The sequence below is a fragment of the Falco cherrug genome, chromosome 11 (assembly GCF_023634085.1).
Source record: "Falco cherrug isolate bFalChe1 chromosome 11, bFalChe1.pri, whole genome shotgun sequence".
NCBI lineage: Eukaryota > Metazoa > Chordata > Aves > Falconiformes > Falconidae > Falco > Falco cherrug.
Window position 1 is genome coordinate 28,010,173 of NC_073707.1, and position 254,340 is coordinate 28,264,512.

At 48.5% G+C, this 254,340-nt stretch overlaps 4 protein-coding genes across 5 annotated transcripts; all 4 read left to right on the top strand.

Moving 5' to 3' along the window:
* The first annotated feature begins 2,090 nt into the window (after positions 1–2,090).
* On the top strand, positions 2,091–165,358 carry TNIK (TRAF2 and NCK interacting kinase). Its single transcript, XM_055723778.1, is given in 34 exon segments — positions 2,091–2,427; positions 30,538–30,603; positions 88,030–88,086; positions 92,874–92,999; positions 100,855–100,965; positions 103,325–103,415; positions 104,792–104,922; positions 109,378–109,432; positions 110,241–110,319; positions 114,562–114,737; positions 116,331–116,397; positions 117,809–117,926; positions 117,928–118,014; positions 126,802–126,912; positions 127,394–127,480; positions 128,683–128,883; positions 133,190–133,354; positions 135,269–135,508; positions 137,830–137,936; positions 140,661–140,824; positions 141,997–142,094; positions 142,815–142,838; positions 146,366–146,550; positions 148,760–148,886; positions 151,103–151,267; positions 154,737–154,851; positions 155,418–155,588; positions 155,846–155,989; positions 157,572–157,706; positions 157,971–158,071; positions 159,587–159,736; positions 160,998–161,157; positions 161,752–161,891; positions 163,784–165,358. Coding segments are annotated over 34 exon segments (4,095 nt in total). The 5' UTR covers positions 2,091–2,370; the 3' UTR covers positions 163,868–165,358.
* A 6,220-nt stretch (positions 165,359–171,578) lies between these two features.
* SLC2A2 (solute carrier family 2 member 2) lies at positions 171,579–184,073 on the top strand. Its single transcript, XM_005440111.3, has 11 exons — positions 171,579–171,756; positions 172,439–172,534; positions 173,072–173,346; positions 173,850–173,974; positions 174,766–174,881; positions 176,081–176,243; positions 177,089–177,276; positions 178,369–178,473; positions 180,360–180,461; positions 181,339–181,542; positions 181,790–184,073. Exons 1-11 carry the CDS (start codon positions 171,724–171,726, stop codon positions 181,979–181,981), a joined length of 1,599 nt encoding a protein of 532 aa, XP_005440168.2. The 5' UTR covers positions 171,579–171,723; the 3' UTR covers positions 181,982–184,073.
* A 6,104-nt stretch (positions 184,074–190,177) lies between these two features.
* On the top strand, positions 190,178–198,726 carry EIF5A2 (eukaryotic translation initiation factor 5A2). 2 transcript variants are annotated; one of them, XM_055723780.1, is made up of 5 exons: positions 190,178–190,305; positions 190,631–190,820; positions 192,224–192,328; positions 193,892–194,023; positions 194,715–198,726. In XM_055723780.1, the coding sequence occupies exons 2-5, from the start codon at positions 190,656–190,658 to the stop codon at positions 194,772–194,774; spliced, it is 462 nt and encodes a 153-aa protein (XP_055579755.1). In that variant the 5' UTR covers positions 190,178–190,305; positions 190,631–190,655; the 3' UTR covers positions 194,775–198,726. The 2 variants fall into 2 exon arrangements, with proteins under 2 accessions (XP_055579755.1, XP_055579754.1); XM_055723779.1 differs by lacking the exon at positions 190,178–190,305 and adding an exon at positions 190,389–190,408.
* Positions 198,727–199,023: 297 nt separating this feature from the next.
* Positions 199,024–201,152, top strand: RPL22L1 (ribosomal protein L22 like 1). The gene is made up of 4 exons (XM_055723781.1): positions 199,024–199,167; positions 199,464–199,556; positions 199,965–200,086; positions 200,900–201,152. The coding sequence occupies exons 1-4, from the start codon at positions 199,159–199,161 to the stop codon at positions 201,042–201,044; spliced, it is 369 nt and encodes a 122-aa protein (XP_055579756.1). The 5' UTR covers positions 199,024–199,158; the 3' UTR covers positions 201,045–201,152.
* Positions 201,153–254,340: the final 53,188 nt, after the last annotated feature.

Genomic DNA, 254,340 nt, shown 5'->3' on the forward strand with positions numbered 1-254,340 from the left:
GCATTGGTTTGTTACTAGTTTCCAGGCAGTTTTTCTTCCAGCTTCACAACTACAAGCACAACATTGCAATACCCAGGTTTGAACAGACACAGACAACATCTGGTTTAAAACAACACCCCAGCACTGCAGAAGATTCAGGAGGGTGCTCAGACGGTCCCTGGTGTTTATTTTATCGCGTTTAGCATTTTGATCAGATTTAAATGCAAGTGAGGACTAATTTCTGTGCAAGATATCAAGGAGCAATGATTTGTAGCTTGGAAGAAGGGGATAAATCCAGGCAGGCTGCTGTTGCTGCAGGTGCTGTGCAACCCTGTGGACCTCACTCACGGCAGGCAGCTTCCACTATGGGCCACTTCAGCAGTTCATTAACAAAAAAAAGAAAATCACATTTTGCTGTGCCCTCGCAGCCTTTGCAAGCTGAAACACCGGCACCACCGCTCCCCTCCTCAGCCCCTCTCAGCCCTGCTGCCATCAGGACTAATAAGACTAACAAGCCGCTGATGCAGTCCCTCCGCTGCGGGCTACCCGGCGAGCAGAGGGTGGAGGCACTGGCAGCACCAACTTCTGCAACCGCCTCGGCGGATTCTGTTGCTCCTGGGGAGGTTTTGGCATCTCCTTCTGGCCTTTCGTCCGTCTGTCCTTCCCAGCCCAGCCCAGCCAGGCTGCACGTCCAGCACCAGCTGCGGCACGCAGTCTTCCCGCGACGGCACTGTTGTTTGCAATACAATTTATTATATCTTTCTTGAAGCGCGTCTCCAATCAGAAAGTATAAGAAAATCCCATCCGCCTGCCAATTGACTCATGTGTAGGGTTTCCGCTTCCCAGATCTGCATATTGTAAGCTCCTGACACAAGTTGATGTTGTAAGTACAGCTTCCATACGGTTCTCTCAAAGGCAACAGATTTTTTATACATATATATTTATATATGGCACCTGGTTTGGCAGAAACCACATCCGAAAAAGGGAAATAAGGAAAACAGTAAGAGCTGAATCTACCTAGTTATTGCTGGCTTTGGAGGGGGGGGTGGCCAATTCCAAAGGCAGCGTAAATCTCTTATTCTTACTCAGGAACAGCATGGGAGCCCATAGGGCTATCATGGCTCCCGAGAGCAGAGGGAACAGGTCACAAACCCAGATCCGACATCTGCATCCAGCCAGAGAAGGGCCATTTCTCAACCTGAGCATCCCGAGATGCCTGAAGCAGACAGATGGCTGCTCCTCTGGCACCAAGCAAGACCAGGCCCTAGCGCTTCCCAGTACTCCAGTCTGGCAGAATTTGGGCTTAGCACCTGAGATTTGGCAACTTTTCCCACCAGACCTGACAGGCACAACAGCTCTGGCACTGGGGTAGGGATCTAGGTAGCCTGGATTTGTCTGCCCACTGTTTGTCACGGGGTCTACGTGCCAAATAAACCTGTGCATGGGGCTTTGCAATGAGGTGCACCAGGGCTGGAAGCCTCAGGACAGGCAGCGTAGTTCTCACAGGTGTTGTCCTGGGCAGGCACACCTCAGTCCCCGTCCGCACGGCCCTCCGGAGGGTCCTGATGCCATGAGCAAGCGGCACGTGCTGCGAGGCGCTTCCCCAGCCCCAAGCCTCGACACCCCGGTGGGTATGGCGAACATGGCGGAGGCAGGCGGTGGAGCCCACCCTGGCAGGCGACAGGGTGAGGGTGGCGGACCGAGGCCTCAGGGTGGGCTGTGGGGCTGGCACCAAGCCCTCAATGTGACCAGGCCCCCAGGGTGGGCTGTGGGGCCAGGACCGATCCCTCGTGGAGGGTGGCGGGACTAAGCCTGAGCCCCCAGGGTGGGCTGTGGGGCTGGGACCGAGCCCTCAGGGTGGGTCGCTGGGCCAGGATGGGAACGAGCCCTCAGGGTGGGCTGCGGGGCCGTAGGGGCTCTGCCTGCGGGGCCGGCCCCGGTCCCTCAGGGAGGGTCGCGGAGCTGACACCGGGCTCCGGGCGGGCTGCGGGGCCGGGCCCGAGCGCGGAGGCCCAGAGCGGGAAGGGCTCTGCCCGCCCCCCGCCCGCCCCCGCCCCCTGGCGGCGGGGCCCGGCGCCGCCCCCGCCCCGCTCCGCGGCCGCCCCCTCCCCGCGCCGTGACAGACAGCTCCGGCGGCGCGCTCGGCCGGGGAGGCGGCGATGCGATGCGCCGCCGCCGCCGCCGCCATCCCGGCGCAGCCCGCGGCGTGCCCTGCCTGCCGGCAGCCCGCGGCCGCCCCTAGCCGCGCTGCAGGCGGAAGGGCAGGGGCGGCGGCGGCGGCTTCTCCTTCCCGGCGCCCCGCATGAGGAGAGGCGTTAAATAGCGCCAGCGCCGCGGCGGCCGCCACTGCCCGCTCGCTGGCGGCGGGGCCGCCTGGCCGGCGGCGGAAACATGGCGAGCGACTCCCCGGCGCGGAGCCTGGACGAGATCGACCTCTCGGCGCTGCGGGTGAGGCGCGCCGCCGGCTCGGGGGGGTACGGGAGAGGCGCCCCCCCCACCCCCCCCATCCGTCCATTCATCCCCGGGGCGGGGTGGGGGGGGGCTGCGTGTGCACGCGTGTGTGTGCGTGTGCGCGCGCGGCTGGATGTGCCCGTGCGCCCGCACGTATGTCAGTACTGGTGCATAAGCGTGTGCGCGTGCATGCGTGCAGCCGTGTGTACACATGTGTGCATGCACCGCTGCACATGTGTGCCGGCGCGCACGGCCCCGTACGCACACGCCCGTGCGCGGCCGCGGGTACGCAGGTGTGTGTGTGCGCGGGTGTGTGTGCGCGGGTGTGTGTGCGCGGGTGTGTGTGCGCGGGTGTGTGTGCGCGGGTGCGTGTGCGCGGGTGCGGGCGGCGGCGCGGCTGGGGCAGCCCGTCCCCTCCGGGCACCGGCGGCGGCCGGGGCCGGTCCCCTGCAGCCGGCTGGCCCTGCGGCGGCGGGGCTGGGCGCTGCGTGCACGCACCGTGCGACACGCGTGGACACGGGGATGGGGAGCGCGGAGCCGGCCATCGGGGTGCGGGAGTGGGGCTGCACCACCCCCACCCCCCAGACTCCGCTTCCCCGCACGGCGCGGACACCGCAGCCCATCCATCCATCTCCCGCCGGGCCCCTTCGCTCGGTCTCCTCGCCCCCCCACCCCGAAAATGAAGCTCGTCATGTACCCTTGAAATGTCGGGCTTGTCAAACGTGTCAGCCTCTGCGTGGGCTGTGGCCTGATGTCACCCCCGGTCTATTTTTCCTCTGACTTTCTTCTTTTTCCCATTTTCTTCATCCTTTTGGTCATAAGAACAGCTGGTTGGTGACGAGCACGGGGAGTCATGTAGAGAAGCAGCGTTTATCCGGGAGGCAACAGCGAGGCTGCTTCTCTCAACCTGCTGGCATAGATAAATAAGTAAAATTAAGCAGAATCCACTGAAGATTTGCACAAGTGTATTTTTAGAAATATTATTTGCTTCAGTGCAAGAAAAAAAAAAAAGGGAGTCTATCTTTATTCGCTCGCCCTACTTTCTTCCTGGTGAGTTTCTGGTTGATTAATAGTGTAAATGATTGCTCAGCAATACAGGGTGTAGATGGGATTGGAGCAGGGGAACCATCCGGCTTAAAAACAGACCTGGAGCTCTTGTTTCCTCTCTTTGGTGGAAGGTGCCTCGAGAGAGAGGTTGCTGAAGCCAGTGGAATTAATCCAGGAAAGCAGTATTGTTTTTTGGGGGAAGGGGGCCCCCTCCTTCTCCCCCAGCCCCTGAAAATCAGATTTTTTACTTTTTATCTTTTTAACATCTGTGTTGGGAAGTTCATCTGAACTAGGGCACCATGTCTTTTTAAAATTGTATCCACACACGCTTAGGGGATTTTTTTCCTGTGTTTGTGGCTTTTTAATAGCAATGCACACCAGATACAGTCAGGGTTTTGTTTTTGCTTTAGGAGGAAATGTACATTCCCTCCCTCCCCCTGAGACCCACCGGCAGCGCCTGGTCTGCGGTGCTGGCATATCAGGGAAACCAGAGACAAGGGGACCTGAAACGCCGACTGACAGTGGGGTGGGGGTGCCCGGGTGTGTGCCCCCGTCTGCCCAGCCGTGGCCACTTGGGCAGGACCCCAGGGGCCGCAGCGGGGCTGCCCACTTCCCCCTGCCTGCCTGGTGGTCTGGTCACTTGGACCTCTGCCCCCTCCCAAGGGGAGAGACCTGCTGTGGTGCTTTCCTGTAAATGATGAGAGGTGTGTTGGTTTGTAAGTGAGGCAAGAATAGGAGCTTAATTTGCCAAGGAATAGATCTTCTTCTAAACTAAGCTCTCTTAGCACTTAGAATAATTGTTAAAGGTCATAAATTCAGCAGAAAGGGCAAGAAGCGTGAATCATTCCACGGGGTCTGAATCAGAAATCAATAGTAAATTTGCTGCTTGAGCACAAAACATGGCAGGGAGGAGTAATACCTCAAGCCCTGCAAAATTCCATTTATTAGAAAAGAAGTGTCACATTGCTGCGGGTTTGTAGATGAGTCTGGATGGAGGAGACGTTGCTCTTGTGCCTACGTGTTTGAAGGGGTGAGGGATGGCTGTGTGAAATGCTGGGAGCAGGTAGTGACTCAAAATCTGGCGAAGGGGGTGATTCGTTCCTAGCAGTGGGGAAAGGAAACACTTGGGCCACTTATCTCCCAAGTTTGAGTCACCGAAATATTCCAGGAGGCTGGTTTTATGAACAGCAAGTGAACGTATGTAAAGAAGGTGGACCTTTGACTGCCAGTTCACTCTGTCCTTTGCTTTGGCTTCCCTACTTCTGTCACAAGGGAGGAAGGTGGATTTGCAGGATGAGAGCGTGCTGTTGAAGGCTGAGCATGGCTTGGCACAAGCAGAACCCTGCACACCATCATTCCTTTCAGCTTGCCTCTCCCCGCTAGCTTACAGGGTAGGATTTGTAGACCTGGGCTGAGAGGTAACATAGGAGGTAGGCGCTTCGGGTTTTGCCACACTAGTTTATCTTGGCTACGTAGTCGAGCTCCACCGCAGCAGTGCATGTGCTGGGCCAGGAACAAAGCACTGAATTCTGATTAAAATGCATGGCCTGGTGCATCGAGTAAGCACACTTGGGGCTGGCTCCTGCCTTCTTTGCGACACGTTTCTATCCATCATTGTGCACCGTGCTCATTGCCATGGTACCCAGGTGTCCCCGTGTCGGTGCAGAGGGCTCAGCGTGCGAGGAAAGGGCAGGGTGAAGCCGTGGACATCAGAGATATTCTTAAAATAGAGACCTGGTGGTGGTGCTGATAATGAGTATTGTTAATGTTGCAGAAAACTGCAATTTTAAAATGATGAGGCCATTGAACAGGTAGTGCTGCATATTATACTGACAAGGGGATAAGATAAACTACATTATAATGTTCTTTTGTACGGGCAAAGAGATATTTTTGCTAGTCCACTCAGCATGTTTAATAGCCGAATGACCTGGCAGCACTATTAGCAGAATAATGATTAACACGGGGATTTGCACAGGCTGTTGACGGGCACATTTGAGAAGCAGATTTTGCAGTAAAATGAGAGTGAGTGTGGGAAGGGATGCAGTGGGCCATGCTCTCTGGTGGTAAATGCACAGCTGATCCCAATAGGAGAGCAAGCAGAAAGATGGGGTTGGGTTTTGGTTTTTTTTTTTCACCACTTTATTTTTTTATTTTTTTTTTTCTCGGCAAATGCAAGAGCCTGTCATATCTTGCTGAAGGCAGTGGCCTTGATCCTTCTAAAATATTCAGGTCAATAGCTTTTCCTCTGCTGCATCCATCTGCAGGGCTGGGCCTCTGGCTGATGTACCAGCGGTGGCAGTGGGCTCTTCTGCAGTAGCTGCCACAGCTGGATTCATTTGCAGTGCTTTGCAAGGTGTGTGGGAGGTGATAAAAGCTCTCTGGGAGGAAAGCCTTTCTCAGGGAGCTGATAAAACATGCGGGGTGGGACCGGCTTGGGGCAAGCAAACCCCCCTGCTCACAGCTGCTCCTTGTCTGCTTGGCAAGGGGCTTGCCCTGGGCTTGGGTCCCAGCTGAAGGCTGGGGGCTTGCAAGGCTCACCTGGGTTGTACAGCTTGGCTGAGGGTTTCCTGCAAGCCTGGGAATTTAAAAAGATACTTTTTGGGAAAGAAGTGATTGTTTTCTTCATGTACCTGGATGTTGGTTTTGTTTTAAACTCGTTAACAAAACCCAAGCTTTTGTTATTTACTTGAGGAAAGCGCTGACCGTGCACTCTCTGGAAACTGGATCCTAAAATCGTTAGTTGTTTTGGAAATGCCTGCCCTTTAATGCTCAGGCTTGGAGAGGAGACAGCATAGAATTAAGGAGCCGGTGGGTATTAGCTGTTGCTGGGAGGAATTGGATCAAACCCAAAAATGTCACTATTCTAGCTTTGCTTTGTATAGAAGTGAAGTTTCAGTGGCCATTTGTTTGCATTAGTTGATCACTGTCAATGAAGATAAAAGCTCTTATATTAAAAAAAAAAGGAAAAAAACCCTAAACCCCAAACACAAAACTCAAACAAACGTGCTGGCATCGTCTGTTTCCAGAACTTGATCAGTTTATGGCATATTTCAGCATCATTAAAGATTTAGGAGAAGTTCTAATGGGGAGTAAGCACTGCAGGCCATCACTCAGGAGCATTATCCTGGCAGCATTATGTTAGGTTTCTTCTTCCAGCACCTTTAAAAAAACCTCAACAGAATTTGGGCAGCTTTTGTGAAGGTCACCCTCTTTCTAAACAGAAAGAGGAACGAATTTGACTAGAGACTACTTCTGTAGATTAAAAAAAGACACAAAAAGCTTATTTATTTGCGCTGTGTTTTACATGATATGCTACCATGCAAAATTTGGGACATATCTTCAACAAATAATTATATATACCCGCAATTTCTTAGGACAGATGCTCTCTGGAGTCTTCCATCAGGGACTTTATCAGTCCTCTTCCAGTGTTATTCAGTGCATGTGTAAGCTGTGGACCATGACTGTGTCCATGTACTCTGTATATTTTTGAGCTTGCTTTTTTTTTTTTTTTTTAAACTGTAAAACCTTGGCAGCACAATACTGGTGTTTGAAGCATCCCAAAGGGATGACAGTGTCCAATTCTAAGCCTTTTTTCTGCATCTTGCTTCTATTCCTTGAGCCAGGAGTGCTGATGGTGGTGCAAACGTTTATCTTTTGCACATGCATATATATTATTGTATGTGTGCTTATAAAAAGTTACCACAGAAACAAGGCTGTCTTCTGTCTAATCCTTCTGCATCATTGATTATTTTTTTGGTTTTCACCTTTTGGAGTTGTGCAGCCCAGATGCTGCTGTTCTGTAGTTCTCCATGTGTCCTTCAGCACTGGTGCTGTGGTTACTCTTTCTTATCTTTGGAGATCTTCCACCACATGAAAGTGCATGGTGTTTTTAAAGGCAGGAAGAGTCTCTGTTCTCATTAGTGTTCCTGTGCTGGTCAGCCGTAAAAATGAATAATTTGGAGTGAATTTATAGCAAAACATATGTTTGGGCAGGTTGAAGTTTGAGCAGAAACGTTTTGTTGAATTGAGGTTTGGAGCAGCAAAGAGTATTTGATTGGTGTACATATTTAAAATAAAGTGTCTGATTTTTAATCCATGCAAGAAGTAGTTATACTACTAAAAGGAGAAGTTTTATCCTTGCTGTGTGAAGGCAGTTTTAGCTGCCAGGCCCTAGTAGATGTAGTGGTACAGTTTCCATGGGGTGAGGAGGGAAACAGTTTCCATTTGATCTTTATGTAAATCTCCACAAATAAGTTACCCAGCTAAGGAAGAGGTGTCCTTGGAAGTCATCATTCATGTGGGGCCAGGTCACATGAGAGCTGCTATCGCCTCCTGGGCTCCAGCTCTGAGCCGCTCTCTGCAAACCCTTGCCTGACTCAGTCTAATGCACCCCCAGTCACTTTGCAAGGGTAATGACAGACACCAGCGGGAGTTCTCTGCCTCTGACCTGCGCTCCAAGGACAGACTGTTGATCCCTGTCTCATTTCTTCATGCCACAAATATAAACGGGGAGAATCCTGTTAGATTTCCCATCCTTTCCCCGGTAAGAAGCTACCAACAGGCAAAAGGGTGCGTGGTGTGGAGGAGCAGCATCGGTAAAAGCTGTTGTGTCTTTAGGGTGGGGAGGATGGTGTTGAGGGTTCAGGACCTACCTCCTGAAGGCAGCTTCTCACCCGGGGATAGCCAGGAAACATACACACCGTTTTCCCCTGGCTGCCACCTGCAGAAGAGACCAGGAGCGCTGTGGGGTAAGGCACAAACCCGCAGCAGAGCTGTTCTGGGTCAGTGCCCTTCCCTCTCCTGGGGCTTTGGCTGACTCTTCCTCCCTGCTGGTGGCAGTTTTGGCTCTGGCTGCTCTGCAGGTGTCCTGCTTGCCCATAGGAAGCGTAGAGCCTCCATCACAGGAGGTTTCTGTTTACTGATGCTCAGGCATCTTCTTTGTTACCTTTCATGCAGCCATTAAAGCAGGCGGTGGGTCAAAACCCACTAGCCTAAGTCGTTGATAGCTCCATTAAATGAGGGGTGGCATTTCCCACTTATAAAGCCAGTAGCTTTGATTTCCATTCCCCTCCTCCTGTTTCTTATTGTCACTTTGAACCTGGGCTGCACATTGAAACTGACCGGCTGCATGCTCTGGGCTCAGTAAGACAGTTTGTCAGTGAGATTTGATGTTCTCCATGTAAATTGCTTGTGATTTCTAAAGGAGGATTGTCTAAGGAACACAGTCCTTGGGAGCCAGGGACTCCCCCTCTCTCTGCATTCCCCCTCCACAGGGGTTTCAAGAGGAACCCTGTGGGGGGCTGAGCATCCCCTTCCCGCAGAGGGCCAAGGATGCTCAGCACGTAGGGCCCCAGCCCTGGGGTGCTCCTGCAGTAGCTTGTTGGTGGAAGGAGAGGAGAAGCCACCAAGGTCAGAGAAACAGCGATAAGCCGTTTAGTCAGAACTCAGTTGTATCTCTCTGCATGCCTGACTTGATTTTGTAATGGCAAATCAGAAAACCTTCCTCCCCTTTGATCGAGAGTGTTGCTTTTCCATGTTAATTTTCTGCAGTGCTTGCCAGAAGTTCAAGGTTGTGTGTTGGTAGTAAATGACAGATGATTGTAATTGGGCAGGCAGCCCTGGAGTATCCAGATGCGTCTTGTGTAGCTGAGAACCGACATTTACCTCCTTCTATGCTAGGTGAGCAAACGGCGTGTCCTGCCCTGTGCTCAGCTGCCCAGCTACCCCGAGCGCAGCACAAGGCGTGCACGTTGCTGCAGGTAACCAACTCTCATCTGCTACAGAAACCCTATTAGATATTAATGGCTTCATGTGAACACCACCGTCTCGCCAGGGAGCGAGACCTGAGCGGTTGACACGGTCCCATCCATCCTACACATACGCGCTCAGGCTGAAAACAACTGTGGCCTCTGGCAAGCGCAGTGGCCGCTTCGTTTGTGCAGTGGGCTGTGAACAGTGAGTTGCTCTTCTGAGTAAAGCCTTAGCAATGTGAGCTTAACATCCCCTCGGTTTTAAGTGCTGTCGCTGCAGCGAAGGTGGGTGGATGTGTTTCTGTTCATGTGAGTGCACGTGTGGTTTTCAGCTTCAGAGTGCGTGAAACCTTTTGTTACAGTTTTTGCTTGCTTCCTCCGGCAATGGCATTTCAGAGTGCAAAATGAAATAAATTGTTCTGAAAGCAGCGCTTCTTAGAAGCCAGGGATATTGGCTAGAGTCTTATGTTCCCCTCTAAACTGACAAAGAATCAAAAATTTAATTTGGGTGGCTGACACTTCCCCCCCTCCTTTTAAAAATTCTCTTCACTCCTAATTTTGAAACTCAGCAGGAAAAAGCCTACTGCCAGCTGAGTCATATGTTTAGTGCATGACAGAAGTGACTGTTTGGGACCATGCCCTTAATCTGCTGGATGGAGACTTCGGGATGCATTGGAGGCGGTAGAGCCTTTGCCGAGGAAGAGATCGCACAGCTTGAATCTAATAAAATGTGTCTAATAACCACTGTAGCATGGTACAGGAATACAAGAGATCAAAGCTTTGGAGGCATGCATTTTTGTAATTTGTGGGTCAGATCCTTGCAGGACTAATTGGGTGCTGTTTGATGTCCAGGCAACAATAGAAATCTCCCTGTAAATCAGTATGTATTTGCCTCTTCCTTTCTCTTTTGTACACAAGCATAAAAGCCTAGTGTGATTTTTGAGATAAACTGGCAAAAGCGAAGGTACAGATCTCCCTGCCTCGCTGCCTTCTTTCTTAGATGTATTACAGTGTGGGCCATACAGCTGATACGGTGACCAAAACAACTGCGTTTACCCAGTAGCCGGTGGTCCCTCTAACGTGGGTGCTCCTGGAGCACTAAGCCTGCTGGTTATTGACTGCCGTGCTTCTGCTCCCCAAAGCATGAACCGAGGTGAAACCAGAGAAGAAGCTTTTTATGGGGCAGTTCATAGGATGTCCCTGGCTGTGGCTCGCTAGTCATGATACCAGGTGGTATCTCACCTTTGCAGGTGGTCACCCCCAAAACACAGCAAGTCAGATATGCTGTGTGCTCTGTGGGGGACACCTACGAAGTTCTTCTATTTTTTATATATGTAAATAATAATATGCACACAACATATATCCAGGTATAAAAAAATAAGCACAGATCTAGCCATCCTGAGTGGAGTTGGACAGCATGGTGGGCTCGTGTGCCTATGAATGACCCACCCTGTACCGGGTACATAGACCTTCTTCAAAACACAGGCCAAAATTTTTCCAAGCCACTCACATGGGAGATGTTGAATTAGCCATAGACATGTTATCACACCTGAAACCTGGCTGGAAAGGAAGGATTACAGTCCTTGAAATTAAGGTTTTGGTGTATGAATACTCACGGTAGGTGTTGGGGGGGGGGGGGGGGGGGTGGGGAGGTGGAGCTCTCGTGTGTGTCTGTGGATGCTACTATTTTGGGAGGAAAGAAAGATGGGTGTGCAAGGAAACTGTATTCTTGGAGCAAGACCAGAGGGCAAGGCAACCAAATTGAAAGGGTTTTAAATGCATTTTCTGGCTATGCAGACAGGCTGTCTTCAACGCAATAAATCTTCAGCCTTTACGTATTGATTGGCTTCAGTAAATAGTGTGATGACTCTGCTCTCCTGTTGCTGTTCTGTGGGGATCGGTGTGTTACTATGGCTGGAGAGGCCGTAATAGCTAAATGGGATTCCAGTGGTGAGAGCAGTTTACAAATGCTCTCCAAAGTGAACCTTGCAGCCAGCGTGACTGTGTGTGACTGCTATAAATATAAACAGAGTGCTCTGCTGGTGACCGGGCTGGTAATGGCCGTGTTTTCTAATGGGCAAAAACCATGTTCCCTGCGCCAAGTGCCGTGCGGTGACTGTGCCCTGCCCTGGCAGGGATGCCGTCTTCTGGTTCCCTGGTTGGGGAGCTGTGATGGGCGAGTAAAGGGAGCAGGAACGGAGCGGGGAGGCTGGGCTCCTGTTGGAACGTGGGGCTGCTTGGCTATGAAATGGGATGTGGCTGGAAATGCCTCCTTTTCTAGCCACCCTGCTCGTGATTGTAATAGGGTTTTTTTTTCAGTAGTCGTGTGTCACTGGGCATAGTTTGAAGCTCTTGGTGGTTTTTTGGTGTGGGGTGGGTTTTTTTGTGTTTTTTTGGTTTTTTTTTTTTGTTTGTTTGCTTGTTTTGGGGGCGGGGCTTTGCCCCTGCTCTTGGAGGCAACACTGTGGTGTGGCAGCCCAAAGGTGGTTGTGTTTGAGCACTGGGCAAGCCCCAGATCTTTGGAAAATGGTCACGATAAAGTATGAACAGAGCAGGAGGGTGGCGGGGACAGCAGCTGGTTGTGTCTCTGGAGCAGCAGCGGGAGGAGGGATGGAAAGCTACTTTAGCTATTAGGTGCCGTAGCTGAAAACCCATCCAGAAGACTTCCCGCTGGCATGCTCATGTTTTGTGACAACCTGTTACTACACCATGGTGGAAAAGCTCTTCCAGAGGCAGTCTGGGCTGTGAGGTGAAATCCCAGGTTCCTCTGGAGATAGTGGATGGAGAGCTAGGCTAGAGCAGATGTAAAATTAGCATAACAATATGCCTTTAATTCAACTTGAAGGAAATAATTGAAGACTAGTTGTCACTTACGATGGTGACCTCTGCCAAGATGACTCATGCTGCAATATAATATGAGTCACTTGTTAATGATGGCCTGTTAAGGAGAAAGTGCCAAGTCCCGGTAACTTCTTCATTGTGCAATACAAAAGTCAGGATGAAGAAGGGCGTTCAGGATATTGTTGTCTAAAAATAGCTGATACTTAAGAGCACTGAAGCACCTTTACTTGCCTCTGGGGGACTCTAGCATGAAAAGGCAAAGGCCCTGAGTAGAAATGCTTCTTCTTCTTTAGCCTTGGTTTAAAAGAGCCACAGGACACGCTTTGTACCTCTCCTCCCCTGCCCTCTGTATTGATGTAGTGGGGACCCTGATAACTCTCCTTCCTGCCAGATGGCCCAACTGGCCGGAGGGCAAGTGCCTGCTGGTGGGAGGGAGGTGGGTGGGTGCTCAGTTGTGCGGTGAGCATGGAAAGCCATGGCCATCTCTGCAAAGGCTGCCCAGCAAGGAAGGTAGGAACGAGATCCTCCATGGGAAGGTCCCTGTGGTGCCGGCTGAAGACCCGCAGTTAGGAGCCTGGGGCTGGGGGAGTGGGAGGTGAAGAGCTAACTGTCTGTGGCCATGTCATGCCTGCAGTGAGGGCTTGGCCAGGCACAATGTGTCCGTGAACTCCTTGCCTCTGATATCTGCCAAATGGGTGCAGGATGAGAAGCTTTTTATGGCCATAAGGAACCTGTGGTGCTCCTGTAATTGATTTGAGCACATACTTGTTAATCATCTACCAGCTGCCTTAAATGCTTCCTTGTATTGGACTAGTTTTTTTCCCCTCAATAGATTAGGTTTTGCAATCCACAGAAGAAAGCAAGAGCCTGGTGCCAAGATGCTCGTGACCAGGGGCAGGAGCTCTCCAAGAAGCGATAGAGGGACTAGCTCCTGGGCTCAGCCTGGGAACCTGCGCTTTAGGCACGCTTTTCTCTGTCCCTTAACGTAGCAATGGGACAACACGAAGGTACAGCAGAGGGGCATCTTGCTCCTGGGAAAGGATTTCTAACTTTCAAAAGCCTGATGATTTTGTCTGTGGTCATACAATCCTGTAGAGTCCTGACACCAGAAGTTAACTTGAGAGGGTGGTAGTTTTTTTCTAGATCTCATAATTGTTGAGAAGCATGGAAAAAAGGCCTTCCTGAAAGATCATAATCCAAAGAACATATAGAAGACTCCATAGAGTTTGTTGAAAATTCAGAAGAAAAATTGGCAGTAAATACATGAGGCCATGCATTCTTTCTTCCCAGAGTGATGCACCACAACAGCTGGAGATCCTTGGGCAGCTTCAGCCATGCTCTTGTTTTCTCACCTCTCATGGGTGAGAAGCTCTCTACCTGCACCGTCCCTCACCTCTGCCATCGGCTTCAAGGTGTGTCTTGCCCTCTGGACCTTGCCTGTTTGCAGTCCAGACCAGACTGCCAGATCCTGCTGCCTTACGCAGTACCAGCGTGGCCCTCAAGGAGATAGGAGGATGGTGGTGAAGGGCTGTGGAGAAAGGTTGAGGCTTGAGGAGATGACAAGGGGTGGACCTGAAGGAGGAAAGCTTTGCACCCAGATATTGCTGTCAAGGCAATCTGAAGCAACCAAAGGACATTGAATGTACAAGGGTCGCGTTGCAGAAGGTCGGTGTGTAGTACCTTAGGAATAGATCTCTGAGGGGTGGAGGAACAGCTCTTCCCGGAAAGCAACTGCCAGCACAGTGGGAGCCAGATCTTCTATGCATCTTCATTTTGTCTTGCTCCTTTGATGATTATCATTTTCTTGAGCAAGTTCCTACCGCAGCGGCCCTGCTGCTGTGGCAGCTCTGGGGAGCTCTTGTCATGCCTTTCTTGCCATCGTTGTCAGCTTCAGCACCAGAGGGGACCCGCAGTAAGGAGGGGTTTTGCTCCTTGTTAGAGCAAACCAGTGCTTTTGGTTTTCACTGAGCAGCTGGATCCTGGGTGCCAGCTCCTCCGGGGGCGATCTCCAGACCGGCTCTTAGCAGTGGGGGTGTCCTGAGAGGACCATAGCTTATTTGCCATGAGTGGAGTTAGGGTTCCTATGTTGGGGTGGAGCAGTACAGGCTGAAGGGTGGCTGGGCTGCCTCTCCATCGCGTCTTACACGTGTTCAGACCTGGGAAGGCCAAGTGCCCTTTACATGGAGACCTGCGCTTCCAAGGTGTACCATCTCACAGCCTTTGAGAAGCAGGTGGAGTCAAAGCATTACACTTTTGAATAGGCAAAGGCTTTATCATGTGCTTCAAAGGGAGAGATGCCTTGTAGGTGGACAGACTGTACCCCCAAAAAAATGAAGTAGTATGGTTGACAAGGGAGACAGGGGCATGAGTTCAAAGCTGGAGTTGCTTTCTCAAGACCCTTTCACAATAAGTTGTGGTTTTGTTTTTGCCAGTTGACATGACCACTTCCGTGCTGCTGGTGTAAAGCACAGTGCCTACTCAGAGGAAATGTCCTCGAGAGAAGATGCCAGAGCCCTGCTCATTATCAGAAACGAGTAAAACTGCTCCAAGCTAATCTGGCTACCTAAAAATAGAAGTGGTGTTAGGGGGAGGGACTGTCTTCTATGTTCATTTGCCCTTGATTTTCATGACATTTTGCTGTTCTATATTGTGTGTCTTGTAGGGGAGACTGTGTGTCCTGGTCACACTGGAGCAATTCATGAGAGCATGTGCTCATGTCAAAAACCATCGGGGAGGAAGGCTGAGCAGCTTGTTCAGGATTTAGCAGTTAACTTGCAAAGTGCAGTGACTCAGGTTTATTCTTCTGTTCTCCAGCTCCTTGTAGGTTCACAGCCTCTCCCTTGGTGTGATCTTGAAGCCGTCCCTGGGGCAGGTCTGAAGAAGCCCTGTGACTGGTGGTGAGGCTGGGGGGTTGGGGGGGTCCCAGGTGCTGTGAGGTGGTGGGAACAGGGGGCATCTGTCATGTGCACCTTGCCAGGGTCATGCCTCGATTGAAGGCTGCAGTATCTGCTTTGCGATTAAGGGGAGAAGAAAAAATCACCTATGAGACTTAATTACTGTGGTGTTGTTATTAAGCATTTAAAACCCAGGTTTCATTACTATCTTGTGATATCAGCATTTATGTTCTTTTAGTATTATGCAAGCAGCTCACCTTGTGATCATGAAGTACTGAAATGTGCTTTCTAATGCTTACCCTCTGTTTCTCAATAAGACCATAAAACCTCTTCTGCTTTCCGTTAATTATGGAACAATAGGACATTTCTCTTCTCTTTTAAACAGACCTGAGCTTTTTCTTGGGGGGTTGTTTTTTTTTCCCTCTTCAAGTTCTTGGGCCAGCTGCTCCTCTGAGACTTTTCTGGTCCATGTGGCTAGACCACGGTGGACAAACCTTCTGCCCTTCAGTGCACTGTCGTTTGCCAGTCAGGAAGAAGCAGGAGGTTTGTAGACTAATTGTAGGAGCAAAGGTCTTGCTGTACTGGAGCTGTCCCAGCTGGTGCAGTGGCTGTTGCTGGCCCTGATGCGGTCAATGCGATCTACCTACAAGGTTAGCTGAGGCAACTGGGAAAGATGGCAACAGGTCCAGACGGGGTAACCTCCTCCTTCGCCAAAGTAGCTGAAATACTACCTTGCTTGTTGATATTCAGTTGTTTTCCAACTAGAAGCTTCTCTTTGACCCCAAAAGAAGCCTGTTCTGCACCCCACCAGGAGTGCTTGGCGTGCCCCAGCCAAAGGCTGCTTTGCCAGGAGCTGTGCGGTAAGCGAGGCCCCGTGAGCTGAGCTCTGGTTTTCTCTGTCGGAGCATCTGTGTGGGTCTGGATTTTCCCCACCGCGGCATCCAGCTTTTGTAGGACAGTGAGAGTAGATTTCTAGCTTTTCTTCTATCAGTCCAGTTCTGCCACTCAGCGGCATGTAGAGCCGGGGTGGGAGGGGGAAGGGTATCCTCTTCTGTGGTGGTGTTGCCTGTGGGTAATTCACAGGTGACGAGCTCAACGTGGTGGGTTCTCTTGATGCTTTGTTGGAAGAATCTTGCATTATTTCCTTGACTTACAGAGACTCAGAATTTAATCTTTCCTCTGAGCTTTCTCAAGAAGAAAGAAACTGTTGAGTTTTTTCTTCCCTGTAGAGGAAAAGAATTAAAATGTTTCTCTAAGCACAGATGTGGTTCAGTTTGCCTGAATACACTGAAGAGGATGTCTCCAGGCTCCATGACCAGCGCTGCTTCTCCACTCTTTCATGCTTTGCTTTAGGTACACATCTGGAGATGCATAACTCTTTTCAGATGCTAATGAGGAGTTTATAGATAAGATCCCCTGTGAGGAAAGGAATGCTAGAGCAGGGGAAATAAAGGTGAGGAGGGGTCAAGCATCTTCTCTAAGATTCACTTACAGGCAATGCAGCCCTGGCAGGAGTTGAGAGTAGAAGTCAAACCCTCTGGCCTTTATCCTGTGCTGTTGCCATTAAACTATGCTTTTCTAAGATTAGATAATCTTTGGGTTTGGTGTCTGCAAGACTTGATGAGCAAATTCCTTTGAATAAATGCTTTTCTTGTATACTTGCCAACAGAGAATGAGGTTTGGGACATGAGGGAAGGGAAATAACTTGCAGGTGTCAATTTTCAGGAGGTAAATGGGGAGGTAATACTCAACAGGTTAGAGTCCTTGGAAGGACTCGGTGGTGAGGATCACATCCTGCATCTGTGTTTCGGTGGCAGCGATAGGGGGAACCCAAGGTGTGAACATACCGCCAGCAGTCTGCCACGAATTTCAATATTACTGAACAGTCTGGAGCTCCGGCAACGGTGAGACTTGGCACTGGAGTTGGTTTGGGGTCTGGGATAGACGCTAAAGGCAACAGGGTTAACTTCATCTGAATGTTGGGGTTCCTGATGGATGCACTTGCAGAACTGTAAATTTTCTTACCGTGTGAATTGTAGTAGCACAGTATTCAGTGTCACCCTGATGGAAGAGTCCGTTCTGGCTTTAGAGCACTTGCAGTCTGGGGAAACACTGATAGCTGAACTGGTTTCCCAGCATAATATTCCTTTCCAATACATCAGGTCTTCAGAGGAGGAAAGGATTACAAGGGCATGTTTGTCTTATAGTAATTTGTCTTCCTCGCTGTAGCCTGGGGCTGTAAAGTGGACCGGAGCTCAGCTGAGCACGCACCGCAGCTGGCTTTCAATAAAACTGCTGCAGCTGCCCTCCCTTCTGCCCAGGAGAGGTGGTGATGGGCCAGCTGGGTCTGCTAGGTGGGATGAGGTGATGCTGTCGTGTGGGTGCTGCAGACAGCTCTGAGGATTTAGGGTGGCCTGGCAGAGTTTGTTACGCTATTTGTTTTACTTTCTGAGACAATGTATTGCTGAAACTCTTGCATGGATTTGATTTCTGGTTATGAGCATCCTTATCTGCTCCTGTAGCCATTAGCTCTTTGTCTTGCCCACGTGGGAAGCTGTAAGTTACTTCGTCCGATAAGGCTTTTCTTATCAGCTCTGACGTTTGTTGTGTAGAAATATTCTAGGAACTATAAAAAAGGGGCTGGAGCTGGGAATTGCAGCTGAGGTGTTACCCTTCCCTGCAGAGACCAGTGAGATGTCAATGGGAAGTATGAATCTCTCCATGCGTCAGGCCAGGGTTGAGTTTCTTGGTTGTGTATCATGTCTAGAAAAAGAAGCACATGTCCTGAGGTTTCTTTTCCTTTCCTTCCTTACTTTGTGCAGCATCATCAAAATGTTTTTTTGCCTTTTAAACTCATCAGCCTGCTTGTGAAATACTCAGAGAAGCTTGGGCTGAGTTTGCATCACTGTCAGTGGGTTGCATCTTTTTGGAGCGGCTTTGATCTTGCTTACTCCGTGCTGAGTAATTTACACTCCTCTCACATGAGCAGCAGCTTCAATGGATATGCCGCCCTCTGAGAGTCTGGCCTTGTAAGCTCTCTCAGTTTCTCCTAATGGTAAGCATTTAAATGGTATTAAAGCTGCTTATCTGAGTGTTGTGCTTTTTTAGAGTCATTAACACCTCTGCAAAGAAAGTGTAAAACTCTAGTAAGGCAGCTGGTGGCACTTTGCAATGGTTTGAATGGTTACCCCCGTGTGCCGGTGCTGGTGAGGGTGTTATGGAGGGGTGGTGGTGGTGGCTGCAGTGCCTGCAGGTGCAGAGCTGGTGCTCCCATGGATGTTGAGGATCACCCTTGGGAGGTGTTGTTCCCATTCGGGGGGGGCGGGAATCGAAGCTCCCTTCTGGTGTGAGATCAGGCACCTCGAGTATTTATTGGTGCGGTCTGGGTTGTTCCTTCTCACCCCTGTGATTCCCCAGGGGCCAGAAATGTCCATCTCAGCATGTTTGCTGTATCTCATTTAATGGCACATTTCAAGTGATGTTAGCAATTTTCTTCTAAAGGATCTGTGCTATTCTGTTACCTTTACAAGGAGGCATTGATGTGCAAGGGTGATCCTGCCATGAAGCTGTCAAAAAAGGGGGGGGGGGGGGGGGAAGCTGGCTTTGTTCTTCACCTTGAACGTTGTCCTGTGCAGCAACAGTGCCATAGTGGTTTGATCTTCTTTGGGGCAACTGAGGGGTTCCACTCTTGCTCTCATTGCTTGGTCTGTTGAGCCAGTTTTGCTCTGTACTAAGTAACAGGAAATTATTATGACTAACGTTAGGCTGGTAGAAAAACTAATAGGAGTGAATAATAGCACAAGATACATGGAAATCAACATTTTTCTCCTTGGAGGCTCTAGATGTAATCCACTTAATATTCTGTGGAACACAAGATTAATTTTCTTCAGCATAATGTAGGCGAGGGCTTTTCTTTTTAGTTTGCTGGCAGAGGCACTGCTGCATTGCTAAAGCTGAGGGCAGGCGATTAGGAGGGGGGGAAGGATGCTGACCCAACTTCCAGAGAATTCAGAAATGGCAAAATCTGGGTAGAGGAGATTAAACTTGTGCCTTGCTGGCAGGACTTTTCTGCAAGAAGTGTGGCTGGGAGTGGGTGTCTTGCACTGGGATGGCCCTTGTTGTGTTTGCTCATCAGGCTTTGCTGTGTGGTAGGGTATCTTTCAGCTGTCTGGAGGTCTAAAATGCTGGGGAATGGATCTGATTTGCTAGGGCTGTGTGGTGAGACTCTCCTGGTAGGCTCCCAGTGCAGAGCCGGCATCTGCAGCATATGGAAACAAGCTCCAGCCTTGCACTTGTCCTCCTTCACAACATACCTTTGCTGTGATTTAAACTTGCAGAACTGCTAAGCTTTGTAGAGGTTCCTTTAAATTAATAAAGCAAACCCCCCATTCTTTTTATTTCACAGGATGGAAAGAATGCAGTGACTTGCCAAGCTTAAAGAGGAGTAGATACAGCAGAAATAAATAAATCAAGCTCATTTATTTTAAGTTGATTAATCTGATATGTTCATAGTTTTCTAAAATAAAGTCTAGCACCAGAGAGTTTAGCAAATCAAATAACAATAACAGCAATTGATTTAGAAACAGTTACAAATGTTTCCCATCCCTACACCCACATGATTAATCTCACCACTTACGACTGAGGGTCAGAACCTGCTTGGGGATGTGCCCTTGTCTCTGTGGGGTTGGAGAAGGTGGACCTGAAGAGCTGACCCCATGCCTGAGAACGGGGAAGGACTGTGGGCAGCTGGTGCGTGCGGGGCTCCTGGGGCACTGTGTGCCTGCAGGAGGGCTTGGTCTGCTGTCAGGTGGGATTTCTCTGATGAAAATCCAAGTAGTATGGGCTCTGCCATGTGCTTTATTTTCCTATTTCATACTGGTCTTCAGCGGGCTGGTGCCTGTGGTCTTAGAAGACTTGTTTTGCTGCTATGCGCATGTTGTGTTAATGTTTCCAGCCTGCTTGTGTGAGCTAATAAAAACCCTGGAGCTCTAGCAAAGAGCATTTTGCTACGCAGAGGCCAGATAATGTCACAGCTGGCTCCAGGGAGCAGAGCTAGCAAAGAGCTCCCAAAGCAGGGAGGTGTCAGGGGCTGTAACGTGACGGGGAGCTCAACTGATCTCGTAAAGCAAAAGGTGGTGGCTGGATTTACAGGGCATCATGGTGACTGGCAAAGCAAAACCAGCAGATCTTCCTGGGCTGCCTGTGTGAGGAAGGTCCCTCTGCTCAGCCTTAGCTAAGTGCTATTCTGATGCATATATCAAATGAACTAACTAAATAGGCCTCGCCCCCCACCCTGAGTTTAGTAATTTGGGGCACTGGGATATGAAATAAAAAGCATCTCCCTGAATTTACAGGAGTGTTTCACAATGTTAAGAAGCCACCAAGAAACATAGAAGTCTTGCTATGGGAAATTCTTTACGACCTGACAAAAAATTCTTGCAGATCACTTTAGCAACTGTGGATTGTCCCTGACTTTCAGGCCATCTTTTTGGCATGCATCAGGCAGGAGCTTGCTTTTTGCTGTGGGACCTTGTTTCCCCCCAGCTTAAGTTAGCGTCTGTCGAGACCAAACCTCCAGCCTCCCTGCCGAGTCTGGCATTTCAGGAGGCAGCCTGTGAAATGTAGGAAAAAGGTGAGAAGCCTTCCCTCCCCCTGCCCTACAACTTGTTAACTCTTGGGTGCGAAAGGTCTTTCCAGATACAAGACATGCCAATTAACATGTATTTGGTATTCTTTTAAATACATTTGCTGTTTTGTCAAGACAATTCATGTAAAGACCTGTTTATAGTGCATGGTTTGGGGAGCTTATTGAATATAGTTGTGGGTTTTTTTACAGTCTTATCTTGCAGAGGTTGGCAGCTAGTTGAATGCTCAATAATTTGGTGTGATATGCTCTACAAAATATCCTTTTTTGGGAAATGCTGCTACCAGAGAGTTTCCTGATCCTCTCCTGCTAACCACCGCTTGCAGAGCCAGGTGAGGAGCTGATGACAAGTGCGGGCTGTGGGTAAGCTCTTCAGAAAGCACTAAACCAGCTGATAACTCCACCTTCAGATAATCTGTGAAAATTGGACTGGTGTAAGAGAAACTCAACTGAATCCAGTAGGGAGGTGATGTTTCTCCAGACACACATATAGGGACTCTGTCTTGTTTTCAACAAAATGTTAAAAAGTAATGGAAATCACTTAAAGATTGCTTTGCCTTTTTTTTTCTTTCCCCCCCCCCCCCCCCCCTTCTTTTTTCTTCTATATGCATCTGGAAGTGAGATGCTCTCCCATTTTAAGACATTCCTCTGGCTGCAACTCTCCCGACAAGGAAGCAGCAAGGCTGTCCTTTCTTGACAGAGGCAATCTCGGGTGGCTTACTTCTTCCCAAGTGGCAGTGGCTTGGAAAGAGGCAAGCTGGCTTCGGGGCTGTCACACCTACAGGCATCCACAGCCAACACCACGGATGTGACCTGCAGTTGGAGTCTGAATTTTTGCCTGCGTGCAAGAGAGGGCTCTGGTTTTGGTGTGAGCTTGGCATCAACCTTCCTTTTCAAAGCATGCCTCTAAGAGTGGGATGTTAAGAGCCTGTAGTTCCCGAAGCAGCTGCTTTGGTAAGTAATTAAACCAACTCCTCTGAGACCCCACAAACCTTTGACAGCATTTACTAGTAGGTAGTAATTTCAGCTTGATGCAAACGTTTGCTGGCTGAGGTGAGGCTCTTTATTTCTCAGAGGGATGAGATCTAAACATTTAGGAATAATATCTTATTGGTCTGAAACTGCAGATAAGTGACTTACAGTGAGGAGAGTGTCCAGCTGCTGTGCTCTAATTGATGTCTGCATCCAAAGAAGTGTGGTACAATACTAGTAGTGACTTTAGATCTTCTGGGGACTATAGATACGATTTATAATTGGCACTGTAGCTTTTTAGAGACACTGAGCTTAGCCAAGTCTTTTATAGATTCTCCTGTTGAAGTTGTGTGCTTGAATTAGACGTGTGTTGAAGTGGCTGATTTGTACTGAGGCTGCATTCATCTAACACAGCACTGAAAACCTCGGGGTTCACTTAGCAGTAGTGCTTTTGCTGGTGCTTCTGGGCTGATTGACTTCTAGCTCTTCTAGATGAACAGCCTTCTGTGAATTGGAAGGAGGGCTTATCACACAGCTGCAAACAATTTGTGGAATCTGTCCTGGCAATCTATGGGATGTGCTGTAGAGGTTTAAAAATGAGAGAGGGTTGTCTGATTTGGAGGGAATCCAGCTTCATTTGAAGGGTTGTCTTAAGGATCATTGAATATCTCAGCCTGCATCTTCTTACTGTGGTGAGACTCGTGGAGGCCAGATGTTGATCTTTATTACCTTCAAGTCAAAACTCATTGCCTCGTGGTTAAGTCACATCAGGATGAGATGGAGTCGCCTTGTTGCTAGTGGTTCTTAGGTCAGGCTTTTGAAGGAATGGAGAGGAGGCTTGGACCCTTCTTTTTTCGATGAGCATGTGTAGCTTGTGGATGGCGCTTCCTTAGGCTGGGCTGCTTCAGCCTACCCTGTTGAGTGAAGGTTAGCTTTATATTTGTCAGTGTAGTCATTGTTGTCCTCTCCTGGTATCACTGCTGCATCTTGGGCTGTGGGACCCTCTGTCTGCAGTGGTACAAATACATCATCTTGGTTGAGGAAATCTTTGCTTCCAGGTCTGCACATGCTCTTTAGTGCCTTGGAGCTCCCATGTTTCATATTTGTGGAGAGTGTACAGAATGGCTGCTTTTTCTATTGACGTGGTAGGAAGGAGCAACTAAACCAGAAGAACTCTAGTTTTGTGTGTGCAAGTGCTCGTCTGCGAGCAGGACATCTGGAATAGTCGATATATTGTAGCTTCAGTGGCTTGGCCTCAGCAGGACCAAGTGGGACTGGGCTGCCTGTCTGCGTGGGGGATGTTTTACTTTCCTTCCCTCAGTAGTGGTGCTGGCTATATGTTTGCTGGGTGGCAGCTACAAATCCACACTTGTGTCTTAAATTGAACAGGTAATAGTTGAAAAAGTAATCTAGCTTCATTGACTGAAAAGCTCAATGTGGTGGTTAGTTATTATTTAATTTTTCTGCTGCCAGCTGTTGGCAGGTCTTCACATTTTGGGTGGGAAAGAGATGCATGTTTGGTGACGGGAGCCTCATTGCAACAAGAGACTAGGGAGAGGAGTGTTGGAGACCCAGGGCAGCTGATTTGCGATTTAGGAAGAGGAGATGGGCAGAGGAGCACAGAAGTGTCTCTCAGTAGGGGCTGGAGGAACAGCTCCTTGTGATATGCTGAAGACGAATGGTTCAAATAGATTTGTAAACAGGCTTCTCTCAGCTGTCAAGTGGAGAAATTTTTCTTCTGTTAATAACTTAGCCTTGACAACAGTTTTTCTTATGTTGTATAAGAGTGTTGTTTCTTGAACATCTTCGTTTAAGATACAGAGCTGGGTGTTTGGGGGTGAGGGAGGACAAACTGCTTCTTCAAAATGAAAACAAAACCCTCAGCAAGTTCCTTATTACTCTTCCAAGTAGAGCAGCTTGTATTGCTTGAGTAGGCAGGAGGTGCAGTGGTAGATGGCATTGATGATAGCTTGTCTTGTGAGTCTCTGGATGGGTGGGCGAAGGAGGGGAAGAGTACCAAAGCTAGGAGAAGACGTGAGATTAAGCAATCCCTGTGAGGGCTGAATAGCACCCAGTAGTCCAGCCTGGTTCTGCTTTGTTGCTTGGCTTATACCTGAAGCAGAATATCTCAAAAATACCTGTGCAGCCTCTTGAGGTTTTTTGCACTGCTTTAATTAATGGGCAGGCTTAGGGCTATGTATGTGTGAAGGAAAGGTAGTGCTTGAAGCTCAAAAAGGTAATGCCCCCAGCCTCTGTTTCTGGAAGTTCCCAGTGATTTGGTTAGTATTTCATTGTCTTGGCCTCTGCCTTCCTGCTTTGCTTGCTGTTGTCTGCAGTTACATTAGCAATCCTCTCCTGGCTTGTGCGGTCCATCTTCGTATGACTCATGGGGCTGTTAACTAGAAGTGCCTTAGAGATGGAGACAACTAGTTGATTTATTAAAAAGCAACTGTGTCTTCAAGTACTCTTCAAACCACTCCATTTTTCTTTGAACAATGTGCCATTTGGGGTAGCTTCCCCAAGGCGGTGTGGACCTTGGGGGTTTTGGTTTTTTTTTTTTTTTTTAATCATATGAGCGCTTCAGTTTTTTCTGTAGAAGCCGATGTAAAAAGTATGGCAAAATGAGTGAGCTGATGTGTCTTCAGAAGGAATAGCAGTTGACTTTGTAAGGCTTGAGATTACTTGGGTCCTGAAGCTTGGGAGATATGCCCGGCTGTCTACAGAACTTCTGACTTTGCTAACATGAAGGATGGCTTCACAGAGTGTGGCCCAGCTCGGGTGTTTGGCCTTGGGAAACAAAATCTGGGCAAGTATATAGTATGTGAACTAAAGGCTTGATTCTTATACTCGTTCCTCATAGAGATGTTTTGCATGACCAGAAATATATGACCCTGATGACAATTTTAAGTATCGAACTGTACTGCTGAAGGGCTTTTCTGTCTCTCCAGCATTCTTTGTGAAGCCTTTCTCATGCTTTGAATGAATGATCTTCTTCTGGTTGGAGACTGATGGAGTTAGAAGACTCTACTTTCTCCAGGCAGTTGTGTACATACGCTACATCACAAGACAACCTCTTGTGTTGGGAGCGCTGCCCCTTGCCATCATGCCAAGCTGTGTGATGCTGGGTGGGATTACAGTTCTCCTGGCTGTCTGCGTGCCGTGGCATTGCCGTTAATTTACAAGATCCAACTGTTTGGGGAAGAATGACCCTTTGGTGCTTCCCAGTGCTGGAATCTTTCCTTGTGACTGCCAGGGCTTGTCTAAGCAGAGGCATCTGCATGCAGACAGAGCTCGCTGGGTCTAGTACTGAGGGTCATGAGTAAATGGCTTTGTAAGCCTGCCTTGGTTCTTGAGGATGCCTGATCAGTTTAATGGGATCTCCTGTTGAGGCTGTTTTTATTATGGAGCTGTAAGGCAGAGGCTCATAAAATCCTGATGTTTGGGAACATTAGTTGCACAGGCTTTATTCTTAATGGAGATTAAAAAACCTGCTCTCTTAGTGCCTTTAGCTAACCAGTGCCTGGGGATGCTCCTCTGTTACTGACCCATGACTGTGTGCTGCCTCCAGTTATGCAGTGCATTTTCCTTTCTCTAGGGTTATAACATTTGCTTAATGACTGGTTATCTCCGTGATTTTTGGCTGGAAGTTGTCATTAGTTGCTGAGAACTGGGGGACTAAGTGCACGATGATTAGAGAGGCTCTGATCTCTCATTTCCCCTCCCGTGCGTTCACAGCAATCGTAGTTTAATTGGTGTGCCCCTCAGTTCCCCCCTGCACATCTCTCCACTGTCTCCCCATGTAATGCTTTGTTACATACCTTTTGCATGGGCTAGAAGGGGGGAAAATGAGGCTCCTTCAAGGAAAACAAGCAAGTTTGGTGTACAGACTGTGTATAAATGCTTCTTGTGTTTGGACATCTGCATGGTTGTGTTTAAGGACAGGTAACTGGTGATCCGCGAACTCAGTGATCACCATAGCCAGCACCGATACATACCTGCAGCCCCCAACCCTTAGCTGACTTGGCTCTGGATATGGATATTCATAGAATCACAGACTGGTTTGGGTTGGAAGGGACCTTAAAGATCACTGAGTTCCAACCCCCTGCCCCGGGCAGGGCCACCTCCCCCCAGCCCAGGTTGCCCCCAGCCCCGTCCAGCCTGGCCTTGAGCCCTGCCAGGGACGGGGCACCCACAGCTGCTCTGGGCAGCCTGGGCCAGCGCCTCCCACCCTTGCAGCAAAGAGAGTACATTTACTCTCTAAATAGTCTCCTCAAGCAAAGTGTTGGCTCTTTTGTGCTTGGACTTATTGAAACGTCATGGTTTAGGTGAGGACATCTTTCAGCTTTAGTCCTGCGGGGTCTGGGTTGGGCAGAGCTGAGTGGGTTTTAACCAGGAGCGTGCTCCTGCTGTGAGCCCTGCTGCTGCGTGCTCGATGCCGATAAGTCCTTCAAAAGGGATGCCTGTTTTGTTGCTGAAATTTGGATACATCCTGCTTTATCATCCACATACAGAAGTCCCTTTTCTGATAATGCAGCAGTTTGAAATACAGTGTTTATTGAAATAAAGTGGACTCTTTTTTTCTTCCCCCCCCTCCCCCCCTCGGTATTGCCGAGAAAGATGATGCTCTTGCCTTGTTCTATGTCTCAGATGGGTTTTAGCCACTGAGACTTTAGTACCATTGATTTTCCTGGGAGGTGAGTGAGGAGCATAATAATTTCCCACTTGAATTTGAGCCTGTCCTGGCTGCAGCTGTGGGAGCCGGATCAGATCCCGGCACGGGAGAGCTCAAGTGCCAGCCTGCCCCTGGACGGAGGACCACTGGGTCTGCGCAGCCCTTGCATGGGTGCCACTGTGTAAAACATTTCCCATCCCATGAGCAACTGAAAGATCCACTTGTTGAGTGTTTTTCTGTTGCTTTATGAAGAGCCACATGCCTGAGTTCACTCGAGTTGTCTTCTGGCACAAGTACTGAGTAACTCATCCTCCTCAAGGAGGCTTTGTGTGCGGTGGCGGGCGAGTGGCCGTGCCAGGGCCGGTTGCACCTTCCTACAGAGAAAGCTCCAGCTGGGCTCTTCTGGGAACAGGGTGCTGAGCCCATACCACCCCAGAAGGCTTACTCTTTCCAAACTAAAAATAAGCTTTTTTCTTTCCTTAGCAGGAAATGGTCAAGCTGTGCATCACTGCAAGTCTAAAAATGGGAATAGCTGGTAGTAGGTGATGAGCAAATGTCCATTGGCATCCCTGCAGCTCTGCAACCCCTGCCTGCCCCTGCCCTGCCCACCCTTCTGGAGCTGGCTGGCATGGGGCAGTGGGTGCTGCTGGCCCCCACGGACCCAGGACGAGGTTGTCATTTCTGGTGGTTAGAGCTAATGTGGTCTGAAATCAGCCCTGCCTCGCTGCAGCATGTGGGTGTCGGGGTCTCCTGAACACATCCCCGGCTGGCGCTGGGTTTTGCCTCTCCTGCGTTTCTGCTCCCCTCCGTCGTTCGGGCAGGCTGGCAGGGAGGAGGGAGGGACCCCACCTTGGGGGTGTAAGGGCTCTCCGCAGAGTCCTGGTGCTACTGCAACCATACAAATACTTTTCTGCACGAAGGTGATGTAGAGCTAAAATTTATTTGTGGGTCTGTCTTAAATGCTGTTCCCCACCCCCCCACGCCTCCCCACCCCCCGTTTTTAACGGTGCATCTTCTCCTAAACTAACAGATTGCCTCAATTATTTCCTTTGTATTTGTGGGCTTGTTATTTAGTCCAGATGTTTTTGGTTTTAAAAAATAATAATACAGTAGTGCTTATGAAGGCAGTCCGTGGTGTGGGAGGAGGTGGCTGCTGTAGCAGGAGGGTTGCAGCCTCACTGACCGCATATCCCTCTTGGATGGGGGAGAGGGCATCAGCAGAAGGTGATAGGTGCCAGGCTGGAAGCAGCTGTCTGTAATGAGCTTTGAGGCCACCCCCAGCCAAGTGCAACCCAGCACGCTGCCGTGATCTGCAGCACGGGCTATATTTGGTCTGAGATTACTCCCTGCCGGGCCCGGATTGGTGCTGGTCGGGGCTCTGCAGGGTGGATTTCTTTTCCCCTGGCTAACACAAAAGCCCCCGTGCAGTGTGCCACTGTATTTTCCTCCCTCACTGCCCATTCCTGCTTGAGCTGCTGTCACGACACTCGTACCCTCCTGAAGCATCTCAGCAGGGACTTTGCAGGGTGGAAGGTGCAGAGTGTGCCCCTGATCCCAGGGACAGATTATTCCCCAGCAGCTATTAAGGTGCAAAGCTCTTGCCTATGCAGGAGCCAGTCCAGGAGAGGCCAGTGGAAAGCAGAATATTCCCCCCTCTCCCCTGCCCACCCCATCCTCTGCTGTGTATTGTCTGGAAGGGCCATTAACAACACATTACTGCTGGGCACTAACAGTGGTAGCTGGGCAGAAGGGCTGTCCCTTTGCCTGCTGCCTCTGAAGAAGCGAGGCTGAGGAGGGCAGGAGGAGAGGTCAGCCCCTTTGCTGGCTGACGGTGCGTTGCCGGCGTTCCCGGCGCGTTGCCATGGCTGTGCTGAGATGGGGCTGCTTGTGCCAGCAGTCAGGGGAGAAGTGTCACTCAGCCTCGCGCTGCAAAATGCCCAGTTACCTTGGCGATGCTTCTGGAAAAATGTGGAGAGGAAATGGGATGGAGGGGGGAAGATGCAGCAGAGAAATTGCTGTGGAGCAGGAGCTGTGGGTGGTGGGAGCGGTGGGGAAAAGACCTCCCAGTGCATGAGGTGCTCTGGGCCACAGTGGGGTGGTGGCAGGCATGGGGCTGGCGGGTCTGCAACCAGGTGGTAGATGGTAAACCTGATGGAGCCATGCCACGTCTGACATTTGGACATGTGCAAGTGAGGTGACTTGGGATGGCAGGATGGGGTACTCTTTGATTGGCGTATTTGTGGAAAGATGTTGGAAAACACACTGCAAAAGGGTGTTATTTTTATCAGCAATGGCCAACTGCATCCCTGGATGTTTCTTCAAACCTTCTGGTCGTTTGTCCTAGGCACAGCTTGCTTCTGGTGAATATTCAAAAATAGATATACTTGTAGCACTGGAAAAGCCTCTTTCAGAGTTTCAGCACTGCAGAGAACAACCCTTAGGAAAGAAACTCAAAAAAATAAACAGCAGCTGCTGCCACGTTTCCCCCCATCCTTTCTCACCCAGTGTGGAAACCCGGTGTACCCCCCATTCCCTTTCCCATCTGTTCGTGGCATTTCCCTGCCTAGTACCAAGGCAGTGAAGCCACAGGCTGTCCGAACCCGGCCGAGATGCTGCATGCTAGAAACCTGTTGTGCCACAGCTTCATGTGTGGTGCCCGAGTGTCCACCTGAAGGTTAGCTGGGGTATGTTTGCATCAGGATAGATGTGTCCTCGGTGGTCTGGGAGCCTTCCCCAGCACAGCTTCCCTGCCCTTGGCTGCAGATGGTCCCACCGAAGGCTGAGCTGGGGGTCTCGCCCTCGGAGCTCCCCGGGGCTTCCCATGCTGCAGCCTGAGGAAGCTGTGGGTGTGATGGGAGAAACAGGCAGAAGTGGGATGTGGCATTTCTAAATGTGAGGGGTAATCAGAGGGTTCGCTGTGACTCTGCCATGGAGGTGTGCCGAACCCCGGCAGGTACGTGGCAGCGCATGTTCTTGGCTGGGTGGAAAGCTGCTTCGGTCACGTCGAGACTTGGATTAATTTACTTACGGCATTGCTAATATGCTGAACCTTGCTTCTCAGCTGCTCACAAAGACCCAGTGTTTGACTTTTGGATGCAGAGGTCATCTTGAGCTGATGTGGGCTTTGTAATGAATGAAATCTCTGTGTCTGTAATGTGGTGGTGGTTGTCCCTCTCCTGTCTCCCAAGGAGTGCTGCCGGCTGATCCTCCTTTGCATGTTAGAGCCGTTAATTGACCCGTCTGCATCCTCTCGGATCACAACTGGCAGTCCTTTGCTCACTGGAATGCCAGATTGTTTGATAGTTCAAATGACTCAAAATCCAGCAGGGGACGTTGGGTGGGCTGGGTGACTGCAGGGGTGCATAGACCCCCGAGATGCTGGGATGGCTGCATCCACCGGCTTCCAGGGGGCTTGCGCCATCCAAAACTGGAGCAATGAGTATAGGAGAAGGAGGAGGAGCGGAAGAGTACATATAAATAAAGCTCCTGGAAGGGGAAGACCCACCGAGAGGAGAAAATAGCAGCGCTGGTTTATTCTTTCTCCGCTCTCCCTCGTACCTCTCTGCTTGCATCATCTTTTGTCTGTGCCGGCGATGCTCTCCAGTTTCCGTGTGTGTGTGACTGCCCTTCCCCTAGCTGGGTGCAGACTGGGGGTCTGGGGACAGGTTTTGGTGCTTCCGTGCCACCTTCCAAATCATTGTGTCCTTGTGTGGCACTGCCCTACATCTGCTTGTCTCAGTTGACAAACCAGAATGTCAAGGGCCAGGATGCACCAAACCAAAAGTGACATTTAAGCCAAGTAATGCTAATGCTGCTGACCTTAGGAATAGAGCAGGAAAACCCTGGTTTGAGCCCCAAAATTGCATCCTGCCAGTTAGCTTGTTTTATTCCAAAACTGATGCATAACCCCCCCGCCCTGTTTTCATAGCAAATAATTGCTGTTGCATTTAAAACGTACACTGAGCATTCCAATTTCAAGCAGATGACTGTGAAATGGATCAGTGCTCGCTCAGAGGCACCAGCCTGGTATCTCCCAGCCCAGATGCTGGGGGTGGGCAGAGCTGTGCTGCCGGCAGTGCTGCAGCTGCCCGTGCCGGCATGGCTTGGCTGGGCTGCTGCTGGGGCGGTGCCGCGCGTCTGCTCATCGTCACTGCAATGCTGATCCCTGGGCTGCCTGAAAAAAATTAAAACACTCGGAATGTTTGTCAGTGAAATGTTGATCTGTCTTTGTTAAATGTATGTTTTTGCGGAAATGCGTAAATATGTATTTTCTTCCTTTTCTCCTAGGATCCCGCAGGAATCTTTGAACTGGTGGAGCTTGTTGGCAATGGTACCTATGGGCAAGTCTATAAGGTAAGGGCTCCACCTGAAGTTTGCCTTGGCAGTGTGTTGAACATGGAGCATCCCAGCACATCGTCTTGGCTAGGTTTGGCTTGTTTCAGCCCTGACAAGAAGCCTTGCTGAACTCTGGCTTTTTGGTCTTGCGTGCAAGTACTGTGTGGTGCACACAGCTCTTATAATAAGCAATTCATATTAGTTCTGAAACTGTCACTAAAAAATAAATCGCCTTTTTCTCTCCCCCCAGTTACTTTTTATTGATTATATGATGAAGAGGGAGTGAAAAGTCTGCGCTTTAATAGATAAATCTCGATCTCTTCTGAGAGCCGAGTTTACGGCTGCGATAGGCTGCCAAATGAGTTTGCTACAGTCTAGTGCTCTGCTCATGCACGGGCTGGCTGCCACCCTTCCACCGGCACAAACCTGCTGCAGGATTAAAAACGCAACAGTCAATAGGCTTGCATTAAATTTCTATAAACATCTAAAAGCAGCTCTCCAGATGAATAGTGAGGGGACTGTGGAAAACATCATTTTAAACCCGTGCACTACTTTACAGGCATATTTAAAACTTCCCCCCTCTGCTAAATATACATCACCTGTTCCAAACACATCTTAGCTTGGGGGATTTCCAGAATTTGTCATCTTGGTGGGGTCTTTTTGTGGAGGATTCTTGTGGGGTTGGGGAGGGATTGAATTGTTTTGAAGTCTAGGCTTATCTGCACTTCGTATATGGTGGGGAGATATTTCTTGTCATGATAGCACAAGGAGTTTGCCAAATATTTCGGTCTCCTGGGAGACAGCAGCTCCCCTGGGCCCGGTTCTCCCAAAAACATCTGTATACACAGGCACAAGTTCTGTCTATACGTGTGCTCATGTATGTGTGCACACAGAGATCATGTTTGCCCATCATGCTCATGTTATCTTTTGACTATAAAAAAGAATGTATTCATGTGCTCTTACTCTGTCACTTTGGAGGCACAGTTCTTGCCTGTCATGTGGTAAGAGACAGCAAGCTGCCCCTGCTGAAGAGAAGAAGAGAAGGGTGCTTAAAAAGCTACCTGTCAGTAAATATTTGTTCTGGATTCTGGTTCCCCCATCCTGCTGCTGTAGGCTAATCCCGTCAGTATGAAGACAGAGGGACTGAAGTGAACTGAAGATGAACTGGAACTCCTGGAGTTTTGAATGTGTGAATTTTTGAACTGGAATGAATTTTAAAAAAAACCAAACAAAAGGGGGGGGGGGGGGGGGGGAAGGGGAAACATCCCACGCCAAAACTGTTCTTATCAAGGTTATATTCCCGGGACCCTTCCCCTCTGAAGGGTTTTTCCACTGCACACTCCCCACCATGGGAGCTCCCTTCTGAACTGTTTTTCTTCTCAGCTGCTAAAATAATGGTAGAGGGTGACCTAATTTTAACTGGTGCATATTTCTAACAATCAGTGGAAACTATGCGCCTTTTAATGGCCTTTTGAAAGCGTCATGTTTTTGTGGAGAGCAGAAAAGGGAAATAAGCGAGCTGGTGCTGGCACTGCCGGTTGCAGGGCTCTGCTGATTTGGTTTCCTCTTGCTGTGTTTGATTCTTTTGGTGTGTCTGTGTTACCTCAAAGTGGGGGAAAAACCACCCAGAAACATCCAAGTGTCAGCTTTCCAGGAGGTGAACATATCTGGGTTGCCTTTTTATCCTGCTGTACAAGAAAAAAATCCTCCTCTTAACTATTTTTGAGTTGCTGGAGTAATCGGATTGTCCTTGGTGATTTACTTGGTACCGGTGCCAGGTGGGATGGCGATGGGGGTGGAGGGGGGAACGCTGCTCTCCAAACTGAATTAGTAAGTATTGAGGTATGAGTTCAGGCTAAGACTGGCTTCCGAGCTTCCTTAAACTAAAGTCTTGGACTAGCGCTCACCCTGTAAACAAAAGGGGACTTTGATATAAAGCATACATAACTGTTTATGGTGTCCCACCCTAAACTCAGCACGGAAATAAGATCCCTGTGATTTTTTTCCTCCAGATACCACTGCTGTATTTATTTCTTGCAGCAAAACACATGGATCAACTTTCAAGACATGTAGACCTTCTGGCTCCATTCTAAAACAGCCCTTAGAAGTGGTCCATGCCCGGGAGCAGCGTCCTGTGTAACTAGATGGTTGTTCCGCCACCACTTCAAACCCATCTCAGGTGGGGTTGAGGGCACCCCTCTGTTCTGGTGGTCCCCGAGGTACACCATTGCTGTCCTCTTAAAGGCTGTGTGTGCCTCTGGTTGTATTTTCAGATGTGGAGGGAATAATTCATTGTGGTGCCTGTGCTGGTGCTGTCTTCTTAGCCTGAGCTTTGCAGGTCCAGCCCCTTTGCTCTCAGCCAGGAGCAGTCACCTGGTGAGCATCACCTCTTCTTCGCATGGCTGGTCCCTCTCTGAAGCAAGAAGGGCAGCTTTCCCATTGGGGAGAGGCAGAAGTGAGATACTTCTTGCAGGCAGGGGAGAGTATCTTATGTTAGTGTGCTACAGGACTGCAGCCCTGATGTTTCCCCTGGAAAACCTGAGCTGGCAGCCAGCTCTAGCACTGCTGCATGGCCATATTTGTGTTGGAGACTACAGGTGTCCTGGTGGTAACTCACTAGCCTGCCCAGGACGTGGAGGGACACGTGCAAGGTGCAAACCTCCCATTGATCCCATGGGATAAAGTGCACAGTTACGCTGTTCTGATGACTGAACAATATTGCAGCCTGTGACAAGGTTGGGAGCCTGAGAAATGTCTGGTGGTACCACGGTAACGGGAGCCATCAGAGGTTCATGGAGCCCACCCTAGGATCTGCTCTGCTGGAGAGGCTGGGGAGCCCTTGCCACAGCACATGCCTTCTCCTTGCTTGTAGGAGAAAAGTATTGGCCAAGTCTCCCCTCTGCTGAAGCATGGGCACTGGGGTGAAGCTTGCTGTACAGGTTGCTTTGATCCTGCTTTCTGGGTCATGGTTTGAAGATCCCTTTCAGGTGGTACACAGTGCTTGTGTAAATCAAAGCCTTGTGCTCCAGAGGCAAAAGTAACTTGCTCGGATTGATCTCTGTATTTTCAAGTCGGGGCCTTTCTTTGCTCAGGACTGCAGGTTAAGACATCAGTTTGGTGCTTCCCAGCTCTGGCCATACCCCAGTGACACCTGAACACGGCAGGAGCCCTCAGCAGTGACCCGCTCTGCTTGCTGTCCTCTAACCCCAACCACAAGCTCTTTGCTTTAGGTAACTGTAGAGAGAATAATGTTCCTTGTTTGCCGCTTAACAATGTCTTGCGAATAGCTTGATTTTTATTTCAATGAGGGACCGCAGCGGTGATGGTTTATCTCTCTAATTGAATCAGAAGCTTTTCTTTATTTTTTAATAATCTTGCATCTAATGTTACGGATTGTAAACTGTTTTTGATAAAAGGCTGAGAGCCTGCTAGCTCCTGGGCCAGACATTGTTGCAGTAGTGTTGGGTTTTTTTGTCCTTGAATTGTCTTTTTTTTTTTTTTTTTTTCCATTTAAGGCTTTTAAAGAAATGGCTAACAGGAGTATGATGAGTTGCACTGGGGGAATACAGCCATTACCTCACATTTTTAGCAGGTAGCTAGTGGCTGAATGCAAAAGTGTAAACACAAAAATCACTAAGACCCTTTAGAGCATTATCTAAAGTGTGAGGAAATGCTGCTTTTGTGTTCCAGAAAATTATTATTACTGCTTATCTCTACTTTGCATAAGAGAACAAGCAAAAAGTTCTTAGAATACTGTGTGTGCTTAGATTGCCTTGATAAATCTCAGCATCAGGGCCACAACTGCTGGCGCATCCAACACCAATAAATATGCAGGCTGAAAGTAAAAGGATACTAGGTTGTAAGTTACTCAGCAGTACCTTTCCAACAGATCTGTACAGAGCTGGGGGAAGACATGCAGTGGACTGCTTATTGTGCACTGAAAACGTTAAAAACCAAAGCAATCCTGCAGTAGTTTTAGACCTGCTTAGCCATGGGTGTTCGCACGCTGGCCCATGCACAGTGTTACCGAAGCAGGATTTTGATGCAAGCCTTAGCAATAGCAGAAAAAAAATAATCAGTAAATAGGTCAGATGGTAACTTTGCCTCTCTCATCTTTTATAGCTTTGCAGCTTTGAACAGGGTAATAAATGACAATGAGATTACATCCTTGTGTGCTTCTTCCCAACCATTCCAGGAGGACAGTGGTCATTAATGCCAAGTGCTGCTTTGCTTGGTGCCCCGGGGATGTGGCTCTCCATTTACAGCTTTAGCAAGGCTTTATTTTGCAAGGTACAGGATACAGTACTGTGGGCTAACTCCATAACTGCACAATAACTATTGATTGTTTAATTAGCTGGTAAATGCCATATAATCACTAAGCCATTAGGCAGCAGTATTCTGCGCTCTAATTTAGAGCGTGTGGGATCCACGAGCCACAAGTCTCACAGCTGTGGCTCCCCAGGGAGCTCCTCCATCATCATCACAGGATGGGGCAGAGCAGGGGTCCCCCCTGGGAGCCCCCTCGGGGTGCCACCAGCCACCTCCTGGCAGGGCGCCTGGCCGCGGGCTGTCCCTGTTCCCTGCCAGCCCAGGTTAGGCAGCTGTTTGAAGAGGACATGGTTTTTGCAATTGCTCTTTGTTGCACTGTAGTGTCTGTCTGGGGTAAAATACATGGAGGGGGGAAAAAAGGAAGAAAGGCATCTCAAGGTCTTTTGTCAGGGTTTATTTATTTATTACCCAGCTAGCATTTGCCAGAAGCCAGGACTGATCCACCCTGGAGGCAAACCCACTGGTTTGACCCAGTAGGTCAAGATTTTGAGGTGTGTGGGTATGACAGAGTGAATAAAACATTTGAAATTCAAGATCACCTGTTCTGGAGGGCTGGGAGCATCTGGAGAACTGCTGGGATGCTTTGGTCCTTGAGTCAAACCCCTGAGATGGTCCTGGGCACAAGCCTGTTCTCAGTAATGGTGTCCCGGAGCTTGCAGGTGCTGAATGAGGAGGGATAACTCATGTCCTGCTCTCCCGTGCGCTCCCCTGCACAGCAGCATCCTTGTGACACCCTTGAGCATCCCAGTGCCGCAGGCTGGTGGGGTAGCAGATGAATAAAGAAAAGCTTTTAGAAGAGCTTTTTCTGTCTGTCTTTTACTTTTTTTTACCTTTTTTTTTTTTTTTTTTTTTTGAGGGGAGGTGTGAGAAAATAGCTAATCTGAGGTCTGTGCTGTGTTTAGCCTGCCTGAGGTCTGGCTCAGCCCAGCCGCTGCTGCTGAAGCGCTGGGCCCTTGCCTCAGCCCTGGTGAGAACAGAGGCTCTGCAGTTGCCTGGGTCGTTATTAGCAGTTCAGATAATTAGCCTGAGTCAAGAATGACATTAATTGTTTTTAATAATCAGTTGTTTTATTGTGCCTCTTTGTGAAAGGCTGATGGTCAATAGTTTGATAATTAATCACTGTTGCTTTTAGCCGTGTGGAAGAAGTTACCATGCTGCACGCAATTAATATTTCCTGGGGATTGTTGCTGTAAAGAATTAATCTTAGTTTACATACACAGCTTTTATAGCTGAAGATTGACTGCTGTGCCTTGCTCAAGAGACCAGGCTGAATGCATGCAAACCGCGTGTGCTGCCTGTGGAGCGGGTCATGCTGCTGGCCACCCCTGGTCCAAACACGTGTCCTGCAGCGGTGGCTGCTGTGTGGTGGTCCTGAGCGTGCCAAGGGCACCTGATGCTCATTTTCGTGGGCTGCCGAAGCAATTCCAGAGCTCCATATCTTGCAATCTAAACCAACAGCTCTAACCCTAGACAGCCAGCTATTGCATTTGAAGGCACGTTGTAAGCGTTTCCCTTTTTGCAACTTCTTGATGTTCATAAAGTGAACAGTGGTGTCATGAGGTTGGATGTGACTTGAGCCAGATAAGTTCTTCAAGCATTGTATCCTCAGCTTTGGGTCCTTCTTGTCTTCAGCCTCTTCAGAGCTTGCTTTTGCTGCATGACAGGGCAGGCTGAGTGTAACCGCATGTATATGTATGCATATAGCCATCCCTCATCATGGTCTGACAATTGCTGAAGCCGAGGCAAACCCATGAGGGGCTGGTCCTTTCTGATCTGAGGAGTTGCATGGCTTTCCCTGTGATTTGGTGCTGCGCTAAGAGGCAGTTCCATAGGGCTGAGACAGGGAGGCACTTTGCCTCTGGCCCGCTGGGGCAGCAGAGCAGGGAACCAGCGCTGAGCTGAGCCTTGTCCAGGGCTGCTCTTTCTGCTGGGGTGCTTTGGTGGTGGCTGGGACTGCTCCCATCCATGTCCAGATACGGGCCCGCGTGGGCAGGCACCAGCTGCTTGGCATCTTCAAGGTCACATAAGGGCCGTGGAAGTGTCAATGGATTTATGAGACTTAAAAGCTGCTTTATAATCCTTCCGTATTACAAGCACAGTATTAAATATTAAGCCGTTGTTTCCGCTGGGATGGCTCCCTGTGCTGGCAGAGAGGACAGCAGTGCTGCTGTGTGAGGATGCTCGCTGGGGCGGGGGTCTCTCCTGCTCCCGTAGGCACCGGCTCCCGGGTGGTGCTGGGCTTTTATCAGCTCTTGCTGGGTCGCGGGAAGGGGCTGGCCTGCCATCCCAGTATGCAATAACGCGTGCTTGCATTATCAGAAGGAAAACGGGTGACCTCAATTTATCAGCTTCCCTGCGATGTTTCTCTAGAAGAGAAGGTCCTTTCCTTGCTGACTCAAATGGGGTGTGTACGTTTCCGAAACGGGGACTTGTTTTTGCCATGCAGGCAAGGAAATCTTGACTGGAAAATGCTTAAAATGATGTTTTACTTTCTTTTTTTTTTTTGTTTTTGTTTTTGTTTTTTTTTAAAAAAAAAAGGAAAAAAGGAAGGGGGGGGGGGGGGGGGGAGAGGAAAAGCTTTGTTACCAGAGCAACTGGTACATCTTGTGCTGCTTCATTTCTCTGAAACACAGAGAGCCCTCAGCCCTCCCTCCCTCCCCCCAAGAAACCAGCCCCCACACGCCTACGTACCAATATGTCACATTAACTTTGCTGCTTTCTGAATAATATAAGGGAAAGGTGCTTTTTACGTTTCAGTCCTATAGAATGCAGGTTACAAAAGGTGATTTAAAATGATCCTGTATTACCTCTCTTTTAAGCTTTATTCTTTTTCCACCCCTCTGGATTTTGTGATGGGAAAGGGCAGGGTGAAGGTCGGGAGCAGACCGATGCATCTGTGAAGTGACATTTGCCCACTCTCCCTTGCATTGCTGGATGCTCTGCTTCTGTAAATACTGCGCAAAAAACATATCTGCAATGGCATGGGGGGAAAAATGCTACCTTTGATGATGCGAAGTAAAGCCGGTGGTGTGCTAGAAAGCATGGGGAAGTGGTGTTGGGTCTTGCAGCACTGGTGGTGTGGGTGCCAGGCGTGGATAGGAATAGAAGGGAGAGCCTTCCACTTGACTTGTGGGGATTAGAAGATGCTCTGTGCGAGCACCTGCTCTGCACAGGGTGTGAGCAAGCACCATGTCCAGTACCACCTTCTGTCCCTTAGGAGTGACTGGACTGGGAACTCAGACCTGTCTTTTCTCAGGTCTTCTGTGAGGACATTTAAACCAATTCACTGGTTGGCTCGGTAGCCCCAGTATCCGTAGGTTTCATGGTTGTGGACCAGCGCTGCTGTATGGGTGGCTGTGCAAGCAGAGCCACAGCGGAATGGTCTGGTAAGGCAAAGATGAGGGCAGACATACCTGTCTGTGTCTGAGACGACTCGCTGCCCAGATGTCTCGAGCACCCCAGGAGGAATTGGTCCACGTGAGTTGTCAGGCTGGTCTGTGCTTGTGCAGCCACTCTTGAGGTTGCTCCGAGTCCCTTGTTTTGGCCAGGCTCTTTGGGGCAGTTCCTGGTGAGGTGCTTGGGCACCCAGCTCCCGTCTGCATTGCTGAACCTGGGAGGTGGGGCTGCGGGGGGAGCTGCTTAGGAAAGGGCCAGCTTTCAGAATCGGGGTTATTGCGTGTGGGAGCGTCACTTTCCCTTTCAGGAGGTGCAGCTTCTCATCCCACTGAAGCTTTCATTGCTCACTGTAGTACCTTACAGTAGCATGTAGTATGTTATGAGGCTGAGGTATGGGTGCTGTAAGGCCTGGGTGGGTTACAAAGAACATTTACTGTTAGAGTATGTTGGTCTAATAGTAGCCTTGGGCTACAGGGCAACAGGTGAGGAGCATCCTGCTCTTAAGTAGAAGCTGGTACCTGCTGGTTTTTGTTGTTATTAACTTGTTTATGGTATTTAAGGAGTATAGACTTAATCTAGTGAATGGGAGCCTAGTGCAGTGTACAGGCAACCTAGGGCCAAGTCCTTGCTGCTGTGAACTTGTCAGGTCACCTTTGCTAAATGTCTCCTCTCTTCTCCCCTGTCCCTGTCCTCATCCTTCTCCCCGTAAAATCAGAAGCCGGGTGACACCCAGATACCTGGGGAGATGGGGCTGGCCAGAGCTGGGAGCTGCTTGGTGGTACCAGCACTGGGAAGCCATCTATGAGGAGACGGTGTGCTAGGTGCCCCAGCACCAGCGTTTTGAAAACAAAGGCTTGGGGGTGAGGCTGGTTCCCAGAGGAGCCCAGCACAGCAGCTGTTAGTAGGTCAGCTGAGCAAAACAGTCTAAAGAAGTATGGAAAAGTAGGTTTTGGAGCTGGGAGGCATTTTGTTCTTCCCAGCTCTGAAGGTGCCACTCTCAGCTAAGGCAGGAGAGGACTTTTTGGAAAGTTTAGAGGAGGGGATGGGAGGAGCAGTAGCCTGTAAAGCTTAGTCCATTGAGGCATTCACAGATGCTGAAGTGTTTGTCTTCAGAGATGTTTCTTGCTTGTCATTTTTTTACATTTTTCCAAATCTTGATGCAGCCTGACTTGCGGCCGACCCTGAAGACTTGAAGGCAAGCAATGCCTATGGGGAGCCAGCTGGAGCTCTGCATCTTCCCCTGATTACGCTTTGAAGGCTTGCTGCAGAGAGAAGTGTCTCTCTTGAAATTTGCAGTTTATTCTTAGGTTTACCTGGGAAGCCCTTTACACTAATTACCTAAAGATGGAAAGTGCCAAGCAAACACAGCCTGCTTCCAAATGTTGTGGGATTTTTCCTCCCCTCTCATAAGAATGGCAGATTGGCATAATTTTTTTTTGTTTACGTCTTTAAATTTTTTTTGTGCATTTAGGTCTCTAAATTCTTGCATTTGAATGTGCTCATGGAAGTGTGTGACTAAGAGCCCAGCTCCATCCCCATGTCCCCACCGTGCTGTGCTTGTCACCCAGCCCCTGTCTCCCTGGGCTCCCTGCGTAGGTGGCTGAGAAGGAGGTCACTTTAGGGCTCCAGGCAGCGCTGTGACCAGCTGGCAGGGACGTGGGGAGCCTGAGCCTTCGTTAGCACGAGCTGTGGCGATTCAGCCCAGGGAGTCCTGTGTGGCACCAGGTGCAAGGCCAGGTGCTGTGGCCACCCCTCTCCCTGTGCCCCAGTGGGGATGCGGGGCTCAGTGCTTGCCCGTGGGTGTGGAGCATCCCTGCCTGTGTGCTCGGTGCTGCACAGCCCGGGGCACCCTGCTCCCTGCCAGTGGTCACCTGCCGCTGGGCTCGGCTGGGCAATAGACCTGTGTGCTGATGTCCCAAGCATTATTTGTATTCTTAGGCTTCTTCCTCCAAGATATCTTGCTCTCCACTGGAGCAGGGCAGTGCTTTTAAAGAAGTGTTGGTAAATGCTCCTTCACGTGTTGCCTTAGTTTTCCCAGCAGAAAGGGTGAGAAGCATGGGGTGCACCCAGGAGACTCAGCTGTGGCCCGCAGGTCTGCAGGAGGATGAGAAATCTAGGTGTTGGGTTGGGGCTGGTGGTCCTTCTCTTGGTGTGACTCTCTGCTTGAGCGTGGCGGTTGGACTCGGAGGGGCTGTAGGAACCCCCTGGGTTGTTGGGTTACATCAGTAGCGTGGCTCGAGGGTTTCATCAAGGGACCACAGCAGCACTGGCAGCAGGAGCACCCTGCAGCGGGAGGGATGCTGCTCTGCCCTGGTTTCCGCTGTTTTATGGGGGTGCTTGCAACCTGTGGCAGTAACTTTCCAAAATGAATAACCTTCTGCAGGTCTTTGTAATAATTTTATTATTATTATTTTATTGTTGTTGTTACTGCTACTGTTTTGGTTTGGTGTTTTTTTTTTTTTAATCCACTGTGAAGATGGCAAATGATGCTTGAAACGACCTGAGCATACAGGTGCAAAGAGGGACAGGGAGGTAATTCAGCCCAATGTGTTTAAACGTGGGAATGGTGAAGGGGAGGGAGTTGCATGAAGGACAGATTTGGATTTCAGATGTCCATAGTTAATTTTGCAAAGCTGCCCACAAGCCCTGTCTGGAGGCTGTGCGTGCTTTGTTAGCGCTCCACAGGCACTAAAGATCAAGAGGCAGAAGCACCTTACCTGGGCAAGGCCCATTAGCGCAGCATGCGTCTGCCGCTGGAGATGATGCTTCACCTCGGCTGCAGGGAACAGGGGATGCACTGTGCTCCTGTCTGATTGCATTTCAGCGGCAGTTGCCTTAGCTTAATGTAACTTTTTTTTTTCCCCACCTAGTGCTGGGTTGGGATATTTTTTCAGTAAGTATAGGTATTGAGTTCCAAATAAATAGTGTTACTTCGTTACTGTTCTGCTCCCTCAAGGAATAGTTATTAACAGGGTCAGTGTGAATAAATGTATTTTATGTTTGTCTGCATGGTATCTAGATCAAATGAGATCAGGCTTGTACAGTAAAAAACAGCTGCATTAAAAAAAAACAACAAAAACTCACGGATGCCTCCTTATTAGTTAAAGGTGTGATTTGTTCCTCACAGGTTGGCATTGTGGTTTTTTGAAATAACTGTTGTTATGGAACTTCAGGGTAGTTCCTCCATCTGGGCAGGCAATTCCTGGTGGGGGCCCGGATGGGATGGGATGGGATGGGAGCCTCTGCTTCTGAGCTCTCATCTGAGCTCCTCCTGCAGAAACCCTGTTGTAATGGTAAGTAGTGGTCGATGTGCCAGGCAGAGGGTTGGAAATGAAAGCTTGGAGCTTGTTCCAAGGCCTCTCCTTCTCTCTGTCCATTTATCCTGGATTTTCCCGGTGTGGGTGTAACAGCCAGGGCACTGGGCTGGTAGGGCTGCATGCCAGCCCTTGGGTCAGCATCTTGTGTGGCAGTGCTGGTTTGCATTTTAAAAAAGCTCAAACTTTTAGGTGGCTGTGGCTGAGGAAAGGTTGAACACGCCAACCTCAATGACAAAAAAGCCCAAGTTTAAGCAGATTTTTCTTTTAAGCTTCTTTCTTTTAAACTCCACATGACAGATCTGTCCCTGCAGAGCCAGGACTGAGGCATGGCCGCGGTGAGCAGTACTGCACTTACCCCTACTGTGAATTAAGCTGGAGCAGAAAGAAAAGCAAGTCACTGCAACAGGACATTCATGGGAGCAGTCCCATTTTTCCTGAATTGCTCAGGCTTCTGGCTGTGTTTTCTGACACCTGTATATCCCCGTTCAGACTTACTAGTTTTAATCCTAGTATTTCACCACTTCTCTGTGGCAAAGAAAAAATCCCTACGAAGTGCTGAGCAGCTGGTGCCATCCCTGGGCTCCAGCACCAGCATCCCTGGGCTCCAGCACACTGCTGAGGCCAGAGCTGAGGCCCAGCAAGCCAAGGAGATGTATTGGGAGAGACCATCATCTCTTCTGCCAGAGTCTCTGGGGCCAGCCCCACATTGGCAGTGGTGGGATGCAGACAGGGAGCCATTTCATCTTTCCAGTCCTTCCAACTTTCTCTCTCTTTTTTTTTTTTTTTTCTTCTCCCTGCTTTGCATTCCCTCTTGAAAAGATGGGATGTTTCTGCTCCGGCACATCTTTCAGTTGATAAGTCTTTATGCTAATACTTTCCTTGGTGTTGCAATTTGTCCCTGAGCAAAACCATGAGTTGGGAATACGATGCCTCATTGAGTATATTACTTGAGCATTCAGAAGTCTCCAGCCAACCTCCCTCCTCCCTGGTGCATAAAAACCTGTTTAGAGTTTGGAGCTCTTTCAGACAACATGGAAGGCTGGAAATGCATCTTTGTGTTTTACAGAAGTAGAAATTCACATGTAAGCAGCTATCAGGACTTAGGAAAAATTGCAAATACCACTGGACTTGCCATTAGTTTCTTGTTTTGTTAGAGCAATTATGGTTATAGCAGAAGTGAGCAGCACTGCTGGTACGCAGTGGAAATGCCTTTGTGTTCCTGTGCTTCAGACATTTTCTCTTTCACACTTTAATTCAGCAGGTCCAGGATGGAGGCCAAAGCTTTTCTTCTCTACGTAGCTAATGGAAAGACAGCCAATTCAGCAGAATTTTTGTAAATAGCCTGTTCCAGATCAATTGCGAATTGTGTATCTGAATGCCAATAGGACTAACTTGCGGAGTAGTTTGCAAAAGAAAATGGAAATTTGTGTTAGAGGAGCAGGCACCTGAAATGCAATGTAAAATTGCATTTTTGGACTTTGCAAAAATAATGTTTGCTGTAGTCCTAAAAATGCCCAAAATGCAGAAAAGTCTTTATTCCTATTTCCAAAGGGCAGCATCCTTTTGTTGGGATGAGCCCTCCCAGTTGGGGTGAGTCCTCCCAGACACAGAGAAAACACTCAGTATCTGCTTAAAATCCTACAGCAGCCAAGTAATGAGCTCGAATGGCTGCTGAAAGAGCTCCTCTGCTATTTTTCATGTTTTTTCAATTGACCAAGAACAGCATCTGTTGGGATAGAAGAGCCCTGGCAGTGGTTTGGGGTACTCTGCCTTCAGCATCTGCACAGTTGGGGTTTGGGGGGTTGTGGCTACCACAGGGGAGCTGCTCGGCCAGGCTGTGGTCTGGGGCGTGCCCACCCCCATGGCAGTGACCACTGCCCACAGGGTTCAGCCCTCATGGGAACGGTTGGATTTGAGGTTTGTTGACTGTCTAGCCTTTAAAAGCAGGCATGGATGGGACGGATTGTTCCTTCACGCTGGCTTCACCCTGTAACTCCTTGGACCATAAATGGATTTGCATGTGTGCTGCTGTGCTGCGGTGCCGGATTGTGCCGGGCACGGGAGATTCCGGTTACAGCTCTCTGCTCGAGGAAGGGCACTGGGGGCAGGGAGAGGCTGGCTGTTGAGCTGCCTGTGTGCGTCTTTGGCCTGGGTTGACTTGGGCTCTGTGAATCGTTTGCATTTAGCTTTGCCGCAAAGAATGCACGGCAAGTTTGTTCGCCCAGGGTTGCACCTCCAGCTTGCAGCCTTTTTCTCCCTGATGGCTAGCTTGGGGTTTTGGTTTGGTGTTATTTTTTTATTTGGTTTGGTTTGGGGGTTTTTTTGCATTTGCCTGTGTTAGCTGAAGCTTGGCACAGCCAAGGAAAACTGGTGCCTTCCCCATGCTGTTCTGCAGCAGAGGCTTGTATGCAGAGTGGTGCCAGCAGCCGACAAGGGCATGTAGCAAGGGACATGGGTTAGCCAAAGGGCTGACGGTAAGAGCACAATTTTGGGCTAGCCCACGTGCTGTAGATCAGCCTTCTTCCAGTCTGGCGCCTTTCTTCTAGAAAAAGCCCTAAAACCATCATAGAGTTGTGTTTGAAGAGGGCTCAGCGTGTCACCACGTTGGATTTAAATACAGTGGGGGAAGAGGCAGCGTGTGGCCCCGTCCCTCGTGCTGGCATGTGCCCACGGGTGAGGGTCTAAGAAGCCCCTGCCAGGCTGCAAGGGCAGCCCACGTCCCTGGGGAGGGGATGCGGCTCCCAGCATAGCTACGCCAGCGTGTACCATAGCCTCTGCTAATTACTGTCTTCAGCCCTACTCCGATAGTAGGGAATATCGCTTGGGTTGCGTGAGCCCGCAGGTGAGTTGGCATGGGGAGAAATCCAATGATGGGCAAGAGCAAATGCTCTTGAAAGCTCCAGTGTACACTTGGAGTGTTGGGGTTTTTTTTTCCCCCCTTATTGGTGACCATTCACAACCTATTTGGAAAGGCACTCAAGAAGAAATAAGCTAATTACCTAATTTAATAAAAGATGTGAGAGTAGCGGTGTAAGCATGCCGGCAGTGTGGAGGAGCTGGGGCTGCAGAACGTGACTTGTCTTGTGCGGCAGAGATTAATCACGTCAACTCCTGGGAGATGCGTCTGCTAGAAAGGTGGCTGTGTTGGATGCACTGTTCATATTGTTGAAATTAGGCGGTGTACAAGAACTAATAAAAACAGAAGAAAAGATTTCTAGCAGAAGGGATCAATAACTTGAAAGCATTTTAATTCAAAATTAGAAAAATGAGAACAGTTATAGGCAAGGAGAGTGTATTAATAAAGGAAAGCGAGTATTTGTTACTGCTGTTGTGAAATGAGATAATTTAAAAGAAATGCTCTAAGTGCCTTTTGTCATAGTTAATGCCTTTTGTTACATTTCCAAGCAAAATGGAGCCTGTGACTTTCAATTTCAGGGTTCTCAGATGATCAAAATACCATGGGGCAGTCTGATCATCTCATACTTTACTGGAATGAGGTCATCAATAACTTCTGTCTGGGTGTGATTTACACAGTTGTCAGTGTCTGAATTGCCATAATATGTCTCTGCCTGGGAAGAATGCTGCATTTGGGGGGGGGGGGGGAACAAACCAAAACACAAAGCAGGAGCTCTCTGGGTAGCTGGTTCATTGCTAATAATGGGTACAGAAAACTGATCGCTTGCGATCCATTCAAATAGAAAGCCTCTAAAGCTGGAGCATGGAAGCTGTTACAAGGTCAAGCAGTGACCTTTAAGGAGAAAGAGGTGGTGAGTACTGTCAGCTGCAGATAACACATCTGCAGCATCATGAAAAGGACATCTGAAATTATGATTAAAAGGTGCTTTGCACTCGTACAGAGATGGGGAGGGGAGAAGAGAAGATAGAGGCAAAATCAGAAAAAAAGAGGATTAGCTTTTTGTGGGTGACAAGTGATAGCTCTGGCCAGGGAGAGATTTAAGCAGCAAAGTACTTAGTAACCTGGGGAATTATCAGAGGTTTCTGCAGCTGCTTCCAGCTGATGGTCTTCAACAGTCCAAAATTCTTTGTGTTTGAACCTCTCTCTTACCCCATGGCTATGCGTGTACATGCACGTGCAAAATCTGGTCTGCAGCCCCATGTGTCAGGCTGTGAATCTGAAAACCAGAGGCCCTGGCTATCCACACTTGCAGAAATCTGCCTTAATTTTGGATTCCTTGGTTTACCTTGAGGCAAAAAGGGACCTGACCTGCAGCTGTGCCAGTAGACCTTTCTTTGGTTAACATGTGCAGCAGGTCAGGGAGCAGAGAGCTTCTGAAAATGGAGTCCTTGTGTCTTGGCAAGTGTTTTCAAGTTTCTGCTTTGATAAATGGGGCTAGGAAGCTTTGCTGAAGGTTCTGCAAGAAAAGCTGGATCTCTTGACTGATGGGTATCTTAATATGTTGAAGAGGGTGAATAGTGTAAGTTTTGTCCATCCAACCATGCTGAGAAACCCCAATCTGTGAGAATAGGTTTGGCTACAACGTCTCCAAGTAGAAGGACTTGACCCTTTATAACTGTGGCAGTGGCCCAACTTGGTGATCCCGAAGGAAAACACCTCCACTGAAGCAGAACAAGCAATGTCCAAGGGGTCTAATGTGCTTTTGCTCCACTTTGGGACCACAGCCAAACAAAACCTATGGGCTTTTCCTTCAAATCGGACCCCTTGATGCAAATCTCGTTCTTGCAAAAACCTCCAGAAAGTTTGGAATTTATTCCATAGTGGAAGAAAAATGTGTTTGCAAGTCTCAAGCATTTTGGGGAACCTGTAGTGGTGTCCTGGGGTCAGCAGTACCCAGGACCACGTCTCTGCTTGCTTCCTTGGTGGCGAGATGCTTGCTGACGCTCAGTTCATCAGGTCCATAAATACCCAGGCATCTGGGAGACCTTACTGGTGTCTGGTCCGTAGCTGACCTTTCGTTTTGCTAGCAGAAAGCTAAGATTAACCTTGAGCTCAGCAGACTATGGTGAAGATTCCACACCCATGCTATAGGATAAAAATAGACACACAAACTGGAAAGGGAGAGTATCGTATCTGTTAAAGATCATCTACGTGCTATTAATGTACCAGCATCCAGGCCTCACCCTGAGCTTGTGGAAGCTTTACCTGCATAAGAAATTTGCGTATGAACTCAAACAACTTCCCAGGTATGTACCCTTCTTGTACTGTACGTGGACCTTGACTTCTGCATTTTCTCATCTGCCCCAGCAAGTCTTATCAAAGGAGTGTAGTGTTTAATTTGAGGCAAGCATCAGAAGAATAAATGACTAGGGTTTTCACTAGTCCGGCACAAAATTCTTTCCGCATTTCTTGGCGCTTAGTTATTAATGAGGCATTTGTTCTGTTTGCTTAAAAACCTCCCAGCAGCTAGCACACGTGCGCTATGCAAATTATTTGTGGTCTGGTTAAATACTGTTTTTCTAGGAAGGGGAATAACTGAAATTAGTAGAGGAAAAATAACTAACATTAACCCTCTGTAGGCTGTTCCCTCGTTAATTATTTTGGTTACTCGGCTCTTGTGGAACTGAGCATGCCGCTGTCATTAACAGCCATTTGGGACCGTGGCTTGAATAGTCACGTACCCCTGAGTGCTTACTTTGGGTGGCAGTGGTCCAGAAAACTGCCAGCATCCTAATTAACACACTTTTTCAATGGACAATATTAATATTCATACTATTATACTGTAAAATGAGTAATTTGAATAGACAGAATGTCTTGCACTCTCTTGATCTCTTGTGGATTAACCTACAAAAGGCCATTGGCACTGTTTCTTTCAGGCCTTAATGGGTACAGAGGCTTCTAATAAAAGTGCGTGGAGCAGAGATACCTAAAAATGTGTAGCAAATATAATGCATCTGATAGGGAAGTTAATGTTTTGCTGGAGTGGTGAAGGAAAATGTGAAGGGAAATGCTTGTAATGGGTGAGCACCTCTGATGGAGGAATAAGGCAGTTTTCAGGGTGGCTGGTCCCGCAACATCCATCTAAATGATGTCAGCCCAGCAGCGGCGATGCAGAAGAGTCCCCCAGCTGAGCCAGTGCTTAGAGGAAAATGGTACTGAAAGGGCGAAAGCGAATGCATGTTTGACTGGAAAACAAAAGGCTTGGGAGGCTGGCCATGTTTTATTGATGCCTGACATTAGGGGCTACCACAAGATACACTGCCGATTTTAGCAAAGGGAATGGAAGTGCAGGAAATACTGTGGAAGAAGAGAGATTCACCCAGAGGAAAAAGCAGAGGTGCAACTGAAGCAGAAAACACTGTGTTTAGCAAATAGGTTAAGAGGCATGGGGGTTGCAGGATATGTTCGGCTAGGCACTAGCTCGGTTACTAAAATTTCCAGATTATTCCTTTCACCTGAGATAGGTGCCCCATATGGGCACAGACCATCCTATAGCAGATGCTTTCGGCCGCTCCCAAGGTCTGACTTGACCTTGAGTCTTCAAGGAAGGAGAAACTGGCTTTGGGTTCAGTATCAAGGCGAAACTGCTGCTGAAAAAAAGATGAGTCTCAGCACATCGTCAGTTCAACATTCAGCACAGAGTATGCTGTCAGCTGCAGGGACGAGCTTTCCAGTTGCTTTGCTGGTGCAAATAGTGCAGAGCAAGGCGGCCCTTTCAGTAGCTGCAGGTTTGGCTGTGCTCCCTGTGGGACATGACATCCTACAGAGACGTTGGTCTGTCTTCAGCAGCAGAGAACACCTGCCCGAGCGTGGCATTGATGCTAACAAATGGTGTTCTGACTGGCTCTGCAAAGGGACGAGATCACGTTTAACAGCGTCGTGGGATACTTTGAAGAATTGATAAAAGGGAGCTGAGTGAGAGAGCAGCTGTGAGCACAGATTACCTGGACCCAGGATGGTTTCTGGTGGCGTCACACACAATCTGTGCATTCACAGGGCCTGGCACTGGCTGTGGCCTCTTATGGAGGGTGTGAACATGTCGTAGGTCTCCACAAGCAGAAGGCATCTGTGAAGGGCAGCGTTTTTCTAAAGAGGAAGGTGACTGCAGTGCTAGTGTTTAAAACTGATTTGGTTCAGTTTGCATGCGGGCAGCTTTGACTTCTGGATGAAGGCTCAACCATGGAAACCACAGTGGCCAGTTGGAGCAGCAAACCTCTTTCTGCAGAGCCTGGCCAGACTGCTCTGCTGGTGGCATCTTTGTCCCTGTGGCCTGTGTAAGCTGTTGGAATGGGACAAGTCTCTCTGATAGCAAGTCGTACCCCTCTGCCAGCAGCCGAGACAGGGAGGAGACAAGGCTGAGTTACCCGACTGACTTTAGGGTGCTGCCTTTCAACTGGTGGTGAGACCTAAGGCCTTTGTGTGCATCTGCCTAAGCTGCATCTGTCAGATGTTTGGAGATGGGTGGCACCTGCTCTTCTCAGATAGATTCAAATATCTCTTATTCATTGTGAATACACCATAAAGTTTACCTTTGGTGCCAGCCATGGTCTCTTCCTGTAAGCTGGGACGTGGTGGGTCCTATGCAGACACTGAATGTGGATGATTTACATGCCTTTGCCCTTCCAAACCCCGGCACGTTTGTGCATCCAACCGCGATACCGGTGGCCATGTCAGCTGTTGCTTGGTCCACCCTGTCCTGGCTGGAGCATGTTCCCAGCCTGCGTCTTCATCAAATATCATCCTGAGAAATGGGCTTGTAGCGCAAAGACTTGCACTCAGCCACAGTGTCTGAAGAGCAGCGCTAGGAACCTGTTCCCATCAACTTCTGGGCAGGCATGTTCCCATCGGTATCGGCAGCAGTGCCACAGTGGGGGTGCTTAGCAGTCTTGGCTCTGTGAACTCTGTTTAATATTAAAAAAAAATCTGTAATTAAGGTGAAAGGAGAAGAAAAAGAATGTCTTCAGTCTGTGCCAGACGTTACTTGAGTCCCTGCACAAAGGAACCCACTGGTGAGACTGGAGACGTCCCGTTAGCTGAGAGCTGATGGAGAAATTAGAGCCTCAGTCAGTGTCGTGATTCGAATGCTGAAAACCTGCTTTGTTATTGCAGCTTTAAGAGAACTAGCAAAGCTCCTTCAAGTAGTTTCTGTGATTGAATGAGTGGAAAATAAAAGTCCCCATTCCAGCTGTGGCCGTGGGGGGCTGGGGCTGGCAGGCCCCCCATCAGCTCTAGCTTTGGCTCTTCACAGCTCCCTCCCTCAAGCAGAAGATATTTTGGCTGGCAGTGAAACAGCCAGTGAGTCAAAAAAGAGGAGGAGGAGGAGGGAGGTTGGTATAGAAGAGAGAGGAATAATAATAAAAATAATACTTCAGCCAGTTAGAAGGGGAGGGAAGCGGGCAGCGAGTGGTGCAGAGCAGTGACTCACAGGCAGCGCCGCTCGCGCCGTGTGCCGAGCCAAGCGAACGCAATACTGCAGCATCGCAGCTCCGCACCAGCCGGGAGGCAGCGGGGCCGGTGGGCTGCAGCGCTGTCCCCGTCCCCTGCCTCCCTGCTCCGCTCTGGCTTCCAGCACCGCGTCCCCTGCCCGCGGCCGGTGCCTGGGCCAGCCCCTGCCTGCACCTGCAGGTTGTCCTTGGCCCCGGGCGCGGGGCCATCGAGGAATGGTGGTGGCCGCGCTGGGTGGCACGGGTGCCCTCCTGCTGGGCTCGTGTGGCCATAATCTGAGCTGAGCTCCCTCGCTGCTTTTCCCATCTGCCCGCATCTTTGCTGCCAGAGTTCATGGAAGTACCCACGTATCTTTTTCCTGCCGACACTTGCTGTCCTTACGTGTCCTCCTTTTGCGATGTGCTTTCATTTTAATTGATTATTTTTTGGAACTTTTGGAAGATGTCCCAAAGAAGGCCTTAAAATAGAGAAATCATGTAGGTTTAAATATTTTTGAGGAAGGCTGGGAAAATATTCTGCAGCCTGCTCCATGACCTTTTCCTGTCTCCTAGGAGGCTGATAGAAACTTATTTTTAAATAATCCCCCAGTTGCATTCAAATATATGAAAAATAGTCATTTGTACAGCTGCGCGTTTTGCCTCAAGGTGACAGAAGGAGGCTAAGTCTGAAACGTATTGACTGTTGGCAAGGCAGGACGGATGCTGGGGGGTGTCTGCATCCATCGGAACCCCAAGGCACGGGGTACAATTTTTTATTTTTATTTAGACTGGCTGATGAGAAGGCTGGGGTTAGCCAGGCCAGGCTTGAAGATCAGCCTCAGCTCCACCCAGAAGCTTACGTGGCCTTTTATTCAGTTGAGTTTTAGAGGGTTTATTGCTTCATTCTCTAGGCTCAACCCAGAAATTATTTCCCCCCGCTTTTTGCAGGAAGGTCATTTTCTCCCAGATCCTTTGCTTTAGTGATGGGGGGTAGGAAACTCTTACCCAAAATATTCGAATGGTGGTTTCCTGGTAAAAAGACATAACTTATCCCCCCCCTGCTGCCCGCCTTGTCCCACAATATGTATATAACGCAATACGTCTGGGAAACATGGACTATTTTTGAGCTTTGATTCCCACTCTGGGGTTTTGCTTTGTTTTTAATGTGTCTCTGCAGCGGGAGCTGCTGCTGTTGCAGCTGGCTCTTCCCACTTGACATGGAGACAGTTAATGAGAGGTCTTCCAAGGCTCCCTTTTCTCGGCCACGTGCCTTTCCCTGCGCCCTGGCCCGAGGTTAAGCGTTTCTGCTCCTGGAGGAGCACGGCAGTGCCCTTTGCAGGAGCAGCTAATTGGCAGCGGCTGCGGAGGTGACGGTGCCCTTCGCCTGCCAGCCGGAGCGAAGCTGTTAGCCGGTGGCATGACAGCACAGAAACGAACCATTTATTTTCTAATTACTATTATTTTGGTGGATTCTTCTGAAGGGCTTGTAACCGATCTTTGCTGCGGTGACTTTGGCGAGCAGTGGCTCGCTCCAGCCTCGGCTGCAGAGCTGCGGTGTCCTGGTGGGGCATTCACAGCCTTTGTCAACGTATTGATTCTTGCTAGTTTTGTGTGATGCTGTCAGGGGTACTTGAAGCTGGGACTGAGCAGCCAGTGAAAAGTGCAGTGGAGGGATCAGTCTGTTCGTCCGTCCTTCCCTGTCCCACAGGATCCCCGGTTGCCCCGGGCAGTGCAATGCGATAGGGGTGCTGTTCTGGCATTGGTACCCTGATGTCAGGGTTGGCCTGTGAAAAATGTCAAAACACGTATAATTTTGAACAGAAGGAGGTATCTGCTTGCAAAGCAAGCAACTTTTGTTGGTTAACTCGAGCTCCATCCAGGTTTACAAATTTTGGGCTGCGTAGAGGTGAGGCACCCAGTTTGCTTGGTGTTGTGGTAAGGAGAGGAGATCACCTCTGCGATTATTTGACAACAACTGGCTGAATCTTATCTATATTAGTTCCTAATGTGGTTATTTACATGCTCTGCCCAAGCATACAAACAGCCCTTTTGGAATCAAACGGGACTGCTTGGTTGTCTATGGATGAATGTCTGTGGGAGTGGTTTGTGCCTGCAAATTAACCGCACTCCCCTTTATTTTAATGGCTCTCACATGGTGAGGAGATAAAATTATATTTTTCTCCCATGAGACTGCATGGGTGTATAAGCCAGGGACAGACAGGTATAGACGTACCACAGAGGAGAACACCTACTCCTTCGGCAGCGGCGGTGGCCAAGGAGCCCCTGCAAATGCCCCTGCTGCAGTGCACGGGGAGATGATGCTCGAGTCAAAATGGAAAATTACTTTCTGCAGCATTTTATCTAAGATCCAGTCCCAGTTACTGCTCCAGGACGAGTTGCGTGTGATGAAGAACTAAGCCAGCGGATTATTTCAAATTCCTTTTTTCCTCTGGAGACGAGGGGGGGGGAAGTAATTTTTAAGCTGTCAGGGCTGTGTCAATTCTCAGAGAGTAAGAGGGTGGGAGAGAAGGCTGTGTGGAAGTCCCACGAGGTTTGCTGCTGCCAGGGTGGTGTTACAGGGGTCCCAGCCCCGCACCCTGGGGTCGCATCCTGGCCTGTCAGAGCAAATGGGCACCGATGATGTTCCTTCGTAGGGCAGGTAGGGTTCCCTGGCAGCTGGGCACCGGCGAGGCCGGCGGCTGAGTCATGGCTGCAGCGAGAGGATGCTCGGGGAGTGGGGACTGTCACCCTGGTTCCCCCCCAGAGCATCCCTGCCCATCCTGCTGGGCTTCAGGTGGGACCCAGCAGTGTCTGAGGGTAGCGGAGGGGGCACTACCTCCAGCAGTTAAAACTTTCTTCATTCCCATCACCTGTCAGTTCTGAAGCAGCATTCACATTCATACCCATTTTTTCCTGTGGCTGCTGCGAGATTTGTGCCGAAGGGACCTTTTTGGCGAATGCCTCTGACAGAAATGTGTTTTCTTATTCCTCGAAGCTGAAAGCCATAAAGAAAAGAATGACTTTAATGAACAGACCTTGCCGAATCACCACCTTGAAGCTCTAGCTGCTCATGGGAATCAAAACCTGCTGAAAGTAGGTCATATAGTAGAAATGAATTAGGTTTACTTCACATTTTATTGACTCTGCCAGTTTTTCATTCATAGAGGCTTACAGTTAGGAATGTATCTTATCTTTTTAATACTAGGCTGAGGTAAAAGGGGAAAATACTGGGTTTTATTCCTTCCCTTTTAGCTTGCATGGTTGGGGCGGTCAAGTATATGATGGATGCACTTTCTCTCTTCCCTGTTTATATATTCTTTTATTCTCCTGCACTGAAAAACTGCTTAATCGATGCTCAAAACTCCCATGGTACATCCACAAGTAGGAATTCGGTCCCAAAAGTTTGTGGAACACCTAAGTTACTCTTAAACCTTCTGTGAAGGGTTGAAGTGGTGCTGTGGTGCCTGTCTGTGGGCAGATTGCTGCATCTCCTCTTCAGTGCCCTACTGAACCAGGGAAACACACTTGGACCAGGGATGTTTTCTAGGGCTGCAGTCTGGACTCTGCAGCACGCAAGGGAGGAAGAGGGACCCAGCTGCCCAGCCGCCTTTGTGAAGGCTTTATCACCAGCACAGCAGCTTGTTGCGATGAGGGGAGTTAACCTGTATTTTTAAATTCCTGTTTGGGTTGCATTTATGCTGCTGTCACTAACTTAGCCCCTGTTTGTTTGGTTTGGCCATGTGGGACCGCAGCAGCAGCGTGCCACCTCCCAGAAATCTCTGTGGATGGGGCCAGGGGGAGCTGGTGGTTTTGGGCACTGAGTAGCTGAGTCTTTGGGAATGTGAGGAGCCACACTATATTAATTTTGCAAAAACATGGGACTTTGAAGACCTATTGAGTTGGGATTTGTATTCAATGCTGTCACTGTCCCCGTGCTGTTGGTGGAACAAACCTGGCTGGTGCAGGCTTGGTGCAGGAGGTGCATGCCTGGTGGGTTTCAGATGCCCTCCGTGCTTGCTGGTTCATAGCCGCGTGATCAGCTGAATTGTCTTTTATTTGTATTGTTAAATGTAAGTCAGCGTGGCTGGCTTGCAGCAGGGCAGACCAAGGCCAGCGGGTTATGTGGGTAGGATGACCACGTACAAGTGTGACTCTGGGACTCACAAATGAGTCATTGTAGCTCAGACCCAGGGCTTTCTACAAGGCCAGTTGGCGGGATACATACGTAAAATAGCAAATAAATCTTGGAAACATCTAGATCTGGTGTGTCAATGTGATCCTGTGCCAACCCCTGCATTTCAAAATTTGGGGGGTTTGAACCGCGTTCCCATGGAGAAAGGAGGGACGGGAGTTGGGCTGGTAAAGAGGGGATGAGGTGGTGGGGATTTGCAGCATCTGTACACTGGAGCCATGACTGTTGAGCTTTGTTAGCATACTACAGGTCAGGTACTTGTACTCGGGATGAACTGGTCAGATTCCTCCCCAAACAGCCCGTTGCTCCTCAGACATGACTGGGTGGGAATGCTGATGGGCCAAGGCAAGAGGTCTGGTGAGTCTCTTCGGTAGAAGGTACATAAACTGGGGTGGAGTGCCTTTGGGATGCACTGAGAGGGGGAGCGAAAACCACAGCACCCTAACTAATTCTTCAAGAGACTTGACCAGCATTGCAGATGACATGCAACACATCTTGGAGAACTTGAGGGATGGGCTGGAACAGCCAAGGCTGGTGCTGAACGAGGGGTGGCAATGACAAGAGTTCTGTGCTTGACACCTGTTGCTGGCAGGGCTGGGGGCTGGTTGTGCTGATCACTTTTAGCCTTTTTAGAAGGTTGGAATTCATTTCTGTATTGTAAGGATGATGATGGAGGGCTTTAAAGACATGAGATGCTGCAGTGGCGATGAGGTGGGGTTGGTCTCAGCTTTCAGTGCTGTGTGGTGATGGAGTGCCGCCTGGGCTTTTTAACTGGGCTTTTAAACTTTTTAATGCACTGATTAGTATTCAGGAATGTAAACAAGGGGGTGCAGCTCCATAAGTTCGTTTGACCATTGGGTTACAGCTTTTCTCGACAGTATGTAACGCATGAGGGAGGATGTTTTTCTGGTGGGAAACAAGGAAAAGGGAACCCATAGGCCAGGCTGCTCACCTGTCATAAGCAAGGGCAGTTGTGCTGGGTCGTGCCCATCTGCCATCCTGCAGCTGGGGAGCTTGCTGCTTAAACATAAAGGTCTGTGAACTCACCTACACACCGGTTTCCCCTGGGCCGGGCAGCAGGACAGCATCGTGTGGTTAGGGATGGGCCTCCTCTCCTGGCCGCTCCCCGGTGGGGTTGCCTCCTTGTGCAGTACTTTTTCTGGTTTTGTGAAATCCTGGATTTCAAGGTGGTCAGATCTACCTTGTCATCTGGTGGATGATGGACTCCTCCCATTAATTTCTGCAGCGTGGGCACAGCTGCAGGTTGGGCACCTTATTCTGATCAAACTTCTAGTTTTGGTGGAAAGCTTTCAAGCATCAGCGGTTCCACTGCTCCTCCATCAATCCCTGCTGGTGATTAATTACTCTCACTTCAAATTGATGCCCTTTATTTCCTATTAGACTTTGTCCATCTCCGGTGTGTAGTCATTGGGTCTTGTAGTCTTTGCCTGCCGTTTTCTGCCTCTGTCCAGTACTGTGATTTCTCCTGAAGTTTCTGCTGGAGTTAAAAAATCTGGTCTCAGCTTTAGCAGGAAGCTGGGAGGAAGAGGATGGAGAGAAGGCAGAAACGTTGCAGCAGTGGGATCCCATGGCTTTGTGCATATGGTGTTCTTCATTGAAAAGATTTTTTTTTAAGCAAGACGAAATAACATACAGCACTGAGATGATTTTATCTCTTGTGTTTGGGATTTCTGTTGTAGTTAATGGCAAAACTATGAATGAGGGCAGCTTCTCTAATGATTGATGATTATTCTTTTCCTGCCTTCCTATCTCTTCTGCCTGCTGTAGATGGTACATACTTTAAAGGGGTGAAAAATACCTACTGATAAATTAGGATTTGTTTTGCAACCTTCTCTCTGCAGTTATAGCTAACTGCTTTGATCTCAGCTGAAGACCTTTATCCAGTGACAGAATATGTCTTCTCTACATGTGATTTCATAACTTCATGAAGAAATACAGCTGGAAACTCTCTGGGTAGGAAGAGAGAGTCCCCACTGGTACCCCTGTGCCGGGCTGCCTGGGGAGGGCACAGCCGAGAGTACAAGTAGCCTCTGTCCTGTTAATTACTGCTGGACAATCCACACATTACCTAAAATCACAGCTTGAAAACATTAAACTATTTAATCTTGCATAATGCAGTGTGACATACAGATGAAGGCCTGTAAGTAAGCCACTATTCTACTCCAGAAAAGACCATCATTGACTATTATGTGAATAATAAATTTTTCATTTTCTCTTAAGAAACAGTAATTACAGGATCTTCAGCTGCGATGCGTGTCTCCTGCTGACAATAAATGTCTGTCCTTCAGCACAACATCAGTATCTTGGTGATGGATGCTGGTGTGGACTACGCTGTAGAGATAATATGAAATACTGTCTGGAGTATGTACTAGCAGCCTTTTTTTTAGCCTTTTTTTTTAAGCCTTGTTAGTACAGATTGGGATGGTGCTCTGTGTATCCAGGAACACATCTTGTTTGTCACACTTTCTTTTTTTAACAATTCCAAGATATTTTTGCTGTCTGGCTCATGGTTACTAGCAAGGAGCTCCAAGGAGATAAGCTCCACTCTTTGGTAGGTAAGAAGCTGCCTCAGCAGTTGCAACGGAGAGGGATGACCTGTTTCACTGCTTCACCAGCAAAATTCAAGTGGAAAATACAAGTGGATCAATGGGAGCTGTAATCCAGTTTCGCAGGGTGGAACTGGGTCACGGGGAAGCGCGGGTGGGCGGTTCGGAGGCTTCGCTGCTGCCTGCCACGGGGAGCCTGCCAGTGGGCTCAGCTCCGGCGCCCAGAGCTGGCTCAGGGTCAGGTTCGATTCAAGTCTGATGGACACTGACTGCCCTACAGTGGGGATCCGTATTTGTAGCAGGTGAGAAGACCAAAAAGCAATTGTCTTCAGTATACATCTTCATTAGGGCTAATGTGATCGTCGCTGGAAGGCAAACGTGAAGCCTGTCTGGCAAAGGACCTACAGCTGGAGGCTTCAGCTCTGCTGCCCAAGCCACCCCTGGGAATGCTGGCTTTGCTGCATGTTGGCATGTGTTTGGTTGCTGGTTACGGGAGATCTTGACTCTAGATATCATGGACCTAGCAGGACACCTGAGTGTACCCGGAAGCAACCAAGTGTCAGGGAATTAGCCCGGTGGGATTTTTCTCATTGTAGTAACAGCCGAGAGCTGATCTTCTGCGTGCACTGTAAAGGGCTGTCTACAATTCTGCATGCTGCTGGCTGTCTACAATTTTAACACATGGTGTCGGATGGATTATTATTTTTTTTTGATTACTGTTATTCATGCAGGTGGTGTAGAGGAGGTGAGCTGTGGTGGCCAATGGAGAGGATCCCCTCCCTCTCCCCTCGAGAGACAGCAGTTCTCCCATGGCACGGCTTGACACTTCCAAAAGTTGTTGTCAGGATTAGTTCCTGATGGAGACCATTGTGATGAGCTGGTCTTGAGCAGAAGCAGAAAAATAATTGTGATGAGGTCCAGATGAAAAAGGAAGCGTTGCCAAAACCTTGCAAAGTGCAAGTTTTAAAAATATACTCTTCAGCACTAGTTTGTTGACCACCAGGCTTCAGCCTGGCTTCCAAACCATCCACATACACCAGGGCTCTCTGGCTGTAAAACTGGACTCCTTTTTTTGGAAGGAAAAAAGGAAAATAATATTTCTGGACATTGAAGGCATCCGATCTTTAACTCCTGAATGTGCATACCTTCAAGACAAACATAAAACCAGACAGGCTTCTGTTTTGGAGAATGCTCAGGTAGATGTGATTTTTTTTGTAGTCTCATTAATTACAGGGCCTCTGTGAATCGCCTGGAATTCAGAGCGGATCAGGGTCAGGGTATCAGGTTGTTGCCTGCTTTGGCTGCCATGTCGCAGCTCAGACTTTTTCCATGCAGGGTTCACGTGCTTGAGACTTGAAACCATCTCGATAAACACTGGGAGGTGTGTGGGTGCCTGCACCGGTGCTGCTGGGGGCTTTGGCCAAGGCTTGTCTGTGGTTCTCCGAGTTCTAAAAAGCCTGCAGTTGGGCAAGCAGATGTTGTGCTCTGACCATGGTATTTTCTGTCTTCTCTTGCCTCTCTTCCAGGCTGCTCTTAACTGTGCGCTAGGCCTGCGAGGAACACAATAGTGGTTTAAAGAGAGCATCAAAATAGGCAAATAGCCGACTTTTGACTTAATTAATAGCTGTATTTCTTGCTTCCCTTCTCTCTTGCAGTGTATAGTTTCTCTGTTTTTTTTCCTTTCCCCTTTTCTTCCTTTATTTATTTGTGTCTTTCCCTAACTGGAATTGCCCTAGTTACAGCTGTCAGATCCTAGCTTTGCGCTGGTCTCATTTGGCAGCCCCGTTCCCTCTTAAAACTTGCAGACAAATGATGATGTTTAACTTGCAGCATCCCCTGGTTCCTCTAGACTGTCACAACAAGACTGGAGTAATTCACGTGAAAGTACAAAACCCACCTGTCTTCTAGGAGGAAAGCTGTACAGAGCATGAAGGTGGAGCAGGTTTTTCTGGAGAGCCAGAGCTGCTCTAGGTACGTGCCCGTGTTTAAGCCATGTCGGGTGTATGCTGCATCCTCTGGTATTGGTGGTGGTTTTGGGGTGTTCTGTGTCCATCCTCTAATTGTTTTCAGGAGATGGGGTCAACCAGGCACCACTTCATTGCTGCTGGTTTAAATCCCAGAGTGAGCCATATTTTTCCTTGGAAATGAGCAGAAATAACTTGCTGAGATGACTGGCTAAATAATTTACTCCCTGAGGAGCATTCTTTATGTGCTCTCTGAAGTGGTGATGAGGAAGGAAGGAGGATGCTTCTCCTACACAGCAACACGTTGAAAAACGTCTCCATTTCTTTTCCAGTGATAGGAACATACTTTGCAGGCCATCATAATGTTCTGCTACCTCATGTCCAGTGACTGATGTGGTCCGTTTCATATTATCCAGTGTTTTTCTTCCTGTCTGGAGCAAAAATGGGTCTTGCCTTTGTGGCTGGTGACAGGAGCTTCTGGCATTTCCTGACATGACTCATCTCTTGCTGTGTTGATGCGTTTGGGATGACTTTGGGATCTGTGGTGGTTTGGTAATTAACTGGGCATCTTTCTGAAAGGGCTTTGAATAGTGACTCCTCGTGACTTGTTTTGCTGTTTAAGTCATTGACCTGCGGTGATGAGAAACTTTTTTTTTTTTTTTTTTTGTGGAAAAGGGAGCTTTGGGGTTTTCCTTGCTGCAGGATTAGTCAGATAACGCCCAGTGGGCTACAGCTTGAAAAGGGGGAGATGTATGTGGTTAAAGCACAGGACTAAGATTGAAGAGCTGAATGTTTCTGTGGTGCCACGTGTTAATGGTATGGTCTGGGCTGCTGACCTTTCTGCACCTCCCTTGGCTCATCGGTACCATCAGCCCAGCAGGGACATTGCTCACTTTTTTCTACATTTCTTGGGTAATTGATGCCAAAACCGCATTTTCTGGTCTGTCCTTCTGTCTCCCTGGGGAGTCACTGAACGGGCTTGCCAGCCTTGTGCAGCTCTGGTGGGTCCTTGGTGTAGTACGTAGGGTCTGGCTAAGAAAGGGGTTGTAGGGGACCTGGGTCCTCAGCTGCAGGAGGGCTCCACGGGTCGGTCCCTGCAGATGTGTGTCGGTGCAGAGCAATGTTCCTGCAGCTGAGGAGGAGCTTCACAGCCTGCACGGGGCTGTTGGCAGCTCTGAGCACTGGCTTTGCATCTCAGTAGCGTTTGGGGAGATTACATCCCTCATGGAGAAGACGCAGCCACCTGGTTTTGGCTGTACAGGTGGAAAGGTCGGGTCTAGTGGGCAAGCGTACTTGTTCCCAGGAGGGAGCAGAGGCTGCTCTTGCTCCCATGAATTTATGGCAAGTGCCCACCGTGGGAGCAGGTTTTTAAACCTGGGAAGTGTGTTGTTTTTTGTTGTTTGGGAATACGCTTGGTTACAGGAGCAGCTTTGTACTCTTCTGTGAACCGTCCCATAGAAGAAAAGGTTGGTCTCTGTGATAAAATACTTTGATCTGGGTACTGCTGTTGCAGTAATTACGATATGTAATACTCTATTAAGGACCACATTACTCAGCCTTGCTGTGGCCCCGCAGGGAGAGCACAGGAGAGGGTGGGCAGGTAATAGATGACTGCGGTAGGAGCGCAGTGAATTTAGCTGGAGGTGATCTGGGAGGCACTCTTCAAAAAATACTGGTATGGATAGAAAACCTTTGCGCTGGTTTTAAATGAAGTGGAGCAAGTGGGGTCAGAGCTGTCCCTGTGCTCTCCACAGTTTGTGGCATACGTGTGTCACCGGGCTGGGTCCTGCTCCTTCTGTACCTGTCTGCATCATGGGCTTCTTACTGCAAGAAAGAGCCCTTTTTCAGTGTGGCTTTGAAAGATGCTGTTTTTCTGACCAAATACCAGGACTTAGCTGTGATCTTCACAGAATGACTTTTATATGGACAGTTTGATGTGAACCTTGGCTGTGCCACTATTAAAAAGCTGTGATTTTTATGAAGGCTGGAGTTTATGGAAATAACAAGAAATTTCTATTTATTGTTAATACATGAAAACCCACACTGAAGATGAAAACTCATCTTACAAACTGCACTTTAAATTATATCCACGTGGTGTTCGATAGATTCGGCTCGACCCTTTAATTAAAGACTGAACTCTACGAGGCAACCCCTTTGCTTCCTTGGCTGTTTGCTTAAAATGCATTCCCTCTCTTGGGAGGAATGGCTAAATTCTGCTGCCCTTTCATCTCCCAAATGTCCAGGGGCATGTTATTTTCTGGAGAGAGCATATGCAGTAGAATGGCTTTGCTGTAGAAGCAGCAGGACTTCTGGGTCCCTTTTCCGCAGTGAGCAGCAAAACCCAATGGGGTACCATGCTCAGACCCTGACCCACGGGTGGGTTTGGTCACGGCCAGCTAAGGTGTCACCCAAAAACCTTTGGCTGTTACATGCCCAGCTTTCCTGCTTTTGCTGGCAAACTGGTCGCTTTTGGGCCAGGAAGAACTGATGGTGACCTCAGGGAAGACCATCACCATGTTGTAGGGTCCCTATTGTGCCAAAAACACCCTCCCTTTTAGTAGGCATTGCTCTTTGTGTTTTTTTTTTTTTTTTTCCTTCCTATCTGTAACGGTAGGGTTGGTTGTTAGTAGCGTTTGTACATCATGGTGCTGCTTCAAGTGCCGTCGGCATTGCTGTGGCGGGGTCCTTGCTGTCAGTGCTTGGAAGGCAATCAAAGGCTTCGATGTGTCAGGTCAGCTGAGCTCACTGTAGCGTGAGGGTTCATTTGTGCCACCTAAATAAACAACGTTTTACCCAGTCAGCTTTGCTTGAGAACAGCTAGGGATGCTAGGGGAGTAGGCAGCAGTGATGTGAGGAGATTTGAGTGACTTCTCTGACAGACAAGTGGCCATCACAGAAGGACCTGGTGGTGGGCCCTCTCTGTTGCTGGTGCCCATCCCCTGTGCAAGTGGCAAAGCCCTGTCTGTGGTGTTTTCTTGTCCATCTTAATCTCTTAATACCTTGGAAATGTTTAATACCTCTTTTCTTCTTAATACCTTGGAAATGAATGGCATCAGTCCCAGGATCGAGGTTCAAGCAAGAACCTCCTGTGAGGTTGAGACAATTTTCTCTTGTGAGCAGTGTACGTGTGCGCTAATGACTGTAGGAGTCAGGGAGCGAACAATTGTAATGAAAAAAGCACTCTAATAAACCACTGTGTTCTCACATGCTGTTATAGGAGAATCCCAGAGTGTGTTCAGTTGTGTGTTTGCAAGAAATGGATGGGCAGAAGGGACCATAAGTGGGACAGGTGCTCTCGTATCACACCAGAGGAGACAGCAATCATGTACACGCTGTTCAGAGAAGAGGGATGCACCTATATTACAGCTGCAAATTGAAAAGTCGTGGGTAGATGATTAGGTTTACTAGCCTGGAGAACGCCTGCTGGAATTCAGGTACAGTCATGCCGATAATAGAGCATTAGAATTTGATAGCTCTTGGCTTTATTGAAAGTCTGAATTTGCAGCTACTTACTGTGGACCCGGCAGAGGTGGTGGAGGGTCACTGCAGTGGCTGGTAGAGCATCCACCAGCATCCCTGTGCCACAGCCCTGCTCCGTCCTGTGGGTTGGCTCTGGCAGCCAAGCGGTCATGATCCACGGTGGCCCTGCCTTGGGCGGGGGTTGGACCGGATGGAGGTCCCTTCCAACCTACACCCTTACATATTTAAAAAAGAAAAAAGTGAGGACACTGGTTTTGTCCGTGAAGTCAGCAGGTGTGAGTAACTCTGGCTGAGCAGGGAAAGTCTCGTTTTAACTCTGCTGCTTTCGGACTGTGCCCGTATCTGAGGTGGGTTGCCAGATGACATCCCCACCAGCAGGCCCTGGGAGCCGGTGAATCAGGTGGCCTGGCAAACATCCCGATTCTGCAATATCTGTACCACTGGATGTGGTGCACATTTTCTTCATCACCCCTTCACTGTGGACCAGTAGCCAGCCACTGGGAAGTGAAGGAGAGATCTCCGTGTCATGCAGAGCGCTGTGACCTTCTGCTGGCAGTGCCAGCCAAGTGCTGGCCACCGACCCCAGCTCAAGCCGCTGGTGTTTCCCAGGCAGGGCTGGAGGTGGGAGCCGCGGGGCTGACCGGGCACGCTGCATGCCTGCGCTCAGCCCAGATCATCCTGACTGCTTGCTTTGGAAGGTTTATTATTTTTAGATGAAGCAGGAGATGGGAATGTGCTGAGCCAGCTCCGAAGACCTGCCAAAAAAAGAACATCTTTCAGGACTGACTGTAACTTCCAGCTCCACCTCGACACAAGAGCAATCTACCTGGAATTGATAAGTGATATTGCATAAGGTCAGTAAGGCTTTTGTAACACATCCGTAAGGTATGAAATATATTACGTGACTGTGAGAGGAAATCTGTCAGGGCAAACGGCAGGCTTAACAAATAAAGCAGGTGTTTTACATGCAGGAAAATCTAACTACTAAGTTTTTAGCACTAGTACTAAGAAGTACTAAGGTGCTTCTCATCACTTAGGGACAAATTATGGCATCTGTGTTTGCACTGCGGTTATTAGAGCTCAGTGCATGGCTGCAAGGTGCATGGCCCTCTGTGTGAGAAGTGCAGTGGAAAAAGCCAGAGTCCTGGTGCAAGGACAGGCAGAGCTGCTGACTCGTACCTCCGTGGGGTTGGGTTATTTTTCATCTGTGCATCCCTCAGTTTCATGAGTTGTGTGTGATGGCTCTTCAGCTCTGTGAGACCTGGCGATGCTTTGCAGCGGTCCCAGGTGTCACCGGGCGATGAGAGCTGGGGGGATGCGCAGGCAGCGGGTGTCCACTGTGTGCCACAACCCTGCAGCAACTGCGGGTGGTTTGCGTGACAGGAGGAATGTGAGGCTTTCCCAGCGAGCAGGGCTGGTCGTGACGTGCACCTGCAGATACGGTCTTTTATTCTTGGCCCTTGCAACCAGAAGATAAACTCGTGACTTACAGGGTAAAGACAAACACCAGAAGCACACCCTTGAATTATCTGCTGTGATACTATTGCTGTGATGAACTACCTTGCAAGGACGTTACCACATCGTTTTTCTCCGTTATAAGGACAGCAGTGGAGGGATACAACATTTTTGTATTGCACACTGAGCTTAATGGGGATAACTCATTTTTTTTCCCAGGCTGATATCAAAGTTCCATTAGAAGTTTTCAAGACCTGTAAAATTAGGAGTAAATTTAAAATGTCTGGAGTAGAGGTAGCTTTTCTATGTAAAACTTTGTGTGCTTAATAAGCAGACCATTTAGAAGTCACGTTTGTTGTAGCCACGATGAACCAGGGACAGAAGAAAAGCCAGGTTTGTAGCGAGAGGTAACGTCTCTTATTAGAACAGCCAGCAGAGCTGGGGAAGCTGCCTGAGCTTTAGGGCATGCTCAGTCCTTTCCTCAGTCTGGAAAAAGGCTGCTGAAAATATTTTAAGCAGGCTGCTGACCGTGTTGGGCAGGATCTAAATTGGTGTCCCAGGGCGGTGATTCAGTGAGGGTGGGAAAGGCTGGTCCATCTCAATGCAGGATGGATGGGATTTATCTACCTCCATAAGGAAATCGGAGATCCTTGGGTCAACAGCTGATGTGAAACCCACCGAGATCAATTGGAAAGTGTTAGCGATCACGTCAGTTCTGGGATGGAGCGTGGGCAGCCTTATTTATGTCCCCCGTCTGGCTGCTCCCACAGAAGACAACTTGCAGGTGTCCCTGGGAGGGGGAGAGCTGGCTCAGCAAGCCTAGCTTTCTTCTTGGCTATCAGTGCTTCGCTTCCATGACTGAACACTTTCTGCCAGAAAAATGTTCCCAGCTCTATTTTTTTTTCCACTGGCTTTATGGAAACACTGTGCCTTTCTTCTCCTGGCGTCCCAGCTGGTGCCTGCCCTTCCTGCGCATACCAAGTCCTCCCTTCGTCACTGATAGGGGCTGCTCGGACTCTCTTGGTCAAAACTGGTTTGCCTTAGGGGGGGAAAATGAATACACTCTTATGCTAATTAAAAGTTTGTTTTCCATGGAGAGGCTTGACTTTGTTTTCATGTAGTTTCTTGGAAGGGGAGGGTGGGGAGGGGGTGTGTGCAGCTGAAACCCAGAGCCCGCAGGTGCCACCCCGGGGGGACATGTCCCCCAGCCTGCGGCCCCGGGCTCCCCGCAGCACCCTGCCCATGTCTCCAGAGTGGAATATCCACAATATTTTTAGTGAAATGTTCCAAGATTTAAATTTTATTGGGAAATGATTCTGCAGGAAGGTTTTTGGGAGGGTTTTGTTGTCGGTTTTTTTTTTAAATGTTGTGTGAGGTTTTTTGTTGGGTTTGTTGTTGTGGGTTTTTTTCATTTTTTAAGCCATCTTTACTTGGTGCCAGCATGGAATTAAGCATGAAAGCGATGATATGTTTTTTAGCTGAGTTTCTTAAAGAAGTGAAGCTGCTGCAACTTGCATGGCTATCAGCGAGACTCATTCCCTGTCTCCGAGTCAGGGAGATTTCCAGCTGCCCAGCTGATCCCAGCCAGATTTGACAAAAGACTCGAAGTCTCAGAGACAGGCGGTTCCAGCAGATTTCCCAAGGACAGGTAATCAGGATAAACGAGAGCCCCTCCATGCTGCTGAGGGAGCAGCTGCAAACACTAAACTCCAGGTTATTGAACATCAAAGAATTGATATTTACGAGTGGCAGAGAATAGGTTTCATAAACTGTGATGCTGCTTTCTCTTTACCTTCTTAACAAACAGAATCACTCGTTTATAAAAGATGCTTAAAGGACCCTGTGTGCACCATTTACTTAACGGCTTGTAGTGTGAGCCTTGATGGGAAAGTGACCTAGTTCAAGTCCCCGGAGGCTACTGCAATAAAAATGATTATGAATAAAACTTCTTTTATCACCATATGGCAGCTTCAGGCCTTGCATGCATACATAGTCTGCAACTGCTTTGTCCAGAAGTGGTGAGCCTTCTCTTAAATAAATCTATCTAGCAAAGGCAGAAGGGGAGGGGTTGACGTTATTAGTATTCTTCCTCGTGAACCGTCTGCAAAGTCCTCGGTTGCTGGAAAGGGGAGGATGGGTTTTCTTCTGCGGGCTGCCCTGGATAATGTGCTTTGGGGAGCTGAAATCCTCCGATGGAACAGAATCCGTTTTGCAGGTGCAGAGCACTTTTCCTTATAAGCCCAAGCAGAGATTTAATTGCTGCTCTTCAGAAGTTCAAAACAAGAGAATGTAATAATTAGAGCTGTCAGGGTGTCCTTTCTTTTATGCTGATGCTGACATTAGCTGGTTTAAAGCCTATTTTTAACCTTTGCAGTGTCGAAGACTTACTGTGTATTTTCAGTCTGGATTTATTTGTTTCAAACTTTTATAAAATTTAAGTAATGTAATCTGGAAGAGGAGGAGAGAAAGAGGGAAAAATGGATGAAAGTAGGAAGGAAGAATGAACCAAATTAAATGAAATATATGTTGGTAAATGATGTCCACCTTACAGTGAATTTTCTCCTTTTTATGAGCTTGCGAAATTCCCTCTAACTGGAAGCTAAAAAATCTCAAAACGTAAAACACTAAGTGCCTGGTAAGATAAATATTGTGCTCAGCATCCCTTCAGACAGTGCCCTGAATAGTGCAGACAGTAAGAGGACTGTTTTTTCTGCTTAAATAGTCATGATTTTATCCGGCTTCAACCCTGACCCCTCCAGGGGTTATCCTGGTAATCCAGCAGCAATACGACTGATGGAATCCAGGTAGGATGGGCTGTGCTGAGTCGGCACTTTGTATATATTATATATATGTACGTGTATCTATGTATTTACATAGGTGGATATATATGCATGGTAAGTGTTGAGAGTGACCCGCTGCTTCCCTGCAGGTTTACTGGAGTGATGGGGATCCACTGGTTTTATTGGAGAGTAGAGAAGGCTGAGCTGGTGGAGATGCACCCATGGCAGGGTGCTGAGAACTTTGCTGTGATGGGGTGAAGGGTTCCTCCTTTTCCTGGATGGATAAAGCTCAAGGGCACGCTGGAGCTGGGGCTTCTTGAGATGTCAGAAAGGCCACTGTCCTTTGGGGCTGCTCAAGTATCTGTTTTTAACTGAGGCTGTAATGGAAGAATAGCAGTGTGGTTGCATGATCTCACTTTTGCTAAATTAGAGCCAGAATGGGATGCTCAGTCTTACCACATGGCTTTGCGTATGTAGGTTTTTTCCTCTATCTGGCATTTAATTGCATTTGGGTTTTGTACCTGTCAGTGCTGTCAGCAGTACCTGGAGGCTGAGGGGAGAGGTGGGGATGGTTGGCCGGTGGAGAACTCTTCTTGGACCCATCTGGTGGTAGGGTGGACCCTGCCACGTTGCTGAGTAGGTGCTGAAATCTTGTGGCTGTAGCTGGAGACTCCCGGTGAAGGCAGTGGGAGTCTGCATGGAGGTGCATGTTAGCCCACCCGTTGCTACAGGAGAATGCAGAAGGTGCTGTTTGCAGCAGGTTTACTATGGTTTCTAAGAGTTTCTTGGCATGGATGGCTCATTCTCTGCTTGCCCTGTTGGTTCCTTGTGGATGGATTCGAGCGTTGTCATGCCACTGCTCCTGGCCCTTTTCTCGTGCAAGGTATTGACATCCAAAATACAGATTTCTAATCCTAAAATTACAGCTTGCACTTTCATAACACGAAATGGGTTAGTTAATCTCCAAATAGTTCCCCAGCCCCTCGTTAGTCACTTTGTGCTATTGTGCTCTCAGCAAAACCTTTATCCGAGCATTAAAGCGTGAATGTTAAATACACCCGCTGTTTCATGGAGCTGGCTCTGAACCTGCAGACCCCAAACGAGGATGGTGTAGCAAAGGACGGAGCTTTCTGCAAGTGAAGGGAGCCCCGGTGGGCTTAGCGCTGCCGTGGGGAGTTGGTGGCTTCACCTTCTCCTTCTCAAAGCTGGTTGCTGTGCGTTGTGACACCCAGTGGCCCCGACTTTCCTCTGACATGGGAGAAACAGAGATGTCAGAGTCACTGAGAAGCACTGAGGCAAATCTGATCTGAGAACCCGGATCGAAAACTTCTTCCCATGAGGCTGGTCCAGCTGTAGTTTGTATTTTGTAACCACAGCTAAGCCAGAACCAGGCTCCCCCCATAATGAGCTCAGTTACTTGCCCATGGTGAGCACCATCTTTCTAGAAGCGCTTGAGTTTTGCTTGGTTTTATTACTAACTTGTTCTGAAAGAGCAAGCTAGGACTGTGCTGCTAAGGTTACTGATTTTAGAATTTTTTTTTTTATCCCTCCCCCAGTAGTCAGGAACAAAATGGGCGTTTCTGCAAGCACCAGAACTAATAAACCTGGTTTCCTTTGTATTTATGTCTCTTGGTTGATTGAGTACTTCCCTAATTAAATTAGGATTCTATTATGTCTGCTTATACCGGTAGTCTCTCCCTCCCTTTACTTTTCTGGCAACACAGAGGCTGCTATAATTGACTGGAGAAAGGGGCCGATGGGATTAAAAGCTGTTGGAGATAAACCTTGTGAATGGCTGCATCCAGCATCCTTCACCACCCAGCCGCCTGCTTCCATGAAGTTGGTAGAAAATAATTATCTTTGATGTCTTTGAAGTTAGCTAATAGTGTTAAAACTCACAAGCATGCACGCATGCATGCATCCATGCGAGTCAGATCTCTGGGTCAGCTTATTTCTGAGGAAGCTGGGATAAAATGGTGGAGGGACGGTATCTCTTTAGTCCAAGCCAAGCTATGAGGATTTTCGGTTGCGTGCTTTGCTTCAGAAGGTAAAAAATGTGTGTGGTCAGCATGTTAAAGCGTGGTTTGGCAGTCGTAAAATGGCACGGTGCTTTGTACACTCGTGTTGTAGGAGCACGGTGTGTAAGGGAAATCAGCTTACAAGTGTGTGCTGGGGTGCTTTTTGCATATTTCCCAAATGTGGGTTGTACCCAGAAAATCAGGCCGTGCCTTGAAAACCGAGTGCCTGAGCACCGGGGTAAACCTTACTGATTTTGGGGCAGGGGGGATGTGGTAGAGCCCGTGTGAAAGCCAAGCTCCTTCTCTGGGAGTACCACAGCGTGGACATCAGGAGGGATAAATAGTGTCTAATGGCCCCTGGAAGCTGCTTCGTTTGTAAGCCTCGCAGCCCTCATCCCTCCTGAGAAGGGGTGACCCCCTCGGAGCAGGAGGCACTCCAAGCTGACCCTCCTGGGTCTCTCCCTGTTGGACCATCCGTGGTCCTGATGTGGATCTGGGGTGCCCTCACCCCGAGGAGCACTGCACAGGAGCTTTCAGAAGCGGTGTGCCCAAGGCAGCGCTGTGGGAGCTCGGTGCTCTAACAGGCTTGAGAAAGCAAGGCAGTAGGTTGAAGGGTGGCATGAGATCTTCCTCCATATGTTACAAAAATCCTGGAAAGATCATAATTCTTGCTGAAAATCAATCTTCAGTCAGAGATTCTGGGTCAGGCTCGGTGGTTTGGAAAAGATGGGAAAATCGAGACCTTGCAGGGCAGATACCCATGTGTGTGTAACAATCTGGCTTAAGAGGTGGCACCAATGCTTAATGAACTTTGTTTTTAAAAAAGAAACAAAACACAAGGGTGTGGAGACAATCTTAGGACTGCAGTAAAAAGTGAGTTACCTGAGAAATGTGAATCTCTGTGTATATGGTGAGAGGGAAGAATTGCTTCATACTGGTATGGCAGCACAGCCAGGCCCTGCAAAAGTAGATGCGTAAATGGGAATTTATGCAAAAAAAGAGCCCACCTTTTTGCCCTTTCTTAAATGTATTCTACAGGATTGGGGTGATTTTGCAGCCTTGGAATTGCCGTTTGTTCACCTCTCATTAACTACATTAGATGTATTGCTGCTTTTCTGAATTACTCTGGTTTATGCTGCACACTTCTAGGTGCTTTTTGTTGTAATTTGTCTTGTGGGCATGTGCCACAAGCAGGTAAGTATGGGTGGGAAAGGAGAAATCCTCCAGTCAGTCCCATCCCTGCAATCCCCTCGAGATGGAACTGTAGGGTGAGTGGTTCTAAGTCTTCCAGCATCCTTGTCAGGTGGATACCTGGTATCGGATGGAAACCTTGCTGTCCTTACCCGGACCACAGTGGAAAACGGAGCGGGGAAAAGCAGGATGTGAGAAGGGAAGGAAAATGGGAAGAACTGAAATTAATGGAGAGAGGAGGGAGGCAGCGGGGTCTCGTAGGGCTTTGAAAGCTGGAGGCAAGCAGCTGTCAGACAATGCCGCAGGAAGCCTGAACTTGTATTTTTAGGGACACTTGGTTTTATACTTTACTGTAAATAATGGGTATGGGGGAGGAGGAGAGAAATGACTGCTTTTCGTTCCACCTGCTCCGCTAGGCTTTGTTTCACTTCTGTTTTCCTTCCTTCCGATCTCAGCATTTGCAGAGCAAGAGGTGGTAGCATCTTCCCACCCCATCGCTCCCGGCGCTTGTCCCCAGCTCAGCAGAGCATTTCCAGGTGCCATGTGAGCCAGGGTACTGTGTGGGGTGGGCAAGGACCCAGCCTGGCTCCTGGAAATCTAGTTTATTTAGTTAGTTGTTTAATAGTGACTTACCTAATCAGCAGCCTCCTGACACCCAGGACCAGGTTTGCTGTGTATCAGGAGGTTTTCCTTTGTGTTTCTAAGTAAATGATTGCATTGCAAGCAGCTCTCAGCTCAGAGCAAGGGCTGGTTAATTCAGTTTGCCTGAAATTGTTCAGGAAAACCGAGTGCTCGTGTTCAGAAGGACAGCTGTATTTCTGACCTGTTCACAAAGCTTTCAGAAGGAGAGATTATTTCCTATTTCCTCAAAGTGATTTCGAGCTGTCCAGGAGTTTCAGGGGAGACCGAGATCTTCTTTTCTGTCATCACATCAAGTGTTTTTCACTTCTTCTCTCTGACTTGTTTTTTGGCAGGACTGGGACACATTTACATTAGATCACAACATTGTGCGTTACTGATAGTTTTCGTTGAAGCAGGTTTCAAGAGCACTTTTAAAAGACTTTTCCCCCGTCAGCATCTATGACAGGACTACAAGGATGTCTTCATTTATCATCAGCATAAGCCTTTTCAGGAGGGACGGGACCATCATTTCAGAGCACATTAAGAGGCAGCTGCTACAGATGGCGTGTCCTGAGCAGGTGTAAAGGAGCTTTTACCAGTGTGCAAGTGCTGCTGAAATCTTTCACGCTTAACAGCTCTCCTCCACAACCACGACAAGCATGAAGCAACTCCCCGTCAGCGTTTCCTGCAGGGGACAGCCTGGCTTGGCCAGCATTCGGGTCTATTTATGGGGTGACTGATCTCTTCAGGTGCCTCTACATCTACACCGAGGCAGTTTATCCCCTCTATACTGCCATTTATCTTCAGGGTAGGTTTTATTTGCCGGGTCCCATTTCTGCCTTGTCCAGCATGTTAATGCCTTGTGATCCTGAGGAGACAAGGAAAGATAGCGCAACAGAAATTTTAGGGTGTGCGTGTGGGGCGAGTAGGGACTAGATTGGTGAAACTGGTAGTTCTTGATCTGAAAGGTACTGGGAACTGCAGCCTTCAGGGGATACCTCAGCTCATCTGTTTCAGAGATGGATAGGAATTTGGATATCTGGAGGAGGGAAACAAAATGTGAAAAGCTTAAAAAAAGAAGAAAAGAAAAAAGAAAGGGACTTGTAGCACAGGTGCCTAATCCAGTCCAGAGATTTGTGTTTCAGGAGTTTTGATGAGGGCTCATTCTTTTGTCTGAAATTACTCATCTTCCTCCTTTGTTGAGAGTGCTGGAGGCTCACAGCTTGTAGGCAGTGCTGATGAGTTGTGGCTTCTGCAGTCATCACCTGTGCAGTCACTGGTGCTGCTGGTATTGCCAGTGACTTCGCTCCTTGGGCCCATCACCACTGTAAGCAGTAACCCCAATTATTCACTTGTAATTAAATAGCCAGGATGGATTTATAATGGCACTGTGGGCTTCCTGGAGTGAGCTTGGTTGGAGGCAACATCTAGAGAAGTTACACTGGGGTCAGCAAGCACCACCCAAATGAAAGGCAGGAGCAGGGGGCTGGAAGGGAGGGCCCGAGTTAGGGGAAATGGCTGTCCTGGGTGTGCTTTTTCCCAGCTGAAAGATTTCTTTCCACACTTCCGTGTTTCATTTGTGAGAATTACCTTGTGCAACTTTTAAATCCTCAGAGAGTGGGAAGGGGAGGGAGGAGGTTTAAAGGCAGACTGGTGGGTCCCAAGCCAGGTGTTGAGGAGCACTTACATCTATCTTGCGGGGGGGACACTTTGAAAGCAGTTTTGTTTAGGGACAGTGATGGTGGTACCGTCACCTGCAAGGGAGGAGACTGCTACATCAGCCATAGAGACAGTGGCCCAAAGCTTTGCAGTGGTGTTAATGTCATCTGCGCTGCCCTGAGAGCTGTCAGTCTGAGGAAGAGGGGCCAAGACCCAGTGCTCCGTAGGGTGGCTGGTCCCTGCACCCCACGTGCTTCCCGTTTGCTGTTGTCTTGATTTCCATCAGGAAACGCTTCACTGAGAAGACTTCCTCTTGGAGGGCGATGACCTGAGTGCAGATGAGTTGGGTTTGGGGAGGGGACAAAAACATTCTATCACATTTGTTTTGTTTTCCGTGTCATCCAGTGTCTAATCTTCCGTTTCCATGTGATCGACTGAATGATGGACCACAGGGGTACACAGGTCTTCCCTACTGTACCCTGAGCACGGGTTCTCTCTTACAAGTCTGACACTGGAACGGCACCGGGGGCTGGCTGTGCCGGGGCACAGCTCTGCAGTACTACAGCGTGACAGAGATCCACCTCTCCTCATTTGCCTCTGCTGCACTTTGCAAGTTAAAAACGCGTGTTCCTATTCAGCATGGACTCATCTTTGTGATACAAAATCAACCTCTGCTGGAGGAGCTGTTTTGTTCAAAGGGATCTGCATGTGCTTTTGTGAGGGGAGGGAAGGAACGTCTTTCATCTCTCATGAGGACCCAGGCTGTAGAAGTACACCCTGGAGAACAGTAAATGACTGGATGTAGAGGCACATCCAGAGGTTTAAGGTCACAGCTTCCCAGAGCCTTTGCTGTAGACATCCTCTGCTCCTCACAGCACTGCTCCTGGTGGAGCAAATGCAGCCTTGGCATCTCATGACCCTCTTGGTACCTCCCAGGTGCTTTTGCCCCCCTTGGAGTCCCCATCAAAGGTTCACCTCTTGCAGAAGCCATCACCATGAGGAGCACCAAGGCACACCATCTTTGCCTCAGCTCTTTACCTGCATCAGTGCTGAATGAACAACAAAAAAAAAAGGGCCAGATGCACCTTGTGGCTCCCTCTGGGAAGTGTGATGCTCATGGAAATATTAGAAATTAAATCCCAGGGTGATACTTCTGCAGCCAGAGTGTCTTGCTGAGCTACAGTGGTGGGAGGGGTGAGGAATACCAGGTGGTCTGAGAAGTCAGTTTTCTGCTCTGAAAGCAAAGGGGCAGGTTATATTTGCGATGATATTTATACAGAAAAGCACGTGTGTTAATGGGCTTTATGCTAATTTTATAGACATTTTCATGCTGGTGTTAAAGGCTCACATCACAGTTTGGGTTCTGGTTGTTCCTGAGAGTGTGCCAGTTTGGTGACAGCTGACGTGGTGGTTCAGAAACCCTCTGCCTGCGAGGGGCTGGGTCGCCGCTGCTGGCCCCGGGGAGCAGGGAGGCAGGGTGGCTCTGCACTGCCCGGGGTGCTGCCGTCTCCTGCTCTCCCTCCTTCCCTTGGTGGCCCAGGGGGCTTCAGCATCCCATTTTGGGGCAGTTTACCCCGTTTCCTGGCTTCCCCTGGGATAGATCAGTAGTAAGTGAATGCCTTGGTCACAGGTTGGGTTGCGAGGAGGTGGCACAGAGGAGAGGTGTTTTCCTTGGTCTTCATATGGCAGTGCTGCTTTTGATCTGGTAGATGACGTCCTGTCATCTCCTGAGCCCTCTCTGCCCCTCTGCCTGGGCTTGTCACTGCACACCATGCTGGGGAGCATGGGGTGAGCGATGGAGCCCTCGCATCCTCCTCAGTACCAGCGTCAGCACCAGCCGCCCCTGTTCACATGGTCATGGTTAGGTGGAGGGTGAGGTCGTTGAGGAAAGCTGATGAGATTCATACAAGGCAGCACGTGGGCTGGTGTAAAGGATGGAGAAACTGGAGAGGAGAGCCAGGTCCTCAGCAGTGCTTTGCTGGTGCTTGTGAGGTGGTTCCCATCTCTTCTTGTCTTTCGCAGTTGGCTGAATTGATCTTGGCATCCCCTTGGATTTGGGGAAAGACCCTGGAAACAAAGTTGCCCTGGATTACCCCTCCCTAATGCTCTTTCTGCCTCCAGCTCAGTGTTTCTGATCCCTCCTGCTGGCCTTGCTTGGTGGTTTCTTTGGAGATGCTGAAGACCGACCGGTCCCAGTGTCTGTATGGGAGAGAGCCAAGTCCCTTGCATTCACCGCGGCACCAGCACCCTTGCTGGGCTCACCAGCTGTTTGCACTGAGGGTTTAATCTGACCCTGGTGAGGTCCTTTGGAAAAATCCTTTCACTCTGTGACAAGGCTTCTCTCATTAAAACCATTAGCAAAAATGTAGTGTCCCCATTTGCAGAGCCACCTCCTCCGGCACCGGAGAGGGGCTTGGTCCTTTGCTCTTATGGGCTGCTCGTTTCCCCTCCGATGCAGCCCAGAAATTAGGTGGTAATAATTTAATTTTATCTTTTGCCCTTCATATTTAAGCAAACCTTCCCCTAATCCTCAATAAATGCTGGCAGCTCACTGTGTTCCGTTAGGAAATAGTAGTCCGCTGGCAGAGCTGTCTGAGGCCAGGGCTGAAGCCTTCAGAAGCCTGAGTCATCTCGTAAAGAAGATCAGCTTTTAATTACAATTTCCAGTGCACTTTTTAAGCAGTCTTGTGGAAATGCTGTGTAGGAGCATTTGAATTACAAATGTAAAGAAGTTGTGCTTTTTTTTCTCCTTTTTTTTCTTTTTTTTTTTTTTTTTTTGTAAGTCTGCTGGGAAAACAAAAGCCCTCTGCTATAGAAAAAAAAATAATTAAGAATTTATGGAGTGCTGTTGTTTGAAGATGCAAATCGGGGCTCTAATGCAAAGTATGGCTGCATGAAGAACAACTTCTTTTATTCTCAAACATGTTTCTACGTCTAGGCAAGGCTTTGGAGGCTTTTTGCAATATAGCATCATGCATTGCGTCATAATCATGGGGTAGCTGCAGCATTATGTTACCCTTTTATTGAAGGACGGAGTTGAGCAGCAAAGAGCCCAGTCTCTCCCCCAAGGCCAAGGGCAGTCGGTGGGGATCCAGGAATAGCACCCAGCAGCTCAGCTCAGCCTTGGCCCCACTTCCCAGGAAACTGGCCTATGCCGTGCATGGCTGGCTGCGCTTTCCCTCCTTCCTTGAAATTTAAGACTCCCTAGTGTACTTAAAAATCAACATTAACTTAATAAAGGCTCTAATATAAAGGGAATTTATACATCCTGTGAAGTGTACCAAAACTCACCCCCAGCTGTGGGCGTTTGAAGGAGCAGGCAAATTGGCAGGCTGGGGTTTTTTTTTCCCTGGAAAAACGTGGGGAAGTCTTTCCTTGCTCCTGTGCTTTGGTGGACTTTTCTGTATCACCTTTGCCTGCTCCGTTACAGATGCCCTGAATACCAAGCAGCAAAACCAAACTGCGGTTTTGTCTTGCAGCCAGCTCGCACTGCTGGGAAAGATCTTGAATTTTTAATATGAATCTGCCTGTAACATATTGATGGCTTTTAGTTTTTAGTGCTTAGCAAGCCCTGATCCTGCTGGGAAGGGGTTAAAAGCCTGCAGTGGCCTGAGCGGGGTGGCATGTTGTCCTGGCTGTAGGGGATGGGGTGGCCTGGGATGCCTTTAGGTATGAGCAGGAAGCAGCTGGTCCAGAGGGATGCTTATAAAGCTGTATCTTACCATTTTCTTAGTACAGCTGAAATTGCAGGTTCGTGGTGTGACTTGATGCAGCGCCTGGCCTTGGTTCCTTCCGGACATGCCTACAGCATGGCATAGTCCGTGTGGATTAGCTGTGGATGAGGTTTCACACCGAGCCTTTCAGATTTCCACCAAGATCTTTACCCAGTGGAATAAAAGGCCATCACCCCCTGCCCATATGTGTTCTCCCTGCAAAGCTGCAGGCAGCCTCCGAGCTGCCCACGTTCCGGCAGGCACCGCGTTTCGGGCTGCTCCCAGGGCTTTTTTGTCAGCTTTGTTTCACTTGGCAAGTAACAGCGAGTAAAATCCATAGCCTTCAGATGGTTCCTTTAAACTGTACCACATTGATTTGTGTCTACACATGTTCTTGCCCTGTAAATAGGGCCCTTAATGGCTAGGTAGCCCTCCTGCGTTGATAACCATGGCAGGCAGTGGCTGGAGTCCCTTAATTACCAAACAGTGACGTGCTGTGCTGGTGCTCGGCATGTCCCCAAGCGCTGAAGGTAGCAGGGATGCTCGGTCCTTTCTGGCCTCCTCCCACTCACTCCTGAGCTGTATTGTTCCCATTCGATCCCTGGTACTGGCTTAACCTTCCCCTGCTAATCCCAAGTCCTCCTCCTCCTCCTCTCCTCCCTGCTTTCAAATCTCTGGCTAAAGCCCCCCCCTCGGCTGCGCTGCCTGCTGTGAGGCTGGATGGGGATCCTGTGCGGGGCTGGAGGGGTTCTTTTGGTTCGTGGGGTATTTTAGGGCTCCCTCTTTTCCTAGAGGAGGCCTCGCACCCCAGTTTCTCTATTTTGCTGGGAAATATGGATCACTGAGCACTGGCTGTCCCAGGAGGAGGGTCCTTTGCCCAGCAAGGGCAGCACGGTGTTGCCGTGGGGTGCGTTTTGCAGGTCTGTTGGGGGAGGCAGGGAGGGGCAGTGATCTGCCTGCCTTATTCCTTAATGGAAAAGCTTTGCCTGGCCAGTGCAAGGGTGGGAAATGCCTGCTTGAGAGGGGAGGCTTGGAAATTGAGAAGCTATAAAAGCAATGCAATTTAATCTGCTGATCAACTCTGTTGATCCTGACCTGCAAGGCTGGCTTAGGTGAGCCAAAGTGGGGCTGTTTGGCAGCAGTCAGAAATCCCATCTTTATCCCAGGCAAAGCAGTGAATGCATGTGTGACGTACGTAAAGCCAATATAAGGATAAAGGGGTCTGCATGTCATTTCTCAGGCTCCCTTTTCCAGTGAGTGGTTCTAAAATTTGGCTACCCAATATCTGACTTGCTTAAAGCAGCGGGCAACATGCAAGTCTTGATGGAGCCGAATTAGTATGTATGTCACATAGTAGTGCTCTAGGCACGGCTGGGTCTTTTAAATCAGTAGAACATAGGCAGTTCAAAATGTTTATTGACTACTGACAGTAAGTGACTTGGAGTAGGATAGGATGGACAGTAAGTTGTCAAGGCTGCTCAGGGCAGACAAAAACCCTGGGGGCAACTCTGGATAAAAGAGTGTGATGCCCATCTGCCTTCAAGTATGTGAGGTCTAAAATTGATATTTGAGCTGACATAGAAATGTGCAACCACGGGGTCTGCAGTAGCTTGAGTTACAAAACCGTTGGGCTTAGGGGAGCTCCTCAGCCCTCCATCGTACTGGATCTGGGGCTACTTGTGGCATTCTTACACTTATTTTTCCTAATGCTAAGACCTAAGTCACCCAAGAGACACACATGAAAGCTTCTGGCAGCTGTGGCATTTTATCCTAAGCCCTATGAAATGTTAAGTACCTTTATCAGCTTGCTCTTGTTATTTCTACCACTCTGAGAGAGGGACTTGCAGCCTTGCTAACAACTGATGAAGCCTGAATGTGTGAATTGGATCAGATGCCAGCTGGTCTTGCCACATGGTCAGGAATCAAGGTGGCTGGATCTGTATTGATCCAAGTGTTCGCAGGACTGGAGAGGCTCAGAAGGTGAGGCAGTGGAAGGGTTGTAAGGGTGGCTTGCTTAGAAATTGGTTGAAAGTAACTGGACAAATGTCCTGGGTCCTGCCGTACAGGTTCGGCCAGCAACGGGGCTGGGCCTCAGAAGTTCAACCCAAATTTCTCCTGGGTTTGGGGTGTTCGGGTTGGTGCACAGAAGAAACTGGTAGATTTGTGTACAGGCTTCTTTCTGCGAGCTGAGAGATGTGGAGCAGGTGAGGGTGAGAGGGGCAAGAGCCCTGTTTAACTGCCTGGATACCACCCCCCCACCCCCCCCCCCGAGGTGTCTGGTTATCAGATCTGGAGAGATCTGAGGTGGAACCCCAGGAGCTCATCCTGGGTCATTGTGTCTGCAGAGAAACACAAGGCCATGGGGGGATGTGGGGCAGCAGATGCAGCTATACCATGCCGTGAGCTGAGTTAAAGGAGATACTGCCCTGCAGTTACATGTAGAAACAGAGGGAGCAGGAAGAACTTGGTCTGGGAAAGCAAGCTGGGATGCTCAGCCAGCTTGGGTAATTCACGTGGACATGGACATGGTCATGTTAATGCCATTGGCAATTCAATGAAATGCAATGGAAGCCCTTCATGGAAAACCATCGACAGCCATAGAGTTAAATTTCCTGATTAAATGGTTGGGAAATCACTGCAAATAGATTTGGGCTTTCTTTTGTACCTAGTTTTCCCTACGTAAGAACAAAAATAAAAAATAAAAAATTCTCAATTTGATTTAGCTGACGGATACTTCCGTGTTACCCGGCTCCCCCGTGGCTGTCTCCTGCCACCAGCGCCATCCGTCCCCGCTATCAGAGAGGATGCTGAGCACTCAGGTTCGCAGGAGGGGGTTCTCCACGCTGTTTGTTGATTGAACAACCACCTTGCACTTTACATGCCACCTCCAAAATTGGATCTTGCTACTATGAAACTCGAGCCGAAGTCAAGCAGATGGCACTGAAGAGGTGTTTCAAGAAACCACATTTCCATCAGCATGTGTAGTGTTTTTTCCGCAAGGGCCATTTTTTTTTTAACTCAGCTGCAGTTTGCAAGACAGTTAGTGATTTGGGGCATGGATTAAAGAGCAAGTGAAACTTCACATGTGGAAGTGCAGCTGTTTAATGGGTGGCACAGATAAATGAGGTACCAAAAGCCTGAGAGGACTTGCGGGTACCTGTGTCTGTCCGGTGTTCTGGGATGAATTGCCGTGGGAGGCAGCAACACACGTTTGCAGGTATTAAGCCCTGTCTGCCCTGCAGCGGGGAGCACGTTAGGAGCAATTTGTTTTGAAGGAACCATTTTTTTTTCTACAAATACAGAAGAAACAGCAGCAGCCCTCCCAAAGCATGTGGTGTGGTGGAGACCTTGAGGGTGCCCCTGAGCTCTGGACACAGCAGCTCGCTCTGAGCCCAAAGCATATGGTCTGAGGTTGTGAGTAATTACAGGGAAGGGCTTAGCTCCCTGGTGCCCTGGGACATCTGTTCCTCTATCCTGCACAGGGCCAGCTTCACCTGTGATGGGAAACTGGTGCCCTGAACTGGGAGGGCTTGTCGTGGAGTTTGGGTTTGAATGTTGAAACCAGTGTGGTTGTGGCACGGATAAAGCCGATGTGCCCTGGGACCGTGCAGAAGTGGTTGGCTGTGGGGCAAACTGGGTCACATCTAGCAAAAGCACATGGAAATGGGCGTCTGCCTGGTCTCTGTGGACATGAAAGCTCCCTGCTGCAGTCCAGACCTGGCCAGCTGTGTGGTGGTCCCCTGCTACAAGTCAAGCAGCAAGGGTCTGGAGGAAGATGTCAGCTGGTGGGACAGCCTGGCCCATCTGAGGAGGCTGTGTCTTTCTTGGGCCACCCCTGAGAGCCAGGTGTCTGCCTGCAGAGGATGGGGTGGTCCTAGCACACATGAGCAGCACCGTTCCCCTGTGGCTCAGTGCTTCCCACCGGAAGGAGCAACCTGGTGCTGCGATTGGAGTTGTGGCCTGTGCAAAAGGTGCCTCGTGGGTCTCCTAAACGCAGATTTAATTTTAGTTATGAATGCTGCAGCGTTGAATAGGCAGTGATGTGAAACAGAAGCACAGTGGGGGTGTTAAAGGGTGGTAATAACATGGCTGTCATGAACTAATGTTACTGGGAACAGGCTGTACTGCCTTCATTTAGCTGCAAAAATGTGCGCTTGCAGAGCAGCTGAGGAGCCAGGGCAAAGGGCGGATGGGCTGTGCCGGGGGGGGAAGGAGCACCCCCAGGGACCTGCTGCCCTCCCTGCCATGGGGGGCTGCAGGCGATGGGCTGCTGCCCTGGGAGAGCGCGGTGGGGATTGCCCCCGTGCTGGGAGCTGCCCTGCCTGTGCTGGGGCTGCTCGAGCAAAGAGCAAAGCTCACAGGGGAGGGCCTGGGAAAGTTGCCAGGGGTCCAGCAGCAACTGGTGGCATCCCTCCATCCCGCTCGTGCTCCTTTGAGTCCTGCTGCCTTCAGTGTGGAACCAGCTCTGGAAACGTTTTCCTGTTAGTCTTTTTTCTTTTTTTTTTTTTTTGGGGGGGGTTGTTTTTTTAATACATTGCTCTTTGTCAGGACCATCTCTCCCTAGTCCTTTGGTGCCTCAGCTTTCCATAAGCTGTTCCTTAAACCCACCTTTGGTGTATTTGCTGTTGGTTGTTGATCTCTGTCTGCTCCATGCTGTTTTGCTCGGTCCACTCATCTTCCAGCCTAGACCTGCTCTCGTTGAGGCTTTGACCTCCCTTCAGGAGAGCAATGCTGGTTCCTGTGTCCTGGGAAACCCCTGCCAGATGCTGAAATGTCTTGAAATCTGGCCTGCCACAAGGTTTCCTGTGACCATGGAGCGCAGCTCTTCAAAACCTGCAGCTTCAAACACTTGTGGACAAAATCTGCATAGTCCTTAGCGTGAAGCAGATACACAGCCCCTCGTTGCCAGTTTGCTGGTGTTCCATGGTGGCAGAGCCGCAGAGTTGCGCAAGTGCCTTCTAACCAGTGGTTTTCCCTGGGTGGAATTAGAAGGGGTGCAAGCAACATCTAGAGAAACTTCTGGAAGGATCTGCGATCTCTGAGGCTGATCTAGGACCTCTTATGCTAGTGTGTTTATCCACGGAAGAGGGAGACCTCTCTGTTCGTCTTGATCTGGAGGAAGGCTGGTGTCCCCGGCCTCCTTTGAACTACAAAAGAGGGACAGAGGGCACAGCATGAGTGCAAGCGTCGGCGTGAGGGATGTGTTTCCCCCTGTGTATAAGGAAATATAAGATTATAGTCTTGCTAACCTATATGCTATAGTGCATGCTATTTCTGGACATTATTAATATTCTAATTTAACAATTTAGCATGTTAATCTAATAATCCTGCTGTCTTTACTTAACATCAGACCTATTGTGGAGCTGCAGTAATGGAATTGCAGCGCTCTCAGCTGCAGAGCCCTGATCAGAGCTTGGATTGATACAGAGGATTAGAAATACTTCAGTGCAAAGGTCAGCTTTGTTCGGTCAACACAGAGCATTAGCTTGGCCCTGTGCGATTAGAGACGTCTGCTGGGAGGGGATTTATGCCTTTCCAAGGGGAAGCTCTGGTAGTTGAATCTAAACTGAAATATTAATAACAATGCCCAGCTGAGAAGAACCAATTTAAAAAAAGAAAATCCAAACCCTTTATTTTTGTTTCTCTTTGAGTTTTTTGAATGTTTTGCACGATTTTACTTTTTAAAATATTGGCAAAGATGACAGGTGTAAGGGAGGATCACCTGTCTGTGACATTTGTGCTTGTCCTGCTCGGTGAAGGTCTTGTGCTCTCCAAAAGCAGCGCAGGGGGTGGCAGCAGGTTGGCCAGAGCTGAAGAGCCATGCTTGACTGAGCAACCAGCTTTCTGCTGGAGAGCTCAGGGGACAGAGGAGCAGCTCTGGAACCATCACTCGGCCAGCAAATGAGATGTCGAGCATTGGATGCACCTTTTTATCTTTTTTCATAGGGTTTCATTTCTGGTGTCAAAGCGTTGGAGTTTCAGGCATGCCATGTGTATGGGAGGGTGCTGTTTGCAGAGAGCGTGTCGGAGCCGGGGGTGGCAGAGGGTGCTGCAGGTAGCCCCATAAGCAGGTGGGGTTTGCCCCAAGTGGAAAGGAACAGCATCAAGTCAGCCGTGTCTTTGAGTGCCTTGGGGCAGTGGGGTTGCTCTGAAGCTCTCAAACTGTTTGAGAACCCAGTAAGTGATGTAGAGGTGGAAACACGCTGCTCCCAAAAAGGGCAGCACAACCTCCCCTGCAAAGGGCAGAGATTTTGCTGCAGTGTTTGGCTGAAAGGCAGTGAGATGGGGCTGAGTCTCTGGCCAGGGTGAGGACCAGGTCCCCACTCTGCAGGGTTGTCCTGAGTCCCCAGGGGCTTGAAATCCCCCTGCCACTGGCTGGGGTTAAGTGCAGGCAGGAACAATAAGGCCTGGCTCACCATCGCTCTGTTTTAATCAAGCAGATATTTTACTCTGGTAAAATAAACATTTTTCCCATCCTGTTATATGACTCACTTTTTCTTAATGCTGACCTGGTATTCAGAGTATCTGATGTTTTAATTACCTTCTCAGAAACATGGATTTATTTCAAATAAGTTTGAAGAGATGTGTAAACCAAGTGCAAAGCTAGAGTAAATCATTTACAGAACAGCTTCTTTTGGAGTTTGCTGGACTTTCACACTGGGATAAGCCTAGTTTTCTATCAATAAGTATTTTAGCCTCTTAAACTAGTTGGGGGTGGGGGGGTTGGCACCCTGAAGACTTGTTTTCAGTGGGAAACAGAGTACATAAACGTGCCTATGCTCTGTAAAAACCGAGAACAAATCACACCAGGTGCTATAAATGGTCTAATTTACTGCAGGATGGCAGTTTAGATGCACAGCTCCTGTTGGAAGGCAAAGTTCCTTCTCCCAGGAAAAATTGGATGCAATTTTCAATGTGTTAGTGCTTAAGTGCCTTCACGCTAAAAATCTTGGACCGAGTCCCCGAGTTGCCTCGGACTACAGGAAAACAAGGAACTGGCAGGACGTGGAGCAGGGACCTGTGTGAAGTTCTAGCCCATCCCAGGAGAGCTCTGCTGCAGAAGGGCTTGGATGCAGAATGGGGTCAGGAGCAGATGAGACTCATCAGTGAACACCTTGATGGTGCATCTGCAGAAGTAGGGCTTGGCAAAGAGTTTGTCATAGCGAGCACATACCAAAAATGATGTGTTAATGTAGAAAAATGTACTGATGATTTTTCACCTGGCAAAATCTCGGTGTTCCATGCCACTCCTGTTGTAGGAAGAATATGTGCGTGCTGGAGTTGGTGGTGTCAAGGATGTTCCATCTAATGGCATGGTTTAGAGGCAGGACTTGGCCAGTAGAAAGGGCAGTTGTTGGGTTGCTGGCATCAGCTCGGTATTTTAGCTGCAACAAAAATGTAATGGAAGAAAATTAGTTTGGAGGCTTCTATCCTGCCAAAGTGGTGATATTTGGACTTTTATGAAACTTTTTGTTATTTGTCTCAGTTTCCTGAGATTTCTGCATGAAACTGGACGTTCCTCCAGTTATACTTTCTCAGCAGGGAGGGCTGGTGGGATGGGATGGTCCCAGTAAGGCTGTTGGTGTCAAAATTTCTGCAGTGCCTTGCAAGAGCACCCTAATCCCGCTTGTTCTAATATTTACATGTTACATGACTAAGGGCGTTGCAAAACGGCTGGATCTGAAGTGTTTTGTCTTTCAAGTATCAGATGTGCAACAGGGTTACTGCATTAAATGCCTGCTCTGGGGATTGCGTGGCCGGGGGTGGGGGCGTGGGGGCTGGGTGCCCTGGCTGGCAGGTTGAAGAGGCGATGCTCTGCCTGGCTGGAGGGAATGGAAGCTCTGCCTTTCTCCAGAAAGTGACAGTTCTGGTTGTGTCCCATTGGTTGCAGCAGGTGGCAAGTCATGTATTTTGTTGAATAAACAGGAGCAGACAGTGGAAGTTAAGTAAATACGGTGAGATACATTGCTGGGTACAGAAATCACAGGCTTTGCTTGAAGGCGATGTGCGTGCTTGTGCAAGCAGAATTCTAAAAAGCAACAATCAATCATCTTGTTTCTGTCCCTAAAATGGGGACTTGAATTTTGGGCAGGGTATGCAGGTTTTGTGTACGAAGGCTGATATTGAGGCTAGAGTTTATTTATTTAGTAAATATAATGCCCAAATGCATCAGCTGATGTTTAAAAGCATTTGCTGATGTTCCTTCCCATCGTGTGCAGTTCCATTATGCGTTATGGAGTGTGAGGACCACAACCTTTCAAGAAAAAACTTGTGGTGCCTGCTTCATTTGCAGAAATTAGTCTTAATACTTGACATTATCAAGTTAGCGATAGTTGATATAACATTTTGAGAGTAATTAGGAGCATGAATTTATGCTCAGATGGATGTTTAATTAAAAACTGTGGCAGCTTTGAAGTTCACGCTTGAATAATCTTGGGGCTGAAATGTGGGTTTATACCCAAGTGAACCTTGACAGCAAATCTGGAGAGGAAAAATGCTTTAGTAGCTCTGATTTCCTCCTATTTGTTTTACACCATCGCAGCCATCACGGTGTCTGTAACGGTGCCAAATTCATGAAGATGAAAGCAGATCGAGCAGTTCAGCCAGCACGTCGCGTAGCCAGACGCAAAACCTGCTTCAGGGAAAGGAGCAGAGAGATGCTGGAGGATATTTGTGTATTTGAGACATCCAGGAGCCGTACCTCAGGTGAAGCTGACAGCGGTCCTTCAAGCGGTGCTTACTTTGTGACCAGCCGACATGGGGGGATGAAAGTGCCTCCTGGCGGTTTGCTCTTCCTCTCCTTGAACTTCTGGGGGTTCAGTCACCACCCTGTGTGAGTGGGGAGGGAGAGGTGAGTCAACCCATGCTGACATCCAAAGCAAAGGTGACGCCACACAGGAGTTTGAGCCTTGCGGTAGGATGGGGCTGGTGATGGGATGCCATGGCGGCTTGGGCTTTGGGAGGATGCCTGTCCTCTTGCATCTCTCGTTGTTATGTACAAGAAGCTGGAAGCAGCTCACACGCCACCCACAAGTGGAAAAATCCTGAACAATGCCAGGAGACAAAGACAGCAAGAAGACGCAATGTCACTGATCACTAAAGAGCAGCTCAGCTCCGTTTCTGCAGGCAGGCAGGTGACTGAGGGCAGGCAGGAGGCCGGGAGGGCGCAGAGAGCAAGGGTGGCTGCAGCAATTGCTGCTGTCCTCCCGCCTTCCTTCACTCCTGTCACCAAAAACGGTGATGGTGGTGTGGTCTGAAGGCTCAGAAGTGACTGCCTTACCCTGGAAGGATCCCAGTCCTCCTGGAGACTTCACCTCTGGGCTGCTGCACCCTCTCCAGCATCCCCCGGCCGAGCTCCCAAGCACAGGGGCACCCAAAAGGAGGAATTTTGAAAAAGCAGAGAATGTCCATTGAACTTCAGTGCAGGCACCTGCACTCTCACCTGTTTTAACCCACATGTTTGCTGTTGGGGGAGCAGGGAAGACCCCAGAAGCAGGAGCTGGGCTCAGTTGTTGTGTGGTTTTCTTGTGGAGGTCCCTGCTGTGGCAATGATTTAAAGGAAAAAGCCAACATGTTTTAATGGCTGGAGGACATGCAGGAGGCAAAAGCATTGCGACGGGGGCTTTCTAGTGCTTTTCTTGGTCTTGCTCACCCAGTTCCCATTTGCAGCTTCCTTCCAGTAGCACAGTATTTACACTGGACAGTGTAGTGCTTCCCACTCGTTAATTAACAATTGGCTTTGGCAGAAATAGCTCCACTGCCTGGTCCAGCTGGATATTTTGGAGGGACTGCAGGGGCACAGGTGCTCCTGGTCTTGCTCCCCACCTGTGGGCATGGGCTCTTGTTTCTGTATGGCCAACCTGCAGGAGGTGGTTCGTGGCTGTGGAAAGGGTTTATTGCTGCCAGCTGTGACATCTTCCAATGTATACAGGTGGGATGCTAATTTTTTTCCCCATATTGCATCTATCACTTCCAGTTCTCAGCATCTTTCTCCAACCTGTCTGTACCTGTATTGCAAACAAAAGAATGCCTGCCAGTAGGGTGAAAATCAACTGGTTTTCCTAAAACCATATATGATTATTTCATCAGTGCTGGGAACTAGGTATGTTGAATTAAAGGGGACAGTTAACTGGTGAGAACATGCCTGGTTTCCCTGGATGCAAGTGGAAATCTGCCAGGATGAAGTTCAACAATCCATTGCTGTGAACAAGCTGTACGAAAAAGAAATCTTTGTTATAAGATCCAGGCTGAATACTTACTGGTTCTACTTCGCCTGATTTTTGCATGACTAGGTGTCCCTCGTGGCTTACATTAACATAAGTTTCAAAGTGCTTTATTTTGTTTTGGTAAATGCTTACACAATATTCTTGTTCTTACCTTCATCTGTAAATATTTGGGAGGTGAAGGAGGCAGTGGCAGATCCCTGGGAGAAGGATGGTTTGGGCACGTGGGGCTCCTTTCCCCCTTAGCCGACAGCAGAGGTAGGCAGCAGCGCTCCACCACAGCAAGGCCGGGGCATTGGTTAAAATACAAAAGGAGGTGGTGATGTGTGAGATGAAGGTGGGTATAACTAGCAAATACATGGCTTGAAATGTCCCAACTTGCTTCCCATCTTCCTGCTCCGTCTCATGGAAGATGCAGTGTGCTGTGGCTGTGCCCGGGTGTATCCCTTCCTGGTGCTCTGTTGGCTTTAATTAGAGAGTTGGTACGCGTGGGGGCTTCCTGGCCACGCAAACAAGGATGAATTTAGGAAGAGGAGGATTTGTTTTTGCACATCATGCTGTCTAAATAGATGGTGTCTAGCAATTTGCCTCTCCTTCCCAATGGCCGCATCCAGGGGATGCTTCAGCCGCAGCCCAGTGCTGCTGGGCTGCCTGCGCTTTATTATTTTTTATGTTGCACGCTTTAAAATAAAGCTCTTTATCCACTGTTAGAACATTCGGTTGCTCAGGACATATAAATTGTGTTAATAAATGAGTGAGGAGCCCTGGTGGGTGAATTGGCTTCCTGGTGAAGTCATAAATTTGGAGAGGATGATGCCGCCGTGCTCTGCAGCTGGTGCGTGGGTTTGCTCCCCAGCACTGTGCCTGGAAACCCGAGGGGCTGGCGAGAGGTCCCTGTGTCTGCTAATTTGGGGTTCTTGCTGGAGGCAAGATGGTGTGAAGGACCATGTCCAGCCTGCGGGAGGGCTGGGAAACCCAGGCACAAACCCCAGCTCATCAACAAGCATGCTGATGGGGGGGGGGGGGGGGGGGGGCTGGTGGAGCCTGCAATTTAGGAAAAGCTCCTATTTTTCCCTGTTCCTGCCATGCTGCAGTTTGACCCCTCTCAGCCTCTGCTCCTCATTATCCTTGGTGTGTTAATTATCAGTGCTGCGGGGCAGGAGCTGCTGTTCCCTGTGTGTCACGCCGGGACTGGCGTTTGCTGGTTTTGCTGGAGAAGCAGCATCTTGTCCGCTGACTCTGCCCGCTTTGTAAGCAGAGCACGTGCCCTCGAATGGAGGGGGGAGAATATGAGCAATTTTAATGCAATGTTGGGTGATCCATTTCTCGGGAGAGGAGGAAAGGCTGGGATTTGGCTTACTTGGTAGCACTTATATCGGTTTTAAGACCTGATCAACAGTTTGGGCTCTTCATAGTTTTCCCCATTGCTTCCAGGCATTTTTCCATTAGGATTAATGCTGTCGAGCAGTGTGCAACAAGCAGTTCATTGCAGTGATTTGCTAATTTTTCAGTTGCTGAAAACAGAGGAGGCCATACGTGTCAACGGGCTTCTGTTCCCATGCTGGCTCTCAAGCATCTTCTCTGGATGCATGCATGCATGCTCCCAGCCTGTGCCAGCACCAAAGATGGGGTTACTTCCACAGCCAAGCAGCAAACCTGATTTTAAAAACCTCTCTAACCTGCTAACCAAGGCTTTTGCAAAGTAAATAAATGAGTGGACAGTGTGCATAGTGGTGCCCTGCAGGCTGCGAGTCCCTGGAGTGTCCCCAGGTCTGTGAGAGCCGGGGCTGGGACCCAGGGGACCGAAGGCAGTGCCCAACCAGCACATTTCCATCATCACCAGCAGACCATTTCCAGCCGAGTCATGCTCTGTGCTAAAGAGAGGCCCCAAGCTGTTTGGGATTTTTTTTTTTTTTTTTTTTTTTTGCATGGCTGAGCATTAAAGGCTATTTGCAGCACTTGTTTGCCAGGAAAATACAGCACTGAAGGCCCTTTACTAATTAATTGTAATGGCAGGAGGAAGGGGAGGGAATTGCTTTCCCATCATGGCTGCTGTGAAGATGCTCTTGAAAAAGCAAAAAAAAATAAAGAAATGTGTGGATGCTGCCAGGATGATGAGATTGTTTAAGGATATTGTTCACTGCAAGGAAAACATTGCCACCAAGCAAAACAAACAAACTTCTCCTTTTTCTTTTGCAGGGTCGTCATGTTAAAACAGGCCAGCTTGCTGCTATTAAGGTTATGGACGTCACCGGGGTAATGTATCCTCCTCCTCCTGCATCCTTAAATTATAGACAAGAGGGGAAGGGGAACAGGGTGTGATAACGTGTGGGGGTTGGTGGAAGGCTTACGTTCCTGGGAAGCGAATCCCTTTGCCTTAATGTAATATGTGCCATTAAGAGGTTTTGGTTTTAATAAATGTGAGAGAGAAAAATAAATCTGGAAGAGTTTTGGAGATTAAATAATTTTATGCTGAAACAAAGCAGCACCCAGTTCCAGCAGTGGACCTTTTGAATGTGTTAATAAAATCTGACAGAAATCCTAACAGGATTGGGTATTCATAAGACATTTCAGTTTCTCCACATCCATGTTTTGCTTTTGTTCACCAAAACTATGTGCCAGTATTGTTATGAATAACTTTTACTAGGCAAGTTAAATTCCCCCTGTGCATCCTACTGATAAAGAGGAAAAAATGGATCAACTTGGTCTCAGAAATGTGGCTCTTTTGAAACTTGTATCAGACTAAGAACCAAGAATTTACAAGTTATTAAATGAATAACAGGATTTAGGGAAGGAATAATTTCACCATTTCCCAGTGGCCATAAAAGAAAAAAAACAGTGGAATTGCTATGATCCCTAAAAAACTAAACAGATGCATTTAGGAAAGACGTGAAAGTGCTTGTTCTTGAATGATTCTTTTTTATATTTTTTTTTAAGTGCAGTGTTGTACCTCCCGAAGTTTCTGCCTACATAAACAATGCTAGGTTTGGGAGTAAGAATGTGTTTTGTCTTTTATTTTTTACTGGAATAACACATTTCAAAATTTAGGACCCAATCCCAGTCTACCCACCTTATTTTTTGAATTAATGTTTTTAATTAAGCTTTCAGGAGCTCAGCACATACAGAACTGGCTCGCTGTGAAAGCAGTCAGCTGGCCTCAGGAGTATGTCTTGAAATACCTTAGATACCGTGGTGTGGTGTTAATATCTGCAGGACCTTCATCCAGGTGCTTGTGTGTGCTAACGGGTGAAATGATGCGTGGAAATAGGTCTGTAAATGTGAATGAGATTTGTTTCTGTTTACTTGCAATATCTACAAGTGCCATTTATCTAGTTCTCATGGGAAGCAGGCTCTAAGGGAATGGGCAGACCCACCAAACATAACCCCAGGACATAAACAGCAGTGAGGTTCCCGTGGGATGAAGTCCGAGGTTACAACAAATTTAAGCTGAGAAATCAGAATATTACTTTGAGGCCAAACAGGGGCTTAAATTTGAGTCCATACTTACTTCGGTGGTTTTAAAATACCATCCCTTCCGAGCAAAGATGTTGGAGAAAAGTACCCCAAGTCTGATCCCACCATATAACCAATATTTTCAGCCACGTCTTTTAAGTAGATCTCCCTGATCTAAAACTTTCCTTTCCAAAGCAGGGTCTCACATCTCTGAACGTGCAAGGTAGTAAATCAGGTATTTGGCATGGGGTGTGTTGTTGGGATATTTAATTATTTTCCTCTTAAGCTGCTTTTAGGTGTATTAAAACATGTCAGTAGTTTTTCTTTTAATACATAGTGCGAAAACTTTTAAAGTCAGTCCTCGTAAAAAAAAAAAAAAAACAAAAAAAAAAACAAAACCAAAAAAAACCCAACCCAGAACAAACCTAACCGAACTTCTCTTCTACCCCATTGAATACCTCATGTGGTGGCTTCTCAGCTTGAGTGACCCCGGTGTTGTGTGAGTGGAGAAGTAACTAGCTAGCAGGTGGTAGCAGGATCAGGTGAGGTGCAGGGGTGAGACCTCCTTGTCCTCTGAAGGGATGCCACCGGCCCATAGCCACCAACAGAAAGCTGCTGAGAGAGCAGGACGAGGCTTGGGCAGGGCGGGCGATGACCACAGCGAAGACAGAGCAGAGCTGTGACATGGTAGGGGACGGACTGTGCCCCACAGCTGTCAATGCTGAAGTCAGATCTAGAGCTGTGTCCTCCAACCACTGCAGGAATGGTCCCAGGAATCACTTCTGGAGTCATTTCTAAAGCTGGTCCCTGAATCGTGCCTACAGCCACGTTTGGCACCCAGTCCAGGCTGTGGTGTCCACTCCAGCCCTTCACCACCTCCTGAGACACACTGATTTCAGCTCTGCCCCTGATTTGTTTTGTCCAGATACTCCATCCCACCTGTTTTTCCAGGATGTCCCTGATGACAGCTTGTCTTTCAGAAGCATACAGAGGACAGAACTAATGTGGTCATCCCAAACAAAGCCATCTGCAGTTTCATGGAGGAAGACTTTTGAGTGTAAAGCCCCAGTGTTTTCAGTGAGCTCCCAGCCAGTGTCTCATCCCAGCCATGTGCCTTGCACTAAACCCACAAAGGCTCCTGATGATGATGCTTGAACTCATCTATGCTCTTGCTAATTATCTTTTAGGGAAGATTGCAGCGTAGAGGCCCTCAAATTACAGCACTTGATCAGTTTGGGCAGCCACTATCTCTGAATTGAGAATATGGAATCATTTTCCAGGGACTGGTCCTGCTATATGCTGCATGACCTGCTTCCAGCGATGGATGTAACAGAATTGATTGACAGAGGCAAAGCACAGCAGCAAAACCTGGTCTGTGGGCTTTGTCAGTTTGGGGGCTGGAGGAGTTGCAACAACTTGCTGTGCTAGTGCTTTTATCTCCCCTCCCTCGCTGCATTTGCTGGTGGTGATCGCTGGCAGGGGTCCTGCTTGGAGCAGGAGGCTGGGCTGGAGACCCCGGAGCCTGGCCATGCAGAGATGCCCTCGGGTGCCATCCACAGCTCAGATGCTCTGGGGTTTCCCCTGGCCATTTTGAGTACTTCAGCTTATAAAGAGGGACTCAAGATAAAACCTTAGACCACGTGTCCCTGTGGCTTATCTCCATTTTTCCTGCAGAGCCAGGCGTGAGGTGGGGGACGACTGAGGAGCTGGCTAGTGGTACTCGGGGAGCTGGTGGGGTTTTGCACTGAGCACTCCTCCTTGCTCCTAGCACTGTTGAGCATCCAGCTGCTTTTTTTTGTTGCAAAGGGCTTCAGTGAAAAAAAAAAAACCAAACCCTCTGGGGCTTGATAAACTGTGTTTATTCCCTTGTTTCCTGGGCAAATGAAAACAAGCAAAGTTGTGTTGATTGCTTGAAGGAAAGAGGCGATAAAGGTCTTCCAGTAGAGTCCCCAGGTTTTCATTGTAATGTTTGGGCCCGTTCCTCATCCTCTTTGGCACTTACGCTCTCCATGTTCTTACCAAAGATAAAATTGGAGGTTATTTCTACAAGGTCCTCCTACCTACTTTCATGTGTTCCTCCTGTCCTCATCTTCACTGTTCCTCCCTGAATTCTCTCTCAGGAAGACCATAGTCATTAACTCCCGTTCCGTGGTACCTTGGGAAGAAAGCCATGTTCCCGTCCGTGTTGCGTGACACCTGGGCAGGGAGCATTGCTCTTCAAGCAGAGCTGCCCCTGCAGCTTCGCTGTTCGCCAGGGGGTCTCGGCCTTTGCCCATTTGTAAAACTAAAGTCAGGATGAAGCAGGTGAGGGCGACGAGGGTAATAAAGAAGAATAAAGAGGTAACAGCCCTTCTAGTCCTTTTATAATAAAACTTATTGACATCAAGGTGCTAACTGCTGCTCTGCAGCCCGTGGAATTACAGCAGGCTGGATTTCGGTCAGCTTAAAATAAAACCAGGGCGTGTTTGATGGCTGTGAAAGCAAAGAGGTAGAACATCAAAACGGATATGGGCGCAGTTCCCCTGCCTCGGCTGCTTCAGCTGTTGCCGCTCTGCAGACGGGACGGAGAGGGGCCACGACAGCCCACGGGGATGGTGCTTGTCACCAGGGATGAGTTACTCTGGCAGAGAGTTTGCAGACAGTCAGCATCTGCCTGCTCCCTGCGTGGTGCCACCATGCCAGCAGTAACACCTGGTGTCCCCAAATGTCTTGTGCTGCTTCCAGGGTGGGCAGGAGCGGCATGTCGGACGCTGGGATGCACTTCTGCCGTGCCATGGTCTCTAGAAAACCATCTTGGGCCTTTGATGGGTCTAGGGGTGCGTGCTGGTACATTATTGGGGTAACGCAGGTATGGTTGAGCTTCAGAGCAGCGTGAGACTGGTGTAAATTATGATATGAATCGGAAAGGGATTAGTTTAAAAAAAAGGGAGGAATGTTTAAACTGCTGAAAACACGTAATTTGGCTGTGATGTCAGTCTGGCACTGGTGCACCTCTGGATGGAGAGCGTGTCTCTGTGCGAGGGCTCAGTTCTGGCCAGACCTTGCTTTGCTTGGCCAGCCCCTCCTGGTGGGTACTTCAGCCCTGCAGATACTCAGCTGCTCTGGGGCTTCCCAGGGCTCGCGCTCTGCTCCCACTCGTGCTGCAGGGTTTGCAGCAGCACACAGGGATGGTCGGTCTTAACACATGTGAGAGACCTGTTGCCTGTCTTAAATTCGGCCAGCACCTTTGGGATCCTGCTCTGGAGGAGACACCGTGATCTGAAGCGTTTTGAAACAACCTGATTTCCATACTGCCTCAAGATCTGGCCAGTTCAGGGTTCAGGAATGCAAGAGGGAAGGTGGCAAAGCATGGGTTTTCTCCACAGCTTTTTGCTCAAGGCGCAATCAATTAGCCCCTAGCCCAGACTTCAGGCTCCCAGGGCTCTGCTGTAAAAGCAGCTGTGAAAAATGGTGCAAGGAAATTTGGGAGAGGTCAGTCAGAAGTGGGGTGCTTGCAAGTTCACCCATGTACAAAGAGAACTGAGAGCCTGTGAATTTCAGTCTTTTAGTGCCTCTGGTTTTGTTTTTCTTTTCTTTTCACCTCATCCCAGGATGAAGAGGAAGAGATCAAACAAGAAATTAACATGCTGAAGAAGTATTCTCACCACCGAAATATTGCTACATATTATGGTGCTTTTATTAAAAAGAACCCACCAGGAATGGACGATCAGCTCTGGGTAGGTTGCTTTCTTTCCTTTAAAATATCTGGGTTCTGACACACATCTCTTACTCCATGTTGTCCTTTTAGCACCAGCCATATTGCACAGAAAGCCTTATTTTGCATTCATCTTTTTTGAAGTCGTGGCTTTGAAAAAACTCTGCACTGCAGAATGCTTCTCCATTTTGCCATAAAATCTTCGCAAACTGACAATAAAACCATTTTTATTCTGAATTGTCATTAACAATATTTTCGTTACAATATTCAGTTGAAAACTATTCTGTCCTGTCAAAATAAATGCATCCAAAAAAAAACCACCCAAAAAACCCCACGGTTGGAGGGAGCCAGGAGTGTTGCTGGGAAGATGGAGGCTGAGGGGGGGTGCTGGGTGTCTGTGATTCCTGCCAGCTCTCGTCACTGCTTCTCGTGGTTAATGTTTCACAGAGCCAGTGCAGGCCAATAAAGAGGAGGGAGGGGGACGGCGGAGGGAGGGCAGGAAGGTTTGTGGCTGTTCAGCCATTTCAGTGAAGATGCCTCATGTTGTTGAAGGGCTGCAAGCTGCTTTGCCTCCCCATAAATCATTGCCTGCCTCCTCCCACTGCTTCCCTTGTCAGTGGCTTCTCAGTTATTAATTTGGCATTCCCAGACCACGGAGGACAGAGTTGAAATCCACCGTCTATCTCTGGAGACAGCCAGAGCATCAGAGCCCACCTCCTCGCTGGCAGCTGATGCTCGCAGGGGCTGGGCAGGGCAGCAGGCACCGCAGGTTTGGGCGCCAGGCACTGCCATAAGGGCGATGAAAAATTAATTAAAGTTACTGTGCTGTATTCTGAGCTTGACTGTGCTGATCTGAGTCTGTGGAGCCACAGCCTGCAGAGCCCGTGGGCGTTGGACCAGCCGTTTCAGACCCTGCTTTCATTAGGGCAGTGTTGAAGAGAAGGCTACGTTTGAGTTATCTTAAATATAACAGCCTGGATGTTGTCCTGTATTCTAAATAGCATTTATTTCCTCAGTCTTGTAAAGCCAGCCAGTTCTGACTTACCCGCGGGTGGTTTCCAAAGTTTTTCTGTGCCTGAACGAGATTGCTGGAGTGTTCAGTGGTAACGAGTATTTATGGTTCATCTGGGAGACTATGGAGATGCTGAAGAAGAGCAGCAGCAGGTTCTTTCCTGTAGTTTCCATGTGATCTAGGCTTTATTTTAGCAAAAAGTCCAGTGGCTTCAGCTGTTGGCCCCTGCATCTGTGTGCCAGAGCATCAGGGGCAGCAGGAACCCCGGGGGGGTTGGAGAATACTCCTCCTGGGACAAAGACAGAGCTGATCGGCTTCTGCAGCGCTTTGTTACCCGAGGCTTTCTGGTACACGGAGGTACTGGGAAGACTTGGGGGCTTGGACTCCAGGGGATTTTCTTACTCGGGTGTTGGGGTTGTTTTTGGTGGGAACTCTTAAAAAACATGTTCCTTGCAGCTGGCCTGGGATTCAGTGAGGAGAGAGCTGTCAAGCTGAGAAATGGCTTTTTATCCCGTGAAATTCCATTTGGCTTCAGTGGGTTTATAATCTGTTTATGAAAAAAAATAAGTAAAATAGAAAACCAGCCCACAATATTTCCCCTTGTGCTGCTGGAATGCCTGGGAGGGGGAAAAAACCCACCAACTGTGTGCCAAAGCCCTCAGCATGAAGAAGGCCCTCCCCAGAGCTGGGCTCTGCTCAGTGCCTTTGTGCTGCTTGGGTCTGGGGTTAGCATGGGCTGGCCAGGGAAGAGCGTTTTGGGGTGATTTTTTTTCTTTCCTCCAGCTCCAGTGCAAAGAGCTCTTGGCATATACAAGTTTTAATGGAATAATGGGTTATAAATGATCTTCCCAGCTAAAGCAGCCCAGATTTCCAAAAAGAAAAGCTCAGTAGAAAACTCCTTGGATTAAGAGAGGCTCCTTCATTGATCTCCATCACTGTGAAGCAGCAGAGGAGGATGCACCTGCTGTATCACCTTCAGGTGCCCAAGTCAGGAGGAGAAGCTGGGTTTTCCCCAGTGGGTCACCCAGCCGTGTAAGGGAGAGGGTGTTCATCACCCAGCTGTGCTGCTTGTCTTGTTCCCTGGGACGTGCAGACTAGGTAATCTAAATTCTCTTCCAGACCACTACCTCTCTGCTCAACTTCGGGGCCTTTCTCATGGGCTAGTGAAAAAAATTTGTGCAAAATCGTGTGAGGTTTTTCTAAGTCAGTGCCCAGCGCTGGGGCTGGCCGAGGTATTCACTATTCACGGGAAAGCTCCCCGGCCGTGGGGGAGAGGTGTGCTGGTGTCGCTGTGTTAAATAGCTGTTGTTTCAGGATCTGATTGAATTAGGACTTGTGCGAACTCTATCAGTCTTGCCGCACAGATAAAGGCTTGTTTATTTTTCATTGGCCCTTTGTTGAAATAAAATGGTTTCTGATAATGCCCAAGTAATTCTTTTTATCGACATTCAGGAGGCTGATACGGAAATAAAAAACAGGGAACTCTTTCAGTAGAGATTAAAATCTCTGGAAGCACGGCGGGCTTCTGACATGAAGTATTGTCATCGCTCCTGCTGCCGTGATGAGCGGGTCTGTTGGTGCTGCTTCTCCATTCAACAGCAGCCACTCGCCCTGAAAGATGAGCTTGCTAAACAATTGAGTTTTCCTGAAATTAAAGAGCTGCATGGAGGATATTTTAGCAGGTGGCAATGGAGATGTGCATCACAAATCTGATACATTAGGGAAAAAAGGAAGTAAAAGTCGTAGGGACAACCTTTTGTGGAACATTTGGAAAAGTAAAAAAACAGGAGGTAGGCTTATTCCTGTGTTGGAGAAAGTGTTGCTTTCTGGGGCTGCTGTGGACCTTTGGGAAGGATTGTGCCTGTCTCTAGCAGAGACAAAGGGGTCATCCCCGGGGGAGCCTGCGGTGCAAGGGGGCAAAGAGAGGGTGGGCTGCAGAAACCGCACCGGGGACGGTGAGGACCCAGTAATCAGTTAACTGCTGCTTCTTGGAGTTACATGCATTAAATTTCCGTTGCTTATCTCAGATCTAAGGTATGGATTACCAGGCTGCACATAGCCCAGGGGAGCTCGTTTGAGATAATTTGGGTGTGGTTTTGGCAGTGGGAGCTGGGGCATTCATTAGGAAGCATGAACTTGATGGGGAGGTGACCCCATCCCAGAGGACCCCCTCCCCAGCACATCACCCACCCCCATGGCTGCTGGAAGCTGCAGTCTCTCTGCTTCATTCCCATACGTTAACACACTGTATACATCTGCAGGGTGATAGTGGTGCCACTCAGCTCCATGTTTGCCATCTGCCCTTGCCATCCACGGTGCATTGAAACCACAAAGGGAGAATCGCTGCCGTGCATGGGCGGTGGGGGCTGTGCGGAGCGTGGGGGCTGCGTGGCGGCTGGCAGCAGCCCAGGGCAGAGCCCACCCAGGGCAGAGCCCGCCCGGTGCGGTCCCCAGGGGCCGCTGGCGCTGGCTGCCGATGGATGGCTGCCATGGCAACCCTGCCTGCACCCGCAGCCGCATCTGTCATGAAGAGGGGGGAAATTGCTAATAGGCAGATTGCCAAATACTTGCTCACGGTGAGCACGGTGGGGTTGCCTCCGGTGCGTCCCCTGCAGTGGGTAATCCGGGGTGATACGGAGGGAGAAGGAATTTGGGTGTTCAGAACCGACAGCTAAGTCAGGATGGTACTGCTGCAGCTGTGCAATGCTCAGCGCTGTCACCGCGTAGTTGCAGTGTGCTTTTTCACCATGTTGAGCTGTAGGGACCCATTGAATCATGGCAGGGTGGTTTGAACAGAGTCACACTGGGGATCTGGAGAATGAAACTGGGGGCAGCAAGGCTCCGTTGAAAATGGAGCACAAGCCATCGAAGCACTGGGTTACGCCTGTGCAGCTTGGAGCAGGATTGCTGCTAGTCTGCTTTAGGCACTGAAGAATATTTTGGGGCAGTTGCTGATAACTTTGCATCGCAGGAATTAAATCACTGAGGGGGACAGGTTTTGGCTGAGCTGTAATTCTCTGTAGTCGCTCCAAGCCCTGCAGTCCCAGGTAAGTGCCGGGGAGGAGCGCGGCTGCTGCTCCAGCCCCCGACCGAGAGCCCAGGGTTAGCAGACAGGCTTTCTGCTGCTGTCTTGCTGAGTAAGCCAACACCATTTCATTCTCACTCCTCTTCAAAGCGCTGTCAGTGTGGTAAACACTGCAAGACTGTGAGCCCAGCTCCTTTCGCTGCCATCCCTGAGCCCAAAGCTTTCAGTCTGCTCAGGACCCGTGGTGGCACCTGCCCGCCGGCTCCCCAAGGGGCACGAATTGCTTGACTGCCCTCGAAGCGCAGGGAGGTGCGGGCAGGGCATGGCCAGGCACATTGGTTATTGATAAGGCATGTCGGTTATTGATAAGACGTGTTGGTTATTGATGAACGTGGGTGAGAGCAGTTTGATGCTGCAGCTGGAGAGGGGAGAGCAGAGCAGCGCTGGCCCCGCTGCTCCCACCCAGCTGTGCTGTGCAGCATCGCAGCCTGCTCCCGCTGTAGCACCGACACAAGCAATCGAAACCGAACAGAAGGATTTGGCTCACAGAGTTGGGGAGTTCCTCTGGACAAGCTGGAGTGGGTCACAGTCGGCTGGGTTGGGGTTTCTGTGCTGGAGATGCTCAGGTTTGAGCTCTTCCAGGTAATAGACAGCAGTGGTGGGAGCAGAGGTCTTACTGGCCGTTCCCAAACTGGGGAAAGTGATGGTGGATTTGAAAGCTGCGAAGGCTCTTTTAAGAAAAAAAAAAAATAAATCTTGAGACAGCAGCACAAAAGCAGCTGCTGCTTTTGAATTTGCCTTGCTTATGAAGTTTCCTGTCACTCTGGCATGAGAGCTAAGTAAATGCCAAGTGAACTGTATTTTAAAATACTTCGTCAATAAATGGGCTTGCAAATTGAATTTCAGAATATGATCTTACCTTTAGCCCATCTTGATGATAATTTTAATTATGCTTAATAAAAAGTCAATCTGTATTTCAAGTTTATGGTATTACCACATCATGACTTCGTCCTTTAACAAGATTGTTGATGATGCAAGTGTGTGCAGGGCGAAGCGCTTGTCTGGAGGCATGGGGCTGGTAAGCAGGGATCTCAGTCTAAGTGCCATTTGGAGCCTTTCCTGAGTATACTAAGCTCTGCCCTAAAATCAGTTGGAAATTTTGTTTCCTTTTCTTTTCTCCTGGAAGGCTGTTGGTTGGTTTCCAGGCTAAATATACCCACAGGGTGTCGATAGGTTGATACTGTGCCAGCGTCTACCTTGTTCTTCTGCCTCTGGGGTGCTTACCGATCCGTACTGTTGACAGTATACATTCACGTCCCATAGCCATCCATCCCTTGGCTGGCTGAACAAGACCTCAGGTCCTCTGAGGAGACCTGCTCATCTTCCTGTACCTGCTGCAGCATGCATTGATCGCTCCTGGGCTCCCATCACCCGGCAGGGGACACCGTGCTGTGGGTGAGGTCTCTCCTGGCCCCTCGGGGGGACTCCGCCATCATCTGTGTTTCCTCGCTTCGGAGGCTGCATTGCACAAGCTGTAGTTGGGAATTCTGTCGCATCCCTCTGTCTGAGGGGCAAAGGAAACTGTAAAAGCGTGAGGGGATCACAGCGCTGCTCAATGCCACAGCAGGCAGCTTTTCTCCCGTTCCATCCAAAACTTCTGGAAACGGTGATTTTTCACGTCAGGTATCCATCAGCTCTCCATGGCGGACGGGGATACTCAGGCAACTTTGTCATCTTTTTGCGGCTCATTTTCTTGGAGGGCTCGTGGCAGGGCTTTCGGGAAGTAAAAAGCCAGGTTGGAAACGCTCCCCCGGGAGTTCCTCTTCCCCTCTCTGTGGTTTGGTTGGTTTGTTTTTTTTCTTGAATCTCCAGGGTATTTCACAGTTACAGGTTTGGGATACATCAGCAGGTGGCTGTATTAGTCACCTCCTCATGCAAAATTAGTCTTTGCTCTGTGGAAGTCAAGGGCCAGGTAGAGGACTGAGTGAACTTCCAGCTCCATAAAGATAATCCGGCACATCAACGGATGCGCTGTGTACTGTTAATGGGACGTCTTCCATCTTCTTTTAAGCATTGTGATTGCCGTACATAGCAAAGCACGCTCTTCCTCATCCTCCTGCTCCAGACCCTAGTGGGAGCCTGCAGATGAATTTCCAGGGAAGGGGACTAGGGAGGGCAGCCTTTTGGGTTGGAAAGTGTAGCTGGCTCAGCTATCCAGGGTTTTCCTTTCTCAGCCTGCTGCTGTGGTATCCCAAACAGTCATTTAATCAGAAACATGTGCAGACACTGATATTCCCCAATGTGTCAATCGTTCAAAGGGAAAAAAGGAGGAAAAGCAACTTTGAAACCACTTGTTCCATTATTCCCCATTTGATGAGCAATGACTAACCCATGACTTGGGCTGTGTCCCAGTGACCCAGCTGGATTGCTGGTCTCCTGCTGGGATGGGATTGCTGCAAGCGCTGCAGCAGCACTCCTTGCCTTTGCACGGGGCAGACTTTCGCTAGTCACGCCAGTGACTTCTTGAAGCCAGTTTCCTGATGTAACAGGGATATACAAAGAATTTAGTTAGTTGAGGAAGAGAAATCTCATATCAAAACTAAAGATAGGAGCATGGTCAAAGCCGGCTAAGGTATAGTCTGCTCAAGTGTTTTTTTTAACCTGAAGGTTTATAACAGTGCTGTGTCTGGAGTTTATGATGGCTTATGAATGATAGTCTTTTAAAGTCACTGCATTTGAGTAATTGGTTAGGAGTAACCCTTTTGCAGTTTCTTTCTCTTCTTCTCTTGGCCTATGCTTTTAAAGAAGTGATGTCACCTGCTTGGAGAACAAATGCCGTGTAAGCTTCATGTGATAAGAAACTTTAAATGTGCACGTTGAAGAATCTGGCAAGGCACAAGTTGTAAGGCAACATCTTTCAGTAGCAGGCTGATCTAATTGAAAGCACGGTTTCACATCTGAAAGAAACACTTCCACAGGTCTCAGAGAAGACTCGTTGCATGCATGGGCTGTGCTCGCTTTCTGGAGCACCCTGACGGCTCCTGCACACCCTGGGTATCCGTGATGTCTCTGGGAGGCAGACACGCATCCCGTGCTATTTTCATAACGTTTATTGCATAGTTGCTCAATGACAAGATGAAGTTTGGGCCTGGGTTAGATCATTGTACTTTTGTATTTATTATTATGAAACTTGGGAAGTGATACAAGCGGTGGTGCCCCGTCTCATTTGAACCAACCTGAGCAGCAGAACAGCAGCTGTGTCCTGCGCAGCCTGAGCTGTGTGCTGAGTGTCCCCTCAGGGAGGGGTGCCTGCTCAAAAAGGGGATCAAAACCAAAGACCTTCTGGTACCAAAAAAAATAAATAAATAAAATTGCAAAGTATACCTGGTTTCTAAGGTTGCAGGAAGCCTTCAGACATCTGTCTTGTTGCCTTCATGCTTTCAGAGTTGAACATGCATGCAAGAGGTAGCATTTTGCTTGTATTGCTGTTGATACTAAACGCTGATTCTAAGTGTAAAGTAGGGTACGTAGCAGTGGGGTCTGAGATTTCAGGGTTTCCTATTTCTTCTGCTGATTTTCAGGACTGGACTAATTCCTGTTTCTTGTTCCCAACCTTCTGAAGAGCAGCAAGCCTTCCAGCCTTTTATTATTTCATTTTTATAACAAAACCCATATGGGTTACAAGCTGGTAGGTTCAAGATTATGTCCCGGTGGCTCTGTGAAGCACTGCGGTGGCCCCACAGCTGCACTGCCAGCGTCAGGGTCCTGCCCTGGGGTCGGCCAGTCCCGAGGCCACTGTTGGTGTCGTTGCAGTAATTGCACTTCTGTTCCATTTGGCAGCTGGTGATGGAGTTCTGCGGCGCGGGCTCTGTCACCGACCTCATCAAGAACACGAAGGGGAACACCTTGAAGGAGGAGTGGATTGCCTACATCTGCAGAGAGATTTTACGGGTAGGTGTCCGGAGGGAGCTGAATGTCAGGAGTTGTTGGGGTGTCACACTCGGGGCTTGGAAAGCCTTTGGCTCTGCAGGCTTCGTGGCTGCTGTGCTGCCATGGGCTGGAGCCTCTTCGGTGCCGGTAGGCGTGAATGATTCATGTGCTTGTGTGCTGCATATTAAACAAGCCCTGTTTAATGCCCTTTAGCTCTGTTAGTTCCCTGACTTCTAACCCTCTTTTTCCTTCAACAAAAATACAATTTCCTTTGGTATTAATAGGGCCAAGATTTATTTACATTAGAATTAAATTTTCAATTAACAGAAGGGTGAGGACTGATAAAGTCTGTGGAAGGAATCTTCATGATTAAAAGGCACCCTACTTTTTATTAAATCCTCATGTCTCAAGCTTTAATGAGGATGATGCAGCTTTTTATACCCACAAGATAAACGTTTGACTGGAGTCTCTTAAAATGGGCTGCGACAGTTTCATGTACTGGGAGATGGCAGCTTCAGCAAAGGCTTGCCTGCGTTTTGCACGACTGAGGTCGGATGCTGTGATCGTAATGGTTGTCCGGCATTAAAATCTATTGCTCCGTGGACTGAGGTTTTGTTCAAGAGAAAACAGAAATATTGGGCATGTGAAAGAAACCTGGAGAAGAGCCACTGAAGTCATAGGACGAGAGGACACTGGCTCAAGCTGCACCAGGGGAGGTTTAGGTTGGATATTAGGAAAAATGTCTTCACCAAAAGGGTGGTCAAGCACTGGCACAGGCTGCCCAGGGAGGTGGTGGAGTCACCACCCCTGGAGGTGTTTAAAAGATGTGTAAATGTGGCACTTAGGGACACGGTGTAGCAGTGGGCTCGGCAGTGCTGCGTTAGCGGTTGGACTCGATCTCAAAGGTCTTTTCCAACCTAAACGATCTGATGGTTCTACGAAAGAAAATGAACCTAAATGACTGCTCTGAAAGGGGGTATCTGACACTGCTGCTGAGGCAGCTGCTGGTGTCCAGAGGTGACACAGCACTTCTCTGTTGACGCTGAATGCCACTGTCCGCACCAAAACAATGTGCAGAAGATGCTGGCACTGTAGCTAATCGGTTGTTGTACGGACACTGCTTTCAGTGCCAGGAAGCCACAGTTACATGGGCTTACTTTAAATGTGTGAGCTCTGTGAGCCTGCTTCTTAAAATAGTCCCTGGCAGCTGAGTCAGAACCCAGTCACTGACTCATGTCCCAGGGCCACCATCAAGTGTCATCGCTTGCATTTAGGCTGCGCGTTAGGGCGGTGGGTTGGTGACCTCCGTAGGGTTTCAGGTGATGGAAGGCTCCCACCTTTGTGCTGCAGAAGGCGTCTGGGTCTCAGTTCAGACATCAATGGCCAGTTGTAATTCTGACAGGAGGCTTGAGCCCACATTGTTGAAGGATTTATTGAAATTCAGTCAAATTTTTGCTTTGCCTCTGGTGCACAAAGGTGTCTCTAACTGGGTACAACATGACTAAAAAAGGGCTCCTGTATAGATGCAATCTACTCCACAGTGTTGTGCCAAGGTAACAAGTGTAAAATGACTAATAACTACCGGTAGTGATAGCTGAAATTTTCTTCCTCAAATATGAATGCTTAATGTGAAATGTAAACCTAACGCAGAATTAGTTTTGAAGCAATCCATGTTTTTTTCCGAAGCTGGCAATATAGGTGGATGTTACTTCGAAACTGAAATAATAAATGAATGAAATAAAAATGTAGGCTGCAAAAAGAAATTAATGAGCTAATACAAAAGCACGACAGAAAAGCTAGTTTACCTTTAGCCTTTGAGACAGGCTTTTGATTTGAGCTATATCTCTGTTAGGAATACGTGCAAATGGTAACGTTTGTATTTGCATGGTAGCTTTTTTAATGCAAGCTTGGCAGTGCATTGGAGTCCAGTTTATTGGACCGATATAAAAAGAGAAGTGTTTTCTTCAGTTTCTGGATGGTGGAAATACAGAAAGGAGACGAAACCATTCTGTTATTTCTGCCGCAGAAATGGCTCCCTAAGGTAAGGGAGAATGTGGGGGGAAATGTGTCTGAAGCTGCGGAGGAATTCGGGTTAATATGAGTCCCCACAGAAATGGAAAGGTTGGTTTTAATCCCAGTAGAATTGACGGTTCTCCTGCAATGGCGAGCACCCGTCGGTGGGCATCTCCCTCGCTGGGCATGTCCTCCCAGCCTGTGACACAGGGATGGCATTTTGAACACACAACAAACAAAAGCATTCTCCGGTGCTTAACTCCAGCTGTGAATCTTTCATTTCTGGAACATAATTGGTTGAGGAGGAATGTCAGAAAATAACATGCTTTGAACTTGGATTCCTCTAACCTTTCTCTGAATTCTCTAGGGCTTGAGTCATCTACACCAGCACAAAGTAATTCATCGAGACATCAAGGGACAGAATGTGTTGCTGACGGAAAATGCAGAAGTTAAACTAGGTAAGAGTGGGTTAGAGCTCCTGGAAACTGCAAGTGGGCTGACTGGAGAGAAGGAGCAAAACTGACTTGTACGTGTCTTGCAGAAAGGGGACGGATACTAAGAGCTGCTCTGTGTGTTCTCTCCTGCCAGCCTCTATAACGTGACCTTGGGTGTTGACCAAGGACTGTGCAATAAACTGCCAGCAGCAGATGGCCAGGTTCTGCATGCAAAGATGTACTTGCACTGGTGGTGCTGTTCAGACAGGTAGTTTGGGCAGCTCTGCCATCAGATGCTGGTTAAGCAATCAAGACCATTTTTTCGTGCCCCAGATTGAAAACTGCCCTGTGTGCATCGCCAGACGTAACCGAAGGCTGTTCCCACACAGCTTTGTAGCAGTGTCCTACAGGATCACAATCCATTCGTTTTAGTGTGACATAATCCAGACGTGTTTTCCAAGCTAACCTGTTGGAGAGAGCTTAATTTGCAAGAACTACTCTGAATTTCATGTGCGGTGTTAGTCATCCTGGAGAAGACCAGGCAATCATGTGAAGATCAAATGGAAGACAGCAGATCAGCACAGCTGATGTGCTGATATCCTCAGTTGTCCAGCACCAGTGTTATTAAGGCTGTCTTTGCACATTTTAATTTATGCTAGCGATGAAGGATCCCTTACACTGTTAAAGTGAGGTGCAAGCCTTGTTTTCCCATGTCTCTCCCGTCTCTGCAGCAGAATAAAACCCCAGCTTAACAGATGGTACTACCACCTCGTTTGGCTTCGTGCTGGTGAAGATTCCCCTCCAAGGGGAAATTCTCCAGGGCAAATTCTCCAACCGTTGTGTTGCGCAAAGTGAGCTTAGTAGACCATAGTGTATTCTTTCATTGATTTGATTTAATCAGGTTTTGCTTCATTTTGCAGCTCTCTGCTTGACATTTCCCTATGGGCCTTCGTCCTTGGCCCTTAGTTCCTTAAGCTTTTTGCATTTATGCCATTTCCAGCAAGAATTTAGGTAGAGAAATGAGGCTTCTACTGATATTTGGCGGGCTTTAATTCAGAAGAGAAAGCGTAGAACAAAGGCTGCTGGTTATTCATGTTGCTAACCCTGTTCCTCATTAGTATGAGGAGCTGTGATTTTTTTTTTTTTTCATTGCCTCCTGGCAAGGAGCAAAAGGCACAGGGTTTCATACAAAACCTGGACATCAGATGATCAGCTTTGTCCTTGACTGACCTCTGTTGATCCCAGCAGAGATCAAACAGGAATGTCTCTGGCCACATCTTTCTTTCCTGACCATGCAGAGGAGCTGATCTGAATGAACTCAGTGTTTTACATTCAACAGAAGAGTGTTGCTCAGGTTTGTCTCTGACCTTACAATGCCCCGTTGTGTCTCTGATCCGCAGTGGATTTTGGTGTCAGTGCTCAGCTGGACAGAACGGTGGGCAGGAGAAACACCTTCATTGGAACGCCTTACTGGATGGCCCCTGAGGTCATTGCCTGCGATGAAAATCCCGATGCCACTTATGACTTCAAGGTACCTAAATGAGCATCTTCCCGCGATTATATATGTCATTAGAAGTGTAATCTTTGCCAAGCCTAGCGCATTAGCTAATTAGGCAGGGAAGGAGTTAAAGCAGCATTTACTGGTGCCTGCAATGAGAGCTGTGATCATAAACGTCTGAATAAGGTGCGTGGTGTGATCTCAGATTTTATGCCCCAGTACCCTGAACGTGAGCGCTCAGGAATTTAGTATATTCTTGCAGCTTTGACAACGACGTTGACGAGCAGCGTAGTCTCGTCCCGCTTTCTGGCTGTTGGATTTTGAGATGCCGGTTCAGGCCCAATGTGAATTTTTGTCGTGCTGTTCACGTATCCACATTTACTGTGAAGTCTTTCCCCGTGCTGGGAAAGGTGTCAGACTGCGGCTTCCTACCTGCTAGCCTGCTTTGTGGTGCTGCGTGTTTAAATACTACAGCCAAACATGCTGTATTTGCTCTGTTTACTCCGGAGGGAAGTCAGGTCGGGTTTAGAAAGGGCAAAATCACATCTTCTGGCCTGCAGGCTGGTGTTCGCGGGGAGATCTGAAAGCTGCCACACAATCAGACGTTTAGGGGGCTGACCTACTTTTCGCATGTCTCTCTAGCCTGTTTGAAGTTTATTTTTGGATCGGCGGCAGCACAACATTGCTGCTGAGTTATAACGTGGCACAGGGCCCCGTGCCATGCAGCGGGTCCGCGGGGAGGGGGGGGGAATGGGTCCCACCTGCCCATTCAAACGACACTGAGATCTGATGTTTAAAGCAGGGAGAGCTTAATATATCTGACCCTGGTTCTGCCTTATGCCAAGTTCCTGGACACACGTCTGTGGACAATGTCCCTTGGCTTTTTGTCCCTTGGTTTTTTAAAATGTCCAGAACTTGAATTTCTTGCTCCAGAGCCCCTAAGGTCCACTGAGCGCGTCCAGAGAGGAGAGCGAGGCGCTGACACGTGAGCTTTGGGGGCAGAGGAGATCTATAAGCTCACTGTACCTCCGTTCGTGCGCATGCCGAGACGTCGCTCTACAACATAACGTTTAAAAAGGACTTTGAGACCCTCTGGTGTGGAGCTGGGTAGCTGCTTTCGAGCTGTAGGACACTAGGTGTAATAGTGCAACAGCCCACCGTTGTGGAACGATTTGGGGTGCAGTTACCAGCCACTCTGAGAAATTGTTGAGAGATGAACCATTTTAAAGTAACCGAGCGATGCTTTGGTATTGCAGCTATTTAAGTGCATCCGTCAACTTTTGAACTGATGGCTTTCCAGAGAGCAGCTCTCCAGTCTTGAGTTCAGACTCTGGGCTACATAAATCATTAATGATAAGGACATGTAGAAACCATTTAATCTGCAATTACTTAATACTCTTTGATTAACCAATTACAACAGGCGTTTCCTCTGCTCTGCTGATGGCAGAGCTCCGTAGCTGGGCTGCAGCCCGTGCTAGCTGCTCTCGCTGCATCTCCACTGACAGCCGCCTGGTGCAACACTCTAATTAATCGCAGCTTTTTTATTATTTTTTTATTATATTACATTATATTTTTTTAAAAAAAAGGACTGATATCTTCATAGGCTACTTTCTACCCTCAAAAATCCCTGAGGTTTTTCCTCTTTCCGGAATAACTAGGGCACTTAATATGCCGTCGACTGATGCACAAGCGCCAGGACCAGAATCCTTCTATTGTCCCTGAGGATCAAATGCTCGTAGCGAGCTGGGCGCTTGCATCTCTGAAATTGGCATTGACCATTTTCCCTTGGCTGGAGGTGTGAGACAGAAGGCTGATTGCTGCCGACACACTCACTGCAGGGTGTTTTCTGAGCTCGTGGTGATGTGGGAGCCACTGGACATTAGTCCGTACCCCAGATCACATCCCTGCACCTGATGCTCTTGCTTTGAAGTGGTGGTGGTGGGGAATGTAAATGCCATTTTTTTCTAAAAGGGATGCAAATCAGATGCTCTCAGGTTTAGCTGGCCAGCTTAAAATAGTAAATACAAAAGATGAGATTTATAGGGTGAAAAAAGGAATCTTTGCAGGCTGAATCTGTTGGACCAAAAAGCCTCTGATCTCACTGTTTTCTTAGCCAGAAAGAGATGCCTGTGTAATCTGTGGAAGGAGGCAGTAAATACCTCCTCACAAAATAAACCACTTTAAAAAAGAACAAATAGAAACCCCACGTTGTTGAGGTTATTTGTTGATTTTTCCCTTAGCCGGTCTTCCTTTTTTCTGTAGAGGTAGCTCGTCAATAGGCTTGGAATCAAAAGCTGGGGGGGAAGGAAGCTTGCCTCCCTTCCCAAGCCAAGGCAATGCAAACATACTAGCACAGCCTCTTTTTGCTGGGTGGACTGAAAAGCTTTTCAGACTCAAAAATAAGCACACGCACACACTAAAAAACCTCTGAATTCCAGATCATTATAAAATGTGTGCTTCCTGCTGAGTTTTCTGCCTTCTCTGGGAGACTTAGGTGATAATCCCTTTCTATATTGCTCCAGCTTTAAGATCACTTGGCATCTTGTGTATAATACTAGGCACCTCGATATGGAAAGACACACTAGGAATTTGGAAGGAGTTCAACGGCAGCCCAAAGGGAAGGGGTCATGTGTGCTGAATCATGTGGAAAGACTGCGATAATTAAGTATGCGGCAGAAATCCCTGCTGACCAGAAACAAAGAATGGATGAGACTGTCCTGCGAAAGGGTTGGAAATGAGAATTGAGAGAGAATTTTTAAGCAGGTACGAAGATGTGTAGTAAGGACAGCATTTGTTAGGGGAGTGCTTGAGTTTAAAATGAGGAAAAGTGCCTTGAAATTGAAAATCCAAGTTGTCTTTCCTGGAACGTGTATGTGAGAAGGTGCTTGTGGTCCCTAGAGGCTCTCTTTAGCTCTAACTAAGCTTTTGGGGCTCTGTCCTGGGAAAAACAGCCTTTCTAGGATTTATTCGCTAAATTGGAGGTTTAAGAGGCTTGAGGCTTGAGGAAAGGGCAGCTCTTGAAATGGAGAGGAGAAAACTGTAGTGGGACTGCAGGGACAGGGCAGCAGAGAGCAGGGCGAGAGGAGAGCAAGATGTGAGAGCTGGAGTTGCAGGAGCAGAAGGCAGAGTCCATCCCTTCCACCCTGAGACGTACCTATTTACAACGTTATTGCTCTTGATGTGCTAACTGGAGTTTAGCTGGCCTCCAGCAAACCTCAGAAGCAGCTACGTAGCATCAGGCTTGTTCTGGTTCCCAGTGCACCTGCAGCTTCTGCCCTTGCCGCCCCCCCCATCTCAAGCAGGTCTCTCCAGCCCCCCGGGGTTGTGTCGGAGGCTGCGCTTGAGATGAAGGCACCAAAATTAGTCTGGGTCCTGTTCCCGCTGCACCGGGTGCTGGGTTGTGAATCATTACCAGCCCTATACATGGTGTCCAGAATAACGAATTAGCCGCCTCCTGCCAAAACAGCGGGTTGTGGCAGTGCCGCTAGAGAAGGTGCTTGTTTTCTCTCGCCGGGCACGTTCTGTGCCTGCGCTGCTGCCAGGAGAGCCGAGCCATCCTCTGGGGCTCGTTACCAGATCTGGAGGTGCCACCGCAGCTCATTAGTGATGTTGGGGTGGGGAGGAGGTGCTGGAGAGGAGCTCACCACTGGTCTCTGGCAGGGAGCTGGGGATACAAATGTCCCTGTTTTACAAGGGAGAGGATGGAAGGAAGAGAGATACTGGTATGAAATCAAAGAGTTTTCCAAAGAGGTGCGTTCTCTGTGCTCTGATCATTCAGGAGACTCAACCAACCATGTGGGCTGAGGGGTGAGCAGGGCTTGGGAACAGGGGAAATTAAAGTGTCCATTTCTCCTTCCCCTGGCGAAACACCGCTTTTCAGGCTTCCATTTAATGAGCAGTCCATGATACAGGAGCCTCCGGAGATATCTCAAGATACTTCATGTTTTTAATCTATTCCAGGCAGCCTGTTTTCTGTGGAGCTGTATCAAATCCATGGATGTGTATCACCCAGCTTTAAGCAGGGAGCTGGTGCCAGGTTTGCAGCTTACCTCAGCCATGAAGCTGGGGAGCAGTTTGTCACCAGCTCATCTAGGAGCTGGGGGTTCATTCGTTAGTGCACGGGGCTTGTTAAGGTGCCCCCACCAAGGGTCATCAGCATCTTCCCAGGCAGTGTCCTCACCACGGCTACTGGGAGTAATGTCCTGGGGGGGTGGCCATGTCCCACACCTTGCCAGCCTTGAAGGTTTTGAAATAAGTCTTTGGATAAACAGCGGGGTTGTGAGCCTCTTCTAAAGCTCCAACACATGGCAAAAGGATGAAGCAAGCTCCCAGGGGGTGGGTCTGGAGGCTTGCAGAGCACGCAGAGACCCAGCTCACAGGGCTGAGCCCCCTGGGCTTGGGGAGAGCCGCGCTTCCCCCCTTGCCTGGTACCCATCGCTGTGACAATGCTCCTCTGTATCACGTGTGTCCTTCTGCTTTCTTTTACAGAGCGACTTGTGGTCTTTGGGGATAACGGCCATTGAAATGGCAGAAGGTGCTCCCCGTAAGTAGATACGTTGCTCTGCTTTAATTAACCCTGGGTTATAATATGTTGGGGTTTGCTGAACCAGCCGGCACTTGCTTCTGTGCAAGAAACGCCATGCAAAGGTTTTCCCAAGCAACCTGGGCTCACTGAGATGGAGCTTGCAGGGTCCCACGGGGAAAAAGCTGCCAGGGCAGCGTGACCTGGGGGGACAGGATGGGTGTTCAGCAAAGGCACACAACCCTGTATAACTCTGATATGTCTGCTCGAGCACTCTGGGACTCCGTTTCCTTAAATAAAATACAGACGAGGACTGGAAGCAGGTAAAGAGCTGCTCCACTGACCTCTGTAGTGACACAGGTAGTGGCATGCTGGGCTCAGCTGGTGCGTCTGCACCCATCATCCTGCCATGGTTTTTCAGAGGTATCCTGGGACTGTCCCTGTGTGCTGGTAAATGCAAGTAAATAAAGCAGAGCAGAGCGGCACGTGGTGCAGCCGTACCCTGCTCGGGGCCCGTCGCTGTCAGCACCTGGCAGGGTGCTGAGGACACGCAGCTGCAGGAGTGCAGGTGTCCCCAGCCAGCCTCTGCTGCTCAGCCCTGTGGTGCTGGGGACACACACACTGCTTGGCTGGGGACATCAGCTCTCACCTGAGCTCCAGGCAGCTGCTGGGCCAGGGGCTGTCGCCGCAAATCCTCCTGCCGTTGTGAGTCTTGTAGCTTCAGAGGAAACTTGGGTCTCCCCAGCTGGGTGCGTAGCTTCTCTTTAGGAAAGCCGGGGGCTCTGCGAGATGCCGTGCCGTGTTTAATGCCTCTTCTTGCAAATTGCAGCTCTCTGTGACATGCATCCCATGAGAGCCCTCTTCCTCATCCCCCGCAACCCGGCCCCGAGGTTGAAATCAAAGAAGTGGTGAGTGTCTCTCTCAATCTTCAATGACTGGGGAAAAAAATCTCTGGAGCAACTTGTTTCTGCAGCCCAGGCACACCGCAGACTCGGCGTTTGCATTGTGTAGATTCGGGGCCAGTGGCAGTCTCCAGCATCACAGCGGTGGGCACAGGTTTGGGTCTTGATCTATGGAGATCTGTGGAGAGGTGGTTTGGTGTGAAGGAGCTGCTGACCGTGGGACGGGGGGTGTCCTAGGCGGGCAGAGCGGGGAGCGCGCTCTAACACTGCCATTTCGCACTGCGGAGCCGCTTCTCCAAGGCAGTTCGTGCAGCCTGAAGCCAGATGACGCTTCGCTTGGCTACTGTTTCTTTCCAGTCAGGTTCCATTTTCAAGTGGAAACATGAATCCACGCCAAAAAAAAAAGATAGTTTATCTTGAAGGCCCAGGAATGCAGGCATTTGTTCTTAGTTGGGGTTTTATTTTAAAATTTTGCAGGAAAGAATACATCACTCTTTTGGGGGGGGGGGGGGGGGGGGGGGGGGGAAAGGAAAAAAAAATCAGGGCATGCCAATAAAAACCCGTAGGAAAAACATTCCTGAAGCCCAACAGATGTTGTTTTGTTACTGTATGTTCTGTACTGATGGAGCTGGAGTCCTGAAAAACACTCATCTCTGGTTCATGCTGTTTGCCTACCCCGGGTCCAGCAGTGGTTTGGTCAGGAAAGATCTGCCAGGTGTTAGAGACAGCGCTGCCCCTTGCTCCCACGTAGGCTGAGCTTGCAGAAGGAAGTTTTGCCTTATTCATTGAAATTATGGTTATCATCTTGTTGAAGACACACACACACAAAAAAAAAAAAAAGAAGAGGAGCAACCAGTAGGTATTGAAAACACTTGATGCCACAGCAGCAGGTATTTTGTTGCTGGAAGTGGAATGAGAGGGGCTTGGAGTCCTCTGACACATGGTGTTGGGGTTTTAGGACCAGCCCCTAAAACCTTACCCAGGCTTTGGCAGCAGGCATCTTAATTTTGTCAGCCTTTATTAATTAAAAAATAAAAATCAATTTTTTAATGATTGCATCAGCTGCCCCAGTACCAAACCGGGAGGAGAAGGACCTTTCCCAGCTGGCTCTGCAGAGGGTGGCAAAGATGTTCACTTTCCTTGCACAGCCTTTTGAGGATACCATTAGTCAGCTGAGAAGATAGTTTATACCCTTGTTTTCTGCCAGATCACCAGTCTCCTACTTCATTATCCTCACTGCTACAGCACAAAATGCATTGTAAGACCTTTATTTTTCATCTGAGAGTGCTGTTTATTCAGCAATGGCTTCCTCAGCCTCCAGGCAGAGGGGAGCTGTTGAAAGCTGGTGTTGAGCAGAACATTTCCCCACCTCCTTAAGGTACAAACAGAGCTGGGGTGGAACGTGTATGTTCGTCCCTGCTCTGAGATCCTAGGATGTGCTTTCTGCGAGCTGGGATTATTCCCTGGCACCACCTTCCCCTCGCGTGTCCGGTGGCTGTCCCAGCCGTGCACAGCTCGCGGTGGGCAATGCCTGGGGTCAGCTGGGCTCTCCAGGGCTGTGCTCTGCCCATCCCAGGGTCGGCATTCCGGGTGCTTTGAGAGAGAGATCTCCTGGGAAGTCGTAGGGTAATGGAACTCCAGCTTCAGCCTGGGGGAGCACGTGCTCACCTGGCCTCTGCTACCCCTCCGTAAGCCAGCAGGGATCTCTGGGGTCCAGCAGAGCAGGGACACGTGTACCCCGGGCAGCTCAAACCTCTGTCCATCTTCTTCATTGCAGTGGGAAGTTCCAAAGGATGCAGAAAAAGCTTCACCTTAAGAGCAATTTTTTTCAGCATTTTCAGTGGGACACCAGGCACACTTGCTGTCCTTGGCTCATTTCGCAGCTGGAGGTTTTGGGGCTGCCCAGGGTGGGTCCTGGAGCTCTGCAAGCCCAGCCCAAGAGGGCAGGAGGTACCTGGCCAGGCTTGCACGGTGGCTCTCTGGCAGTCTGGGCTGGTTTTCACAAGCAGGGATCACAAGAGAAAAGCAAAATGAGGAAACGTTCAACTTGAACTTTGAGTTTGTCCTTGTGTGTGGCAACACATAAAAAGTACGCGGAGTGGGCAGGCCATCTTTTTCCTTATGTGAAAGAAATATGAAGTGACTCCAGCACCTTTGAGGGTAAGTAAGGGAAAGCCAGGAGGGAACGCAGGCGTGGGAGCTGCCCTGAATCGAAAATCTCAGAGAGGAAAGTATTTTTGTTGCTTACTAAATCCTTGAACTCGCTTTAAAACAGTGCTGTGTTCCTATGAAATTAAAGAGCCTGTGGTATCGTTTTCTTTCCCAATTAAAGCCAGCCAGCAGCAAAGCTTTATTTTCTTCCCGCGTTTTGCAGGCAAAATGAACTTGAACTTCAGTGATGTCGTTACCATGAACGCTCCCTAGCCCTGCTTGTAAGAGGTGACAAAACCTCTTTGTTAATGAGGTGATATTTGCACTGTGATACCACTTTTCATCCAAGCGGCTGCAAAGACTTTGCAAACATTGATTTAAGCTTTACAAACTCCCGGGAGCTGGAGGAGCCCATGTTTCGTGCAGGTGGGCTGACCTGCACCCGGGGAGGAGATGAGGTGTGTGATGGTGTCCTTCTGGATCACAGCCAGGGAGAAAGCCTGTGTCTTCTGCTCCCGCTCCAGTGAGGGCTGAACTGTGCCACTGGACAGGTTTGGGGTTTTGTAGAGTAGATTTCAGGGAAACCAGAGGCCTGAGCTGGTCCCCGTCCATAGCTCCTCAGCCAGCTCAAGGATGCACAGGTGTCTTGGGGCACCGCAGGGCACCAGGGCACCCATCCCCGAGAGGACAGACAAACCCATCACTTTCTGGAGGATAACTTTTTAGCTGCTTCAACTTGACCGTATCTGTGGGTGCTCTGGACCACGCATCCAGGACTGAAGTCTCTCCGGCTTCACACCAGAAGGGGAGAACCATACTTTAAAAGCAGATTTTTTTTTGAGTATTGCATGGGTTTTCCCTTCTGGATACACTGAGACGCTGCGTTTCTTGAGGCAAGGTGGAGAAGGAAGATTTGCTCGTTAATAAAGCTGGATGGAGGATTTAATTGGATCCAGTAGCGTATTTTATTTTTGCATCTCAATTTGTATGGATTAGCACTTATAAGATAAATCACTTTTAGTCTGACAGCTTAAAAGTAAAATCCCTGAAAGCTTATTGTTTTACTTCTAATGCAATTTTATAGTATCTGTTGGCTTCTGACATTAATTTACACTCATTTTCCTATTTGCTAAAGCAACATAGACTATAGTGGCCTGTCAACATCTTTCTTGTAAATCCCTGTTCTCTTGGGTTTATAATGTGGCGGAATTAGTTCCAGGAGAACTTTTGATATGCATCACTTGACTAAGAGAAATCTGTTTATTAAAGATTTGGCTGAAATTGTTTTAGCTGAGATTGAATTTAACTGTTTGTGGGAAGGCAGGCTGTGAGGAGGGGCTGCATTCTGCCACCCACCACCGTGTTCCCACCTCTGCCCAAGCCGTGCTGCCCAAAGAGCCTGTCCCGTTCACCTGGATCCATGGTCAGGGAGGCTGGGGGCATGGTGGCCTCCAGGAGCTGGAGGGTCAGTAATGCTGCTGGGTCTCCCTGAGAGAGCAGGGAAGGGCTGCAAGGCAGCGAGCATTGCCCAGAGGCTGTCTGAGCTTTAACAAGCCATGTAATGTTGGGTAGTTAAATCTAAAATAAATTAAAAAAAATCAACCTAGCTTGTCCCAGTCATCTTCAGAAAGGTAAATCTCTTGAAACGTAACTTGGGGCCATAAAATATGAGAAACAATCCATTAAGGAATTGCATTTGTATCTGTATGTGTTGTCTCTCGTTTCTACCTGCAGTTTCACAGGTCAGAGGGAAGGGAGGAGGAACACTCCCTTGCATTTTCTTGGTTCCCAACTTTCTCCAGCCTCTGTAGAATGGTGGTTTCTCCTAATCGTACCAGGAAGGCATAGACAGGAGTATGCATGGGAAGCGTAGGAGAGGGTGAAGTGATAAGAGGGCACCTGTGATGGTGCCACTTTGAGATGGTGCTAAGCATCAACAGCGAGGTCATGGGAATCCTCTTGGAGGGCTGCATCTGCACAAGGACTGTGTAGCAGCCAAGTAATCTTCTCAAATACCCACACATTTCTCACTTTCTAGTAGGAGACTCTGTATATTTACCTGTTCCTTCTGTACCTTCTTTTTCTGTCCTTGGCCAGGTCTAAAAAGTTTCAGTCCTTCATTGAGAGCTGCCTAGTGAAGAACCACAGCCAGAGACCAACCACGGAGCAGCTGATGAAGCACCCCTTTATCCGAGACCAGCCCAACGAAAGGCAGGTCCGCATCCAGCTCAAGGACCACATCGACAGGACTAAAAAGAAGCGAGGCGAGAAAGGTTAGTGGAGAAGCAGGACTCTGGGCGATCCTTGACCTCTGCCACGTGCTTGGAGATCCCCGGCGTAGACCAAGGTGCATCCGTGTAGGTGAAGCGTTATGGGTAGAAGAGGGAGGGTGAAGAGGACTGGGTTGCTCGTGGTCTCAGCACCATTCGGATGGCTGAGTTTGTACCCAAACTGGTTGAGTTAAATAGGTGTGGTCCTTCTGTGTGACCACACTTCTTATGCTTTTGAGGTCAGATTATTTTGTTTGATTTAATTCCTCTCAGTCACTGAAATAAATATCCACCACAAAACAATCGGCGTTCCTATGAAGCCTACAGGTGACTGTCATTAGAGCTAATCAGGTTTTTTAAAGCTTTTTTGTCCCCTGATGAAAAATGCTGTCTTTTTTTGTCCAGGTGGTAATTTCCACATGGAACATTTAAGCTTTGATTCATTAAAATGTGTGTATAAATTTTACATCTGCATATATACATACTGGCATGTGGGAGGGAGAAGCTGCTAAGATGAATTTTTCCCAGCTCACGTATTTCATGCCAAGTCTGTTGATCTACGTGACATTCATGCAGCGCCAGCGATGAGCAGACGAACGTCTAGATAAGACCCTTGCCCCAAAGCAATTCCATTGACGAGGAATAACCTATTAATCCAAGTGATTTCAGTGAACTTTCCAGGCCCCTATCAAAGTCCTCTGAAAGGAAGATCAGATAACTGAAGAAACTTGTTAAAGTATTCAACTGCTTGTGAACTGAATTTTAATTTGAAAGCTCATTTGTAGAACCCAGCAAATTAATACGTTGCTATTTCTCTTCCTATTGGTAGTGGTATTAATTTTTCATGCGTACCTTCCAGCCCCTTGTAATAGATTTCACTACAATCAAAACAATAAAATGGGATCCCAGTGAAGTATTAAATGTGTTTAGTCTGGCAAATGAAGGTTGGACCCTAGAGATGGAGAGTAATTGGATAAATGCAAGCCTTTCTTTTACTGTAATTCCCTTCATCCGATAAAGATGATATCCCAATAGAAATCACAGTATGCAGCACAACATTGCGGTTGGGCTTTTATGTAGATGTCTTCATTGCCTGGAAAATACATGGATTTGCATAGGAAGAGCGTATGTTTAGGGAGAGAGGGGTTGTTGCCTTCAGAGCCGTAGCTGAATCCCACCTTCCAGTGCATATGGCTTCAATAGCTTGTGGTGCACCTCCCTGTGAAGAACCCTTCTGAAGAAGGGGGTCACTCCCTGACTTACGAGGATAAATTATTTTTTTATGGACATCCCCTACCTTTATGTTGGGTGCCTGGGGTTGCTGGGGCATTGCCTGCTGTGCTGCCCGTGGGACTGCAGCCCTCTTCCCAGCCAGCGTGGGCATGCCAGGTGCCAGCACCCAGGGAGACCGCCCATGCTTCCCTGGCCTTGCAGCCCCCCCCGAAAACAGAAAATACAGAGAAATAATGCTGCATGTTCTTTGTCCTGTGAGAAAAAGAGAGTTGCCTGTTCTGCCTTCAGACTTCTGGGGTTTTTCGACCACTGGAAAAATAAATGAGCCCAGCAAAGGGCACTGATGAGCAATTCTCTTCCTAGATGAGACAGAGTACGAGTACAGTGGAAGTGAGGAGGAGGAGGAGGAAAATGACTCCGGAGAGCCCAGGTAAGAATCAGCATTTCATTTCTGCCCTTAACGTCTCTTTAACTCTGTATAAAATCAGCTTGGGTTACAGGCTGCTAGAAACTAGACATGGAAAAAGGATAGTCTGAGCACTGAGTCCCCCTTCGCTGGCAGAACAGAGTGTGTCCCCTCTGCTGGATGGTGCCTGGCTATAAACTGGTGCTACAGGTCACCTTAGCCAGGAGCTGGGGAAGGAGACTGAGGTACCCCATTGCCCGTGGGTTCTGCAGCACAGTGCGCTGCTGTCATGGGACTGTTGTATTTAGGCATGGGAATTTAATCCAACAGGCAGCTAAACACCACACAGCTGCTCGCTCACCCCCCCCCCACAGTGGGATGGAGGGCAGAATCGGGGGGGGGGGGGGGGGGGGGGGGGGGGGGGGAAGTAAAATTTGTGTGTTGAGATAAAGACAATTTAATAGGACAGAAAAGGAAGGGAAAATAATAATGATAAAGTAATTAGAATATACATAACAAGTGATGGACAATGCAGTTGCTCACCACCCACTGACCGATGGCCAGCCTGTTCCCAAGCAGTGGCCCCCGGCCAGCTTCCCCCTGGTTTATATGGAGAATGACATCATATGGTATGGGATACCCCTTGGGTCAGCTGGGGTCTGCTGTCCCAGCTGTGTCCCCTCCCAGCTCCTGGTGCCCCCAGCCTGCTCGCCGGGTGGGGTGAGAAGTTGAGAAGTCCTTGACTTTGTGCAAGCAGTGCTTGTCAACAGCTAAAACGCCAATGTGTTATCAATATTATCCTCATCCTAAATCCAAAGCACAGCACTATGCCAGCTGCTAGGAAGAAAATCAACTCTGTCCCAGGCAAAACCAGAACAGATGTGGAAAAACTGTGAGGTGAAATTGGAGAAGGCTCTTTGAAATGCAGTTCCTTACATCCAAGTGTAACTCCCGATTTCCATGTAACTTTTCACCATGAAACCTCCCTGGTGCTTCTGCAAGCGTGACGGGGCTGGAACTTTCTTTGGTGAAATTTTTCAGAGCCGTTGTAATTAGTATCAGGTTATTCCATTATTTCACTGAGATAATGTAGTATTTTAATAGCTGGCAATGATTCATGCTAAATGTGCTTTGTGCACAGCTAAATATAGTGTGTGCCACTGCAGCACAAGAGGCTTTGGGTAGAAACTTCATGTAAAGGAGTCCTTTAGCAAATAAATTACTGGTGAGCCATGAACAGAGCGCTGTGTCGGCTGCTCTGCCCTCACACTAGTGGTCCCCGCATCCCTCCCTCTGCTGCTGCCCAAGCTCTGTTGGGATGCTGTTGGGATGAAGGGAAGAGGGGTCAACGCTGGAAAATGACGCAGAACTCCCCCTGGCAAGAGGTTTAAGGATGCAGGGAGGGAATCTTCTCTGATGTTTCTGTGCTGTGCAGCTCCATCCTAAACCTGCCCGGGGAGTCGACGCTGAGACGGGATTTCTTGAGGCTGCAGCTGGCAAACAAGGAGCGGTCGGAGGCGCTGCGCCGGCAGCAGCTGGAGCAGCAGCAGCGGGGAGAACGAGGAGCACAAGCGGCAGTTGCTGGCTGAGCGGCAGAAGCGGATCGAGGAGCAGAAAGAGCAGAGGCGAAGGCTGGAGGAGGTAACTGGCCAGAGCCGAGCAATGGGCTGGCAAGGCCTGTTTTCGGGTGGAACAGCAGGATTTCTGGTAGCAGGTCCCAAGTGACTGTTCCCAGCCTGGTTTAGGAATCATGTCCCTAACCTCTCTAGTCGGTAACCCAAAGGTTTTGTTACACTGGTCAAACCCTCCTGCTCATCGTTTTTGCACACCTGCCTCCAGGCACTCCCCTCACCATAGTAAGTGTTGCCAGCTCTTGTGAAAGGTAACTGAGCTGGTTTGCTGTAAATAAACGCTTGAAGTATCGCACTTAAAGGGGTCCCTGGAACTGCTGAGCAGAGTTAGCCCATTATTGGGGTGATGGCTGTATTCAGTTGAGGTAAGCAAAACTCACTGGTCCAAGCATCTGACAGGTTCATTATTGTTATTTGCTGCTGTGGACTGTTAGAGTTGATAAGAAGCTGAAGAGCTCCGTTTGCCATTTCCCCAGATCCATGTGCCACTTGTGTCCCTTTAATCCCTAATTTCAACTTCAGTCCTTCCAGTCCCTGCCAATTACAATTTCTCTTGCAGGGGAGGGGCAGATGCCTCTCTGACTTGTGCAATGATCCATATGTGCCCCGAAGGATAAGATTTCATTATCCTTGTCTTAACATACCAGCTACAAATGCGATCGGTCATAAAATTATCCACCCCATTTAAAATCCAGCTGCAGGATTTGACCGGGTGACTTTGGGTGTCCCTGAGCTGCTCAGCCTGGCTGCGTGCTCTGTAGGAAGCGCTTACTTTTGGTTTAGCTCCTGGTTCTTCAGCTGCAGAAGCCCACCAAAAAGTAAGGGAGCTTTTCTCCAGCTCTTAGGATTTTGATGGGGTTTTGCACAGACACCCATTGCCACACACTGAACCAACTCATCCTGAGTGTCTGATTGAAGGGTTCGTATGTTAAAGGTAATTAAATTAGCTTTCTGAAGAGGTCACAGATATGTCTGAAAAAAGGATTTGCAGTAAGTGAACTATTAAGACCCCCCTTAATTTGCATGAGCCAGAGTGTCTGTTACATTTAAGCTGACTCTCCCCACCCCCCCACCCCCTCCCCCCCCCCCCCACCCCCACCCCCCCTTGCGATGGGTAATGCCCCCGGGCCAGGGGCACAGACCAGAAGGAATTTCAGGCAGGTGATGATGGTGGTGATACGGCCCCTCTCTGAGGTGGTCCTCTGAGCTCCTCCGGGGCAAAAAACCAACACAGGCAGATCCCAGGCAAAGCATTTTTTCAGTCTAGTAAATATGTAGGTCTGACATGTTGTCAGAGCGCAGAGCTTTGCGTGTTCAGTACACTGTAGGTCAGGCTTTGCTTGCGTCCTGCACCATTCCCAGAGCTGGTGAGCTGCTGGGAGAGAGGGCGAGGTTTGCACGTGGGTGCATCCTGAAATCCCCTGCCCCAATGGATGTTTGTCTGAGGACTGTCATAAGGAAGCCAGGCTCTGCCTTTGTCCCAGTCTGCTAGCTGCAAGCGGTACAGGAGCAGAACAACAGCACAATAAAAGCAGACACCAGATTAGCTGCAATCCTGTAATGAATACAATGCTTGCTGCTGTATTAGTATGTTCTCTTCACATAGAAGCAAATTGTTCTCTCTCTCTCTGCTGCTTCCCAGGCAGGTTTTGAATGGAGGACTAATCCCCTTGCTAAGCTGGCGAGCTCTGCCCTGAGCTACAGGGGCACTGCCCTTGCGGGGGTCGGGCTGTGCGCAGCTTTCCCTGGGCTTTGCTGGTTCCCCCCATTCTGTCCCCCATGTCATCAAAAGCTAATGTCACCATAGCCAGGATTTAAAATCAATGCCTCTGTTTCTGGTGGCTCTAACAGCCGCCCTGGGTGCTTCACCCATTGCCTTCTTCCAGCCGCCTTACAGTTTTCAGACCTGAACTGGAAGGGAGCAAAGCCGGCAAAGAGGTGTTTTCATGCTCCTTCATGTTGGAGAAGTTGGGGAGGACAAGTGGGACCGTACCAAGGGACATGCTCAGTCCGCCCCGGCATGGGGCCACCGGCGTGATGAGCCCTGTGGGCTCAGCCAGGATCAAGGCAGAGCGGGCAGCCGCGTGCTGGCGGCTGCGATGGCCCCAGCATCTTCTCGGGCCCATCTAGCCAGGTTTAGCTTCACCTGCATCTCCAGACATGGAGTAAAATGAGCTCTCCTCTCTGTTAGACACTGTTTGCATGGTGAGCAAGAAACATAGCCAAATCGTTATGGTGAGGATTAAAACAGGAGTCCTTGAAGACGTACAAACCTTCTGTTGCAAATGTGGTGGATTGTGGCAGCAGTTAGGAGGGATGCTCCCCAGCGTGGCGGGCTGTGGCTTTGCCGGCTGCAAGGTGGTGTGAATCTGCCATGGGCTGCTGTAGAAAACCAGAAAAATAGTAGAGGCAGAGATTAGCAAAGTTTCATCAGTGCTGCAGGGGGTAGGCTAGGGGAGCTGCACAAGTAGCTTTGAGCATCCTCCCTTGGAGCTTCCTGCTCATGGAGGTGTTCACCCTGGGGAGGGATGCTGCCTCTGCCTGGGGACACAGGGAGAGGTTTGTACCCCCAGGCTCTCCCGGGATTTCTAGCACAGCCAGCCAGCGGTGGATATAGTTTGGTCTTTGTTCTTCCCAGATCCTTAGGGGCAGGAGGCATCTGATGGCCAGACAGAGGTACCAAAATGTTGCTGCCCGGAGGCACCCAGCACCCTCCATCCATGTCACTGCAGTTTTGCTCCAGAGAGCAGCACCTCCTACCCACCACAACAGCACAAAAGCTGTTGCCTTTTGGCCTCTCTGCTTTTTCTTATGCTAGCTTCTGTTGTTGACTCTTGGCTCTGGATTTATTTGGCTTGATGGGAACAGGGTTTCTTCTGTGCTGCTTTATGGTCTGACTAAGACAGGGTGTGCCTCCAGTAGGCAGCACTGTACCAGCAGCCCTCTGGGAGGGGAGTCCAGGGGGAAGACTCAGATTACTGCATTTTCAAAATAAAAGTTGACCTTTAAAACCCAATAGAGCATCCAGGACAAATAAACACTTGGAGCTGGTGGCTTTTGGGGCTCCTAAGTCAGCCTGTTCAGTACTGCCAGGGGTATTACTGTGTTCATAAAGAGAGCTCTGACGACTCCTAAGATGCTGTGAAGGTGGCCAGGCTGAGCGAGTGCGTTGGCAGGGCCCAACTGCAGAACCAAAAGGACTGACTTAGGAGGATGCCCAGCTCAAAAATGCTTGGAGTTAACTTTTACTGGAGATGCACAGCAAAAGAGCTGGAGAAAGGCCTGCTAGTGGGATAACTACTCCATTCCTCCGTCAGTGCAGACCTTCAGTAGATTTTGTTTGGTTGGTTGTTTTCCTGTCTTGTCTTTAAATACTGCCAGGGATAGAGCTCCTAGCATTTCTGTTTCCTTACCCAGTAGAGCTCAAAATGAAGGAATCTCATTTTTTCTGTCATCTTGATCTTCCTAAACCAAGATTTCTGAACCTCTCACAAAAAGTACCTCTCATTTTAGGGCCTTTGGGGGGAAATCCACTGTCTCATAATGTTGCTCCAACGATAACATCAAATGCATATATGAAAAAGTCAAGTGAGGAAGTCTTCTGGTTGTCTCTCGATGCACTCCATGGTGCCCCCAAGAGCTGCTGCCATCCTTAGGATGCCTCCTTGCATCTGTTGGACATTTGGGTCTCCTTTTCCAACAGCTGACCAGTTTCCTTCTTTAAAGCTCAATTTTCTTCCAGGCAGCCAAGGAGGTATAGATTTGCAGCTGTCTTTAATTGCAGTGGAAGTAAACTGGGACCTTCGTGGGAGCTTTCTGCATGACGGCATGCAGAAAGTTGGTCTCATGAGTTCAAAATGTGCATGCAAATCCCCCCCCTCCAAATTAGAGAATTAAATATCAATAGATCAAATAGCAGTAAGGAAAATATTTGTGTAATGCAGAAGGGTGAATAGGCTTGAATATATTTTAATTTTTCCCTGTATATACATATATTAGATATATATAGCTCCCTAATAAACCCTTCATTTGTTGCTGGCACAGAACGAGCCTTGCTGTGCCAGTTTAACCACCAAAACTCCAAGCGAGCTGTAGGAATAACACATCTCCCTGTGTGAGTGTGAGGGATCCAGCGAGACAGTGCTCTGTGCAGACCCCTTGGCAGCAGTGGGCAGCTGTGGTCAGAGAGGGCTTTACATAATCTCATTTTTCTGCCGTGTTGTGGATTATTTTCCTTTCTAGGTATAAAATAAAGGTCAAATCATTACAGGGGATGTAGAAGGCAAATCTAAGCATTTTTGCTGTTTGCATGTGACATTTCATTCCACACAGTTACAGAGCTGGATGTTCAAGGGATAAAAAAATCACAGCAGCTCCTTTATATGATAACCAGCAGAAGACCGTCTGCTGGAATCTCTTATAAAGCAATGCAAAAATTGCCAGTAAATAGTTCTAGATAAACTTAGGTTAGCAAAAATGGTGGCTGTTACTGCATATGAAGCCTCCTTGCAGTAATATGGTACATGGTGCTGCTGCAGCGGTCCCCAGCAGCAGTTCTGTACCCATTTCCAAGAAGAGCTGCATTACAGCAGTTCCTGTAGGACAAAAGCGTGTGCTAAAAGCCTTTTCTTTGGTTAGAAAGCACCTAGAACTGATAGTTTCTGAAGCATGAGCCTTTTCCTGCATGGAGCATCCCGTCATGATGATCCCACCTAAAAGCTCCTGCAGTGGTGCAGAGTGTACCTGATCCCTGTTTGCCATGGTGGGAAGTTCTGCCCCAGTTTCTGTACCAGTGGGAAACACTGCTCCGTGCTCCAGTTCTTGGTGTGTCAGGAAAGATGATGATGTTCCAGCCACAGTCACTCTTTCCCTGGTGGCTCAGATAAATGAGCCTGTCGCAACAACGCAACCGCCTAGAATATTTGTTTTCTTTTGTCACTTGGAATTCCCCTTCCACTTCTTTTTTGGCTGATGCTTGTGTTTGGGAGCAGCAGCCAGGGTTTCCAGGAGCCTGTCCTTGCAAGTGTTGGTGCCTCTCTGAGCTCAGCGGGTTCATGGGGCGGCGGCAGCTCTCCGATTGCTCGTAGCCCCGAATGCATCTGATCTAGCAAAGTGAGCTTGCTCCTTTGAAGTCCTTGTTTCATGCCAGGCCTCCAAGGACCTTCCCACCAGAGGTTTTGACTTCGTGTGTCTTCCCTCATCAATATTTAAAACCTGTCATTTCTAGTGCAGCGCAAATAAGATCCCGTTCTGGCTTACAAGCAGCTACATATAGCTTTACCTGCAGAGTTATATAAATGCAGTCCTAATTAATTGGTGCTCTCGCCTTGCATACATAATAGATCTGGATAGTGTAAATATACACAGTAGTTTCAGGCTTGGAGAAATGTGGGAAGTGTGCATTCGCAGTGGGAGAGGGAGGGCAGAAAACGGAGGGAAGGAGGCAAACTGAGATCTTTTGACTTTTTTTTTTTTTTTTTCCTTTCTACACACACTTTTCACATGCTGTTTTCAGCTGCATCTTGCTGAGCTCAATCCCTGCTTTAAGCAGGGTCCCCATCATCCTGGCGCCGCTCAGCAGCGGCATGAGTCATGATGGAGGGGAGATGGGGGCAGAGCTGGAGGCTTTGCCCACCGCAGTGCCAGGTCCTCTCCAGATGTTTGCCAGCTGCCGAAGCGGGGCCGTATGGGGAAGGCAGCTGAGCGGCTGTGCCACTGCTGTTTCAGGCCCACTCTGCTGAGACGGCGGTGCAGTGTTTAGCTGAAGGTGCTCATAACGCAACCATGACAAATGACTTGCTTATAATGTGACCTGACAAAACCGCTGTTGAGCTGGAGGGGAGCGCTGTGCTCCTGGCCTCGATAAATGTATATATTGCATCCCACTCACAGCCTCAGCCCGAAGAGCCCGGCTGCCGCAGGGCGCAGGGGTCCTTTAGATATCCAGGAGAGCATCAGGCCTGGCTTTGAAAAAACGCTCTGCCTGGGGGGCTCGATTCCCAACTCCCAGGGTTGAGCAGGCTTTTAGGTGTGGAGGAGGCTGATGGTTAGATGCTGCCTTGCAGGAGAGCAGCCAGAAGTAGAGCAAGCTCGCCGGGGCCGCTGGGCTCATGAAGCCCTGGAAGGATGGTGGTACACTGCTCCCTCCCTGGGAAAAAGGCTTTTGTCCCCTTCCTTGGGGGGGCTGGCTTTGTTCACCTGCTGCATTGGACCAATTGGGTGATTTTTATTAAAGAAATAGCTGTGGCATTCAGGGCCTCGCCTCCTGCCAGCCAAGCCCAGCCTACACAAGCATTATGTGCTTTATTCAGCAGCGTGCTATTTCAACTGAAAGAAACCACATTAAACCCCACCCCAAAACGAGTGTGACACACGCTGTCATTGGAAGCTCAGGGTAGCCTGTGTTCAACCTGTTATCCGTGCTCCTGAGTGCATGGGAGCAGTGACCCAGCACTGACAGCACTCATCTGAGGAGGTCAGGGAGTGCTAGCGAAGGCAAGAAATCCCGCGTATTGCCGTACTGCTGCAGTTACTGTGTCCCGGTGGCGTATCCTCTGCAGTTTCTAGTATGGAGTCCAGACAACTACACACAGCCCTACGTGTGCGTTGCGCGCTGCAGGACAGGCATATGCGCCGAGTAACACATGCATCCCCAGCTTACGTGGGCAGTGCGAGTGACTGCGCCTGGCGTGGGACACGCCGGAGTCTGGAGCTGGCAGGTTATTTCAGGTTTGATGCGATTTTCCTTCCCTGAGGCGAGTGGAACAGCAGTGATAAATATGGCTATAGGTGGCACTAAATCTGTGCTGCAGCTCGAACGTGAAGCTAGAGGAAATCATCAGAGTCCCCGTGCTGCGTGGCTGTGGATGTTACCTGTGGGTGAGGAGGCAGCAGCAAGACAGGCAGTGGCTCCTCCGTGTATGGAAATGTGGGGGTGTCTTTAAATGTTTGTTAAAACATCTGTATCTCTATCTGTAGACATATCTTATCTTTATACGTATTCTCCCTATAAAGGTATCTGTAGATAATCTGTCGAGAGAGGTAGAGATAGAGTAGGTATAGAATTGTACCTATAATAGATACCAATCTGATAGAGTAGATCTATATATTAGATAGATATCTATTATAAATATACATGAGATTGATCTATTGTATATCTATTCTAGAGATAGATCTATATAATATCTTTATATCTGTATAATAGGTATCTGTTGTCAGTATATAAGCTAGATCTATTGTATTAGATATCTGTTCTAGAGATAAATCTATGTAATAGCTATGGAATATATAATATCTCTATAGACAGATATCTAGAATAGGGTTAGGTATCTATATAGAAAATACAGATATCTGCTACAGAGATAGATCTATGTAATATCTATATAATATCTCTATAGACAGATATCTAGAATAGGGTTAGATATTTATATAGAAAATACAGATATCTGTTATAGAGGTAGATTTATGTATTATCTATGTGATATCTCTATAGACAGATCCTTATGATAGGGATAGATACCTATATGGGAAATATCTATACAGATACCTGTCTATAGAGAGATGCAGATTTCAGATCCCATCTGTATGTACAGCGCAGGTTTACTGCAGAGCAGCAGTTTGGCCTGGATGCATCTGTGTCTGCGGGCAGCTCAGCCAGCTCCTTGGGCAGAGCTGCCGTAGTCAGCTGCCGGCCCCAGCCCTCCACGTGATGGAGCGAACGCATGGCACTGCCAGCCCTGCCGCACCTGCCTTCCCACTGCAGCCTGCTCAGCCGCTCTCTGTCGGCAACAGGGGAGAAAAAAGGACCAGCTTTATCGGCTTGATGCTTCGGGTCGCCTCCCTGTTAGCGCTGCACGCGTGCTGCTGCAGCCAGCCCACATGGAGCCATGGCAGGCTGCGGCGCCCGCCAGCCAGTGCTGGCATGTCAGTGCCCTCTGCCGATGTGCTGCCCGCGGGGCTGCCTGCGCCCCGCTGTGTGCAGGCACCGGCTCCCCAGGGTGGGGGAGCGGCGCTTTGGGTAGCTGGAGGAGTTTCGCCGGGTTAAAAGCGGGGGGGTGGGGGCTGCGGGTGTCACCTAGGTGCCCTGGGCACCCTGGACGGCTCACAGCAGGCTGTAGGTTGTCATTGCCCTAAAACGCCCTGGGTTGCTGTCAGCAAAGATGCTACAGGGCAGAGCAAGCAGGGATGTGACCCAGGAGGCAGAGGTGGCCTGAGGATGGCAAGGGAATCCCCCCAGCCTGCTCATTTTGTGTTTCAAAAAGGAAAAACCTTTAGGGTTTGGGTCTTCTGTGTTAGCTTCTGGTCTCAGCAAACATCAAGAGGGATGAATTCCCCCGTTGGCAGGCAGTAGCTTCCCCGGCGCCCTCCCTTATCCTCACGGATGGGTTTGGGGCTGGGGTATGTGTTCCCCATAGGTGACGGGCTTGTGCAGGTGCAGTGCCTGCATGGCTGAGGCTTGGTTAACCCACTGGCTGGGTGCACTGCCAAGCGGGTACCGTGCGCTGCCCGCATGCCTTCATCTGCCAGTGGGAGAAGAAGTGGGGTTGCGCGCGTGGTCCCACGCTGGCTGGGAGGATGCTGGGGGTTCTCCATAGCCAGTGCCAGAAACTGGAGCGTGTGAGGTTGGGGTGGGATTGACGAGCCCCTCTACCACCCCTGTCTGCTGGCAAGGCACCTCCTCGGGTGGGTGGGAACGTTGTGGCTGGGCGAGGTGGCTCCCCAAAAATGGTGACAAAAAGGACTTTGAGCCTCTCGGGGAGAGGAGGGGGGTGTTGACCTGTGCCTCCTGCCCCCACAGCAGCAGAGGCGGGAGAAGGAGCTGCGGAAGCAGCAGGAGCGGGAGCAGCGGCGGCACTATGAGGAACAGATGCGGCGGGAGGAGGAGCGGCGGCGCGCGGAGCATGAGCAGGTAACCCAGCGGGAATGGTACAATAGCCTTCGGTGCAGATTCCTCTTCCTCTAATCAGAGATTTTCTTGTAAGCACTCATATTTTTTGCTACTTGAGAGCAAATTGCTTAATTGTTAACGCTGCGTGTCGCTTTCCACTGCTGTCACTTACTTCCATGTGGATCCACTTGCTGGCCTGCAGGTGTAGAGACACTTGACACAGATTTTTCCCACCCACTTGTTCCTGGGGTGGGATCCCGTGGTGTTTCCAGTTAACGTTTGCTGTTTCCCATTGGTTTTCACTCTTTACCCTTGGAGGTCCCCTGTAGAGTGGTGGACACCCTGGGCTCTTCGGGCAGGGACGGAGGGGGCTGTTTGACCAGTGCCAGCTCTCGGGTGGGGTGGATGCGGGTGCCCACCTCATTCTCCTTCCTCCTGGGACATACTGGCTCTTTTACCTTCTCTCTCTTTTTCCTTTGACCCTTGCTGCCCATGCCTCCAGGAGTACATCAGGCGACAGTTAGAGGAGGAGCAGAGACAGTTAGAGATCCTGCAGCAGCAGTTGTTGCAGGAGCAAGCGCTACTTCTGGTAAATGGGAGGCCCCGGCCACGCTTGCTGCTTTCTGCCCGTGTCGCGTCCGCATGCACCCGCGTGCACCCACGTCCCCGAGTGCCTCCTGCCATGCCGAGACGTGGGGGACACACTGTCATCGCCGGACCTGGAGCCTCCTGTCCCGCTCCGTGGCCGCCAGCATGCCTCGATTCCCCCACCGCCGCTTCGGGCTGGGTCCGCTCGCGGTGCACGGCTCCTCGTTGCATCCCTCCCAAAGCACCATCGGCATGCTTGTTGCCTTCGCGAGAGGAGCAGCCCTGTTTGTTGCTGCGTAGTTTTAAGGCTGTTTGCAGCATGTTGGAGTGTGGTCAAGGTGTTGCATGCCTGCACCCGGCAAACCCACTCTGCCATGCGGGTTTTCATATTTTGAGTGAAGGCTTTCATTTTAATTTCCTTGCAGAAACACTGTATGTTTCCCTCTTGTGCTGTTTGCATTCTACATGTCCTCTTTTTTTTTTTATTTAACTCGGTTTTGAGTTATGCTTTTTAATGCTGATAGCTGTTACTCTCACTGCGTTTTCTTTCAATCTGCAAGGATTATTCCTTTTTGCCCTTGCTGTTAATTTTATTTAGGGAAAAGAAAAACCCTCACGCAAGCCCTTGCCTTTTAAAAAGGCCCTTTCAGAATGATTTACTCATTAAACCTCGTAGAGCCGTAGGGATGCAGAAAGATCATAGAGCTGGCTCTGCTGTGTGGCTCTTCCCACCAACAGTGAATTGGTCCTACAGAGGAGTTGGCCTCAGCTGGGTTTTGTCTGACCCAGTGATGTTTGGCACCTCGTTGGATTGATCCTTCATTCTTCCCAGCCAGAAAAATCTGGGCAAAGTCCATGGCAGCTCCTAAGTGGACATCAGCCCTCGGGGGGGTTTGCAGGGTCTCTGGGGCGAGGCAGCGCTAACACCCCCCGTTCCCAGCAGACAGGGCTGTTCGCCAGCTGCAAAGTGTTGACGCCGGGGTCCCGGCTCTGAATCTGTTGGCTCTGTCCTCCCAGCGGTCTCTCCTCTGGGATGCTTTACAGCTCAGTCCCCAAAGTCTTCCAAATAGATGAGCTTTGCCAGAAAACAGCTTTTCAGATGTTCAGGCCCCATTTTCCACCCAAACAGATAAGTCTGCAGTTTGCAGCCCTGCGTTTGCAGCCTGGCCGGGCACCCGTGTCACTGTGTTTTTTTCTGGGTAGGAGTATAAGCGCAAGCAGCTGGAGGAGCAGCGGCAAGCGGAGAGGCTGCAGAGGCAGCTCCAGCAGGAGCGGGACTACCTGGTGTCCCTGCAGCAGCAGCAGCAGCAGCAGCGGCAGGACCAGAGGCCGGCAGAGAAGAAACCCCTCTACCATTACAAAGAAGGGATAAATGCCAGCGAGAAACCGGCGTGGGCCAAGGAGGTAGGCGAGAGCAAGGAGCATGGTGGTGCTTGTCTGCATCCGCAGAGCTGGGCGCACGGTTCGGTCTGAAACACATCGAGCAGATTGCGCTCTGCTGGGTTGGCTTCCAGCAGATGCCATTAGCTGTGCTGGAAACACTCCCAGTTCAATGCAATGCGTGTGCATGTACATGTACGTTTGAGCAAGCAAAGAGAGTGGAGGAAGGAGGTTTTGCCATGAGGGCAGCCAAGGAGGAGGATGGACCCCTCCTGGAGGGGTTCAGCCGTAGCTGGGGACTTGTGGATGTGCCAGGAGCTCCTGGTGCTCCTTCCTGGTGTGTCCGCAAATCTGCTGGGGGTAGGGGTGAATGCAGAGGGTGGTTGTAGCAGGGTTCCTTGCTGAGCACTAATTCAGTTCCCCATAGTCAAACAGGTCTTGGACAGCTTTTCTTCCCATGCTCAGGGCTGTATCTCTTGACATTGCTCTTTCATGATTTTCAGGCAGGTGAGCCACATCACCAATTTTCTGGTTCTCTCCAGCAAAAAGAGGGAATTGTTGTAACAGTTGTGAGATCTTGAATAGTAATTATTGCCTGGCTGAATAGTCTTGACAAGATGAAGACATGCATTGTCTGCAGTGTAGTTTCAGGATCATGTGCAACTCTTTCTCCTTTATCTCTTTGTGGTAGCTCCGGTAAGGCTGGTGCCCACTCTCGCTATTAATTTTTCTAAAGCTCTTTGTGTTTAATTTGTTTCATTTTGTAACCCTGCTCCTGGGCAGAAAGATCTTTTGGTAACTTGTCTATTCTTTCTACTAAGCAGGGTCACTGCCTTGCTGCCGAATGTCTGGCACCCTTTAGTTCTGGCAGAGATGCGACGTGCATCCAACACATAGCTGTCTCCTGGTCTTTCCTTTCGACAGCCTTCAGCTGCATCCGCAGTATGTGCAAACATCAAATGCTCAAAAAATTCAATCAGCAAAGGCCAATAATACGATCAATTCTTAGCCTTCCAGTGTCAAAAACTCTTCTCACCTCTTTATACCCCCTTGGGTTTCTCCTTTGTTCCCTTCCAATTTATTCTTAAGAGTCTTTCGGTGGCGATGCACCAGACGACCTATTTTCGTGGAGCTGCAGTGTCGTTCTCCAGCCCTTCCAGTGGAAGAAGAGGTTTGGAAGTGGGTCTGTGGATGAGACGTTCCAGATGTGCTGAGCCACCTCTGGCAGGAGAGGCTTCCACCTGGGTGGTGCCCCTGCAGCTTTGTGCAGAACTGGGTCTCTTGTCCGTCTGCAGAAGCGTTGAGACTAGGTAGCAGGCAGGAAAAAGGGAGTAAACTCTGTCTTTCATTGCCTGCTTCTAAATAAATCCTCTAGAATGTTGGTAAAGTACCTCTGGCACAGTCTTCAAAACTATAACAAAGATACATGAAAAGGAATCTTTTTCTTTATCTGAGGTAAAGGAGAAAAGTGCTGGATTTAGCTTTGCATTTCAAACACAAAGGCTCATTTCTTCTATCCCGTGGGGGAGGCATCTTTTTTTTTTGATGCCGTCAACTGGAAGCGGGGTGTTGGGAATTGTGCAGTGTGAATAAGAGCAGCAGAATGTGGCCTCGTAACCTTTGCTGAAATCATAAGGAAGATGAGGTTTTCTGTTGTTGGGGAACATCTCCAGCTTCCACCAATTAGCCCTCCAAACCATTTGGTCTTTACCTGTGTCACTCTGTCTGGTTTCTCATTAAATGCTCGAAGCAGTGACTGTGGCATCTTTCTGCTCTCGGGAGCAGTAGTTTGATGGACTGCCTTGACACAACACCCTCGGGAATTTCCCAAAACTACTCCTCTTGCCTCCATCCACTGTTTTATCTACTGTGTAGTCCCACTTTTAGCACAATTCAACTATTTTGCTGTGTATATCGAAGTACAATCCATGCTGGCTATGCAGATAGATTTGCGCTCCGTGGTTCTTGCTATATTTCAGCATTTTCCATACCCAACCCATGCATGCTAATTTAACAGAAGTATTGAGTCTTTGTTTTCCTTTGGAAACAAAGAAAAAAATAAGTCTGATGCTCAGCCAACAATTTCTGGAGGCTCTACAGAGTTTATTGGGATATTTCCCGAGTGTTTTGCATGATACCCTATACCGTCCTTGGTTTTATGCTCTTTGGTCTCAAGTCTTTTCTCTCAGGAGCTTGATTGCCACAGCACCCATGCTGTGCCCCTCTCTGTTTTTCATGCCTCTCCTTTATGCAATTATTTTCCCACCTCACTTGTCTCCCCGTGGTGGCTTCCAGCCCCTGCACATGTGGGGTGAAGCATACGCGTGAGGCTGTGGCACTGGAAGCAGTAGTACCATAACTAGCAGCTCGCTCTGTTCCTGACTCTTCTGTTGCGGACCTGTATCTGCTGAAGAAAACGATGCAGATAGCCGGGTCTGACTTGGTCAGCTGAAGGACGGGTTTGGGCAGGTAGATGCCATACATGACCATGTATGACAGAGGGGACAGGTTTAATCGGACGTTTTCCATACCATAGCCGGGCCCTGCAGTGCTTTCCCGCAGCTCAGAGCTTCCCAGGGGCTCAGGACTTGGCTGTGCGTCACGAGCCGCGCTGTTCTCTGCAGCAGCCAGCGCACACATCAGCTTCTCCTTCAGACCCCGTGGCTTTTATCCTTCTCTTGCTTTGAAGTGATATATTAAAACATTAGCGGCCTTCCACTGGGACCTGCACAGAAGCTGCTAAGGATGTTTCCTGTTTGAGGGGAATCTTGAGTTCAATTAGAGATGGCTTGAACTGGAGCGATGATGAATTCCTGCAGGCTTTTGCTGCTTTCCCCTCCTCTCTTTGCCTAATGGCGGAGTTAGTAAGGCTCCACAAAGAACAGCTGGAGAGTCCCAAGAGCATCCTTTACTGCGCTGGTGCAACGCAGTGCTAGCAAGGAGATGCTGGCGGTGGGAAACCAAGCGCCTTCCTCCTTCCCAGTACACAGACATCCTCATTTCATCACTCTCCTGCCCTCTCCTCCACGCAAGCTTTGAAGTCCTCCATAATTAGCTGCGCATTAGGGTTTGGCAGCGTGCCGGAGAGTGCCTGCAAACAGCCGGAGGACTTGGCGGCAGCACTGTCTCTGCCTGCTGCCGTTCATGCCAAGGTTTGGCTGACACGGAGATGTACTGGACCAGGCCGGTGACCCAGCACTCGTGCTGCTGCTCCCTTGTTCAGGGAGAGTTCTCCTTCCCTTCCTTGCAGGATGCTCCCGTGGGCATCGCTAAACTGAGCTCTGCACGGCCTCTGCTAGCCAGTGGGCAGCACCTGGGGAGGGTGTGGTGACCTCTTAGGATGCAGCGGTGGCCCACGTAGTCCCTCATGAGCTAGAAAGAGTCCATGACACAGATCTCTTACCTAAATTTTACTCAGACTTCAGCTCAGTATCTGAAAGAGGAAGAAGATTCATTTTTGTTAATGTAATGACTCTCGTGTTTTATGAGTATTTATTTACTTAAACAAGAGCTGTGGTTCTTTCCAAGCAAACCTGTTTTAAAGATTGCCTTTCAACGTGCCATTGTCCGTGGCAGAGTCAAGACACGCTAAGGGTATTTAACACGTTAATGATACGTAAATGAAAATATACGTCAGATCTCGAGGTATCAAAAATTCTGCATAGTGTATGCTGCGTGAATACCAATGCATACAGCCTAACTGCAGGAGCACCCAGACTGCACATATGTCTGGATTAGCTGAAACCACGGTATTTCGATCAAGGGTAGCTGAAAGCAGTGGGCTTTGGGTTTGTTTCTCTATCAGTAATAGAGACTTTTCCCCCTCCGTACATGACAAGGTGCCAGCCTCACTAAATCTAGATCAAAGCCAGCCATTTTCTGGCTGCCATGTTTACTCTTTTATTCAGATCAAACAAAGGCACTCCTCGCGGTGCTTATAGGAGTGAAGGAGAAGGATCTTGCTTAAAGATACATTTGAGAAGAAGCAAGGGCTTCTCGGGAGTCGTATTCTAGAAAGGCATGTTGCCTTTTCTTTATTTTTCCATTTCATATTCAGAAATTAATTGCACACATAAACACAAATAGTCCTTTTGGTTCTTTAAAAGGCATTTATTGCACAGTCTGCCAGGTAGCTTGGATTCCGTGATCATACAAACCCCATGATATACCTAAAAAGAAAAAGAGCTTCCTCTCTCGCTCCCTCCCTCTCTCTCTCAATCTCTCTCTCTCTCTCTCTCTCTATATATATATATATATATGTATACATGCCTTTGTTTTCAATTGGAAATGGCTTTTTGTGGGGCGTTCACCCCTCCCCCTCTCCCCGCAGGTGGAGGAGCGCTCCCGGCTCAATCGGCAGAGCTCACCGGCCATGCCCCACAAGGTGGCCAACAGGATTTCTGACCCCAACTTGCCTCCTCGGTCAGAGTCTTTCAGCATCAGCGGTGTGCAGCCAGCCCGGACCCCTCCTCTGCTCCGACCCGTGGACCCGCAGGTAATGGTCCTTCCCCGGCAGGCTCACCTACCGGAGCCAGGATGCTGGGGTGCTGGTAAGGCAACAAGGAAAAGAGCAGATTAAAGGGAAATAGTGTCTTGCTCCCTGGTTTCTCAGCCTTAAGCATATTCGTGAGTAAGAGCAGCATCTACATTCATGAGCGGATTCCTCTTGTCACCTCCATGTGTCAGAAACATCACGCTGGTTTATACCTTCCTTTGAAGCATCGCATACTGGTTACTGCCAGAAACAAGCTAGAGGACCAAGAGGAACTGCTGGTCTGGTCTAGTGCGGCAGTTGCTCTGTTCCTCTTTGGATCTGGTTTGTGTAAAGGACTGAAACCACGGTGCCTGGTACAAAAGACCCAGGATGCTCTGATGCTGAGGATCATCAGAAAGAGGTTTTGCTTTCTTTGCAGCTTTAATTCAAGGTTTTGTTTTGGTTTTCCATTGAGTTGACATCAGTCACAAACACATCTGGAGAGGGCATAGATCACCATGACCGTCACAGAGGAGGGGCATCGTTATTTTAAAAGTTCTTCTCAGCCGTGAGGTCTGTAAGTAAATACTCTGCCACCGAAAGCTGTAGGAATGTTGGTGCTGGCTCTGGTCCAGCCCCTGCAATTGCTTCCGCAGATCCACAGGCTCCAGCAGGGATTTCAGAGGGGAGTGCAAAGCCTTTGCTCCCGGTCCAGCTGGGCTTTCTATGGGAAAATGGCCCAAATAAATGCCACCGATGCGTGGCACGCGCATCTGTAGGACAGCAGTACAATGCCAGCTTTAAATAAAATACGTGCAGGAAAGCCCTTCAACATACAGCTCTGGTTTTTGCCCGCTGTACGTGGTGTCTCTATATATTGGGAAGTAGATGAAGCCCCACTTCACTGTAATCTCTCTGATGGACCAAATATTTTTCAGTGTCCTTTTTAGCAGCCTCCGTCATCAACAACTAGAAAGACTTTCGTTTGGCAGTGAAATACTAATGAAAAAATCGCTTGAAGCCCAGAGACCCATGTAAATGCATGCATGCGTACACCTATATGCATGATTCGTGCACATGCATACATAGACGTGTATGTAGAAATGTCAAATAAAACTTACAGCCCTTCTGGATAAAGGAGTGCAGCTTCACAGGGTCCTTGGAAGAAGCTCTGATTTCACAAACTAACTTACTGAATTTCCGAGATGTCCCAAAACAGAAAGTCAGTATTCCTTTCACTCGTAAACTTTAGATCTGTAGGGCTGATCCATGGCATAGGGGCTACCTAGACCTGTAGAAACTCATGCCTCAAGATATTTTTTTAAGCCATCTATGCCTCAGAATTCCTGACAATTTTTTTTTATTACTTATTATTTATTACGGTTTCCTTATTTTTTTCATTTTTAACAGGGAAAATCCATGCCAAACCTCATTAGCACAGCCATAGAGGTGCAGGCGTGGGAGCTGGAAGCGCGGCCAGCGTCAGGCAGCGCCTGGGGCGGGCACGGTGCGTGCGGGGCTGGCAGAGGGAGCAGCCTGCCCCGCCGGGGTGGTACCCGCAGGATGCCGGGGTGGTACCTGCAGGATGCTGGGGTGGTACCCGCAGGACGGCGCGGGGCTGGCATACGAGCTGTGTCACCCTGTGCACGCAGGAGCAGTCAGCACTGGAGCATGACGTTGCCTGATTTTAAAAGGCTGAGCTGTGCGAGCGTGATTTTTCCTAGACATTGTGTTGAAGCGATGTAAGTCAGAAGTTCCTGAAACCAAGGCAGTGCTGATCAAAAAACCGGAGGGGGCTTTTTAGTGCATCCAAAGTGCTAACCAAATTTAAAAAAAAAATAAAAATCTAAATTTAATATTTTTTTTATTATTCCTTTTTTTTTTTTTTCTTTTTTTCATTTTGTACTGATAGTTCTGTTTTGACTTGGTGCTTAGATTCCACATCTGGTCACTGTGAAATCCCAAGGAAGCTCCTTGTCTGGGTCTCAGTCACTGCATGAACAGCCTGCAAAGGGACTGGCTGGGTTTCAGGAGGCTCTGACGGTGACCTCTCACCGCACTGAGATGCCAAGGCAGAACTCGGACCCCACCTCAGAAAACCCTCCTCTGCCCCCTCGCATTGAAAAGTTTGACCGAAGTTCTTGGTTACGGCAGGAGGAAGACATTCCACCAAAGGTAACACTATCGCTCCTCACTTTCAGCACGTCAAAGTGGCAATCCCAGAGCTAAGCCCCTGCAGGACGGTGCTGCGCGCAGCACCTCCAGCAAAGCAGAGTGGGCAGGACCGAGCCCATCCCCGTGGCTCCACGGTGGGTACCCACCTGCCCAGGGGCTGCGTTTCCCAAGGCAGGTTTTGCGCAAGATGCTGGGAGCTGCTCTCGGGTGCACAGACAGCGCTGCAGAATAGCCTTGCCCTCCAGCAGAGAAGGTTCTCGAGCCCAGACAGAGGCCAAAATAAATTAATATCTCCTTTCCCCAGGATAAAAAACAACCTTCTGTTTAAATAGAATTATAGGAACATAAGATTTGTCATACTCAATAAGAGAGGTCCTTTTTAGTCCGGTACCGTGCCTCCAGTTGAAATCAATATTTGATGGAAGACTTGTAAGGGCTCCAGAAGCTTTATTCATTCATTGACATTTTGGCAGCGTCTGGCAGTACCTCTTTAATTAAGACTCTTCTGGACCAGTATTTCGATTGCGTTGTTTATACACCTTCATTTGGGAAGAATTATCACTTGGCCATTAAAGTCCCCCTTACAGCGAATCAGTGCTCAGCCTGGGAGGATTTTTGCAGAGAATAAATGATTACAAATTGATTAGTGACAGTGAGGCAGTATTTGGCCCTGATTGAGAGGCAGTTTTTCTATGTGTTAACAAAGTAAGTGACTTGCCTTCTCAAGAGCAAAATACCAGCTACCAGGTAAGCTTGCCTCCTGTGCGAGGCATCTGTGGTGGCCCCTCACATGGGTGAATAATGCCCCTATTTCTGCTACCACCAAGCAAGAGGAGACATTGCTGCTCACCTACAAGGGAAAAGAAGCCAACAGCTCCTGGAGCTGTTCATGTGCTTTGCTCTTCAGTAGTGCGGGAGGGCGGCTGCCTGGCTGTAACCTAATTTTGAAAAAACCCTTGCAATGTAACGTTGGGTTTTGCCTTGAGTCCTTTGAGAAGGGCATCTCGTAACAGCAGTGATGCACTATGCAGTGAGACCACAGCACCTGCTCCTTGGGAAAAAGCTGTTTTCCAGCACTGTGGGGTATTTTCCCCCTTGGCTGAGGGAACACGAGCTGTGGAAGGGGTCGCCACCAGATCGCATTTAAGCCTGTCGTGTAATACCCATGAGGAGTCTGACTTTGCGTTTTAGTGCCCGAAGTGGGTTGGATGTGTTTGTAAGCGGGAGCTAAAGGACTGCCCCGTGAGGCAGGGCCAGCTGTCTCTGTGGTCCGGGGTCTTGTTTCTGCCAGTGCTTATGGCTGGATGCTTCAGAGGAAGGTAAAAAAACTCCCCAAGTCCTGACTGCAGAGTACCCTGCCTGGAGGTGAGATGGCTTTTTAATGAGACAAGCTGTAGCTAGCGATGCCGCAGGGTATAAAGCTCACTCGCTCTCTAAATCTTTTCATCTTGCCTAACAGAACTGTGTGTTTATTCTCAAAAAAACCAACAAAGCCTAATCATTTTTTCACTAATCCCGCCAAGCCCTTGGCCGCTCTGTTACCTGGTGCAAGGTATTGCATGGTGAGTATCGTCGTGCCTCTCCACGTCAGCCTGCGCTGCCGGAGGGTGAGACCTCCGCACCTGCAGCCACACAGCGATGCCTGTGCTCCCACGGGATGGGGCTCCAGGGTTACCTGCCATGGTTGGCTTTGGGTTTCTGCTGGTGGCAGTGCTGGGGAGCCATACGAAGCAGCAGCATCTGAAGCTTAATGACAGTCATAGTGTTTAATGCGAGTGTTAGGTGGATGGGTCTGGATCTTTCCACTGTCAACGCTCTTGTTTGCCCACCTTGACCACAGTCAGCACCACCTCCCTGCTGGCAGCCTTATATCCAAACTAGAGATGCTAAAAACTCCACCTTGGCTGCTGAAATGGCACTTGAGTCTGAATTTTACTTGAAAAATTACATGTCTGGGTTTTGTTAGATCTAAATTATGTGTATGTTTGCGTGTGTATGCATACATTCATTTTTGGAAAAGTAAATGTCCTGCCTGATGGTAGCGGGGCTGCGCTGGGTGTTGCTCGGGGCTGTTCTGCCGGGAGCATCCCTGAATGTACCTTTGCAGCTCGTTTCTGTCTCGCATTTGGGCGATTCCTTCTAAAAGCCAAGAGCGTTGTGGTTTATAATTGCTGTAAACATTGCCCATCTCTCAGTGGGAAATCAATTGGAAATCCAGTCTTAAGGCAGTGCTGGAAGGTGATCTCTCAGATGGGCGAACGGCTGGCTGATGTGGTGGGGCAGACTGGGTGACGGCAACCGTCTGCTTGGTTTTTTTCCAGGTGCCTCAACGAACCACTTCCATATCCCCTGCTCTGGCGAGGAAGAACTCCCCGGGCAACGGCAGCGCCCTGGGGCCCCGGCTGGGCTCCCAGCCCATTCGGGCAAGGTACGGACACCGAGGGGGATGGGCAGGAGCGATCCCGGTGCGCTACCGCCTGCACGCCTCCCAGCATCGCCCAGCTGGGGAGCCCCAGCATGGGCTGGAGTTTAGCCCTGCTTTAGCTGGCTGGTGGAACCACCAGCTTTGCAATGCTTCTCTTGTCGCTGGGGTGAACTTTTGCACCTCTTAGTATTTTGTACCAAGGGCTGTGAGTGCTTGGATCCCTGGAGGTTTTGCTCCCTGGGCTGGATACGTTCCTGGGCATTGCAGGGTTTGGAGGTGGCTAGTGTCTCCTGCTGTGGGGCCAAACAGGAATTTGGGTGCTCCCTTTAGCGGAATTAGGTTCTGGTTCCCCCATTGTCACCCCTTGCATGTAAGGGCACCCATGTAAGCCAGCGGGGAGATCTCAGTGATGCATACCATACATTTCCTATGCATCAGAGCAGCTTTTCACAGATAAGGACCAAGGAATGTGCTGGGAGACAGACACTGTGGTACAGCTTGGTGAGATCTTCCTTAGATGTAGATCAAGGATTAAATTCCTTTTGGCTTCCTAGGACTAAGGCCTTTAGCTTAGCCAGATCCAGCTCTCCAGCAGGGCGCAGGGTGTGCTTATAGCACCCCGAGGGAGGACGCTGCACCACAGCAGCGGCCCGATCCTGCCATGTCGGAGCTATGCCTGGGCATGCTTAAAACAAGCAGGGAAGTTGACAGGCTTTGCTCAGAGCTGGATGGAAAAAAACAGGGCTTAGTCATGCGAGAGCTTGTGGCTGGTTTGCAGAGCATCATGAGCAAATCTAGACCTCAGACAGGCAAATCTCGGGGTTCCACATAGCCTTGTGTGATGGAGCTCCTTGGTTTCTTCTTCCTGCCTTGTCCTTTCAGGATGAGGTCAAAAAGCAAAGGCTGGGATGTTCATAGCCATGTGTTGTCACCAGTTTCAGCATATGGCTGCCTTTCCAGCTCAGTTCCCCAGCCATGCATCGGCAAACTCACTCACAGTGGGCAGCAGCTTGGAGTAGCTGGCAGGGGTAGCAGGAGGACAAGTAGTTGTTGTTGTTGTTGGTTTTTTTAATTAGAGGGGAAAAAAATTGTATCGTGCTTTGTTCTTTATTGCTCAAGGCTGAAGCATTTTGAATCCTTGGAAACATTGTTCTTTTAATTAGCTGTTGCTTGAAGGACAACTTAAAATGCAGGGGGATATTGGACTGCGTAGTCCTAGTAAGGGATGGTACAGAAAGTAAAAAGGGTAATGGGAGTCTGGGGTTCAAGGTGAAGGTTGCCCAGTGTTTCCTGCAGCCTCCTGGTCCCAGTCTTGGCCAGTACAGGTAAATACATTAATTGCCAACGTTTTCAAGTACATTTCATGAGTTAATTTAGCTAAGGACATGTCAGCCGTACAACACAAGATGGAGGCCTTCAGTTTGATGAAAATCGGAGATGATTAGGATGCTCCCATATCCATTAAACTTAAGCGTTCAGTGAAATGATTTTATATTTTGTTTCTCTCACAGTAATGTAACATTTTTCCAGTTTTCCTGTTTAACCATCTCCCCTATTGGTTCTTGATTCCCCCCATGCATAAATCGGAATATTATAAAAATACGCTTGCTTTTATTTGTCACCCCGTTGTACCAAATGGGGGGATATATTTCCTTGCACACAGAAAGCCACTGTCTCGCTCTCATCATTTCACTACCCACCTGTGTCAGTAACAGTAGGCAGGGATTTTACATCATGCCCATGCTAGGCAGTGTCCGGATGGTTCTGCCAACGAGCCTGTTATGCCAATGGGCCTTCGCACAGTTTGCACCATCGTGGTGGTTCTGAGGGATGCACCATACATACCCCGCAGACCTTGCACTTCATGTGCCCGGCCTCCGACTGCAACTGCATTATGTCATGTGGCACTAATACCGCATCAGCTTTAAGTACGCGATGTCCTAATTGAACTTGAGCGAGAAAGCTTTCTATACATTTTTAACAGGACTTTGAATAATAAGATCAATTAACAGAAGTATTGTATAAAGCCAAATTGGATAACTCTGCGTGAACATGTCTTCTGATGTCATTTCAGTGCCAAATAAGAATTAATTTCCTAAAAGCATCTGATACCCAGAGAGATATTAGTCATTCTTTGCGTATCGAGGATGCTTTTTATTCTAGATTTATGCATGTTCACAAGGGTGAGAGAACTCAAGGAAGAAAAGTGGATATCTGATGCAAGTTTGAAGAGAAGCCATAAAAATTGGGAAGTGTGAATAAGTGGTAAAAGTGATCTGCAGCCTTCTTGCAAACCTGAGATCCTTTCTTCACTGAAATACTTCTCTAACTGCTATTTGCAAATTCCTGCTTTTATGATGAATATTGGTGGTTAGTTAGGTAACACCAGCATTGCGCATCTACAGGCTGAAAGGGAGTTCTGAGCAAATAATCTTTTAATTTTTGCCTAATTTGCCAAAGTAAGCAGTAGTTTCTCTAGCAGAAAGTTTCTCTAGCCCATTTTTCATCATGGTTGTGATGCGATGTTCAGCGTCCAACCCTGCATCATCCATCAGTGGGGCTTGCAGGCTCAATAGCTTCAGAAGAGAGGACCTCAGCCCTGTCTTCTCCAGCAGGGGAGGTGTCCCCTCACCCTTGCAACTGTCCCTGCCACTGTGGGAAGGGGTCTGAAGCCCCAGAGGTGTGTGTGACACAGGCTGATGGTGACCCTGTTTTGTGCTCCCGCAGCAACCCGGACCTGAGGAGGACGGAGCCCATTGTGGAGAGCCCGCTGCAGAGGACCAGCAGTGGCAGCTCCTCCAGCTCCAGCACTCCCAGCTCCCAGCCCAGCTCCCAGGGCGGCTCCCAGCCCGGCTCCCAAGCTGGCTCCAGCGAGCGCAACCGAGTCAGAGGTGAGATTCTGGAAAATATCCCCTAGCACCAGGCACGCTTCCTCAGGCTTGCTTGGTAAGCAGGAGGGGCAAGAGGTCTGTGATTTGTTTTTTAAAAAATTTAAAAGAATCAAAGGATTCATCATTTCTGGTGTATTTCTGTGACCAGCCGGCCTCCTTGCAAACGGAGATGCCGACATTCCTTTTGCCTGGATGTGGATGTAGGATGCCCAGGGCATCATGCGCTGCTCCAGCGCTTGGCATCACAGTGCCAAGGAGCTGGTACGGAAGGAGGTGGGGATTATGCTTTAGGGTGAACAAAAAAAATACCGCTGTGCTGCCTGTCGTCATCAACCCAAGCTCGCTTCTTCTATGATGGTTTCTTTGGGAGTGATTTTCACTTTTGGTGGCTATATAATACGATTTTTGGAGCTTTGTCTTTGTGGAAAGCCTGAGATGGGAGCGGAAGAGTGAATTAGCCCCTAAGAAGTTTTCTCTTAAAATGTGTTCGCCAGGCAGCCGTGCTGACACTGGGTTTATGTTCCTAGCCAAATTGTTTCCTCTCATCCTAGAGCCACTCTGAAAGATGCTCCATTCCCCATTTAATAGCAGTAGGAGTTGCTAAAGCACATACAACCAATCCATCTGCATTTCTGGCGCAGCCTCGCAGTATAAATCCCCAGGGCTGAAGCACATTAAAACAAATGTTGCCTCCATGCTTTGAATTTTTTATGGCTTGGCCGTAAGATGACGTGTCTGTTGTTGAAATCATCGCTCCAGGTAGACAGTAAAAGGGGTTTATCACCAGTTGTCCTTTTTGGTATAGTTTTGTTTTTACTAATGAGGAAGCCTGTGACAAATAATGTCCTAGCAATGTCAGATGCTGCAGAGCTTTTAATTTATCACACGCCCTGCTCTTTAGCAAAGTGAATTTGTTTCTTGAGTAGAAAAAAGGGCAGTAACGCTGCGAGAGGGCAGCTGTCAGTGGGGGCCGGGCTGGATTGTGGCTTCTGTTGCTGTATTGATGGAGACTTGTTGCAGTGACAGTCAAGCACAGAGGAGCAGGAGGGCTTTTCGAGACAACAGAAGGAAAATGATGATGAAACCCCCACGCCCACCTGTCCCAGGCGACAGGATGGAGCGACAGCTTTCAGCATTTTAATTCCCACTCTCTCCACTTGCCTTTTGCCCAGGGAACGCCAAGCCCGAAGGGTCCCCTGTGCTCTCCCATGAGCCCGCCAAGGTAAAGCAGGAAGACAACAGGGACGTGACGCGACCAAGCCGACCCGCTGTGAGTCTTAAATTATTTCCCAGGGGAATGTTGCCAGCCGGCTTGGCCATGTTTCCCTTCGGTGCGGTAGCACAGCCGCGGGGACCCCGAGAAAGTGGCTAAGTACTGTTGCTCTTCCAGCAGCGAGACTGCAGAGCAGCAGTACGGCGAGAGCCCGTGGGAGAACTGAATGCTTAAGAGAGTGCATGGGTTTTTATCAGGAGCCCAAGTCTAGGGGAAAGCGCTTAAGCCTGTGTTTTCACATGAAGCAGATGCTTAAGAGCTTTGCTAGCTTGGGCACGGTGGTTGCCGATGGCACATTGTTGTGTTCCGTGGTGCATGTCCCCCCGCAGCAGCCCAGCGGAGGGATGCTCTGCTCGGGAAGGCTGGGCGACCGGCCCCCGACAGCCTTCACAGCTTAAACCCAAACCCGGTAGCGGTCTCTGTACGCTCCCGCTTTTTTATTCTGAGCAAAATCTCATCCAAAATGTTTTCTCCATGTTTAATGCTGTTGACATTTGTATTTGAAAACTGCAGTGTTGGCCTAATAACGAAATGAATTTCCACTGCTGCTCTTTTTTAATGTGTATTAATGTTTTGTTGATGTTGTTTTTCTTCTCTACACTCCACAGCGTTGAGCTAACAATTCTAATTTTATTTCTAACCTGCTTGCCCTTCCTCTGGCTTTTTCCTGTCCCGATCTGTTTCCTCTGATGCTGATTATTCTTCCTTTACCCACAGAGCTATAAGAAAGCTATAGATGAGGTTAGTGATATCTTTTCTCAGTGGGTCATGCCTATGCAAGGTTGACGAGATAGCACTTAATGTCAAACCGGGTTTTCTTGGTGCTGACATTGAAAAAGGCGGCGATGCAATCTCGGGTCAGACGGGCGACCGAACGATTGCGTTGCAGCGTAGGGAGCGTGCCGGCGGGGAGGGGAGCAGCAGCACCGCTGTGTTCTGCTCAGCCGTGGGCTGCCTGAGACCCCCTGGCCGTGCCACTCGCGTGGCGGCCGTGGCAGGCAGCAGCCCAGCGTCCATACACGGAGCAAACGGTGCTGCCCTGTTCGGTGTGTTTGCAGGAGGAGCGAGAGCGGAGGTTGCTGGTGCCGGTGGAGGTGTTGCGGGCAGCCTGCACCGCTCACCGCATTCTGCTCGCAGCGACAGCCCCCGGCTGCCCGCTGATTTCAGTGGGGCCATCGAGCACTGTTTGAAATGCGTTTTAACCTAAATTTGGATAAAGGCCTTGGCAAATAGAGGAAAACAGAGTGGTGGAATACCGTGGGTAATTAATTCTCAGGGACCAGACCATCAGCTGCAAAGCCAGAGTCAGCAGAGCCGTCTCGCATGTCAATGGGCGATGCTACTCTGTCCATCCTCTTAAAAAAATAAGAAACCTAAATGACACCTTTTTCACCGTATGGTAATATTTTAAATGCACATGCATCTGGCAGCAGTGAATGTTTAAATGATTATGGGAAAAGACAAACACTCCTGATGTAGCATTTCACCTGCCTCACACGTGCATCGCTGTGCACATGCTGCCGATACTGGTGCCTGCGGGGCTGCAATGGGAAGCACCGCTGTTGGCAGCCTCTGCTGCAGCCTCTTTCCTCTAAAAATAGAAGATATGAAAGAAGGAGGGTGTGCCAGTTAGTTAACTTGTTCTCTTGGATAAAACATGAGCAAAGCATTTTGTTTAATGTGGTGCTTTGTTAAGAAAAAAGCACATAAATCAGTGTCTAAATAGAGGCAGCGTGTGTGCTAAATTCAAGGTCAATGAGCTACGTGATTGTTGGAAACCAGTCTGATTCCAGCAAATACTAAATCTAAAGAAGTTTTTGTAATTAAAAGTAATTAAAGAGCACTGATACTGCTAACTTATGTGTTATGTCACCCTTAGTAGTAACGTTTCAAATGTTCAAACACATGGAACTACAGAGCACTTTCTTTCTAGTTGTCAGATTGTTTTTGGTCCAAGAGCAACTCAGCGAAGCCATTTAATCCTACAAAGTGCTCGTTATTTAGAGAAAACGATAGCATCAAAGAATCAACCATCCCGAGGCCAAGCTATAACTAGGGAATATGACTTAACTGTCATATGAATATGATACTGTCTGGGAGTGTTATTGCTGTTATAATTTCCAAATTAGTTATTAAAAACTATTTAAGCTGGGGTTGAAAACACTTGACTGTCTTCTAGTGACGACCAGAGAAGGCTGGTGGGGTGCCTTGAAGCATGTTAGAAATGGAAGGTGCGAACCAGAAGTAATTTTCACGGTCCATCCCTGTGATAGGGAAGGGTTCGGTCCTAGCCCCACGCTGCAGCAAGTCCAGCTGCAATTTTAAAAGACTCTTACACAGTCCTGAAGTCTTTTTTAAAGTTGAGAAGGCTCTAATCCAACTCCAAGGCAAGTGCTCAATGAAGAGCATATTTTATATACTCTTAAATGGAAAAAGCATTGTTAAGCTGTTGAAATTGTCATTGATTCTTATTTAGGAAAAAACGCAATCACATCATAGAAGCTGCTACAGCGCTAATTAAAATAATTAGTTGTCGTGACTGCAGATTTGACTGTATTTCAATCCCAAACGTGTTGGCATCAAAAATAAACTCTTGAAATACCACATTCTCTCTTTAATCATGATAAAGAGTCCTTCTTTAAAGGTACAGAGAGCATCTGGAGAGGGATATGTAATACCCATCACAGGTACCTGCTAGGAAGCAGGTATTGATCTTTTTCTTTTAAAAAAAAAAAAAAAAGCTTTTTTTTGGCATACCAACATTTATGGGTCTGATGCAAAGTGCTCTGACACCCATGGGCGCATCTCCCCTCCGTCAGAGGCCGGGCAGGGCAGACCTGGGAGCAGAATGTGGGGCTGTCCGCCGGTGGGAGCCCGCCGGGAGGTGTGGGTCAGCAATAACCACAGTACAAACGGCTTGCAAAATATTCCTGCTTCACGGTTAAAAAATAAACCGGGTTTGCATCTCAGCCATAGAGGTTTTCCATCCTTTTCTTCACGTGTCGACGGGATAGATTTTAAGAGCTTTCCTTTGCAACCGTAATTAATATTGCCGTAGTCGCCCTGCTGGAACGGTAAACTGGAAGTGCAGTAAATGAGAGTATGGCCGTAAGACAATTGTGGAATTTAGTCTTTTTCAATGAGTTTCTTTCTCCCTAATCCTTTATCTCTGACCGAATGCGCTGATGCCTACCTCGGTCACTAATATAGGGAGAAATGGTAAGACTGACAATTGCGATGCTTTGTTCGTCATGTGCATGTCTTGTGCAACAGAGTTCTCTAACCCATTCTAATTCGAGCTCTCATGCTTTTCTGCCCTACTGCTTCCCCCTGCATTGCTATAAAAGCATGTAAGATAACAAAAAGTCTCTTTTCTACACGGTGCCTGCCATGTTCCTTGTTTTGAAATAGCAGTGTCTATTTTATATGACTGTCGGGTCTGAGACCTCATCAAAGTCATGGTAAACTGAAAAATTATTACTAGGCTTTGGGACTGCTCCTATCATTTTTTTCTTGTTTCGAGGCTTTTTTGTTTTTTTCCCCCTTAGCTTGTAGGCTGCCACATTTCACATAAAGTGCTTAATGGGTCCCGCTGAGGGAAATTTTTTTTATTATTTATTTATTTATTATCGTGTGGCTGACTCAGAGCTGTGACTCCAAAGTCTGGCTGAGCTGGGCGCTTCTCCTCGTGCTCCTCACCGCCTCTCGGCAGCCACCCGACAGCGGAGACTCACCACGGAAGCAGCTCTTGACTTGGTGGGGATTGCACCACTCCATGGGAGACGCTGTCATTGCTTCCTTCCCAAATGCATTTATTACAGAATAAATACAGTTACGGGGTCTCTTTGAGAAGTCTGAAAGAAGAGAAAACCCTGCAGGAGAAATTCTCCGAGCCAATCTTTGAAATGACATTGTTTTCCAGTTTACTATGATGGTGACTGAACTTCACCTTTTCCAACAAATATAATTTTGTCGTGTATATACATATAAGTGTGTGTATATATATGCACATACACGTTCCAAACAGAAAAAGAAGAGGTTGGCTATTGATTTTTCAGTGAGCGTAAATCAGTTTTGTTTTGTTTAATAAATGCTACATGCTACAAACATTGTCTTAACGTTCGTCTCATGTTTGTAATGACTCTGTAAAGCTCTTTCTTGTTGCTCGTGCTGTTAGCATTGGCTTTTGAAGAGATGTATGTGACGTTCTCCTCGCTTTAAATATAATAGCCATCGCTTTCTTGTTTTCTTGCCCCCATCCCCCTTAGGATCTGACGGCCTTAGCCAAAGAGTTGAGGGAGCTGCGCATTGAAGAAACCAATCGCCCTCTGAAGAAGGTGACGGACTACTCCTCCTCCAGCGAGGAGTCAGAAAGCAGCGAAGAGGAGGAGGAGGATGGGGAAAATGAGACACATGATGGGACTGTGCCTGTCAGTGACATCCCACGACTTATGTAAGAAGCACTTTCTTTCAGGGGAGCAAACCGTGAAACCGCGGTGTGTCTTGGTCTGGAGGAGCGGTAGCTGTGATATGGGGCGTGTTCACAGCGTGTTTGGTGGCTGGTGTTGGGAACAGTGTCACGGTTGCAAGGGGTAATGTACTCAGATGAGCCTTTTTCCTGGTCCAAACTAGAGATATTTAACGGGCAAAACTGAACTATTTCCACTGCACATTCAGTGAACTTGGACTCCAGGCTGATGGACCTGGTCCTGCTGATGAGCAAGGCGGGTGTTTGGCCGGGGTGGACGTGCCTGACCTCATCCACACCTTGAGTCCTGCCCGTGGGGTTGGCATGCTGAAGCTCTGCCTGCTCTTGAGCCTGGTCTTGCCCCAAATTGAGCTGTGCTGACATACAGTACCCGGTGGCCTGCCCAATGCCAACTGGTAGAGCCAGGATTAGAAAAATTCTGAATCTTTCTATTCGGTTTTTGTCCTAGCATAGTCACTGTGCAGGCAGCAAAATGTGCTGGGCTAAAACATTGAAACAAAGTCATCAGGTTGTACTGGAGTGTCCCCATTACAGGTCATGGGACATACGTGCTGTTGAGTATCTCTGGATGAGGGAGGAGGGCAGCATAGCTACAACAGGCACAAAACAGCTGCCACCACGCCGAGCTCGCCCGCGGAGCATCCCTGCCTGGGCTCCCCACCCCGTGCTCTGCAGCACCAGCACCGCACGGGCACTCGGGGGGCTCTGCCTGGCCGTGGGGCCTGGCTCCTGCCCCTTTGAATTCACAGGGGAGTTGTGAGAAGGCTTTGAGGGATTATTTGCATTTTAGTCAGTTCATTGCCATTCTTCCTGCTAAACGAGTGATAGTGGATCCAGGTGTATCTGGCTTCATAGTGGTGGGGCATGGAGCGGCAGGCAAGGAGAGCTAGGGGGTCCACGTTACGCAGAGTGCCAGGCTCCGGGGCTGGAGCTTCCTTCCAGCAGCAGAAGAAGAATGAGAGCTCTTGGAATTTGTTGGAGAAAGTCAGGAGACAGAAGGGTGGCTGTGAATATGCAGCAGTCAGATGGGCGGTGTTGAAAAGCGATGGTAGGCAGGTGTGAGCTCCTCACATGAAAGGTGCGGCAGAAGTACAGCACGCTGTTCGGAGCGCTTTGGTGATGCCTGTCCCATCGTTTGATAGGATGTAGGTGAGGATCCGTCATCGAGCCAGTCCCTCCTTAGGGTCCCTGGGGCTCACATCTTTCGTTGGACCTGTAACCCCCTTGACCAACGCAGGCTTGCTTTGGCTTTTCACACTGCCCGGCTCTCTCGGGAGCCTCCGGGCATCGACAAGTGGGTGGGCACGGGGGTGACGTGCTAAAGGGTGGATTGCCTCATCCCGGTGGAAAGCAACCGGTCTGTATGGCTTTTGGATGCAAAGTAAGGGGTCTCATCAGCAACATCTTCATAACCACCCTTGGCATTCTCCAGCGCGTGGGCAGGGCTTGGGTAATCCAGAGGCACTTTGCCATTTGCTTTTGGTTTTGTTGGAATTATATTTAAGCAGCTGGTCTGCCAAGAGCCATAGTAAAGTAACGGTGGCTGCTCACCACCTGTGACAGCCGCTCTCAGGCACTCCTAAAATTTAATGTGTGTGAGAATAATTTCCAGCCTCTCTCTTGAGACAGGAGCCCAGAAATAAACTCAAGGCAGCATCACGGGTCAGGGCTCCGTTTTCAGCTGGAAGACAGCGGAGAGCTACAGGAGACAACTTGTACTCCTGCCTGCACCTCCTCCAGACCCCATCCCCTCCCTGGTCATCTTTTGTCATCGGATGCTCTTATGTACTGTTCCCTGTTCAGGGCTTGAGATGGGGAATAAAGGGAGTGAATTATTAAACTTTCTTAAGCAGAAAAAATGATGTAAGGTAGAGCGGGACTGCAGCTCCTCGTTCCCTGTTTGTCAATGCTCCTCTCGGGATACCTTGGGATGTGAAAGGCCTTTCAGGTTGGTCTCTGTGCTGTATCTGCAGTGGATCAGCCTGACCCCGGTCCTGTATTTCTGGCAACATACATAATTTCTCCGTATATTTAAGTGGATTTATTTTCTAATTTTTTTTTCCTGTGAGATACAAAGCCTTACCCTTACTGAAATAATACTGTATTAGAGGCTTTTCCATGTAGCTTAGCAAAGGAAATAATCATCATTAATGTTGCTCCATTCTGTCCCCAGACCAACAGGAATTCCTGGAAGCAATGAGCCGTACAACCTGGGAATGGTGACAACCCACGGGCTAGAGACTTCCCACGCAGATACGTTTAGCAATATTTCAAGGGAAGGGACTTTAATGGTGAGGGAGGTAAGTTGTAAAACAAATATTTCCATGGAGCATCTTCAGGAGGTTTTGCCCATGTAAGCACAAAAACTAACAGTGCTGTGTGTCCGGAACACAAAATGACTGAGTAAATTGTGCTCGTTAGCGCTCTCGTTAATACAATTTACACTCGGAGCAAATGTGACAAGTGCAAATGTTTCTCAGAACTACAAACAGCAGTGAATAGTAATGCCAGGGCACGGCAGGGAGGATGCTGATACAAATGACTCTACCATAATCCCACAGTAGCTCCAGGCGACAGAAGTTATCTTCAATTTACGGCATTTAGTTAATACACTTGGAACCTGGCCCAAAGTTTCCCCTCTTCTTCCCGACCTTTTCCACCGTGTCACTGTCAGAGGCGTGAGGTGTTTGTAGAGCATTTGGAGGCTTTTAGCAGGTCCTGTGCTCACCCAGCGAGCCGGCTGCGGGGACACGGGGCATCCCCCGCGGATGCGAGCCCCCATCCCGCACTCCAGCGCTGCAGAGGTAAGGCTGCGGTGGGAGCAGTCCTGGGTGAGGCAGAGCAGGCACGTTCAGTTGGCTGTGGAACATCTGCCCCATGTTTCTCGGTTTCCCGGTTGCTGGAATGGGCTGGTGATGCTGCTGGAGGCGCAGGCGGGTAGCAGGTCTCCTGGTTAGGTGCAGGGGGCTCTGGCAGGGCAGTTAGTAAAATAGGGGAGTCACTCTCCTGGCAGCATGTAAAGGCAGTGGATGGGAGAGGAGGAGGAGGGAGGGGAGTTTGGAGTGAGCAGTCATAAAGGAGGGATGTTCAGGTCAAATGCAAACTAGACTTGAGCAGCATGGTAAGTCTTAATTCCGTTCATGTAAAATGTTCACATATGAAGGGGAAAAAAATGAACGCAACTTTGAGAGAGAAGGAGTAGTTAGCAAAAGAAGTTGCAGCACATTTGCTGCCTTTCTCCACGAGTTTTGGAGGTGGGCAGCAACACACAGCTCACCTCACCCCTCACTGGCGTGGAGCTGATTGCAGCCGGGACCCCCGCAGCCTGGGCAGCCCTCTGAGCATCCTTGTAGCAGGGAGGCTGATGTGGTTGACTGGGAAAACAAGTCGCTGCTGTAACAGGCAGCCGTTTCTGAAAGCAGCTTGGTGTTAAGCAGCTCTACTGTAGAACACGTGTTGTGCCAGCAAGGCCGTATGAGAAAGCCAGAAGGGTTCAAAAGCCACGGGCAAGACAAGCAGCTGGGAGGTGCCTTCGGGAGGAGGGAGCACGATAAGAAAGCCCCAGTGCAGCCTTGTGCTGGGTGCTCGCTGTCTGCTCCCCACCACCGCTGTGGCCATCAGGGGACAGTCCCACTGAGGTCAGCGGGCTTTGGCAAAGGGCTTTTTGCTCTTTGGCGGGATGGCAAGGTGGTTGAGGGTGATGGTAGTGAGCAGTCAAAAGATAGATCTTGTCAGGACTGGTCAGAGACTTTGGTGAGCCTGTTCAGAGGGAGTTTTCCACTAATGGGCAAGTCTCTGTGACAGCCTCATCGATGTGCTCCAGGTAGGTGAGATTCATCAAAATGGCAAAAATCTCAAAATGGTAAGTGGGGAAGGGAGAAGCTTCCCAGCACTTGCCTTGCACGAGGTGGGGATGGGGTGGAAGGGAGCCCCCGGGAAGCCCCGGGAACCTTGTGCACAGAGCGAGATGCCAGTTGTGCTGCCAATGTCCTGCCGATGCTGCCGCTGTTCACTGCTGGTTTGGGTTACAGAAACATGCAATGGGGCTGTGTTGGCATTTGCAGTCAGGCTACTCACTGGCGTAGCTGTGCAAAGCTGTTCAGGCTAACGCTGATCAAGGAGTCAGATTCTGCCATCGCTGGTGGCCAGTAGTCATGTGGGAAGAGAGCTGGCCATGGGGTTTGCACCCATGGTGGCAAGAGCGGAATCTGTCCTACGTTCCTTGTCTCAAAACAACAGTGATCAGGCTTCTCTCGCTGTAATGTGGCTAATTACTCTGCATTGACTTTGTGATTAATCCTGTCTTTATTTCTCCTGGGGTGGGGGGATGGTTTGCTGCTTGCCCGATTGCATGGGGATGGAAAGAGAGAGGGTCCTTCTCCTGTGCTTGCTCTGGGAACTGGGGGACTAGCAACGACTTGGTTTTGTTTGGATTTTTTTTCTCTTCTTTTTCTCTTCCCCTCCCCCCCCCCCCCCCCCCCCTTCTCTTTCTTCCTCATGCCTTGTGTCTCTGCAGACCTCTGGTGAAAAAAAGCGTTCTGGCCACACAGCCAGCAATGGCTTTGCAGGTCACATCAATCTGCCTGACCTGGTGCAGCAAAGCCACTCGCCTGCAGGCACGCCGACCGAGGCCCTGGGGCGAGTCTCCACGCATGCGCAGGACATGGACTCGGTGCCTGAAGTAGGTGGTGGGGGGCTCCTCTTTTCTCCTTTGCATCGCTTTAAACAAGTATTAACATCTCTGCCCCGTGAAGGGGGTTTTCCTGCTTTCCTCCCTGGCTTTCTTGTCTCTGTCTCTGTTTCTGGTCCTCGTGGATGAGTGTAGTGGAGATGCAAGGGAATCTGGTGGCTTATTGTTGTATGGGTCTATATTAGGTCTCCTGTCATGCCCACCAGCTGGAATTTCGGTGGCGATGGCTTGAACGCTGCTAAATGATGTGAAAGCCCCATCTTTTTTTTGTACTTGGAAATACAAGGCAGTTACGAGAGCCAGCGATGCCATTGATTTCAGCCGGGCCCAACTTCCACCTGTGCAATCCCTGATACTTGATGTGACTCAGAAGGTTAGCAAGAAACAAAGCCAACAGAACTCTGGATGGTTCTTCAGACTAGAAAAAAATCTGCACATCTTTAAAATTGTGTGTTTCCTGTCATGGCAAAGTATTCCCTCCTGGTAGCGGTTTTACAGGGACATGATAGAACATTAACATTGTATAAGGTGTAAAAAGTCTTAGAAATAAGACAATTGTTGTGTCCTGCTTACCATCACCAGCTATGGGAACCAGGCACGGTTCTCTGTTTCCCCACGAGAAGTCAAGCCATTTGGTGCTAAACAAACTATTTAATTTAGTTTTTTCTTGTCATTTTGTTGGTTATACATCAAAACTTCTGTCATCATATTCTCTCTCATAGAAAGGGTATACTCATTTTATGGTGTACTTTTACTACCAGTATAAAACCAGAAATTGCTTGGAATTGGGCATTGATAAAATGTAAGAACAGATGGTGCGTGACTTGACCTCAAGGTTTTACCCATTTCCTCGTTGCCTTTAAAAGCGGCGATGAGCGAGTTGATCCTCGAAGTGACACCTTCCACGGTCATCCTGGGACTGCTTAAATGCAGGCAAGGGTTGGCTTTAAATATATGCATTTTTAGAATACCAACCAAGAAGATCTTTTCCATTTCTAAAACTGCATTTTTAGGGCTGAGCCGGGAGTGGGTGTAAGTGGAAACTTGGGGATTTAGTTCGCAGGCTTCCAGGTGACTCATGGTGCTGCGAGCAAAAGGAAGAGAGCAAGCACAACCTCACCCTGCAGCTTGATGCTGTCTGTAAGCCACCGTGGAGGTTTATAGGCAGTTGAACAGGACCTGAGGGAAGATGAGGCCTTAGTATTTAAATAACAGACTTGGAAGTTATTAAAATGCCAGCTTCTTAGGAGAATAGCTAAATCTGAGCAAAGAAAAGAACTGCTCGGTGCATTGGGATGAGGGGTCTCTTTGTAATTCATTTGTCGGAAAGCGCCTGGCTCACAGCTGGAAAGCATCCCTGTAAATGCTAAAATTTTTCGCTTTCTTGAATTGTTGGTGTTTTATGGAAAAGACATCCAGCACAGGGAAAAAAATGTGTTGTTTCTTGGGTATGAAAGAAGCACAAAGTAGCAAGTGTATCTGACATGCGCACACAAATACGGCCATACTGTGTATGTAAACGGGTGTCTGTTCCTGCAGCCGTCCCTGCCGCAGGCTGTTAACTCCTTCCATGGGTCTCGGTTACCATGTACTTTTTGGAAATCCATCCCGTTTCTATGGAAACCGGTGGGCTGTCAGGGGAATAGAGACAGGAGGGAGGCGGGATGTGCAGCCTGGTTTTGGCAGGCGCAGGGCATGGATGCCTGCTCACCCATGGATGCCAGCTCCAGATTGCTTGGAAAGTCCCAAGCCACAAGGGTGCTCCCACAACCGATGGGTTTTTTTGCCCCTAAATCTTTTTGTGGCCCGCTGGAGGGCAGGTCCGAGCCCAGCCCCGTTTGGGTACGGATGTGCCGGGGTGGTGGCATTCCCTATGGCACACCTTCCCGGGGCACTTGTCAGCACCGGGGCTGCGGCAGTGATGTGCATGGGGAGCAGCCTGGGCTCTGGTGGCTCGGTGACATGGAAGCTGAGGAAGATTTATTTCAGGGAAGGAAGATGTCCTGAGGAAGAAAAACGTAAGCAGTGCTGCTGCTGCAGCGTGACTTGGGGTTTGCTGCTGTTACAGCTCTTAACGGAGCTCATACATAGAGCACAGCCTGGGTGAATACTGGAGCAGGAAAAATAAGCTTCTTGACAAGTGGGGAAAATCACATCACTTCAACTCTCAAGGCAAGGATTTCCTTTTGCCTGGGAGAAGGTCTTAACCTCATTTTCTGCCTTAACAAAGCAATGGCTTTAAAAAGAAAGCAACGCGATGTTGCGGTTTGTTCCTCCCCAAATGCCCTTGGCAAAGTGTTGGCCCTGATGTTCCCTGCGAATACCTTCAGGTTAAGTTTTGGCACCTTAGAAGTGGCCCTGTCTGCAGTCCCACCTGAGATGCTGCAGACAATTTAAAACACTTCACTGAAATGGCAAGCAACCGTACGTGTTAGCCCCGTGAGGTGTGCTGAAGACCAGACCGGGGGGTGCAGGGGATGCAGCGATGTCAGGGATGCCCTCTGATGAGCCTGAGTATCCGAGGCATCTTCAGGCACCCCCTGTTGAAATGCCCTCCCTAAAGCACTGCACAGCTCACCCCGAGCCTTCCCCACCTCCACCGCTTAAAGATCCTCCCAAAACTGGAGCAGCCAGACGTAGTCGAGCGTTGCTGGGTCCTGTCTCAGCAGTAGGTGTGAAGATCAGCGATAACAGCCTAGCAGAATGAAAAACAGGTGTTTTCCTTTTCCTAGAGAGCTGACTTTTCCTACTTTCCCAGGGGCACCGATATTTTGGGCTTAGCCCAACAAACTCCTAGATAACAGGCAGTAAAAGCAGAGTGATATTACGGCTGCATGAGCTCTCCTGCTTTACAGGTCCTAAAACAGATTTCCACGACTTGTTCGAATAAAATCTTTGTTTGGACTGTGCTAGTTAGCGTCTGGCTTTGGCACAAGGAAAGCAACGGTCCCACCTTTCCCAGCTCCCTGAATTACTCTGGTGGGTCATGGGTGCCTGTCAGCTGCCTTCCTGGGGCTCCCAGCGTCCTGCCAACCTTGGCTGCACGGTGGGCCAGTGGGAAAAGCAAACCCTCGCCTGCCCGGCCCCCAGAGCGGGCTTTTTAAGGCAGGTGTGTTAGATGCAGACAAGTTGTTTTTTACCTGCACTGACTTTTGCCTCTGGCCCTGCGGCTTCTCCGCTAACCGGTCTCATGGCTGGGCTGTGCTTCTGCCTGCGAGGAGGGCAGAGCCGAGTCCTGCTCCTCTCGCTTTCTGTTGCTCGTGGACACTCACAAATCCAGTGTAATGTTTTTCCTGATTAGTTATGGGGAAGGAGGAGCAAATGTTCACAGAGGGCTCGGAAAGGGCACCGCAGGGGCAGGCACTGTGCCTGCGCAATTAGAAACTCTGACATGTACACACACGCACAAAATGATTGGTTTTTTCTGTGCTCTGAGCTCTCTTCGCTGTTTATTTTCCAGTATGGTATGGGAAGTAGCACCAAAGCCTCTTTTACCCCATTTGTGGACACCAGAGTGTATCAGACCTCACCTACTGATGAAGATGAAGATGAGGACGAAGAGTCATCTGCTACTGGTAGGAGACAATGTGGCAGGTTTAGGAGGGGAGGGCTTCATGGAAACCGGGTTGTGGAGCCTGGATAACCCCACTGAATGTCTTCCACGTTTCACTTGCCCTTGTCTGCACATTGCTCGTGTCAGCAGCCTTGTGCTTTCCAGTTTCCATCCAGCTTCTTCTCCCCACCAAGTGAAATGCCACCAGAAAGGTCAGGGAGAAAGCCTGGAGCAGCAGCAATCCACCCACCCACCTACCTGTGCAGCTGGGAGAAATGTTACTGGCAGAACCAGGTGGCAATCGCTCCAAAAAGCTGGCAGCTGCTCCAGAGTTGTTGAAAGTGGCTGGATGTAGGCAGGCTGCCCAGCGCGGTAGGCAGGGCTGGAGGCATCACCTGCTGGCAGCTTTGGCGTTGGTTCCAACCCACGAGAAAACCCTGATGATCCCTCTCCCAACTAGTAGCTTGTAACGTAGTGGTGCCTTCCCCCATCAGGAATTAAAGCAAGTATGGTCATCCTGTCCCCAAAAAGAAGTGACAGGAGAGTCAATCCATCACACCTCCCTGTTTTGTTGTGTTTCCTTGCAAGCCCTGTTCACCAGCGAGCTGCTCAGACAGGAGCAGGCCAAGCTGAACGAAGCCCGGAAGATCTCGGTGGTGAACGTTAACCCCACCAACATCCGTCCCCACAGTGACACCCCGGAGATACGGAAATACAAGAAGCGCTTCAACTCGGAGATACTCTGTGCCGCTTTATGGGGTGAGCCCTCGGCATGCTCCCGGCAGAGCTCCCCGAGCCTGGGGCTGGTGAAACCGAGCCCCTGCCGCTGGCTGGCCCCTTCTCCATCCCGGGCAAAGGCAATGTCCTCGAGTCCCTGTGCTGTAAGGGTGACCCTTGGTGGGAAGATCCAGCCGACGCTGGGATCAGTCGCTCTCTGGGTGGCAGCAGAGGCAGCTCCGGGTGTCGTCCGCGGGCACAGCCGTGGCTCCTGGTGCCCATTGCGCTCTCCTCTTCAGGTGTGAATCTGCTGGTGGGCACGGAAAACGGCCTGATGCTGCTGGATCGAAGTGGGCAGGGGAAGGTCTACAACCTTATCAACAGACGGCGATTTCAACAGATGGACGTACTCGAGGGCCTTAATGTCCTCGTGACAATATCAGGTATGCCTCTCATGCTCGCACCCCATCAGTCACCTTCTCAGCCGTGTGCCTTGAGCAGTTCCAGCTCGGACAAAACCTGCACGCTAGTGTCAGAGGGAAGCTCCCAGGCGAGCTGGAGGTGGTTTATTCCAGAATCAAAGGCATTAGACCTGCAAGAATGCCTCCAAGAGCAGTTTGCTCCCATCACCTGCTGGATCCACTTCATCTGCAACACTCCATGCTCCTTTAGCAGGGAAGGGGAGGTGCAGGGTCCCGGCAGATACCCCAGCAGGGCAGGTAGGCACAGCTTGAGGGGGCAGCGAGCTCTGCTTTTGGGTCTGTTCAGCTCTAGCCGGGGCAGCCGTGAACCTGGCCTCAGGGCTCCACCTCGAACTGTGGCTGTGCTTGGGGGGCCCCAAGCGTTATGAGGGCCACGGGCTTGTCACTGTCCCCAGGTCCAGCTGGGAGCTCTGTAACTCTCAAATCAGGGTGTTTTCTGGCAAAAAAGCAAAAATTCTGTAGTCAGTCTCCCAGGAGAGCACCCAGCGTCCTCCCTGCAGAGCAGCCCTGTGAAGCACACGGATGGCGGAGCTGGGGCAGAGCTTTCTCCTGCTGATGATACCCGCCCCGCGAAGCTCACAGAGGACAGCAAGAGAAATGCTTGTTGGGGAAACTGCTTGTTCTCATCCTTCTGTTTTCACGTTGTTCAACACCCCCCTGGGCTCGCTCTGCATTTGCTTGCAGATTCCTGCTCCCTCCATTCAGACAGAGCCCTTTAAAACCGCCGTGCCATTTACCTCGCCCTGCAGCTCCCCTGTGCTCTCGGGGGTACAGCTGTAGGAGTAAGGGGGTTAGTACAGCTGGAAGGTGGAGTGGGGGAGCGCTCCCCAGAGAGCACTGGCCCCCAAGACAGTGCTGAGAAGAAGCCCTGGGAACTTGTGGAAAACCTGTGAGCAGACAGAGCCCCTGGTTTATGGTTTGGGTCCTCTCCCAGCGGGCTGGGTGCGAGCTGTGCCCTGTCCCTGCAGCAGGGGCTTCGCAGCACCAGGGAGGTTTGTAGCCAGGTCACAGCCGCCCGAGAGCAGGCAGGAGTGCAGAGCTTTGGCAGCCCCTCAGCCTCGCAGAGCCCAGCACCAGGCTTTGTGGCGAATAGCGGTGTCTGTTGCAGGCTGAGGAGCTCGTGTCTCAGCTCCAGGGTGGAATCAATGTTGCATGAAGGAGAAGGGAGGAAGGCAACCAGGTATTGCACGGGTGCGTAAGCTCTGAGTTGCAAGAGAGCTGGGGTCGTGGCCCCGCTGTGCCCAACTGTTCCTCCACGAACACTGATTTATAGGAAGAGGAGCATTTCCAGCCTGTGCGAAGAAAGAGCCCGGCTCTTCCAGTACCCACCTGCAATCTGGGGGACAGAGGTCTGGGCTCTGCTTTCCATACGCTTTTTCCCCAAGGGAAAAAACCCAGCACAACAGCTGAATTACTGTTTTCACCTTCATTGTGAAATGAACTTTAATTTTATCATCTTGTGGGTGAAAATAAGCACCGAAGTCTCAAAGATGTCCAGTGCGCACAGGCTCTGCTCTGACAGGGAGGTTTCCTTTGCCCACAGGAAAGAAGAACAAGCTGCGCGTGTACTATCTCTCCTGGCTGAGAAACAGGATTTTACACAACGACCCTGAAGTGGAGAAGAAGCAGGGCTGGATCACGGTCGGGGACCTGGAGGGATGCATCCACTACAAAGTTGGTGAGTGGCCTCTCTGAAAAAAAATGCCTGAAGAGGTGCATTTTTGTTCTCTAGTCGTAGATCTGACCTGACGATTTATTTTAAAAGTATGGGTAGACCATAACCACAAATAGATTTGGAATTCATCTCTGTGTGTCAGGCGGACACTTTACCAAACGAGAACCACCAGAGAGACAGCCTGAGAAGCTGTTCCCATAGATGAGTTGTTCAGTCTTGTTGGAAAGACAGTGAAGTTTTTTAAAAACAGTTTTATTTTCATTTTAGTGAAATACGAAAGGATCAAGTTCTTGGTGATTGCCTTAAAGAACGCTGTAGAGATCTACGCTTGGGCTCCTAAACCATATCACAAGTTTATGGCATTTAAGGTATGCTTATCTTTTAACCGAGATACACTCAGTAATTGTAAATACACAAGATTTCTGTGCTACGTGGCGCTGAAAAGCTGCTTGCTTACGTAGTTGAGCTCCTCAGGGTGCCTGGCAGGCGTGAGAGATGGGATACGTTCCGTCTGGAGGGACGGGGTACGTTCTGCTTGTGGCTAACACTTAGACATTAATATTAGTTTGTGCTGGCAGGCTTTACTTGGTAAGTTTGCAGAAAGCTGACCAAATGCCCATGAATAAAATTGAGTTGGGGTTTTTATGGTGGTTTGGGTGTTTGTTTGGTTTTTTTAAAGCTCTGACTAATTTTTCACGTACAGTATGAAAACAGGTTGGCATTATTTTCCATTTTTACTTTGCAAGTTACTCTCCCCTTCTGCAATGTGGATTCTGTTTCAAGACAGAAAGTCTGAGAGAATGACCCACTCTTTCTCTCTTTTGCTTTCCCTTTGTATCTACCTCAGTTTCCTTCAGTGAGAACTTTCTCCTCCGTAACCTGCCAACGGGTATTTTGTACTTAGTCCTTTAAAGCACTTTTCATCCTAAGCTCTGTGCAGAGACAAGTCACAAGGGGCAATGCCTTCTGGAGACGTTCGTGCTGAGTAATCTCATTTTGCATCCTTCCAGCACAAATGGGCTTATTCAGTACTAGGTCACATTTGCTTTTCCTGAACAAAAGCCAGAATAAATGGTCTCAGTGACATGGAGAGCTCAGCAGCACTCAAATGGCCTGGGATCCAGCTCTGGTGAGGATGCTGGTTAGTGCTGCTGGTGCTGCTTCTCCAGTCTGGGGGGGGGGTCTGGGCATCCTTTCCTCGCCTCGTAGGCAGGGATCTGCTGGGAAAGTGGGAAATCCCACCCACTGATTTTCCCTGTCAGAGTCAGAGCGGTCCTTGCACAGAGAGCCAGGAGCCCTCTTCTCTCCCTGGGGGTGTTTCACCCTCCTGCAGGGTGCTGAAGCCATGGAGAGACACTCTGTCCTGGCTCCATCCGTGCCAGGGAGCTGGTTCCAGTCTGCCTCCAGCAGGTTAGATCAGACAGAGAAAAGTAGGTCTTTGCTAATCTGACTCGTTTCAGCTGCCCAGACCAGAGCAGTGGTCCCTGCCCAGAGGGGAGGTGGGTAGCTGCAGCTCTCTGCGGACTTCGCTCACTACCTGGGGCAGCGCCGGCGTGGGGGTCCCTGTGTGCTGGCTGTGTGCACGCTCATGGGAGATCCAGCTGTTGCCTTCCTTTGGAGACCAAATCCTCAGGCTGGCCTCGGGCTCCTGGGGGGGGAAAGAGCTGTGCGTGGCAAGGGTGAGCGCTTATCTGCTGGGATGGCTGGAGCGAGCGGGTAGTACCCTCTGAGGCATCTGACATAGGAACAGAGAGACAGGAATATAAATAACCGCGCATTTAGCGAGAAACACAGTCAAGCAAACACGATTTCAAAACCGTATCGGGCTGCTCCTACGGGGATTTGTTGGTTTTCCATGAGACTCACTGAAGGGATTATAAAAGTCTTTTGCAGATCTCCAGCACAAGCCGTTGCTCGTGGATCTCACTGTAGAAGAGGGTCAGAGACTGAAGGTTATCTTTGGATCACACACTGGTTTCCATGTGATTGATGTAGATTCTGGGAACTCTTACGATATCTATATACCATCTCACGTGAGTACATGGGGGAGTGCTGCTGCATGACTAACGTAGGTCACCAGCGAGGTCTGGACAGGTTCTTGGTGGCTCAGAAATGGTGACCGGTCAGGTGACATCTTGCCATGGGTATGACATTCTCCAGTGCCGTCCTCATTGATACTCACTTAAAGAGGACTCGGAGGTATCACGTACTTCATGTTCGTTATTCGCACGGGCTGTTTGTGTCCTCGTGCCCGAGCAGTCAGGTTTAAGGTTGCCATGTCCCACAGAGAAGAGAATCTGTCATACGCTGCGTGGAGCAGTAATGGAGCTCTCTGCAGGGCTAGATACTGTGAAACCAGGTTCTTGGTTGTTGAACAACATAGACCCACCCAGAGGTGGATGCCCAGTGCACTGTCCCATTGCGTGGTGTCCCAGATGTGCTCACCAACACTTGATCCTGCTGAGGCAGCACAGTTTGCCCAGGTGAATGTTGCAGGGTAGCCCGAATCTCAGTAAGCCTGCTTCTCAAACCTCCCACCCCCCCTGACAGCAGGGACTCGCCACAGGACCTCTCTCAAGTCCATCAGCTGTTTCAAGAGAGAACCAGTGCTACAGAAAATACTGTAAATGAGGATTTTCTCGTTGGCTTATTTGAGCTCCATCCGTGCTGCTGGCCCAAGCAGCATGAGAAGCTGGTCTAGAAGAGACCGTGTCACTAATGAATGCAGGAACTGCTGAATCTGATCCGAGCAGCAGAGCCTCGCCTGCAAGAGGTGGCAAGAAGAGTAGGGAGAAACACTGGAGCAGTTTGGGATGGTTTTGTTGTCTTAGCCATGGAAGGGCAGACACGGGTGGAATGTCACTGTAGCTGCCCGTGGAGCTAGGGACTGATTGTTAAAAAATGGGAATATTTCCTCCCTAGGGCTACCTGTAAAATTCTGGGTTTATTTGCCTTAATTTGATCAGGAGATGGATTCATCAAGTGAGCAGTTGCTTATTTGTGTTACAGCCAAGTGTCAGCCATCAGTCTTGGGGGCGTATATGTTGTGATCTCTCTATAATTGCTCAACCTGTTTATCCTTGACATATCAGACAGCTTTGATGGTAGGGTAAACATGACAGTTTATTCCCCTTCAAGCTTATCTGTGAAAGCCAATGCCTGTTTGGTGAATGAAGGGAGGGCTTTGTTCTCGGGTTGGTTTGGGGTTTTGTTTTTCTAAGGTTGTGCTCCCTTCCCCCTACCTCTTCCTCCATTCAATGTAATTCTGACTTTTAGGGTTTATTTTAACTGCAGATTCAGGGCAATATTACTCCTCACGCCATTGTCATCCTGCCTAAAACAGACGGGATGGAGATGCTTGTGTGCTATGAGGATGAAGGCGTATATGTGAACACCTACGGACGGATAACTAAAGATGTGGTGCTCCAGTGGGGAGAAATGCCTACTTCCGTGGGTAGGTCAACCCTTCCTCTTCACCTGCTTAGAATACAAGTGGCAAGAAAGATGAGGAGTCGAGAATGCTGAGATGGAGTCATTTGGGCTTTTGGTTATCAAAGGAGATTCCTCTCAGCCAGCTATGAGTTGCGGTTGACTATATTTCTGCACTTTGGTCCTCCATAATAAAAGCGAGTGAGTTCTTGAAAATTTGATCTCTGGTTTATCTCAAGTGTAGGATAATATAAGCTGTTGCCCTGGTGGGATACTGCGTTGAGCGGGAGAGGGGCTGGGTGCGGAGCTGGGAGCACCACTTGGGTTGCTCTCCTGGCTCTGTTGCTCAGCAGCTCCACGACCCCCAGAGGCACGCCACTGCCCAGCTCCTCACCCACAGAAATCGGAAGAAGTGATGCTTTTTCCGTTTAAATTACTCAGCAATTTCTGGATGAAAGGTGCTCCATAAAGGCTACTAACCCTGGGGGCACGGGCCAGGCGGAGCTCTGCCATTGATCTACATAGGCTTTGAGTAACAGCTGATGAGAGCTTTTCTGCCCGTTGCATAATATTTAGCTCAACGCGCATTGTAACACCTACCAAACACTTCTTTTGACAGCCTACATTCATTCCAATCAAATAATGGGCTGGGGAGAGAAAGCTATTGAAATCCGGTCAGTGGAGACGGGACATTTGGATGGAGTATTTATGCACAAGCGAGCTCAAAGGTTAAAGTTTCTATGTGAAAGAAATGATAAGGTAAGTTCACTCAAAGCTTGCATCCGTGCTTTAAGCTGCAAGCTACTTTTAGACTTTAAGTCTGGCTTATCTTGAGGTTAATAAGAATTAATCTGAAGGTTCTGTTTAATAAGCAGTGCCCAGAAGTCCACTGCCAATTAATTCTCTCCAGTGGATGCAGACCTTCAGCCTGCGGTGGGAAGATCTGCAAGATCTCTTCCACCTCTAGCTTTGGTCAGCACTGACTTGGCTTGACTTTCTCCCAAGTCTTGCATCTGGACATTAACTATTGAGACTGCGAAGTAAACTCTGTAGAAGTTGAGAAATGCTAGCGGTAAGGATGTATGGAGTGACCTTGATTTGAGCTTTGGTGCAGAAATATTTTGATGCGGTTTTAGATGCATTTTGAAGCATCATGAACTCTTTCTGTCCTTGGAGCCCTATCTTTTTCGTGGGCAGTACTGTTAAATACTGCTCTGGAGGGTCACCAGCACTGCACGGGGGATGCGGCTGGCAGGTGGATGACCCCTGCCGCACGTGCTGCTGCTGGGCGAGGGGTGCAGGGAATGAGGGAAGCAGAAATGGCTGCAGGAAGAGGAATATCAGCATGGAAGAGACGGTTGAATGCTGAGGTCTGTTTCTGCTACGGCTATTTCCTCATCCACAAAGTTTCACCAAGACGAATCAGGACCACGCAGCGGGGAGTTCTTTAGTAATGAGCACGAGCACAAAATGTGTGAAGAAACTGATTGCCCTGTCCACAAAGCAGGGTTTAATAACATGGGATAAATAAGGTTTGAGGCCATGACCAGTTTGTTGGAGAGCTGCTCGTTAGTCGAGCGTTGCCCTGTCTGTTGCATGGAGTTGGGATGAAGCTCTGCAGGGACAGTGTATCCTGCCCTTGCAATTGAGTGTACCATGGGAAGCTGCCCAAGAAGGTGAATTTTACTTGCCTAAATACCCCTAGTTTGCTTTTTTCCTAACTTTTGAGTCCTTGACTCTGCAGGTTTTATACTGTTGGGGTTTTTTTTAACAATTGTTTTTCTGGTTTGCTCATTTTTTTCCCCCTTTTCTAAGAAAACCGTAAAAAACCCACCTCGGTCTTTCTGAACTACTGAAACCAACTGATCACCGGTGGGTTTGAAATACTGAAACCAGATGTTTCTGGATAAATGGTTAATGATGAAAGTCATGTGAAGATTGAATAATTTTTGGTTTAAAAAGGACAGGGGCTTCAGATTGTCTCCTTCAATATTTGCAAATTATAACTTACTTTTTTTTTTTTTTAAGACTTCCATTGGGGTCAAATGCTGGTGGATCCTGGCAGAAGCACCAAAAACTGTATTCTTCGTAGAGAGTCCTGATACGATTCTGTGCTTTGAGCATATTGAAGGAGAAGTAGTTTAGTTTTATCAAGCTTTAATTTGCGGAACAGCTGAAGTGCCAGGACTAACTGTTCTGAAGAAAACCATTGCAAAGCGAGGCAGACGTTGACCCGAATGGTTAACATTTAGCAAGGTGCAAACCACTGCCAGCAGTCGCATTAATACTGCGTAATAAATGGCGCTGTGGCACTATAATGTGATAAACTTGCTACTTTCAAGGTGTCCCAAACCTCCCTCTCTTTGATAATGATGGAGAGGGAGGTGTTACTACTGTGTTTACCAATAAGCGGTTCGATTTGATGCGAGTCTGGCATGGGTTTGCTCCGGACCCTTAGCTCCACAGAAAACTGGGAACTGGGCAGCAGGTCTGTGTAAAATTCCTGCGGTCAGCTGGAGAAAAGGAGCCGGGAGGGAGGGTTGGGAACCATGGGGTGTGGGGCAGCTCCTGCTTGCCTCGCTCACCGAGACAATTAACAAACTTTTTCTTGTACAAGTTATTAATAAGTGGGTTTTTTTGCTTTCGAACAGGTATTTTTTGCATCGGTGAGATCTGGAGGAAGCAGCCAAGTGTTTTTCATGACCCTCAACAGAAACTCCATGATGAACTGGTAACAGAGGAGCACTTGGCACTCACCGCCATGGCATTATTTCTAATTTAAAGGACATTTAAACACGTGGACTAACACTGTAGAGGCAGATGCGGAGCGCGCCGAGGATCACCGCTCCCCATGCTCCCCTGGCACCGACAGCCCCAGGGCGGGGGCTGCGGGCAGGGATGGACTTTCGCGCTTGGACCCCCCGAGGTCTCCTGATTACGCTGTGTTATAGTGGGTTATGAGTTTTCCTTTTTCCTTTTTTTTTTTTTTTTTTTTTTTCAATTTTACTTTTTCTTTGTCCCCTACTTTGTAAGAACGGGGAAAAAAACAGTGTCAAGAAGTCTGTTTTTAATTCTGTCTGCCTGCTAGCATCAAATATATAGTATGTTGTAAAGTTACCAATTAAATCTGGTGAGAGACAGCACAATAAATGTACCTTTTATCTTTGTGATGAAGGCCATAACCATATAGCTGGGTAATTTTAGAAATCTTTTGCCTTCACCAACATTTACATGTTGCTTTTGGCAGCAACGGCTTAATGGATTTTTAAAGAAGAGAAAAAATAATAGGTTTTTTTCCCCTCTTTTGGGAAATGGATTTTAAATGGCTAAACTACTAGCCTTAGACTAATAAAAATCAGCTACCATTTTTGTCAAGTCTGTCAATCCATATTTCTATATGGATCTTCACATAATGGTGTGTCTTGATAGGGACAGAGGTGCCATTTGTTGTTGCTCCGGAGGTGCCCGCCTGCCCCGGGGCTTGGCCGCGGGCGCCGGGACGGGGGGATCGGAGGAGGAGAGGACGGCGGAGCGGTCGGAGGAGCCCCGCGCTCGCCCATGAGGCGGGATTTGCGGCCGCAGATGGCTCCCGGGATGCCGCGGGCGCCGGACCCCGATGCTGAAGCCGGCGCCAGCTGTGGGTGCTCAGTCCCCCCCCAAGCCCGGAGCCGGGCGCTGGCGTGTGGAGGCAGCCGGCGTGGGGGCAGGGACCATGAAACGAGCTGCCCGTCCCCCGCGTTGCTGGATTGGGCTTGTAAAGAGCTTAAAACAATATATATATGTGTGGTTTCTTCAGCCGAGGGTCTGAATCTCTACTTGTTTTCCGCCCCCTCCGCTCCCTAGGAATTACCCGACATACAGTGGAAGACAACATCTGTGCCGAACCGTGTGTGTGTGTTTAGTTCAGGTTGAATCGTGTCCTTATAAACTCTGCTCAGTTGATTTCCGTTTTCGGTGCGTATCTGGGGTTTTCTTTCTCAGTAGCTGCAAGCATGGCCGCCTGTGGTGTTGGGGTGTCGCATAACAAGGTCTGTGTTGCTGGTTTTAACCTACCTCGTTTCAGTTGGGGTTTGTTTTTTGGTTTGGTTTCTTTTTTTTTTTTTTTTTTTTTTTTTCCGTTCCGCTGTCGATCACAGCGCTGTTACCTCCAGCGACATATAGAGAGCTTAACTGGCAATCTTGGTGTACTCAGTAACGATGGCTTTATTAAAAAATGATTAAATCAACAGGACTTGGTCCAACTTGAATCTTTATCAAGGGTAGAGGCGATGCGGGGTGGCGGGGATGGGACGGGACGGGAAACCCTCTCCCGGAGCATCCCGTGGGCAGGGCTGCATGGCAGTGGTACCCACACGGGCAGGGCATCGCGGTTTGGTACCGGCAGGGATTGCCTGCGCTGGGACTCCCCGGCAGGATGCGGTGTCCGGAGGAGCACAGGCAAGAGGTGCTTTGTGGATGCTCTCTTCACCCACTGTGCACCCTCCGACTGAGCCGGTGCAGCCTGCCCAGTGCCTGGCTAAGCACCCTGCACAGTGTAGGGAGGGCTGTGAGACCACAATACTGGAACTAAAACCCCGTACAAGTCCGATCACAGGCACTGATTGCCACCAGCTCTTTATATTTTCACTGTGGTTAAAACATAAGTAAAATAAAGCCCAGAGCTTTTTATTATGTTGCAAACTGATAACTGGTTTGGGGTTTTTTTGTCCCCCTTGAAGTGACAGATACACAGCTTTGGACGATTATTTTTTTTTTTATTGTGGGGTTTTGAGTACAGTGATGACGTAGAAGGGAATCGTTGTGTTTAAGCATAAGGTAGTTTGTGGATGTATTTTTTAAAATCTTAGAGTCATTTGAAACAAAAATAATGAGAAACCAATATTAACGCAGTCTTGTCTACAGAGTGTGTATATGGAAGTAGCATAGAGCAAACGCATTTCTGGTGCCAACCACAATAAAACACAAAGCTTCAACATTCAGCCATGCCTTTTATGTTTGGGTAAATAAAACCTGGGGTGTTAACCATTAGCAGGTCATGGGGGTAAGTGGTTTTTCAGGGCTCTGAGTCGCGATGCCCTTGGCCTGGAGGGTCTCGGGAAAGCAGCAGGTTTGGGCAGGATGAGCGCGGGGGGACGGGGTATGTCCCCTGCGATGTTGCCCAGCAGTGAGCAGTGGCTGAGGGATGTCTCCATGGACCATCACCACCTGAAAACTTCTGCTTTTCTACAAAATCCACCTGCGATTATTGTAAAGACATGCTTTCCCCTCCAAATATTCCTAGCTTTGATTTATTTGTCTTTTGTTGTGAGTAAAATATGCTTGTAGTTGATCTATGCTATCAGAAACTACTTAATTTTAGTGTTTAAAGAAATAAAACCTGGGGCTCCTTTTAAAGCCCTGTTTCTGGGAGTTTTTACCCAGGAAAGGAGATGTATTTGTTCAGCTGAGCAGTGCTGCAGGAGGAAGAAGAGAAATAATAATGTCTGTGCCTGCCGGAGTCATTTGAGCCTGTTGCAGATCCAGTTATTTACAGAGCTGCTGTGAAATACTGCAAGAACTTCAGGGACGAGTCGTACCCTCCATGGTAAATGAAAGAAAAGCCCTGAGAGCTGGCGTGAGGCTGTGCTCGGCCACTGGTTACCCCCCAGCACACTGCATGCACTGGGGAGGCGCTGGGTACCATTCCCAAGGTAAAGGATGCTCAGAGGTAAGGCCGTAGCAGCTACTCGTGGGCATTCAGTGTCTTCAAACCTATTTAGAATGGTTCTCAAACAGAATTTTTCTTGTTGTGAGATGGTTTTGGGGTTGATCACGTATTTTGGGACAGAAAGGGGATGTTCGAGACGACCCTGGCGCAGGTCCCAGAGCTGGGCTGGTTGCTGAAAATGGTTGAAGTTGTCGTGCTGCAATTCCTTGTCTCAACACGAGCCCACACGGGTCAGTTGCTGCTCACGCAACAATTTGCACGTTGATGCTACGTGACTGGGGCCAACGTGAGCAGCGGGGACTGAATCTGCCTGTTCCTGAAGGTGCGGGGTAGACCTCCGTACTATACTGTGCCTGTGCCCAGGATGGCAGCACAGCTTCTCTAAGGAGATCCAGCAGAGATGCTCTCAGCAGTAAGGATGCAGTTCAAGGCATAGGATGCTTGTTGCAACCGCTGCACCCCTGCAGCATCTCTTTATTGCCCTGGGTACCGCTGCAGAGCTGCTGCTTCCCGTCTTGGCTGTCACTACCTACTGCAGAAGAGGTCTGTGGGTTTGCTTCCCAGTTTTTCTGTTTCGGGAGATACTGCACCACCCCGAGCTGGGGGAGTGGGAAGGGGCCCATTAACCTCCCCTGGTTGAATGCCACTAGTTTTTGCTGGAAGGGTATAAGGCAAACACACCCCTCTCTTTACAACAGTGCTGTAAATGCACCAAATTCTTCCTCTCAAATGTGTTTTGTCAGCCTGAAGCCCCCATCCCATGGGTGGCCCCAGCAATCCTGCCTGCCCTGGCTGCTGTGCACATAGCAAAAATGATCATTTGTTGTGTTCTTTTTGTGCCAGCCTCTGATGTGCTGCATCAGCCTGCTCTTACCTGGAAAGCCACAGCCTTACGGTCGGGATCTTCCATTTTTTTCCTTTTTGTTTTTGTTTTGGTTTATGTTTTCTTTTTTTTCCTTTGTTTTGTTTGTTTGTTTGTTTGTCTTTTAACATCAAAGCTCCTTCAGAATGACTCAGAGGCAGTCAAATGGGTGTGCAAATTACCCCAGCCACAGAGAAAGCCTCACTGTCCTGGAATCTTTACATTCCTTCTGCTGATGTGACAGCATGTTCAGTTGTTCAAAAGCAAAGCCCAGCCTTAAACTTCAACCCATTGCTTTGATCACATAGCATTAGATTTAGCAACACCACCAATAACAGCAGACACAATATATATAGTAGGCAATAAGCATGGTAATTCTGCATAACAGTAACATACATAGTTCTTCTACTTCATTATTAAAATAAAGCATTAACAGCAATGCAAGCAGTTGTTTGCAAATAATGTAAATTATCTTTTCCAGCCTAAATGATTCTATGATGCCCTTCACAAAACATGAAAGATTCATGTCACAAGGTGCAGTCACCCAGGGCAAGGAGCTGGATACTCTTTGGGATTCTTGGCATTTGCCTATTGTGCACGCTTGGGCAAGGAGAAGATAACAGTTTGGAGCAGCTTCTTTCTGGGAGCCCTGAAAAAAAGCCACAAAACGCTACAGCACTGGCCAAAGTACTAACCGGGGCTGTGGTGTGTGCTGCTGTCCTGAAAATAGTGAAATATGTATTTCTGCAGCACTGCACCTGGGAACGGCAGTGATGCCCTCAGTCCGGGGTCACCTGGACCCACGGCAGCACTCAGCCACATGCGTGGAAACCCACATTTGTCACCTGCATGTTTCACCTCTGCATCACACCATGTTCCCTGAATAACTGTGGGATGAATCCATCTGGCTGAGCAGCTCCGTTTGCCCTGGCCAGGAAAGCCCTGTGAGTAGAAGGGGACAGCCTTTGTGCAAGGCAGCATCCGAGCTGACCCAACACTCTCATCACCTTCAAACATCTGGGGTTTTTTTCCAGGGTTTTGGTTTTTTTTTTCATTATTCTGAGGGGCCCTGAAGTTTTGTGCATCACTTTTTTTCCAGCATCTGTAGGAACTGGCTGGCAAGCTGAGCAGCTCTGCGGGCAGCAGCCTGCCAGGTAGTCATGTGGCTGCTGCAGCTGGGGCTCAGGCAGCTCGGGCTAGCACATGAGGCGTAAATGGGGTGCTGAGGGTCCCCTGCAGCTGCATGAAGCACATATGCTCTTGTCACCCTCAGACACATCCAAACATCATCTGAACACCGCCAAGAGAAAGTACAAACAAGCCCCAGGGCTGGCAAACCTGGGTTCCCGGCAGTGAGGATGAGGATGGCAGGGCTGCACCTCCCCTTTGCCCCTGTGCTCTCTGTGCCCTTGGTCAAATCATTTACCTGCTGCCTGGTGGGGCTCACCAGCTGTGGGACGGGTTGGGATTGCTCCTGAGCTGCACTGCGCTGGTACCCACACCCGCCGGTCTGTGGTCTCACAACCGGCTGTCAAACATGCGAGAGATTCGATGGCCTGATCATTCATCCCGGTGGAGTCGAGCCCAGTGCTGTAGCATGTAGGAATGTTGCACTTCAGTTTTCCAAGCTAACAGTGAAGGTGTGATGCTCCGACAGTCCCTTTGGGAAGTGACTGCAGTGGGAGGCAGATACACACACTGACCTTTCCCATCTGTTAGCCTTGGGACCTCGAGCTGGCCTCTGCTGACCAGCACGCTGCCTCCAAACCCCTGCTCAGAAAAACACAGGAGCTTGAATCTGGCGGTGTTGCTGGCAGCAAAATGTGTGCTTCCACTGCCCAGGGGCAAGGCTCTGGAGGAGCACACCACAGCCCAGCCGGCATCAGCTGGTGGCTGTACACCAGAGGTGAGGCGAGGCAGCATCCAGCCCGGCAGGGAGGGTAAGAAGGGCCAGGGAGGGATGGGAGAGCCCCAGGATAACTTGGTGTCTTTTGCCGGCGGACCTGGCCGAGGGAGGCTGGTGGCCATAGGGCTTCCAGCCTTTGGCATCCAAGGTTTCCATGGAAGTCTCTGGGCTGCTCCTGGGGAGGTGACTGATGCTCACCCATGCTGCCCCAGCCGCTCCGCACCCCCTCCCTGGGAAGCCGGATTAAGGGAGGGTTCTGCTCTGTAAGCAGCAGCGGGGGGGACAAGACAGGCCGCAAGCCCCAGAAAGGCCACCTTGCTCTCTTCTTCTGGTATGTAGGTGGCCTTTGCCCCTCAACCGCCTCCCAGCTGGGAAAAGCATCACCCTCCCTCGGCCAGGCAGCCGCAACAGCATGGGGACCCCGGGGGGGCCACTGGTCCTGGCCAGGAGTTTCACAGTGCCGGCAGGTTTCAGTTTGGGATGTGGGGTCAGGGCTTTTACTGTTTTCTGAGTCAAACTTGAGCACCCTGTTAATTGTCTAATCCTGCCAGCCCCCAGCGTGGAGGCATTTAACCTCAGTGCAGAGAAACGGTGCTTGTAAATGCCTAGGTATCCACACAGCACAAGCAAACAAATGCCACGGGCAAAGACCTCCGCTGGAAGGACAAATATTGGGGCAGCCTCAGGGTCCTCCCACTTGCAGCTACCCCAGCCTGAGAGGAGAATGCAGGTGTTTGGAATCAATGCCTGCATGAATGCAATGAACTCTTCTCCTCCAGTTAAAGTTTTACTTTACTGGAGGAGACCAGTGCAAAGATTAGTGGTCTTACACTCATCTCTTCTTTTTTTTTTTTTTTTTTTTTCCTTCCTCTTCCTCTGTAGAAAGTACATTTTGTGCCCATTTGAAGCCTGGCTGACTGAGAGCATCACTCAATGAGTCGCTGTAACTTGACTTTCGGACCCACCAGGGGCTTTTCTGGAAGGTAATGGCATTAATCACCTTCTCGGCCGATTCAGATTCTGGCATGTCTGCGATGGATGCCACCATCCGCCCTGGCCCTGCATCTCCTCTTGCCAACGACATCAAAGACAGCAAAGCCCAAGCCTGAGCAAGACCAGCTCAGACCAGCTTTTGTAGATGTGCAAAGTTCATGGCTACGAGTGAGCCAAGCCAGGGCTGCAATATTTGGCAGCATCAGTAGGATTTGCTAGCACCGGCAATATTTGCTAGCATCAGTGATAGTTGACAGCACAGCAATCAGCTGGGGGTCTGGAAGGCTCAGCATTCGCGCCGTGTGGGCTTTGTAACAAAAATGTGTTATCATAATATTCTGGGTAATTTTGCTCTATCTTCACACACACCCCGACATCTCCTCTGAATGCCCAGGGTACATACATACAGGCGTGCACTAGGGTAATACATACAGATGTGTACTAGCGTTGCAGCTGCGTGTTGATGGGGCTTTGTGCGTGCGGGTATGTATGTGGGTATGTATAGAGAAACCTGTGTACATCTGTATTTATATATGTTTGGCTGTGTATGTTATATACACACATAAATATATTTAAAACAGGTGCCAAATGCTATCTAAATAAAACACTCTTAGTCATTTTCTAGCTTCTTTGCTACATATGCTGAGAAGGTTTCTTCTTGCTAATTCAGCAAGAGCTTTGTAACGTAGCACATAAACCCAGCACAGAAGCCAAGAAAGGTGTTGAACATCCCTAAATAGTCTGTAGCATGTTCCCAGGTCCCTGGCATGTCACATTGCAGACTGTTCAGCTGAGGGCCAGCCCCGAACCAGCCTTTCAGCTGGATCATTTGAATTTCCCAGGTCCACTCCATGTCTGTGCAGATCTCCCATTGTTTCATTTGTCCCCCCAAATGCCAGGATTGGTAGTGGCTGCTCTGAGCCGTGCAGTGGCCAAAGAACGCACGGAAGGCTTGGGTTTCTCATTAACTCCAGAGTTGATATAGTCCCATCTCTCAGAGCACCAGCCAGTTTTGCTGCCTCCATCCCAGTCCTGCTGTCCCTCTTTCCCTGTCCAAGCTCTCACCTCACCCTGCAGCCCAGGACGGTGACCGCTCCCGGGAGGACAGCGGCGGAGCTGTGGGATGGACGAGAAAAGCAAAATGCAAGCAGAGAAGGTAACCGTGGCTTGGTGGTATTTTTGCACTAGAATTTCTGTAGGAGCCCAGCAATAAGCATTGGTATTTTTCACTTGCCAGCACTGAAACTAACTATAAAATTTCCCTCCTCCAATTAATTGCTCTTTGATGTCTGTATACTGAGTGCAGGGGCAAAGGGGTGAAGAGATTATTTTTTATTTTTAAGAGCTCTGGCAGCTCGTTGGATAATTGTAGCTGCGATGGAAGGATATAAAACTTAAAACAGCCCTGCTGAAAAGCACCGTTTTGGTCATTTTTTCCTAGCTGTTCTGCTTCACTGGTGGTGCTGCCCGTGTGCTGGGGATGGGGCAGGGCACGTCGCTGCTGCTGCTGCCTGCGCTGCTGTACCAGGCAGAGCTGCCGCCTGCATGAGCACTGGGACAAGGACGGGCAGCGCAGCAGGGAGAGCCCTGGCACACATTGCTCTGTGTGGGGCAAAGCTGCTCTGCCCCTGGGGGCCTGATCCTGCCTACCCCCAGGGGCTTTCCCTTCTCTTTTGGAGTCAGCCAAAGCGCCCGTGCTGCTGCAACAGCATCCCTGGATGCCGCTGTCCCAGCCAGCTGGGCAGTGGGGTCCCTTGGGATAGGAATGGGGTGCAGCCCCCCAGGTTTGGGCAGGACTAGGACAGCGGGGTGAGGCTGTTCTCTGCTTCCTCCCCCAGCACCTCACAGGAACACTGGTCCTCTCCGTCTTCACTGCAGTGTTGGGCTTTTTCCAGTACGGCTACAGCCTGGGTGTCATTAATGCCCCCCAGAAGGTAAGCTGAGCCCCCAGTCTGCACATGGCCAAGTGACAAGGGCTTCAGGGCAGCCAGGGCTGGTCTGTCCCTTGCAGAAGCCCTCAGGAGAGCTCCGTCCCTTCCCCAGCTGCTATCTCCTGCAGTTCAAAGTCCCTGCAATAAGGCAGTGGGGTGAGAAAATGGCGAGGACCCCCCCCTGCCACCTTACTAGTGAAAGGAGTAGGGCTCCGCACCTCGTGGTGCCGTCCCCACTGCAACGCAGTCCCCGTGCCCAGACCGAGGGACAGCACCTCTCCGTGGGTGCCGAATCCGGACACCACACTCACCCCATCCCTGAGAGATGGCACTGGATGAGGGGGGATGCTCTGCGCCTGCCCCTGCGGTCCCTTCCCTCTGAGAGTCTGGGTGCTGGGGAGCTGTGGGGGACCCCAAGATTTCACCCCTGCAGAGCCTGTGAAGAAAAGCTTCTCCTGGGGCAGGAAAAAAAACCAAAACAGGGGTTGATGGTGGCTATAGATTTGAGCTGATGGCATTTTTCCTCTTTGCCTATCACAGGTGATAGAAGCCCACTATGGGCGTGTGCTGGGCATCGTCCGCCTGGACAGACATGCCACCAACACTTCTAGGGAGGATGGCACCATCCCTGTCCCTGGCACAGAGCCCTGGGGTGGCACCGAGGGCACATTTGCACCCCCAGCCAACATCAACGATGACCTTGCCACCTCCCTGCACATGCTCACTATGTACTGGTCCCTCTCCGTCTCCGTGTTCGCTGTCGGCGGCATGGTCTCCTCCTTCACCGTGGGGTGGATCGGTGACCGGCTGGGGAGGTGAGAGGACCTTGTGTGCTACAGCCCAAGCTTTTTTCTTTGATTTTTCCTCTAGAGTCATTTCCTCTTCATAGAAATAAAATTTGCATTATTTCCCCCTAATTTAATGAAAACACTCCCCCTCAAATCTCCAAAATACTGTTCCAACCATCACAGAGGTCTGGCTTATTAAAATCTTCAATTATAAATCAGACATTTTGTTGCAACTTTTAGCGCTTCAGACAAGCAGCTAATGAGCAGCCTTGATTAACTTCCGAATTCCCCTCGCTCTTTCTTTCCATGGCAAAAGGAAGACGAGAGCATCTGAACAGCATTTGCACAGGATGTATAACATACTTTTAGCTACCCTGACTGCACCTCTGCCTGGTATTTTTCAGTGCCTACATTCATTCTTTTTTCCCCTGTAGTGCTAATTAAGTCACTTAATAGCTCTGACTGTATGTCGCGATGGCTGCTTTGGCTGAAGAGGTGCCAGAGCAAGCTGTGCTGCTGCTGCCTTGCAGGGTGAAAGCCATGCTGGTGGTGAATGTCCTCTCCATCGCTGGGAACCTTCTCATGGGGCTGGCAAAATTTGGGCCATCTCACATACTCATCATTGCCGGGAGAGCAGTCACGGGGCTGTACTGTGGTAAGTCCAGGCAACGTCAAGCATTGCAAACTAGTCCCTCAGCAGGGTGCTGAGTGCTCCAGGGCTGTCATTAAGAGTTTCCTATATTTTTTCATTAATTTTTTTTTTATTTTTTTTTTTAATTCAGAAGGGGTTTCACAGGTTGGAGTTTCCCTCATCTCCCTCTGTCTGTCCTTCTCGATCCAGGATCTTTCCCAGAAATATTTGGGTTGGCTCTATCATGAAATCAGTTTATTTTGTGTATCCTAGAAAGGAGCAAGTCCCTCCTCTTTATCTCAAGGCTTAATCTTGCTGGTGGCAGTTGTAACAGTGCGTTATTAGCCATGCTGTTGAACAGGTTCCCTAGACAACAGTACTATCTAGCAGATAGTACAGGAGCATTGTACCTAGAGAGGATAAAAGAGTAGGCAAATAATATGGAATTACATTAGAATTAGCTTAGAAATAACAGCTCATTATCACTGTTACTGGTATGCAAATACAGTACAAACACTAAAGGCACGTTTTAAGAAAGCTCTTTACTCTGTGATAACTTCTCCTAGCAGATGATCTCTGCTCCATGCTCGCTAGTGTGTGTTCAAGCAAAAAGGCTTCCTGGCTTGGGGCTCTGAATCCAGGGATATCCGAGCCCCTTTGCAAGGTGCAGGTGGCTCCCAGCCAGGCACGGGGGTCTTGGTGGGATGTGGGATGCAGCACACAGGCTCCATCCTCCTTTCCTGTTCAGGAAGTGGTTTCTGCTGGTTGCGGAGCTGTGGTCTGGAAGAGGTAACGCCCGTATGTTCTTGGTGCAGGGCTCTCCTCCGGACTCGTGCCCATGTACGTCAGTGAGGTCTCTCCCACGGCCCTTCGAGGAGCGCTGGGAACATTGCACCAGCTTGCTATTGTCACGGGTATCCTCATCAGCCAGGTAAAAAGGAAAGTGCTTGAGTCCAGAGAAGCTATTTCAGACATGAGGGATACCCCAGTGATACGCTGGGGTGTCACTCACCATTCCACCCAAAAGCTGAAGGGCAGTGCAAAGCAATCTGCTCTGATGGGGTTAAACTCCCTCCCACCTTGAGTCAGAGGTGTCTTAACAAAGATGACTTCTCATGAACTAAAAAGTACTTCTGCAAACAAATTCTCTCCTCTCCTAGCAAGTTTTTGTTAGCATCTCGTCAGAGTCAGGCTGGATCCTGAACACGAGATCCTTGATATTCAGGTACTCAAAAGTGGCTTCATCACAGAAGTAGGGAGCCCAACGTGCCCGTCAGCATTGCCCACCGTGGCAGGAGTCCCAACTACATGACAGATGAGCACATAAATGTACCAAAACCCAACACATCCAGAAAAACTTAATGCAGCCACAAGGTTCATCTAATCTGATTTAGCCACAGACTATGGGCAGACCATGGGGAAAAACACGCACAAGGCAGATCCTGCCAGCTTCACTGGCTGTGGGCATACCAAAAATGCTTTGCAAATTATGGAAGGAAAAAGGTTGCAAGTACTCACAGCCTCTCTGGAGCACCTTGTCCAATACCATAATCACACGCTGAAGCAAAGCTCGAGTTAGCTTGCTTGCTGAGCCTCATGCTGCACTGCAGCCCCAGTGCTCAGGCTGTGCTGGTTAACAACTGGGCATCTGGGGCATCCTGCACTGCGTGGACCTCCATCCACACTTTGCTCCTTTGTAGTTGCTTAGGTCACATATGCCCATAAAATCCCACACCCTAGAAACCCACTGTAGCAAGGTCTGAGGAGAAAACATTTCATCATCGTGCCTGTATTTGCTGAGCTGTTTATGCTGTGGTTCTGGCCAGGCACAGGTCTGCTGGTGGCACATCCCAAGGAGGACTGAGTCACCCCAGGGTGGGGAGCAGGCTCGCAGAGGATTGTCCCATGGCATCTGTAAGCCAAAGTCTTGCTCATGACATTTTATACCATCTGTTCGTTCCCTCCTTGTAAATGTGCATCACAGTTAAAGAAATCTAATTGCTAGGACTGAGAATTGGTATTTGCTTCTAGTTCTCTTCCAGGTTGTCACTTTGAAATGCCACGGTGGTCAATTGCTCTCATTTTCTAGGGTATAAACTAAGCCATTCAAACATGCCTCAATTATTCCAGGTTCTCGGACTAGAGTTTCTCCTGGGTAACGACAAGTTGTGGCCCCTGCTCCTCGGTCTGTCTGGTGTGGCTGCCCTCCTGCAGTTCTTCCTGCTTTTGCTGTGCCCCGAGAGCCCCCGATACCTTTACATCAAACTGGGGAAGGTGGAGGAAGCTAAAAAAAGTAAGATAAACATTCTGGGCTTGCTTGGAGTTGGTTTTATACTATACATAGTATTAAACACAGATGGAAAAGCCCAGCTGAGGGCTCACATGAGTAACTGGGTATAGTTGCTCCGTCCCACAGAGCACATTTGCAGGAGGGATTTCAGACACCTGATACAGTCTCTGCCTAAGGCACGCTTGCTTCTGTGTTGCTGAGGGTGGTGTGAGCCTTAGCATGTTAGTCCTTTCCATCAGAGATATCGAATCTAACAGATGCTCCCCCCAAAAAAAACCCCGTTCAGTTGGAAGGGATTTCAACCAGGTGTATGAAGGACATCACCTAAGGGCAGCTGATCCCTTTGTCCTTGGTGCTATTTGCAACTACACAGCAAATCCACAGCAGTTACTGCAACCTCCTTGGCTGGTTCCAGCCATCTCTACAAGGAGTAAGAGCTGCCAGTGGTAGGACACAGCTGAAACTGAGGTGAAAACCCGTGGTTGAGTAAAACAGAGCATGTCCACGTGCTTGGGGGCAGAGTTGCATGCCCATGCTCCGAGGTGCTGCAGCATAAATTAGCTGTGGACCAGAAACTGTTGAGATGTGTTTGCATGGGATTAATCAGCATTGCTGAGGGATGAGGCTCAAGCCGGGTGTCTCAGAGCTTTCGCAGAACTAATGTGCTGCTGCCTCTTGCCAAGCAGACACACCTTTGATCCTTGATGTGCCATAGGAGTCCTCAGAGTAAGAGGACACTGCTGTCCATGTGGCTGGCTTACCCTGAGTTTTGGCTAGACAGATTCTTGTCCTTGCTCTGCTCCCTATCTACCATTGAAAATAAAATGTCAATCTTTTTTTTTCTTCAGGTTTGAAAAGGCTTAGAGGAAACTGTGACCCCATGAAAGAGATCGCTGAGATGGAAAAGGAAAAGCAAGAAGCTGCTAGTGAAAAGAAAGTCTCCATAAGACAGCTTTTCACTTCTTCAAAGTACAGGCAGGCTGTCCTTGTGGCGCTGATGGTGCAAATATCTCAGCAGTTCTCAGGCATCAACGCGGTGAGTCTCCCCAAAATGTTTGTCTTTAAAGAAATGCGTGCTGAGCATGAAAAGGCAATGCTGGCTCTGTCCAAGCCATGTAGGGGTGAAAAGAAGGTTTTCCTGGGATTGCAGTAGCCTCCTCGGCCACCGCCATCCATGTTGAAGGTGGACTTCGCTGCCAAGCTGGGCTGCAGGAGGGGAGAAGGTGCAAGGGAATTCCGCACAAAACCAGTGGGCACAGCAGGTCCACAATGAGGTCTCCCATGACCCTCCGCCTATCTGAGTTCATCAGCTGTTTGCTCTCTTTAATGATTACGTGCTCACCCCAGGAACCACAGAATCACTACCTTCTAGCTATTTTTAGCTAAATAGGTTGTGCATCACCTCCTGAGATACCAGAAATCACCATTTTACACCCAGGAGAACAGAGCCTCCTTTTCAAAATCAGCTAAGATGCAAATTTTTCAAAGTCTGGTGGCAACTTTACAAAGGTTGAGGCCTCTGTCACACCAGCTTTTAAAATTCAAAGAGCATTTCCACATCTCAAGGCACAGCAGCACTCAGGGATGCTCAGCCTCAAGGGGCTGAACTGGGGTGAGCATCCCACGGAGCCCAGCTGCCCTGGCTCAAGGCCATGCCCAGCCCCAACCACCAGCCACAGGGTCAGCCACCCATTTACCTCCTCTCCTTAACTTCCACTGGATAGGAATTGTCTTATTTTTGGACAGAAGGGAGAAATTGGAGTCATTCCAATGTAGTGATAATATTTTAAAATTAATGTAAAACTCAGTCATATTAAAGTATTTGTCTTCAGCATGCAGTGCTGGTGATCTGACTTTCAAGATTAAACACGGGCCTACATAGGAGAAAACAGTTTTAAATGTGCAAATGCAGTAGCTCAGGAGGGGAATTACAATGAGCTTTTTAGCTCCCTCAGGCTCCTTTGAAAGTTTCAGCTTTAATTATTATAATAAGCCATTAAAAGTTGAAAAACTAATCATAATTAAATTACTTCACATCTCAGCCAAGCAAACGCAACTCTTCCCTCAAGAGAACAAAAAGTTCCACCAGCCCTGTTGCCTAATCCTTCATCCTAATGTATTTTGATAGATCTTTTACTACTCTACAAACATTTTTGAGAGAGCTGGAGTTGACCAACCAGTTTACGCAACCATTGGTGTTGGAGTGGTGAACACAGTCTTCACTGTTATCTCCGTAAGTAAATATTTCTGCCCCCCAGACTACAAAAATACATAAGCTACAATGTCATTTTGAAAGGTAGTTTTATCCTCGAGCTGGGGCTGGGATTTGCAGTTTTGCAGGGCTGACCCTGCACATCTTAGAGTAAAACTCATTCCCTGGGCAAGTCTCGTTTGAAAAATCAAGCCTTGAAACGCAGCCTGTCACTACCAAACAGCACTGCTAACTGCCTTATGAGTGAAAACTGCAACACATTGTTCAGGGAAGCTTTGGTAGCTCAGCATTTCCCCCCAGAATAAAAGTTGTCTTTGAGACCAAAATCCTGTAGGTCCTGTTTCCCTTGGGGAGCAGGCAGGGGACTGGGGGTGTGATGGGGAAGGCAGCAGCTCACAGTCTCCTTCTTACCTGTTATATTTCAGATTGTTTTCTGTATGCACATAGCACCTGCAGAAGCGGTATCCAAAGGCTGTTCCGCAGAAACAGAAGTAATCTAGCACCTAGCCTCATTGTAGCTGTGCAGTGCTCTGCAGCAACGAAGGGATGGTTCTGTTTTCACAGCCTTTCCCTTCGTTTGTCCCTCTCCTGAGAGTATTAACACAATTCCTATCAGCAGGCAACTCTTTTTTAATGTGGCCATTAATATAAAAAGATCAGAAAATGCCAAGCCCATTTCCCTCACACCTCTAGAGGGACTTAGGGAGCAAAGGACTTACACCCACCACGAAGCAGGACCAGCTGCAAGGCAGAAATACAAGCTCTAAGAGATCTTCGTACAGTGTGCATGAGATAGGAGGGCTTGGGGTGAACCTGCTTTAGAGGAACTCTGTCACAGGTCCCATACAGAGGAAACAACATGAATATTTATTGGGAAATGAGGCACGGAGGTGTGTGGCTGGGAGGGGTCTTTCGCCAGCTTGGAGGGTCTCCTGAAGTTTGATCTCAACCCCAGGGCTCTGGTACTTGCAGCCTGCGGCATTTGCTCTTTGCTTCTTTTGGCCACAAGCACTTAAAAATTACCTGCATTTGTCAATAAATGACAGACCCTGATCAAAAGGCAGAAGCACTGACAGCCGGGTGGACCTTGGCAAGGGGAGCAAGGAGTGCAGGGGCTCACCCTCTGCAGCTTCATGAGGCAGCAGGAGGAACTGCCTCCAGCCAAAGAGGTGGTCTCTTGGAAGCATAAATGGCTCACTGCAGTAGCAGGAAAGGTTTTGCTGATGGCCAAAAGTGTCCTTTCGAGCAGAGGGGAAGAAGCAGGCAGCCTCAGAGGCTAGTGCACAGTATCTTAGAGCAGGCCAGATGCACCGTGCTCTGGAGCTACCTACATCTCCCCATGGGGTGAAGTGATTGGTACAGACTCAGATGTCAAAAGTTGGGTGAGATGACCAAGAGGAGCTGAGAAGGAGCAAACTAAGCCTTGTGGCCTAACAGGGAAGCAAAAGGTGTCTGGGAGCAATCGGAGGAAAAATCCTGACTCCAGCTACTACACGACTATCCCTGCCATAGGACAGGCAAGGTGCAATGGCCCGTGATGTGACTTGAATCATGCTACATTTTGAAGGCTGCTTCCAAATTAATGCAGACCTAGTAAGTTTGTTCTTCCCGGGGAAAAGAGGGAGAGAGAAATCCCAGAGTCAGTAATACATGTGTAAGAACAGTGGGAAGTCCTGAGAGCTTGGGATTGCACGAGTTCTGAGTATCCGAGGTTTTGCCTCACCCTCAGTCTGGCTCCCCCCCCAGCCACCAGCTGAGTTTCTGGCACTTGGAAATCAGGACATAAATCTCTGCCACAACAGCTAAAAGAGCAGGAGTGTGGCGTGGTTGTTCACGGCTAATGGACCTGATTGAACCTCCTGGGAGCAGCGGTGCTGGAGACTGAGCTGCTACATGTGTTTCTACAGGTCTTTCTGGTGGAGAAGGCGGGCAGGCGGTCCCTGTTCCTGGCTGGTTTGATGGGCATGTTAATAAGTGCCGTGGCCATGACAGTTGGACTTGTGCTCCTGGTAAGGATTTCTCTCCATTTTTCCTCCATGGTTTTCAAACAAGAGAAGAGAACCCACCCCTTTAAAGTGAATGTTTGCATTTTCATCTCAAGTTTAGAAAACATTTGTCCTTAGAAGGGACAGTTCAAATAGCTGGAGCCACCTCTGGTTACAGCAGTGCCGGAGGACATTGCACTCTTTGGCCCCCGAGATACACCCAAGGCTGCTAGAAAGGACGTGTGTCCCCTGTCCCCTCCCTGAGCCCGCTGAGAACCTCAGCTCCTTACACTGTGCCATTCCCACAGCATAATCCCATGCCTGCTAAGAAAACCTAGGAATACCTCCACGTGCAAACAGTGTGCCCTAAACCCTCAACCTGCATCTCCCTGGTTTGGTGCAGGGATGCTAGTCTAGTATCTTCTCATAAAAAAGGGACAAATTATTCCTTCCGACATCCAGCAGAGGGGTCAGGCTGTGAGACACGGGGCAGAACAGGCAGAGGATGGAGCTGGCCCCCATCGTAGTCAGTCCAAACCACTGGTGCAAGCTTCTGTCAAGATGTAAAACCAAGCGAGGGGTGGCCTCCTTTACTGAACACCCTGGTTATTAAAGACAACAGCATTTTGCCTCTTCCTGGCTGGACTGCAGGCAAGGAGAGGGCTTGAAGGCACAGCTGAGCTGATAGCTGTGAGCTCCACCATCCCTCTGCAAGCGGCCAAGGTGGCACCACACACCTAGCTGGCACCTTGCACAAGAGTTTAGAGCTTTAACTATTCATGTCCAGTCCCCACTTGTCTGAATAGAAAGAAGTTTCTGAAATAGAAGCCTAATTAAAATTATTAGTGGTAATTAATGAGAGTCGCGTTGGGACCACAACACCGAGTGCACCCCCTTACAGAGCCAGTTTGCCTGGATGAGCTATGTCAGCATGGTCGCGATCTTCCTCTTCGTCATCTTCTTTGAAGTTGGGCCCGGGCCCATCCCCTGGTTCATCGTAGCCGAACTGTTCAGCCAAGGCCCGCGCCCTGCTGCCATCGCTGTTGCCGGCTTCTGCAACTGGGCCTGCAACTTCATCGTGGGAATGTGTTTCCAGTATATAGCGGTAAGAAATCCCTCTAAACCCACACAAATCAATGACACTTGGGCACGACCAATGACAATTGGGACACAATGACAATGGGCACGACCCCACTGCTGGGCTCCCGAAGCAGCCCAGTGGGACATGGCCGTGCCTCCCAGATCTCCGCCCCCAAGTCCCGTGGGGCACCTCAGCCACCCAGGGTAGGAAGGGGAAGCTGTCCCTGCGGCGCTGATGGTGGTGTCCCCTGTTCCCACTTCCCCCACTGCAGGATCTCTGTGGACCGTACGTGTTTGCGATCTTTGCGGCTCTGCTTCTAGTCTTCTTTCTGTTTGCATACTTCAAAGTACCCGAGACGAAAGGAAAGTCCTTTGAGGAGATCGCAGCCGTGTTCCGCCGCAAGAGGCTCTCAGCCAAAGCTATGACTGAGCTGCAAGACCTGCGAGGCAGCGAGGAGGCCTAGACATTGCCATGCACCCGGAAAGGAAGGACCAAGCACGGACCTTCAGGCACTGCGGAAAGAACATTGGGCAAAAGTCTCATTTCACATAAACCTTGCAGCTGGCAGACCAGGAGGACCCCTCCAGCAGATGCCTTCTGGCTGCTGTGGCTCACACCTCTGAGCTGCAGGTGCTAACCTGGCATTTTACGCTGAAATACTCGGTACAACTGTGCTGCAGGAGAGCCAGGGAAAGGACAGGAGGAGTATGTTACATGTGTGTCTCCATGACCCACTGGAAGAGCCCAGTGGGATGACGATGTTACTAGTTGACAAAGCATTACATTGAGCGGGGTCATCACTCACGTGGAGCTAAGGACAGAGGGGCTGGCTGATGCTGTAGCCTCATGTTTTCACCTTTTTGTCCCATGCTTGCTGCCTCCTGCTGAGTGATCTGATGCCTTTGAGAAACCAACTACTAGTGCAGTTGTGCCACCAGCACACAGCGCTGATCACCCGAGGCGCTAAGGAAAATGGACTGAGCAAACTCCCCCTTACTCTTGCCCGTGCAGAGGATCAAGGTGGATCCCACCTGCATCAGTTGGGATGCACATCACTTGCTTTTCTCTCCAGGCATCATGGAAAGGCTGTCCGATCTCATAAGGATTTCTCAAGTCACAACATTTTTAGGAGATTCTTGGAAACTCTGGCTGGGCTGATGTGCATTTTTTTTCTTCTGTTTCAGCCCGAATATTTACCTCCTCTTTCCTCCTAGGAAGCCTCTCCTCCCTCCCTTATCCCTGCTGCAGCACAAGACACAGCACATCACTGACCACACGACAGGCCCAGGCACTCCTGGCCACCAGGTCAGGACACTCAAGTCCTGCTGCCGTTCCTCCCATGGCGTGACCATGGCCAGGTCACCTCCCCTCACTGCTCCTCCTTCCCCACCCTCTGCATCTCCCTTCCCTCCCTTCTGCCCCGTGCTTTGACCCACAGGCTCTGGCCTGAGGCGAGGCCTCGGGCTGCCCATACCGTGCCCTTACAATTAATGACAGCCCCAAGGGGAAATGGGTATTGCAGCATTAACTGGAAGGTGCCCCACTGACCTGACCCCCACTTTGCACCACTTACAGTTTTGCTGGCTGGACGTGTTTCAACCATGACAGTGTGCAAGCAGGAGGTTGTGTTGTTTCTATAGCCTTGTTTGTGCTCTTTGCTTTACGAGATACCTTTATGTGACAAAATCAGACTGCAAGGATTTTTCTTCCTTTTTTAGGGCATATGTTGGACTAATTGTAAAAGCCTGCTCTCTGCTTGACTTTTAAGATTTGCATGTTCCTTGTTGTGATACCAGGTTACCTTCTAGCAACTTTCTCAGGACAGAAACCCATTATTTACTGAGAGATGAAACACCAGCATTGCTCGGTCACTGCAAGCTCATCACGACTGCCAGTGAAGCAGTGACCATAACCTAAGAGGATCAAGTATAATGAAAAGCATGAGAATAGATGGGCCAAGGAGGATCATAGGTGCTGCTCTGGTTTTAGTTTTAGGGAAAGTTCATGCTCTTTTTCATGTGCCTGAACTTCTTTCCTTTATAGACTTTACTTTCTTGGTATTAAGACCCTAAAGCAAATTCTGGTCCCTTCCAAGTGATTGGAAGTGTAGCCACGAGGTCCCCTGGGACCAGGATGTGCACCGAGGCAGTAAGATTGCACCAAAGGCTTTCCTGAAGTGACTGCTGGTATTTAACTAGAGGAGAACTGGATCAATGCTGTCATGTGCTACAGAGGTGGGGGACCTGGGACTGACGTGGGACACGCAGTGCATGTGGGAACCAGGGCCCAAGCTGCAGTGCACGGAAGTGAGCAGCAGAGCTGGGACACAAGCTCTGGGTTGAACCATCAGTCTGTGTGCTGCAAACAGGTCTCCCCAGGTGAGACTAGCAGAGACGGCAGGCTCAGAAGCTCTCCCTGTCTACCGCAGATAGTTAAATATTATAATGGCTTGTCTGAATGCAAAAAAAGGGGGGAAAAAAAGAGACCGGTTCTTGCTTTCAGCAATGTTATCTATGACTGTTACATAAAAGTGACAATGAACAACATCTATGGCATGTTTTGGCTTGCGCTGTTGTTTTTTTTCTCCCCTCTGTACATCTCAGACATATGTCCAGCTCCAGATGGGAGGTATTTTCCTGGCAGGACACATTTGCTCCATGGGTGGTAATTGCTGTGCAAGCCCTCAGCTAAATCCCTTTGAAATGGATGGTCCAGAGCGGGGCTGGGAGGCAGCCCTGGAGCTGGTAGGAGCTGGCTCTGCATCACGATGAACCCTTACCAGAGGAGTGCCCTAACCTAGCTCCAGCTGTCCCCACTGCCCACCTGCAAAACCCCACTGTGAAGCACACCTCTGCTTGCATGGACACTGGTGCAGCTCCAACTTGGTCCTGGGGCCTCTCTAGGCACAATAAGCAGGAGGAGCATTTGGGGAGTGATGGGGTTCAAAGCAGACTTGTCCCTGCTCTGAGGGCAAAGCCAGGCTGGGTTCCCCCCAGGAAGGAGAGGATGGGACTGCAGAGGCAGGGCGGCAGTGTGGGTGCTGGCACCGGGCTCCCAGATGTCCCTGCTCTGTCCATGTGAGCTGACCAGTCTGTACAAACAGAACGGCTCGAGCTATAGCTGCCCAGTGCTCACACAGGTGGTTTAACATGAGAAAGGCTATCCGAAACCGCTTCGCTGAACTTCTGCTGAGCTTTGTCCTAATGCTTGAGGGGCATCAGTCAGTGACACTGTCGGTAACTCAGCAGGGAAAGGTCATTTATTTAGGAACACTCTGAGCAGCCAGTCTTTGCTTTCCTGTGTGTTACTAGGGGAATGATAACAGAAAGCCTGATCGATTACAGTAGCACAGCCCATAAATTAGTTTAACAAAGCCCACAGCATTAACAATTAACATAACCCATAGCTATATCACTGAACTTGCAGGAAGATCTGCCTGGGATTCAGAGGCATTTAAGTAAAACTAGTCGGTGCCAAGTTTCAGGCTGTGCTTCCCCGCAGCAGCTGCTCTATGGAAGGGAAGCAAGCGAGAGTCTTTTCCTTCCAGGTTGGGACCTCCCACTGGGGACCCTCTCAGACCTTCTTGGGCCACAACTGGACAAGGTGTCTTCATGCATTTTACTGTTATCATTCAATTTCTTTGTATATTCCCCTGGAAATGATGCTTCTCTCATCCTGGGATGTTTCAATTCTGTTAATGGTTGCTGTGGGGCAGGCTGCAGCCTGGGACAGGTCATGCCGAGCTCAGCACCGCTGAAGGCTGCAGCAACCCCTGTCCTCACCAGGGCTGCGCTGGAAGGAATAAGATGATACACTGGGCTGAACTATCACGAGCACTTTTACCGTGTCTGACAATGCAGGAAGGGGTCATACGAGTTCGTTAAATCTGCCGATATGTTTACTTCTGTCCTGTCCCATCCGGCTGGTAATTAGGACTGTACACTTTAGCTATCCTGGCTACATGCAAGCTCCAGTTAAAACTTGTTCTTGAGAAACAGCTTGTTGAATTGTTATTTTTATCTCTCAGTGTTACAGTTTTACTAAGTTGCTAATCATTAAGAAAATTTAAAAGACGGAGTCATACCTATTAGCTAAATGGTCGTTGCATTTTAGTTAACATGCGAAGTATGTTCTTATACTGTGGCTGGCTAATAACGCAATGTAATTAATAATCCCTGAGAAAGCATCTTGTCAGTAACAGCTTTGACAGGGTTCTCCTAATGTGCTGAGATGACAGCCATTAAGACTGTTCTGTTGTGTCAGATAAATGGCTAGTGATATCTAGTTTCCCGCTCTCTAGGCATAATTTTAAAATTAGTTTGACTTCCCTAATCCAATAACCTCTGGACATTTGGCCCCATTAACACTTTCCACACTAATTTATCACAGATTTTTCTGCCTCACTTCAACTTGTTTTTCATCACTGAGAAATGCTATCCTCTACTTCCCAAGTCAAACAGCTGATGAGGATGAAGCTTATCTAAGTGCTACATATGCAGGGACCCAGTCTTCGAGGCGATACATTTTCTGAGGTGCTCAATGACCTTATCTTTCACTGAAATCTATAGGAGCTGAGGAATTGCATGGCAGGACATCAGGTCTGGATCCAGCAGTATGTGGTGTAATTTAAGGTAATGGAGCCTGTGCTCGAGTGTTTCACTAAATCCCGAAGCAACCACTGGCAAATTTTGCCCAGAGGCACAGCCTGAATAGCTGTGCTGAAAGGGAAGGAATCTCCTTCCCAGCAGGGTGGCAATAAATCCTGGCTGTAGATCAGCAGTCCTTAAATTTTACCGGCTGTGGATATAACTGCAGATCCAAGACATGGGCAGAGCCTTGTGATTTTGCCTCCCTGCATTCTGCCCAGGAAAGAAATCAGCTCCCAGGACTATGAGAAGCATCAGGCCTCCCAGGCTGCGGGTGGGTATCGCTGTGCCAGCACCATTGCAGCCCCAGCAGGCAGGAACCGCTGCAGCTCCTGTTACCCCAAATCTGGGCTCTGCACCCCATGTGCGAGACCCCATCCACAGAGCGCAGACACCATTTATTGCCTGTCTGTGCAGAGAGGGGTGCAAGGTGGTTATCCACAAAGCTAGCTGGGAAGGGGGCTTTTAGTAGGGGCCTCTCTTTGCTCCAGGGTGGATCTTTTAGTATGCTAATTAGGATAGCTCACACATAGTTCCAGCAACTTTCTATTTAGTCTCATTAACCATTTGGCTCTCCTTAAGTCATCTTGTTGTGCCCCAGCTTGTCATACTGATGGTGCCCGTTCCTTCTCCCAAGGCCATGTTTTGTTAACTGTAAGGATTTAACTAACATCTCTGTTTTTCAAATTCTTTCTTGTTTTTCACTATAGATAATTACTTTTTTTTAGTTTCCCCCCTTTTTCTTTTTTTCTTTTTTAAAGTAAAAAATTCTTACATCATTACTACTTGCTTTCCCTCTTCCTAGTGGGAGTTACAGGTGGCTCCTGCTAGCTCGGTGTCCCTGCACTGCCACCGCTGGCCTCTGATCTCCAGTGTGTGCCCAGGGGAATTCAAGCAGCGTGGTGGTGTGCTCACGCCTCATCCAGCCGTGTTTGCCCCGCTGGGCGATTGCGTGGACCACAGAAAGGTCAGCATGACCACGGAGCAGGCACAGGCAGTACTGCAGCAATTTTTAAGCGTCCCAGGGCATGCAGCCCCTAATAGGAACCATGCAGCAGCCCCCAGTCCCTTCCTGAAGGCCGATGTAAGTGCATGGTGGCTCACAGGCACTGCACAGGAAGGAGAAAGCGAAGGGCAGGATTATAGCAGTGCCTGGAGCAGAGCGGGGCGCCTATGGCAAGGTCACTACAGAGGCTCTTTAATCTGGTTCATGCTACACGGAGAGTGTACGTCGGAGCTCAGAGGGTCTGCTGAGCATGGCACTGTCCTTTGGAGGTGGGGATCATTGGTCCCCAGCCTCTCTCATGTTGTCCTGCTCGAGGCTGCACCCAGAAGCCAGTGTGAACCCTCACCCCCAACAGTCAGGACACAGTGGTGGTTCCCAGGTAAGACAGCTCAGCAGTTGAAACAGAGAGACACTTGCTCAAGTAGGAATGGGGTTGTTTACACTGCTTTGCTCATGACCTGCCAGTTCTAATCTTTTGACTTGAACCAAGACTTGCTGAATGAGCCTCCCTCTCCTTTCCCGTGTTGCTTACCCAGCACTGAGGGGAGCAAGGCCGGGTAAACAGCTCACCGTGACTGGCCCTCTCTCAGTTAGCCTGCAGGACTTTCCTCCGGCACCCTCTGTGCGCCCAGGCCACCACCCCTGGATGTCCCGGGACAGGGCTGCCCTCCTTGTTGTTCCCCAGAGAGACTGCTCACAGAAAGCAGCAATGCACCAGGCAAGTGGCTGGAGCAAGGAGGCAGTGTAAGCTAGGCTGCACCCACAGCTCCTGTTGGTGTGACCACCACCTCCTGCATTCTGGTGGGTTTGCTTGGAAACAAGGTGGGATATTTACCCCAGCGCTGGCTACAATGCATACTCTTGAGGCTAGGCTTTAAAGAGATGCTTTAGGGCGTCAGACTTTTCTCCAGAACATAACTGAGAACAGATAATTTAAACATTCCAGAAGTTTTCTAATCCTTGATCAATTCTGTAATGTAATTCATATAAAGACTTAGATAGGAAAACCAAAGCTTGATAACATACTTGAGTCTACTAGAAAGATGTGTGCGTGATTCACCTGTGCAACACTGGAAATACATTTTAATGAGAAAGGCCAAGGTATTTACAAATACGATTTGAAATTGAACTGTTGCTGTTGTATAGAAAAGCAGGATCATCACATTAGTACTGCCAAGAAGTACACTTTAGAAAATAAACATTGATCCAGACAAAGGAATGATGCCTGCAAGCAATGGCTGATGGAGCTGATTTCCGTTTTTTTTTTTATTGAATCTCAAAATAAAGACTGCCTTGGAATACTTATTTTGTGTCTCAAAAATAAGTATCATCTACAGCTGTACTTCAGTAAAAAGTCTTGATTTAGTCGAGAAGATCTCTCAAGTCATCCAGAATGAATCTGTTACTTGTGGAAAACCAACCAAATTTATAATCTGCTACTTGAGGGAAAAAAATTTATCAGTAGCGCTTAGCCCCAGCCTGCTCCAGTTTGGCTTCAGAACAGTTGGTAATTCTCCCACAAAATATTTTATTAGCGGAAAAAAAAAAAAGCCCTATAGCACATGCAACTGGTCAGACACCTGCAGGTAAACAAACACTCACTCCAAATGTAAAAACACTTAACAGAACGCCCCAGACCCTGCTTATCAACTGGCACAGAAGAAAGATGGGCAGTTCCCCGGGGTAAAGCATATAATCTCCACAGCGGACTGGGTGAGGCACCATCTGCTGGAACCCTTGGTGACAGAAGAGAGTCACCATCTCGACCTGCTGGAGCATTACGAAGGGGCCCCGTGTAAACAGCCGAACCTATCTCCTCGGGTACAGGCGGCACCGTTTGGAGTGGAACCTATGTAACCAAGGGTGGGACCACAGGCGAACAGACCACACAGATTAACACGAATGAAATAAAAGATGGCAGGACGAACTATTTCAAAAGGTGACGTTCAACGTGACTCGTGTAGCAACCCCATTAGAGCACAGACGACAAACTCAGGATCTCCACACAGAAGGCCCAGGCCAGCACATGTGGCAGAGGCCAGCTCTGGCAACGCTGCCGCTGCATTTTCCTGCGTTTCCCTGTGTGGTTTAGAGGTGATTCGCATGGCACCCCCGCGGCTGGGCCCAGCCACTGGCAGCGCCACACAACAGTCAGTGGGTGAATTTGGTCCGAGAGCTACAAGTATTATAGTCTCTGACTTGGGAAGTTTTATCAAAAATAAAACGCTTGGGCTGCGTTTTGCCCAGGAGCCGGCTGCCTGGCTTCGGCACCGCGTTCATTGCCGTGGCTCCCCTCAGCGGGGCTGTGGGGGCGAAGGGGGCCCATGCCGCCAGCACTGCTGGCGAGGGGCAGGGCACGGAGCCACCCCGGCCTCACGGCGTTAATGGCAACCACCTCCCGCCACGGCTTCTTGGTGCTTTCAGGCCGTTTTGCCCGGTTACTGCGCCCTTGCAAAGCGTTCCTCCGGCTGTTCTGGAAGGGCAAACGTTAAGCAGTTGTGTTGACAGTCAAACATACCTCTCCGTGAAGCTTTCTCCCGCCAGGCTTTGGAAACACCCGTTTATTATTATTATTATTTTTCTTTAATTCGTTTAAAACCTAGTTTCGTGCCAGCGAAGCCACCTGGCCGCCCTCCAGGGGAAGCGGCCGCCAGAGCCGCCCACGCGCCAAGATGGCGGCGGGCGGGGCCGGTGAGGAGGCGCACGGCGCCGCCTGGCGGTCGAGGGGCGGCCCCGCGCCTGCGCCAGCGCCGGGGCGGGGTGGGGGGGACGTGCTTCCGCAGGGACGGCGCCGCGCTGCCGCGCTGGGCCCAACCGCGCTCCGTAGCGGCGGCGAGGGGCGGGGCGGGCGAACGCGGGAAGCGCCCCTGGCACGTGGTCGGGCGGCGGGCGGGCGGGGGAGCGGAGGCCGGCCCCGCCCACTCGGCGGGCGGGCGGGGGGGGGGTGTCGGGGCCGCGGGCCAATGAGCGCGGCGGGCGGCGGAAGCGGGAGGGCGGGGCCGGGCGGTGCGCGGTGCGCGCGCTCTCCGCCGCCCCTTCCCGCCGGCCGCCGCAGTGGTCGGGCGCGTGTGCGCGGCGCCGTGCCCCCGCCCCGCCCGGCCCGGCCCGCCCGGCCTCCCCCGCCGCCCTCGCAAGGTAAGGGGGGCCGCGCCGCCGCCCCGGGGTACGCGCGGCTGGGCCGCGCCGCCGAGTTGGGGCAGGGAGGAGAGCCCGGGGCCGGGCTACCGGAGGGAGGGAGGTGGGCGGGGGGGGATGGGGAGGCTGGGGGCCTCGGCACGTGGCGCGGCGGCGGCTCCCCGCCCGCCGGGCACGTGTGGCGGAGCGGGGCCTCCCCGCCCCGGGGCGCCGCCATGGCGCCTCCTTGCCCGGCGGTGGGGGGGGGGGGGGGGCAATGTGGTGCCCCCGGGCCGGCCCCTTCCCGCCGCCGCGGCTCCGCGCTGACGCTCCGCTTTGCGTGCAGCCCCCGCCGCCAGCCCCCCACCGCCATGGCTGACGAGCTCGACTTCACCACGGGCGATGCCGGCGCCTCCTTCACCTACCCCATGCAGTGCTCGGCGCTGCGGAAGAACGGCTTCGTGGTGCTCAAGGGCCGCCCCTGCAAGATCGTGGAGATGTCCACCTCCAAGACCGGCAAGCACGGCCACGCCAAGGTGAGCCCCGGCCCGCAGCGTGCGCCCGCGGGCTGCCCGGCCGCCGGGGACGGGTGTAGCGTTTCATCTGGCAGAGCCTGCTGGATCCTGCTGTGCTCTCCTCGCGGCAGCCTCTCGTGTGTCTCCCGGCTCCAGAGTTAGCGCCAGGGTTTCCAGTAACGTAAAGCGGGAAGGATCGAGGACAGGGGGTTGGGCGGAGGGTTGGTTTTTTTTCCTCCTAACTTGTTAAAAAGCTCTATGGCTGATCGAGATAAAACCTGTTTCTGTAGTGGGGGTAAGGTAAGTTCTGGAAGGGGGGCTGATGAAATCGCGAGGGCGTGGTTGGATTGGGCTGTCGCTACCCACCAAAGCACTTCTGTGCCTGCCTGTGCTAGCGGACTTTCACTATCGCAGCGGTCGACTTAAGCGCTTACTAGAAGTGCCCATATTCCATTACATAAGCCAGAAGAGCTCGGCAGACCGTCGTTACCTCTCTGGGCCTGCTCTGGCCCTATTTTGCTGGCTTGCCTCGCTGCTTCTTGCCTTTTTTCAGCACCGAGCGAGAAGTACCTTCCCCCTCCTGTGTCCCAGCAGGGACATTCTTAGCTGCTGTCTGGGGCTGCAGTCCTGCTGCCTAAGCAAGTTGGCTTATGCAGCTGTCCAGAGCTTGGACCGAGGCTAGACTCCCCCTTCATTCATTCAGCGACACTTTATGGTGGGTATACTAGAGTTTAGAGACAGATCCTTTACAAGCACCGATTAATTAATTTTTACATTTCCACAACCTTGTATGATAACCTGTAGGTGTGTAAGGTATTTAAGGTGTTGTCAAAGCTAGAATATACCGAGCCCTTGCCAGCTTTTCTCCTTCCCCTTGCTTTTTTTATGGCTTTTTTTATTAGACAGATCCAGTTTTCTTAAATAGTGGAACAGTTGTGAGAGTGAAAGGACCTGAGAAAAGCAGACGCTGAACTGGTAATCCCAAGTGCTAGCTGCAGCGGACAGCTGCGCTAGCATAAAGAGAGATGGGAGCTGCTTTTAATCTCTGTGCATAACTACCTCTTCTTTTCCTCTTAACCTTCACACTGTCACTGTGTTTCTCAGAACAGCTGGAAGTCAAAGTAAATGTTTCCTTAACTGCCGCAAACTGAGATCTAGTGTGCTGCTGTAAAACTACGGAAAGCTGTGGCTATGGAAGATAACAGTGGCTGATCTTTGTTTTCATGTAGTGTTTCTATAGCGTGCTATGAAAGGGTATGAGGCCTTCTTCCAGTGCTTGGGCTGCTCTCATGCTGCAGGCAGAGTCTAGGCAGAATCTGATATTGCACGTGATCTCTTAGAAACCTACGTGGAACCAGCAATACCGATGGCAATGGCTTCTCTAGGACCGATGGTAACTCATGTTACGATTTTTTCTCTTATAGGTCCATTTGGTTGGTATTGATATCTTCACTGGTAAAAAATACGAAGACATTTGCCCATCAACTCATAACATGGATGTTCCAAATATCAAGAGGAATGATTACCAGGTGAGTTTAACAGTCACTGTGTACTCACACACACTGAGAGGCTTTATACTCCTCATGCCATACATAAACCCTCTTCATCCCAAAACTTGCCTCTCCGTTAGTAAAGTACTGCTGTCACAATTAATGGAATTTGATTGTCTAGACACGGTATTGCTGAACTTGTAGCATTTACCGAACTGTTGAAACTGGCAGACCTTGCTGATGGAGAGCTCCTTACTATACTAACAACCTCATGTTACAGTAGCGATCTTTAGAAATGGCAGGTAATAGACGCAATTCAGAACTGCACTTTTTGTAGCTAGTGTTGTAAGGTCACTTTATTGTTTGTGATACTGGCATCCTTTAGATTCTGGAGAGGTGTTGTCCCTGCTGCAAGTTATTATTAAAGGATAATCAAAATCTCACTACAAGTAAATTTGAATCTAAGCATGTATTGTCAGTCACAATTTCACCCTTACATAGGATAGACAGATCAATAAGACAGTCTTAAACTGCATCTGATGCCACTTCTAACTTGCCACAGTGCTTTCTGCTCCTTGAATGGAAGCTGGCTTCGGTTGATCTCAAGTAATTTTGAATTTTGGTTCTCCTGAGCTCTGCTCTGAAATGGATGTAGGGAGGGGACTTGGCAGGCTTCTGTAACGCCTTCTGTGATACAGACAGCGAGCTCTTAAAAGCAGCACAATTCCGGTTCTGAATTATCAGCTATCTTCCTATTGTCTTGGGAGTAGTTCTGGTCAGGAACTGATACATAAACATCAGTTGGGAAGCTGCAAGTGCTTGACAAAGCCAGAGTTCAGCGTGTTAGCAACCCTTTAGCACAGCCAGTACTGACTGAATGAAGGGTGACTGGGCTTAGACCTTCCAAGAAATTCTTAACGTTATCTTGGGGATCTTTCTCTCATGTTCTTGGGTCCTTACTGCCACAGGAATTCTTGATGTTTATCAGACTTGGTAGGGCTGCCTTTTGGGTTTACTGTTATGTGTTCCAAGTTCCCTAAGCTGCTCTGTCAAAGTAGGTGTTCCCCTTAGCTCAGGTTTTTGGTTTGGCTGAAAACAGCATTGTGAAAGCAGTCCAGAGCTTGGTGGATGTAACCCAATTTATTCATTGGCTAATGTAAATGATAGTATCTCACTCTACAAATGAAGGTAGAGAAATGTACAGTTCAACCATTGTGTACTTTGCACACTTTATGGAATAGTGCTGTTCAGTGAACAGTGTTCCAGTTATGGTTTCTAATTCACAGATGTAAAAACACTGAACCAGTGACCTGGAAACCGTACATTTTCTAAATCACAAAGATGGGTTGTGCAGTGCCCCAGGTACAAGGAAATAACCAGCAGGGTTCTGGTGTTATTGATAGCAGACTGGCTTTTGCTACAGTTGCCCCAGCCCTCGGAACTGTTGCTGAAATTTGACTTAAATTAGGTTCCTAACTGTTACAAACACAGTACTATAGAATTAATGTAACAGGTAGAGTTCACTGCCTTTTGCTTATCTTCAGCTGCTGCCTACTAGTGACTCTGATGTTAGACTTCCTAAAAGTGAACTTCTCTTCACAGCTGATAGGTATTCAGGATGGGTATCTCTCCCTGCTGACAGAAAGTGGTGAAGTTCGTGAGGATCTAAAGTTGCCGGAAGGGGATCTTGGCAAAGAAATAGAAGGAAAATTCAATGCCAACGAAGATGTGCAGGTAAGTATAGAGGGCAGACAAGAAGAGTTATAGTTAATTACACTTGATTATACAATGAAGAAGGCTTACTTTGATACTGACCATTTGTATCTCTCAGTGAAGAGCGGGTTAGAAGTAATGGGAATCAGTTTTTAGAGATGTAGAAGGGCTTTTGTACTGGAGCACTGAGTATGGCACTGAAACCCAGCTCAGTTGACAGTAAGGTGATATGGGTGTCTCTCAAATGTCTAGATAAATCCGTCTCTCAAGTGTCTAGATAAATCCTGTATTGTTGTCCCCACGGTATGGATAGGAGCCTCCAGGCTTTTTTAATCGGGAAGAAGTGAAGAATTTTGTGATGTAGTCTGAGTAGTTTAATTTGCTGTTAGCAAACCGGAGCTCTGCAGACTGCAGCCTGTAGTAGGCCCCAGCAGTTGCTGGTTCAGCTCTGTTGCAGGAGCTTGTTTGTCTACCTCTGTTGTGTGAACTTCAAGCTGTCAGCCAAGGTAAGACAGCAAAGAGGAGGCAGCAGAAGAGCAGACTGGTGTGGGAAGGGCATTAGTCTAATAATGACTGAATTCTACCAGCTTCAGCTTCCTTTTTTTCCTCTCTAGAAAGATACAGGATAGATACTAAGATGTGAAAGTCTGTAACTTCTAGGAGCACTTCCTCTGGTGTCAGTTGGAGCTCACCTGCCTGTCTTTTCTTCCAGATATCCGTCATAAGTGCAATGAATGAAGAATGTGCTGTAGCCATAAAGCCTTGCAAGTAGAGAGGATCGCCAGGCTCGGGCAACTGCTCAGGTCTGGACAAACCACAGATCTATAAATTTGGTTCTTATTGTCACCAAAGCTCTGGCCTTCACAAGCAACCTCATTTCTTTTTTGAATTGTTAAAAAGCAGTGCTGGATTCTGGATTAGTGTTGCAGGCTAACTGGCAGTTTTCAAAATCACTGAGATTTTAATTCCTTAATTGTAACTATTTTAACATTCCTGTGGGTTTCAGCTACGGATTGAAGAAACCAATCAGGTGTTACTAGTGGATATATTTTTATTTGCTTGAGCAAAACAGTGTTTGTCTGTATGAACAGACAAAATACAGTATTCAGGGGCTTTTAGATAAGCTGGTAGGTATCTAGGATTATAAAGTGACCTAGAGCACAAATAGTATTTTTCTTGACATGTTTAGGTAGAACTGACAATAAAAGTAGCTTATTTTTGGTTTTGTTTTTGGTTTTTTTAAAGCTTAAGTATTTTGTGGATTGGGACTCTTGCAGAACTGTAGGTGCCAATCGCAACTTTTAGACCAAGAAACTCAAGTGATCAAAAATGCCAGCTGGCTTGACCAAGCCCCAGTGGCCATGTGCAACTTAACTGTATTACCTCTTTACTCTTCTTTGCCAACTTGTTGGCTTATTGTAACGATAAAATTGTGTCAAAGCCTACCTGTGGTTTAGGCAGGCAGTTGGAATATTGGGTAGATAAAACATAGATAGGTCAAGGGGACACAAAGGTGAGAATGGATGTTAAAGCTATAGACTTTCACTCGAGGCCTTTGTCAGACTTGAAAAATAAAATAGAGAAATGCAGTTCAATTGCTTTCCTTTATTGTATTTATCTTAAAACTATTAAAGGGTGACAAACTCCATTGGAATCTGTTGCAGTGCTTCCAGCTTTAGGTTTTAAACTTCAGGTTCAGACCATATTTTTGTAGCACAGGGACCACATGTTTTTCAAAAAGTGGGACAAACTGTAGCATTGAGCCTAAACTAAATGCATGTGATTCTTTTTAGAAAAATAAAACTATTGTATTTTCAAGGTATAGACTTGACAAACAATACTGAACAACCATGGCTTAACTATAAAAGTAAATTGCTACATAGTTAGGAAAGCTAGCTCCTTTCCAAGGGAGTTCTGAGTCACTGAAACACGCATGCATGTCTCTTAACTATTTAGTAGCTTAACAGGCAAACACAAGGCTTCACAGCAATAGTTATGGAAGGATAACTAGCCTGCTCCTGTTTAAGGCGTTCAGCTTGAATTCTAAGACTTGATGACTCTTCACAAGTGGGAAACTCCCTTAGTCCGTGGTTCAGACCTCTCTTTGCAGTTGATAAATCGTTTAACGAACTTGCCTTAAGCTTCAGTGGCTGTTGGCTAATGGAGGACAACTTGTAAGCATGTGGCATGCTGCCCTGGACAGCGTGCACAATTCACACTCTATTGGCAGCAAGATCAGACTTCATGCTGCTAACTGCTTGAAATGTTTTCAGCTTAATAATATGTACTCTCTAACCCCCAGAGGGCTCACGGCAACGGTCCTGAACTGCCCTTGTACATACTGTGGCAGGGCTTAGGAAATCTTGGAGGTCTAACGTAGATGGCAAAACCATGCGTTTCTCACGGACTTCTCGTGAGAGGCAGAGCAGTACCAGTGAAGGTGAAGACAGCAATAAATATACTCTGGTAATAAAGCACAGTTACTTGCGACACCTGTCAGAAGTAGGATACTGCCACATGCTCTTGCCTAGCACAATACCCATTGCAGGTGAACTCTAAATAGCACCTTGACTGAAATGGCAAAACAGCTTTAGGAAAAAAAAAAAGGCTGTAGGTGCAAGAGATTGAAATGCGTTCAGAATACTTTTGAAGTGCATGCTAGTCTGCACTATGCTCCTTTCTGCCTCTCCGTTGAACTGGTACCTGAAAGACAGGTTTTGTCTTGGAGGTGGCTGTGAAACCGTTGATGGTGGTCTTGACAGCAAGCTGAGCTGTGTGATGTTGAATGGGAAGTCACAGGTTGCTATGCCAAACTAATGCAAGTTCTAATGTTATCACCATATTACAAATAACTACCTTGAAAACTACAAGACTTGGATTTGTCTTTGTTCTGGTAGTGCTTTAGTCTCAGGTGCCTGTCTGTCCTCTAAAACCTTGTTGGAAGACAGGTATTTGATGCCACTGGCCCACAATCTAGGCATTTGCTTGGACTGCAAGCTCTCTGGGGCTGGTTTATGTCCTGTCCCTACAAGTGGGGTCCTGGTCTGACTGGAGTTTTCAGGTACTACAGCAATCTAAAGATAGAGGTTTTATGACCTCCAGCTTGCTGGAAGAGCCCTCCTTGGGACTTAATGGGTGTCCTTCTATTGCAACCTTCAGTTCTGCAAGATTTAAATGATTAAGTACTTCATTATAGATTTGTTCTTATATACTTAGTTGTCTTTTGTGAAGCACTTCAGACACTGTGGAAGTGCAGAGCATTGGCTCATCATGCATGAAGTTTCCCATAGGTAATACATAAGCATGAGTCTTAAGCATAATCTCCAAGTTTCAGTAAGGTTAAAGGTTGCTTCTAAATTAGAACATGTATTTGAGGCATTTTTTTTTTCCAAAGTAAGATGTTTCAGTTTACTGTCAGAATCGTTTGCAGCGAACTTTGTTTGTGATCAATAGTCCATATAGATGCGTATTTTTAAGATCCCTAGCCACGTGCTTAGGGAAGGTCTCCTTTCATAACTTTACTTTAAAAACAAATATTACCAATGTGCTTGTTCTGTCGTACTGTCTTAACACTTAAATTGTGTCAAAACCGAGAACTATAAACTTCTAATAGCTGATGGCAATTGCTTAGAGTAAAGGCTGTGAAAACTAGAAGGTGAAGAAAAGTATTTCCACTCCAAATAATGCATATTTTTTTTACTGGCTCTGATTCATTGAGTTTCTCTTACTACTTTACAGAATTGGAAAGACTGCAGTGTTTCCTGCCTCAAACGTTGGCAAATAATACTTCTAAGATTTCAATAGATCCTTCTAATTTTTGCTTATAATGGTGGTTTTTCAACTAGGCTCTTGCTAGTTGAGCCATGTTCTCAGGGCTGTTTTTTTTAAGAAGTTAGCTGAATTTCATTGTTTTAACGTAACTGCTTTCAGGCCTCTTGCAGGTTTTTCTAATCCACAATGTACCCAGAAATGGTGCACAGTCTGTAGTTTCACAATACAGGTAATTTTACATGATCTGTAAAGAAGTCAAATTTGTTGACAGTTCAAACTCTTATGGTTACTGCAGGTCAGTGTCACGGAATTCAAAATTCAATAAATCCCTTTTATTTTTTATTTTTTTTTTGAGTAATTAGAATGTAGTATGTTACAGTAGAACTAAACTTCAGGATTTAAAAAAAAAAAAAAAAAGACCTTGTTAAGGATATTTCAAGTATCTCACTTATACACTGAGAATGTTAATGAAGGTGTAGATCCTGGAGACGGTGTGGTGGGAGCGCGGTGGAGCGTTCAGCACAGTACGCCGAGATGGTCAGAAGCCTCTCCAGCATCTGCAGCCTGGCCCTACGGTATTTGGCATCTGAGAGTTACTTGGTTTGTGAGCTGAAACCGGAATGTTTGCTATGTATCACTGTATCGCAGAAACCCCCTGTTGTCCTGTGCTGTATATTGTAAGCGTAACTGTTGTTCGGTGCGGCTTTCGAACGGTGGGGGGGGAAAGGAATAATGATGGCGATGGCTCGTTTTACTCATCGTGGCGAAAACCAAACCCTGTAAATCATACGAACCAGGCATGGTGGTCCTCGTGGTGCCGACGTGTATCTATTTTGGAAGCTGTATTGTTTTCAACACCACGCGAACGATCAGGAGAAAGATGTGTATGTGGTTTGTTTTTGTTTGTTTTTTATTTTTTTGCTCCAGAAATAATAAAAAGATGTCAGTGCTGTGGGGAGCCGGGTGCTCGTTCAGCGGAGGGGGTGGCGGGAGGGTCCCTGGCGCTCCGGTGAAGCCAGGGCAGCTCCGGGCCTGCCGCTGGCAGCGGGTGGGCCCTGCCCCGCTCTGCCGGCGCCCCCAGCTTCCCCCGGGAGAAACCCCTCGCCGGGCGCGCCTCGTACGAGAGCAACAGAGGCGCTTGTGGTTTATTTGTGTCGGTCAGAAAGAACACCGGAACGCAAAAGCACAACAAGACAGCCGCTCGCTCCTGCCCTCGCCGTGTGGCGCCTGCTACTGCCGCGGGGGCGGTGGGGCCTCCCGCTTCCCGGCATGCCCCGGGCCGCGCAGGCGCCGTGCACCGCGCGTGCGTGACGACGTCACCGCGGGTATAAAAGCGTGGCGTGCAGCGCGAGGCGCCCTTTTTGCGGGAGCGGCGGGCGGGCAGCATGCCGCCGGTAAGCGCCGTCGGGCCGCGGGGCTGGGGGCCCGGGGCGGGGAGCTGCGGGGGGCGAGGGGGAGCTGGCGGCCTTCCTGCAACCGGTGGCGAGCGGGCCTCTCGCCCCAGAGGGCCGCGGGCGGGGGGCGGGCGGCCGGGGCCCGGCCCGGGCCCAGGCGGCTGCAGTGAGCCCCGCTCTCCAGGCGGTGTCGGCCTGGGCCGGCCGCGGGACGCGCGCTGCCCTGTGCCCCTCGGCCGGTAAAAGCTTGTCGGGTGTGGGTTGTTGTTAATGCTGGGGGTTTTGGTGTGTTGCAGCAAAAAGACAGAAAATCTAAAAAGTCGACCTGGAAGTTTTGCCTTGATTTGACCCATCCTGTGGAAGATGGAATCTTTGATTCTGGGAATTTTGTAAGTCGTGGTTTTGCTTGTATTTCAGGTGCATAGTATAATAAAAGCCTTGGTACGGTACGATAACTGAATTAACAGCCGAAAGGTTACATTCTAAACTAGTAAAATCAATAGCTGTTCTTTAAGTTACCAGCACTTTTTGAAACTTTCTTGCGTTTAGATGTCTGTCGTAAACAAGATGATTCATACCTGTCCTATGAATGCAACTATTTTAAATTGCATCCTGTTTTAGCACGGGAGTGATTTTTTTTAATTACCTGCTGTAAAACTTTACTGTGTTGTAAATGCTTGCTATCGGGATGTAAGTAAACAGTGATTTTTAAACATCGCTATATGGCTAGGGTCCCTTCCCTAGTTCATACCTAGGGTGCCATTCCCTAGTGTTCTATTTCTTTAATGTTGAAACAGGAACAGTTCCTAAAGGAGAAGGTTAAGGTCAATGGAAAAACTGGAAACTTGGGCAACACCGTTCACATTGAACGTCTGAAGAACAAGATAACAGTGACGTCAGAGAAGCAATTTTCTAAAAGGTTGGCACAGGTTTCCCTCTGCTGTATTTGTGGTGGTGGAATTTGAACTGTGGTATGCTGAACATGATGCACCTCTCATAGGTATGGAGAAGGTGTTAGCTCTAGCCTTCGTAGCAGTTGTAAATATTAGTGAAAGGTGTAATTCAGGCAAATTTATGACATTAGATACATAAAAACCTGCTCTTTAAAACTCAAAGACTTGATGGAAAATTAATGCTCCCTTTAATATAAAAATGTAAGAGAGAGGTGCTTTGTACAGGTTGTTAGAAGTGAATCAAGGAAAGATAGGCTTTCACCAGCCATACTGAATTCACATCACAAGTGGCTGTTTAATTACTTAATTGGTTGTGTTAAAATGTGTGTGTACACAATATGTGTTGTGTCAAAAGAGCCCCTTAAAGCCAAATGAAGTCTTAAGCCTCATAGCATGTTAGGGCACGCAGCTGATGAGTATGCTGATAAGAGGTGTGTGAGTTCGTTCCTTGCATCTCCCCCTTCAGTTGCTGATACAGATGCACCAGTATCTCTTATGGTAGAACAGGGTTTAGAAGCACTTCTCGGTGCTTCTGAGTTACTGGCATTGTGCTGTGTAGCCAAAAAGCATCAAATAATAGTTTCTTGTGTATCTTGAATGAAAATATATTTTTAGTTGTCTGTTATATATGGTAATTTGTTGTTTCGGGATATAATTAGTGTGTCGTTGCCCTGCTAGAGCCATGTCTTGGGTGGAGCGCACACAGAAGTAAGGGTTGTTAAAATGAGAAGGTTCTAACTTCTGACTAAGGTTCTAACAATGTAACTACTGTTTTCAAGGTACCTAAAATACCTCACAAAGAAGTACCTCAAGAAGAACAATCTGCGTGACTGGCTTCGTGTTGTTGCATCTGACAAGGAGACATATGAACTACGCTACTTCCAAATCAGTCAAGATGAAGAGGGATCAGAGTCTGAGGAATAATTCAAGCTTAGCTTTATACTCGATGTGGTGTACAAAAGACTACAACATCTATTTATAAGAACACTTAACTTATTGGTGAATAAAGATTTCGTACCCTGTTTGACAGAGCATGGTTAGTTTTCTGGTTTGTTCTTAAATTCTAATTCGAAACCAGTATGGGGAATCATTTGATTTAAGTTCAGCATGACATCAGTGAAAGTCCAAGTAGAAAAGAACGGAGCCCTTCGCCCCGTACTAGTGTAGGACAGTTACATCAGTGTTTTACTCATATTGGTACAAATGCTAGAGCTTTTTGTGACTCAAAAGTACCGGCTCCTGCTAATTTACTAAATACTGTTATCATTTGCTCCACATAAAAGTTTACTTTTAATTATTTTAGTTGAAAAACAGGCTTAGATATTTTGAAATAATTTGTGTGATTTATCTATGTCAATTGGTTGTAGTATTCCTGTGTATAACCACAAGTCAAATGATTATAACATGGCAACAATGTATATTTAAAAACAGTAATATAGCAATGATATGTTAGCCAGGTTTATATTTGGTTGACAAGTAAGAAGGTAGAGATCTCATTGCCAGTGTCTGTCTACAGGTATTTTTTTGGTACAAGAGGTGGGTTCTTCATTAAAACACAAATCACTCCAGTTCAAATAAACTACTTTTGTTCATGTAATACCAATAGAAGTTTGATTAGTTTACACTATGAAAAAGCATTTGTGAGCTTGCAGTAGCTGTTGCGTGCTTATGCATTTCAGTACCATATTCTGTCAAGCTGGTAGTATACTCTGCATCTGATTAATTAGAATATTTACTGTCCAGTTCCAGTGCAGTGGTGAACTTTGGAATAGACAGCAATGTGCATAGGCTCTGATACTGAGCTTTATGCTTGAACAAATCTGCTAATTTAGGCTGAAGTGTGCTTACTAAATTGTCTAATTTCCTGATTTTTTTAAATTAGTATTATTTCAGCATTGTTTCTGCTGGCAAACCTCTTGAGAGACTATTTAGAAGGTTGCCGAAGCACAAAGCAATGCATTAACAGTCGCATGACGCCCACTTGTGCTTACCTAAATGAAGAGTACAGAAAGGGAGATGAATGTTGTCAGCAGCCTTAGGGTCTCATTTGTCATTTTTCAGCGTGCTTCAGTAGCTGTTCCTGGAGATGAGTGAAAGCAGCAGTGGAACAACAGCTACTTGTATGATCTCTGCCTTGCTGATTTGTTTCATTTTGCTGTTTCGGAGCTAGCCAGAGGAGTGGAGCAGCATGTGTAACTGGCTGCAAGGCCAAGGAGTATTGCCCAGTTCATGTATGTTGAGCTTTATATGCTTCCAGTGTTGCCCCCTGCTTTACGGTGCTGGATAATGCTGGAGTGCTGCTTCAGAATTTCCTTTTTGAGAAAAAAATCAGGCACTTCTGAAGCAGTAATTGATGGAGATCATGTTCTTCCTTTTCTGGAAATCCAAAAGATTGCTAATGTTTTAATACTACCGATACCGTAACTAATCTTTTAACTACTGTGTTGAACAAGCAACATTGTTTTTCACAGTAAAGCTACAAATATTTGACCACCTCTGGTCTGTTTTCTTTGCTGCACTAAATTAAGCAGAGGGCACAACTTAACAGTTGTATTTCAAAATACATCCCCACCATTTTTTTTTTTTTTCAGAGCTGTGCTTTTATGCAACAATACATCCTTTACACTAGGCTGACACAACAGAACTGTTCCAATTAAATGGAACAAACCCAAATGAAATCAGCTAATAGGATCTGCTGCCTTGTGATCCTTCCTTTTGAAGCAGGCTGGCAGCTACATGTGTGGTTGTGGAGCCTAGCAGATACAGATTGTCACTAGTCAAAAGACAGGAAAACAAGGCCTGGGATTTCAAGCAGAGCAACTTACTTCATAGCTGGGTTTGGAGGAAAACTGCCAAAAGTGCTCGTGTGAGTTGTATTACTCACTGAGCTTCATTCACAGCAGTGAGGATGGAGCCTATGAGTTCCTTTCTCCGATGTTTGAAAACATAGTAACCTGTAAAACCAAAACTCCCAAGTTTCTGGTAAGTATAAGAAGTGTGAAACTGTAGAGTGCTTAATAAATTCAGGAAAAATTTCCATCCTGTTCAGATAGCAGCCAGATATTTTTGTTCTATTCCTGTGCTGCTGCCTCAGCTCTGCTGGCTGTACCCAGAGCCCCGGCCCGGCTCTGCCCTGCAGAGCATGCAGGCTGTTGCCGCTCTCATGCGGTTCGGAGCTTTGTTGGGTCAGTGGAATCTGTCAAGGTGCATATGTGTGTGTTATGCACAGAAACCACAAAGAGCAGGGGGGTAAATTTAAATGGAGTGTTGGTTTTTCACTGCTGGTTGTTAGTTTCATGGAGAAAACTAGCTGGAGTACACAGATGAGAAGCCAACCTCGGACAAAGCTTCGGAAAAGCGGAGATTCTTTCATACTTCCCCATATTCCACAGCTGAAGAGGCCAGGTGCAATCAGGCAGCAGGCAGGAGACAGCCTGTTACTCTTCACATAAGGTAATCAATACGAATTATCCAGATCAGAATCAAGGCAAGCTTTTTTAAAAGCCAGAGGTCAGTGTTTCTCTGATCTTTGACGGGGTCTAACTCACTGAGATAGCAGCTCTGCTGCGCTGGGAGCTGCCAGGTACCTTCATCGGGGGACCTGGCATGCCGGTTGTTTTTTTCCAACTAGAATCTGCTGTAAAATAAACAGTTGCATTCATCTTTGTTTTTAAAGTTCAAAAGTCCCCAACAGCTTCAAAACGGACAGGATTGACTGCTGGAATTTTCCATATTTAGTGCTGGACACGAGCCCAGAAAAGCCCTGCTGGAGGGAGGGACGGGCTCTCCTTGGAGCTGCAGAGACACACGCTCCTGCGTCAGCCGGGCGATGAAGCTGCTGGGAAAAATAACGTGCCCACAGTGCGAAGACTTCACAGGTGGCCAGGGCTGCTGCCGGGGTCGGTCCCTGTGCCTCCACAGTAACATCAGACGATGCTCAGGGTGCTTTAGCATTTCCAGAAGGCACAAGCACAAAATCCAGCAGGAGTTAGTGCTTCAGGAGCACCGCTTTGCCTCCACCCAGCTGAGAGCCCTGGGCCATCGAGCCAGGAGTTTAATGTGGAAAGAGGAATAATCATTGCAAAGCACCAGTTGTGCTGGTAGCACAGCAGATGGGCCAGGGCCAGCCCCTGTGGGCTCGGGGCTCAGGGGACAACGGCACTGTAGCTCTGACAAGGCTTTAATATAGCCAAAATTGTGTGTGTGTTATATATATTCTCCCCCTTTTATTTTTTCAATAAATGTTTCTCCCCTTCATTTCTCAAAAAAAACCTTTTCACTGCTGTCTTCCAAATAAAATCCATTTATGAGAGACCTCCCACACATGGAAGATTTCAATGTCTGGCAAATAATAAAAAATTAAAAAAAAAAAAAAAGAAACAAAGATTTCTAAGCGCATGAGCTACACAACTGTTGCCAGAGCAGCAGCATCACCACACAGGCTATTTATACGTGAGCATACAGACATATTTTTCTGCACTATCAGTCCCTTATTGCCTTTACTGCAGCAAAACTCTCACTGATGTCTATTAAAAAAAGAACAACAAAAGCCACAAAATTCCACCAACTGTAACCACCGGTAGTAAAAGTTACTTGTAGATGTCCCTGTGTACCAGCGCGCTTTCTGTCCACTTGGCCTTCTGGCTTATAGCCCCATCAGAAAACAGCTTTATCATATATGCAATAGTAGTAATATCAGCAATAGAGAGGTAAATAATAGCAGGAAATACCTGAGAAATGTGTTGGAGTACTAATGTACGCAACAGACCCAGCATGTGGCAGGTATTAAAGGCAACGCAGACTCAACATATTCACATAGCATCAGCACAAAGTAATTGGAAACAGAGGGGCCCATGGAAAAATAAATAATAATAGCTTCAATGTACCCAACAGGAGGAGATGAGCTTCAGTGGTGGGAGTGATCTGATTACACCAAATTTAGACAAAAATAAGGAACATTTGTTTCTTTTTAAAGTCAAGAACCAAAACAAAGGCTTCTTACTGGGCACTTACAAGGGACTGAATGCCTCCTCACCCTGCCTGTGCCGTGATACCCTGCCAGGTTTCCACCTAGTCCCATCCCAGTGCCCTGAGCAACCCCCTTGCCCTGCCCTCGCAGGGGCACCCACACCAGTTTGAAAAGTTCTCAGACACGAGTGGTTTTCCTACTGATGCCCAGGTATGGTGACCGGCACCCCACAGCAGCAGGAAGGCAAGCAGCGACCTGGGCATCTATTGCCTTTGGAGATCTTTTCCACCTTCCCACTGTGGAATATATATATATGTAAAATACAGCCCCTGCTTCCCACTTAAGGCAAAAAAATACTGTTTATTTTATATGGACATGCTTGCTATTGGAAGTAGAGCCTTTGTCCCATGAACTTAAATATCTGTGCCAGGTGATGTGTCCTGGCATGAGCCCACTCCGTTGAGCAAGGGACTGCGGTCCCACTGCACGTTCAGACTTTCTTCCTGCTGATGCCTGTCCCAAGGGCCGCTCTCCAAGCCACCAATTTGTAGGCACAGGAGCCGTAACTCAACACGGTGCTGCCAAAGCCGGGAGAAGGAGAAGCAGGGAGTAAGTCAGAGGCACCAGGCAAGGGCTGGCTGGGAAACCTCCGGCCAGCAGCGTGCTTCTGCCTGTGATGGCAGGGAGGGCACTGGGGCTGCCCCCGGCAGGGTGACTCCCGCAGCCCCCTTATTACGCCAGCTTTACTATTAAATTTAAGTTGCCCCAGTGCTTGCTTCCAGGCCTGCCAGAGCCCTCTGACTTGGCTGGCAGGTTACAGCTCTGTGCCAAGAGGTTTTCACTAGCAGCACTGCGGCAGCAAAGTGGTTGAGAGATGTAGAAGGGCACCAAAATTTGTGGTATTGGCTTAGAAGTCACAACATTGAATAAAAAATTATTTTTTACTCTTCTGCAATTTAAGGCAGTTATTCACCTAAACACCATCCCATTTCATCATCTAGCTCCAACCGACACGTCCTGCTGCTAGCCTCCGGTTGCTGCCCAGCAGTCGTGCAGATGCATGAATATCTAAATTCCCATGGCACGAACATTTTTGGCCGGGTGCTGGCATAAAACCGCTGTTAGGCTTACCTTGGCGCCGCCGCCGCTGCTGTTTGAGCCCCATCTCATGCCAAAGCTGCTGCTTGAGGGAAATGCTGTTGCAGAGCACAAACCGTGGTGGGAGAGGTGACCTGGGGACAACAGAGTCAAGAGGCTACAAGGTGCCCCAAATCCCCCCCCAGCAGGAGCTGTGAAGCCCTCACCGAGGCAGTTGAGGGATGGGGGGGATGTTTCCAAGGCAGGTGCTTCCCTGACCCTTCCCAGCCTGGAAACTGCCCTTAAGCAGCTTTTTGCACCTGAAGCCCTTTGCTAATCAAGGGCTAATAAACTCACAACGTACCAAAGAGCCACCAGCTGGGAAAGATTTTTCCACTGCTGTCCATCCATGTTAGTTTTAAAAGAACAATTAAGAGACAAATACCTTAAGATTCTACTAACAAATCTTTTTTCTTTAATTAAGAACTTTAACTTGGCAAAGGCAGTTCAAACAGCCCACCCCTGTGGGTGTTTGAAGCATTAAGCATAATATAAGTCTCACGTTTGTTACAACATTCTTGTTGTCAGGTTAGGGTTTTGGCAGGGATATGAAATGAGGCAATGGGCATTTTTTTTCAGTAGCTCATTGCCCACACAGTGTCTTGATCACTGCACCAACGACTCCCCGCACGCCAATGGGATGCTCTGAGCACAACCTCTGGGTGCCAAAGCCAACAACAGCATCAGCATCTTCTTAATCCCTGGCACATGGGGCAGGGGGAAGAAAGAGAGCACCAAATAATCAATACAGCAAGCTGCACTGACAGCAGAAGTGAAAGCAGAAAACTAAAATGCTTCAGTTTGGTGCAGAAGGGCAAGGTGCTTCTGGGTGCAGGCTCCAGCAGGGACCCCCCAGCCGTGCCCCGCTCCAGGGCCAGGACCGATAACCAGTTCCCAAGTCAGTGACATTTTCCAGCAAAACTGCAATTGTCAGTATTCCTTCCAGCTCATTTAGAAAATATTTACACTGTTGGAAGATAACGGCCCTGAGATAGGGGTGGTGTTGCTGACACAGTGGGCTGGGAGTTGTAAAGCTTCCAAGCTTCTCCCCAGCAGCTGTTTCAGGGCTCTTTTTCCAGCCCCAGCCTGGGATGCTGAGCCCCCCCTGGGGGTAAAGACCCTCCCCATGGCACCCAGCTGCCATGGGGCACGGCATGGGGCTGGCAGAAATAATTGGCAGAGCCTGCCGAGGGTCAACAAGGGGTAGCTGAACTGGGGTGACTAGTCTTAAGCCCGAAGCAGGAGGGTCCTGCCATGACTTCTGGCTGCGCAGCACCCACCACACACCCCAGGGACCTGTGTTTTCCTCCTCGTGCAGGTTTTGGAGTAGATGGGTATATGCTGGAAGCAGGGATCAAGTCATCTTTTCTCTGGATAGCCTCAGGAACGCAGGACCGAGGATGCTGCTGTGGAACATCACAGGGAGCATTGGCCTTCTGGAGGTGAAGGGTGTGCTGCCATGGCTTCCGTGCTGCTGGGATGGGTGGGTGTTTCCATGAGAAGCCATACTGGAGCTGAAAAATACTAACAAAACCCAAACCCAGGAGCCCCCTTATTACGCCAGCTTTACTATTAAATTTAAGTTGCCCCAGTGCTTGCTTCCAGGCCTGCCAGAGCCCTCTGACTTGGCTGGCAGGTTACAGCTCTGTGCCAAGAGGTCTTCACTAGCAGCACTGCGGCAGCAAAGTGGTTGAGAGATGTAGAAGGGCACCAAAATTTGTGGTATTGGCTTAGAAGTCACAACATTGAATAAAAAATTATTTTTTACTCTTCTGCAATTTAAGCAGTAGTATTTCCCAACTCTTCTTGGTGGAACAGTTAGAAATTCATTTGCTTTTAAGTTAAAGTTTCAGGAAATCTAGTGATGCCTAGGGCTGAAGTTTTAAGCTAAATACGTGGAAAAAAGGTGTAGTGGGTCTGACCGAAGGTGCTGGACCCCAGTGCCCTTCCTTCAGTGGAGGTCAGGAACAGGAGGCAGCACTAGCCGTACCCACCAGCCTGCAGCAGTCAGGGACTTTTGCAGCCAGGGCTGGTGTCTGTGTGCTCAATAACCCTCGCTAGATTCCTTTCCTGCCATAAATGATGTCCAAGTATTTCTCCAAACACTAGTTATTGCCGGGCTTGCAGTTATACAAAAGCAGCGTACCTGTGAAGCCAGCAGAAGATGGAGCCAAATCAAGCAGGCGTGTTCTGAAGATGAGGTGGGTGCTGCTCTCCTAGGGGTGACCAGGGAGCAGGGTTATCTGCTGCAGTGCTGCTGGCTCTGCCTGCATCCTTCTGCTCCTCCTCCATAGGCAAAAGGACATCCATTCATTTAAGCAGAATTAAAACACGCACCACATTTCAGGCACAAAATGGGTCAGTTTGCCTACCTCCTGCAGCCCACTTGGCCCCTTGGAGGAAAAAGTCCTTAATTAATTTTTGCAGAGGATCAAGCCAAGCCCAAGTGCATGCTTAGAGCCCAGGGTTGGGCACAGGGACTGAACATGACCGTGCCACAGCTATAAAAAACCCGTATATATATTTTATATAATTATTCTATATAATAGCTATTATTCATAATAATAATATATAACACATGGAATACATAGGTAATGTGTGTGTGTATATATATATATATATGCAGATTATATGTATATATTATAGTATTATATATATGTATAATTCCCAGGGAAAGTACCTCTCGGAGGACAGGGATGACGGAGGCAGGGTGCTGACAGCACTGTACCACATCCCAGCCTGCAGCGAGTGCTGAGCCACCGCACAGCTCCAGACACCATCAGGGTACCTCCATAACTACATGCTGCACCCATACAAGTGTAACCGCGTACTTGGTGGCAATCCTGAGCCCCACCCCTTGGGTCTGGGACAAGCTGTATGGTGTTTGGAGGTTAGCAGAGAGAGGAAATCTGCTTTTTCTCAGTGACTTCTGACCATCAAACCCACCCTGGAAAGCTCAGGAGGGCTTTTTTCCTCTCCCTGCAAACACAATAAAGAGGCACAAAGTGAGCGGTGTTTTTGCAGGTGCAGGGTTATCTGTTGGGAGACCAAACTGCAGGGAAAGTGATATGAAGCTGCAACTCTTCTGTCCGTCTTTAGTGCTTCAAGCATGACTGATCACTCTTTTTACATTACTTTTAACAATAAAATAAAAAGCGAGGGAGAAGATCCAGGTCTTGCAGCAAGGAGTGGTACGATGAACGCCAGGCAAATACCCACACACAGTGTCTGGGGAAAACTCTGAACTGACGCCTGCAGGGAGCACTTGGATTGAAACCAAGGCACATGGGCATGCAGGGGAAGAAGCTTTCAAGGCTGTGACAACCCACCCCGACCTAAGTAACCACTGAAGTCTCTTCTTGGGCCTTTAGCAATCAACTCTGAGAGTTTTAGATTATATTGCACCTCTTGCAGCGCCTGCGTGGTGCGGAGCCATGGCTGGGGTTGTGTACAGCTCATGAGGCAGGTGTCCTGCTGGGTTGCGTAAAGCAGGATTATTTTGGGTTCTGTAACACTGCCTTGCAAATAATTTGAAATTTGAGTTTAGTAATTAAAAGTTCTAAGGTGAATCCAGGATTATGGAAAAGGGCTACTTGCTCAGCTGGTGCACAATATTTCAGACATGCACAATATACTTTTTCAGCTGTGTGCATTATCTATAACCAATTTTACATTTCCCTGGGTATTTTTTCCAACTAACTTCCAGAATTAACATGCTGGTATGTGCATGCACATCCACTTGTACTTTCAGATTCCTCCTTTACTCCTATTTGTAAGGAATTGCATTGCTTTCAGCATCTAGCATCGTTTACAATACCTTGAAGCCCAAATATTGAAACTAAAAAGCTTCAAGACCCTACTATTAATGAAATTACACTTTGATTCATTGCAGGTGCAAAAATGACGACCAAACAAAAACAACAGGCAAATGGGAAGCAGAACTAGGATGCAAGTTATCATCCACATCGTGGGATGTTGGTCTATTAACTGTGACAGCTCAGACTGACTCAGGCAGAACCACAATTACTTTATGCCAAGCCTTTAAAAACCAGAATCACGTGGAAGAGATGAGATATGGTAAAGCTAGATCCCAAGTGAAGCTGGAAACTCAGCCTAGATCCAAGCAAACTGCTTACTGAGAATAAAATAATGGGATGCTCCAACTTGCTTGCTGAAATAGCTGCCCAAAAGTATTGCATTTATGGGAAAGCATATGTTAGCACAGCCCAGGAGCAAATGATGGATCTCTAGGAGAAAGAGCTGGGGGGAATTGTTGACAGGCTGTTTTTTGGTTATTTAATGAAGATCAAACACTCCACGGATACTCCCCAGTTTTGGTGAAATGTTTACATAAGTTGGGAAGGTTTCCTCCTGTATCTATTTCCCTGGGCAGTTTATCTCACTGATTGAAAATTAATATTTTCCCTTAAATTTTAAGCAACCAGCAGATACAGGAGCCTTCCCAAGGCAGCTCCTGGGAACGAAGAGGAGGCAAGGGAAGAGCTGTGACCCAGAGAGGCTGGTCTGAGTCCAGCTGCATCCCAACAGTCCACTAGCCTCAAATACCCAGCCAAAATAACGCATGGGAGTTTTGTTGTCACGTTTGGCAGACTAATTAAATACCTTGGAACACCCCCACAGCCACAATCAGGTCACACCAGCTCTGTTTGCCACCTCGCCAGCAGAGACACCTCGCTTGCGTGCCATTCTATGCCGGCTGCTGCCTAAAAATGAGCACAGATGCCAAAAGATGCTTCATCGTCTACTGATAGGCAGCTCTTGCATCCCCGCCATCTGTTCCCTACCGCAGCCCAGGGACCAACACAATGCTGCGGTGCCACGCTACGGTGGCAGCAAGCACCCCTTACTGCGGTGGGCAGCAGCCTCAAGGGCAGCACCCGTTTGCTTTGCGGAGGTACCCAAGGACAGGGTCTCGTGTCCTCAGCCCGGTCCTTCTGACGCGGTGCAGAGGCTTCCTCGCACAGCTCCACGGTCGCTCCAGCAAACGCCATGACGTCCAGCTCCATGCCTGGAGCTTTCCAACTGCCTGGTGTCATGGAAGATGCACCAAGAAACCCCCTCGGCTTTCTGTTGGGAAATAGTTAAAACACCAGCTTTTGTTTACAACTGGGATATTTAAACAACATAGTGAATGTAAGCTGCTTAACCCTTTCCCTGAATGAGCTCCCCAAGCCTGGTTGGGGCCCGTCACAGGAAGGTGGAGGTGGCCTGGAGAGGCCGATGTGGTACCCACACGTACCCCTGGCTACAGCAGCACTCTGTATACACCAGTGTCATTGCTACAGCCAGACTATACTAAACCAGTTTCTCTAAGCTACGTGCTCACCACTGAGAGATGATTATGCCTCTCTCCTTTAATCCCGAATCCAAGGGACCAGGACAAATGAAAGATGGTTGATCACTCAGCAGACAAAATTCCCTAATGACAGTTTCACCCCTGTGACTGCCTCCAAGGTCTCTGCCAGCACAATTTAGGTGGATGCATAAACATGTACAAACAAAAATGCACCCCGATTCAAGAAGCGTTGCCCTGATGAGGGAATATTTGCTGTAATTTGTTTTGCAGGCACTTAGCAAAAGCAGAATAGGAAGAAATGGGGAAAGTGCCCAGCAAAGTAATATGAAAATGGAGCCTCTGGCAGCCTCTGAGCTGCACAATTTTAATACAGTTAGAGCAAGGAGTGGATGATGGACCTTGGACCTGAAGTAGCCAAACTCTAGTTGGTTTTTTGTTTGGTTTTTTTTTTTTTTACACTGTGGAAGAAGTACTGATGTGTCTGCACTTCTTAGCTCTTCTTCCAGCCAGGGAGTGCAATGAAAAACCAAAACGCAGAGATGAACACCCTCTTTGCCAGCAGTCACTGGCCACAAACGATGCCGGGTGCCGTAAGGGAGCTCTCCCGTGGTCCCCTGTGTGTGGCCTGGCCCCAGTGCTGTGCATCCCCAGGGAACACGCCCCAGGGCTGAGGCTCACCCTGCACCACCAGTCCCGGCAGTGGGAATGCTCACACTGGTCTGGAGCCAGCCACCTCTCCATGCCCAGCTCGGGCACATGTATCTGAGCCCATCGAGTTCAGGCGTCCCCCTGGGCACGAGGGCTTGCCTGCAGGTGCAATTACTCCTTAATAGCCATTCTGATCAGAAACCTTCATCAAAAAATGGCTTGTTCCCAAACAGCTTAATCTGTGTGGGATCTATTTGGACAGATGGCTCTCGGACAGGCTGTGCAGACAGGAGCTGACCTACCGTGCCCAGCTTCCCCGCCGGTGCTGCTGCAGCTCATCTCCTTGTACCTGCAGTGTCCCGGAGAGTCCGTGTCTGGGGCTTAGCCAGCTCAATTGACAACAGCCACGTGCACCACCTGTGAGGGCAGCTTTGCCTCATCATATCCCCAGAGAAGGAAGGGTCCCGAGTGGGACCACCCTGCTCGGCTGACTGCAAGACAGGAGCCCACCAGAGACACCTCCAGCACATCAACCACCACCCAAACCTACGGTGGAGTGCCTGAACTGCAGTGAGCGCTCGAATGCTTTGGAGTGAAAGGAATGACAACCCCACCCAAGAAATACAAAACTTGCTGCAGCCTGAACACACCACACCATGCCAGAGGAAGGAGAGCATCTACAGCGCAGCCTCCACCACCTCCATCCCTGTCTGAGCTGTGTCAGTGGTTAGAGCTGCAGGTCTGAGCACAATCTGTTCCACAAGTAACTGGAAAATACATTACAGCTGCGATGAAAATGGATTTTTCTTTTCTTCTTCACCTACTGTGAAATACGAATTGGGAATTCGTTAGCTATGAGCTGCTGCAAAATAACATTGCTCTTAAAATATTCAGTAGTCTCCTGGCTCCAAAGGACCTTGGTTAACTAGACAGAGCAGAGGGGTTTTTCATTTTTAAAATGTCTTGGAAAGGATCATTAGGAATTACTTACAGTTTCTTTCAGAGGCTTTTTAATTTCCATTTGCAGACTCTCAGCAGAGATGTGGAGAGTGAATCTGCAGCGGCGTTGAGTCATGAAGGCGAGAGTACCGCACGCTCTGCTGCTCACGGGGGCAGGAGTGGGGAGGCAGAAGGAAAAGCATTGGGGAAAGCCAGTTGCGGCTGTGGTTTAGCAACATCTCAGCACCCTCCTGTGGGATGCTCAGCAGCTTTAGACCTGCTCAGGTTCTTGCAGGTCCAGCCAAGGGTCAGTAGACCAAAGACTGTGTGAGGACAGGCACGGGCAGCCTGGATGTTGTTGGAGATGTGGGGCTGCTGCCCCAGGTGGGGACGGGTGTGTGGCCCTGCGTGGGCTGTGCTCCATCACTGCAACATCTGAGCAAGGTTTTGGAGGTACAGGGACCACCAAGATCCGCCAACAATAGGCACAGGCAGTAGGGGTGCGAGGGATGAGAGTCTGGGACTTTAAAGCCTTCTCAGTAGTAGAAGAGTTTGGTCTCCACGGCCTCGGCAATACTTGATATTGCTGCCAAGAAATCACTCATCATGCTCAAGTCTGTTTTTCAAGCAAATGATTAACAGTCCTGCTACTCCAAGGTCTACTCAGGGCCGGTGTAAGCCACCAAGCGTAGGTGGCTATACATCTATCTGCTTTACACAAAGCTGGGGCACAGTCTGGCTCCATGGCCAGGTCCCAGCTATGTTTTGGTTCCAAACAACCCAAAACTCCCAGGAGAACCAGGTCGATGGCTTAGACTCAGGCCCCCAACAATCACCGTGTTAAAGAGCTGCTGGGGTTGTTATCAAGTGAACCCAGTGGACCTGATGGGCATGCTTCCAACATCATCACAGAGTTGTAATTAAACAGCTGCATGATGAACTGGACCATGCCAGAGTAACTCAACACCACCAGAGCTGGAGCAGCCTTTGAAGTCAGCACTTGCCACCACCATCCACCACCCGCACAATTAAACCTTTTTTTTACAAAACAGCAGATGCCAACACAAACAGAACAAGCGTCCCCCGCGCTGCTCTGCCCACCACTGGACAAAGCCACGATGAAGGTGACCCCAAGCCCTTGCGGGGAGCAGGGATGGGGGCGCGCCGGGGCACGCGGGGTCTCAGAGGCAGGAGGACCGTGCTTGGGAATGGCAGCGTCATGCTCTGCAAATGAAGGGACGCAGAGGTCCTCCGGCATGCAGCAAGCAGGGCAGGGTACTCCCCCCTGCCCCAGCCTGCCCACCTCCCACCACACATCCCCTAAGGGCTTTTGGACCTGTTTGCCAGCGTTGTTCTGAATTTGATGTGACAGCAGAGCTCCCAGAGTGTTCCATGTGCTCAGATTTCAAGAAATTGGTGATTAAAGCAGGAACGAAAATGGGGAGAGGCAAAAGCACCTCCTGCCCACCCCGGCCCGATGGCACCACGGGACACAATGCGAGCACTGGGGACCAATGGACACCCCTGGGGACCTGGGGAGGGAGAGGTGGCAGGGCAGGGCAGGGGACCAGGCACACCAGAAGCTCTCAGCTTAGCTGCTCGGGGAACAATTCAGTTTTGAGGGCTTTGAACAAAAACTCAGAGGAGTAACACGATGATTTCACAAGTACCTAAAAGAGGAGCTGTAATATCCTTTCTTCTGGCTGCAGCTGAATAGATTTCCCTGAAGTTTGAGAGGCCAAACAGCTCCAGAAGTCCAACACCTCTCAACAGGCAAGAAGCGGCCGGCTGAGAATTAGGAAAAAGAAACATGTGAGGTCTTCTTCAAAGCCAGAAATATCTTCAGAGCTGTAAAGACAGATCTCTTTGAGCTGAAGAGTCACTCCCACCTCTGCTGTGACTTACCTGACCTTTTTGTTTGGCAAAACTCTGCCGCCTGGAGAGCTGATAAAAGCTGGTTAAAAAAAACTTGCTTACAGGTTTTTGGTAGAAACAATATGCTTCCCCCACAAAAAGTTTGAAACAAATCAGTTAAAAAGAAGTTTCAAATCAATTCAAAAGCAATTTGCAATTTGGTGGTTAAGTTTTTTCAGCTCATTCCAACTGGAAAATACCAAAAGAAGATGGTAACTCGTATAATTCTGGATGTGTATTTCTGCTGGCACGGTACCTTCATGTCAGTCTTTTGGAAATGGTGAATAAATTCCTGCCTGGAGAACTTGCAGTGAGGAAAGGGGGAGCCTAAAGGGAAAACTGACAGCAGAAAACAATAAAAACAATTTCTTTTTTTTTTTGGGGGGGGGGGCGGGGGGTAGGGAGGGAACTGACATTTTCCTGTGAAAATGTGAAGTGAAAAATGTCTTTTTCAGTGGGAAAGCAACTCAAGGCAGTCAGTCCCTGCCAAGAAGCCATCCCACCTGCCCTGGAGCGGGGCTGTGGGCTTTGCAGCAGGTGGAGGTGAGCTGCGCACCGTGATGCTCAGCCAGCCCAGCTCTGCTGCCTCCCCCTCCCTTCCCTCCTGCTGCCTCCCCCTCCCTTCCCTCCAGAGAGGCTTTCTTTGCCCACCTCCCCACCCCCTTTTTCTTCTTCTTTGCATTTGCCTGGGGCTCACCTCCCAGGAGGACTTATATTTTACACCAGCATGCTGATAGCTATTGAAGTCCCATCAAGTTCTCCCCTGCCAGCATCCATCAGGTCTCCATCAGGACCATCCTCGCGCACCCTGCAGTGCTCCTGCATGCCTTGGAGCTCCCTGAAGCCCCAGCACTAACACCCTGCTCTGCACCCAACTTTCCTGCATTTCCCCGCTGCCCTTTGCCACCACTGTTTGATTCCGTTTTCCCAGCGGTTTCACTCAGATGCGAAATGCTTAATTTCCCACCCTGCCTGTGCACCCACCCCCCTGCTGCCAGGCACCAGGGACCACCACCACCACCGCTGAGCTTCACCTCCCCTTTGGGCATCCTCCCTCCAGGTATCACGCATGTCTAGTAATGAAGAACTGGCATATTTTCAGTGAAAACCATCTCCCTCATATATATTCATAGCCACCAACCATGGCAGATGCTGCATCTCTCAAATGTGTATTCAGCGAAGGGAAAGTCTCAGCAGCAGCTTTGACTCTCCAGATGCCAGCGCAGAGGTGCCTCCTCCTGCTTTCTGGCCCCAGCGAAGAGGAATGATTGATTTTACAGTATCACAGCCAGATCTGCAGTCACAGATGACAGCCCTGGGGAAGGTTTTACTGCTGGCTCCTTGTGAGCTTTGAAAGATCCACAGTAATTATTTTTCCTTAAGAAAATAGATGAATTAATCCTTCTGCTAGGGTTGCGGTTAGTTTTGCTAAAACTAGTGTTTTCAAATGATTTCAGAAAGCAAATAAGACTGCCTGGCACAATTTTTCAAAATGATTCCCAGTCGTGTATTTCAAACACTCCATCAGATTTTCAGAAGAAAATAGATCAGATTTCTGAAGTGCTCTGTGGGTGCTGCTGGCTGCTAGAGAAAACAGGGATGTTGTCTTGGTGCCTCAAAGGAGAGCAGCAGATTTTGCACAGACCTAAGATATCGGAGATGGATGCCAAATACGTGCTCTCCCTGAGTTTTAGCTACATTTTCTTTTCTGCAATGATTCATTTATAGCTCCAAATATGAAATATGGATAAACCCAAGAAAGAGAACAGGAGAATCCAGCAACGGATGAAGAGTCATGACACGGGTTCTGTGCACGGCTGTGCTCCTGATGCCAGCAAACCAAACCGCTCTGCTCCAAGCCTCAGGAAAACATGTGAAAATGCTAGGTTTTGCAACATGCAAATCGCATGACACAACTAAGAAGGTTTGGCAAAGGGATTTGATGAGGGAGCTAAGGAAAAGCCTTACCTTTTCAGATGGAAATGCCTTCTGTGAAAGGCAAAAGGCACTGTAGAACGAGATCTCACAAAAATCACTCCAGTTTCCTACAATTTAGTGCCAATTAGTTTCATCAGTAACAGTTAAGCAGAAATGCAACCTGAAAGACCTCTAACCTTTCGATGTCAGACTTGGACATCAGCAATGCAGACGGCTCTTCTCTGCCACTGCTCTGCAGATCATCAACCAGGCTCACCACCTTTCTGTGGCTAGACATATATAACCCCATGTTTAGAAAGCAGTTTATTTATCAAGTGTCTCTGTTTGACTTTACAAGCACTTACATTTGGCAGGGGAAATCGTGGTCAAGTTAAACTCAGCAGAGGCTTGCTCAGCAGCTCCACGGGGCAGCGTTTCACCTGCTGAGCAGAGATAAACTGTTACAGGTCATCAGGATCCTGATCAGGTCTTCATTTATGGGTTTAATAATTTCATTGCTTGAAATAAGGGAGTACAACTTTACGAAGAGATTGGAAAGGTTTGACTTACTTAGCTCAAAAAATAGCAGGTTGAGAGAGAATACAACTGCCGTTTATAAATATATAAGGAATAACAGCAGGAAAAGAAAATAATTAAGCTAACAACACAAGAACTAGTGGGAATGAGCTGCCCATAAATTATTCAGGATGGAAATGAGAAGAAGTTTCAGACCATTAAAGGGAATCTCCATAAAACCATCAATTCTTGTCTCCAATTAGTCCAATTATCATGGGGCGGGGGTTGTTACATCTTCAAGCCATGACCTGAATTCCTCCTCCCAAGCTGCTGAGCACCGGGGGAGGACATACCCTGGAGACACCCTGGTCCTGTCTCAGCCTCCTCTGCATTAGCAAACTCTGGATGCAGCACGGGGAACCCTCCCTGGATTGCTTTTTCTAGGTTAGCCAGCCAAAGTCCGTTTGTCCATACATAGCAGCTGGCAAATATTTATATGTATTTTGTAATATATGTATGTCCTGGCATTTTTTTATTTCCCTTCTCCATCCCAATTTTACCGTCCCTTGAACTGACCTTGGGTTTTACCATCAAGGGTCCAGGCTGGCAGTGGAAATGAGTTCGTACCTCTACTTTTTGTATGTAAAACGGGTTTCAACTTTTGGCTCAGGCTTTTATGTAATTTATCCCCTACTCTGGCAAGCGGAGCTCCTCAGCACAGTAATGCAGCTATTTAAGACAAAACGAGCTGTCACCCAGCACGAAGACAACTTGGACACCTCTGATGTTTCTTGAGCAGGTCCCTGTTTTGGTGAGGGCTCAGTCCACCAGGAGTCAAAGCATGAATGTGCCCAAGTTCCCAGCGTCCCACTTCGTGACCCGGGGGTGGCCAGCCCCCCAGCACTGCAGGGAATGCCTCAGGCAGGATCAGACCCCAGCACCGCCTGGCAGTGAGCGGCAGCAGTAGCAGGGTAAAAGCCTCTTTAAACAAGGCAGCAAATACACGACCATGGCTCAGCCCACAAATACACATATTACGGACTAATGAACAGTCTTAGGGAAGAAATGGACACCATTCTTGGCTCCTCTTAGTTTATGATTTCTTTATTACTGCCATTAAGCATACTCAGGCATTTTCAGGGATGGTCTGAGAGCAAATTATGGGAAGGTCAGAGTAAAAATAGGTCCGTTAAATAAACTATTATTTTCTTAAACTTCCTTATGAAAAGAAATGTCTCTGAAAATTTAATAAGACAGCACTGCGGCCCTTGTCTAAACCCAAGGTCAGGGCACAAGAAAGACTGGTGTGGTTAACTGCAGTCTGAGTCTAATTTAAATGCCAAAAATGGAAGAAAGTGCTTGGGGAATGAAGGGTTCGTTAGTATTATTTCACTCTCGCCATCCTGAAAGCAGGCAATGCTGGTGACCTGCAATCTTCTGACCAGAAAAGATTCCTAGAGAGGAAAAACTAAACATAATTGGCAGGCAGAGGGTGGTTTTAAGCAACGTCCCTTCTGCGATAGCACTGTGGCCCCGACATTGTCCACTCCCAGTGGCAGCAGGCTTGAAGACAGCCCCCTCGCTCCCAGGGATCTGGATCCTACCAGAGGCATTAATAGATACATCTCCCTTTGCTCCTCAGAAATACATCGTCTGAGGGACAACTCCCAGCAACCTGCAATATATTCCCAAGCTGGTTGATTGCAATTCCTGGAATTTGCAAAGCATCTTTAATTGTAGCACTCATCAAGGCAGTTTTTAGATTCTCACAAAGCCTTCCTCAGAAGGCTGCTACACCCAGAGAGAGAGAAGCAGGCAGAGATTAACTGATTGGCACAGGGTATGTCACCGCTCAGCAGAAGGAGCCCTGCCTTGCCTCAAATCAATTGCATTGCTATTTTACAGCAAAACCATGCAAAACCACACCAGGCAGGCCTGGAAATCTGTGCCCCAGCAAAGTGCCGGGCTCTGGGCTTTGCTGTGCTGCTGGCTCGTGGGTACCGCCATCACTGCCTGCAGCTCCCACCCATCGCCCTGCTTCACAGCGGGTCATTGCAAAAGGCAGGGATGCAAGGACGGGAAAACTCAGCTGGAAAGGTTTGAAGCTTGTTGTGCGTCTTTCCAAGGTGGTTTGCTTCTAACAAGTCCTAACAATGAGCTCCTGGATTGGTCCTATTAAGTAATGGTGACCCTTGGGGTGTCCCTAAGGACCTGGGAGTCCTTCTGCGCATACGCTCCCCTCCTTGCCACCACCAGGAGCTCCCCTCTAAAACCAGATCCCCCCGTATAAGCCCCCCAGCTTCTCCATGCAGAACTCATGACATGACCAGAGTTTTCCACAGCCATCCCAAATCTTTTCTCTTTTAGCCACCCCAAACCCAGAAGGGTAAGGGCTTCAGGGCACACTCCCACTTCCACATGTCACTCAGCAGATGAAGCGCCAGTGTTTCACCATCAACTTTGCTGATGGCAAATCCCTTCTGGCACACTCAGATCATCCTTTAAAGAGCTGCTACGGATCAGCCCCTGTCTGGGGTCAGCCGGTGCCAGTTAAGCATGAGCTTGGCAGAGTCGCCTTCACCCACCCCCATGGAGGACCTGGTGCAGAAATGCCAGGTTTGCTTAGCTCAACATATCCCTTATCAACAAGGATGCTCCTCACAGTGCTTTTTTAAACAAGAAACATCTCTGTGCAAGCCAGGCACTGTGTCTGGGAGAGGCAATCCCAGCCCGGAGATAACATGGATACAGCCGCCTCTGTTCCCTGGGAAATCTGCTGACAGGAGAGAGGGTCTCACATGGGGGAGCTGCTGTTTGTGGCCATTCAAACCGATGTTGCTGATTATTTGATACGAGGCAGCGTGGGCCAGGCTTGCTTTCCCAGTGTGCAGGACAAGCGAGGTTGTGAGGAGTCCGTGTTCTGTACTGCTCCACGCAGGGTTTATCTAAGGAAAAGGCACCAAGGACGAGCTGCAGACACACAGTGGGTGGTGGGAGGAGAAAAGCCAAGCACAATGATATCATAAAATGCTCCCTGAGTCATTAGCTACAACTCATATCTTCACTGGGGCTAGAGAGACAAGGGTTTGCAAATAGATGCCGTGGATAAATGCCAGGAGAAAGAGTTTCAATTTTACTGACGAGGCTATTGCTGATTAACTACTTTGCAGCTTGGCCTGTACCAAGGGCTATATCTGGACACAAAAATCCTTAAATTGTTTCTACTTCAAGTGTGGGCAGCCAGGGAACCATAAACTGCACAGCAGACACCTCATCCCCTTCCGAGTCCATAGTGCCCAGATGCTGGCCCGCATCCCTCAGGGTTGGGATTGGATGGTTAGAAACATGCACAGTGGAGCAGGTAAAGGCATATATTACATGTCAACAGGAGCTAATTAGTGCCATAAATACATCCTCCTTCTGAAGATATCTGAACTGGTTAGTGATTTTTCATAGCTAAAAGGTTTTGACAGGTTTTTTCAAGATAATGAAAAACTGTTTAACTAAGGAGTAAACAGGTTTGTGTAGATCTAAGGACAGAAGAGCGAGAAAACACCTACAAGATGAGCTCCTCTGCAAACGCAAACCCTGAAAGTTCCAGAACCCATCAAGTAATGAACAATAAAGGAGTAAATAATAAAAGTAATAATCCATAGAGCAAAATGCTGCACTTCCTCTCCAAAATGACCCCAGCGCCCAGCTTGCTGTGCTACCGTACCTGAGCACACGTCCTGCTAACGCACACATTCCCTCCCTCTTAGGTATCACACACTGTGACTTTCCAAATCATTTTCCCTGAGCATTGCTTGGCAACTCATTTCTGATTATCAGTAACTCCAAGCAGTTCATCCTAATGACCATGCTGAGGTTTTTTTGGTTTTTTTGTTTTTTGGTTTTTTTTGGGGGTTTTTTTTTTCCCCAACACTTCCCATGCTGCTGCTTCTAGTGAGAAACAGCAAGTGGCAGCAATTGGAAAGCTCTGGACAGAGACCATGGTCTCTGCAGGCCAACCTGTTCCCTGCTCCTCTTGACCACCAGGATGCTCCTGGGCAGCCAGCACAGCTCCCCTGGCCCAAAGCACCCAAAAGGCTTCACACTCATTTAAGGCTCCATCATGACCCATCCAAACCTTTTCATAATTTTGAAAAACCATTTGAGCACCAAAGGCCAAAATGCCTTGTTCCCTTGCTGGGGCAATCACTGGCTGCAAAATGAGGTTGCTCTGTCCCCATCCCCAGCCAGCCCCAGGTGGTGGCAGAGCAGCCCTGAGTGCGTGCAGCAGGTCTTCACCTCCAAGGAAGGTCTGCAGTATAGACCGCCACACTGGCTTCTACAGTTTTCCATGCTACAGCAGGCATTAATTAACGTGCACATGCAAATTATGCTGGAGAATTGTATGAGAAGAGACTGTCATCCAAAACAGAAGGAAAAGTGGGAGATGTCTCTAATTACGTGCATTTATTCCTTCAAAGTGTGCTTCTGGTCAGATCATTAACTGCAAAGAGCCACTCAGACTGCAATCCAGTATGCAGAGGTTTCAAATGTCTCATGTCTTCTTGTGCCAAAGGAATATTTCAGCCCCTGCATCAATCTCTCTTTCACCTTCCTCACCACCACCACAATGACAAGTGCCTTTTCATGGTTTGTAGCATCTTGCCGGTCTCCTCAGGCAGAAAATTTCCCTTTCTGAGTCACCGTAGAACACCACAGGCTGCAGAGCAGCCAAAGCCTCCCCCTGCTTTCCAACTTGCTGTACGGTGTAAGAAAACCTTTGTCCCAGCCAGTGGACAGAGCTGCAGTCCCCTAAACAGCATAAACATCAAGAGATATCTGCTATACCCTGCGCTTTGCAAGCTGCAGGTGAATTTATCTCTATGCTGCTGGTCAAAAGTGTGGTACCTGCATGGGCAAAGGCAGGTCATGAGTGCTGTGGCCTCAGCTGCTGAGTTAAGGAGCAACGTGCATCTGATTTAGGTGGCCTGCAGGGAAATATGTGTGGAGGACACAATCATGGCTCCAGACAGACCAAACATTGAATCTCAGGATGGAACTAGGGTCTTCTGAAACATGAAGACACACTGAAACAGGTCGTCTGCATCCTGAAACTCAGCTACTCTGAAGCTTAGAGTCTGCACACAGATGTGTTGCTAAAATTTTATTTTACTGGGACAAACAGCTAAAACCCAACAAACCCTACTTATTTTTGAATGACCCAACCTGAAACCCTCTGAGATGCAGCAGATGAAACCTGACTTTCCTGAGCAGGAAGGCTGTGGCATCAAGGAAGCAAGGGCTACCCCAGCACTGCCATCCTGTCCAGGTTGTGTGATCCTGCTCCTGGCTGGGCAGTCTCAGCATCACATGGGAGCTTATGCCAGGCTACGCAATAATTGCTTGTTTAATGCAAAACCAGTGGCATATGGCTGATAAAATAACACTGGGAGCTTCCACACCACCCAGCACAGCATGACTTGAGTGATTAAAGCTGGAGATTTCCTACCTGTGTGTGATCTGGCTCCACTGTGGCCTAAAATCAGCATATAACAGGAAAGGGCGGGTGGGGGGATGGCAGCAGGGCAGCATCACCTGAGCGCTGCAGCTGGTGGTGCTCCTCTGCCCAGCCTTGACCTGCACCGCTGTTCAGCGGGGAGCGAGCCCGAGGCAGGATCTGTGCGCTAGTGGTATGGGTTGGGGCAAATGACTTGGGTTTCTTGTTTCTACCAGCCTGTAACACCAGCTTCTCATCTGTACCACAGAGCTGTTTTGAAGGTGAAGGTAAAGAAAAATATAAGGAAGAGTTTGGTATCCACCTCCCACTGATACTCAAGTACAGCTGGCATCTGGAGGTAGCAGAACTGAGGAAAATAACAGAAATAGAGCCATTATCCCTTTCTCCTTTAAACAGCATCTTCCTTTGTCTTTTTTTTTTCTGTTTTATTTTTGCACGTGGAATCTGAAGAAGACTGAGAGCATTAACGCCCTGTATGTGCTCGCTGAACTGTGTGCATGTACCTTGCAGCAGTGACCGCACCGTCCCGGCTGGCAGCGAGCAGCAGGTCACAGCCTACTCCAGGCTACAAACACCAGCCCCTAGAGAAGGGGGCCAAAATATGGGTAGAAAGTTGCAGCCATTTGGTGAGTAGCTGCGGTCTGTGGTTATTTCAGCTAATGAAACTGTAATGTTCTCAATGACTGGTCCAAAAATAGGTTATGATTTTGGAGACAGGCAAAAAGCATTCATCCTGCTTCTGGGGTCGTTCCCTGCCCCGCAGCTTTGCTCTGCTTTCTAAAATACCAAGCTTTGCTGGCAATGCATGGCTGCAAATGCTCAGCTCAAAGGTAATTAGAGCAGGAGATAAATATGTCCGGTGGCCATCGGTCCCCCACCATCAGGGGCATCCTGGGACAACACATCTTTTAGTGTAAAAATATTACTGCAATCTGTCCGATCTGCAGCTTAATGTAATAACGTCTCTCTCAAGCGGAGCACTGGCAGATGTACAGCAGCTAAATGGATTTTGTAGGCTGAACCAGCCACCCGAACAGCAAAAGGGAAAAGCAAAGTTTCCCCCGGTGGCACAGGACTGGCGGGGAAGCCAGCAGAGCCCAGCCTGGGAGGCTGGAGGTGCACAGGGAGCAATGGTGATCCCTGCTCCCTCCATCCCACACCCTGGGGTGGGGGTCCCCGGCCCCTCTGCAGCACAGCAAGCCAGCAGCTGCCCCCCTCGGTCAGCCCAGGCTCAGCTGCTGGATGCAGACAAAATATAACGCAAATGCTTTGCCCTGGTGAACTTACATTAAATTTCTGCAAACAGTAATCTCCAGCAGGATGAAGAGCATGACACAGACCCTGAGCACACAGCATGTTGCAGCATCACAGCATTTCCTACGCGTGGAGAGCGCAGACGCAGACCCTGCACCCCAGCTGCCCTTCGACCCCGCGCTGTGCAAGACCCGGATCTGCCTTTCACCCTTCTCATTGCCTCAGCCTTGAAAATGGCTCATCCAGTTTAAAGCCAGAGAATTGCTAAAAGCTTTAAGGCAAGCAGTGAGTATCTTGGAGAGACTCTGAAAATATTAATGCTATTCCATTATCCAACAATGTTAAATTCATTAGCTAATTAAATCATACTACAGAGTAATAACAGATTTTAAAGGCAGTGTCTGGATTCTCAAGTCAATACAACCTTCCCAGTCTCAAAACAAAACCTTTCTACAATAGATACTGGCATCAGACAGAATTTAAGACTATTCAAACTGCTGTTAAGAGCCTCCCATATTACCTCCCCCCCTTGCAAACACTATCCAGCTTTTGCATTTTAATTGGGGTCCATCAGTGCACAAGACTGATTTGTTTCCCTTCTGATCTTCAAAGCAGGCATGCATGGTTCAGGCACGAAATTGAAAAGGAAACCTGAGCACTGCCAGTATTTTGAGAGACACTGAAACAAGCAAAGATTGTGGGAGAGGAAAAAGTGTTACATACCATGCAAAGAAACTAAGCAAGAGCAGGAGCAGCAGATGCTCCCTGACAGTGGGTACAGAATAGTGACATGCAAAACTATGTTTGGAGCCAGAGTAGGGCAGTGAGTAGAGAAAACACACTTCTGACTGTAAAAGGAAACTCCCACCCCCTTTTTTCCTCTTACTCTAATAAAATTGTTTCCTCTGAGAGCTGCAGAAGTTGCAAGCACAGCCACCTTTCAGTGTCAGCTCCTCATCTACCCAAGCATGGAGGTGCTACTTGCTGGTTAGTTTTCCAGATTCCTTTGTGGGTCATGTTAAAGATTTCCTTTTGTTTTTTGGGAGGTTTTTTTTGTTTGTTTTTTTTTTTACACTAGCAGCAGAGCTGCTAATTACCTGCTGAAATTTATAGTGAGGATCCAATATCTGCTGTGCAGCTACCTCAGTGCTCATCAGCTTCCCAGGGTGACTGTGGTAGGGGTAGAGCAGAAGCAAGGATACAGAGAGAATGGTGGAAATATCCAGCAACTTTTGGAAATACTAATGGGTTGGGAGTGTTTCTAACCTGAATCTCACAGGAAGGAATGAAAAAAAGCCCCAAACATATATATAAAAATTGGATATCCGAAGTGGAGTGCGACCCAACCCCACCAAGCATTATCTCCTCTTTGCATCCTCTCCAAATGCTGGGTGGACCACTAGCATTTTTTCCGATTCTCCTGCAACTCTTTTGTAAAAATGAATAAAGAAAAAGCAATATCAGATGCTCTCCTTCTTTGCTAAAAGCACTTTTAGTTCCCCCTCCTCTCTGATGTGCTGGCAGACCCTGACACGGTGAAAGAGGGGAACACTTGTTTAGATGAAACTTGACGTGACATGACAGCCATCCTGCCCGCAAGTGATCCTGAAACCCTGGGGCCAGGATTCTTTATTTCTGATGCAAGGGTCTGCTCAATAACAAGATCCCTGTGGGAGTATAGGAAACACACATCAAATCCCTGTGGAGCATCGGAAAACGTACAATGGCAACTGGCCCCTCAAGATGTGCCAAATTTGTATGATTTGTGTTAATTTTCTGGTTTCATCTTGACTGGGCCTGGTCACCAGGAGAGGAGAGGGGCTGGGGGTAGCTAATAGCATATGAAGTGCTGTTGCTTGAGGAACATTTTGGGGAGAGCTTCAGCCAGGCTGGGAGATGCTTTTAATTAAACCATGTCCTTAAAAGGCTCTTCTTGATGAAATGCCAAAAGTTGGAGCACTAGGTAACGAAACAAGCGATTCAGGTGAGATGTACACTGTCTAACCACTGGAAATGACTCAGTGAACTGCCCTTAACTCATCAACAGAGCTACTGAGATAGTAGCTGCTACTGAGATAGTAGATACTACTGAGATACTGACGCAAGTGGAAAAGATGTTTGCACAAAAATTCTGGTTTTTCTTTTCTCCTGGCTCTGATGACCTCCTGGAAATCCCTGTGCAGCCTCCCCTGCAGGCTGAAGGACCAGGGCTATTGACAAACCTCCTTCTTGCTCCTTGGAGGCTGCCCCACTGCTGGGCTGGCTGCCCCTTGCTGCCAGGGAGAAGCCCTCCCTTTGGGAGATTCACACCTTTGTTTCCTGGTGCTCCTTGTGGGTACATTTCACAGGAGCTTAAAAAAAAAAATAAATTAGAAAATCTGACCACGGTTAATTAAATAATATCTGCCTGAGCAGAAACATGACTGTTCCACTGCATCCCTCCATAACTCAAGAAGAAACCCAGATGGTGCAGGTGAGTATGTATGGTGATGCTTCCTATGGGTCCTCCTCAGGGGACCCAGGGCTTCAGGGTGGTCTTTCAAGGCCAAAGGAAGCCTTTTCCTATGCACAGATTAGCTGAAGGTTTTAAACACACTATTCAGTTGGCTTCAGTCGTTGTTGCTGAGCTCTTACATGTTGTTTATGCTTTGCCCACTAAGTGGAGCTGGGGACTCTCCCATCCATCCCCTCCCGGGATGGTACCAACACATTTATTTTCCTCCATGGACAAGTGGCAGGTCACCTGCTGCCAGCGTGGCTGCAGCTCACACAGCCCCGCAGGCAGGCAAGGACGATGGTACTTCGCTTGCTTTCCATCATATAAGTTTGAGATCTTTCTCCTTTTCCTGCAAGGAGGACGTGGTTTTGAACCCAACCAACGTAGCCCTGTCCAAGCAGGACGGTGAGGAACGAGAAAAGGAGGGTGAGGAGTGCCAGAGGTTCCTGCTTTAACACTCTCCTGCTTCAGCTTTTCTCACAAATTCCATTAATCAACCTTTCCAATACCTACATATACTGAAAGACACATCTATTAACACAGAGTCTTTTCAGGCACCTCTTTGTAACTTGGTCCTCTGCCGTGTTTTTAAAATCTGTTTTATATAAACCACCTAAAAATACCTATAGCATGATATGGCAGGTCAGCTACAAAAGCATTGCTATCGTCTGCCACGAGGATCGATTCAACCATTAAGGCAGCCTGTTTGCTTTGCTAGAGACCATCCAACACCTGCACGAGTTTATACCTTCCCAGTGAGACTCCCCCAGGAATTTGGGAAAGCAGCTGATGATGAACTCATCCACACACCACCACCTTTCCTGCTGCCAAGGATCATATCAGAAATAACCTCAGAGGAGAACAGAGCATGTCTCCAGAGAAAATAGAGGACATGGAAACAAACCAGGATAAAATTACAGCTTTACAGAATTCATTGCTTTACCCTGCAATGGAAAGATAATTAGGAAATTGTTTTTGTACTAATGATTCATATCGAGTGGGGCAGGAGCTATGTCAGGAACATGACTTTAGTTTATCCTAACATTGATGTACCAAAAAATGGTTTGCAATATTTTTATGCCCAGGAATCAGATGTACTGCCCTTCCTCACCCTGCCCCTTCTCCCCAAATCACTCAGACAGGAGCATTTGGAGATTACCTCCACAACCTGAACAACAGCTAATTATTCTTAATGTTGTTTGCAATGATGCAGATTCAGATTGAAATAGTTGGGTTAGTAGGATTATTTTCCATGAACCTGATTATGATTTTTGAGACTCAGTTTGTTACAATATGAACTTCTGATTGGTAAAGCTGGAAAAAACCCTTAAGAGCACTGAAACCTTATATGCTGAGACTGGTCCACATAGTGCTCCTACCTGGAGCAGTCTCTGAAAAAAAAATCCCTGATGTTACTTAAGATGTTGGAGTTTCCTCCTGAATGTCCCTTTCCTGGCAGTAAAGCTTGTAGTAAAACTCCAAGCCTTTCTATTCAGTTATACCAAACCTTGCCGTATATTAAAGGAAATAATTGCATCCAAATGTCAGCACGTTAACAATGTTGACTGAAATAATAATTTGTAAAACAAGTGTATTTATGCAGCACAAATATCTTATGGTTGCCTCTGCAAGGGTTTTCTTTGCAGACTAAATACTTGGCTGACAAAAATTTGTAATTCCTCATGGAAATGTTGTCCATGGAAACTGTACTGTTGATTTGCAATGAAACAGAAATATGTTACCCATTGCTGCATAGTAACCCGTGGGTGAGCAGTACATAGAGCAGATCGATGCATAGTTCAGCTTATGAAACAAAGTCGACTTGGTTTTCAGTGATCACTATAGTTATGTGGCAAACAATGAGTTCTTTTTAGTGTGTAATGACATTAATGAATTTAGAAGTGTTTAGTGACTAGTACATTTCATCTTTTTCCCTTCCTTTGCATCCCAGACTTTAGAGCAACTCAATGTCTCTTCCAAACTTGTAACGGGAGCTTCTTTCTCAGCGGTGGCCCAGACCAGCACACAAGGCACAAGGAATGCCTTGGAGGAAAGCAAGCTCATTGTAAACCAGGTCCACCCTAGAATGTAATAAACATATACTGAATATTGTGTATTTAAGTAAACTAAAACAAGAAATATCCTTGTAGTCAGCTCCTTTTAATCTAAGAAAAAAAGATTTCATAGCGTGGAAAATTTGCCAATATATTGAAACATATTGTCGTTATCGCTTTATTGCCAGTTATCGCAGGGGTCTTATCAGCACATCCACTTGGTAAATGAATAAACCCTTTCAAGATGCAGCTCTAGCACAGACACTGACTGCAGGATGGGATGATTGAGCAGAGCCCCAGGCAAGGCAGAGGATGCCTGTCCTGCCCACCGAGGACCCACCAGCAGGCACGTGTCCACCCGGGCAGCGCTGCTGTCCTTGGAGGCTTGACACAAAGCAAAGAGTTGGTGACTTAAAGACAAACAGGACCACATCCAACTACCGAACCCTCGACCTGCCCATTCCAGCCAAAACCATGGCAGGGGCTGGTGTCACACCAGTCGTTGCTGGGGGTGACAGAGAGGGGACCCATGCCACCAGCTCTGCTCTCGGGGCACAGATGTGGCTCCCTGGCTGCAGCAGGTGCGCACAAGTATGTTACTGGGTAGGGTTTGCCTTGAAGGGCTTAATTCAGTGGATGTCTCACTCCTGAGCAGCCTTTACACATTCCTGAGATAAAGCGCTTCAATCCTGATGAGAGGGACACCGTGTATAAAGGCACTGCTGCTGGTGGTGGGCTGTAGTTTGATGAATACATGGGGTTGAAAAAGAAACATTTCCGTGCACTTCCAAGATGCCTGAAGGGGATCCTCCCAGTTAAATCTAAGTCTCTCTCACTCATACACACACATATAAAAACATAACACCAGTCTAAACTTTCACATGAAGCCAGTTCTGTGCCAAGTGACTGAAAAAAATCCCTTCACTGCACCGATTTCCTATTTGTTTACATGCAGACCAGTGCTACCTTTCCTGTTAGATAGGGTTCCCATAGCAACGTTACTTTTATCACATAAGAGGATTCACCAGATTAAAACAGACACCTTCAGGTAATTAAAATACATGAAATTTATTTGTTATTTACATTTCTGCTAGTGGGGAACCACAATACTCGATTCAAACCAGGATGCTGAGGATCTTCGTGGCCGAACAAACAAGAAATAAAGCTGTCAGTGTTTGTCTAGTACAAAATGAGGACTTGCCAGCTGCAGGAGGCATTGCACACACAAAACCTCCCAGTCTGGAGCATGCAATGCAGAGAAGGGCAGGCTGTGCAACCTGGTATTTGCATTCGGAGCCGGTGCCAGAAGGTTGGGCTGAATGACTTGGTTTATTTTCTAGAGAGGCAGTTTTCAAGAGAAGACATAATGCATGGGATGCATAAGAGCTATCACCCTGGTGTCCTGGTCTGAATGATGGTGAGGGGTGGATTTGAGTGTGGTCACTGTTTCTCAGTTGATTTCAGCTGGACATGGTATTTGACACCTCTGCCTTGCATCAAACGTCCAGTTTACTGGAGGCTGTGCAAAATTCATTCTTCCTGAGACTGCAAAATTTGAGTTCCCATCAGAGGAGCTCAAAGATCCAAACCAATGAATTTAATCCTTTCCATCTTTGTCCAAAAGGTCTGCATTTTGGATTTTGCTTTGCCCCCTTAGCACTTCCAGAGGGAGGGTGCAGGGCTCGCTCCCAGCTTTACCCTTGCGATGCTCGTGGCTGCCCCAGCCTGCTGCAGGTGAAGGCGAGCGCAGGGCTCTGTCTCTCCCGTAAGGTCACATAGATCGGAGCAGCTCTGGGAATGCTACTGCTGCAGTTGAAGCAAAAAAGGAAAGTTAGCAGGGAAAGCTGGATCTGGAAAAGCAGCCTTCCTCTGGGCGCTGAAGGGCATTTTGCCTAGAGAGCAGGTTTCCTTCTGCTGGTTGCTATGGCCATCAGGTGCTGGGAGGCTGGAAGTAGGTGTTTGTCCTTGTCCTGCATGAACAGAATATCCAGCGAAAGGACTTCAGCTAGAGAGCTGAGTGAAACTGCTTGTTCCTCTCCATGGCAGGAACAGCAAAGACGAAGTCATTCAGAAAGCTGAATCTCAAGCTGCTTCACTGTGACACTAGATTTGGCACCACAGTATTTTGTACGTATTCCAGCAAACTGAAGCACTGAAAGCCCTTCTCGAACTAAACCCATCCTCGGTGTATTTGAAGATCTTTTTTTCTAGTGAATGTTCAGTTTGAGTGGCTGCTATGGAAAGCTTTCTTGTTTGGAAGTATCAGGAACATTAAATCCAATGTTGTTCTTAACTGCGTGCCTAACTACACCACTTCTTACTTACTCCACAGCTAGACACTGGAGGAGTGAGGACTTAAGTTGCACTACCTAAGAGGCAACTTTGGCTTCAACAGCAGAGACAGTTTGGGCTTCCAGCCTCCTTCATCCCTACTTCGAGATACAGTGTTTCAGCAGAGGTTTAGCATTTATTGTCCAACCTTTGGCAAGCCTCGGCTCCTCCCAGCAGCTACCACTACACAGACCAGTGGTGGATGAAAGATAGGGGTGTCCTCATCCTTTCCTCTGAGAGTCTTAACAGTTTGTCATGGAGATGAACAGAGCAGCTCACCCTCTCAGAAGCGAGATTCAAGGTCCCCACCATACAGAGTCACATTTCCAGCTTTTTTACCGGACATTACAACTAGGAACTTTTTTCTAAAGTTACAAAAGAAGAGATAACTTCCATTATTTGTGTTAAACACCACGTTCAACTTTGCCCAATATGGAACCGCAATTAAAACCTGACTGCTCTGATGACAGAAGCAACATGCAGCTGAAAGTACACCCGCCCCTGGAAATCCAGTTTAGTCCCTGGAAGGCCAATCTGATGCTGTCACAGATATTTCCATTGTAAATGGCCCATGAAGTCCATATGTGACATCACTGTGGCCTTGCGGTGTTCTTTTTATTGTCCTGGCATATCATCAAAAAGATACATTTGTTTTCGGGAAGATGAAATGGAAATAAATTGTAATGAAAAATGAGTGCAGAACTGATTACACACAAGGAAATTAAACCAACACTGTTATGTCTGGCAAGTCTCCTCCACCCTTTGAATAAGTCAGTCATCTCTTAATTAAAAAAAAAAAACAACCAAAAAAACCCCACACAGATAACTGGAAGACAGGACAGCATCCATAAAACAAAACTATAACCCCAGCCAACACTCTTCACTCATCTGGGAAAAAGAATGTTGATTTGGGGATATTTGGAGCAGGCTTAGATTGTACCATGGGGCTTTAATGGTGCTGACGCTGCAGCCCAACCCAGCAGGCTGCTCAGCGGCTGCTTGCAAGAGCCTTGTCGTTGCACGGGCTGGTGATCTCTCGGTGGTGAATCTACCTACTCCTTAGTGCAGCCTGACCTGCAGACTAAATCCAACACCAAAGCAAATGACTCACATGAAAAGATGGCAGCCTACAGGCTCAGATGACCATCTCAGTAGGGTTTTGAACTCATAAAACATTTATAAATTAACAGAAAGGAGTACAACTCTCTGCTTTTGGATGATGATGAGGAGCAGGATGCCAGGAACTGCATGTTCAGCTCCTCACTGCCCCCAGACCTTTGCCTCATCCATAAATTCTCTGAGCAGGCCCTGACGCCTTGTCACTCTCTTAGAGCAGAGCTATACAAGCCTAACGTCCAGTAGCTCCAACATGTAGTCATCACAAAAATAAGACACCACCTTCCTACCGACTTTGAGCACAGGATGCTCACAGACCCACTCAGACTCACAAGAGGCACTTGCTCTCTGCTCTAGAAGGTAAATAAACCAGCTGGCTTTGTGCAGAAGCAGCCACGTGTGCCCACACAGCAGTGGTGACCTGGCCACGGGGGCAGTAACCCCACGAAGGGGCACTAATCAGCCTCTGAGCCTCTTCAACGTGTTCCTAAAGCATTAATTTACTGAAGGGCTCAACCTTACCAGTCTTTACAATGCAAACCTTACCTGCTTGGAAATACTTGGATTAGACCTGAAACCCAGTTATTTTCTAGACATTTTTTAGTATAGAATTGCAAACCCCATTGTGAAAACTACCCATTCCCTACCACAGCTGAGCAGCGCACAGTAATGCTGCTGGCACACGCCTCTGCCAGGCTACACCTAATCATTGCACGCTGAGCCACAGCGCAACTACAAAAGCAGGAATTAACAGAGCTGGTGTAGATCATAAGTGTGTTCAACTGGAATCTTATTGAGATATGTGGCCATAAAACGTACGATTGTCAGAACATTTGAAAGAGGAGGTGCCTGTACCCTGGTAGTCCTCCCGCAGCTCATTACTGTTGCCTAGGTGGTCTTTGGACTTCAGTACACCTTGCCCCAGGCATTGCTCCCAGCCCTGTAACTGGTTTCATCTCTGCTTGGGCAAAGGACGGATGTAGAATCAGATCTGAATACATTTAGATTGGACCTTTAAGATCATCGAGTCCAACCGTAAATCTAACACTGTGAAGTCCACCAGCTTCAGGGTGGCATCATCTCATAACAGGATGAGACGCGGCTGCCTGAAAGGTTCCCATCTAGTCTAAGACCTTATCCTTGCCCTACACAGCCAGCCAGGGATGGTGGCGCTTCCTGATCATCTCACCTGCCCTGCACCGGCATGAACTCCAGGGTTTCCTCCAGAAATATCTTGGATTAGACATGACTCATGGAGTGATTCAGGCACCTGAACGTAAATGTCTAGTGACTCAGCTCTTGATTGATTATAATGTTCATAACCTATCTAGTAAAAGTTAACGTGAGGGTCGCTTTGAATGAAATAGGCGTCTTTCTAAGGATGGCTACTACCTCTGACACTTCCCTATATATTTTCTTATTTTGGAAAATGCAGTGACAACATACAGTATTGTTGAAACAAAGCCTGGCTCATCCATACAAACACGACGATCAGAGACAGAAGGTTAAACCAGAGTGGTTTCTTACTCTGCCATAGCATTTCCCTCAAGCTTAGGCATGGCCACTTTACTCCTGTTACCCTGCTTCTCGTGCCCATGGCTTGCATGCCTTCCTGCTGTCCTCTTAGCTGCCCGCACAACAGCTGCTTTATTTAAGTCCATTTTCAAGTCATACAGGTTTTCACCTTCCCTAATAATGGAGACTTCCCTACCTGGAAAAGGACATCCATTATAGGTTAATTAACAGTGGAGATGAAACCCCAGCATAACTTGGTGATAGCTTGCAGCAAGCAACACCACTGTCAGCAAGCAAAACATCACATGGTGGTCCTGAACATACTACAAATATTTTCTTTTTTTTTTTTTTTTTTTTTTAATTAAATCTGGACTCAAACCATCAATGTCCTAATTCTGAAAGAAACCCCTATAAACAACAGTTCAGCTGGGTCTTTGCTGAGAGATAACAACTAATTTTATGCTTCCTCAGAAAGAACACATTTCAGTCCCAAGAATAATTTTAATCCTGTTCCTAATTCACATACATTAACGCTCCAAAGTAATTAGAGTTGCACAACATAATCAAGTGTAAGCACTGCACACAACGCTCAGCAGTTTCTGCCCAAGGCAGAACATACCCTCAACAAATTTCTTTGCAGGGTTGCTCCTTTTGAGACTATCTGTGGATTTTTTGTTGACAAAAATATTTCCTTCATTTCCATGGTATTTGCCTAATGTGCTCCCTGGAACATCAAAAGAAAGAGGACAATAAAGAGGCTGCCTTCATAACTCTTCATACACAATTTATGGTATTTATGGTTTGTACAAGGCCCTCTGAGCCTTTCTTGCTTGGCTCTTTGACACATCTGAACTAATTTACTTTGGGTCAAATCCAGAAGTCTTCATTGTGGCAAAGATTTATTGCCTCCAAATGACCAAATCATGGAAGAATCTTCAGTCTCCAGACAGAAACCATCTATTCAATTAGGCTACCTCTCTACTAATAAATTAAATATGCTCAGGACCACTTTCTCAGATATTGGCCAGCTGGCACAGGATGAGCTGTGTCCATAATGCTCAACTCTCTCAACCTGCAAAACAAAAAGTTTGTGTGCAAATTTCCCGTGGGAGGTGTTGACCCATACTGACTCCTGCACAGTGGGATGGTACCAAGGACTGACCTGCTGCCCCAGGGAACGTGACCTCCAACACGAGGTCAAACTTAACCTCAAAGTCTAACTTGGGTCAACACTTGTTGCTAAGTTTGAACAATCCTTCATCAGGGAAGCTATCCGTGAATCCAAACATAGAAAGTGAGCCCAGGCTTCCGAGTTTAGCAAAATATTACAGTCTTTGGGTTAATCTTGGAAGCTTGAACTTGCAAAGTTTTCTGGTTATAATACCTTGTTGATGCAGTTGATAGGAAAACCTGATGAATTCTTGTGCAATCCACCATGCTATTGTATTTCTTCACTTAATCCCTCATGGATAAGAGCGAGAGGAAACATTAACAGAGTATGATAAATTGACACTGACTATTGACAAAACAATGTTGTGAAATAACCCAGCTGATTCAATATCCTCAGTGCTGAACATATTGCTGCCCCTGAGCAGCCACAAGGGAGATCTGGGCTTTGGCTGCCTTGGCACCACACAGAAACCATGGCATGGTGCCTTGCTCTGCTTGCCGCCTCCTCCTCAGGCACAGCTCTTGCCTAAGGAATGACTAATGCTGTATTCAATTTCCTTAATATGGCTTTGTATTCTTCATACTGCAATGGAAATTATATTTGAGTGTCAACAGAGAGAACCTGTACTGAAGACATGAGGAGGACAGCCAAAGCCAGAGGGACTCGGGCTCGCCATCAGCTTCTTGCTGGTGGCTCAGCAGTCACGCTCCCTGAAGGGCACCATGGCCCTGTTCAAGACAGCATCTTACGCTTAAATCAATTATTTCAAAGTATTTGCTCCTTGATCCAGTGTCTGCTCCCTCCAGAGGTCTCCCAACAAAGCCAAGGGGAGTGTTAAACACGGACTCCGAGCTGCGCTTTGCACCGTAACCTCTGTTTAGCACCGTCCCTCTGGTGCTCAGCTCAGCTTACTTGTCTAGTCCTTCACTCCTCCAGGCCAAGCAATATGTTAAAGGGTGTCTCAAAGCCTCAAAAACTCCAAAGATGGCTTTTCTTCTCTATTGCTTGAAGTACTTAAAAACCATTAAATAACTTCTATCGCCCGTGTGATACAGGCAGTATTGTACCACCCGAGTTTCACATTCAGGGAAAGAGAGGCAGCAAGCACACACCCAAGGAAAGGCCATCAATTTAAATAGTGCACTGGGGAGGGAAAGAAAAAAAAAAAAAATCCCGTAACCCACAGTTTTTGTTTCTACAGAGTTTAGGATGATATGGAAGTGAAACCACTTGATCAAAGAAAAGTTTCCAGGCTATTGTACAGCCAGTTGGGGTTTTCCTGGGTGCTGAGCCGTTTCCCAGTTCCTGCAGACATTTAACCTGCAAGCACTGCTACCGCAGCAGCCTCAGCAGAAGACTGGAATTGCCTGCAGGGGCCTTAAATGCCCAGCCACAACTTCACGTGTGTTCGCTGCCCTCCCACACAGCCCTGAGCATGTGCCCTGAGCCTGGCACAGCTCTGCACATCTGCAGGGACCAGGAAAGCCAACAGCACAGATCTCTTTTGGACAGAAATTAATTTTCCCCATGTTTGCTACATTTGTCATCCATTCTGATCTCCAGCACGAGCAAAATGGGAAAACAGAGGGAACACCCCCCCTTCACCAGGCAGTGGTGTCCATCGGCATGAGCTTGGTGGAGGGACCAGACCGCGGCTCCATTGCGATTTGGCCAGAGCACGGAAAGTGGAGGCAGGGAAATGGCTGTGGTAGTTTGGGGTAACAAGGGTCCCGATATCCTGATTTACCGAAGCTAACGTGCCTTCCCCCCCGTGCTCTCAGTTCTGCAAGCAAAGGCTGCTCCATGGCTGGGGCATGAACAGCAGCAATTCAATCCCTCACCCCTAGACACCACCACGGGATTACACAGTGTGTGCTGCAGCTTCAGCATTAAAACAAGGCACTAATCCACACCCAGCTCTTTTCAAACTTAAGAGAAAAAAAAAAACCCAAGACATTATGGAGCAGCAGGCTGGACTGGGAGAGCCATGAGCAACAATTTTTGACTCCATGCTGATGCTGTTAGGTATAAGGAAATGGTTCATTCTCTCCTTTTCCTACTTTAAGTTCTTTAGAGTTTTTCATACTTCTCACAGAAACTCTGAGTTATACCACCAGCCTCCAAAACAGTCTTCCCACAGCACAGCATGGTGTTAACACAGCACAGCAGTTCTGTGTGCATGCAAAGCAGGCAAGGTGCTGGTGGACACTGGTTCTCCCAGGCATTGGCAGAGCTTTGGCCAGGGTTGGCCTAGTTTGCAAAGCCTGAGATATTCTGCATTGACATCAGCCAGGTCTTTTACAATGTAAAATTGAAAAAGAAAAATAAAGAAAAATAACTGCACCAGAAGTCAGGGAAAACACATCTACTTTAACTCCAGGGGAGAAGAATGAGGCAGTGAAATATTCCATCCTAACAGCTCAAATGGTAAGTATTGACTACTTCTGAGAACAAAACTATTATTATCACTAAATTCGTATTATTATTTCAGGATGTTAACTCCAAGCTCAAAAACTGTCTCTGACAGGAGTCAATGGACTGCAAAGGGAATGATTAGGGCAGCAAAGTGTTTTGGAAAATGCCTTCTACCATCTGCCAGCCCCCATAGCCTTCCAGCACTTGGATAGCATTAATGCTTGTCCGTCTGCAAGCACACTACCTTGTCTCCAGCTGCTCCATAAACATTTCTTGGTTTCTACTGCCCTTTGGTCCTTCTGCATTTATAGTTACTCCTCCTGATTCAGCTATGTGCAATGATCTCCAACAGATCACCAAGCTGTAAAACATCAACACTCCCCCAGCCACCTCCAAGCCCTCGCATCAGCTAAATAACCTCAGGACAACACCCCCAACCCGTGTTGCTCTCTTCTAATCACTGTACATTTGTTGTCCCATGCCACAGGCTGCCCAATGGAGCCTTTACCAAAGCCCACAGGCTGGTCACAGTAATCAGCCGAGAGACGCAGCGGATGAAGCGCTGCAATCCTTACTGATAGTAGCAGGGTTTATTTGTCAGGGGATCTGGCCTCCTGGAGAGCTGGCAGTCACCGGTACCCACTTGCAGGAAAGCTTTAGGAGACAGGCACCACCAGGTGACAGGCACCTACCAGGTGACAGGGACACAGTGTTTTAACTCAAAGTCGTCCTTGACAGACACCGCCCAGCCCTCCTGTCCCAAGCCTGTGTTGCATACCAGACCTCAGCTCCAGAGCTGCCCAGCAAGGCCCTGCGTGAAGTAACGCTCAGCACAGCCCTGACTGAGGGATTCATCCAGCACAGAACTGAACAGGGATGGGAAGTAAAGCAATTACATTAGACAAGACAGACGGGAAATTTTCTTTTTTTTTTTTTTAGCTAACAACAACAACAAAAAGTAACAGCAGGGAGATACTGTGACGAGTGATGGGTTAGCAGCCTAGCAATATCTCCAGAAGAAATTCTGCATCATTTTGTTTTGCTCTCGAGAGCTGTGATGGACGAGCTCATCCTTCACATCTTCCCACTATTCGAGCAGACTCTGACTGAGCTGGATTTGGCTTGCTCCCTGTTTGTCTTGACCTTTTGGGAAGGAACAGGGTAAATCCCCCCCAAGGTTTCTCAGCAGGCTGTGCCATCAGACCCAGAGCTGCCGGTCTCTGCCCAAACAGCCTTTGGCCAGGCCAGCACAACCCAAGGGAATGGTCATCACTGCATCAACCACTTGAAGTCACTGTCCGTACCTCTGCAAGGTGGAGTCCCACCACCATCAGGCTCCAGGGTTACAGCCAGGGACCGCTGTGCCACCTGTGAGACGGGAGGCCAGCAATCTCTTTCTAATACAGAAATGTTCAGTTGAAAAACACAGATGCCAAAAATCAGAGAGGAAGGTGAGCATTAAAGATCCAAGCAAGAAAAAGCCATGTCAGGTTGTTACTCCATAGCACCAAACCTGAAAATGGGACAAAACATGTTCTGGTGCTCTGCTATTACACAGTGCAAATAAACTGTTTCTGCAAGAGAAATAGAGTTGGTTTTTTTCTTTTTTTTAATCAAAAGAAAAAGCAGAGTGAGCATCAATCCAGTTCTGTGTTCTTCAGCAATATAAAGCATTAGCTACTCCAATGTCATTCCAATCATTTGAAAACAAAAGTAAAACCTTTAACATATATTTTGCTTTCCTTGTAAATGTTTTAAAAATCACAGGGTCTCAGTACACTGGTATCACTCCACAAGTGTTACTGAACTCACCTCCAAAAGCCTCCTGGAAGCAATGGAGTAAAAGGTTAGTCACCAAGGTGGTTAATTATAAAGATGATGGTGCAGACCTAAAGGTCCAGGGTCAGTCTTGGTCTGGACCTCAGACATGTTGTGCACCCCCAGAGCAAAGTGTTGACTGCTCACTTGTTCCTTGCTGATACTGATGTAATGAAAAGCTGGTTGCTTTTGGTGCTGGAGAAAGCACGGTACCCCCTGCCAGCTGCGGGCAGGGAGCAGATGTGTTCAACTTAGGGAAAAGCAGAGATTTTAAAGTCTCACTTGATCAAATTCACTAAGCACTATGATAAATAAACAAACTTAGTGCCAGAGTTTATTTTTCTTATTTCCAATCTATACTTATTGCTTCTTTCCTTCATTTCTGCCCAATGTTTGGCTGATGTTTACTACGTCTGGACTGCACTCCTCCCCATGGGTCAGCCTCCCAGGGATGGGCGAGGCAGTGGAAAACATGCATCCAGACCCGGCTCAAGAATTTGCATACTCAAAAGCTTTGGGGGGGATCTCTTACATTTTTAGGGTATCTCTCACATGCACTGTTCAGACCTACCCTTCCCTTAGCCCATCCATTGGGTGCTCAGGTGGGAGGTCAGAGAGAGCATTCATCAAACATTAGGAAAATAAAAGAAACAGTGCAATAATGTGGAAATGCTGAAGCTGGGAGAAGAAAAACCAAACCAAACACTGTTCTCCTGCCCAGAAGCAATTTACCACTGACTAGCCATGTTTTAACTTTATAAATATCTGCTTGCCATTAAGCATTACTCATGCTGCCAAAAACAGACTTCTGTTTGCCAGCTCCTTCTTGTAAACTGCGACCTCCTTCCTCCTGTGGAAGCAAAGCTGTGATGAATAAAAGCACTGCAGATTTACCAGATAATTGAAATCATCACAGACAGTAGTGTTATACACTCTAGACTTTGCCTTGAAAGCATCAGAGACATGCATATTCACAGCATTAAAAAGTAAGCTTTTAAAAAAACATCTATTCACATCTTGGACTAGATATGGTTTTCAATTTTAAAACACAAATCAGCCCTTGGTCAATAGTGCTGGGCTGGCGCTGAGGGGGCTCTGACCCAGCTATAACAACAGAGCTTTTCTCCTACAGTTACAAATGGACCACAGGTCCCTTTTGGGAAGGTCTCCTCTACAAAGACAATGATTAAAAAAAAAAAAAAAAAAAAAAAGTTGATGAACCTCAGGTTCCTAAGTGCCAACAAAAGCACAAGCTTGAGCCATTTCCTCAGGTGGATTCGATGATGGCAATATCTACTCCCGAAGGAAGCCGCTGAGCTGCATCCCTTCCTGTAGCACATTTCATGCCAACCACAAAAGGGAGCATTTGCTTACAAAGCACTTGTTTTAAAGCCAAATCCTGACTTTCTAATTTATTGGATATTTGTTCCCCTTGACTGAAACTTCAGCAGTCTTTCTCTGCCAGAGCTAATATTTTAAATTGTGTATTTTAACACCATTTGCATAATGTTTTCAAAATATGTTATCACTATCTGTGTTCTCCTGTTTTACATCCTGCCTAATCCCAAGGTCAGGGAACTCAATAGGAGCCCCTTGATTTTTCTGGGCTTTGAACAAGAATTTACAGACCCAACAAGAGAAGTCTGCCAGCGATGTGCTGCATTCACCACGGCCTCTCCCCTCTTTCCTGCATGCACTGGACACTTGACAGCAGGACTGTTCTGTGTTTGTTTTTATTCACTCTGTGCCATGTATTTTAAACTTTTATCCTTGCTCAAAAAGCCAACAACTATGCTTGCAACACTCTTTTGCAAGGTCTTTCACAGTTACAACAAAGACTTCAGTTAAAACCCGAGTAACAGTTAAAATTAGTTTTTTTCCAAAACACTCTTTCACAGGAATAAGGATGCTAAGGAGAGGGTGTCTACAAACTCAACACCCTCAACACCTTTTGAAAAGCTGCAGGTAATTAAGACTATGCAAGCAGGAGTCACTCACCTGTGAGCCACAAAAGCAGAGATGTGCCAAGGGGGATCCTGACCTGAAGTGTGGCAGAGTTAATGGAAACGCTCCGTCTGGCTCCTCTGAGCCAAAGCCCATCCTGGCTCAGAGCAAGAAGGTCTCATCCTCACCCTGCTCTGTCAAAACTCAGTGGGCTTCTTTTCACCCATCCCCACAACCTGGGCTTCCACCTCCTGCTTACCCCCAGGACTTTTAGGCAAGGGCACATGTTCGTTCCCGTTATATCTTTGCTAAGGTAGGCCAAGCTGGAAGAGCAAGGAGAACATGGCCATTTTGGGTGCTTCAAACCAACATCCCTTCCATGTCGGCACTTAGCTTTGGGTATTATCATTATGAAAAAGGCTGGCTTTGGTGCACATGGCCCACACAACCCAATAGCAACTTTTGTCAAGACATCAAATTGATTTTTGGGGGGTTTATGAGGTGCCCTTTTGCAATCTGTGCTATAAATAACACCATTTTTAATTAAGGATATATAAGCAGATGGTTGACAAGAATAGTTACCACTGGGCAGGTATATATGAAGCTACTTTGTATACCATGTTAGGGAACGATGATAGACCTGTTGTATATATACTACTATTATTCAACAGTTCTACTCTGTCCTTGCACTCCCTCCACATAAGAGTCTCTTGGTTTTCAGTTCAGGATGGGAACAGAACTGAGACTGTTTCCCAACACCAGTCAAACAGCCCATTTGACAACCAACCCAACACAAATCTGATGGCAATTCTGCTTCTATATTAGTACACAAAAATTATTTTGCATGGGTGATAGTTTTTAGACAGGTCATCCAGCAGTTATTTTCCAAGTCACATCCCACCTCCCACACAAGAAAGTGGGATGAGCCCATGCCAAAGGAGAGCACACCACTCCCTAGATGCCTTTTATTCAGTGGGTCTTTAACCCATCAGAAGCAATTTCTTCAGGAGAAGATTATTGACTCTGAATTGCATCATCCATAGGATGCAGCAATCTGACATGATTGAGAGGATGTGAAGGAGGATACAGTAGCCAGCCAAAAGAACAAGGAAAATTAAGGTGTGAGTGGACCAAATATCTTGAATGAACTGAAAATCAACAGCAACACCAGGGACAAAAAAAAAACCCAAACCAGAAATCCTTCTTATGCTCTCAACAAAGCAATGGCAGGAAACACGTTTTACTTGCTTTCCCCCACATTTCTGACTGGCATCCTCATCTTTAACACTTATAGAGAAAATAAGCCTTATAGATACCATTTTTATTCCTCTAAAGCAAGACATTTAGAACTGAAAAAGAGAAGAGACTTGCTGCAAGCCCTCACCAGCCCAACCTACCATGCTGCTGGACAAGGAGGAATCCCCACATCTTGCTGGGACAATACTGGTCTGCAGCTGCACGAAGGGAGGTTTCCTCTGCTGCTTCCCCAGGGCTTGAGTATCCCCTACACACCTCTTGTGGGGTGGTACCTACAGCTGGGTGAAGCATCACCTCCTGTGGGGTAAAATGCAACTCCAGCTAGCACCAAAGCAACCAGACACAAAGGGTAATCAGGCCATTGCTTTCATGCATGACTCCTATTTAAGAAGATCAAGATCAGGCCAAATCCTGTTTCACTGGCTTCATTTGAAAACCAGCAGACCAGAGCTGCTGGGCTGCAGGCTGTGCGCTTGCTTTTGTCTGATGCTGCCTGGAAATACCCCTGTGCCCTCACTGCAGAAAGCTGATGAGGGTTTTGTTAACAGAGAAATATTTTTTCCACTCCTTCCCATCCACTTGAGCAGGATGATATTTTCATTTCTGTCCATCACAACTGACTCAATGATAATTTGTATCTCTCAGATCAGCTGCCCCGTATTGATGGTGTTTACCCAGCACAGCCCGTGGGTGGGTGGGATTGCTGTGGGAAGCAACGGACCCTCCACCGGCTGAATCAGCCCAGCTGAGCCAACTTGCAAGGCCGTCAGCTGATTCCTGCCAGCTGAGCCTCTGCCTTCGCCTCCTGTGACTCATCCTCCTCTGAATTAAACAAAGAGCCCCCAGACTGCAGGCTGAGTCACATCTGTTTTGAAGGTGGTAGCAGGGTGGCTTTTGTGTCACCCCCTCCCCGCCTTGGGAGGGAGTACCAGGGAGGAGGTTGTCTTTGTGGCAGTGAACCTCAAGTCAGAGATCTAAAAATAAAAGCGGGAGGAAGAAGAAAGGCCTCTAAGAACAGGACCCCCTTTTCAGCCACCTTCCATAATAGCACTTCAATCTACTCCTGCAGGGGCAAGGGGGGACGGTGGATGTGTGATGGAGGGGATGACCGAGTTCCTGAGGACTGTAATTGCATGGGATTAAAATGCACAGCTCTGCAGTTACATCTTGACAGAGAATTACAACCTCAACAAGGGAAAATGTCAGGAAAGGGCACCAATAAAACAGAACAAGCAGGGCAAATTCAGCTCTGACTTAAGCTGCTGGATTTGGCTGCTTGGCACCTACCGACAGCTGTGTATTACCCAGCGGTCCTTCCTACCGGAAGCAAAATCCCAAATTTCCTTAGAGATGGTGTAGCTCTGGCCCTAGATTTCTGCTTCAGTGTTTCTTTCCTCCCTGCAGACACCAGCTGGCTCTCCTGCGGAGAGGAGCTGGTGATGGGTTCCTGGGCTGGGCACAGCCTGCCAGGGACATCCCTCCCCTCCTGCTCTCCCCTGGCCAACAGCAACCCGGGCTGCCCATCCCCTGCTGCCTGCCTTCAGAATCGTTAATTATCATAAGGAGGAACATCTCCTTTAACTGAACAATGTCAAATGACTCTTCAATTTAAGCACTCATTTGTTTTCATCAATCCAGAGCCAAGCTGTTGTGCTGCTGTGTGATGAGACTGACTGGTAGCATTCCACTTGTGAACATGCTCAGGCTTGGAAATACTCAGACAACCCACTGCCAGCAGGAAATCACATCGATAAGTAATGGAAAACCCAGAAAAAATGGAGGATAGGCTTGGATAAGTGCTACGAATAGGGAATTGGGAGGGTGGGTAGGGGCTGTCACTGGGTATCTTTGAGGAATCCATTAGGCTGAATGCCTGCATTTCCAAGAAGACTAAATCATCCATGAGGAGGTTGGGTTTGCTCAGATGTTGCTTTAACGTTCAATTTATTCAGAGTAATTTAGCTTCATTTGGGGAGTTGCAAATGAACTGTTACTTACTCTGTGTCAACAAAACACTGGGGTTTCTTGCTTCAAACGAAAAAAGGAAAACATGCATCTTGTCAAGCTAGTGTTCCCTGTTCATCACCCCCCTCTCGAAAGACCAGGTGGTGGAGAAGAACCTGGGACAAGTCACCCAGCAGCGGCCAGTGATGCTTTACAGCAACTTCCAGACCAGTGCCCAGCAGAAAAAGGGCAATTAGTCTGCTAAACAGCTATTTCCAAAGTGGACAGTGGAGTCAAACACCCAGCAAACTGCATCTTCTTGCATCCCCTCCTGTATGCTGCAGCACCAGAAAATTCCCAGAAACCCCAGGATAAATTGGCTTTGTGATTTGGTGTGGGCACAAGAGGATAAAAATTGCCTGCAGGCATGCACGTCTGTAACATATCTAAGGAGCCGGTGTTGTCAGGCACCACGTGCCCTGTGTGCAGCGTGGGGCATCAGGCAGCTCATGCTCCCCGGTGAGCAGGAAAGGAAAGTGGGAATTCAAGCTGGGTGAAGCCTGTTTATACATACGTTAGTCAGCAGGGTGGGAGGGGGGTTAAATAACTGTTACACACTATAATATGTGCTATCCTACAGCAAAATTTCATTATGTGTAACTCTCTTTACTCCTATCTGTGTAATAAAAAACACCCCAGGAAATTCTGTTATGCTAAAATTAGGAGTTAAGTCACCATTCAGATCTCAAACTAGAAATAATCCTGTATCAGCATAATAAAGTTGTTAATCGTAGAAACAGAATCATTTAGGTCAGAGAAGACCTCTAAGATCAAGTCCAACCATTAAGTCCCCCAGGAAACTGTGTCCCTCAGTGCCACATCTACACACCTTTTAAACACTTCCAGTGATCGTGATCTTACCGCATCCCTGGCCAGCCTGTTCCGATGCTCAACAGCCCTTTCAGTGAAGATGTTTTTCCTAAGATCCAATCTAAACCTCCCCTGGTGCAAGAACAGAAGACCAATTCTAATTTCTCCTTAAATCATAGATCTGCTATGAAAAGCATATCAGTCTTAATCCCTCTGGCAGCCGTTGGTGGTCCTGTTCCTCCTGCCTGAGCTCAGCCCCACTGTGGAGCTGCTCCTGTGCAGGCAGCGGGTAGCAGTGAACGCTGGGCAGGTCCCCACTGTCCCCTGGGGTGACCGGTGCCACTGCACAGGAGCAGCTTCTGGGTCAGCAATAGCTGGCTGCCATTTCCACGAAGCACATGGCAGCTTCATCCCTGGTCCTCCAGCTCGATGCTCCCCAGCAGGAAGGACTCAGTGACCAGCCCCAGTTACCCAGGCTGCAGAACAGCCAGCGCTGCAGCCGTCAGCTCAGCACCCAGCTGTCGGCCAAAGCAAAGGGAACAGCAGTAAGAAACTGGGGTTTAAAACCTTTTTATTAGGCCAGTGGGAAAACACTAAAGCATTAGCATTTTTTAATTGCTTGTGATACTGCGTATGCAAAAGATGCAGATGAACACTAAGCAGAGGGCTTTTCCTCCTTCCCTTTGTAGCGCTACATAATCATTTTGCTGTTCAGGTTTGTTTGCTTGCTTTCTCATGCTCCTGTATGGTTAAAAACTACTTGTTGTTAGCTTTGCCCACCCTGCCAAGCCCCCAGCACATGCCATGTGTCCCCCACCTGGCCGGGGCACCTGGGGTCCCAGCTGTCCCCAGGGGAAGCCATTGAGCTGTGGCACAGCACCTTTCCTGGCAGCAAGGCATCCAGCCCGCAGCCCTGCGCCCTGGTTTGATGCAGGTTGTCAAAACACAGTTCAAATATTGTATTTTTCACAGGCCAAGTCAAACGCAATACCCAAACAAGACAACGGTGGGCAAGGGCAACTGCACTGGGCGGATCCAGGCTGTAAATGCCATCTTGAGTGCTGGGCGGTGAGGACCACCGACGGCTTACAACCCCTCGAGGGGATGGAGAGGGGATGGAAGGGAGGGACTTCCCTTTGCCTCCTCCCCTGCCTGCAGCGGGGATCATTTTCTAACCAGGAGTTGTATAAGCCATGAGAAACGTGATTGAATCATACGCTTCGGAGTCCTCGCCAATCTCTGTTCTCATAAATCAAGGAGGTAAATATAGATCGGTTATCGGCTGGGCTTATCAGGGCATATATGAGCAGAAGCCAGGCTGTCGATGCATTACGTGGACAGTGAGGATGCACCCCTAGCATTAATCTGGTTTGTCTAATTGATGTGTTTGTTTCTCTTTTGCTGACTGCATACATTAAGAAATTACTCACTCAGTCCTCCTGGTTTTTAATTGAAATCTACTTCACTGTACCCAAAAGCAGGAAACAAAGCAAAACTCTTTGTTTTCCCACATGCTCTGCACAGTGGAGATAGAAACAGCTCCTTCTTCAGTACTCGTTTCCACTCTGTTCAGTGCTGGTTTCATGAGACTGAAAACATCACCTCAGATTAGGTAAACCTTTCCATAAAAACCATTAACTCCCCTGTGGAAAAGCCCAGTGGATTTTTCCTTGAGATGTAATTTCTAAAAGCCTGTCTTCATGAAAGTGTAAAGTGAAGGGTAAGGAAATAACAACAAATTAAAAAAATAGCAGAATGGGTCAACATAAACAGCATTTCATTTATGTACAAACCCCCTGATTTCAAGAGCTACATCACGTCTATACCCAGCCCACTCCAAACCCCATTCCTCAAAACGTGTATCTTTTAGCATTAGATCTAACTCAGTTAGAAGCAATGCTATTATATGTTTTGCATTCTGGATCGGCCCTTTTTTTCTGTCTACAAACTAGTGGAAAAATGTATTTTTTCTTTAATTTTCCAATCCTTTCCCTGCATTGTAAGGGCAGAATCTTTTTGCATGCTAGCTGGCACATCAGTGATGAAAAACATACTGTCCTAATATTCTCCCCCAGCAGTGCAGAAGCTTGCTTGAAACCTATTTACTGCTAAGTTGTGCATATTAATGTCTTGTCTTATTTGCCTCAACAAACAGAAAGGAGGCTATTTTAAGTTACTAGAAGATACACAAACTAACTGAAAATCCAATCTTCATTTTCTAGAGAAGCCATCTGGGTCATGTTCCTTCTTTTGAATTAGATTTAAAACATCTTTGGGGTACTCTTATGGACAGCACACCCCAAGTATCAAAGGAGGGCCATGAAAGGACGGTCGCTCATGCCATGGGTCCCTATGGCAGAGACCCGCAGGCAGCAAGCCATCGCACCAAAGCCAGCGGAGCCAGCAGCCACGCAGCTCAAGATCCCATCAGCAGCTCGTATGGGAGCCAGGACCCTGATCGCTGATAATGGTATAATGAATACCAAATTAAAACCTAAAACTATGCTACCACAGGCTGCGATCTTATCAGCCTCCCCTGAAAGCTGAGCTGCATCCAGCCCTGTGGCTCTTGAACACGAGATTTCAAGTAATATGCTTCAGGTAATTCAACCCGTGCCGCTCGGCTCTTTCAGGTAGCGCTCAGCCAGGGCTACATTACAATATTAAATCCATGGTGACTTCAGAGGTGTAGGCTTTGGCACATCGTCCTTCAGCTGAAATACAAAATCAGGTTGAAGAGAGCTGGAATGACCTAGCTGAAATACCTTGGCTGAGCTTCAACTGAGAAATTGCGTTTAGTCCAAGGAAAACTGCACCATGGTTTCATCTGGGTAACATTTTCGCCTTCAGTGCTGACCCTTCCCAACACTGCCCTTTGGCTTTAGCTATGAGAAATCATCAGGGAATAGTAGATCAATAGAAATGTCAATGACGACAAACTATCAGATCGATATAGTCCTTTTTTTCTGCAGAGCTGCCAGTTCTGGAGCAGACGTGCAGTGCTCTCCTGCTGAATAGCTAATGCTACTTAGCTTCAGTCCACGGGATGTTCACAAACCTTTCCTTTCCTGCAAGGCCTGCAGTTATTCTGGACACGCAAAAAGCTACACTTCTGTGCAAAACGAACAACAGACAATAAAACATCTTATTTGCATGCAAAGCAAATACACTCACATGAACAGCAGCCTCTCTTCAAACCTTGGGATGGGCAAAGCCCTGTCCATTATTAGCAGCAAGATGGATAAACCAAGCAGCCAGTTAAAATGCCCTGAAAGCATTCACTTCTATTTCTTGCCCCCTGCCAGAAAAAAAATGTTTGGGTTTTGTGGTTTTGTGGTTTGGGTTTTTTTAATTCAAGCAGAAATAGTTCAGTCTCTGGGTAAATATGGCATGTAAATGCTAAAATAGCCTGAAGACCACTAATTTTAACCTGACTCTCTGAGCAGTAGCAAGCAAGCTATTTGTGTTTAAAATCCAAATGAATACCGTAGCCTAATGCTGCTTTTACTGAGGACAACAGAAACAGCTCCTCCAGTGCGCAGGCAGCCCAGCAGTGTGAGCTGGACCTGTCACCCTAGTGGGTCACAGTGGAGACAAAGGGCTCGTGGATGCTCCCAGCCCTGTGTGCAGCTCGGGGGGTAGCACTGCCCACCCAGCGCCCAGCTCTGCCAGCCACATACAATAAGGTGCAGGTGATGAGGAGCTGAAATGATTCTGGAATAGGGACCATGAGAGGCAACAGGGGAAAGCAATGGCTATAAACACAGCCTGGTGTGTGCAGCACCACAGCAGAGCCAGTCAGCCCCCCAGCAGCTGCCCAGAACCAGCAGCCCTGCAGCAACACATCTTTCCTGCCCCCTGCTCATTGCAGGTGAACCGGGCTGCGGGCCCTCTTGCCAAAGCCTTGCCCTCAAAGCATTACCACACTTTGAACAAAAGTATTTACAGCACCTGCTCCTATAGCAAAGAAAAAATGTTCTCTCGGCTTTTTACTGATAGAGTTTCTGCCTACAACTAGCCTTGCATGGTTCCTGCTAGACCCACAGCTGTATTAAGATGAGTAGATGGTCAAACCAAGCCATCCTCTTCAGAAGCGTCTCTTTACAGAGCACATGAGAGGTGGCAAACACCACAACTCACCGCCTCAAACTAAACACGGAACCACCACAATGGGTCGGTGCCAGCAGATACAGACATCATGTCGTACATCACATCAAACCCAAGGTGGCTGGGAGCTTTGGGAATGCTTAAAGACATCAGGTAGGTGCTTCCCTTCTGACGAGCACCCAACGGGTGTCAAACTCATGCCTAACACAGTCCAAGATGTTACCCTGTTGCACCCTGCGCACAATCTGCCAACAAATCCATCAAACATTCCTGCGCTGGTATCATTTTTGTGCTATGGTACTTCTCCTGTTACTCTCAGAACAGATAACTAAGACCAAATCCTGCCACCAGCTGCACCCCCATTGCCTTAGCTGCAATCCAGAAGAGTTAAACCCACCTGCAGGACAGCAGGCACTGACACTCAGCTATGCACCCAGTTCCACTTGATTAAGACATAACCATCACAGCATACATGGTGTGACCTGGGTGGACAGGTCACACTTAACGGCTACACAGTGGCCCAAAACATTCATGTTAAACCATAGGATGAAGAAAGTGAGAAGGCAACACACTTCTGCCTGGTTTTGTTGTTAAAAGCAGTCTTCTCTGGATAAGAAAAAAAAGAGTGTGTGGTCCTTTAAATAACACAGCAGCCTCCAAACAGTGACTCATTTAATCCCCTCTCGCTGGCAGCTGCTTTATCCCAGCATCCCCCAAAGGCCCTGCAGCTCCTGGCCCCCAAGGTGGGGTGTCGCCACATGTCCCCCCTCCTCATGCAGCCCCCAGCCCCATCATATAGGTTTTTATCTGCCCATGGCCGAGGTTAACGCATCTGGTTTGGTGCCAGTGGGACGTCCCCACTGGGGATGGCGGCAGCACAACCAAAAGGCATCGCTGCTTTGGCAGGCACCGGCGACAGCCTCCAGCCAGGGGAGAGACCACAGCTCATGCTGGAACTAGACTTGGGCTGTACTTTCACACACAGCTTTGAAAGGGATTTCTTTGATGCTCCTTCGTGCCATCTTTATCTGAACAGGAAACATGTCTGGTGGATGTATTACCCACCTTCTCCACTCAGCCTGGCATGGAGGATATGAGGCAAGAAAGAAAGAGGCTGGGAGAAATCTTAGCTGGATAAAATCAAATGGCAAATCATCCTTGGGCTTCTGTACTGGGATTTTACCCCAATTTCTGTTTATACCCACAGCCACTGAGGTTCTCCTCCCGCAGAGCGAGGAAGCACCCTGATATGGGTTTATGAGAATCAACCACACACTATTTTCTTTTCACCCATCCAAGATGCTGCTTAGCAGGGCAGAATAACCCTCTTGGTTGCCCTAAGTACAAACCAAGCCCATGGCCAGTCCCACTACAGACACAGCTTAAATAATGACGAGTGGGCTGCATGAGTGCTGGGCTCATTCCCTGCCCAGCTGTGTCAGGGCAGCAGCACCTGTGCATCAGGGTGAGACCCCGTGGGGTCAGGGAGGAAGGAGGTGCAGCTCGGCGCTCCAGGCATGTTCTTCTGTCTGCCCAGCTAATTGCATCTGCCCAGTGAGGTCTGGATCCCATAAAGCACGTAGAGACAGTCCCTCACCCAAAGAAATTACAGCCCATGCAGCCAAGACACCACCTGAGCCTAGGCAATACGTTGACTATTGTTTCTTGGGACTACAAAGAACAATGAAGCTCACCCAGGAAACCTGTTGCAGAGCCAATGACCTGAGTGAAGTTTTCTAAGTCTCAAGTCAAGGCTTTAATGACAGGACTATCCTTCCTCATGCTGGCATGCATCATAGCACTCACTAGTCGTGAACAGGACATGAGAAAGCAAGATTAATGCCTTTTCTTACCCTCCTACACTAATGCCTCCATCACTTTGACCCCTATAGGGTATTCACTGAGGTTCCAACTCATGCAAAAGAAAGAAAAGGAGTGGCCAAACATTCTGGCCACACTTCTAAGAATATCAGCGCTTTTGCAGGGCTCTATATGGTCTCTGCTCAGAGACACTGTCAACTGAACTTCGCAGTGGATGTCCAGCAGGCAGTGCTGTTCAGGGAGTTGTCTTGTGATGCCCCAGGCCAAGTCGGAGCAAGAACACCTGCCAAAGCCATGGACTTGAGTTACCAGACATGCGGAGTGAGCAAGTGGAGGTCTAACTGGCTCCCTTCACTACATCCCAGTGGCTGCCTAACAGGATGCCCCTGTGCAGCCTGGTGCTTGCAGAAAGAAGTAGTGCTTTTCTGTGAAATATCAATTTTTCCTAAGAGCCAGCTGACACTCTCCAGCCGCCTTCACTAAATGATAAGTGTGCGATGGAGACTGTGCTTTCAGCCCTGCTCATCTAAGAGGAGCTGCTGGAGGGACCGCAGCCAGTGCATACGGACACAGCAATGGCAAAGGAAAGATGCTGCAGCTTCTCCCTGTTAGCGCCCAGTGGAGTTTAGTATCAAACATTTGAAAATACATAATAATTTTCAGTTCTCATGCTGACTTCAAATGTAAATTCTGACTGGAATTTGATTTGATCCCAAAATAGGTTTTCTTTTACAACTTTATTTGTTTCAAGTAGCTTTTTCTTTGGAAGCATAACCAAAATCAGCACACCTTTGCAAAACCAGCAAAAATGTGATGGGGCGACCAAGCACAGCCATGGGGAGCCTGGTGTCAGTCCAAGGGGAACCCAAGCTATTTCTCTTGAACAGCCCATTAGTCACATTTGATGATGTCAAAACATTTTGAGAAACAGCTCTAAGGAAAACTCATTAAAATAAAGGAAATGGAGATCAGCCTTTCCTTTCTGAGGAGGTCTTATGAAAGGAAAGACGGCCCACAAGGTGAGGATACTGGAAGCCCTAAAGGGATTTGGAGGCCAGCAGGCCAGAAGTATGTTGACTGTCCTAATAAAAAGCTTTGTAGGTAAAGAAATAGCCCAGAAAACAGCAGGAACCATGGTATTTAAATGGCACAATTAATTAGTCACAAATGAGACAAGTATGAGGGGATTATAAGAGGTAAACAAACGTTTTGATAAAAGGAAGACAGAAAATCAATTGGGCAGCTTCTACCCATGTATATTCAGAGTCACAGAAAAGAAAGTTACATCCCACGAAATTGGAAAGGCCGTATTTGATGCTGATAAGCAAAATAGCCAAGATAATGAGGTAGCAGCTGGTGGAGATCCCTGCTATAAGGTGTTATTGAGGCCAAAGCCTTGGTCATATTCAAAATAGGATTAAGTATTTAAATGACTAGTTAGGCAGCTGCTTGCTGTTACAGAAAAATGGACAGAAATTATTTTGATCTAGAAACTAGGCAGTGCCTGGGGACAGAGGAAATTCTGCTGCAAAATCTACCACTGTGTGCTTGGCTGCTTTGGGAACTTCCACCCTGATCTGAGGGTGATCTTGCTGATGGCACTTGTCTGGAGGGTAACTTGGCCTCATCCAGTTCTTTATCTAGATGACAGACTTGTGTTTAATCAACTTGAAGAGACTCATTAGAGGGGCAGCTTGCAGAAATTCATCTTCCTGCAATACTGGAAGTTGTAAAACTCATGAGAACAGGGTAAAGATTAAGGAGAAAGAGCTTAAGTGAGCCTCACTCCAGGTGGTAGCAGGCTGTTTCAGGTAGCTGGCAGTAGGTACCACTGGATAAAACAGAGGCAAGCCTATAAAAAGTAGATCAAGGTTGGACTGCAACAGGGTCTGGAAAATATTATACAGCAAAGTCTGCCAGAGCAAGAGGTCTGAGCAGCAGAGGGAAGGTGGAGGGCAGGGGTGGTATCATGGTACTGCAGAGTGATTTGTACAAATGTGGGTGCTACAGGTGTTTGCTAAGAGGACATAAAAGCTCCTCTCGGTTGATACCAACCAAACTGCCACAGGTCAGACACGTGCTGATAGCACCAGCCTGTGGTCAGCTCTCAGGGCATGCAGCCCCACACTCTGGTATACCAGCCCCAAGCAGTTAATATGACTCAAATGACTCCATAACCACACAGGCAAAGAAGTCCTGTTAAATCTTGGCTGCAGTGACAATCATTTCAGAAACACCCGCTCCCTGCCGTGGTCTTTACTCACACACTCTACAACCACAAAGGAGTCGGATGTGAGCACAAAAGGCTGGTGGTGCTGTCAGCGAGTCCACCACGGTCTTAAAACCACTGTGAAAAAAGATGCAATAACAAATGCAGAAGCTTTTCTCTTTTGCTCAGATTTAGCCAAAGGGAAGCTCCCGAGATCAGCCATCCACGGCTGCGCCTGGTGTCCACAGACTGAGCTACAGCAGCTGGGGGAAGCCTGTGAATGAGAAGAGAAACAACAACCAAATGGGAAGCATGGGTACTACAGACAGGGACAGGAGAGCAGCTGCAGCTCACAGTGTTGCTGTCAGACAATCAAAGAATAAGGAAAAGCATAAAAACAGGGTTTCAAAACTGCTGGTTGTGAGGGGGGTAATCAGCTGGCTGCACTTTGGCTCCAGCAAGGCTTTTTCTGCTGTGTGCTGTACGGTGTGATGTGTGCTGGCAAGAGTGGCAGGAAGGGAATGGAGCATCGTGTCATCCTGTGATGACACCTTCTGCTGACCAGCAGTAACCTGGAAGAGGTGTTTTCTATTCTTTTTCAGGAAGAGAAGGGCTGCAAAAAACCTGCTGTGAAGGAGGGAAGAGAGGGAAGTAAAGCTAAGCTGGAGAGAGGAAAGAATCTGGTAAGAAACTGGGAAAATGATGGTGCTCATCTGGAAAGCCACAAAAAATACCACAGAAATCAAGGCTGGAGAGGAAATCAGAGATGACATTATCCTGCCCAGAGACAGGAGCATGGACATCCTGGCCAGGTTTATCTGTGCAGTGTTGCTGTCTGCGTGTCCCCAGAAGGTCATTGCCACTGATGCAGTTCCTGTCGGGGTCACTCACATTAGGCAAACATTGGCTTCCCAAACTGCACTGAAACCGAAGGACCACGCGTTTCATTTTTACCAAAAGTCAACAAACACTTATTTCAGCATTTAGAGAATGAATAGCTTCTGTCCACTCAAGGCACACCCCACACCCCA

What these genes read in the sequence shown, in the direction of transcription:
- SLC2A2 (XM_005440111.3), top strand. Translation starts at nt 171,724, where the DNA reads ATGGACGAGAAAAGCAAAATGCAAGCAGAGAAG. An exon ending in GCAAAATGCAAGCAGAGAAG is followed by an intron (nt 171,757 to 172,438) that starts GTAACCGTGGCT and finishes TTCCTCCCCCAG; the next exon opens with CACCTCACAGGAACACTGGT. An exon ending in AGTTCTCAGGCATCAACGCG is followed by an intron (nt 177,277 to 178,368) that starts GTGAGTCTCCCC and finishes GTATTTTGATAG; the next exon opens with ATCTTTTACTACTCTACAAA.
- EIF5A2 (XM_055723780.1), top strand. Translation starts at nt 190,656, where the DNA reads ATGGCTGACGAGCTCGACTTCACCACGGGCGATGCCGGCGCCTCCTTC. An exon ending in GCAAGCACGGCCACGCCAAG is followed by an intron (nt 190,821 to 192,223) that starts GTGAGCCCCGGC and finishes TTTCTCTTATAG; the next exon opens with GTCCATTTGGTTGGTATTGA. An exon ending in TCAAGAGGAATGATTACCAG is followed by an intron (nt 192,329 to 193,891) that starts GTGAGTTTAACA and finishes TTCTCTTCACAG; the next exon opens with CTGATAGGTATTCAGGATGG.
- RPL22L1 (XM_055723781.1), top strand. An exon ending in TCTTTGATTCTGGGAATTTT is followed by an intron (nt 199,557 to 199,964) that starts GTAAGTCGTGGT and finishes ATGTTGAAACAG; the next exon opens with GAACAGTTCCTAAAGGAGAA. An exon ending in GAGAAGCAATTTTCTAAAAG is followed by an intron (nt 200,087 to 200,899) that starts GTTGGCACAGGT and finishes ACTGTTTTCAAG; the next exon opens with GTACCTAAAATACCTCACAA.